At 50.1% G+C, this 202,869-nt stretch overlaps 2 protein-coding genes and 2 pseudogenes across 2 annotated transcripts; 2 read left to right on the top strand and 2 right to left on the bottom strand.

Annotated features, from left to right (window-relative positions):
- The first annotated feature begins 916 nt into the window (after nt 1-916).
- Nucleotides 917-116,642, top strand: RASA3 (RAS p21 protein activator 3). Its single transcript, XM_037125672.2, has 24 exons — nt 917-1,077; nt 37,031-37,148; nt 58,627-58,730; nt 71,823-71,917; nt 76,836-76,912; nt 89,408-89,488; nt 89,878-89,950; nt 92,576-92,652; nt 95,048-95,152; nt 96,747-96,903; nt 97,290-97,438; nt 98,372-98,486; nt 99,252-99,326; nt 100,156-100,279; nt 101,576-101,682; nt 102,568-102,645; nt 104,070-104,147; nt 105,238-105,311; nt 106,177-106,283; nt 106,902-106,984; nt 110,828-111,036; nt 112,260-112,363; nt 113,926-114,109; nt 114,907-116,642. Exons 1-24 carry the CDS (start codon nt 1,023-1,025, stop codon nt 114,980-114,982), a joined length of 2,505 nt encoding a protein of 834 aa, XP_036981567.1. The 5' UTR covers nt 917-1,022; the 3' UTR covers nt 114,983-116,642.
- Nucleotides 21,668-22,660, bottom strand: LOC119034599 (glyceraldehyde-3-phosphate dehydrogenase-like; annotated as a pseudogene).
- A 2,150-nt stretch (nt 116,643-118,792) lies between the features above and the next one.
- On the top strand, nt 118,793-129,230 carry CUNH13orf46 (chromosome unknown C13orf46 homolog). The gene is made up of 6 exons (XM_053660075.1): nt 118,793-118,982; nt 125,679-125,730; nt 126,303-126,516; nt 128,271-128,428; nt 129,078-129,105; nt 129,159-129,230. The coding sequence occupies exons 1-6, from the start codon at nt 118,793-118,795 to the stop codon at nt 129,228-129,230; spliced, it is 714 nt and encodes a 237-aa protein (XP_053516050.1).
- Nucleotides 129,231-154,787: 25,557 nt separating this feature from the next.
- Nucleotides 154,788-155,203, bottom strand: LOC119034615 (trafficking protein particle complex subunit 2-like protein; annotated as a pseudogene).
- Between the last annotated feature and the right edge of the window lie 47,666 nt (nt 155,204-202,869).

Here is a 202,869-nt window from a genome sequence, read left to right as displayed (position 1 = left end):
ACACACTACAGAAATTTCCCAAGGTCCCAGAGTTACAGGTAGCAACGCTGAGGTTTGAACCAAGAAGCTGGCTTTCCTAACCTCCGTTAAACCACCAGTAAACACCACAAAGAAGGCCTTGAGAGGCCGAACTCAAGGAGATGATTGAGGACCTGCAAAGAAGCTCAAGTAGGGTCAAGAATGGTTCTTCATTTTTCAACACATACTTAAGCATTTTGTTTTTATTTTTACAGGAAGTGAGAATATAGTAGAGAAAAAAAAAGACCCCTATCTTCATTATGCTTGTATTTTTGTGTATGCAGTGTGTGTGTGTGTGTGTGTGTGTGTGTGTGTGTGTGTGTGTGTGTGTGTAATGCAGGGCCCTATGACGATAATGGGGAGGAGGGAAGTGGAGAGAAAGTCAGGACGGGACCTTGAGACAGACCAGTAAAGGAAGTGAGGAAGGGACCCTGCAGACGCCTGGGGTGAGAGCTGACAGAGTGCACTTGGCCCAGTTCCTGCCCCACCCCAGCCCGGTCCTCCCAGCACAGCGCACCACCTCTCCCCATCCACCTGGAGGGCCCCCCTCTGGTTTCCCCCGACCCCTCCTCGTGAACCACCAAGTTCCCCCCTCACCCAGTCCCCTCTGTGTGCCTCACCACCCCCGACCCCTCTTGCCGCCCCGCCTCGCTGCCCCCATCCCCGTATACCCTTCAGGTCCCGCACTCCTAGCCGTGGTCGCCCCCTTCTCTGTCCTTTCCTACCCCACCTCTGAGACTGACCCTGCCCCTCTCCAGGACTCGGCCTATGGCCAATAGGCAGTTGGGGTCGCACTGTGGGCGAAACCGTCCTGCTCAGCCCCTCTGCTGGCCTTCCACCAATGGGAAGCTAAGCAGGACCAATGGGCGGCCACGAGGGTGGAGCCGAGGAGGCGGGGGCACCCCAGACCTGGCGGCCGCCGGGTAGGGCGCAGAGCGCCGGGACTGCACGGCCGCTCTGGCTCGGGCTACTCTGCTGGGCTCAGCGCGCGAATTCCGACCAGCATGGCGGTGGAGGAAGAGGGGCTCCGGGTCTTCCAGAGCGTGAAGATCAAGATCGGTGGGTGCCCAGGAGCCGGAGTGGGTAGCGGGGTCTTCGCGGGTCTAGCGGGGGGGCGCCTCCAGGTCCCGGATCAGCTCCTGGAGATGAGCACTCTCCAGTTGAGGTCCCTCCCTCACCTCCTGGGGACTGCTGGTCCGCTGGTTGCGCCCCCCCCCCCCCACCTTCTGGAGAATGCCGGTCAGTTGGCTGCGCCCCCTCCACCTCCTCAAGGACCGGCCGGTCCGCCAACCACGGCCCCTCCCCACCTCTCCCAGATCTCGGTGACTGGGCAGAGCCGGGCCCGGAGGTTTTGGGAGACTCAGCTCCCCGCAGCTCCTCTGGGCCGAAAGCGACCCCAAGTCCCTGGAGGTGCATTGTCGGAGGTGGGGTCTTCTTTACGGGGGGTGTGGTGCGTCGCAGGACCTGGGTCCTGTCCCCGCTGGGAGTGTGTGCATGAGTGTGCGCGTATGTGGGGACTCTGGATGCTTGTATTTCAGGTGCCAAACCCACCTATCTCAGGGTTTGACATCTCTCCTCAGCTGCTGCACCCAGAAACTTCTTTTTCTTCGAACGTGTAAGCTCTTCCACATGTTCCCCCAGGGGGATGGGGCTGGGTCCGGCTGTGGACTGGTTGCCTGTGTGTGCACACGGCGGTGTGGGTAGATGTGCATGTATGTGTTTGTGTGTGCATGTGTCTCTGTGTGCACAAATCTGTGTAGGCGAATGTTTTTGTGTGTAGGTATGAACGAGTGGAGCTCATTCTGGCCCAGCGCTCCCTCAGGGCAGGGCAACAGTGGAGCCACCCCTCCCCCACCTTCCATTGAGAACTGGCGAGGGAGGTTTTGGCCAGCAGGGCTCTCCATTCAGGCAGGCCCTGTCACCGGAGAGGATTCTGCCTTTCTCACCGGACTCAAGAGCTGGGGGAGGGAAATGAAATGCAGATTCTGGAGTGGGCTGGAGGGCTATATCTGGACTTCCTGGGTTTATCTGGAGAGATTTGCTTTTTGCCAGTTGTGTTTTATCTTGGGAGGGTGATGTGCAAGTTTTTTCCCCCTCAAAACAAGATCGGTGCCCGGAATTATCGATCCCTTAATGCCATAAATGTGCCGGGCGAGAGGACAGTTCATGTTGGAGAGGGCTTCTGAGGCCCCAGAGTGCCTTCCTCCTCAGGGTCCTTCTTGCCTGCTGAAACCCCTGTCCCTGGTAGTACTCCATATTCCCATGTATTCCCTTGTGAAAAGGCGCCACGGGGAACAGAGCCAGGCACCCAGTGACTGCTGAAGTGTCAGTTGTTGGTGACATTTGATGCTGCCGGAGGAATTCCAGCTACCCTAAATCAGCATGTTGTTTCCTGTCTGCTTTATTTTGGTTTATGGATCATTGCTGAGACGCTGTTGATACTTGGCTCAGAAGCACTGCAGATAGGATGTGGCAGCACTTCGGCCTCGAGGAGTCAGCCCGGAGAGGGCTTCTTGTGTTTACTTGGGTGATGTCTGCTGCAATCTCACACCGAGAGAGTCAGTGTTGAACTCCACCTGAAGTGGGGGCAGGGGAAGTGCCTCTTTTAGGGTTCCCTCAGGCAAGAGCCCTCACTCAATGCCTGGCTCCAGTGAGTTGGGTCTGGGCCCCCCCAGGAAGATTTGAGGTTCTTCCTTAACCAAGAGGAGATGGTGGGGGCATTGGAGTGGGGGCGTGGGGGAATGTGCCAGGGTTCTGGGTGCAGCAGACAGGGATGGGTCTGGGGACAGCACAGCCAGCCAGACTCCGACTCTGAGCAGCAGGTTTCCAGAGTGTTGGTTTGTTGAGCAGAGAGCATTGATTTATTTCCAGGGTGGCACAGTGCGTGAAGCAGGAGGGCCAGGAGGCACCCAAAGGTCCTGGGGAAGCAGCCCTACTGGGCATTGTGTGCACGCTTCTGTGAGGGTCCTGGACCCCAACACAGAGGGGCCTGGTGTGGAAGAAGGGGGTCAGAAGACACTGCTTGGTTAGGCGGTCTCTTGTGTGCTGCACTTTAAACAGGCGATAGAAGCACCCGGCTCAGCTGAGGATTAGTGCAGTGACGGGAACATCTGCCGTCTCTAACCCCATGTGGGGACTGGGTATTGTTAGAGCCCTCGGGGCCTCCCCCACTCCCCGCCCCCTGTGTCTGGGAGCGGTAGCAGGGAGGCAGAAATGCCCGCGCACCAGCTCTCCAACTCCGTGAACGCAGTTCCAGCTCTGAGAAGCCCATTGTCTCTCTCTTCCGAGGAGGGACTTTGCCTACAATGCTGGGCTACAGGGGTGCGACCTCCGTGTCTTGCCTTTGTGGCTATGGGCATGCAGGGAGCCACGGCCCCCTGCATGGAACAGGCAGGGCCTCCTCCTGCTTCTGAGCACAGAAGTGGACAAGGCTGTGCTGCTGAGTTAGAGCCTGGGCTGGGCCGGAGACCCTGAAGGTGACCTGTGAGTGGGCCGCTTTGGGTGTAGTGTTGTTTCACCTGGGGGAAAGCCTGTTAGTAGAACAGGCTGATGATGACCCGGCGGGAGGTGGTGTGCTCATTTCTTATCCTAGTCCTCTGTGTGTGGCGGGTCTTGGCTCTGACTTGCCTGAATGCCCTGATCTTGAAGGCGTGATGATGAGGGGCACTGTAGTGGGTTTGGAGGAGGAGCAGATGTGCATGAGGCACTGCATGCGAGGTCACATGCATGCTTGCCTCTCCTTTGGGGAGACACTGGCTGAGCGGTCCATTCATCTCTGAGCCTTGTCTCCAGGCTAGCTGGCCACATGCCCCGTGTCTGCTGTTGGCCTGCTAGATGACCCAGGGCGAGTATCCTCCCCTTTCAGAGCCTCATTTTTCCATCTGCAAATTGCAGGCTCTTATTGTTTCCTGCATCTGGTGGGAGCTTATAAGACACTGTTGTTGGGGGTTACGTTAACGCCCACCTCCCTCACTCCCAGAAAAAGACAAAAAGAAAGATTCTCCCTGAAGTTATGCCACTACGAAATATTACTGCTGTTGCTAAGAAAAAGGGCAAAACACTTTGGAGGAGATGAAGTTTTTTAGGTATAGGAGCCTTGGCTTCTAGAGCTTAAATGTTTTGGTAAGTTTTGAAAAGTTTCATGGTACTTGGTTTCATTGAGAGGCTAAACTTGGGGGAAAATCTCTTTTTTAACTCTTCCCCTTTCTTTTTCATTCCATCTTTTACAAATGAGATAATATATAAGAAGGTACCAAATAGAAGTGAGGTATTTTTTATTGTAATTTTTGAATCCTGCTCTTGAAGAACATGTTTTTCTTCCCCACTTAAGTCTTGCAGTGTTTTTTAAAAAAATATTTTGCTTATTTATCTTTAGAGAGCAGGGAGGGGAGAGAGAAAGAGAGGGAGAAAAACAAAAATGTGTGGTTGCTTCCCGCACGCCCCCAACTGGGCACCCAGCCTGCAACCCAGGCATGTGCCCTGACTGGGAATCGAACCACCAACCCTTTGGTTCACAGGCTGGCACTCAATCCACTGCGCCAGACCAGCCAGGACTGCAGTGTCATTTCTAATAGCTCTTCAGGATACTTAACCATCTCAAACATTGTCTGTCTTTGGTAGCAGTTACTACCTGTTTTTACGCCAGTGTCTCATGTAGTGTAAACTGAATGTGCTGCCTACGAGACGGCAGTTTGAGGAAGTGTGTTCTTCTGACTTTCAATGAGTCAGGACTTCAGCCCTGGGAGGCAAGCTGCTTGGAGATTTGTGGGTGCTGACGGGGAGGAACCCACCATGGCAGCACTTCTGCTGGGCGGTGCTGTTTGGGACCCAGCACTCCTTTGGGCATTGCGAGATAGCTTCGCTTCCCGGTGATGTTTTCTTTTGCCATGGTATTTGCTATTCACTTTTCAGTGTCATCTTATCTTGATGAATGCGTTCAATTAAGAGCAACATACAAAGGTGTTCTCTCAAGCCAAAAAAAAAAAAAAAAAAGCCTAGCCTTGCAGTTCAGAGTGCAAGGAAATCAGGTTAAATATCAGAGCACCCTTGCTCTCCATCTGAGGGTACAGTTTGGGTCTGTTATGTGTGTCCTCTGTGAGGCCAAGCTCCGCCTGGTTCCTTGAGCTTCAGGTCTTCCCCTGACTCTGTCTCTCCCTTCCTGCAACCGCTTCTCTTGTGTGCAGTGGGCCCCATGCAAGCTTTCCCGTCCCTTCTGTGAAAGACTAGAGCTTGTCCACCAAGAAGGGCGATGGCAGTCCGGGGCCAGCATAAGCACATTGGACCTGACAGTCCCTCCCATTCAGCAAAACGCGGCTCTGTGTGTGGGCCCGCCCTAGCCTCGGCCCTCCCTCTACCTGGTCACAGGCACAACCCCACCGGGGTAGGAAGTCCCTCGGGCAGGGCGTGGAGTGAGAGGAAAACAGGGAACCCTGGCCAGGGTCCCTAGTCTGCACCTCCCTTGGCCATTCAGCCAGCGAGGAGGGGGCATGGTGAACAGATTGGACCTCAGGAGTCTAAGTCCGCTCTGCTAAAAGTGTGGCATTTAACCTGATGTCCTTCATGGGGAGCAGTATTATGACCATCACCGTGTCCTGTAAGGATCAGATGAGGTGGGGGTACTGCTCAATAAGTTAAAATAGTTATTGGCAGTATTAGTGCCTTCACGGGGTTAAGAAGGAATTGTTTTCTCGGCTAGAGAAAACATTTTGTGAATTCAGGACAGTGAGAGCAGGGATGTTAGTGTGTGTGCGCGCCCTGGATGGTGGAAGAAGCGGCCATACTGGCCACATGTGGTTCTTGGCATCAGGGCTTTTATATTCTCTTGAGCTTTTTGATGCTAAAATTAACCTGGATATTCTATTAACCGAGCTCAGCTAGCTGCCTGTGCTATTTTTAACCCCTAAAGACGAATGTGCAGAACCTGGGCTGAGCCTGGGGAGCAGCCGGGCGCAGGGCCAAGGGTGATTTCAGCCTGTGGCTCCAGGTCCTGCCTGGGCAGGAGGGTGTGCTTGCTGTGCATGTGTGCGGGGGTGGCAAGGGATGCAGACTGAGTCTAGTTCGTGTGCGTTATCTCACTGTGACTTAAATTCTCACAACTTCGTGACTTTGACTGTGAGGCAGGGGGACTTAGAGAATTTAAATAATCTACCCTAAGTCACCGAGACTGTAAGAGCGGAACTGAGATTTGAACCTACTCTTGTGCTCTGCCAACATTATTGTTCTCTTCATCACTTAGTACTATATGTTTTTGTTGCCCATGATCTTGGATTTGAGCAGTGGTGGTGGTGGTGGTTGGGGTGGAGATAGTGAGGGGCTGGGAAGGAGAGGAGGGCTGACTTTGCGGAGAATGCTGGCCTGGTTGCTCTGGGGCACTGGTCACGGGGTGCTGGGGTCGGGGTTAGAGAGGAGGAAAATTGCGAAGATGGGATCTTGATCAGAATACAGAAATCCAAAGGTGGTTCTCTGAGCAGTGCCACCGGCAGCCCAGGTACAGTAGGAAAAGGCATTGGGCAGGTGAGCCCTACCTGGGCTCCTGAGGAAGCCCTGTAGATGGAATCAGTTGGCTGGGATGTAGCATTTGGTAGAAACATTTAGGTTTGCTTCTCTGAAGCTAATGAGGCATTTGAGTGCATAGAAACTCACACCTTCCTGAAGGTGCTTGGGGAATGAGAGCACTGGCACATCCTGTCTTAGTTGCAAGATGTGCATGGGTGTAAATTTTTTTAAAAATTGATTTTAGAGAGAGGGGAAGGGAGGGAGAGAAGCATCGATTGATTGCCTCTTATAGGCACCCTGACCAGGAACCCGGGCATGTGCCCTGTGCAGGAATCGGAACCCGTGACCTTTCAGTTTATGGTGTGATGCTCCAACCACCTGAGCCACGCCAGTCACGGCTCTACCTCAGTCTCTTTGTCAAAGTGGAGAGTAAAACCGTTTGGGGGGAGCCTAATGACCTTGTGTGAACAAAGGCACTCCCACTGCTCTGATCTTTATTGATAGGTGTTACTAGTAAAATTTGAGGCACCAGTTTGAAGCTATTTGTTAATGTTCCTCTCGTAACAAATTAGAGTTTCTCACTACAAAAATATAGACGGCTGCACTTTGTGCAAGTGCAGGTGGGTCAGACAAGGCATCAGGGGAAAGGCAGCCTGGAGCTCGCAGTGCAGAGTTTGAAGGAGGGAGTCGCTGTGTGATGTAATGTGCAGTGCATGCAGCTTTGGGGGGCAGCGCTGTTGGCTGGAGGGTCTGTCAGGTGCGTGGATAGGTCTCCAGCTCTGAGTGGGTAGAGTGGGGCATGTGGGTGGCCTTGTAGAGACTTGGATGTCGAGTCCTGCAGGTGCTGGTCACCCCTGGAGAGTCCAGGGTGAGAGAGCAGGTGTAAGATCATGGCACTTGGTGGGAAGGGGGCATCCTCACTGGTTGTCTAGTTGTGCATCCCCATGTCAGGGTCGGGGGGGTCTCTACTTGGCACAGGAAAGGAGGAGCTCACAGTGTGCCCGAACATTCTGACTTTGACCAATAGGTAGGGAAGCATAGGAATTTCATGGCACTACGACAGTCAGGGTTAAATGAACAAATAGCAGAAATGAAAACAAAATATATGTAATTGGAAGGGTGATTATGTTATGGTGCTTCCACAGCGTGGAATATTATGCAGCTTTCCGAGGAATGAGTTAGAGCCAGGCCAGGCCGCAGGATGTGTGGGAAGTTCCATAGGGTACGGCTAGCAACAAAAGCAAAATACAGAAAGTCTGATCTCAGATTGGCTCCTTAAAGAGCAGTTAAAGCCAGCCAAGCACGTGCAGATGTGGAGGTAAAAACCCACCCAAGCCCACCAGTCAGACTCCCTGTGGTAGGAAGAGGGAAACAAGTAAATACGAGGTTTGTTTCAAAAAAGCAAAGGCATGAGTGCATGGATGTGAAATTTTGAATATAGGTAAGTAAAGGGAGACTTTAAAAACACAACAGCTTGGAAAATGGGAAGAACAATGTTCTGCAGAGGAACCATGGCCCAGAAGGTAAAGTCATTTGCCTGGATTGTAGAAGGCTTGCTTCACGCAGGAAGAGTGCGGGACAAATGGGAGCGTGGCTGCCGCGGAGCCCGGAAATGAGGGAGTAACCAGGCCGGAGCACAGCGGCTGCCGGCTGCCGGCTGCCGGAGTGGAGGGCGTCGGGCTGGACCCGAGAGGGGCTTCTCACTGGCTCCAACGGGCTGAGTGGGTTTGGTGCTCCAGCTGCTGTTTTTAGGAAACTCTGACACAGTGACAGGGAGCTTCAGGTCGTGGCATCCACAGCAGAGGATCTGGTGCCTTTCTTTAAGTGTGAGGCAGCTTCCAAAATTAACAGTTAACACAGTCAGACTCCTTAGAAATAGGAGATGAGTGCCTCCCGATTCCACGGGCTGGAACCCAGGAAGCGGTTTGCACCGGAGGGTTGTTAGGTCTCACTAAGCCTGTGCAGGGATCAGAGTGTCCGGGGAGCTTTTGGTTCGACTCTTTTTCATCCTTGCTGGAAATGATGGATCATCGAGATGACTGTGCGCTCAAAGATAGTGATTCCTTGTTCTCTGAGTGTCTGAACATAATACTAGGTGTGTTTCTGCACGCAGAGTTGGATTCCCAGGACCGCAGTTCTGTCTGTCCTGAAATGTGACATTAGCTTCAGTTTTCAAGGAAGTCTGAGCCCCACACTGGGGGCAGTCAGCCTGCTGGTGTGAGAGCACAGCTGGTGAGTGCTGTGTCTCAACATGTGAAGTGTGTTGTTATGGTCCGTGTGCTCCCTGGAGGATGGCGGGGCGCTGGAAGCCCCACACAGGGCCACACAGCAAATCAGAACCTTTTCCAGAGACAGCAATGTGCCCTTCCCTCAGGGTCAGTTGAGGAATGACCTGTGTTTTCCTCTTCACATCATTTCTGTTCCTGTTACGGAATACTTTCCCAAGTGTAAAGAGCTGTTCTATGTTGGCTCCCAATTGCCAGTTGGGTAAAATATACCCACCAGGGGACGGTGCTTTCCTAACCAGGTGACTGCACCCCGAGTGCTCTCGGCTCAGCAGCCGCCAGCGGGCCAGGACCAGGACCAGGACCGAGTCACCAGGCCTTTCCTGAGAACCATCTTCCCTCCAGTTGTCCTCGGGGACTGATAGGATTCTGGGAGTGGGGTCAGGCTTCTGGACTCTTCCGGACATTTATCACAGCTGAGGATGCTAATTGTTAGTGTATCTCTTTCTGGAACGTTGTTTTTGGACTCATAGTTTTTGTAAGTTGCCACATGGGTCCAATTAGGTGTGATCTGTGTGCCGGCCGTATGAGTCAGGGCCAATTTCTCCTTCCTTGTCATTAGAAAAGCGGTGGGGAATGACCTTCAGTGATCGCCACACAGCCAAGCCCATCAAACAGTTGAGGATGCTACACGTTTCCCCCAGATCTTCTCTTCAGCTTAGTTTTGTGGTTTTCTTTTCTTCTGAGGTAAAATATTTCATTTTTTCTTTTTAGCTCTTGTGGTTTCTCCTTTCGGTTCAAAATCTGTTGTGCTGGGAGGCACCAGAACAGCCCATTTGTCTGATTCTGTGTACGCTGTGCATTTTACTCCGCCAGCTCAGGCACTGGGTGGGGAGCCGTGGACGCACTGAGTGACAGAGACGGCTTCTGTTGTTGTGTCCATATCTTGTGCCGGGGCCTCTCAGGGTCACACAGCAAGAGGGTTTGTGACTGCTGGAGTTGTCCCGTGATGAACTTATAATCACCCAGGTTCAGGCGCTTCTGCGGTTAGTAAGGAACGGCCTTCCTGGGTGTGTAGCGAATCACTTCCTCAAACAGGAGATAGCTGACTTCCCGCCCGAGGCCTTCTCCTTCTCAGTGTCTTTAAAGGAGCATTTATGGGCCTTACTCAGCAGAGCAACACTTTCTCATGAACCTGTGGCCCTCAAAAGGCCAGGACAGCGGGGGGCTTACAGCCTGCCAACCCACTTCCCAGCCCAGTGTCTCGAGCTGCCTGAAACGGCCGAGCAGCTTCCAAGACCGAGCTTCCAGTGAGGGTTCTGTGCAGGGCAGGGCAGGGCAGGGCAGGGCGGGAGGGACTCGGGTGGAGTGGGGCAGTTAAAACTGGGCATGCAGGAGGGTGGTTCGGCCCAGGCCCCCAAGTCTCGGGGCATCTGTTTATGTTGGCCCAGCTGAATGGGGGCTTTCCAAGGCTCGGGTCAGACTGTGGTGCAGAGCTGTTAACAGAGATCCAGGAATAAGAGCTGGTTCCAGAAACACCATCAGTATGTAAGACCCCAGGGACCTGGCCAAGCTGGCTTCTTGTTAGAGGCTTGTGGAGGATGCTGTGATGGGCCGGTTTTCCCATGGCCTCCGGGATGGGGGCTGGGCGGGGAATTCCAGATTGCCGGGGACTGGGTAGGCAGACGCGGCATTCTCAGGGGGCCCTGCTGACCTGCCCTGGGGCGAGCCGCCATAAATGGTTTTTAACTTAGGATCAAACAATTGGGTATTTTATCTACTTTATAGGGGCGAGTTTCAAAGGCAGTCAGTTCTGTTTATAGGACGTTCACATGGAAAACACATACCACAGTCCATGAGCCCTGACCAGCTTCTGGACAACGTGCATCCTGAGGAGCAAAGTGTTCAGAGTCTTTCCTCAGGGCCGCTCACTGTGAAGCAAGGGTTTAGCTGATGGGGGGAGGGAGGCTTTATTTCCCTTACAGGGTCTGCTCTTGTGTGTGCACACACATAGGCACACATGCGTACACCACACAAATAAGCACACAGAGGCACACATGCATCCTGTGTACATGTTACACATGCGTGGCACTCATGCAAGACATGTGCCACTACCATGCAACACACATGCACACACGGGGCCTGTTTCAGGGGTAGAGGCGCACAGTGCTCTGTGCACAAGTGCGGATGGAGGTGTAAGGGAGACTCTGCAGCTTCTGCGGACCCCTTTTCAGTAGCCCCAGGGAGCAGGCCTTGTGTGCCGGAGGAAGATGTGTGGCGTTTAGAAACGGTTCCTCTTTCACAGGCAAGCCCTGGTCTCACTTTGTCTCCCTGACATGGTGGAGGCTGCAGAGACACTGTGGACAGTCACACGGCTCATTCGGTGCTGACCCCCGGGGGCCCCAGAGTGTGCGTGTGGGGACACCTGAGTCTGAGAGCCCTGTGGGCGGCTTGGTGAGGCCCCCACTGCTTGCCCTGGGGCCCCATGGCTGGGGCATTGGCCTTTCCACTTTCTATGACTTGAGAGCTTTTCTGCAATTGTTTTTGATTTTTAAATATTTTGCATTTGAATCAGAAACCATTCTCTTTTTAGGCCCAAATGTCTGGCTTGTTCTCTCAGTTGACTGTAGTCAGGTGGGAGTTCCCAGTCTTTAACCAGCTCTGAGGACCCTGGGCTGGGCTGTGCCAGGGGCAGAATATACTGGAATTCAGGTGAGAGGGTGTTATTCTAGGGAAAATGTGAAAAGGAAACCACGGCAAATGCTGGCGCTGGAGCGTCAGTTAGAAGGGCCCAGTGGTGGCCTACCTTGCCTCCTGCAACTCTGCTCCCTGCCGGAGAACATGGTCTGGTGTCAGTAAAGGGGAGGCAACCCTTGGATGATTCTGTAGGTTTTGATGAGAATTTCCTTCCACTTGTTAACTTGGGGCCGAGTCAGAGGGCGTTTGTACTCGGGCTCTTGCTTCACACCAGACTTCATGGTGCAAGCCCCAGGAACTAGCCAGCTTACTTCTGTGAGAGCCCCCAGCCTGGCAGCCTAGCCAGTGCCTCCCTGTAAGGGGGGGGCTTGCCTTGGGTATATTCCCTCTGAGCTGGGTGGACCACAGATGGCTCCTCTGATGGCTCCGCTTGCAGTTGTAGTTACACGGTGATGACTTTGTAAGAAACCGTGGGAGGCAATGGTCGGAAGACCTCAGCAGCTTCCTGAGCCCCCCCCAGCTGGCTCCATCCATCTGGAATCCGCGGCATTCCTTTCCCTGCTCATCATTTCCTGCTCCGCTCAGCTCTGCGTCAAGTATTTGGAGAAAGAGTTTCAGCATTTGGACCCGAGAATGTGTTTATGCATGTCCTGACTGGAAATGAAGGGTCGTGTGGGAAGAGAAAAAACACTTGTCATTATGTTTTTGCTCAGTCTCTTGCTTTTCTGTTTATTTTGTTTCTTGAAGCATATTCTGGTGTTCTCTTCAGGAAGCTTCTCTGTCTTCCTTGGGGCCTTCCTGAGCAAGCAGACGTTCAGGCCAGAGCTGAGGAGGGCAGTCGGGAAGGAAGACCAGGGAGCCTGCTGGGTGTCTGGTCCCTTGCATTAGACTGGGCTTTTATTTCCTTTTCATCTGATCATTATTCACTGTAATCAGTAATAATTTAGTGTTCTGTGTTTCTCCTGTTTTCCTTTTATTTCTTGGGACGCTGGCGCAGTCGCACCCCACCCCGCCCTCTCCCCTGCCCTGTCGGGCTTGCTCATCTAACTGCACTAGAATCTGCTGGTTTTGTGAGCCTAAGAATGTTGTTGTTTTTGAAGTAGGCCGTATCTGGTGATTTTCAGTAAAGGGGGCCGGGTAGCAGGGAGCTGGGGCACCGCTTCCTCGTGGACTGCGGACGGTCACCTGAGCCCATGGGTGTCTCTCTGAAGCTCTGTCTCTTGCTTTAGAACCTAGTCCAGGACTCGAGTGTCAGCATGGCCTAAACATGGCGATGGCTCTGTTGATGAGCTCGAGTATTTCAGGACTGTTTGGGAAATTTCCGTGTGCACCTAACCTGGTAAGTGTTGTGGGGCGTGTAAGTACGTGTTAATTTTGTGTGTTAGGTGTGGGGTGGGCCAGGATGGGACAGCGTTCAGAAGTTAGTGTAAGACAGATCAATTTTTAGGGTCACTACTTGGCAATGACAAGAACTTTTAGTTTGAGTGTAGGCATCAATCACAAGTACTAGTTGGAAAAAAGTTAGTTTTCGAAAGTTCTCCTCCTGTTCAAAAGTACCCAGGGGTTGCCTGGGTGGCACTTCCGAATGACACAGGCTGTCAGCCGAAGTCAGCAGGGGTCTGCTGTTTGCCGCCCTGAGGGTTTCACGGAGCCGGATGCCCCCTTAAATGCTTCACGTGGGCCTGTGGAGACATACGCTGGGGATTTCACGGAAGGCAAAGAAGACAGAGGCCTTGCCTTCCAGGTGTTAGAGGCAAACTTGCCGCCCCAGTCACGTGCGCATGGGAACAGTAATAGCTGGGGACTCCTCAGGTCTTGGGGAGGTGAGCGCTCTTTTGTCCTAAGGTAGACTGAGGAGGGTCTAAGCTTCTCCCGGGAACATACACCTGGGTGTGCACACACATGTGTGCACACCTGTGCACACACACATGCATGCACACTGCAGACAGTGCATTTTCCAAACCACAACATTCTCAGAAACTACATGCAGAATTCATTTTTAATCATACGTAGTGGCTCCCACTGAATAAGAGCAGAACTGTCATCATTAGAAAGAAATCAAACATTGGGCCAGTGTTTGGCCTGTTCCGAAGTCTCATCTGTTCTTGAGTGCCGTTTCCCCACACTGTGACAGATCTGAAGGGAGGGTGCTCTGACGAGCAGCTGTCTGACTGTTAGTGCCTCCCCCCCGTTTCCTTGGTGGGAGACCACGCCGGTCCATCTGAGGCTTCTCAGGTTCCGTGCGACATTCTCCTTGGAAAGCAGTAGGAGGGAAGGCTGTGGATGGGTCTGTGGACGGACAGGAGGGCAGAGCGGGGCGCAATTTTGTGTGTTTATGTTTACGTGTGTGTGTTTCAGAGTTGCCAGCCACCTTCAGGTAAAATAGGGCCTGTCGGACATGGGGTGGTGGGGGGCCTGGCTCAGAGGGACCGGCTGCACACTCATTCCATCAGCTTGTCCTCCAGCCACCCCCAGGATGCTGCCAGCGCCGCTGCAGGCTGCTCCTGAGCCCGTGTGTCCTCTTCACGGAGAGGGCCGTGCTCCGTCTGTGAGCTTGCTGCATGTGAGTTAGTGGAGTGCCGACTGGGAAGCGTGCTCACACATGTTAAGTGCAGCTTTGGGGAACAGATATGTCTATAGCAACATACGAGCTAGGAAGCTGTGTTCTCCCTCAGAATGTGACGGAAGGAAGGAATAGAAGGGGTTTCTGACTTCTGGGCTAGTAGCGAAGCATTTACTGTCATTAAAAACAATTCGCACAAGGCTGCATGTGTTATGGGATAAACTGGAAAAACGGTGGACCGTATCACTGCATTCGATGCTATGGACTTTAAGTGACAATTGAAGTTAGTTAGCGTGTTGTTTTGAATTCTGTAACTTTTTTTTCTGGATGATTCAATGGCTTTATCTCTGTGGCACAAAGGTCGTATGACAGGAAGTGGGTATTAATGAATCAATTAATTATTTTGGAAACTCTAGGAAGTTAGGATGAGACTGCACTTAGGGCAGGCAGGCGCCTCCCCCTCCTGCTTCCCCCAGACACAGGGACGAAGACACAAGCGTTGCTTCTGTGTGCTGGGTGGGGCTAGAACTGCTCTGGCCCCCCGCTGTCATTCTGGGGTCTTGGTCATCCAGGCACTGCACTCATGTGCTAACTACACCCAGGAGATGCTACCAAAAGCTACTACTTCTCTCACAGAGGGAGGAGGCTGTTAATACTGGGTCACTGGATGCAAGTTTGAGTTGCAGATTTCCCTTCAGCAAGGGAAGCCCTCAGTGGGCTAGAGGTTCTTTCTAAATGGCTAGGCCTTGCTGGTGTCCCCTGCAGCAGTGACCATGACCTCTCCGTGGGGCTGGGCTGTCTGCCTGGGGTGCTTTCTGCACAAGGGTGCCATTCAAGCAGTAGAATCACACTAGTCGAGCTCCCTTCTCTCCTCCGCGGGATTAATGGGCGGTTCTGGGTAGTTGTGTTGGTGAGTTAGCGGGTCTGGGTGTGGAAATGGGGCTGCTGAGGAGTCAACACCAAGCAAGTTCTGGAGGGAGTATGTTCGATCCACTCTCCAGTTTATACTAAAACTTTGCCTAAATGTTATTAATGGATAGGAGTAAACAAAGATTAATGAAGGATGAAGAAAACCAAGTTGCGCTTATAAATAAAGTTAAATGATGATAATGCCCTACCCATTTTTACCTGTGCATTTGAAAGGCTGGACAAGAATAGCTAGGAAGTGCCCACTTCTCTGGCCGCTTCTGGTCGGAGCGAGTGCCCATCACCTCTCCTCACTCCCACCCGCCCACCCGCACTGCTCCCCTTCCAAGTGGAAGGCTGAGATGACCCAGAGTCCTTTCCAAGATAGTTTTGGACTCAAGTCTAATAAAGGAAACCCCAGGAAATCCAGAATAGAAAGTTAGCACATGACGAGAGGAAATTCATTTTGAGCTCACAGATAAATTTGTGGTTTGGCTTTCTAACGTTGTAGTGAACGACATCCGAGAGGGCACTGATACCGTGGTGTGTTCAGGTGGCCCCGGCACCAGGCCCAGTGTCTGCCTCAGTTGTATGTGCTTGATAATGGTTTGTGGAGTAACATAGCGGATACTGTGCAGGCGAGCAAATAATAGAAACTGTTCCACAATCACGAAATTTGAGTTACAAAGATTATCAGTCTGGTTTTCTCATTAGCACGTTTCTCTTTTTTATTTTTTAAAATTCTTGTTGGTTCCATTACGGTTGTCCCAGTTTTTCCCGCTTTGCCCTCCTCCGCCCATCCCACCCCCAGTCCCACGGTCAGTTCCCACTCGCTCTTTTTTTAGAAGTTTGTCAAGAGCAACTTGGTTATTCCAGATGGGCTTAGCAGGGATCTGCATGACATTTCAAGTCTATTTCTTTGACATTTCTTTTGTTTCTTGTCACTATTCTGCAGTCACGGGTAGTGTGCTGTCAAAGTGTGACATGTCAGGTTGCTGTCACTGAATGCTTGGCGGATGCGCGGGGCTGTGCAGGGAAGACCCCAGGCCAGGATGGCTGGGTCAGGGTGTCTGCTGGGTTGGGTGTCTACTGGGTTAGGGTGCTGGGTGAGCTGGGGGTGAGTCCTGGGATTGGCGATGGTCTCTGAAGCCCCAGGGCCCATGCGTGGGCCTGTCCAGGAAGGAGCTGTACCAGTGCCTTTGGCTCCTGGTCTTGCGGTGGCTCGTGTCCCAGCACTGCTCTTGCGGCTGTCCCAGGACCACCCCCAGCCGCCTCCCCTAGTCGGGAAAGGCTTCCCTGCGCCTCCCTCTCTCAGCTCCAGGTCAGCTTCCTCCAGAAGAGCCTAGCTCTCCCCTCTGATCTTAGTGCCCCCCTTCCTGGTTCCCCTCAGCACCCCTTACTCTGTGCCCACAGGTCCCTGCCCTCGAATCACCCAGCCACCCCCTTCCCGTCCCTTTACGTGTCTCTCCTCCCCCCATTTCCCTTTGGAGGGGCAAGGTCTCCTTCCTTCTGAGGTTCCTCTTGGAAACCCTTTGCTCTGAGAGCTGAGCCTGAGGCTGGGCTGCCTTCACCTCTGCTGCCTCTGGGAGAGGAGGCTGCTGGGTCCACCTGCAGGTGGGCTCGGAGGGGACCTGCCTCGGTAGGAAGAGCTGGCACGCCCAGCCTGCCTTCCCAGAATTCTTCCTCTCAACCCCGGCTCTCAAGGGTGGTGCCCACGCCAGCAGCATTACCTGGGGACTCGTTTGTGGAGCAGGTGTTCAGGCCCCACCCCAGACCTACAGAAGCAGGGACTCGGGGTAAGGTCTGGCAGTCTGTGTTCCCAGGAGCTCTCGACGCAGTGGGAGTCTGAGGGCCCCTTGCCTGAAGCGCGCCATTCCCTCGTAGCTGAGGCTCCTGTATTGTCGCCAGTGGAGAGTGCCCCTCATCATGAGCTGTGTTCCGGCTCTGGGGACAGGGGTCCTGACTTTTCTGGGTGAAAATCCTCCATCTGCTGCCAGGTTCCGGCTCCCTTGGGAGATGCGAGGAGCTGGCCTAGTGCAACCGCAGCTCACGGAAGAAGCCCCTTACCGGGAACTCTCTCTGGGCGCTGTGCCAACACCCATTAGCAGTAGATGGAGAGTTTTGTTCCCTTATCTCTGTCTGGTGTCACCACATCCGTCTGTTTGCACACCAGCATTTCCCATGCAGACTGCCCAGCGGTCCCAGTCTTAGGTGCTGGGGGGCCCATGGGCCTGAGTCAACAGGACCATGCCCCATGCCTGACCACGCAAAGGGACTTCTCTGCTTTTTGCCTTTTCCACTAAAGCCTCCACTGCCTGCCTAGTCTTTGGAATCAGAGGGTAGGGCACACAGTGTGTACTGCAGCATACATGGAAGGCAGTTCAGTTGCTCATGCTCTGTCTGGGATTATCGCTGCCGTGCCATGTTACCCTGACCACAGATTTAGGGTTTGACGCGCCCCTGGAAGTACCTACCGGCATCGCTCAAATTGCAGTCAGGGAGAACTCTAATTACTGACCTGGGATGGAGGTTACACACGCTGTCATTGCACTTGAGGTTTTCTGAACAGTTGTGTGGTTAGAGGCTATTTTGGAAAGAAAGATTGTCGTACCTGTAATTGAAAATGCCAAGCTTTTTTCCATAGTCTGCATGGGGGGTGGGGGGTGGGTCGTGGGTAGTGACGCTTCTTTTCCAAAGACAGCAGCCCACTAGAATTTTGCCTGCAGCTTGTTTGTGGCATCAACAACTTGCTGTTCTGCAATGCAGTTTTCAGTGTTTCACCCTGAGCAGCTCTGAGTGTCGATGCAGGTCAGCTCTACTGCTTTTGCAGGATCTCATGGTGGAAGCATTGGCATAGCCCACCTTCAGGGTCTCGGCACCAGAATCTCTCCCACCAGTCTTTTAGGGTGGATTCAAGGTCACCCAATAAGCATCAACCAGGGATCAGCTGCTTGTGTGTCCTTGTGCAGTGAGGTCCTATGCAGGGGCATGTGGGGCTAAGTGACTGTGTGGATGTGCTTGGTACTGTGCTGGGCAAGGGCTAATGCTGCCCCCCCTGGACAGCCTGGCTGGCCTCTGTGCCTGAGAGTCACACTCAGACACACTGTGGGGTATTGGTGTGCAAAACATGTTGCAGTACCCCTGACCCAGCAGAGACCCCCAGGGTCCAGTGCCTACTTCTGTGTCCCCCTGACCCAGCAGAGGAGCCTCTGCGAGCCAGTCTGTCGGAGGTGCATGAGCTGGGTGCATGTCGCACTCCCCTGGAGAGCTTCAGAACAACACTAGTGCCCGGTCTACCCACTGAGGCCCTGGCTCCGTGGGTCTGGGCTGGGGTGCTTGCAAACTTCTAGTTTTGCCAGGGTGGAGAAGAAGAGGAAGAATGTCAGTGAGGAACGCAGTTGGGCTGAGGGTCCGTCACCTTCCTCTTCTCTCCTCTCACTTTTCTGCTAGAAGGGTCTTTGGCCCAAATGTTCTTCACTCTCGACCACTGACAATTGCCAGCAACTGTTGGCTTTGCATCTTTTGGATGCTGTGTGTGTGTGTGTGTGTGTGTGTAGAAGTAAACATTTTCACTGAAGAAGATATTTGGGGAGTACAGAAAAGCAAAGTTAGAATATGAAAAGTTACAATTCCACATCGGGTGCCTTTTGTCTGGGTAAACCCCAGACACTCCCTTTCAGCAGGTAAGACTGGGTTGTCACTATGTCCGGGTGGCTGAGACACAGGCCACACTGAGGAGGTACCTGCTGCAAGGGTGCTCCAAGCGTGAGCATCCCAAGTGGGCCCAAAGCTGTCAGTGCAATGCTTAAAGCTTAGGGACCCCCACCCCTTTTCAAAGAGCACCCTTCTCTCCCCGACGCATGGAGCCTGCTGCAGCCTCTGCTTGGAAGCCAGAGCCGGAAGGGACTGGCCTCAGCTTCATACGTGATTGCGCAAGGCCTTGGTGCAACGTTAAGAGGGCAAGTTTAAAGTCAGTTGGTCCCAGGCTCAGTTTTAGCTTTGTTGACCAGCTGTGTGCCTTGGGAAAACAGGAACTTAGCCTCTCGGCCTGGTTGCACAGCTGAGCCACCTGGAAGAAGATTGAACAGACTTGTAACCTGCCCATGGTACGTGCCACATAAATGTTGGTGGGTTTTACCCTTATGTTCTTGAGCTGTCATTGGTTTGGGGCTATCGAAACATGACCAGGGTGTACGCTGGAGGTGAGCTTTCGAACTGATGTTGGAGATGAGAGGAGGCCGAGAACAGGGCTCCGCTTGCTTGATGGGTCCTGGTGTTGATGGGGAAGAACCCAGAGCAAAGCTGTGACCGAGTTAGACACGTGAAGGGAGTGAAGAAAAAGATGCTCAGTGCTGTTGACGCTTTTCTCAAGACAAGACCACAGTGCCAGAGGTTTGGACCAAAATAGAGCCATCTGCATGTCCCATGACTGAGGTGACGTTCTGAGAACTCATTTGTCAAGCCTGGCTCAGCGCTGCCTCTTGTCTGACCTGCAGGATTGACAGTTCTCAGAAAAGTTTCCCTTAGAAAACTCTTGGGATTTTGATCCGGTTGCAGGTTGTAAGCAGAAGGAGGTGGGCACCACCCTGGACTCTGGCTTTGCCCTAACGCACCACAAAGCCCCTTGACGCCCAATGCAGTCCTGGGGGCCACCTCCCCCTCAGCTCTACATCTAATTAGGCGACCTCTACGTTATTCTGATATACCTCAGTGGTGAAGTGAATATTTACTATGATAATTTAGCAGAGCCATATTTTTATAGAAAGACTGTGATTTACTGCAGGGACATTTTAGGACACTTCAGAGTATCTCAGCTGAAGAGCTGTTACTGCGGTTCGGGGAAACCATTGACGGCCCTGTCTGGGACCCCAGCCCCCAGAGCAAGGCTGCAGCTTGGACAGACCAGCGCCTCTGTGGTCACTGTGACCACGTACGCACAGTAGCTGTCACTCCCTATTGTGTCCCATCCCCTGGAAAGCTGTACGGTGATGACAGTGACTGGTTCCTGATCCTACTGTCAGTGGTTCGGACTCTCCTGTGGGCTGGTGGGGGCCCAGAGGGGCAGAAAAGGCTCAGAATGGTCGTTGTGGAACGTTTACCCTGTGACGGTGCCAGGAGCCACGTGCAGCATTTCGTAGGCAGTGTGATCCGTTTCACTGACCGAGAAACGAAGGCTTACCAAGAGGCACGTACCGGATCTGAGATGACGGGAGGGGAGGGCAGTTTGGCTAGGTGCGGGGCCGTCAGCGTGCGCGGCTGGTTTGGAGAGAACCATGCTTGGCTGCATTCTAGAAAGCTCAGCAGTAATCTGAGACCCTCTCAGGTGGCCCTGTAGTTCGTTCTGCCTTTGCAGGGCCCTGCTCACCCTCTGATCCTGGGGGCTTTGAGCTTCTCGGGAGGACTGGGATGTGGGGGTGGTGGTGGGCCAGGACTCCCTTTCAGCTGGGAGTGGAGCTGCCACAAGAACCTCCTGGAGGAGCTCCAAGAGGCTTGGCTGCCCGCCCGGGTCATGGCGGATGTCCAGGCTGTGGGTGGTACAGCCCCAGCCCCACGGGGAGAAGGAGCCTGGAGGAGCACAAATGTGTGTGTGCAAAGGAGGAGAGTCGCACCCTTCGTCCGGACATGAGATGCTGACCTTGAAAGAGCAGGTTATGAGGGGGAAGGTTAAATCATGGAGTCATGGTATAAGAAGGCAGGATACCTAGTGTCACATCCACTGCTCACCCGGGTGTCAAAGGTGTCAGAGAACATTGTGGGCATGAGGGGCTGCGTGCAGGCCGCAGGCTTCTGTGTGATCTTTGCTCCTTTCATCGTAGCTCAGATGTTCTAGTCAGTCATTTTAACACACACACACACACACACACACACACACACACACACACACACACACCAGTGGTTAGCTGTTTCCTGTGTTTCTAATTCAGGCCACTGTACAAACCATCTGGAATGTTTCCTTTGCCCTTGGGCCTCCAACTTCCCTGACCCCGTGCCCTTTGCCCTCTGACCTCACAGGCTCTATATCCCATCTCCCTGTGTGGCTTGACCTCCATTTCTCTGCCTCCTGATCCCCTATCTTGGCCGACCAGGGCCTGCCACTTTATCAGGACTCTGGCAGGGAGGGCTGACGAACGGTCTTGGTGACACGGGGGAATTTGTCGTTCTTAGACATAACGGTAGGAACTAGGATTGGGCATTTCCTGTGAATTCAGTTTATTTTAATTCGTGAAAAATGGTGAATTAGCCCTTGATTGAATAACAAGCAGTCTAGACCAGCCAGCGGCTCAGATTCTGGGAGGCTAAAAATAGAAGTGGTTGGGGAAGGGAACGACTGCATGGTGGGCAGAAACCCAGATGACGCTGAGGTGAGCGAGTTTCACAGGTAGACGCTGGCTCCTGTGCTGCAGTGGCTGATGGGACAGCAGGGCGGGCCCGGGCTTGGCTGGGGGCTCTCTTCAGCTGTGTGTTTTAATCAGATGGCAGTGGGGGGCAGTTCAACTTTAAATGACAATAAGTGAATAAATGTGGACTTTTCAATGTTGGTTTATTAGCTGTAGCTAGGCTTTTTGTTTGTCCGGATGCAGTGAACTTTATTGATGGTGCATGACAAGGGAGGGCTCCCTACGCCCCTCTCCTCTTTGGGGGGGTCTAGGATGGAAACAGGAGGTCAGGATATTCTCAGTGCGTTAGGGGATCAATTTGGGGCAAGGACTCTTCCCCAGCTGAGGGTCTCTTCCTGTCACTGGGGCTGGTGGTTCGGGGGCTCTTACTCCTTGGGGGCCATGTGGACCGCAAGGTCCACCACTCTATTGCTGTAGCCAAGTTCATTGTCATACCAAGAAATGAGCTTGACAAAGTGGTCATTGAGGGCAGTGCCAGCCCCGGCATTGAAGGTGGAGGAGTGGGTATCACTGTTAAAGTTGCAGGGGACAATCTGGTCCTCAGTATAGCCCAGGATGCCCTCTGATGCTTGCTTCACTACCTTCTTGATGTCATCATATTTGGCAGCTTTTTCCAGGTGGCAGGTCAGATCCACAACCTACACATTGGGGGTGGGGACATGGAAGACCATACCAGTGAGCTTCCCACTCAGCTCAGGGATGACCTTGCCCACGGCCTTGGCAGCACCAGTGGAAGCAGGGATAATGTTCTGGGTAGTCCCTCAGCCATCATGCCACAGCTTGCCAGAGGGCCCGTCCACGGTCTTCTTGGTGGCGGTGATGGCATAGACTGTGGTCATGAGTCCCTCCATGATGCCAAAGTTGTCATGGATGACCTTGGCTAGGGGGGCCAAGCAGTTGGTGGTGCAGGAGGCATTGCTGACAGTCTTCATGGAGTTGTCACACTTGTTCTGGTTCACACCCATCATAAACATGGGGACATCCACAGAAGGGGCAGAGATGGGGAGCCTCTTGGCTCCCCCTTTCAAGTGAGCCCCACCTTTCTTCATGGTGGTGAAGACACCAGTGGACTCCACAGCATATTCAGCCCCAGCATCACATTTGATGTTGGCGGAATCTCACTCCTGGAAGATGGAGATGGATTTTCCATTGATGACAAGCTTCCCGTTCTCAGCCTTGACTGTGCCTTTGAACTTGCCACGAGTAGAATCATACTGGAACATGTAGACCATGTAGTCATGGTCAATAAAAGGGTCATTATGGCGACAGCGTCTGCTTTGCCAGAGTAAAAGGCAGCCCTGGTGACCAGGTGCCCAATACGGCCAAATCCGTTCACTCCGATCTTCACCATCATGTCTCAGGGTGGAGGCCAGCCCTGCGCAGGAAGACATGGCTGTCTGTGGAACAGGAGGGGCAGAGAGCTGTAGCTAGACTTCGAACCTGAGAAAATTATTCCGAAGGTGAAAGGGCTCGGGGCCCGCTTTGTACATGTGTTAGTGTGCAGAAGTATGCTCACAACTTGGAGAGTAAGAAAAGTGAGGGAATTTTAAATAAGTGTTTGCTACGTGTATGTCACCTTTACATATGTGTATATTTGTGTGTGTACATATATATATTTTTAACTTTTGTAAATGTTAATCAGGATATTTTCAGATTCTAATAGATAAACAATATAATAGAGAATACAGAAGCAAATTGAAATATATCCAGGAACCTAATTTATTATAAAGATGGCATTTTAGGTCACTGGGGAAAGGGTGGTGTAGTCAATAAATGGGGTTGGCTTGACTGACTATCTTGAAAAAATGACATCCTAACTCACACCATATAAACAAATTCATACAGAGTAAAGCTTGCAGCGTGAAAAGATAAAACAAATACCAGTGACATTTTGGAGAATATTGTGAATAACCCTGGAGCATGGGAGAACTTTCTAAGTAGTAAACTAAAATGCTGAAGAGGAAAACACAACAGTGGATTATGTAAGAATTTAACATTTCTGGAGGTGGGCAAAGGGGGAAAAGTGGGGACAACTGTTAACAGCATAAACAATACAATAGAATTTAAATAGAATTTAAAATTTTTGCATGAAGAAGACACTGAATGACAAGTGGCCCCCCTGAAGGGTGGCTGTGACACACGTTCCTGACCAGCCTGCTCACAGCAGACCCTGGGCTCTCACACGCTGGACAGACCGGCCATCCAGGGGCACGCAGGCTGTGGATGACAGAAGAGAAGAGGCAGGTTGTGTCCCCAGATGGGGCACCCAGAACCGGGCGGGGAAGTGCAGTGCACAGCAGCGATGTCTTTCTGTGGCTGGCGTGCGCCCTCCCTGCTGCGCGCATCACTGTGCTGGTCCCCCCAGAGAGGCAGCAGCCGAGATGTGGGGAGTCCGAGTGCCCTGGGCTGCCGGGTGGCAGGGGCGACTTGAACTCGGTGCCTGCAGGTTGAGTGCTTAGACAGCAGTTGGGGGAGTACATCTGCCGCCGTCCCACGGACCACTGTAGTTCCTGAAAAGGACTGAGACAACCCATAGGTAGTAACACATTTATCATATGGTGAAGAGAAAAAAGCTGGCTCAAGAGCCATGTACACTATCACCCTAGTTTAGTGAACAAGTCCAGAACGTCCGCCTCCCGTATATCAGTGCATTTATTCCTTGCATGGCTGTGAGGTCATGGAAGGGTCTGCAAGTACCCGCAGCCAGCAGTCAGTGTGGGTTACGGCTCACAGGTGTGGCGCTAGGCTAGGGGAGAGAGAGATGGTTATCTTTTCCTGTATACAACACTATGGAGTGTTGCTGGTTGCAATGGGTAGGTATTTCTTTTGTAATTAAAAACATTTAAAAATGCCTCAAGGAAAAAATAGTTTCTTTAGAAAACTTTTAATTTTAAACATAGAGGTTGCTAAAAGGGACTGTGCATATTATCCAGTCACCGCGGATTATGTCCCTACTGTGTGCTCAGAAATGGGATAAATGACATGTGCAGTGTGTCCAAATTTGGACCCCACGTCCTGGCCCACTGTTGCCGAAGGCGCTCTCCCTGTTAGAATCTCCCAATGCCGAACACTTGTTTCCTCTTTTCTTGGTCAACGTACATTTTGTTGTAATAAACATTGATCATTCCTAAATCTTTGTTTTATGGATTGTTTTCCTAGAAGACATAGATACTGATCTATTCATGGTTTTAAAAAACTATTTAAAGAGATTGAGAAATGGCCACTTGGGATTCATCGCCAGGCATAAGGGGGGGTGGGGTGGGAAAGTGGCCTGGAGGGTGGTGGCTGCTGCTTTCATTTTTCCTGCACATGTGTGACTCTGGCAACAAAACGCAGGTGCCACCCTGTCAGGTCGAGGGTCACTGAAAACGTGGAAGGTGAATGAGTTTCTGTTTTGTCAGTCTGTACTTCTTGATGTGTTGGTGTCTTTTCAGGGAGGTGGGAGGCAGATGGGGAGGGGTCTTTGTCCCCATGGGGCTGGGGACGGCTGGGGGCAGCTCCACTCTTGTCTGAGGGGCTTCAGAGCCTCTTTCCCCAACAGCCCCTTGCGCTGGGCACTTCTCCCCAAGGTCGGAGGCGCTACCTCACCAGCACCTGTTCTCTGTGCTCTGAGAGCCACAGCTGATGTTATAAATAACCTGCCATTTGCTAAGTATACAGCCTAAAAAGGTGAGGTGGCTTGGGGTGGCGGGACAAGTGCGTATGCACAGGTGAGGTCCACTGGGGATGTAGCTGGGAGCCCATGGGAGCAGAGGCTTAGGACTCTAGTGGGGGCCATCCTCCCACCCCCTCAACCCAGGAGAAGGAGTCTTCCTTCATCTTTGGGTTTGGAGAGCCCCTTTTATAAGGCCCATGGAGCAGGAACTGCTGGCCCTGGGTGGGGGTGGAAAGCGATCTCTATGGGCTCCTGGGGTTTGGGTGGTGGAGACAGGGAAGGGCTTATCAGTGCCGTGGGCACTGAGTTGGAGAGGGTGCTGGTGACGTGTATGCATTTTTGTGTTTGTCGGTGTTTGTGACGTCAGGACTGTGGAGGAAGGTGTGTTGCACATGACGGTCTCTTTGCACTTAGAACCTGATCCTTCTCTCAGGCCATCTTCTACAGTAATAAACGAGGAAGGAAAAACGAACGTTTTAATTTTACAGTTTCCTCCTATTCTAAAATTGCCATTAAGACTCAAAGCCAGTGGCCTGAGCAGCCTTTGGTTTGTGGTTCTTTGTAGGGAAGAGCAGATTAGAGACTGTCTTTGTGGCTGGCTCACTGAAGTTGGGCCAGAGGATCGGGCGGGGGCGGGTGCCCTTGGCTGTCAGCCCTGAGCACCAGGGTCAGGCCGAGAGGCCTGTTTCTGCTGAAGGTTCACATGCAAACAGCCTGGAGGCTCAGGCTGTCCCGTGGGGTTTTGTGGCCTGTGCTGGGCTTGTCGATTCCAGCAGCGCCTTGTGGGAGGGGTGCACTGTGTGTGTGTGTGTGTGTGTGTGTGTGTGCGTGTGTGTGTATGTTGGGTGCTCTGGGGCAACACCGGCCCACCCTAAGGTTTGTCCGCATTGAGCAGTTAGCCCAGGTTGTGGACCCTGCCTCGGTGGCAGGAGCTCTCTCTGGGGCTTGGTCCCGTGGGCCCTGTGCCAGCCTGCAGATTCCTTTGGAGAACGGAGTTCTCTGGGACAGACAAACATGCTTCTTGGACCCTTGCACTTTGGTAGGACTAGGACTACATCAAAGGAGGATGATGGGTTCTTTTGGGATGTACCCCCCCAGCACCACCCAAGGCCACTCCAAGAATGTCCACTTGGACCCAAAGTCCAGTAGGTACCAGGCAAATAGGCACATACCCCTCAAAGCATCTTGTGGGACCCTTACATATTGTCACGTCAGAGAGTTGATAAACCCACTTCTTGCCAAATACCACCAAAACAATGACAGCAGGTGGATTTGCCGTCTGCTTTCTGGGCAGGTGTGGTGGTCTCAGAATAACTTGGCACTGCTCTTGCTCCAATGGCGAGGACACTGCAAGAGGGCCCTGACGACGCTGGTCCCTGCCCTGGGTGGTGCTGTTTACCCCTTGAGAACCCAGAGCTGCGCACACCTGCTGGTGTGAGTCTGGTCTGTGGTCTGGCCTTTTGCTGTTTGCTTGTTTTGCCTGATCTCAGCACGGTCACTCAAAGGGATTCCGCACTTCCCAGACACTGACAGATGACACGTGACAAGGAGAGGTGTCGGCACACTGCTTGGTGCTCAGAGGGCAGCGGGTGTGAGTGCCAAGAGGGCCAGCATCACTCAGGTTGCCGTGACCCACGGCGCAGGATGCTGCACAGGGGCGTGGCCCCCTCGGGCCCTCAGCCCAGAGTCTGTGCAGGGGGATGATTTGCATCAGGAGCCCCACATCCAGGGGTGAAGGTCCACCCTGCCAGGCCAGCCTGTGTTACCTTGCCCTGAACTACCGTCAGGATTCAGAACTACCACTCGATTCCATTTTTGGCAGTGGGCACCTCCTGGCACCCTGTGTCTGGGTCCCCACAGCTCTACCTCTAGGAACCTCCGCCTCCCAGAGACCAGACCTTTTTCAGAGGAAGTAGACACTGTGTCAGGAAGCCTCGTCCACTTCCATCAGGAAGGAGGTGCCTTTGTGCATGAAGGAGCCTCGGAGGCTCAGGTTCATCTCAAAAGGGCGCTCGAAGCAGGAAGGACAGAACAGTCCTGTATCTCAGAATCACACGTAGCTTCTGACCAAGACGCCAGCCTGCAGTGTGGCGAGGAGCCCAGAAGACCCGCTGGGTTCAAATTCCACTTCTGCTTCTACCGCCCGGTGACTCGGGGCCAGCTGTACAACGGCCCTGGGCCTCAGTTCTCCATCTGTGAAGTGGGTGGTGTGGGAGGGCCTAAAGCAGTGCCTTTGCCTGGTGAAGTCTGCGAAGCCAGCAGCGTTGTGGTCGGTGATTTGGTGCATTTGATCAGTGAGTGAAGGGACCCCTCACTCCTTTTACAGACGCTGGAAGCAGCCGTTCTCCACAGCTCTTTGTTTTTAGAGATAAGGTGGCTGGACACATCTCAGAAAGGGATGAGAAGGAAGAGGGGAAGCAGGGAGGATAAGGAGAGGAGGGTGGAGCCAGGGGGAGGGGAGAGAAAAAAGGGAAGAGTTCTTTGATTTACTTTTTAGTTTCTTCCTTATTTCAGCAAAGTTTACAAACTACCCTGTGCTTAGGTCTCGTCTGTAATTGTCCACAGTTCTTCACATGCAGTGGATTTGTAAACTTGGCAGTGTTTCTTGCTAATTAGACCAATAGTGAAGTTAAAAATAATTTCAGAGTTTCAGATAGCAAAGAGAACTCTGACTTCTTGTGGGAGGTGCTAGAGTGCCAAGGGTCTGCTGGGGTGTGTGTGTGTGTGTGTACGTGTGTGACAGCAGTTGGTGCCAGATTTGAAGCAGCCTCATTGAGGCCACAAGGGGAAGGGAGGGGTCGCTCAGCATGGGAAGCTGGTCTGAGGGATGAGTCCTGCCCCGTGCACTTCATCCGAACGTGCCGGTGGGTCTGGCATCCAGGTGCTGTTTCCGCCCTGGGGCTGGGACACTGTGCCAAGCTTTTCTCCCCTTGTGCATGAGAAACACAGCTAAGAGAACAGCCAGTATCCCATTAGAAGTAATTTTAAAGCTTTTATTATCTCACTCTCAAATGTTCTGCCTCTGTCTGCCCCCATGCCTTTCCCTTCCAGCTGCCTGTCTCTCCTTGCTGGACTGTGTTTTGACGAAGCCCGAATTCTGGAGCATTTCACGAGGTCTTGTCTCCTCTGGATCTATGTCAGCTTCCACCTCCCCTGCCCTTCCCTGAAGTGTGGTCACATTTTCTGGGAAGTTTGCCTCCCCGGCCAGAACTCACTCTTGATGCACCTTTCTGTGCCCAGGCTGCAATCTCTGAGGAAGGCTTTCATCCAGACTGTGCACAATTAATCTGGGTATCGCTAGGGTTGCGGTGAATGCTGGCCTTCCTTACAGAGGAGCAATGACAGGCGTGTTACACACATGCATCTTCCTCATAGATGTCACACCTGCCCACGTGTGAACAGTGACAGGCATCTGTGACACACACACATCTTAATAGACGCCCAGCATGCACGGCAAATAATAGGCTTATTGCACACGAGCATCTTCACAGATGTTAAACTTACTTAAGTGTGAAACCATATGAGCAAATAGCCTTGCGTTCAGCTGCAGTGTTGTTGCTGTTTACACTCTTGGGAAACCCCCAGGAAGAGTCGGAGGCAGCCCTGACTGCACAGTGGGACCTGCTGGGGAAACGGAACCTGATGCGTTTGGAACGGGTGGCAAATAAATTATATGGAAATGTCAAGCTCTGGTCATGTCCGTGTCCCCTTTAGCCTCAGAAGAGTATAGGAAAGACATCTAATTCCATGTGAGGCCCTGTTTGAGACACGGGCCCAGAGTCGTCCACGGTGTGTCTGAAAGAGTTAGGTAGTTTCCCTGTCAGGCTGGAGGCAAATGAACAAAGGGGAGCCATCCACTCAAAACTCTTTTGAGGACCCTGTGTTTTGCCCTAGATGTACTAATGGCAGACTCTGATTTTGTAAGGAAGAAAATGTTTTTTCTATTCTTTTGTTAATATCTAAGAAATTCTCTTTCTCAAATTCAAGCCAGGACTCTTTTAGAGAATGGTGTGGGAAAAAGAAAGAAAAGCAGAAGTAGTCAAAATATACGGAGTGGGAAGAGCAGGTTGAAATCGTATGCTGATTGTCTCTAAAAAATAAACTTGGGTCTTGAAAGAGAAGCTTCTCTTTCCAACCACAAACTGGGAACAGTTGTCTTTGGCTAAGTCAGGCGTCATATTTTATGTATCCAAGACCAGTCAGGGGGCTTACAGCTGCAGTACTCGTGACTTTCCACAAATTTGCTATTTTTCAGATTGTCTTTCTTCCTTGACTTCAAAAAAAAGCACTTAATGCAAACTATGGAGAACTTTTTGCTGCTGGAATCCAGGAACCTGCACCGCAGTGGTGACAGCCAGTTGTTAAACTGGTCGTGATGAGGTCCTTGGACTTCACCTTCACCCAGGACAACTCTGGTTGGAGGGTGGGGAGAACTCCGCAGCGTCTGGGCTGCCTGGGGTCCTGAGGTGTCTGGCCAACCCGAGTTCTGAGCCCCTCAAGTCTGTGTACCACTGGGTATGTTAGAGTTAGAAGTAGTGGGTCCAGTGCAGTTGCATAAATCAGGCTTTGACAGCAAAGATGATTTTCATTTCCCTAAACTTTGTTTTCATGGTTCCATCGGAATGGCGTGTGCCCGGCCTCTGTCAGGGCTGGGTTGGGGGACCTTGTCTCAGGGAGCACAGAGGAGGGAGAAGGTGCAGGTGCCTTGGGCGTGGCTTTAACTCCCAAATAAATGGGATAAAGTTAGATCCTTCAAAAAGAATCCTTTGTAATAAATGAAGTGCAAAATAGACACATCCACATACCATTTTTCACCTATCGGATTAGCAAAGATCCACAATTTTGATAGCTTAGTACTGGCACGGGTATAGGAAAATGGCATTTGCAAACACGGTGGTGGGAATGTAAGTTGCTACGACGGAGAGCTCTTTGGCAACACAATAAATTTGTATGGAAATTACAAATTCTTTGTGCCTGGAATTCTGATACTAGGAGTTTATCGTTTCTCATGCATAAATGGCATCTCTGCAAGGTTATTTGTTTCTGCATTCCTGGTACCAGCTAAAGACTGAAGATAATCATTAAAGGGACATATCTAAGGCAAAGAAGATGATCAAAACTGTGAACAGTAAAATGACAGAAACTCACAACTATCAACAACTGAACCTGAAAAGCAAAAACCAAAACGAACTAAGCAGACAATAGAACAGGAACAGAATTACAGAAATGGAGATCACATGGAGGGAGGGCGGGAAGGGGGAGAGGGGAGAACGAGAGAAAAGGTACAGGAATGAGAAGCATAAGTAGTAGGTACAAAATAGATGGGAAGGTTAAGAATAGTATAGGAAATGGAGAAGCCGAGGAACTTATATGTAGGACCCATGGACATGAGCTAAGGAGTTAGGGAATGTGGGTGGGAGCGGAGTGTAGGGCAGAGGGGGGACAAAGGGGAAAAAAAACTGGGACAACTGTAATAGCATAATCAATAGTATATATATATTAGCTTGTATTTGCTTCCAAAACCTCCAGGAGGAACAAGAAACCTGTGGCATTGTTGCCTGCAAAGGAAGCTGCAGGGCGGAACTTAGTTTGGACCACTTAGTGTTTTAAAGAGTTCCAACAAATGGAACACTGCCTTAAAGTGAACTTGAATCCTGAATATGTACTGTGTCAAACGATAAGAACGTGGGCTGCCAAAGATACACCCTCTGTGCACTGCAGAACACAGTGACTGGAGGAGGTGCTCGGGCCACATGAAAAACGAATGAAACAAAGGGTGACAGGGTGTGGGAAGCAGTAGTGTGTCTGGGCATGACATCGAAGAGGCCAGAATGCTTTATTTAGCTGGGCGCAGTGACCACACCGAACCTCCGTGCTCCGAGGGCCTGCTGATAGGGATGCAGTCACAGCGACTAGCTGCATGATCGCGGTGTTGTACATGACATCTTGTGGGGTGAAAAGATTTAGAATCAACTTGTAAAGAAAATAGGTAAGATGGTGTAAAAATAGTCTAACAGCAGAACTTGGGAGGCAGAGGTAGGAGATGTATGTAGCTTTCAGTTCTTTGTCTTTCACAGCAGGGAGTCCACACTTCAGTTTAAATTGATAAATCCAGAACTGTCAGTGAGGCTGTTGTTTAAATTTATCATGCTTGCTCAAAGAACTAAGAAACAAATTAGTAAACAAGGCTATTTCTAGAGACTGGGTCTGTGGCTGGGCATGGGGCTATAGAGACACTTTTAAGGTTTTATCTTGGACTCCTGGAAATTTCCTACCATGAATTACTCGTACTACTGAATAATAAGAACAATAAACAAAGCATGTATATAATAATAGTTTTAGACCCTGAGACAAAGTTATAGGTTAGGTCTCTGAAACCTCTGCAGTTTTCTCTAGAAAAGGGAACTGGCCTTCTCTTCTCTCCCCATGACTCACGGCCAGCCCTGGTGAGCGGAGAGGAAGCAGATGGATTTCGTTTTTGTGTGGTTAGTGCCCGAGCTTCCAGCAGCGATGCCCTCGCAGTCATGCTTGCCTGCTTGTCAAGTCTGGCTCTCAAAGGCATGTGCCTTTCTCTTTGTGTTTTCAAAGCCGGTGCTCAAATGTGGGCGACATAAACCCAGAATCCCGCGATTGGGGACTGGGAGGTCACTCCTCTGGTCAGAAATGGGGCATGAAACTCAAAGCAGTGCATCCTTGACCTGCTGCTGCTACAGGAGGAACTTCACCTGTGCTCTTCAGGGACAGTTTCATGTAGAAATGGAATGTGCGGGTTTCCCAGGTCCATGTGCCTGACCATGTGCCAGAAATACTTACTGTCTTAATAACACTGTTGCTACCATCCTCCCCTCTTTTTGCCATCTTAAAAAAAAAAAGAAAGAAAGAAAACCGGCGTTTCTCTGATTCAAAGTAAAGGTGTAGTTGAAATGCTGGACAATCGTGTCAGGGAAGGTATGAAGAAATTGGAACTTCCATGCGCTCAATACCAGTGGGAATATAAATGGTGCAGCTGCTGTGGAAAACATTTTGGAAGTTCTTCAAACAGTCACACACAGCGTTACCCTGTGGCTCAGCAATTCTACTCTCATACATAAAACCAAGAGAATTCAAAACATACATTCACACAAACGCTTATACCTCAATACCATGGCAGCATTTTCCACAATAGCTGAAATTTGGAAACAGCCCAAATGCCCATCAGCTGAAGGGTAGATGAACACATCATGCTACATTCATTCAACATATTACTCAGCTGGGAAAGGTTAGCACCCACCTCTGCTGCTGAGAACTCTTCACAGGGTTTGTAATTTGTACCGTGCATGCACCCACTTCTCCCGATTGACAGAACAGGAAGCAGCCGCATGGAGCATGTTTCTGCATCTTACATGCCCAGTCCGTCAGAATGTCTCCTGTGTGAGGCTTCCAGCCCTGGAGCTGCTGGGGAAATGTTTCCTCCTGGAGAGCTGGTGTGTTCCACCGTATTTCCACTGGTACCTCAGCTGCTAGGAAGTTCAGCGCTCAACTGACCACTAAGTTGCGCAGGGTGGGATTGGATAGATGTAATTTTTCTCCCCTCCTTTCACCATACCTCAAACTTTTAATTTCCAGTTTAACAACCTTATTATATACTTGTCTTTTACACTGTGACATGTTACCTATCCTTTTTGGAAACGAGAGGAAATCTAGCACGGATGCAAGTCACTATTCCTGTACCGTTCTCCCACCAGAGCAGACGTCTGCTGTGTTTGTGACGGTGGTCGGGCTGTGCGCTGCAGGCGTCCGGGCAGCTTCGAGTGGGGTTCCAGACGTCTGCATCAGTTTGCAGTGGAGGAGGCTGTTTATAACTTGATTTAGAGATCCAATCTCAGCTGGCTTGATAGAGTTTTGTTCTATTTAATATCAAGTGCTAAAATAGCAAGCAGCCAAAAATGTATTCAAGGAAATAGAATTTTAGTCATGAAATTGATCTCTTTGGGAAATAGACTTTTATTTTGTTATAATAAGCACCATTGGCTATCAGAATGTATAGACCCATTTGCGTGTCTAAGTCGGAATTGCCCAAGGCCTGCAATACAGATGGGGAGCATCAGAGCCAGCGTTGCTCCCCGCGTCGGCTTCCCCACACGGAGGCCTCTGGGCTGGGAGGGGACTGCTCTTACGGGACTGCTGCAGGGGCTCCTGGCCAATGTATGTATTACTTAGTGAGGCTGGCCTGTGGTTGAGTTGGAAAACCATACTTACGTAGGAAAGAACAAAGTGCCATAGCTGCGCCGATGTCTGGTGGGTTCAAGCACATCTGGGAAGTGCACTCCCAGGGAGTCCTGTTGGTGCTGGCTCCAGGCTCACAGCTGGACTATTGGTGCTTTGTGACCCCTCAGCCTTCCCTCCCAGTGCCTCCCCCATTCCTTCCTCCATCCTCTCTTCTGTGGATTTGGTGAGAGCGCACTGGCCCCCGTGCTAGGTGCTGGAGGTGACCCAGGTTTCAGCTGCCACTCTTTAGTTCTGGGGTGCCTTGTGTCTGACACGCCCCCCAGGCACAAAGGGCATTGTTCCTGAGTGCGCTCCAGCCTTCAAGACAAGGAGGGTGCCTCTCTGTCAGGGTTGAACCTGGCCGTGGCACTGAGACCTCCTTGGACCCCTCCAGTGAGGCAAGGTGTTCACACATGGCTCTTCCCTCTCCCTGGGTGCAGCTGGAGACCCAGCTGCCCGGGGCTTTGGGTTTGGGGTTTGGGTTTGGGTTTTTCTGGCTGCGTTCACTGAGAGCACACACAGGAGTTATTACCAGTCAGGGATGATGACCACTTCCAGATCCTGCCTTTGTTTTCTTTACCCAGTGCCTGATTCCTGTATTCGAAAGCAGGGTTTGCGGTTTTAGTGCTGTTTATATTACTGTTATTGCTGTTAGCAGATTAAGTGTTCAGAGATGATATCACATACCAAATTTGCTGTCTTTTTAAAAGCTGATGGACGGTTCTGGTTGGTGAACAGTAAATTTAGAGATGTGGTTAATAGGAGGAGTCATGTGAAAATGATTACTCATTTGCTTTTTAGAATGAAAACAAGAGTTGACTTTTCATTTACCTTGTAATCATTTGTTCACCTATGCATTAAAATAAATAATTCAATGCTGACTTTATACCAGGGCCAGCTTTACATTCTTATGTAAATATCTCTATTTACTGGTGGGGGCGGGGGAAGGGTTTTCTCTGAGCGAGACAAAAAGGCACTATAACATGAAGTTAGAAAGGGAAGCAGCCTCTGGCCTTTGGCATAAGTAATCAACGTGGAAGAAACAAATCTGTTCTGAGCCAAAACACAACCACCCTCGCTCTGCCGTGGGGCTGCAAGCAGAGACTTGGGAGTAACTCATCATTCTCAGCGTTTTTTGATGGGGTCCCCAACTGTAAGGACTCTGGGTAGATTACAGGGTGCTGGCCTCTGCTCCCAGCCCTCCTGATCTGAGTGGTTTATTAATGTTGGCACAGGTCGACCAGCTGGCTCTCTGGTGTTGCCATTGTCATAGCAACCAGGATGTTTCTGTAACAGTCCAGATTGGGGGCCTGTAGAGTGGGAGAAATGTGGGTCGGACTGCGTTCGTACCAGAAAGAGACAATGCGGCATCTTCCCATTTGCGAGCATCTGCTGTTTAGGGCAAGCTCTTTCTTCTTTTTCATCCTGACAGTCCCCACCTGGAAGAGAAGTGTCTGCTCCCTTTGCTGGTGTTCCGAGGTTCTTTGGAGAATAAACAGGAGCAAAATCCGGATTCTGCATTGTCTGCAATGACCACCTCTCTTAGACTTTTAATAAAGTATTTTTTCTCTTTGTAAGAAACACAGGAACTTGCAGCTAAATCTCTCACTTGTGACAAAAAACACTTTTCAAAGGAAAATACAATAAGCCCTAATTTACATCATAAAGATTACAGCTGAAAAGTCAATAAAGACAGGCTGGTTTTGAGGTTAAAGATTTGTGAACACTGCAGAAATGATTGGTTCCAGACCCAGAACTAGGAGGCCAAGAGGGCCCATGTTGAGCTTGGTGTGTGTGCTGCGGCTGCCCGTTCAGGTGAGCTCAGTGGAAGGAGCGTCACCAGGGAGCCTGTGTCCCTTCTCTGTGTTCCTATCACCTCTCCTCCCTGTCTGGAGAAGCCCATGGAGCCACACCCCACCCTTTCCTGTCTGTGGGTTCATCACTTACTCTGCATGCATATGAATGTGCACACATGACCTTTCACATCTGCCAGAAGCCTTCAGAAAATCTGACTTTTGACATTTAACAACTGATGTGAAGCTTGGCTTGGATTCAAATCCCTCTTACCAGATTGGCCATGTTTTTATTTGCTCAACTTACTGTAAAAATGACACGTTCTGGAAGGAAGTGTTGTAATAAGGTGGTTTAAGGATAATAGTGGCTAAAAGAAGACATTTATTTTTCTTTTCCTTTACTAACTGATAGCCATCGATGATGGCTATCGCTTCCCGCATGAGCTGCAGTGTGTGTTTTGGTCAGGGTCGCGCAAAAGGCGTGGCTGCACTGTGTGGATTGATGCTGAGTGCTCAGCACTGAGCTGGGAGGATGGAGTGTGGAGGACCTCCTTCTCTAGTTTTGTTTGATTCCTTCCTCCCTCCCTCCCCCTCTTCTTTTCTTTTCAGTTTTAACAAGAGTGAGGTGGGTTGGCCCTCAGCGGTATTAACAGGTATTATCAGCAAATGCCTGGGCTATTACCGGCATGGTGTGAGGGGCTCAGACCTGTTCTTTCTTTCTAGCTCTGAGTCTGGTGTCTGTGGACGCCCAGGCCTAGACATCTTTAGAAGCGCAATGATTTGGTGACAGGGAATACTCTTGGAGGAGATAGCGTGTCTGAGGCTTTTCTTCCATGTGTAGTGGACTTCACCTGGGTATCAGCTGTCCCAATTGAAAGTCACCTCTCCTTCATTCCTGCTCACTCTCAGTTCACAAGTAAACAGGGATGTTTAGACAAGCCTTCATGCTTGCTCCGAGCTTCTAGCAGAGGGTGCCAGCCATTGTGGTATTGATAACGATCTCCGGACAGACCCAGGGTCAAATAGGGAGCTGTGACATCCAGGGCATTTTCTGCAGGGCTAGGCAGGTAAGGTGGCTTTCTTGAAAGTTCCTCCCTTTTCTCCAAATGTGCTTCTGTGCTCCTAGGGCTCCTGCATTGTGGAAGGGGCTTGTGGGAGTGAGACACTCAACCTAGAACAGCTCTTTCTTGACTTTTTCCTTACTGGCTAATCATTCTGCATTAAACAGCTGTAGTTCATAGTTTACTGTCATCAGTAAAAAAGAGTTCTCCTTAGTTACTGCCCCAACTTTGACCTCATATTGTCAAGTTAATCTTAGGATACAAAAGGGACCTGGGGGCTGAATCCTTGATGCGGTGTACACGCAGTGGAGCATCATTTAGCCCTGGGAAGGAAAGAGCTTCTGACGGATGCTGTGTAGCATGGATGAACCTTAAGGACATTTCTGTAAGTCAGAGACAGCAGGACACAAACTGTGTGAAGGTTGTAGAGCAGCTAAAGGCAGAGAAACAGAAAATGGGTGGGTGGTGGCCTGGGCGGGGAGAGGAGGAAATGGGGAGCTGTTGTTTAGCAGGTGTAGAGTTTTGTTTTGCAAGATGAAAAAGTTCTAGAGACTGGTTGCCTAACTGTGAATATACTTAACATTCTGTACACTCAATATACTGTATGTACAGTTAAAGATGATTAATTTTAATTTATATATTTCTTGCCATAATTTAAACATTAAATTAAAGGGCCTAATGTGAGTAAAAACAAATAATTCCTAATTCCTAGACTGATGGAGTCCTACATCTGTCCATTTGTTTTAGAGTTTAATGTGTGTTACTCTGCATTTTTAACAGTACAAAGGGTATTTTCATCAGTATTTTGACTTGTAGCAAGAAAACAGTGACCTTACAAAGACCCAGTGAACATACAAAGGTGAAGGCGCATTGCTGTGAAACAAATCCATTGTTTGGAAATGTGTCTGTGCTTAGCAAGGGGATGAAGGAATTCTATGCTGTGTCGGTGATGTATTTACACTTGCTTTTTAGGTGAAGCCAAAAATCTTCCCACCTACCCGGGGCCAAACAAGATGCGAGATTGCTACTGCACCGTGAACCTGGACCAAGAGGAGGTTTTCAGGACCAAAATTGTGGAGAAATCACTCTGGTAGAGTCTGCTCTTGCTTTCTTTGACGCTGATAAGTTTTCTTCTGTATGGAAAAATATCCTGAGCACATATGCCATCTTGCCATCTCCTGTGTTGTTTCATTTGCATGAAGATTACCAGACATCCACATGGGCTCTGGGGTACAGGGCAGAGTTAGCCTGAGTGTCCATCTTGGGTAGAGATACTCTCCGAATGCTCGTGATGCCTGGGACCGAACATCATAAAGGAGCAAAGAGCACATATGTAACTGTGTATTTGTCTCTGAGATAATTTCTTCTTTTTTCTTTAAAAAAATTTTATTTATTTATTTATTTATTTATTTATTTTTGGAGAGGGGGAAGGGAAGGAGAAGAAAAGGAAGAGAAGCATCGGGTGGTTGTCTCTGGTGCACGCTCAACTGGGAGCCAACCCAGGCCACAAACCAGGCACGTGCCGTGTCTGGAAATTGAACTGGTAGCCCTTTGGTTCGCAGGCCAGTGCTCAATCCACTGAACCACCCCAGCCAGGGTGAGATAATTTCTTATTGGAGATGAACTGGAAATTTATGGCGACAAAAAAGTACAAATCAAGGATTTTGAGGCCCTTGGCTGGCTAGCTCAGTTGGTTAGAGCATCATCACCATATATCAAGGTTGCAGGTTTGATTCCTGGTCAGGGCACATGTAAGAATCAGCCAGTGAATGCATAAATAAATTAAACAACAAATTGATGTTTCTTCCTCTCCCCCTTCCTCTCTCTCTTAAATCAATAAATAATAAAATTAGGGAAAAACCACAGGTTTTCAGTGGATAAATATTTGTAAAGCTTTTTTACCCCTCTTTTCTTGAAATTTGTCTAGATAGGCATGCCTAAGATGACCATGGATGTAATTATCCACTGAGGTAGGAGACCTAGAAAACATTTACTGATACAATTTGGGGAAGGCAGGGGTCAGGTAAGAAAGAGCAGCACTTAACAGGTCTTAAGATTGAGATGTTTGCTGTACAGTAAACACACCCTGGTGCTTCTCAACTTTAGCTTGCCTGAGAATCACTTGGAGGGCTGGTTAAAACAGATGTCTGCCCCAGGATGTTTGGGGCGGGGCTGTAATTTGCATATCTAACAAGTTTCAGAGAGATACTGCTACTGTTGGCCCTGGACCACACCCCAGGGCATAGGAAGTGGTGGCATCCGGAGAAAAGTCACAGGAGATGGAAAAAGAGAAACCAGAAATGTGAACAGTGAGGCTGCAGAACCTCTCTTTGCATACGTGGCAGCAGGTGGGGTGGGGGTTAGTGCTTTGCAGTCTGGGGAACTGCACACCAAAGCCGGTAACAGGCCCTGAGCCTGCTGTTTATATGAAGTGGTTAATGGAGTGAAGAATTCCTGTGCAGCCAGGGACTCCACCTTTGGGTTTAGAATTATGGGTTGTGTGGGTCCATCCAAACAGCTATTTTGAGTTTGAGAACATTTTTGGCAGATGAATTATATATATCCTTGCATGTTGCTGCTTCTAAGTGGGAACAAACAGCACGTTCCAATGACTTAATGAATTTAATTTTTAGAAAACTGCTAAGGATCTCCTGCCCCTGAGACGTAGACACGTTGCACTCTCCGTCTGCACCGCTGCCGCCGGTCCTGGCGAGGCTCCTCCGCAGGCCGAGTTCCCACAGCCGCTGTGGCACTTTAATGCACACTCCAGATTCTCTGAGATAATAACTTCTGAAGGAAAATGAAAAGTCTGAGGAGTGTGTCAGGAGTCAAGTCTGGCTTTGCATTGATGATGAGATGGTATTGAGGGGGGGGATGACGTTACTGTAACCTTCAAGGCTTGTTTCTGTTAGCCAAATGTGAGAAAAATCCTTTTTGTGTTTAGTCGATGTTGGAGGCCCATGGTTCATAACCCCGGAGGACTGGAGGATTACTGTCAGTTTCTATGAAGTGGGGCTGTCCCCAGACCCGCTGAGTGAGGATCTCTGGGGAGGGAGGCTGTTTGGGAACTCCTGTTTATTTGTTTCTGGTATTTATTCTTATCTGTATGTTGATTGATTGATTGATTGATTGTTGTTCCCAACCTCTGTTTAGGTGAGGTTGAAAAAATGGGGACCACAGTCTTCAAACTATTTCAGACAAATTTAGAAGTACAAAGCATGGTTTCTGATTCTTGTGGTACTAGAAGATGCATTTGTGAGGCAGGAAAGGGAGGGTAAGAGCTAAATAAAAACAACGATGTGGTAATACTGTCCTTTCTGGGAAACCAGCTGTGTTATAGCCAGAATCAGGTGGTAGCCCCTAACATGCTATGGTAAGTAGCCAGTTAGCTCCAGCGGATGTGCTGAGGTAATGCTCCCAGCCCGTCAGAGCTGCTAACCCCTTCACAGACTATCCACACTTTCCTTACAGAGAGTTTTAATAAACTTAACTATTTTGTGTATTAATTATTCATTAACTTACTGAATATTTATCACATGCTTATCTAATATGCCAAGTAAGGAGAGGGGTGCTGTAAGCAGAAAGTTGATAACAAAAAAAGAGACAAACCTACACAAAATAATTCCATTATTTAAAATATGTGGGTCTCTGTGGCCCTTTAGTATTGAGGCAAAAACTCTATTCCCGCTGCTGGGCTTTGCAAGCTAGTAACCCCAAAGCTCTACTATACAGTGTAAGGGAAAAGGCAAAACCATTTTATAAAAGAATCGAGTAAGGAAAATTGCTGGCACCACTTGGTGCTGAATGTTTGAAACCAAAAACTGTCTTTCTTATGAGTTTATAACTTGAATCCACAAAACATCTGTCTATTCATACACATTAATGTAGTCCTGGATCAGTAGTTTGTAATATCCACCATGCCAATCAAAAGCAAATCCAATCATCTTTTTTAATACCAGGCCCCAAAGAATTCTCCTACATAAAGTTCCTTCTGAGTTCCGGCCAAGATGGAGGCTTAGGTAGAAACCCTTTGCTTCCTCGCACAACCAAAGGAGGATAACAACCAATCTAAAATCAATAAACAACCAAAATCGCCAGAAAATCAAGCAGCATGGAACTCTGACAACCAAGGAATTAAAGAAAAATCAACCAGAACAACCAGACTGGTAAGGCGATGGACCCTGCAGGCGGACTCAGAAAAACCTTGTGAGGTGGCCAAGGGGCGGGGCTGACTGCTGAGCTGGGCAGAGCTGCATGGGAGGGACTGATTTAAGGGGAAAACTGAGACTTGGAGCTGACTTTGGCTAAGGCTGGGGCTGCTGCAGTGGGAGAAAACTTCCAGTCTGACTCAAGAGTCTGCTGGAAAGTGCGCTAGAGACGAGCAGGTGAGCTGCATTGCTCCCTCTCTGGCCCCTCCACCACAGGCAGCTCAGGAAGGAGGGTTGCCCTGCCCGGGTGAATACCTAAGGCCCTGCCCCTTTACAACCTATTAGCTGTGCCAAAACAAAGAAATATGAACCAGGACTTCTGGCCAAGATGGAGGCATAGGTGGAAACACTATGCCTCTTTGCACAACCAAAATTAAGGATAACAAAGATTTAGAAACAAAAACACCACCAGAACAGACAGAAAATTGAACTGTACGAAGTCGGACATCCATTCATCCAGTCCTGTAAGAGGGGCACAGTCGGCGGCTGTCAGAGAGGGGTTGCAGCAGGAAAAAGCAGTGGCTGGCAGACCTGGGTGCGGGGAGGAAACAAGCAGACCCAGTGAGGTGCGCAAGGCCGCTGGCTGACCAGGGTCACACATTTGCATGCGCACACTGATAAACAAGGCACAAATCGGCAGTGAGACAGACTGGGCAACCCAGGGCCCCAGCGTTGGGAAAAATGAAGCCTAAAAGCAGTGATCAACAACACTTGTGGGAGCGGAGATGCCGGGAGAGACTCCCAGACTCACAGGAGAGACCCACAAAGTCCTAGAATGTGTATACAAGTCCACCTACCCAGGAACCAGCACCAGAAGGGCACAATTTGCTTGTGGAAAGTGGTGGATTTGCTTGAAATCTGAGTGGAGCAAGCACCATTGTTTCCTCTCTGACCCCGCCCCCACATATAGCATCACAACCCAGCCACTGTGTGGCCCCGCCCTGGTGCTCACCTAAGGCTCCACCACTCATATGTAACAGGCGTGACCAGACCAACAATTTATGGCTCAAACTGAAAAACAAATCAAAGCCCCAGAGCCAATACATCTAAGTGACCAAGAGATAGCTAACCTATCACATGCACAGTTCAAAACACTGGTGATTGGAATGCTCACAGAACTGGTTGATTTTGGTCACAAATTAGATGAAAAAATGAAGGCTACACTAAGTGAAATGAAGGAAAATGCACAGGGAACCATAGTGATGGAAAGAAAACTGGGACTCAAACCAATGGAGTGGACTAGAAGGAAGAAAGAAACAACCAAACAGAAAAGAATGAAGAAACAAGAATTCAAAAAAATAAGGAGAGGCTTAGGAACCTCCAGAACATCTTTAAACGTTCTAATATCTGAATTATAGGGGTACCAGAAGGGGAAGAGGAAGAGCAATAAGTGGAAAACTTATTTGAACAAATAATAAAGGAGAACTTCCCCAATCTGGCAAAGGAAATAGACTTCCAGGAAGTAATGGCATAATTAATAAAAAATACTTAAAAAGAAAACAGTTCCTAGGAACATGAGCTTGGATGAGCTCAGAGGAGGAAATATACAAAGAACCCAGAAAATAAAGGCATCAGAGGCCTCTGCAAGAGAAACAACAGACAATAGAATCAGACATGTAGAATTTGTAGAACGTCAAGAAAGTTTAATGAATATAGAGTAATAGATAAAATTAAAAACATGAACAGGAAAAGAAACAATGAAGAATTATTGAACCAATTTGAAAAAGAACAAAATAGAATTTCCAGAAGTGAAGAAAAGAATTTCAACGGAAAGCTCAATGGACAAATTAAAATAGCTGATTAGACTTAGCTGAAGGGAATATTGGTAAATTAGAAGGTAAGTTTGAAATATACCCCAGAGACACAAAGAAATGGAGAGTATGAGAGGTTTAGAGGAAACATAGAGATAGAATGGTGTCCAAATATGTCTCAGGAACTCCAGAAGTGAGAGTAGAGAGAATGGCGGAGAGGCCATATGTGAAGATTGCAGAAAGATTCAGCTTACATTCCTGAGTGGCCTTGATTAGAGGGGCAGCGTCCAGAGGCAGACCACTCTGGGGGTCTCTATAAGTTCGGAAGGACAAAGGCCCAGACTCAGATGGCAGCTCTGAGTGTGGGAGGAAGTAGACAAACCTGAGGGACCAGGTGGGGCTCTGCTGTGTGGACCAGGCCAGCAGTGCGGGCAGTTGTGAGCGTGTCCCACCCTGAGTTTGGTCGTTGCCTTCTAGGAAGTGACTGTGCTCTCGTCTTGCATCTCCCCAGCATGCCTCCTCCAGGCTCAGCATCACCTTTGGGATTTGGTCATGTACTTGGCAAAGCCACTGTAGAAAACCAAAAATGTGCACGTGATTTCTGGACTCAAACAGCTTGGCTTCCTGGCAGGCAGCTGGTCAGAGCCAGCAGGGTCTTGTGTGGTGTCTGTGCAAGGGATGTAGTGGTCCCATGTAGTGGAGCCCTCCCGGGGCCTCTGGGGGCAGGGGTCAGCCTTGAGCTCAGCTGCTGCAGCCCAGTGTTGCCTGCTTTCTGACTCTGCACTGAGTGCAGACGGAATGTGTGGGAAGAGGGAATACATGTTTCTTCCTCTCCTTTTCTCCGGCAGAAGGTTGCCCCCCGGGTTCGGACCAGGCCCTGACCGCACTGCATGTCCACCAGCAGTAACTGACCGGTGTCTAAGCATCACTCCTGATTACTGAACAGACATCTCAGTGAAAGTGCCTGCATTTGTTTTATCTTTCTCTTTATTTTTGACGTGGAAGAGTGGACATCGAGAGACAGCGTCTGTTGCAGATTTATTGGTCAGAACTCACAGGCTCTGACACATTTGAGAGAACAAGCCCTTTCTTTCTCCCTGGCCTTGCCCTTTCTCCAGGGAAGTGACGTGGGGCAACCAATGTTTCTGTCCTGCTAGGAGAAATAGCTTCCTGATGTTGGGCACGAGCTGGTTTTTTTTTTTTAGATTTTATTTATTTATCTCTAGAGGGGAAGGGAAGGAGAGAGGGAGACAAACATCAATGTGTGGTTGCCTCCCGTGCGTCCCCTGCTGGGAACCGGCCTGCAGGGAACCGGCCTGCAACCCAGGCACGTGCCGCGACCAGGAACCGAACCGCGATTGTCTGGTTCGCAGGCCCGCCCGCGCTCAATCCACTGAGCTACACCAGCGAGGGCATGAGCTGTTTTTAAATCAGTTAAATGGCAACTCACTATTTGTTAACTGTTTATTTAAACTAAAAGGTTCTGTGGAATTGGGTGGGCAGGGTCGGGGCAGGGGCCAGCCGCCCGCTCTGACTGCGCAGTGCGTCTGTCACAGGACTCCCCCTGAGAGGGGCCGCCTGCTGCTTCAGAAACGGGCAAGGGGAGGTCATATGGTGGCAAATCACTTCTTTATATAGTAGAAGGAGCATGTTGATGTTATGTGGACAAGATAGTTAAAAGTAAGAGCTCTTAAGTGCTGGGTTAGTGTAGTCATTTGCAAGAATATTCCAGAAAGTATCAGCATTTTCGTTTCCTTTTACCTAAGTAAGTGATTCCTGTGAGGATGATACTGCCCACCTTGCCCCAGAAAATCCCCATAAAATATTTTTAAAAAACCCAACCCAGCTCCTGGTGCTCAGTGACGTGCCGTCCCAAGACTCCTGATCTGACCCTCACCTTCCCCACTGGCAGCTCTGCTTGCAACTCTGGTTGCGACTCTGCTGAACCTCCACCCGGCAGCTCACCCTGGGCCCCAGCCCCACGTCTGGCCCAGAAGCCCCTTCCCTCCTGCTTCCGCTCACCTGTTCGTATGTGTGTTGCCATCTGGAGGAGAAGGGGCCTACCGCGCTGTCCTGGCCCAGTCCACCCAGTCATGGACGGGACGGCACTGTCCGCCCCTTCTTGTCTTTCCCCAGAGGCAGAGCCCTGTCAGTCCTCAGGTTCTGGTTGGAAAGGGGCTTCCCTTTCTCGGAGTTTGGCTGTGTTCATTGTAAGAGTCCTTTTTGTTCTGGAATATATAAACACACTTGTCCATGTGGTTATTTTCTCAGTGTATTGGGATTATGGGGGGTATTTCTTTTCTTTTGTTTGTATGTTTTTTTTACATAAATTAGAAATTAGACAGTAAAATGACTGTTATCTGTGGCAAACTGAGGAGGATCTAACTCATTGCCTCATTTATTGACATGGGTGTAACTGCAGACTCTCAAATCCTGTCATTCTTGCTCACCCGAGAGAAAGACTGTTCACAAGCGGATGGGTGTGCACCTCTAGTTGAGAAGGACCGTGTGGGTCAAAGCCATGTGAGTGTCTGCTTCTATTGAAAGATGCAAATTTCTCAGAAGCCAGGACTTTGTGTGTTAGATATGACTAAACCGAGAAAGGCTTCAGCAGCTCCACACTTTTTAGGAGGGGAAGAGCTATTTGGGGTTAGAATTTGAAAGGCCAGGAGGAAGTCTGTGGTTTGGGAGACAGACTTCATTTTCTGAGACATTTTAAATAACGATGTTGTTCATTGGAAAATACTGACTTTGAAATCAGGAGATTATACAGGTGACATTTTCTCTTTAACATTTACTTTCTATTTTGTCAAATTAAAGCTTAAAAAAAAGTCTGTTTGACACAAATGCTGGCCTGCAGCCTGGATGTTGCAGGCTGGCATGGATGGGCCCATCCCCGCAGTCCTGGGGTGCTCCACGTGGAGAAACCTGTCCCCCACAGTGGGGGTACTCCAGGTTGCGAGATCCATCCCTCTGGTTCTGGGGTGCTCCAGGTGTGGGGACAGGTCCTTTCAAGTGTCTTTATGTGACTAAGAGAATGAGGACTCCAGTCCACTAATAATGGAGCAGGTCCTCCATGAGTCACAGTCTTACTTGCGACGTTGTTTTTATGGGTGAGTCTTGTGAGGAGAATTTTTCTGGGTAGCTTTATGTAAATCAGATTTTCTGAAGACCCTGTGTGCTCTCTGCCACACCGTTTATTTTCATCCTCCGTGTTTCTGACAGAGGGACAGTTGGCCTCGCTCTCACACAGAGTTGCAGCGTTCTCCCTGGACAGCGAGCATCCATGCAGTAGTGTGGGAGCGAGGGGCAGAGCCAGGTGAGGCGGGTAAGAACGTCTCAACCACCTGTCGTCTTCTCCCTCCTGTTTCTTTACTCTCAGGGTTTGGAGGAGGGGTATTTGTATCTGGGGTGATTCCGTGTTGAAGAAGCCATCTGTGTTATTGTCACTTCTAGGAATGGGTTAGATTTGCAGTATTTATTCTAAATGAGGACTTTCTCCCCAACTTGAGAGGTGGGTGACACCCACCAACATCAAGGTCCTGGCCATGGCCTTGAGGACTCCTCACATTGACACTCGGTGGAGTTGGCCCTGGGAGTTCCAGGACCACCGTGGGGTGGGTGGTGAGTCCCTTAGGTTTATGACAGCCTGAGGGACTCGCTGGGTCCATGTCCAGCCGGCCTTGTTCCAAGCACCCTCTTCCTGACGTGCACCTTCAGTCTCCCCCGAGACGCAGGAGCCTGTCTCGTGTCCGAATGTGAGGATCCCCTCAGAACGTCACAGGAAAGCTTAGCAGATAGCAGGTGCTGGTTTCCTTTTCTTGTACAAGCACTGAGCGCCTACTGCACACCGAGGCCCCGGCCTGGGCCAGTCGGGGCTTAGTAGCTGTGTGGTGCAGGTGTGGGCCGCATCTGTGGGGAGAGACTGTGGGTCTGCGCACAGCTGGAGGCGCTTGCGGTGGGGAAGGAGCCATGTCTGCCCTCATACCCTCCGGTCCTGTTTGCCCTCTGAGGGGAGGGTTAGGGTAGCTCCCTTCCTTTCTCCTTTTGGGAGCTGTGAGCTAGGCGGATGTTGGGCTGGCAGAATGCTGCAGTTAATTGGCTTCCTCTGGCAAGTGAGAACCTTTTGCAGGAGACCCTAACAACTTCCCCCACAGGCTGCCCTCCCCTCTCATCCCCTGGCTTCTCCCTGACACTGTCCTCGCTCAGGGCCTTTCTGTGGGAATTTGAAATGTTTCTACCATCACAACTGGCCAGTGTGTGATTCAGACTTCTCAAAGAATCATCGTTTCAGTCTCTTTAAAAAGCATGACCAGGCCTTGATAAGGATGGGTCTGACTGTAATTTATTGATAAGAACATGTGATTTCTGTTAGGGAGACCTGGAGATCGAGGGGAAAGAAGCTGGTGTGGACAGATTTTGGCATTTGGGAGCCTTGTGCGGTGGTGGGAGCGGTGCATTGTGTCCTGTGGGCCCCACCTTATCCCTGTGAGTAGGAGTTTTGTAGACGGGCAAACTGAGTCTTGGAGAGGTGAGGTAACTTGCTCTGGCCACGTGGCTACACCTCGGAGCTGGGTCAGGCCAGGAAACATAGGCTGCAGGTTGCCCACTGAGGGGGTGGCCGTCGGGCTCTGGTTCCGACGCACAGATGTCCAGTTAGGTCCTGGTTCACCAGGAAGAGTGTAAGCGGCCTCCTGAGTGAGTTTCACAGCCTCATTCTGGTGCCTGCCAATGTTGACTTCCCGCTCCTCTGGCCCTGCCTGCAAGGGCGGGGCCCCCAGTGCACCTCGGTATCCCTGTTACCTGGCGGCAGCCACCATGGACCCTTCAGTACTTGACTGTAAGCGTGCTGAGTCCCTGAAGTGCATGCTATGATTGGTCCAGGTGACAAAAAATGCGCAGGCTGGTCGGCCAGGACACTTCTGTTTCAGCATTTCGACAAAAGCTGGGTTCTGATTTTAAATTCTCTCCTTTCTCGGGAGGGTTAACTACATCCCCCCAGTCCCCACATCAGATCTGTGAGATACTGGGCAATAGGTCATGCGTTTCTGCATCCTGTCCTTTGCAGTGACTGAGTGGCTGTCTCTCCCTGGAGTTGCCCCTCTCCGTGGAGGCTGCTGTGACCTTGCACTGAGGGTTAGCGTTCCCTACGAGTGACCGAGCGAGCATCTCGCCTCTCAGTAAGATGCAATGTCTTATTGGAAATCTCGAGGGGGGAAAAGCCTTTCATAATGAAAGGTCACAGCTACCAAGGGCTATGCTGCACAGCGGTTTGAAAGGAGTCTGAAAATCACTATTTAAAGGAAGTGAGAGGTGGACTTAGCAGAAAGCAAAAAGGTTCTCATCCTGCCCCTGAGGGCCTGTAGGGCAGCTGTGGCAGCTGGAGGCACCTTCCCGGAGCAGTCGATCGGCAGGCCTACCCATGTCGGGCGCAGTGCTGCCGGCTGCAGATGTGGGGAACGCGGACCCTTCAAGCACCGGCAGTCCACGTAGGGTGCAGGTGACTTCCTTTCTATGCCCAGTTCTTCTGCTGTGGACCTTTGAATACAGCATTTGGGTTAATGACATTTTAATCCAGCTGTTAGTTAATGATTTAACCACATGCCCATTTTATTAGCTGAGCACAGAACTATTCAGAGATAGGCTGGTGCCCTTTTTGGAAAATTGTCTCTGCTTGTTTGGCTTCCAGTTCATGCTGGGCCGGGAAATGAGCCCTGGCTCTCCGCTGGGAGCCACGATCCAGTGCTTCCGGACATTCGGCCCTCGACAGTGGCCTTCTCTGTGGTGTATCCATAGTTCAGACTTGGAGGCACAAAGACCGTCTTAGGAATAGGCCCCTCACAAAGGAACTCAGTGTGGGGTCCCTATTCTTCAGCATGCAGCCTTTCCATCAACCCCCAATGTGGAGCAGTTCAGCAGCTCCCTCACCCCTCCTGCCTGACCCCAGATGTTGGGAAATGGATGCAGGCATTTGCGAAATAGCATGAAACGGGGGAAAACCAGGCTCATGGCTGTTTTCTCATGAGCAAACACTGTTGTTGCAGCGGCAGCGGCCTTGGTGTGGGATGGGGCGTGCCAGCCTTGCAGATGCTGGGAAATGACTCATGGAGAAGTCGGAGTGTTCTCTGTGGGTCCCAAATGGGGCCTTGTCTCAGCCTCTCTCGGCTGCACATCTGGGCTGTGGGAGGAGGGGGAGGGATGCCAATGGTTTTCCCTTGTTAGAACGCTCCTTAACAGTCAACTTGGTTTTCTGGGGGAGGTTTTTTCTTTCTTTCCTTAGGAGAGTTTTCTTGATTCTGTGAAGCTCCATTTGAACTTCTCTCTGTAATTACCGGAGGAAAGATCTGTCACTCTGGCCAGCCTCGGAGGCAGATGCCGCTGTATGCATTAATTTCCTTCTGTCAAATAGCGTATTTAAGGCAAGCCAAGCCCTTTGGGCGGCATTTTTTCTTTATTTGGAAAGAGGGTTCTGGAGCTCTAAGACTGTCAGTGGGAGCCCACTGTGCAGGGACATTAATCATGAATCTGACTATGCTGACCTTGGGCTGGTGACAAAGCCAGGCCTCTGGGGAGAGATACCCCAGGGTAAAGCCTCTGATGGTAAGGGGAAGCTCAAGGCTGTGTGGCCCCTTTGACTCCTCGGAAAGGAATGTGTTGCCTTGCCAGGCACATGGAGAAGGCAGGGGTGGGAGAACTCACTCTGCTCCCAATCACCTAATGGTTGGTTTCCTTTTTTTTTGGGGAATAAACTTCCAATGCTGCTGCCCATGAACAGACAATAGCAACCTTTCTTGTTCACCAAGAAGGAGGGGTGGGCCATCCAGACAACCATGTTGGTTGTCACTTGTGGCTGGGGGGCCTCCGTCGCACCTCTGCCCTCTGTAGGGCTAGAAGGAGGGGAGATGGGCTGTGTGGCTCGCCTCACTTACGGCCCCTTGAGGGTCCTACTTAAAGCTGGGAGGGCTAAGATGTCCTGAGAGATGCCACGATTGGGGCTGAAGTGGCCTTCCTGCTGTGGGCAACGTCAGCTCCCGAGTGCAGGGACCTCCTTGTTTTTCTGGGGGAACGCACATCAGGAATGGCTGGCTCACATGCCCATCCTTAGACACTGATGACAGATTTCGATAAAAAGTTTGTGGTGTGTCTAGTTTAAAAATATACTCCTTATATGTTGTGCTTTAGTTATTTGTCTTTTAATTTGCAAGTCTTTAGATTTATAAGTTCTCAGTGGATTGATATCCTTAGCATGGAAATAGTATGAAAAGATGGGTATTAAATAGAAAATGGGAGCAGCCAAGGCTCAACTACATCAGGAGGGTGTACTCAGCCCACATGAAGGGCGCACCTCGAGTACCAAGTTTGGGCGATAGGAGAGGTCATGCCACTGAACCCTACAGGACACCTACAACGTTAGGCCACACCACCAGGACAGGGAGTCAAAGCAGCTCTACCTTAATATATAGAAACAAATACAGGGAAGCAGCCAAAATGAGGAGACAAAGAAACATGTCCCAAATTAAAGAACAGATCATAATTCCAGAAAATGAACTAAACAAAATGGAGATACGCAAAATATCAGATGCAGATTTCAAAACACTGCTTATAAGGATGCTCAAGGAACTTAGTGAGGACCTCAACAGCCTAAAAATGATCTAGTCAGAAACAAAGGATACACTAATTAAAATATAGAACAATGTACAGGGAAACAATAGTAGAGTGGATGAAGCTGAGAATCAAATCAATGACTTGGAGCATAAGGAAGCAAAAACCAAAAACAACCAATCAGAACAAGAAGAAAAAGGAATCCAAAAAAATGAGAATAGTATAAGCAGCCTCTGGGACAACTTCAAGCATTCCACCCCTCATAGGGCTTCCAGAGGGAGAAGAGAAAGAGCAAGAAAATGGAAATCTATTTGAAAAAATAATGAAACAAAATTACCCTCATTTGATGAAGGAAATAGACTTGCGAGTCCAGGAAGTACAAAGAGTCTCAAACACAATGGATGCAAAGAGGCCCACCACACTAAGACACATCATAATTAAAATGCCAAAGGGCAAACATAAAGAGAAAATCTTCAAAGCAAAAAGCAAAAAGAAATTAGTTGTCTAGAGGGGATTACCCATAAGACTGTCAGCTGATTTCTTAAAAGAAACTTTGCAAACTAGAAGGGATTGGCAAGAAATATTCAAAGTCATGAAAATCAAGGACCCACAGCCAAGATTGCTCTACCTGGCAAAGCTATCATTTAGAATGGAAGGGCAGAGAAAGAGTTTCCCAGGCACGCAAAAACTAAAGGAGTTCATGTCATCAAACTAATACTATAGGGAATGTTAAAGGGATTTATTTAAGAAAAAGGTCAAAACTATGAACAATAAAATGGCAAAAATACATATCTATCTAAAAAAATACATACCTATCTAAAAAAGCCAGCTAAGCAAACAAGAAGAACAGAGACAGAATCATGTTTACAGAGAATATTTTGATGGTTGCCAGATGGGAGGGGTCTTGGGGAATTGGTGAAGAGGTGAGGGGATTAAGAAGTACAAATAGGTAGTTACAGAACAGCCAGGGGATGTAAGGTACAGTGTAGGAAATGGATTAGCCAAAGAACTTATACGCATGACCCATGGACATGAACGAGGAAGGGGGAGTACTGCCTGAGGGACTAGGAGGTGCTGGGTGGAGGAGGGCTAAGGGGAGAAAATCAGGACAACTTTAATAGTATAATAAGATATAATAAAAAGACAACAAAAAAAGAAAGTGGGCTAAAGGCATTTTAACAGAAAATGAGAAAGAAAGTGCTCATACACACGTGGTAGATATTTTTGCCGTCAGTTTAGCAGAGTTTGGAAATATTGGTAAGGCTCTATGTCGGTAGGTATATTAGTTCTCCCTTTCAGGGGTGTCCTATGACATTCTGCACCAAAGCCTTAGGACAGTGAAGGCCCTTCCACTGAGCAGAATTCACCCTAAGAGAGCAGTCGGCCAGCTGTGCAGAGACCCCCTACCCTAGAGACTCATCCTGTGCTGCTCCTAATCCTAAAGAGTTGGCGAGGACCTGGTTGTCCGTTGGTGTCTGAGTCGGTGAATCGAGCAGTGATGGTCATTTAGACCTGAGGTGCTGTTTGGCCACTAACCTTTTATATTCCTATTTGACAGGCTGTCCATGGCAGGATGTGAAAGGAAAAAGCTGACTACACATCAGGATGTATAATGTAGCCCCACTTTTATTTTAAAAATATGCGCCTCTGTCTCTTTCTATTCTATGTAGCCATAGACCTTTAGAGAGAAAACAACTGGAGGAGGATAGGCCAGAGAATGGTGCTTCTGTTTTTCGCTTTCTGACATCTTTATGTATTTTTTTAAATTTTGGGTTTTTTAAAGATAGCTTTATTGAGATACAGTTCACATACCATATAATTTACCCATTTAAAATAGACAATTCTATGGTTTTCAGTATATTTAGAGTTGTGCAGCCATCACCACCATCAATTTTAGAACATTTTCATCTCCCTAAAAAGAAATTCTTCCCTTTAACTGTCCCCATTTCCCGCCAACACCCTGTCACCCAGCCCCTGGCAACCACCAGTCTACTTTCTGTCTCTACAGATTTGCCTGTTCCGGGCACATTTTATGTAAAAGGAATCACACACTATGTGGCCCTTTGGATCGGATGTTTTTCACTTAACACAATGTATTCCAGCGTGTGTCCATCCACATTGCAGCGTGTGTCAGTGGTTCATTCTGTGGCTGATATTTCACTGTGCGGCTGGACCACACTTTGTTTATCCATTCATATGTTGATGGACACTTGGGTTGCTTCCACTCTTGGCTACTGTGAATTATGCTGTTAACTTGCATATATGAGTTTTGTGTACATCTGTGTTTTCATTTCTGGGGCATATACCCAGGGGCGGGGTTGTTAGGCCATGTGGTTCCTCCACGTTTACCATTTTGAAGAACTGCCACACAATTTTATGTTCCTCCAGGCCGTACATGAGGGTTCAGATTTCCCCACACCCTCTTCCAACACTCGTTATTATGTGTTTTTGATCGTAGCCATCCTGGTGGGCCCAATTGATTTCACAATGTAATATCCTCAATAGACTCTCATTCCTTTTAAAAAAAGATTTTGTTTATTTATCTTTAGAGAGAGGGCCAGGGAGGGAGAAAGAGAGGGAGAGAGACATGGATGTGCGAGAGAAGCGTCCATCTGGCAACTTGCCCCTTGCCGGGTGTCACCCATCCAGCTGAGCCACACTGGTCAGGGCTAGATTGTCATTCTTAAAAAGAAAAAAACGCAATTTCTTGTTTTGAGTTAGAATGAAAGGAAGTATTCTTTTCCGTGAGTGTGTGTTTTCTTTTAATTTTTTAAAATTGATTTTAGAGAGAAGGGGAGAGAGAGATGGATTGGTTCCACTCACACGTGTGTTCATGGGTCGCCTCTTGTATGTGCCCTGACTGTGGACCAGACCCACAGCAGTGGCGTGTCCGAGTGATGTTCTGACCAGTGGATCCACCTGGCCAGGGCAAGTGTGTCCTTTTAAAAAGCAAACAATATTCAGATCGTACGAAGTAAAAGAACAGAAATTCTAAAAATTTACACATAAGCCTAATGAGCAACGTACTGTGAAAAACAGCATCTTCCTGGGATTGTATGCCAAATTTGGGGGAGGATTAGGTGTAGTCGATAAGGAGAGGGTGCCTGCAGGTGGAGCCTCCACAATAAACCCCCCAAGACCTTCGATGTCGGCGGCCATCTCCCGTCTGGGCCGCTGCCACGGCTTTCATGTGTGAGCTCACATCTTCCTGAACCTGGATGATTTGTTGTCTTTTGGATCTAAGAGTGAAAGTTCCACGTGGACATAAAACAACCAGAGTCCCACATAAAGAGACGGGGGCGGGGGTGAGGGAAGAGTGGAGAGAGGACTCGTATGCAGCTGCCCAATTCTGTGGCGTCCTGTAGACATATTTGCCACTGGAAAAACAGAAAAGTGTGCGTGAGTCACACTTCTCTGTAAGGCTTTGGGAAGCAGTTCTGATTTCTCTGTGTTAGTGGGTGCAAGAGTTCTGTCCCTCCTAGGTTTTTAAAAAAGATTTTATTTATTTATTTTTAGAGAGAAGGGAAGGGAGGGAGAAAGAGAGGGAGAGAAACATTAATGTGTGGTTGCCTCCTGTGAGATCCCAACTGGGGACTTGGCCTGCAACCCAGGCGTATGCCCTGACTGGGAATCGAACCTGTAACCTTTTGGTTTGCAGACTGAGCCACACCAGCCGGGGCCTCTTAGGTAATTTTCATAGTAACTCTAATGGTGAAAGTCATCCTTATGCTCCCACACTGAGGCCACTCTGCTTTGCTAGAATGACTTTTCTACTCTTTGATTGATGCTTTCCTGGCTGTTAACCTCATCTCTCTCTGTGCTAGTCCTTCTGTATCAGTCACCTGCCCACCTCTCGTCCACCTGGATTAGTCTCTCTGGGTCCTTTATTGTCTCAGCTCTCACGGGACCACCAGCTTCTGTCTTGGGTCTCCAAGGAGACACTGTTGATTTGCCTCTCTGTTCCAGTTGGAAAGCTACCTGCCCCTTATTCTCAGACCTACAGGTGAATATTTTTTTCCCCTGCGGAAAAGGAAATGATGCCATAGAGCATCTAACCATCTCCAGAGTGATGTGCCTGGAAGGGTTTATGGGCCTGAATAAGGGAGAAGGTATATTCTGAAGCTCTGTGCTATTTTAAAATTTAATGCATCTCCCAGCACATTGTGATTTTAGACTTGGGGACAGGCAGGGTTGTATACCAATGAGGGTTGTAAAGTCACTAGGTGTTGCTCTGAGCAAGAAGAGGTGGGTGTTGCCCGGTCTCCCCACCTTGGCCCCATAGGGCCTGGCTCGGGGCGGCTGTCTTCTTCCTCCCTCTCTCCCTCCCAGTGTCCCTGGTGCAACAGTGGTCAGCCCGAGATGGCAGCCCAGGTCTGGAGGTCCGCTCTGAGCGTTCCCCATGCTCTGCTTTTTGTCGGGAGGGCATCTGTCCCCCTGCCGTGCCTGATCCTCTTTCCCGGAGAGCTGCCATGTGATGTCCCAGGAAAATAAAATACCTTCACGTGTACAATTTCTTTGGTGCATTATTTCATTTCACTCATGTTCTACTTCCTCCTGTGTTTTGTTTTTTTCATGTATTCCATCAACTCCATCAGAAGAAGCTCACCAGTTAGCATGAGAAGCTGGTTCCGTATGGATTGGGCCTGATGTGTGAGGGTCCCATCACTTTGTGACATTTGTGACAACAAAGTGTTGTCACAAACTTAGTGGCTAAAACAACACAAACTTACTATCTCACAGTTCTGGAAGTAAGAAGTCCAAAGTCACCACAGTCAGTGTCAGCAGCACTGGTTCCATCTGGCGGCCCCAGGGCAGAATACTGTCCTGACCTTGTCCGGCCTTGTCTTGAGGGCCTGCATCACTGCAGCCTCGTTTCTGTCACCAGCTGTCCTTCTCTGGCTCTGACCCCTCCGCTGCCTCTTATGAAGACCTGGATAGCCCAGAATAACTTTTGAACTCTGGATCCTTAACTTAATGCCATTTGCAAAGTCCCTTTTGCCATGTAAGGTAACATATTCACAGGCCCTGGAGATTAGGACCTGGACATCTTTGGGGGGACATTATTTTTCTGACTACAGCGGGATTCAAAGCCCACTCTTTCCTTGCTTGAGAGGAGAGACCCCAAAACACTGGAATTGTCTTCTGAAGGGAGGGCCCTTGTAGTACGGACTTCCCTCACTAAGGGAACGTTCTAGGCACCCATTGTATCAGTGCACCAGCTGGTGTTGTGAGAGGCTGCGTTCAGATTTAGTGAATTTTCTTTGGAGACTCTTTCAGTGTGTTTGCCTGTTTCATGATGGGTGACTTATGAGTGCCCCTGCCCACACTGTGCTGAGTGTTCAGCAGTCCCTCCAAAACTGGCAGGACCCCCGTGCCCCACCCTTCTTATTCACCTGACTTCGCCCCCAGCAACTTTTTCCATTTCCCTGGATGAAAAAAAGTCCTCAAAAGGAAACATTTCGCTGATGTGGAAGAGGTAAAACCAAAAATGGAGGAAACACTAAAAGGCATCAAAATTGATGAGTTTAAAAACTGTTTTAAGCAGTAGAAAAATCATCTCCATAGGTTTATTGCATCAAATGGAGAGTACTTTGAAGGTGACTGGAGTTCGAATGTGTAAGAATAAATGCACAATTTCTTACAAATAAATTCCGATTTTGGGGGGCTCTGCCCGGTTTCCCCACCCTGTGAGGGTATTGTGAGGGCTGAAGGCAGCTGACCCTGCAACAGAGTGGGTTTGAACCGTGCGGCTGCACTTGCACGTGAATTGTAAAACCTGCGTTGTTCAAGAGCCAACTGTATCTGCTACCTGTTGGGGCTCAGAACGGGGCCTGGGACGTCAGGGTGCCCGGGTGAAGCTGGCCACCCCCGGAGCACCGGCTCCCTGAAGGCTGCGTCCAGTGCCCAGAACAGAATGCAGGGCACATTTTGCCTCCCTTTCTGAGGCTGAGCTGTCGGGAGGGGAGAAGCTGGGGAAAGGGCTGTGAAGAGCCCTCTTCAGGCTGCAGGGGTTTTCAAAAAGTGTGACATTGAGTGATTTTTGTAAATTTGCAGAGCTGTGTCATTGTCAGCATAATCCACCCCAGGACACTCACGAAGGGCCCTTCCCAGTTCCCTCCCACCCCCGGCCTCTTGCGTTCACTGACCTACTTTGTACACGTATCTGCTTTTTCTGGACATTTCATGTACGTGTGGTGTCAAAAAGTGTTGGGCTTTTTTCTTTTTTGCATCTGGATTCTCACACTTAGCATGCTTCTGAGATTCACTGCTGCAGCATTATCAGTACTTTGTTCTTTTGTGTCACCAAGTGGGAATTCTCTGTATGAGTTTACCAGATTTTGTTTTTTCACGTGTCACTTGATGGCCATCTTGGTCATCTCCCCCGTTTGGCTATCGTGAATAATGCTGCTGTGAACGTTCGTAGATAAGTTCTCACGTGGACACATTTTCATTTCTCTTGGGTATGCACCTAGGAGGGGGAGGGGGATGGCTGTGTCCTGCGTCTCTCTATGTTTAACTTTTCAAGACCCTGCCAAACTGTTTCCTTCTTTGCATCTGGATCCTAAAGTGACTACATGATTTGCATTTCCACCCCCCATGTGCGAGGGTTCCACTTTCTCCACACTCTACTCCACACTTGTTATTTGTCATCTTCTTTTGTTACCGTCATCCCAGTGCATGTGAAGTGGTTTGTTGTCAGTTATTTTGCATTTCCCTGATGGCTAACGACGTTCAACATTTTTTTATGTGCTTGTGGGTCATTCGTCTTTGGTGATATATCTGTTCAAACCTTTTGCTCATTTTTCAAAAGAATTACTTGTCTTATTGTGCTGTAAAAGTTTTTAAATGTACTCTGGGCACAAAGTTTTTGTATCAGGTAGATGATTTGCAAAGATTAATTTCTGTATAGTTGTAATTTTAGGTGTTGTAGTTGTAGCTCTTACATCTAGGTATGCGATCACTTTGAGTAAACTTTTGTGTATGGTGTGAGGTAGGGGTTTCTCTGTCTGTCGCTGGGATAGGACCATGCTGTTTTGATTACTATTACATTGCAGTAGAGTTTGAAACCTGGAACTCGGAGTCCTCCACCTTTGCTCTTTTTCCTCAAACATGTGCTGGCCACTGCGGGCCCTTTACCTTTCCTTCTGGCAGGATCAGCACGTAGTTTGGTTTCTGGGTGTCAGACCTGTTGGCTTCCTGCCTCTCCCAGCCCTTTCCTCCTCTCCGACCCGCTCTCCCTGGCTCAGCTCTCTTTGGGTCCAGGCGTGCACAGTGCCTGCTGTGGGCCCATGCTGGACCCCGGACTTGTTCCATTCCCTCCTTGCCTGCTGCTGTCCTCTCCTCCACACCGCTCCCCTTCCCTACTGAATGGCTTTCACGTTCCGGTCATGCCTATATCCTGTGATGGCTTCTTTACCTCACCCCCTTGTCCCCGCAATGACCCTGTAGCTTGCAAAGTTCCAGTTCTTTGTGCTAGTGACCTTCAAGTGACAGCCAGCCATTCCATCAGAAATACTGTGTTTTATGGAGTCTGTGACATTGGTCAGTTGGTGATGCACCATGGCTTTACGTGCACTGAGAAAAAGCAGTACTGACTGATCTCTGAAACATCCCTTTCTGATGGTGACTGCAGGGTACTTTCTGACGTCAGAGATCCTCCAGTTGGGAGGGGGCGCATCTCAGAGCTGGTAGAATATGGCTCTGGAGCTCTCTTAGTTGGGAGCTGATCCCTTCCTTTCTTTCCTAGTGTCGTGACTGTGTCACTCACAATAAACTCACTAGGAGGTACTCAGAGTATAATTCTTTTTTCTACCTGTTTTCATACTTGGTCAGGAACCTGTACCCTTCTTTCTCCTAACAAAGTGTAACAGACTGTCTTAGTTTTTACTTGGCCTCTTATGTTTCTCCGTTGGACCTCAGCTGTGCATGTGCATGGCAATGGGATCATGCCAGATCCCCAGCCTGTAAGTGTGCATGCTGAAGGGACTGCTCCATTTTCCACTGGTGGGTGCAGGTCTGGGGGTGCTGTGTTTGGGTACAGAACCTGCTGTCTGCTAACCTTAGCCTGTGCCTGGCCGGGATGGTCCAAGGCTCCTGGTCCCTCGATTAGAGTTTGCAGTTTATTCCGAGTCTCCATCTGTGGGCGAAGGAGCCTCAGGGTCTGTGCGGAGGGTCGGCTGTGGTGGGTGAAGCTCCCCTCCTGGGGAGAGATGCAGACTGGTCGCCCAGTTGGAGTTTCACCCTGACTTCTGGACAAAGGGGGATGCTCTGCACTCTCTGAAACTGAAATGCTGAGTGAGGCCTGCTCCTCCACCCAGACCCTCAAAATGGGGCAGTGCTGGGACATTTGTGTTAAACCCAGACACACACCAGACATAGTTGTGTACAGAGCACCACCTCTGTCGAGCCCGCTGGCTGCTCTGACCTGACATGAAACTGGCACGGCCGCTCACTCGTTCAGCGCAGCGATCCCACTCACGTGCCACGAGAACTTTGAAAACACTCAGCACCTGACTCTGTAGTCGGGGCACCGACCTCTTTTCCCTTAGCTTGTCAAACAAAAAAATGACAACCGCCCCCACAACAGTGGCTGTCTGGCGTGAATGAATCAAAATTACACCTATTTTTTGGTCAGATCAGCAAAAATATAATACATTCTTCAGTGTACCACAGAATTTTGGTAACTGTTTCCATGTGCCGTGAGATGAGAAAGGTTGAAAATCGCTGATGTAACGTGACGTGCCTTTGGCGCCCGGGCCACATCCGGGAAGATTTTTACAGCCTGCTTACTCTTGAGTTCATTTCTATCCCAATTAAGGAAGCGTGATTTCATGTCTTACAAGCAGAAAGCAGAAAGGTGTGTTCGTGGTGTGTTTAAAAGTGAGGTTGCAGCGTGGGCCTGAGGCCGGCCCTCATTCGCAGGCCCCAACCGCGCGAACCCTTGTGACGCCCCACGGTGAGGCCACGCATCACAGACTCTAACATGCTCTTCTCTTTGTTTGTCCAGCCCCTTCTATGGAGAGGACTTCTACTGTGAAATTCCTCGGAGCTTTCGTCACCTGTCATTTTACATTTTCGATAGAGACGTTTTCCGGAGGGATTCCATCATAGGTAGGTACCAAAATGGACGTTTCCTTTTTTATCTCCGCCTCCTCAGCATGGGGTGTCATTCTGCCACGAGGGGAGCATCTCTTCCAGGCATCCTGTTCTGAGACAACAGAGCCGGTTGGCATTTTTAGCCTGGCCCTTCTGGCTGTGCTGGGGGATGCCCACCTGGCGCAGACCACCTGAGTCCTGCCCTGGCAGCGGGTGGAGGGGCTTCACTGCATAAGTTTATGTAGGAGAGACCAGGACACACCAGCAAAGGCTTTGGAGCTCTCTGTGAAGGCACCAGTACAGCAACCATCAAACCTGTCTTCAAAAGACCCCCGAGGACTCCGCCAAGGGGCCACTGTGCAGAGGAAAACCTTCCCATCATCCCTAGGCTGCTCCTGTTCCTGACTCCCAGCACCCCTCCGTAGGGAATGGGACAGTATTGGGGCTCTCTCAGAGGTACTTAGTGCTCTCAGAGGTATTGGGTGCTCTCAGAGGTACTGGGTGCTCTCAGAGGTATTGGGTGCTCTCAGAGGTACTGAGTGCTCTCAGAGGTACTGGAGTGTTTTCACAGGCATTGGGGTTGCTCTCAGAGACACTAGCATTTCAGCGCGGGACTCTTGGAGATCAGGAGGCCCAGCCTGAATGAGGAGGACAGGTGTGAAATAGCAAAGAAGCTTCCCGAGTTCAGGAGTGCACCTGTGTCCCTATTCATGTTTACTGTGGCCCCAAAAATAGAATTGAGAAGCTAAATATGGGCACAGTTGTAGTTGCTGGAATCCAAGCACCATGTAGTGTCCGTGCTGTGGCCTTGGCCTTTCCTGCAGGGGGCTCTGGGGTAAAGCACTTTGAATTTGAAGTGCACTTGAGGCACGCAGGCCTTTACTCTTGATCATAGTTAAGGCATTCCGACCAGCTTCTACTCTGCCCAGACCACAGGGGCAGGTCACCCACAGAGCCAGTAGGGATATTTTCATCCAGGCCACAGCGGACTCCCAGCAGCGCTGGGGACACCTCCCTTGCAGCTCCTTCCCAGCCTCCTGGCCTCACCCAGACTCTTACTCCTGGGCCTCTGGCGGTTTCTCTGCTTCCTCCTTAGCTGTCAGCCTGTAGGTCCAGCTACCCTGCAGGATCCCCACTGTTGTCTCGAGGCATCTCAGATGCATCGTGCTGAACTCATGGTGGCCACCAAAGGTTCCCCATTGCTGGATAAACCCCCTGTCTGCTGCTTCCTCACTTTCCTAGCTGACCTGCCAAGACTTGGAGGTCAGTTCCTGCACGGTGCAGCCACGTCAGGCCACACCGAGCCTTCCCTTGATTGGACTGTAGCCTGCACAGTCTCAGCTCCTGGCCCTCATACCCTTCCCTTCACTCCACAGCTACCAGAGCTGCCTTTTCTCTGTGTGTGCTGTAAGCATCGTCTCCCTGTGTGAACCTGACCACTGGCTCCCCACCGCACTTACAAAAAGCTCAAAATATGGTTAGGGCCCAGAACTGACTCACAGCATCTGTCCCCAACATCTGGCTTTGGCATAGTAGGCAGTCACTAAATGTTTGTTGAAAGAATGGACAGTTTGGGCTTTTTTGAGTTTTAAAAGAAATATTTTATTTATGTATTTTTAGAGAGAGGGGAAGGGAGAGAGAAAGGGAGGGAGAAAACACTAGTGTGAGGGAGAAACATTGGCTTCTTGTACGTACTTCATTCGGGGAACCGAACCCACAACCCAGGCATGTGCCCTGACCGGGAATCCAACCTGTGACCTTCCGCTTTGCAGGACGACACTCAATGAACTGAGCCCCATCAATCAGAGCAGAATGGAAGGTTTTTGAAAATACTTCCATGCACTGTATTTATTCCATTTCAGAAATTCAATGTGTTTTATAGATAGGTTCCCATCTAAAGAAACTACTTCCTGGAGTTACATGCTTCCATTGTACAGCCTGATGTATTTTCAAAAATATTTCCAAGTTTGAGTCCACACTGCCTGGTTTGGTGTGGAAAAGGAAGTCCATACTTCCTGGGATGAAGACCTTTCATTATGTGGCCAGATTATTCTTTGGGCTGAACTTCTCAGTGTCCACAATGGACCCCCCCATGCTGGTGGATCCAGATTTTCTGGGGGCTGACCCCGGAGTTCCATGGTTTTATTAAGCTTCTCAGGGTGGCATTTACAGTTAGAAGAAAATGAACATGTACTGAATGTTTACGTGTGCCGAGCTCTGTGCTCAGTGTTTTAATGAGCACAAAATCATGCCGTTTATCTTTTGCATTAACCCTGGGAAGTAGATGTCGCCTCCCTTGCTGTATCAAGAAGGAACTGAGGCTCAGAGAGAATAAGACACTGACCCGAAGACGCACAGCTGGTGAGCCAGCAAGTCAAAAAATTCCTATCATGTTTGTAGAGAAGTGAGTACCAGTGTTAGAAGAGACATGGGAGGAGAAAGGTGTGTCTGCACCTGCGTTAGTCATCCCCTGAAAGTCACCTCCCTCCCTAAAGGCTCTTCAGCGGGTCCTGCCCATCATCCCCAGAACTCGCTCTCACTCCGAATCTCATTTCCATCCTGCCCAGTGTGTGATAGGTGCCCTCAGAGAATTCCACTCTGAACCTTTCCTATCTGAATCAAGCATTTAGATTTATGCTTTCTCTGGGACATTGGGCCCAACCACGTGACATGTGAGTGTGAACGCGTCCCTAAACCAAGTGATTCAGCCTGACTGGAGGCCGGGAGGGCAGTAGTCACCTTTTCTACCAAAATCCCTGTATGCACTCCGTCTCCAGCAGGAATGGGGGACTAGAGAAAGTGACAAGCGCATCTTGCTGCTCTGCTCTCTACTTGTTCCGCGGTGGGCGGAGAGGGGAGGTGCCCCCTTCTCTCCCCTACCCTCCCTGTCCTCACACCTTCCCTGTCTCCACTCCCCTTCCTCCCTTTCTGATCTCATGCTCCATCATTTCCTTTACCATGTTTCCTTTTTAGGATCTTGGTCCACATGCGAATTTCTCCTTCAGTCCACGTGTGTGGCTTATTTCCTACCCCTGAGTCATCTCCATGAGCCATCGCGATGCCTCTTATCGAAGTTGGATGAATAATGCTTCCAAGGCAGTACAAGCCTAGGTTTTATGAAAACAAAACGCAAAACCGGCGCCTTTGTACAGGGGGAGGACGTGTTGATTCTTGTTTTATTGTGGCTAGGGTGGCTTAGCTGGAAAATGATGAAACTTAATGAAAGATTTGTTAAGCATTCGTGTGTGGAGACTCCAGTCTTACACTGAAAACATTTTGTATGGGTGCAGCTTAGCATCCGATCCTAGGAAGTTAAACCCGCCCCCCAGCTTCCATGAGCCATCTGGTGTGCCAGGGGCGGTGCTTCTGCTCTGTCATTTCTCCCAGCTTCCGTGCTCTCACTCTGGAAGGGCGCAGAGTGCTGCCTGTTGGTTCTGGGGCTATGTAGCAGGAATTCATGTTGTAGGAAAGGAGCAGAGGTGGAAATCGAAGTGTCGGGTGCATATATGTTGTATTTCTCTATATACCAAATACTTATATAGCATTTGCTATGTGCAGGTATTGTGCTAGGTGTTTTACAAATATTGACTCATTTGCTCTTCATGACTTTGTGAAGTATGTGCATTTTTCAGATGAGAAAAGTGGTGCAGACAAGTCACGCGGCTTTTAGGTGGCAGAGCTAGTGTTCAGACCTCAGCAGCTGGGTTCTCCAGTCTGTGCTGCCGCACTTCAGACCCGATTTTAGGTTCTGCCTTGTTGCCTGTATTTAGAGGCAGTAGTTGCTTGCATGTGGAGCCTGATGGGGGTGGGGTGGGGGAGTCCAGGATGACTCCCGGTTATGGGTTTACACCACCAGGTGGGTGGGGGATGGCGGATGGTGGAGGGTGGGTGGGAGATGGTGGTGGCAGCAGAATGAGTTACTCACATCAGAACAAGATACCATCCTCCATGACCCACCACTGCCATCCCCTCCCACAAGCTGCAGTTTACCATCGCCACCTACCACCCACCATCCATCATTCGTTGTCTGTCGTCTCCCACCCTCCACCCCTCACCTACCTACCATTTACTATTTACCACCTTCCCCTCATCCTCGGCCGTTCCCTGTGCTCCACTCATGAACATCTACCGCCCTCCGCTCATCACCTGCCACCCACTGCTACCCATCCACCACCCTTTACCCATCGTGTAATATCCATCTGTCACTCAGCTTCTACCACCCTCTGTCCGTCACCTACCGGCTGCCACCCACCGCCATCCATCGTTTACCATTCGTCGTCACCACTACTGCTACCCACCATCACCATCCACTATCCACCCTCCTCCACCGCCCTCCATCACCACCCACCACCTTCAACCCACCACGTACCACCCCCTAGTCATCATCTGTCCTCCACCTCCTCTGCCCATTGTGTGCCACCCTCCATCCTCAAGTCCCTGTCCTGTCCCTTGACCCCACTGTTTCTCTTCCATCACCCACCGTCATCCGCCACCACTTCTACCACCACTGTCTACCATTTCTCAGCTACATCTGTGTCTCGCCCCCAAAAATTCACTTGGTGCAAACCATAACCCAGGAGTCACCCAGGATTCCCCGTCCCCATTTACACCCATCCTAGCCCCTGACATGCCTCTCCCCTCTATTGGAATGCAGCGTGTACGTGTGGAACACTTCCTCACTGGGTGTCTACATCTCCACATTGGAGCCTCACTTCCCCCTGGAATCGGTAGTTCTGTGCAGGCGCAGGACAGCAGGTGGCAGGGGCGGACTGAAGGCCCGGGGGCCTACCCTGCAGAGCCTGTCGATGGAAAAGAAGTGCTCGCCCTCTTCCTCCAAAAGCTCCTTTCAGCCGCTGCCTGCTCTGGTGGGAGCCACCCCAAGTGCACCAGGTCTACTGCCTTCCCAGGCCAGTGAAGATGCCAGGGTGGCCGGCTTCCGCTTGACGGAGGACAAGAAAGTTCAAAATCAAGTTCAAAAAGTCCAAAGGCAGCTTTGGTGCTGAGGGAGCACCAAGTGGCGCTTCTGCAGGAATGGCCCATGCCTGCCCCTGGTGGTGGCGTTTCTGGCGGTATGGCTCAGAGCTTCACATGGGTGTTAAAATGCTGGTGCTGATTCCTGAGTTTGGGGCCGGGCTTTCCAACTGGTAACATTCTTGGAAACTGCTGTGATTGAAGTTCGGGATACACATATCATGGACCACGCAGGCACTGAGATAATTCACACTGGACTCCTTTTTAATATGCAGTTGTATAGGAACTTCCCGATGGAATCCCTAACTCTGAAGGAACCCACTAAGAAGGGTTTGCAGGTTAACAACACGCACCATGGCAGCCACACCCATGTGTCTCTGTTGGCGTTGGTCTAAAATTTAGATCTGACCCTGGAACTCCATTGCTCTGGTCCTTCTGGGCTCCCTTTGCCCTCAGGGTGACTCCCAAATCCTGAGCTTGACACTCAAGCCTTTCATGATTGTTCTGCCGAGGGACCCCTCCTTCCTGCCCCCTTCGACACCAGACGTGGGCTCAGCCCTGCCCGACCCCTTCTAGTCCCTCTCCTGATGCCCCTGCCTCCTGGCCTTGGCTCACACTGCTTCCTCTGCCTGGCATCTGCCTCTGGCCCTTGTCCCCGTACCCACGCCCACCTGGCTACTGCTGTCCACCTGAGCCCCTGGTTAGCCAGAGGCGGCACTGGAGCGAGCTGCCCCCTTGCTGTGTGTGTTCCCCCGTGGCTTCACCTGCTGGAGCGTTTCTTTTGCTTCTTGTCGTGTGTTCATCAGACTGTACTTCCTATGGTCTGGAGCTCTTTGAGGGACAGCCCAGGTTTTCCTCTGTCCATCACCTACTGGGTGTGTGGGGGTTTGTTCAAGAAGGGAAGGAAGGAAGGAAGCAGGAGGGGGAAGAGCGAATGGGTAGACTCTTAAGCTGGTTAGAAGTTGACATTTTACCCAGTGACATTGTGACTGCATTGGCCGCACCAGCGTCACGGGTGAAAGTGAACATGGGAAGACAGAGTATCGGTCTGAGTAACTGGCTCAGATCATGCTTGAATGGGGAGGAGCTTGACTAATGCTTGTGAGCAGGACAGTCAGAAGATAGACAAAGTCCCGGACAAGTGGAATGGGGAAACTGAGACAAAAGAATAAGACAAGGCCAAACAGTTTGAGTGACTTAAAACCAGCTAGTGAATTGCAACAAATGATCTCCTCTAACCAAGGCCACTTGAGGCCACCAGTGAATGGTTTATACCTCTCCTCCCTGACCAGAGAATGCACGGCTTAAATCTCCCTGGTTTGGGAGGTGGAGGACAGAGACCCAATTAAGTCATTTGTGCCCGCTGAACCCAAGGACAGATGAAGTCAGGGGAACAAATGACGAAAACCCCATCAAAAGCCAGATAGATTGAAAATGAAAGCAAGACAGTGTAAGGGGCCAGAGAATATGCCCGGCCCCCTCTGTGTGCTCATTTGGACACATCACATTAAAAAGTACACCTAGAAAGCTAATGAACATTCTGCTAAAACCTTCCCCTAAGAGTCTCGCCCATAGAAGGAAAGATAAAAAGCCCTCAGGACAAACACGCGGTGCAGGCTCACTCAGGGGAGGGTTCCTCCCCCTCGAGTGGCAGACCCACACCGCTGGAACCTGGCCTGCTGGAACAGGACTTGCCCAGGAAGCTCAGCTGAGCTCCGCCACCTGTCCCTGCCCCTCAGGAGGGGAGCTGTGGGTGAGAGACCCCGGTTCCCACCTGCATCCCCACACTGCCTGCCCCCCAGCCCATCCGTGGAGAAATTGGCTTCCATGGAACAGGTGCCCAAAAGGTTGGGGACTGCTGCTGTAGAGCATGTCCATGCCCCTTCCCAGGCGTGAACCTTTTATTTTCTCCTAAACCATAATGGTCCCATGGGGACTTGTGGCCAGGGGAGCAGTGGGCAGCGGCAGCTCAACTGGGCTGACCCCCCATCCTTTCTCCAGGGCCCCCTTTTTCTCTGACTTCAGTGAACTAATGGCAGCCTCACCTTGGCTCACTCCTTTCCTATGACGTTTCTAGGGAGCCAAAGCAGAGCACTGCCTAGGCTCTCTCCTGTTACTTCTTGCATTCTAAGTCCTTCCTTTGTCTCACTGTCCCTGGCGCTAATAAATGTATTCTCAAAATCACCTGGACTTGTGCTGTGAAGTCTTTCCTGCACGAAGTCCAGAACCCCCACGCGATAGGCGGGCCTGAGGCAGAGCAGCTCAGGGCTTGGTGCCTGTCCGGTAGCGGAGGCGCAGGAGAACTTTTCTGAGTGGTAATCCTAAGGAAAAAGAAGTTTTAAAAATATTTTGTACAGTTGAATCGAAGAAACTGATCAGTTGGTTCTGGAGTTATTTCTCCTCAAAATAATCAAATACGTTGTTTATTAATCATTCTGTTGAAGGCACCTTCTATTTTTGAAGATAACCAGCAAAATCATGGCTTAGGCATTCTTGGTGGCTTCAAAATTATGGTGTGTCAGTGTGCAATTGGACTAAGATGTCTTCACCATCGTTTTTACAGCTGTAAAAATAAGTGGCTGTCTGAATCTCCAGGAATAATTTAAAGTTATGACTAGTAATTATGTTGTTGCCAGAATGAGAAGCCAAGTTCTAGGGTATAAATTTGTGTCACGGAAACGAGCGCGGTGTCCCCGGCCTCTCGCGGTCTCCTGAGTCTGCTGCTGGCCCAGCACCAGGAGGAACCCACGCTCACCAGCAGGCTGTCCCGGCACAGCCGCGCGGGCACCCCTCTGTGGGTTCCGGTCTGGGCGGGAGGGCTGCATCCAGTGAGGGTTTTGCCAGCCTCGTTCTATTCCAGACTCACTTTACTCTTCTAGGGCCTTTGCGCTGTCATTTACATTTTTAATCGGCTTATTTTAATTTTTCAACCATAGTTCATGCTCGGTACCATTCTGTACCAGTTTGAGATGTAGAGCAAAGTGGCAGAAAAGCCATGCACTCTACAGAGTGGTCCCCACCCCCTGCACCACCACTACCTCAAGCACTCACCTGGCCCATCTCCCTTATCTCAACATTACCGACTGCATTCCCCAGGGCACAGTCCCCATCTCTGTCTACAACCAATTGGTGCTGCTTAATCCCTTCGCCCTTTCTGCCCTGCCCCCCGCTGTCAGCCTCTCCCCTCTGATGGCAGTCTGTCTGTCCTCCCTGAGTCTGTTTCTGTTTTGTTTCTTTAATTTGTTCATTAGATCCCACATATAAGTGAAGTCATACGGTACTTGTTTTCCTCTGACTAGCTTATTTCACTTAGCATAATACCCTGTAGGTCCACTGATGCTGTAACCAAAGTAAAATTTCCTTCATTTTTACAGCTTAGTATCCCATTGTGTAAATGTAGCACAGGATACTCCTTTTTTATCCACTCATCTGCTGATGGACACGTGGGCTGCTTCCAGATCTTGGCTGTTGTAAATAATGTTGCAATGGACATAGGGGTGCAGGTATTCTTTTAAATTAGTGTTTCAGATTTCTTTTTTAAAATTAAAGTGCATGTGATTATCTTTGGAAGGAGAGGGGAGAGAATCAGTGTACGGTTGCCTCTTGCGCGCTCCCCAGCTGGGAACCTGGCACGGTTGCAACCCAGGAATATGCCCTGACTGGGAATCGAACCGTGATCCTCTGGTTTACAGGCCTGTGCTCAACCCATTGAGCCATACCAGCCAGGGCATTGTTTCAGATTTCTTCATCTATATTCCCAGAAGTGGAATTGCTGGGTCATAAGGCAGATCCATTTTTAATTTTTTTAGGAACCGCCACACTGCTTTCCACAGTGGCTGCACCAGTCTGCATTCCCACCAACAGTGCACAAGGGTTCTCTTTTCCTCACATCCTTACTGACACTCGTTTGTTGATTCATCAATGATGGCTGTTCTGACAGGTGTGAGGTGTATCTCTTTGTGGTTTTGATTTGCATTTCTCTGATGTTTAATCAGCTTCTTAATTTCCAAGATGACTCTGATTACTTTGATCTGTAGGTTAATTTGGGAAGAATTAACATCTGAACAAAATTTTGGTCTTCAGATCCTTTGGCACAGCATATCTTCCATGTACCTGGGCCTTTAATTTCTTTCATCAGTGCTTGCGATGTATGTTCAGCATACACATCTTGCACACACACATTTATAGATTTGTCCTTATATATTTTCTTTTTGATGGAGTAGGCAAAAATTTTTTTTAGATAGTACACCAAAATTACAATGCATAACAGCATCATTTTGTGAAAGATACTGTTGGGTTTTTGAATTTTAGTTCTCATCGTCATTGCCTGTGTGTGCAAACACAATTGGTTTTTATGCATTAACTCTGTCTTCCGTGGTCTTGCTAACATACCTGTTCCCCTAGCTTGTCTTGTAGATTTTCCTATTGATTCTGTGAACAAAGACTTTTCTTTCCTTCTTTTCGGTCTGTGTGCACTTGTTTCTTTCTCTTGCCTTCATGGGCTGGTAGGACACCGGTGGACCAGAAGTGAGAGCAAACTTGCCTTCCGCGGGTCTCGGGCACTCTCCCTCACCAAGTCTGATCCTAGCCACCCTCCCCACAGGCTTCGCTCTGACCCTTCACCTTCCCCACGTCCTCTGATGCCTCTGCACTTGTTGCCCACATCACTTGCCTTCTGTTGAACCACTTGGTGTACTCTGTCTCCTGAACAGTCCGTGACAGGTACAGCACCCACCACAGGAAATGCTCCGTGGGGTTTTTAGTTGGTGCAAAGGCAGGCAGCGCCGCTCTGTCCAGGTGAGAAGGCGAGGCCCACAGGGCCCGGCAACCTTCTGACGTTGGTCAGTGATAGATCAGGCGGATTAAGACGTTTGAGCAGACGCCCTGGTTGTGGAACAGGAGTTCTCTCAGAACAGCATTTAAAAACACTAATACAGCTGCTTCAGAAAGTTCGTGCTTGTATATTCTTCAGTGGGATAGATCTCTAGAAGGACAGCTAGGGAAGCTGGAGCAGAGGTGACCCTCGAGTCAAGAACTGTGTAGCAGGGGAAAGAGAAACTTATTCTTGGCTGTATTTTATTTCCTTTGAATGTTTCACATTTTGTACTATGTTTCTGTGTTGCCTACTTAATATTACATTAAGTACTTCCCAAAACAAAGGAATGATGTGTGTGCCGTAGGGTTCATGTGAGCACTAAGTACACGACTCCTCCCTGTTACAGTGAAAGCTCATAAAACATGGCCATTACTTAACATTTCTAACTTCAAATGTAATCCTCTTATCCAGCGAACTAATCACAGAGTCTGAAGACTGAAAATTTTTTTTTCAGTGAAATATGTTGCCCAAGAAATTTCGATTCCAAGAAATTTTTTGTTTCATGTGGCATTGTTCTTGAGAGACTCAAAATCATTCTCCCACTGGGGCAAGAAGGATGGAGCCAAGCAGGGAGGAAGGAGTCTTCTCTTGGGGGCCTTCTTTCTGGTGATCCGGTTGCTGAGGTGGCAGGATGCCCACCCAGGCAATTTGGGGGGAGCCTGTGATGAACCCCGAGGGAGCCCTTCTGCCCTTGTAGCTTGATGCGTGTTGGAGAAAGTTCCGTGCGGCCTGCGATTCGGGTCTCCGAATTTCTGTGGAGTGTACTTTCTCTGCAGCCCGTGTCCGTCGCGTGTTTCCTGTATCTTTCTTGCTCTCCCACCTGCTGACTTTGTCCGTGTGCACTGACTTAATCCATTATGTACTGTGTGGCTGGGCAGGATTTGGCCCCAGATGGCTCTGCCCCGTGAGAACGGAGCCATTGAGGTTGACATAGGCAGTGGCATTGACCCTTGAAGTGCTTGTGCGCTATGTCCCCCTCACAGGTGGACAAAAGTACTGGCTGTGTGAACTTAACTGACCTCGAACTGAGGAGCTCTGGGAGGATGACTGCAGGGTGTCTCCCAAGTCTCCTTCTCAGTGTGGGGAGTGGGAGGCACAGTTACCTTCCCTCCGGGACTACGAGACAATGTTAATGTGCTGGAGGAACGAGGGGCATCGTGACGGACAGAGGGAGACTAAAGGCAGGTGTCAGTGGGAGCGGTTGTCCTGATTCTCCGGACACCTTCACCCTCTCGCACGTGGATCAGCTTTTTCACGTTCGTCTTGTTTTTCAAACGTCCCATCTGTGCTGACGGGTGAGTCTCTCGGGGGCTGGCATCTGGAGCAGGCCTCGGTTGATCAAGTCCTCAGAACAAGGTGTGAAGACCATCAGAGAGGAAATCTTGTTCTCTGCTCACAGGAGGTCCCCGGCTGGGGCCCTGTGAAGTCAGACTGACGAGTACAGATTAACGAGAGAGAAACAGGCAGTGCACTGATGCCCGCAGTGCACAGCGTGCGGGAGAAATGCCCACAGTGAGTAACTCGGGGTTGGCTAGACTCGCACTGGTTCCGCATCTCGGCAGGGGAATAGTGCACTTCAGAGACGGCACAAGATGAGGGGAAAGGTTTCGGGCCCCCAAGGGTGGCAGGCAGTGGGACGGCACATATATGGGGAAACGAATGGAATAGGTTTTTTGTGCGGGGCCACGTTGGTGCCGACTGTCCATCTCCTTCGTGGCCACTGACACTCTGGTCAGTTTTTCCTTGTAGCCATATACGGGTAGTTCGGGTGGCCACCTTCTTCCTGAATCTGCTGGTTCTCGTTTGCTTCTGCTCAAGTAATCCTGATGCCAAAGTGGCGTTTTGGGGTGGCACATTCTGGACTCCCACCACACCGAACAGCAGGGTGTCCTCCTCCTTACTGAAATCTGTCATTGAGGAGCGGAGTGGGAGGGGGCCCTAGCAGGGTTTTGTGCGGGCCTTTGGGACCTCATTGCAGAGGGACCCCTGGGTTGAGGACATTTGGGGAAGAAGAAATGATGGAGGAAAGGCAGGGAAACAACCATGCACAGAGAATACGTAATGCATATATCAACACATGTACTTACTACATGTGCTTTTTGATTGAAATCCCAGCTCCTAGCACCAAGCCCGTGTGAAGAACGTAAAACTATGTAGAGCGTGCAGCCTCACACTTTGGGGCCCGCAGAAGTTCCCTGGGCCTGTTTCGAAAACGAAGGTGCCAGGACCCCACTCCAGAGATTGGTTTCCGCATCTGGGCAGGGCCCAGGGACGTCATTTGAGGACACTCTCCAGGTGTTTCTGTGTAGGTGGTCTGCGATCGCACTTTGAGAGACATTGACACATAGACCCAGGTGGGCAAAAGGAGGTTGGTGATTCATTGCAACTGCATCCTCAGTTTTTGTTCTTGCTGTGAACTAACCTGAGTACAGGTGTGCCACTGTTGACTGTGGGCCCGGTGTGCACATGTATGCACACAAGCTGTGTAAGCTAATATGCACATGTGTGTTATATAAGCTGACTGTGCACACACACACACAGCGTGCACATACTATTCCTATGTACATATGCGCACGCACTATGTACGCTAAGTATGCACACACGTGTATTCTGAGCTATAGCTCATACAAGTACACACACACACACATTTCTGGGAAGTCCTCCTTGAGCCGTACCGAGCATGCACTGCCCTGTCCCCACTTTGCAGCGTGGATGGCGATGGTGATGGGCGTGGCGTCTCTCACTGCCCGAGTGGCCCCGTGACTGCCCTCAGTGCTCCTCTCACATCCCCACCCCTCGCTCCTCCAGGTCCCGGGCAGTTCGCTGTGCAGATGCCGGGCAAAGCGGTTTTCTCATCTGGAGGAAATAACCCCCACCTGGTGCCCCCACCCTGCTAAAACCACCTTGGGTGACATGTAGGTGGTAAAAATGCTCGTACGAGGTGGGCCCTGTGCCTACTGGGCTGTGCTCCGGTGTGAGACCTGGAAGACCTGCGGCCACCATGGGCGTGGCAGGCGGTGTGTGTTCTGCCATCGGGGTAGGACGTGGGCACCTCAGGATGACATGCGGCACACAGAGGTCAGAGAGGAAGGAAGACAGTGTGGCATTATTGATTGATCTGATCATCTTTTTTGGATTATACCATTCGAAATGGCAGAAAAAATGGGGTGAACTTATGCTCATGAACCTCGGTGAGCCTCATTGTGCCTGGAGGGCCTGTTGCCCCTCCTGACTGCTTTTCCTCTTGCTGTTGGTTTCAGGGAAGGTGGCCATCCAGAAGGAAGACCTGCAGAAGTACCACAACAGGGACACCTGGTTCCAGCTGCAGCACGTTGACGCTGACTCAGAAGTTCAGGTGAGACCCCAGCACAACCTGTGGGTCACAGGGGGTCTTTGGGGTGGAATACACTCAGATTGTGGTTAAAGAAATAGGTATAGAGTTTTGGTTTTAACAGAATAATGGTTAGCAAGTTGTGTCCTTTTATGTACAGTAAGGATAGGCTTGTTAATTTTGTTTGTTCAGTTGGTTATTGTCATACTTTGCCATGCATGATTGAAGCAGCTTTAAAAATACAAAATATGGAAGAACAATAACATAACTGAGGGTGAAGAGACAATCTGGATAAGAAAACATGAAGCTGCGGAGTGAGAACAGCGCATGGAACCTCACCAGTGTCTGCGGGAGGTCACCAAATGTGTTTTCAAGCTCCCCGCACTCAGCAAAGAAGTGTTTAGAGCTTGAAGAAGTGACCTCTCCGAAGAGGTTCCAATCGTCTGAAGGGTCCTGGGCTCACCCCGGCTTGCCTGGGCAGCATGTCAACTGGGACTGAGCCCCTGTCCAGTGGTGAGAGCTACCCCCCAGCACTGAGGGTTTCTCTCCCGAGCAGGGGAGACTGCAGGGACCCAGGACCCTAACCCTTCCCCATAAGGCTGCCCTAGAACCTTCCCATAGCTCAGGGTCGCTCCCCGTGCTGAGTGTCCAGGAGCACACCTGAACACCAGTCAGGACAGTGGCCACATCTCCTCTCTTGTGACCCTGGTTGGTGTGATTTCCAGTTAAATCTGCTCCAAGGCAGGGGCTAGAACTCTAAGCCTGGGAGCACGGCCGGACAGCACAGCAGCCGCAGTGCTGAGACACTCGAGTGCTCTCCTCAGTGGTTGCTGTGAGACGCCAAGGCCTGGCAGGGGTGTGCGATGGCGCAGGGCCTCCGGCACAGGCAGGCCCAGCTCAGAGCTCAGTGCCCCCACTCGCTGGTGAAATAGGCCAGGGTGGGGCCTCTCCACGCCTCTGTCTCCTCATCCACGAAGCAGGGTTTTGTGAACAGCTGGGTGGTGTCTGATGCGTTGCCCTGGCCCTGCCTGGCATGTACCACTCCTGGGCCCCTCGCCCAGCATTAGAGGCCTGGCTGGCCCTCAGTTCTCATGCTTCTTCCTGGAATCTTGGCTTTGGCTGAGCTTTGAGAGTGCAGGCAGGGGGTTCAGGGTTTCTGCCTGCTGAGGCTGCGGGATGCACAGGCCCTGGAGGCCGCTGGGTTGGATCCACAACTTGAACAAAGAGGCAGCCAGAGGGAGGGGTTGAGGAGCCGAGCCAAAGGGAGGCGTTGTGACGGTGTTGCACACTTAATTAGTTCTGACCCAGGGGCCCAAGTGTGCTGTAAATTAGAAGACACTGTAATTACTGCAGAACCAATGACTCTGCCATTGAAAAGCAGAGTTCTGACAGTGAGATGAACACTAACACCTGGAATACAATGGGCGACCTCACCTGCTCCGGTGACTTGGAAGGCTCATCTCTAGACAGAAGGTTCCCGAAGTGATGGGCTGTGAAATGGTGCTCTGTGGCTGGAGCCACTCCTGTTTTTTCTTCTGACTCTTTCCCCCGTCACTTTTTTTAAGTGACACATCCTGTGGCACCGTCAGCGGTGGCCCCTGCAAGCAGCCGCGGCAGTCTCTGGCTGTGTCTCCCCCAGAGTTAAACTGGATTTTATTATTGGCAAGTGTAACTTTTCTTTTTCTTTCTTGCCTTTTTTTTTAACTTTTAATTTTGAAAGGGTGACAGATTCACAGGAAGTCACAGAAGGTACACAGCGGAATAATGATTAGCAAATGGTGTGCTCTCCTATTTATACTCCAAGACTAACAATAGTGAAGAAGGGTCCATGCTCCTTCACCCTGGTGCCCCATGGTAGCATTCTCTGTGCCTGGTATGAGGTCACAACCAGGACGTTGACGGTCCTGCGATACACAGAGCCCATTAAGATCTCACCCATGTTACATGCATGCACGTGTACCAGTGCGCACACACATGTGTATGCACACAAATCCTGTGCAAATTATCATGTGTGCATATGTGCATCCTGTGCAGATCATCACGTGTATACATTTGTGTAACTACCACCACAATCAATATCCAAAACTGCTCCCTCAGCACAAATCTCAGAAACACGGATGCATGTGTTCACTGTAATGCCGTGTGGAGTGTTTGCACTGTTCCATAACTAATGCCTTTGCACGGCCATGGACAAGTCCCTGTCCTTCTGAGCCCAGTCCTTATCTGCGTGACACTATACTGACTTCGTGAATTATGGATGGAAACACATGATCATTATTACTATGAGGAGAAGAAGGAAGAATGGCGTGTGTCGGCTGCTCATGAAGTCCCGGGCGCTGAGCGGCGTGCTTTGCCTCATCAGTTCTCTGGGTGCCCACCCATGAAATGGCCCTGCCACCGAAGGAGCAGCGCTGCCCCGATTCCAGCTGGCCTTTAAAAGTCCAATGACAATCTTTTCCCTACAGCGAGTTTCATTTTAAAATGTCACATTTATGGTTTTTAGAAGGGTAGAGGATGCTATCTATTTTCTTGAATCCATCTTCTCTATAATTCATAGTAAAAGGCATGTGTCTGAAAGAGTCACAAAACTCGGGTCAGCAAGAGACCAGTGAGTCACAGAAGGAGGGGAGAGGACAATTTTAAAAAACGGCTTGCTTCCTCCTGGAACTGATGTTTTTAAAGGTCTCTGGTAAATCACTTTATTAAAAAGAAGTAGTCACTCCTGTTCCTTCCCTGACCCTATGCAAGGAACAGAACTAGGCGATTGGCAGGAACAGACCTGAGCTGTGGGCTGTCCGCACAGCCAGTCGCGGCTGCCAACATGTACACTGGAATCTGGGAGCATTCCCTCCCTCCCATGGCTTGTGTCCTCCTTGGTGTCGGGTGGGCAGGGAGGCAGTCTCTTACTCAGCCACCAGCGAGTCCTCCCTCGGCTCCTCCAAGGATGCCCAGCAGCCACTGAGCTCTGCTGAGTGCTCCCGTTTGTTTTAGTGACCTTGGTCTGAAAGTACATATTCAGAAAAGAGCACTGACGGGCCATCACGGCAGCCCCCAGCAGCGGCCTCCAGATCATGTCTGAGAACCTGACTCATGTGGCAGACCTTCCTATGGGAAGGGTTTTCCAGACAGTCGGTGTCAGCAGTTGTCCAGGTACCAGGACCCAGCTTGAATCTTTCTAAGGGCTTAAGGAATTCCAGGAAGGAAAGGGCAAGGTCAGGCCTCCTTCCTGACCCTGCACTTGGCCTTGACGTATGTGGCTGAGCAGGTTGATGCTCAGACCAGGACGTCTGTGTCCAGTGCTCTGTGAGCTCAGACGCCAGCTGTGCAGAGGCTGAGCCCAGAAAACCCAAACTTCCTGCCCGTGCTGAGGTGTGAGGCGTGGCCCCCAGTCCCTCTGGGCGTCGGCATTTGTGGGCTGGGTTGTTTGTGCTGGAGGTGCTGGGATGCCCAGACCACGTGGTGGCCCCAACCGTCAGCGATGCTGAGTGACAACAGATGTGAACTTCTGAACCGCAGGTCTGTGAGTTAGTCTCTGAGGGAAAGTCCTTGTAGTTATGTATAGCGTTTGTATTGTTTTGTTCTACCCGCACCCTCCTCTCCCAAATCCCCAGAAAATAATAACAAAACAACTTGGCCGACAGTATCTGCCACCTTGGTACGGAAGTGTCTGCCCTCAGAGAGGAAACGTGAGCAGTCACAGGGTCTGCTGGTGCGGACGCGTTGTCCTCCGCTGGGAAAAACAGGAAACAGGACGGCCAGCCTGGGCGTCGGCCGCGGGGGCGCCATCTCACTCCAGACACATTCGTTCACTTCTTAGAAGCCCATTTAGAATGAATCAGTGGAATATCAGTCTGAATGGTCGCGGCCAAATTAAACCAAGAAAGCGCCCAGTACCTTTGAGAAGGCAGATGAGGAACCAGACTTCACAGGAGACAGTTTTGTGAGGTGTTCTTACCCTGTTTTTTAATTTTTTAGAAAGATTTTATTTATTTATTTTTAGAGAAGTCAAGGGAGGGAGAAAGAGGAGAGAAACATCTATGTGTGGTTCCCTCTCATGCACCCCCTACGGGGGACCTGGCCTGCAACCCAGGCATGTGCCCTGACTGGGAATCGAACCGGCGACCCTTTGCTTCAAAGTCCTGTGCTCAGGCCATTGAGCCACACCAGCCAGGGCCTTACTCTGTTTTATCACGAGCAGTTGTCCTGGGTTTGGTTTTAGAAGGCAGGTTGCCGATTGCTGTCAGCCTCAGTGTTCTCCTCTTAGCAGAGGATGACTGTGCCCACTCCATGGGACGTGCTGAGAATTATGGGACAGTGCGGGAAGTTCTAAACCCTGGCCGGTGCTCAGTGAAAAAGCCACAGGAAATCAGCTTTGTCAGTGTCATTGCTGTCACTTGGGGCATTGGCCTGGCCCCTTCAGAGCTTGCATGGTACTGAGGCCCCTCCCTCAGTTATTAGCCCTGAGGGTTTGCTCATGTCAGGGTGAGGTCAGCCAGAAGCTGGGCCCAGACCCATGGTCACCAGGATGCAATGCTGGTAGTCTGGTCCTATGTCCAGGACTTATTGCTGGGCATCCTGCCTGACCATCGCTCTTGTCCTCCCTGAGGCCACTCTGTCGTACAGGTGAGAAAAAGGCCCGAAAGGATAGTGTCCAGCCCTTCCCACAGCTGGGCAGTGGTTGGGCGCATTTGCCGCCATGTGTGCCCAGGCCCAGGCCGAGGCTTCTCGGTGCCCATCTCCCTGCCACCAGTGGAGCTGGGAGCCCAGTGTGCCTGATGGATTGGAACCTTTAACCTCTGGAAGTCACGCCATCCTCGTCACTGGGATCTGGGTGGGGGCCGGAGGGAGTACAGTGGATGCCACGTGGGGGCAGAGGTAGCCACCATTTGTGAACATTTTGTGTGATTGTTCCCCTGTGACCCTCTATCCTTGTGCCTTTCAGGGCAAGGTCCACTTGGAACTGAGGCTGAGTGAAGTCATCACCGACACGGGTGTTGTCTGCCACAAGCTGGCCGCGCGGTAAGACACGAGTTTGCCCCAGAATAGTAACTCTGACCCCTGGGAGTGGGGCAGCTGGTTGTTTTTCACACAAATGAATCAGATTCACCGACTCAATGGTTCCCCCAGATGACATCATTTTTAGAGGTTCTGGCATGCTCTTGATGCACTCAGTAACGCAGTGACCAGCCAAAGTTATTGTTTAGGCAAAGAGGTTGGTGTTTCACGCTGTTACAAATGAGGAACCAGGATTCTACTCTCACTTGCCCACGAGCAGGGTCTGGACAAAGGCAGTGAGGAGAGTCCCCCATTGTTTACTCTCCAAGGGACCTGTCTTGGCTGTCCAGTGCACATTCATCATCTGACGGTCAGTGTGGGCTGCAGGGCCGTCACTGTAGACCACACAGGAGGACACGGTGCAGTGACACAGCGCAGCATGTGCTAAAGGACATGGTGTAGGGCTCGATAAAAGACGGGGTATAAAAGACTTGAACATAAGCAGTGACACCATTAAAGTCTTAGAGGAGAACATTGGCAGGAAAATCTCAGATATTTCACACAGCAACATTCTTATGGATATGTCCCCTAGGGCAAAGGACATAAAGCAAAGAATAAACAAATAGGATCTCGTCAAAATAAAAAGCTTCTGCATGGCTAAAGAAAACAGTATTAAAATAAAAAGAGAACCAACTGTATGGGAAAACATATTTGCCAATGATACCTCAGACAAGGGTTTAATCTCCAAAATATACAAAGAACTCACACCACTCCACTCTAAGAAGACAAGCAACCCAATTAAAAAGTGGGCAAAGGACTTGAACAGGTACTTTTCCAAGGAGGACATACAGAGGATCCAGAGACACATGAAAAGATGCTCAATATCGCTAGCTATCAGAGAGATGCAAATTAAACCCACAATGAGATACCACTTTGCACTGGTCAGAATGGCCATCATAAACAAAGCAACAAACAACAAATGTTGGAGAGGTTGTGGGGAGAAGGGGACCCTAGTTCACTGTTGATGGGATTGCAGACTGGTACAACCATTATGGAAAACAGTATGGAATTTTCTCAGAAAACTAAAAATGGATCTTCCTTTTGACCCAGCAATTCTACTGCTAGGATTATAACCTAAGAACCCTGAAACACCAATCCAAAAGAACCTATACACCCCAATGTTCACAGCAGCACAATTTACAATAGCCAAGTGGTGGAAGCAACCTAGGTGCCCATCAGGAAATGAATGGATCAAAAAACTATGGTACATATACACAATGGAATTCTATGCAGCAGAGAGAAAGAAGGAGCTCCTACCCTTTGTATCAACATGGATGGAACTGGAAAGCATCATGCTGAGTGAAATAAGCCAGGCGGTGAAAGCCAAATATCATATAATCTCACCTTTAACAGGAACCTAAACAACGAAACTAACAAGCAAGCAAAATATAACCAAAAACACTGAAATAGAGAACAGGCTGATAGGGACCAGAGGGGAGAAGGGAGGGAATTTCAGGGGAAAAGGGGAAGGGTTCACAGGAACTAGTATAAAGGACATGTGGACAACAACTAAGGGGGGTTGAAATGGGAGGGAGGTGGGGAACACTGGGGCGTTGGGCTGGGATGGGAGTAAAATACAGAAAACTGTACTTGAACAATAATTAATTAAATGGGGAAGAAAAAGATGGGGTATAGAACATGTGTAGCAGGTGCAGAAGGTGAGAATTCCAGGCTCCCCGGGGACTGGGGAGTATGTGGGAGATGAGTTCAGCGAGGTTCATCCTCACTCCTTCATGATTTCTATTCCTCTTAAAGTAGTTGCAGGGCTCTCAGATTTTGTAGCCCTGAGGAGAGAGTTGCCCATTTTCTTATTTGTTTACTGGTTTATTCCTTGCTCTAAAAGGACTTAAGGCTGCTTAACACAAGCCTCACATAGAACAAGAAATTGTGTTAGTGGCGGGGAGAGAGGAAGGCCCGGGCTGAGTGGGACCTGGAGGGCGAACAGAGGTGGGCTGGGAGCCCTGGCCCCAGAGTGGCCCCGTCTAGCCCCACGGTGCCAGGTGGAGGGTGGAAGGGTCTGCTCCGTGTGTGATGCACCAGAACGCTGCAGCCGTTGCAGCTCTGTGTCTTACTAGGCTGTACGTTGTTAGGCTGTGGTTTCCAGGAACACAATCGTCTGAAGTCAGGACTGACTGTCAGCAGCAGCCGCCTGAAATGTGGGCGTGCAGCTATTTCCACATCCACGCCCACTGCTGGCACAGAAAATCCCAGAGGCGGGTGACTTGGAACTCGGGCCATGGGCTTGGGGTTCTGTTATGAAACACAGGAGTGTGCTGTGCACGTGGCCTCTTTTTTTGTTTTTTTTTAAGGAGCTTTGGTTTAGAGAAGATGTAAGAGTGGGAATCAGGAAGAATCCATGCGTCCCAGTGTTTCCTGGGAGGCAGTGCCTCTGGCCGCTGGAACAGACTGGAACCATGACGGCCTCAGGCTGCCTGGTGTGTTTTGGATCCTTGCAGACAACTGCTGTGTGGAGCGCATCTTGTTAGGACTGGGCCCCAGCAACCCTGCTTTTCCAACTGGGTTCAAATTCATGCAAAGGGATGAACTGTGCCTGTTCCAAAGTGCTTTCTTGAAGCTGTGTGCCAATGTGACTCTGTCGACAGTTTTCCTGCTCAAATACCCGTTTGAATGTCAGGATGTTAACCACCTACCTCACCGAGTTCTAGGTTCTGTCCCCCAGCGGTCAGCTGCACAACTGTTTTCATCAGCACTGCAGGTCAGCTTTCAGTCCCTCCCCCACGTGCACAGGAGGCGCTGGTACTGACGTTGTCGGGCCAGGGCCTCTGTCCCCACGCCGCCCAGACATGGCTTCCCTGTAGATTCTCACTCAAGCCCACCCTGCTTCAGCCTTTGCCCCTATCACCCTCTGCCTGGAATGCCCTTTCTCCAGATGCCCCTTAATTCAGGTCTTGACTCAGCTGTCCCCAAGGAGTCATCCCCTTCTGGAGCAGGCGTAGCCAGCCCTCTGGGCCCCTGCCCCATGCCCCTCCACACTGCAGTGGTTGATGATTGCTCTGTTCCGTGCATTTCCCCTGCTGTCTTCTGGACACTTGGAGCAGGGCCTGACGCCCTGCAGGTGCTCAGCGACGCCTGTGTGCTGGGCATGTTCCAGCGCATGTTCCAGGGCCCGTTCTGTCCAGCACAGCAGGAAGGGATCTCTGGAGAGGGGACAGGATGAGGCTCCCTTTCCCTGCAACCATTCTGTGACTGCCAAGCAGGGTTTGGGCCTGTCACACCCTTTAGTATGTGCACTGAAGCATACCCACTAGTATACACTAATACATACACTAACACACACACTAATACACCTAGTACACAAGAACTCACATGCTAATACACACACTAGTATGCACTATTATACACACGAGCACAGCAGTCCCCAACCTTTTTTGGTACCAGGGACCGATTTCATGGAAGACAGTTTTTCCAGGGACTGGGGTAGGTTGGGGATGGTTTCGGGGTGATTCACGTGTATTGCATTCCAGCTCCCCTCCTGCTGTGCGGCCCGGTTCCCAACAGGCCACAGATCCATACCCGTCCACGGCCCGGAGGTTGGGGGCCCGACACTCTCACATAGTAATACACATGCTGATACACAACTCTAGTACACACTAGCACATATGCTAGTGCACATGCCATTACACCGGTGTGCACACGTACACATGTTTATACACACTACATGTGTACATGTGTACTCACACCAGCACATTTTGCTCAGAGTCCTGGGGCACAGGGTCCACCCCAGGGGTGTACTGAGGGGGGAGGAGTGGGATTCCCACAGGGGCCTGTATTTTCTGGTGGAGGAACTCAGAAGTTTCTGAGGGGCCAGTGACTTTCCTTTCCTCACCTCACCTCCTCCTGTAGGTTGTTTTCCCTAAAGAACATTCTTTGCATACATAAAACTCAACCTTTTAAAGTGCATAATCGCAGTGTATTCACCAGGTGACATAGCTATCGCCACTGGCTGTGGTCTCATCCCGATGAGCAGGCACACCCGGCCCTCCCTGGGCCCCACTGATGTGCTCTCTGTCTGTGGATTTGCCTGGTCTGCACATTTTGCAGAAATGGAGCCCCACAGCACGTGGTACTTTGTGCCCAGCAGCCTTCACCCAGCGTGATGTCCTCCAGGGTTTCCGAGTTGAAGCGTGTGTCAGCACTTGGTTCCTTCCAAGGATGGATGCTGTCCCGTTCTATGGGGCACCACACTTTGTTAATCTGGCATCCATGGGTGCACGTTTGGTTTGTCGACACTTTGTGGTTATTGTGAATAATGCTGCTAAGGACATTCTTGTGCAAGATTTTTGTACAAACATATCGTTTTCACTTCTTTTGGGTATATACCTAGGGATAGAATGCCAGATCATATGGTACCTCTGTGTTTCACTTTTTGAGAAACTGCCAGCCTCTCCGCCGTGGTGGCTGCCCCACGTTACACCCACCCGCTGCATGGAGGCCTCTTGTTTCCCCACATCCTGCTAACACTTGTTGTTGGCCGCTGACTTTTTTATTGTAGCTGGGCTCGTGGGGGTGAAGTGGTTTTGATTTACATTTTCTTACTCATAATGACTGAAGATGTTGACCGTCCTCCCTTGTCTTTGTTGACCATTTCTCTATTTCCTCTGAAGAAATGTCTATTTAAGTCTTTTACTAATTTTAAAAAGATCTTATTTACTTATTTTTAGAGAGAGGAAGGGAGGGAGAAAGAGAGGGAGAAAAACATTGATGTTTGCAAGAGATACATCCATCAGTTGTCTCTTGCACACCGCCTACTGGGGACCTGGCGCGCAACCCAGGCATGTGCCCTCACTGGGAATTGAACTGGCGATCTTTTGGTTCATAGGCCAGCACTCAATCCACTGAGCCACACCAGCCAGGGCTAAGCCCTTTACTGATTTTTAATTGGGTTATTAGTATTTTTATTATTAAGTTGTAACAGTTTTTCATATATTCTAGATACTAGACTTGTCAAATATATAATTTGCAAATATGTTATGCTATTTTGTTGGTTATCTTTACTTTCTTGATAGTTTCCTTTGTAATACAAAAGTTTTAAATTTTGACGAAATCCAATTTACCCACTTTTTCTTTGGTTGCTTGTCTTATCTTAAGAAAGCATTTCCTAATCTGACATGATAGAGATTTACACTTATGTTTTCCTTCTAAGGTTTTTATGTTTTTAGCTCTGAACTTTAGGTATTTGATACATTTGGAGTTAATTTTTAGGTATGGAATGAGGTAGGGGCTAGCATTATTATTATTATTATTATTATTATTATTATTATTATTTTGCATTTGAATATCCAGTTGTCCCAGCATCATTTGCTTTAGGGCATTCTTTGCCATCACATTGTCCTGGCGTTTTGCTGGGAACCACTGGCTGTCACCGTGTGAGCTCACGTGTGGAGTCTGTTCTGATCTGTTGCCTTGTGTCCGTGTGCCCGTGCCGCACGGCCCCCGTCACTAAGGATTAGCAGTCACTTTTGAAATCAGAAAATGTGAGTCTTCCAACTTGGTCCTTCTCTTCCTGGTTGTTTGGCTCTTCTGAGCGTCTTTGATTTTCACGCGGATTTTAGGGTCAGCACTCTGATTTCTGCAGATGTGGCACCTGGCCTTTGACAGCGGTTGTGCTGACTCTGCACGTCAGTTTGGGGAATGGACAGTGTTAAGTCTTCCAACCCTTGACCGCTGTTTCTTTCCATTTAGTTAGGTCTTCGGTAATTTCTTTTAAAACCTCTGCTTTTGTAAGGTCATTACTAATGTCCCCTCCATTATTACTGATTTTAATGATTTGACTCTTCTGTTCTTGGTCAGTGTAGCTCAGTGATTATCCACCTGTGTGTCATGGCACACCAGGTATGCCACGAGACTATAAAACATGCTGTACCTGACTGTTCATTCGGGGCACAGACCTCTTTCTCTTTAGACTGTCAAATAAAAAAATGACAGCAGCCAACACAACAATAGCCATTTGGTCTGAATGAATCAAAATTATACCTAGTTTTTTTTAGAGAGATTGGCAAAAAATGTATTTTTTTGGTATGTTGCAGAATTTTAGTAATTTGTTTATGTGTGCCATGAGAATAGCAAGGTTGCAAATCACTGATCTCACTAAAGACTTGTCAGGTTTGTTGATTTTTTCCAAGACCCCATTTTGGTGTCACTGGTTTTTCTCCATCGCCTTTCTGCTCTCTGTTTCACTGCCTCTGCTCTAATCTTGATTATTTCGTCTTTCTGCCTGCATCGGGTTTAGTTTTTTTCTTTGTCTGGTTTATTAAGGTAAAAGGTTTTGTTATCAATATGAGGTCTTTTTTTCTTTTTTAATGTGGTTGTTTATAGCTACAAATTTCTCAGTAACATCACTGTAGTTTTTATATATAGTTTTATTTCTTCGCACTCTTGAAGTCTGTTTCACATGCCCGAGACTTCCCATGAACAACTCTGAGTCAGGATGGGACGGGGAACAGTGCGCGCCCACGGCGGTCAGGTGCAAAGGCTCCGGACCCAGCCTCCTGGTGACCGAGGTCAGCAAGATCCTCCCTAACTGTGACACTGGGCGAATTGCTCATGCTCCCTGTGTGTCATCTTCCTTCTGTAGGACAGTAATAGCATCTGCGCTGGCATTTTCCCAGGATGTAGAAAGGAACCCAAGCAGTTATGTATGTGGGTCCTCCCCCTGTGGCCTGGTGTCCCAAAGGTTACCAGGGTCTTGGGCCGACCCCATGGTAGGTGATGGGCTCAGGAGAAATTAAGAGCTGGGGTGATGGACCACTGAAGAGAAGCCAGTCTGGCAAAGGCGAGCTCATTCCAATAAATAACCTTCCTGCCTAGTGTGAGAATCACCGCGCACCTCCCTTCTGCCCAGCAGCACTGCGACTCGTTCCCGCTTTGCTCACTAGAAAGTGATGGAGACGTCGCAGGGCCTGTGCTCAGAGCCCAGGGAGTGTGCTTTGCCTCCGAGTCGTCATTCCCTCCTCACAGGTGTGCTAGTTTCCCGAGGCTGCCTTAGCAAAGTACCACAATCTCAGTGGCTTAAAGCAGCAGAAGTCGATTCTCTCCTGGTGCTGGAGCCCAGAAGTCTGCAATCCAGCTGGGCCATAGTCCCTCTGCAGGCTCCATGAGAGGGTCTCTCTCTTCCTCTCCCAGCGTCTGGGTCTGCGCATGTCCCTGGGCTGCTGGGACATCACGCCAGTCTCTGCTCCATCTTCATCTGGCCCTGCGTCTGTCAACCTCCCTCATATAATGTCACTTGTCGTTGGGTTTAAGACCCACCCAAAGTCCCGGATGATCTCATGTCAAGATCCTTAACTTGAATGTCTACAAAGATGCTTCTCCAAGTAAGGTCCCTTTCACTGATTCCAGACTGACGTGGACACATCTTTTTTGGGAATACCACCCCACAGGTCCTCCCTGGGCTCCCCTCTCCTCTCCCCTGACCCGCACAGCCTCTGCTGGGGTCCCTGGGGGCCTTCTGGCTGGGCCAAGGTCTCTTTCTAGGCCTTCCCTCTCCCCACTTCCAGCGCACCCCTCTCTGCTGCCGGGTCCACCCTTCCCCGCTGGCCTGAAGAGCAAACTGCTGGTTGCCCCGTGAGTCCTTGAAATTTCTTTTCTGAGGTTGTCCATTTCCTACAAAAGCCCCTAATTTGGGAGGCTGGAGGCTCCTGCCCTTACTCCTTCCTGCTCCTGAGAATGGATATTATCTGCAGGCTGTGCAGCTGCAGGGCAGGAAGCCCATCACCGGTTCCTTCCCTCCCTGGATTAGCCAGTGAAAGCCTTAAGAAATGGGATATGTGTACAAAATAAGTAGCAACAGAGGGTTTTCCACCTGGGCTGGGCCCACCGGTGCAAAGCCTCCTGTGGTTCTGTGGCGGGAGAACCTTCTGGACGTGCCTGTAGAAATACCTTTTTTGCCCCCGCATCACAGCTTTTCCTGGTCACAGCTCACCTTTTTGTCTTGTTTCCCTCTCTGTGTCCAAGTCTGTGGACCTACCTGGTGCCTGATTAAGGCCCAGGCTGTTTGGTGACCCACCTTTCTGAGTGTTCTCAGGAAGGACTTGGACATGTCCTTCCATGGACTAGGACATGGACTTGGCACCTACAGACCCCTGCCTTGGACAGTTGCCTGTTCCTGCCTGTCCACACGAGAGTGGCTTCTCTTTCCAACTAGATTTCAAGCTGTGAGTCAGGTCCTATCTCATGATTCTTTTTTTACTTCCAACAAAGATAAACACAACTTTTAATCATTCATTCAGAAATACTCGCCGACTCCCTACTAAGTGCCGTTGCCACTGTGCTAGGCCTTCCACAGCTTACGATCTAGAGGGGGAGGCACGTTACCACATCACGTTCATAACACGCAACGTTCGTTTCTCTGGGAAAGCCCGGAGAACGTGAGCCTGGCGGCCAGGCTGCTACGCGCAGTGCGGAGGCCCGGCAGCCGTTTGTGGAGCGGCCAGGTTTGACCCGTGTGACCCGGCAGTGTGCCGGGCCGTGGGGTCTGCACCAGGTGAACAGAAATCCTGTTGTGGGTCAAAGACGAATTGTCTGTTCGTGGGCATTTCTTCGGACCCTGATTCTGTGCCTTTAGAGCACCGTGTGCACAGGAAGAACACAGCAGCCGTCGGTGTGGGAAGACCGAGGTGGGAGGAAGACACGTGCATGTGCCCCTTCCACAGCCCTTCTTTTCTTGTCACCGTTCCTTTCTTTCTCTTGGACATCTGTGCCTGCCTGCTTGGTCTGACAGTGAGGTTTCTTACGTTTTCCCGCTTGCAAACTCTGTCACTTTGCAAGCAGACAAGAGTCCTGTTGCCTTGCAAATGCCCCCTGAGCTGGCCCTCCTGACTGGAGCAGTGGGCCCTGCAGGGCTACCGGGCTGAGATATTGATCGTCAGAGGCGATGGCAGTGTGCCGGTGAGAAGCACCCAACTGAGAGGTTGCCTGTTTGCAGGCTTCTAACAGTAGATCTTATTTTCTATTACCAAGGAATTACAGGAAGAAAAACCAGCAATGGGCTCTTTCCAGAGTCAGAAAGCCTTTCAAAGCAACAGGCAGGGGTGGAGGACTGGACAGGCAGAAGGTGGGCCCCCTGCTGGTGACCAGCGGTGGTACCAGGGCGTCTCTGCAGGCCCCTCGTACCTGCCCACCTGCCAGGGCAGGAGGCCGTGGTGTTTCCTCTCGGGGAGGCGGGAGGTGGAGGTGGAGCACGTGCCCCCCTAGATGGAAGGAAGAAAATGGAAACAAGTTCACAGCTGCAAGCTCTTCCTCTAGTGAGGCATAACTATTTTAAGGGTCAAGTTGAATATAGAAACCTATAAATGTTAAAATAGACACAAAATATTGTACTTCTGGTACTTCAGAGTCCAGATTAGTCAACTGTTTCAAAGTGTCCTTGCCAGGACATAAGAATGCCCGGTGCAGTAAATATTGTATTTTTCTCTCTTTATTTACCTGTAACATCCTAAGTGTTTGTGAAATTTGTTTTGAATGGAATAGGCCTAGACAGAGGCACCAGGTGGGTATAGGCTTTTGAAGTAAAATGAACCTTGGCTTCAGGAGCCCCAAGCAGCCCAGGAGAGCACCTCGCCCGAGCCCCAGGCTGCGCAGCTGAGCTGCGATCCAGCTAAAGCTGTGAGGGCGCTAATGAAGTGAGCCCGCTGCCGCCGCCTCCAGGAGGAGGGTGTGAGGGAGGCTAGCACCGTGTTTATTCCGGGTTGTGCATTTTGCATGCCAGATGGCAGGGTATTGGTTTTCCTTTTTCTCCAAGATGCCTTCCTCCATCAGGAGCCGCACTTTGCTCTGAGATGGAAATGAAGCGTCTCTCAAATGGGCCTTCGGAAGGAGTGCAAACATCTCCATGGTGGCTGAACGCACGCTAGGTGGCTGCTGCCCTATGTTTGCCCACGAGTCTCTAAGACACGAGACAGGAGAAGAGTTACCTCCCATTGCCTGCTTTGCTGGCCGGGAAAAACCTGTTATTTCTGAGGATCCACAGTGGGGATGTACCTGCCGTCTGAAACTTCTTCTTGATCAACAACTGAATGTAATAAAAAGATGCATTTGTGTTAAATGTGTACCATTTGCACAGAGGGGGCGTGGGCCTCCCCTTATTCCTCCTGAACAGGCTGTCGTTCCTGCCCCCAGCTTCTTGTCTCAGAGCTGTTTCTCTTTGGGGACCCTCTCGCCCCAATTTATGGTAGCCAAGCCCTTGTCTGTAACACCTCAGTCCAAGGGCCACTTTCTCCCAGAGGCTCCCAGCCACCTGAGGGCCGACAACTGCCCTGCATCTCTCCATGTCACGTGTAGTTGTCTCCTCACTTGTACGACCACACACCGTAATTCCATGTCACCTACTGACCAACGTGTGGTTGGCTGCTGTGCCGGCCGAGCAAGCCCGAGCTTCATGGGGCATGAGCTTCACAGGTGAGCTTTTGTCCTGCTCGGCTCGTCTCCTTCCTGGAAAGGTGCCTGGAAAGCGAGAGCTCAACCAATTGTTGTTTAATGATGAGCTAATGGAGGAATAAGCCTTTGTGTAGTGATGGATGAAGGGATGAGTGAATATATTTCTGATGATGAATTAGTGAACAGAGGAAGAAAACTGAAGACCAAGTCGGTAATCTGGGAGAGAAACACAGACCTATTCCAGAAAGTAGAGAAAAAGAGAAAGAGTTGACAACTGTTAGATAAAGCTAATTGAAACAATGGCCAAGCCATGAGGCCCAACCTCATCTGGCAGGAGTTCTGGAAGAAGTGGTACAGAAACGAAAAGAGAAGAAATTTACAGAAAACTCCTTGGCCCAGAATGGGGATGGTACCAGGTCAAAGGGCCAAAAGTGCCTTGAAGGAGGAATAAAGGAAGCAAACTCCTTGCCCAGGAAGAAAGATTCTGATGAAACGTTAGAACCTAAAGCTTTCCCCAGGGGGACAAAGCGGCTGGGTCACTTGACTTCCGAAGGCATGAGAGAGCGTGGTCGCCTTCCAGTTTCCCGCCTGCACGGAGAAGTGTGGCACTCAGATATTCGAGGGGAAATGACTGCGTGTCTCTGTAGCCAGACTCACGTTCAAACGTGGGAATTAGTACTTTGCTTCTGGCCACGCTGGAATCATGGGAACTGGGTCCCTGCTCCCACCCTAACAAAGAGCTGGATGCTGGAGGACTGAACCATTTCAGAACTTGGGCAACTGGCAGCTTAGCTTAATGCCCCCCAAATAAGGGAAGAGTACGAGGTGAGCCGTAACGGCCAGCTTTCCTCCTGGGGGTATGCTTGTGACATGGGGCAGGAAGGCGGGTGAGGAGACTTGTCGTTAGGGGTCTGAGCCCACCAAGCACACATGCTGGAGAGGAGGGGACCTCACAGAGCACTAGGGGCCAGTGTGAGTGTGAGTGTGCAAGGGGAAGGGCCGCAGGGTCAGGCAGGCAGGGGGCTGTGGGACGAGGGGGCCCTTCGTGGGGCTGGGAGACATTAGAATCCCCTGCAGCCCAGCGGAGAGCCCTGTCTTCATGCGGGACACTCAGCACGAGCTCCAGGAGGGCTGCCCATGTAGTGGGGCTGACCTCGCCTTAGACAAGAGCTGCTGGCCCCTCCCTGCATGAAACTTCAGACCAAAATCGCCACAATCAGCCCAAACAGACTGAGAGACTCTTAATGGCCGACCAGCACAAGGCCCAGCAGCTCCGTTCTGTACAGATGGCAACAGAATTGGGGTACCAGCAGCATCCAGCGTCTGCTTGACACTGACGTGGCAGCAGCAGGAGCAGGCGACCTGCAGCTTGGAGAAGGAGCCGTCAACAGAACCAGACCTCGGCAGGACAGACGAAACGGAAACATTAACCAGGATGCTCAGGGAGGTGGTGAAACTAACTATGGTCCAGAGTTTAAACACAACCGTGAGCTGGGACAGGTGGCCCCGGGCCTCACCCTGCCAGACTCGCCACCGCTAGCAAGTTGGATCAGACGTGACGTGGAGACTGGGGAGGCTGCTGCCACCAAGAGTTGCGTGTGACATGGAGGTTAGGCACAGGCTGCCACTGGAAACCCCTTCACGTTGCCAGAGCCTCAAATAACACATTTAACAATAGCACAACTTCGTAAGGTGATCAGAGAGGTCAGTGTGTGAGTTGCATAAAGCTCCAGAAAAGCACCCGGCTCCTAGGAAGTGAGGCAGTGACGTTGCTCAGGGAAATTCACCAGAAACGTTTCCTCCGCGGCCAAGGCTGCTTTACCCTGCATGCAGCACACACTGCGCCCCCCTTCAGTGTTTTTGGGTTGGTAATCAGTGTGTCCATTACCATTTATGGGACGGGAGTTTCTGGGCAGTTGGCGACCAGCACTAAGCCAGAACTCAGGACTCTTGGCCTTGAGCTACTGAGACAGCTGCTCTCTTGGACCCCAGAGGGGCCTCATGAGGCAGCCCGTGGACCCTTCATCTCCTGCTCCTGACCGCCCCTCCCACTTCTCTCCTCAGCATCCTGGAATGCCAGGGCCTCCCCATCGTGAACGGGCAGTGTGACCCTTACGCCACTGTGACACTAGCAGGACCATACAGGCAAGTATCCGTCCCCAGCACCTGCTACAGCCTCTGGGCCTGACGGGCGGGGGGCAGTCACCTGGAATGGTGGCGAGGAATCCTCAGGCAGAGGAAGGCAGGGTACGCCGTGAGGGAGAATGGATAATTCTGACTTTCTTTTGTTTCCTTTATTTCCTTAAAATTGTCTGGTGCAAGAGAAATGCCTTTATGTTCTTCCTGAGGAGTATTTTTGGCTCAGTAAAGGTTCCTGATTTGCATGCCATCTGGGGTTGGAGACACACAGAAATATTTATAAGATAAATAAAGGCAGCAAATTACTTGTGCATTTGATAGCTCAGTCTTCAGGCTGAGAGATTTGGCATCAAAAGTGTTATTTTTAATCCTGGTCCTTCCTCCCTGGATTCCAGATCGGAAGCAAAGAAGACAAAAGTGAAAAAGAAGACCAACAACCCTCAGTTTGACGAAGTGTTTTATTTCGAGGTTGGTATTGGAGTGGCTTGAATGTGAAGTTGAAACCTTACACCCGAGATTCTTTGGCAAAATGTCCAGGTCTGAAGGGTCTCAGTCCCTCACTTCCCCTGAAAGGTCTGGGTGACTGCCCACACACAAAACAGTTCCCCTCCTGCCCTGCGGCTTCAGGGGGCATTTGCCTCTCCTCCCTCGAAAGAAAGGCCGTCTGTTGCTTCCAGAATGACTCAGTTTTGAGCTGAATACTGATTTGTACTTTACCAATTCGTACTTTCCAAATTATCAGGACTTTGTTTTTTTTTCACATTGTTTGTTTGGTTTGGGGTTTTTGTTCTTTGGCCTGTTTCACCCAGTCTTCCCTGAGCAGTAAAGGGAGGCTTGTTTTACCGGAAATAGTGAGGGTTTTGAAGCAAAGAGGAAGTACATTTGGACACAGATGCCCTGGCTGCCTCTCAGAGTGTGACCCACCAAAATTAGTGTGATGGAGAGTGTTGAGGGCTGAAGACCAGAATAGAACCACAGGTCAGCGCAGCTGGTTTAGTGATGGGACAGCCCACGTGGAATATATTTAGGTGTGTGTTCTGTCCGTCTGCAAAGGTTTCTTGAATGGTTAATATGCACCAGGTCATGAGTAGGTAAGGATGACTGAGGCTGTCGCTCCCGTCTGCTGGAGCCTGATGCCAGCAGAAGAGAACTTAGGTGAGTGGGTTGTGCCACTTGGGCTAGTGAGTGTTAAGTCAGTGGCTTTGGGGAACAGAAAGTGAATGCATCCAGCGGTTCTGCTTGTGAAGCGGGGCGAGGCTTCCTAGAGCTGTCACCTCTGAGCAGTCTGGGAAGGGGCGTGTGGGTTTGTGGAGCATTGGGAGGGTTCGGGAGACTGTCTAGAATGTGGAGTGAGGTTGGCGTGATAAACGAGAAATTTTGGAAAATGAACTTGGACAGAGCAGTTAGAACCAGGGGGGCTCATGGGCAGAGAACCTTGACCTTTTCCAGCTGGTATCTAGAAATTCATGTTTCTGAACCGGAGAAGGCCAGTAGCTGGCCTTGTTGGGGTGGCTGCGAGGAGGGGTGTGGAGATGGGACCCTGAGGATGTGGATGAAGAGCCCGTCTGTGTCCTGGATGCAAGCTCTGGCTTTATAGTCGGGTGAAGAAAATGGTTTTTAAGAGACTCAGGATAAGTCAAGAAGCCAATGCGGTTGCTCTGACTTCCAGCGGGACTCCTGTTGCACCTCCCCAGGCAGGATGAAGTCTGCAGCCAGCAGTGCGCAGTTTGTAATGTGAACAAACGCGCGTTAAAGGTGGCAGTGGCCTCCCCGTCTAGGCTGCCTAGAATGGCTCAGACCAGCGCCTCCCAGACTTTCGGTTTTGACACAACACACAGGCAGGCAGAGACTTCACGTGGTGACACGCTTCACTCTAACAGCGGCATCCACTTTTGCATGATTCCACTCCCATGAGGAGTGGTATAATGCTGCATCGTGTACTCTAAAGCTGTGGGTCTCGGTTCGCTACATTAACGTTAACGACCCCAAGATATGATTGAACGTAGTCAAGAGGACCAAAGCCTGCAGGCCCCAGGGAAGGTGGAGACCTGGGCCCTCAACGCAGCTGGTGAGGGCTGCTTGGATGTCAGTCTCGCTCGTAGCCTCGGGGTCTTTGGAATATGCTTTTGCTTGGAGCTTATGTCCCCTGAGTGAAAGGCCTCGCCCTGCTTAGCAGCACCCTCCCACTCATCGGATTCCTCCTCTCCTTTTAGCCTCACTGGCAAACAACATGAGGCTGGGCCCCTGGCAGGAGGACCCTGGGCCCTGGTGGCTGGCAGTGGGCTTGGGGCTGTCAGGCAGCCTCCTGCAGGAGTTTCAACAGGAGGTAGCCTCCAGGCCATTTTCTTCCAGAATAACAACCAGACTTACCCTAAAAACCCTTAAATACCTAAATGAAATTATTTAAAATTCTTAAGAGCCACCTTCATTCACTTAATAGATATGTTAGGTGATAGGTGGGAATAAGACAGAGGAGAATATAGACCAGCCTCTGCAGCCATCCCACTGGAAGCCAGACACCTTATCTTAGTACTGTGAGCCATGCCGGGGGGGGCTTCCTGGAGGAGGTACATTTCAGAGATACCTGTGGGCTTCCTAGCATGGGCCGCAATGAGGAATGGACTCAGTTGTGAGATGCACAGGGGTACAGGTTGTAGAAAGATCCTCATGTTTTGGGAGAGGAAGACGAGTGGGGGCCCCTGGTGGCCTTTAGAAGTTTTAACCAGAGGCAGATGAGGCAAGGCCAACTTGGCTGTGGCTGGTGGGAGCCCTGCTCGGGCAGTGCAAGGACAGGTTGCCAGCAATCCGGAGGCACAGGGAGTGGAGGTGGCCATCAGAGGAGGATGTTGGGGGGAGGGAGGAACTGGCCGGGTGCTTCTGGGTGCTGCGAGGATTATGAGGAAGTTAGTGGAAAGTGCCCTGGACAGCCCCACAGCACAGCTCCCAGGAAACTGGGCACCAGTGCAGCCTCTGCTCTGTCACGGTGAGTGGAGCAGTGTCCATGGTGAGGGGGTGCACAGCCTCCTCCCCTGAGCTGGTCAGCCCAGGGCAGGCACTGTGTCTAACTTGCTCTCCCCGCCTCTGCACCACCAGGTGACCAGACCCTGCAGCTACAGCCGCAAGTCCCACTTCGACTTTGAGGAGGAGGACGTGGACAAACTTGAAATCCGGTGAGCGAGAATCGGGGTTTCGGGATTCCTGCTTGGCAGCTGCAGTCTGAACGCCCCCCTCTGTTCATTTTCTTGTTTTGTTTCTAAAAACGGGAATGGATAGAAAGGAATTTTAATGCTTTTGGTGATTTTAACACGAGGATGTTGGAAGCTGAAGTCAGTCATAATCATCACAGATGTTCAGGCAGCTGTGGCTGAAAACCCAGTTTTCTAGTTCACTTTGCGATGTCTTCTCAGAGTCGAAGGTCAAAGGCTTTGTGCTGCCAGCATGTGCGAGCCTCTGTCTGCCAAGTGGCATTGCCCAGCCTAGCACACCGGTCCTCGCTGCTTAGGGATCCTTGTGACACAGGCTTTAGTGTGCAGCGTCTGAGCGTGTTGTCCTGGGAGACTGCAGCGTGAGTTCACCAGCATCACTTTTAGATCCACTCAGGGGCCTTCTTCCCATCTCCCCTGGCTGCAGGAAGCCCCGCCCCCTGTAGCACCTCCCGCAGGTATAAGGTGCTCTGGGAGAGACAAACCGTAGACCAGGTGCACCTTCCCGTAGTCCTGGGTCCGGGTGACCACACTGAGGTCTGATGAGCCCTGTTCAGGAGAAGTGTAGGAATGCTCCTGATTTGACATGGTCTAAATCTACTTTCTTTCAGGGCCAGGGTTTTCTGAGGCCTGTGAGGCTCGAAATACCACAGGTGTTCATTTAGGGGGTGCTCTGGTTTGTGCCCCTTCAAACCTGCAGTGGCTTTCCAGGCCTCTGAGCAATAACCAAGCCGTGGAGGGCCCCTAGGCCGGATAGGGGCTGACCTTTGAGGTACAGGGTACAAAGGCCAGGGCCCTTCTGTCTCCCAAGTGTGGGATCCTGGGGCTCTTTCCTTGTCCGTCTCCTGGGCTCAGGTCCAGAGGGATCGTGGCCTCCACCCACAGGTCTTGGTTTCAGCCCAGTTTTAAGCGTTTCCCAGTAGCTTAAATCTTCCCTTTCCAAACACTGAAGCTGAGGCGAAGTGACTCTGAGTTGAGAAGGTGCCCACGGGAGGTCCGGGGCCCTTGTTTGAGGCTTGGCTGCAACCACCTGCCGTCAGGCCTGCAGCTCCCCTTTTTTTGTTCAGGGAAAAGGTGTTTATGGAAGACTGGGCTTTGAATTTGAGCTAAGTCCTAGTTTTTCTTCTAAGCCTATAAACCAACGATGTTTTTAAATGCGTCTCTTATTAAAAGAAAAGACTGTCTGGTGATTCGTTTGTGTATAGCCAGGGTGTTGCTTGGCAGATTAGAGATCCTTCTGCTTGTCATTCTGGAGGAATCACGGCATGGACACTGTTCATCTTCATGTCGCGACGTGTGTGTGCTTCTGTGGAACAGCCTTCCCCTTCCGTGACGTCCCTTGTCCTGCTCGGACTTGCAGGGGTAACAGACGGACTAGTACAGTCCTAGAATTTTCCCCTGGTCTTAGATTTTCAGCTCATGGAATGACTGCTGCTTGAACTGTTCGCTGTGGGTGTAGGCAGTGTTTGCTGCTTAGTACCTGGGAACATCGTCCACCTTCGTCTGTCGCATAGGACAGTCGATATGTCCCCAAATCAGAGGAAACAGTAAGAATTCCACCCAAGGAAAAAGGATGAGTGACCAGACCCTCTAGCAAGGTGAGCGCAGGCTTTGCACGAAGGTGGTGGTCAGTTGTGCTGTGGCTGTGGCGGCCAGCTAGCCACCGTCTCCCTTTCTCCGTTGGGAGTGTCGGGCCTTAGGTCATGAGCCGCACTGATAGGGTCGTAGGGATGTTGGGTGTAGGGTTCTGAGTGCAGGTAGGGAAGGAAGGCTCAGAGGCAGTTTTTCTCCCCAGGTGCACTTTCATGGGGCAGAAGGTAGGGGGCGTCCTGGCTGTTAAATTGGGCAGCCCTGTCATTCCCCTGTGGGCACCATTCTGGGCAACAGCCTGAGCAGAAGTAGACTTCATTTATTCAGTCCACTGTGTTGAGCCTGCAGACTGCGGCACTCCTGCTGTGTCTGAGGCGTTGCCCAGCCCTGAGTGGACAGTAGGCCCTGCTACCCTGGGCCCTCTGCCAGGTAAAGGCAATGGACGCTGCTGGCTTTGGTGCACAGCACTTTGCTCTCGTTACAAAGACAGGAGGCCCCTCACCCGACACCAGGCCAAGGGCTCTGCCTCTACCTCCCCGCCTCCCCCACAGCCCGAGGAAGTGCACATCTCCATTCCAGAGTCAGTCCAGCTCTGACCTCAGGTTTGAAATGCCCCCGTCGGTGTAGATCTCTGTGGAGACTGACTTGTTGGAGCTGAAGGCTCCATCTTGCTCCACACCCTCTTGGGGAGAAAGAAAGAACAGCGGTGGCTGCTCTGTACCTCCCTAGGTCGTTCTGCAAGAAGACCCATGTACTGACTCTTGTTTTTCAGAGTTGATCTCTGGAATGCCAGCAACTTGAAGTTTGGAGATGAGTTTCTGGGAGAACTCAGGATTCCGCTGAAAGTGCTGCGGCAGTCCAGCTCCTATGAAGCCTGGTGAGCTGACCGCGTGCCTGGCCTGGCGTCGGTGAGCTGGTGGGTGGAGGGACAGAGGTAAAAGGACGAGTCAAAATGACACAAAGCTGCCTCTTTACAGCCCAAATGCAAGGGCACAGGTCAGCTTCCTACCTAGCCTCCCACCCTTGTTTTGCTATGGTCCTTACTGGCTCTGGTGTGGTGACGGATTCAGGTGAGAAAGGGTGGGTGGGAGAGCACCAGTGCAGGTGATCGCGCTGATGTCATAAGCAGTGGCTGGGAGCCTAAGACAGAGAAGGGCAGCGGCACGGAAGCCGGACAACCTGGGCCCACTTACTGAGGGCAGGTGGCTGGCACACCTTGGAGCGTCGCTGTCCCAGGCCCTGCCCTGCGGCAGGCAGGCAGGAAGGACCCTTGCCTGCCCTCAGAAGTGTCCCTGATGAGGAAGGTGTGCAAGGTGCTGCGAGCTCTGGGCAAATCTCCACTTTAATCTGCATGTCTAAAGTGAGGGGCCACAGCTATGCCTCACCCCTCACTCACGTGTCCCAGAAGACTAAGCTTTCACTTCCAGTGTCTATTTTCTCATTTTCTTGAGGCTATTTTGTATTTAGACCTAAGGAATGGCCCTTGTTTTATTTCATGTTCGGTTCATAAATCACATTGGTTCACGGTGCATGTCAGCACAGGGAAGCTGCAGACACTGGCCACCGGTGTTCTATTTCATGCATCTCCCTTAGCAGATGCACAAGATGGGGGCCAGGTGTGGGTCACACCACGCGGCATGCTGTATGCCACACATCTCCCACCACGTGCCTCACGTCACACCACATGCCACACACCACACCCCGTGGCCTTGCATGTCTACAGGCTCACCAGGGGGGTGGGTGCTTGTGTTGTGCCCAGTGGTGGCTTCTTATCACCAGGAGACAGTGAAATTCACGTCTTTAATTCCATGAGCACAGCGTAGCCCCCAGCTGGGTTCTGCTTCCTGCCGGGAGGCATTGCTTAGCTGGGCAGCCCTTGGCCTTGTAACTGAGGAGGAGGCATTCTCCCAGCAGCCCCGTGGCAGCTCTCCTCACATCGCATCTCTAAGTGCCTGGCCAGGAAACTCAGAGCAGGCAGGGTCTGCTGCTCTGAGGGCAGCACGGGGCAGGACCGGAGAGCGACCTGTCGGAAGACACCACTGCAGTGACTGCCTGTGTGCACAGTGGTCTGCCTTGCCCCGCAGCACGAGCTCCCATCCCCTCTAATTTTGACAGTTCAATTACATGTTTCTTAGAATACTTTCAGTTTGCTCTGCTGATTGGTAGCCGTTGTCGTGTTAACCTCCACGGGTAATATGTTACTGCAGAATTTCCCTTAACTGCTGCACTCATTTTCCCACCTTCTCATCCTCTCCTTTTCTTCCACCCTTCCCACTTTCCCGTCATCAGTTCTGTCCGAGGCTCTGTGGAATCAGCCCCGACAGTAAACATCGCCTGGGGAGCATCTGGGTACATGGGCCCTGCGGGGGTGTGTCCTGCAGAATCTCCCCAGAGTTCCTTCCTCTCTCAGACCCTGACACAGAGCCCTGGATGGGAGGATCATGCCCCCTTGTCCTGTGTCCTGCGCCCAGGTACTTTCTACAGCCCCGAGACAATGGCAGTAAGAGTCTGAAGCCAGGGGACCTGGGATCCCTGCGGTTGAATGTAGTTTACACAGAAGACCACGTCTTCTCCTCCGACTACTACAGCCCGCTTCGGGACCTTCTGCTGAAGTCTGCTGATGTTGAGGTACTCTTGTCCCGAGCACACCTGTGAACCAACACCTACCCCTGTCTCCTGTCACCTACTGGGTCCCTGCCTGGCCCTCCTTTACCCAGATCCACTCCCTCTCTGGACCCTCACCCTGCTCCCTGCCCACGACACCTGCCCAGATCAGCACCCAAATCACCTTGTACCCCCGAGACCCCCTGGCCGTCCCTTAACCCCTGTCCAAGCCCCAACCACCTGGGGCCCAGCACCTGGGCTCCCTCTCCCTGTTGGTGACTTCCCCTGCAGCCTGGCCCCCCTAGGCCTCTGTTGGGCCCAGGAACATCTGCATCTCCCTTTGCTGGGTGAGGAGGGGTCATGGGGTGGCTCTGGATGTGGCCCTCGGGTCATGCTGTGTCTCTGTGCAGCCTGTCTCAGCGTCCGCGGCCCACATCCTGGGTGAAGTGTGCAGAGAAAAGCAGGAGGCAGCCATCCCGCTGGTGCGACTCTTCCTGCACTGCGGCCGGGTGGTGCCCTTCATCAGTGCCATCGCCAATGCCGAGGTCTGCAGGACACAGTGAGTGCCACTGCCACCTCCGCCCAGGGCCCCCCACGTTGCCCCAAAGGGTGCGGCCTGGGGCACCCAGACAGCGGAGGTCTCCCTCGGAACAGGCCAGAGCACACAGGTGGGGCAGCTGAGGGGAACCACGTAGGCTCAGGCTTTCTTTCAGGGAGACACTATTTTTAAGTTGCACCTTTTCTCCTGGAAACCCCAAGGCCTAGCACGCTGGTCCTTGCCACTGAGGGATCCTTGTAGCTCAGGCTTTAGTGTTCAGAGTTAGAGCTTGTCACTCTAGAAGCTCGAAGCGTGAGTTCACCAGCATCAGTTTTAGATCGACTCAGGGGCCGCCTTCCCATCTCCTGTGGGAGAAAGGGGGTGAATGAGGCACCAGTTGCCTTAGTGTTAAACCCACAGAAGGGGACTGGGTTGCTTTGTCCCCCCAGTCCCCAGGGCCAGCCAGGAGTTACTCCCTGGGTTCCTTAGTTCAGAAGTATCCAGACACACCCTTACTGAGAGAGGTTATAAGCAGCATAACCTGTTATAAGAAGTTCACTTCCCTGCCAGATCTCCCGTGCTGACCCCAGGTTGGGTCCTTAGGAGTGTTTGTTTGTAAAAACCAAGCCTCGAGAAGAGGAGGCATTGTGAGCTCCTGCTCCTTTGGATGGGTTAACGGCAGGGGGCGTGCCTCTGGGTTGCCAAGTTGTGCTGGCCGCTCTTTGTGAGCTGGGCTCGGGGCACAGGCAGGGCTGCAGCTCAGGAGCCCCTGCCGTGAGGCCTTTGGTCGGTCTCGGTCTCGGTCTCCTGCTCCTCCTCAAACAGCTGACGGCACTCGGCACTCGGGGCGAGCGTGCTTCTGCACCCACTGGGCTGCCCTCAAGCGTAGGTTCTGCTGCTGTCTGCACCTGGCTGTGCCGAGGAGACAAAGGGCACCCCAATGCTGTTTTCCAGGGACCCCAACACCATTTTCCGAGGAAACTCGTTGACATCCAAGTGCATTGACGAGACGATGAAGCTGGCCGGGATGCACTATCTGCACGTCACCCTGAAGCCCACCATAGAGGAGGTGGGTCGGGTCCCCACGGGCCCAGGGTCCCCGGGCTGTGTGTGGAAGGTTCCCCCAGGAGCCCACTTCTCCACGGGAGAGTCAGGCAGGCACACAGGGAATGCGGGGCATTGGGGTTCTCTGGAGCGAGGGGCCTTCCAGGTGCAGTTCAGAATCTCCTTCCTTCCCTCAAGTTAAACAAACACTCAAGGAAATCTGTTACTGTAAAGACAAGGCCATACATGACACTGCTTCCCCACAGGCGTTGGCTGTCCCCAAACTCGTGAAGCCGCTGCAGCTGTGGGGCCCTCCCCTTCTCACTGCGGTCAGACACGGTCCAAGGAGCCGCACGCTTCCTTTCCAAATGACTCAGCTTTTCTTACCTGGCCCCTGCATGGGGCACCTGGGCAGGCGTTGCCCCCAGAACAGTTTCATTAAAAACAGGCCCTTTGCCATGCGAGAGAATCTAAATTAGCATTCTGGTTTGGCTGTGCACGATCCTGGCTGCACTTTGAAGTAAAATCATTGTTAGCCTTCATGATACCTGATCCCATGTGAGGTAATGGTCTTCAAGAAAGTCCTGTGCCTCCCAAGACTGTGACCTCGAGTGCTGCCTGGTGTCTTCAGCCCCTGTTCCCCTCCACGTGGCCAAGCAGGGAGCTAGCTGTGGGCAGCTATGTTTTGAGCAAGGCTGACAGTGTCTGTCCCCGAGCCTGCCACCACTGACCACCACCCCACTTGTGGTCCTGCAGTCTGCCTCACTCCTCCTCGTAATGCTCTTTCCAGATATGCCAGAGCCACAAACCCTGTGAAATCGACCCCGTGAAGTTAAAAGATGGAGAAAACCTTGAAAACAACATGGTAAGGGGTTCGGGTTTAATTGCCGGCACTTCCCAGAGCAGTCACCTGTCTTGAGGATCTTTGGCACGTGGCCACTGTGTCAGGGTGGTGTGGGCAGGCGGTGCGAGGGCACCAGCAGGAACCTGAGGTGCAGGAGGTGACTTTAACCTGGTGTCAAGTGACCGGTCCCGGTCAACGATTGGCGGTCATCTCCCATGCCCTGCCCCAAGCCTGCCCCGCACATCGAGACAGCCTCACCAGCTTCCAGGGTCTTCCCAGCCCATCTTTTCCCTTCTCTCAATAAACAGGGCCCACACCTGGCAACCCCAGGCTATTCCCAGAGCTGTTTCTTGGAACAGAAAAAAACCCTAATTTTGACACTTTACCCAAATGTTGTCTTTTTTATGATTTTTCCATCCAGATCATGCTATGTCTTTGTCATGCCTTAAAACATGCGCGCGCGCGCGCGCACACACACACACACACACACACACACACACACACACACAGAGGCGGGGTTCCAGCCTTCGGGAACTTCCATTTCAGTGAGTTTGTCCTCTGTCTAGCTAATGAAGTTGGGCACAGAGGAGGGGAACATGATGTGGCTTTTCCCCACACCCCAGAACTCCAATTATTGGCACCACACAAATTGCTGTAACCACTCAGTGTGTGTTTTAGAGGGGTGGTTTTTTAATTGTGATGGGAAGTACCGGTTTTGCTGCCACGGCTCCCCTTGGCTGCCCCGAGCTGGTCCCTGGTCTTGGACGAGCTTCCTCCCTGGTGTGGTCTTGGGGAGGGAGTCGGGCCCAGACAAGCACTGTTGGGGTGCCCCGCCCACACCTCGTTGCAGGAGAACCTGCGGCAGTACGTCGACCGCATCTTCAACGTCATCACTAAGTCGGGGGTCAGCTGCCCGACTGTCATGTGCGACATTTTCTTTTCCCTTCGAGAGGCAGCTGCCAAGCGCTTCCAGGGTGAGTCCTCTGTGGACAGGCTTGTGCCAGCAGAAAGCACCGACAGGCCCTGGCCGGGGCTCCCTCCCTCTGTGCTGCACACTTCCCAGCCCCGGAAAGTAGGTTCTGGTGGCGCTGTCCAGCCAGGGCTCGATGTCAGCACGGTGCCTGGGCAGCAGCCCCCCAACCTGTGCCCTGCTGGGCTGTACTCTTAGTCCCTGCCCGCACTTGTCCCGGGCTGAGCCGGTCCGGGCCAGACAGAAAGCGACTGGCCGGGTTTTGTCGAAGCAGATTATTTGGGACAGAGTGTTAACCCATCTGCAGTTAGAGAAGCCACCCTTGCAGGTGGTCTGGGCAGTTTCTCACCGTGCCCGCCACGGCCCGCTGGGTGCGCTGTGTGCTCCGACTCTGCCCAGCTGCATTTAAAGAAAGATAGGATGAGCCCTTTGGGGAATTTGCACTGCAAGGGTCCCGGCCATGAGCACCCTCTTTTTAGTTATGCGGATTCCTTGGGCTGCACCTGGAGCTACCATGACAAAACAAAGGCATCCAGCCCCCGCGGGTGGCGTCAGGTTAACTGAGGCCCTGGAAGCCCAGGACTCGCCAGCTCAGACCAGGTCCTAGGAGGCTAAGAAAGGGGCCACTTGGTCCCTGGCCCCTGCCCCGTCCAGCAGGCACTGTCCCTACCCCACTTTGTCCATCCCTGGGAGCTCATGAGTCAGCCCACGTGTGACCTGCTGCCTTGGAGAACCGCTGAAACTTCAGCCTGGGAGCCCCCAGGGCGGTCCCTGTCCCCGAGGGGGGCCCAGCCCCTTCCTTCACCTGCCGAGCAGCTCAGCCTCCTCCGGCAGCGGAGCTGGGCCAGGACCTCTGGCTTTCAGGGAGCTGGGGTTCCTTCTAGGACCGAAAAGCATCTGTAGAGTTTGGGGTGGGCAGTACTAAGCACACTAAGCCTCGGAGCCCTTTTAGAATAAGACAGAAGTAAATAAATAATAAACGATCCATATCCTCCCATCTCAGGTGTGAGTAAGCCACCCAGCAGTGAGCCTTATCCCTCCGTGCAAGGCCACTAGGGCCTGGTGAGCAGGTCGTGCCTGTTAGAGCCCAGCTGGCGGACAGTGTTGAGCTTTTAGTAACAGTGAGCAGGGGACAGAGAGGGAGAGAGGCAGTGGGGTCACGGAGAGAACTGCGGGCCAGCCCCATGCCCCCAGGAGACCCTCGGGAGCGGCAGAGGCTTTGGGTCGCAGCCCCTTGCTCGGTCCTCTGCCGTCTGCAGAGAGTCCTGCTGAGTTGGCTCTCCCTGTGTCCTGGCTACAGATGACCTGGATGTGAGGTACACGGCTGTGAGCAGCTTCATTTTCCTGAGGTTCTTCGCTCCTGCCATCCTGTCCCCCAACCTCTTCCAGCTCACACCCCACCACACAGTAAGTGAGCGTTAGCCCTTGCAAACTGGGAAACCGGTCTTCCTGCTCTGGCAGGTGATGCTGGGCTCGGGCCATGCTCTCCTCTCCGGGTGCGTGGAGTGGCAGAGACAGCCATGCCTGGTAACCGGGTTGTGAGCAGGTCGTGCTCCTGAGTTGTGTCTGTTAAAACATGGATGGTGGGACCAGGTCTTAACTGCTGGCTACTCTTATGTTCTCCTTCCCGCCATGGGAAGAACTAAGTATCTATAACCTTGTGTGTATTCAGTCATTTATTCAGCCAGTCAACAAATGTTTGTGGAACACTCACCGTGGGCCAGGCTCTGAACGTTCACTGAGCTGGCATTAGTGACACAGGAGGAAGGAGAGGGCCAGGCAGGGACAGTACAGGGCGGAGACCCTGAGCAAGGGGGTTTGAGGGTGACGGGCCCATTCCTGGTTTCGTTGGTTTAAAATTAAACTCCCAAACCAGGTGATGGGAAGACAGGTGACCTGGGAGAGGCAGAACTGGGGACGGCAACGGGACAGGGATGCTCCTTGTTTAAGACGCTCCTTTTGCACATTGGGTCCCGAGTGCTGGTTTCTAGCAGCTCTTTCCCACGTTGCCATTTGGGGAGCCATCCAGCACTTCGTGGAAATACTGGGCTCTGGGGTGGCTGGAGATCCTGCATTTTTAGCAGCTCTCAGGCTGCACAGAGTAGAAGGGTCTACGTGAACTCTTCCGAACCCAGTATTGTTTGCGTGTTTGTGATTCGCTGACAGACAACACGTGTGTGCAATGCAGCTTTCAGGTGGTGTCATTCATTTTGTTGGCGGTTGTAGTTCTGGGCTCGATCACAACATTTCGTGAAAATGAGATGAAACTTGCACTTCTTTCCTGTCTGACAGGACCCGCAGACTTCTAGGACGCTGACACTCATCTCGAAGACTATTCAAACTCTGGGCAGCTTGTCCAAGTCCAAGTCCGTAAGTCACTTACCTTAACCCTCTTGTTTGTAACAGGAGAGAAAGAGTGTGTGGTCGGTGTGATTGCAAAGATAAAGAAAGTAGAACCAGCCTGGCTCCCCCACCAACCAGCTTAGAAGGTAGAACATTCCAGCACTGGCCAAGGACCTCTTTACACTGCAGAGCCGTTAAACTTAGGTTTTTGAGGAGAAATTAGGATGGTGTGCGTACGTTGTTGTCACCGTAGGACAGATAGCATGTCCACTCCTGCGTCTGGATTCAGAGACCGAGTCCCCACAGCACAGCCGCTGCAGCCCCACCTCAGTAAGCTGGCCATGGCCTTGGCCTTGAGGATCTGAGGACATTTTTGTCTTGGGAAGGTCCAGGCGTTGCCTGGTGCCCAGATGGCCCATCCACACGCAGCAAGTGTGAGCCAGCAGCACGCCCCTTTCCATCCCTGGGCTTCATGCTCATTTTACCCCTTTTGGTGACAAATCTGTGTCTCCCTTCATTGTTGCTCACTTCAGACTGGATTTGGGTGCTGAGGGCATCCCAAGGGTCAACCCCAGGCTCCATGGCCCCTGTGAGCCTGTGAGAAGCAGTTTTGAGGCTGCTGGAGCTCCCTAGGGATGGGATCGAAGGCTGGTCCCAACCTCGGCCCAGCTGGCCCAGCTGCAGGGCAGCCTGCCCTTCTGTCTGGAAAGGCTTGAGCCGCGACCCACAGCAGCCACACCAGCCCACCTCGCTGTGTTCTTTGGGGCCATGAGTGAACCAGGGCCCCATCACTACAGGCAAGCAGCTGCCCTGTGGAGCCAGTGCTTGGCTTTCTGAGTCAGAGTAAAGTAAAAAGTGTGTGGTGGCTCACGGGCAGCCTAACATGCACTGAGTGCTTCCTTCTGTCAATTGACCCCAGTTTTTGTTGGACAGAAATTCACATAAATAGGCACCTGCTGGGTCAGGGGTCTGCACAGAACCTGCCTCATTTTCACATCCAGAAATAGCAAAGTGACCTAAATATGGAAACAGGGCACAGTGGGGTGGGGCCTCTGGAGTGGTCGTTGGAAGGCCCCTCTGCATTCCTGCACTTTGCCCCAATCCTCGTCCATACTCCTCAGCTCATAGATGAGGCTCCACCAGAGTGACCATGTCCGGGTGCAGTGTAAACTGTGTACCTAGAACCCAGATGTTAGACACCCCCCCAAAACAGTTCGCTTTCGCAAGCACCACGTCAGTGGAGTGGCCTCCTGTGCACATTTCAGCCTGACGCTGTCTGCTGTACCGGCTGAACTTCCGGGGCAGCCTGTGTCCCCGGTGATTCCCAGCACCTTCCCTGGCTTAGCCACGGTAACTGAGGCTTGTCACAGCCTGTGCCTGTGGAGTTTTCAGGTTTGGGACACGAGCCAAGAGGCCTGTGGGCCTTTGTTAAGAGAGCTGTTTCATTTTAGGCCAGCTTTAAGGAATCCTACATGGCTGCATTTTATGAGTTCTTCAATGAGCAGAAATATGCAGACGCAGTAAAAAACGTGAGTACCGACATCAGACATGGACTTAGTGCCCTCTCCCAGTGTATGTTGTTTTTGAGAAACAGAGTTGCTTTTTTTTAAAACGTTGAGTTTAAATTTGAATCACATAAAATTGACCATTCGCCATTTGACATAGTTGAGACTGTTCAGTTCCGAGTGCAGTCGGGCTACGGCCCCGCCCCTCCAGGCGCCAGGACGCCCCGCCCCCTCCAGGCGCCAGGACGCCCCGCCCCCTCAGGCTGCTGCGGCCTCCTCCTACACTGCTCTTCTTTGGAATCTGACTGGGGGATCCTCACCATTTTCATGTCTGCGTTTTCTCTGAGTGACTGAGCATCACAGCTTCATGAACTGTCTCCTCCTTTTCTTCCACAAACTCCCCTGTCCTGCCAGTCCCAGCCGCCTGTTCCTGGTGCCTCAGTCACGGAGCCCTAGGACCCCAGACCCAGACTTACGGGAGTGTGCTCGGGGAGGAACTGTTCTGATACTAATGCTTTTTTTCTTCTACTTAGAAGCCATCATGCTTATTGCTCAGAAATCATAAAAACCATGACCTAGAGGGGAAGGACGGGAGAGGAGCTGGGGGCAGCCACCCGTTGGTGGGAGGAATCCAGACAGGCCATGGGACAGTTGAATTGAGTGGGGAGCCCCCCTGCTGCCCCCCCACAGCAAAACCACAGGGAGGGCTCTTGGGAGATGAGGGGGCCCAGGGAGGGGAGCCTGCACTGCTTCACATTCCATGGGAGATGCAGTCTCGGTCCACCTGTTAGACTGCGGGACCGCCAGGTGTTACCTGAAGCCTGGCAGCTTTTCGGGCCAAGTAACAGCTGGGGGTGCAGTGGGGCTTTCCCTGGAGGAACCAGCGGATGTCGGGGTTGGGGCCAGAGGCTTCTTGGCCACAGTGGAGACAAGCACACAGTCCCCTTGATTCTCAGAGAGGAGCCCACTGCCCTGGAGCTTGCGTCCTAGATTCTTCTCTTTCTTCTGGTGTCGGACAGGGACGCGAAGCATCCTGTAGCTCTTACAAGTGAGAGCGAGGGTATTCAAGGCTGCCATGTCCCCTTTTAATAATCCGGTTTCTTTCCCACTTCAGTTCTTAGATTTGATCTCGTCCTCTGGGAGAAGAGACCCTAAGAGTGTGGAGCAGCCCATCCTGCTTAAGGAGGGGTAAGGCTCGCTAGCGCTGCTGGGCAGGCTGGAGGAAGTGCAGGTGGCGGGGCGCTCCCAGGTTGTCTCGGCCGTGAACTGGGGCGCCTGTGCCCTCGGGGCTGGCGGTCTCCCAGGTCACAGGCAGCCCAGACCCTTTCGGGCCGTTGAGGCCCAGGAGAAGCATGGCCTTCGTCCACCATTCTTCAACTCCCCAAGACTGCACCCAGGGGATGTCGAAATGGGGCGTTTAGGTTCATTTCTCTGTGCGTATTCTCTGCTGAATTTGTGGTGTCACTGGGAGAAAAGGGGGGTGAGAGACCAAATGACCCTGAAGAGTCACGTGTTCACGCACAGTTGGCTCAGTCACGCCTGAGTTCAAGGCCCTGCCTTCCCCCCCATCAGCCCATCCCTCCTGAAGTGTCTGTCGGGGGACCCTAAAGCACAGCACCTGCCAGAGGGCCGGTGCTCCACGTCGATGGCCTTGGCGTTGCAGGACACGCCTGCGTGGCTCTGAGCCCGCTGCCAGCGCCTTCTCTTTACGAGCATCTCGTCAGCATTTTCAGTGAGAAGGGGCGTGAGAAGAGGGCGGCTGCTGCTTGGAGGTCTAATAAGCCCTCCACCTTCACCACTTTGTTATTTAAAGTTAACACCAGTGTGGGGGCTAAACTTCCCTAAAGCAGAGACAGAGGCCTTTGAATCGTCCCATCCTGTCACTCGGAAATAAAAGTAGAAGGTGCAGAAAACCCACGGTCTGAATTGTGTACCGTAGACACGAAAGTGGCGAGTTGCTTGACTTTGGGTGCAGGACGATGGGGGGGGGCGGCTGGCGGAGCCCGCCCGAACCGTGGGATGTTCACCCCCCAACGTGTGCTGCTCGCCACAGGTTCATGATTAAGAGGGCCCAGGGCCGAAAACGCTTCGGGATGAAGAATTTTAAGAAAAGGTGGTTTCGCCTGACAAATCATGAATTTACCTACCAGAAAAGCAAAGGTAACAAGAAAAATGGGCTTTTCTCCTTCTTTTCACTTAACTTGACTCCGAGGGACCCGAGTCTTGTTGAAGCCCCAGGTGTGGTTACCGTCCGTTCCTCTGGGATGAAATGAAGAGCAGAGGAGGCGTGTTCCTCGGACTGCGCAGTTTCTTTAAACAGGAGAGCGGGAGACAGACGCCCCCAGGTGGCCCAGAGGGGAGTGAGGCGGGTGCAGGCAGGTCCCACACCTCCAGGTGGGGGAAGCAGGGTCTCAGAGGGCCGTGAGGGTCTCATCCTCCTTTGGTTGTGCTCTCCTGGGTCAGAGGTGGCTCAGGTTTAGATCATGGAATGGTGAGAAAGTAGTTTCTCCCCACGAAAATGTGGGGCCATGGTCCCTGTGTGACAAGAGGCTTTGGTGTCATGATGGTACAGGTGTTGGGTGTTGGGAGCAAGTGCAGGGGGCTCAGTCGTTCTGTGGATCCAGCCCTTCCTGGACCGCGGCCCCTCGGCCCCCCGGCCCCCCGGCCCCCTTAAGCCCATGGTCTGTCAGTTTCTCACGGAAGAAGGGAGACTAATGCTGCCTCTTAACCCCGCACGGACCTCTGGGCCCGCTCACTCATTAGCCCCTGTCGCCACAGGAGACCAGCCTCTCTACAGCATTCCCATTGAGAACATTCTGGCCGTGGAGAGACTGGAGGAGGAGTCCTTCAAGATGAAGAATGTGAGTGTACCCTCTCAGCCTCTTCCGGGGCTGGCTCTCTCTTCTCCTTCCACCTTCTCTCTGCCCCCTGTTTCTTCTTTCGGGGGCCCCACCTTGCCTGGTCTTCACGAGACTGCTGCTGAGCCTTGGAGCAAAGCAGCCTGGCTCCCCTGCCCGGGCGGCCAGGGCAGGCAAAACCTGCAGGAAGATGGCTTCCCTGGTGGCTTCGTGACCGAACGCAGGTCCTGCTGCCTGCTGCTACAAAAGCCAATACTCGAGGCGGGAGCTGATGGAAGGGAAAGTGATTTATTTGCAGATGCTGGCCACCTGGAAGATGGGGGACTCACGTCACAAAGCCCATCGCCCCCTCTCAGTGAGGCAGATGTGTTTATGGGGAGGGAGAGGGGAACGGAACAAAGAGACCGAGGGAGGGGGGGTGCAAAGTTCTCTACGTGCAGACGAGCACGGTCCATGCTGATAAGGCAGGTGATGGTCCGTGTACATCATCCTGGTTAGTCATCCTCACTTCATGTCGTCATCCTGGTTTTACATCACCCTGGCTCCAAGGTTGAAGGTCGGCAAATCTCCCAGAGCTGGGATGCCTGAAGGTCGGGTTCTGTATCTTCTGACTTAGTTCCTGGGATTCTTATACAAACATGCTGCTCATCTACATGCTAAGAATGGTGGGCGTGGGAGTGGGGTTAAAACGCCCCACTGTTACAGCCCCAGGGGTCCAGAGACGCTCTGTTAAAGGACACAGGGACAGTCTCTGGGGCCATGTAGGGTTTTTTTGAAATTTCTATTTCGATTTGGTTTTGAACTTACAGAAAAATGATAAGACTAGAACGAGGACCTGCTGTGTCCCCTAACCCAGTGCCCTGTTTGCTGAGCACATTCCTTCATTCTCCCCCCTTATTGCTCTCCGTGTGTGATGCACACATGTCTTTCCTGGACCATAGAAATACTTCAGTGTTTCCTCAAAACAAGGGTGTTTATAGAATCTTTCAGTGTCACTACGGTCGGGAGGCCCAGCACCGACGCAGCGGCACCGCTAATCCGCAGTCCATGGTCGTTTTGCCAGTTATTCCAGTGACACTCTTCACACTGTCGGCTTTTTCCCTGCTGGCGTGCAGTCTCGGGCCACGTGGTCTGTTACTGTGCAGTCATCTGCTTATTCCGGAACATTCCTCAGTCTTTACCCCCGTTTTGTGGCGGTGGCATTTTTGAGGCACACAGGCCATTTCTGTGGAAGTCCCTCAGTTTGGGTGTGTCAGGCAGTCTGCTGGGTGTGTTCGGGTCACGCGTCCCTTCGGGAGTCGCAGAGGCACTCTGGGCGGCCTGGCGTGCCCCATCAGGGGGCCTTGTCGCATAGTTGGTCGGTGGCTCCTGGGGGCTGCACTGAGCTGCGTCCTGTCCTGGTCCCAGATTCTTCCCCATCTGCGATGGCTTTCAGGCTCGGTCATCCCCTCGCTGTCCTTTGTTGGCTTTCTCCAGTGCACAGCTCTTCCTTCTCCCTCTGGGGAAGGCGGGTTCGTTTATTTGTTAGCACTGTAAGGACTCCCACGGCCCCACTTTATCCAGGGCTGGAGTCTCGTTGCTCTGGGAGGGCGGCCCGTCTCCTCCCGGCAGCCCGGCCCGTCTCCTCCCGGCAGCCCGGCCCGTCACACGCTGCTCTGTGGCCACAGCGGCGTTTCCTCCCCCAACAGGCTCCGCCGCAGATGCCAGGTTCTGGGTTTACAGAACAGGACCTCAGGGCAGGCTCTGCTCCTCGGAAGGGGACGGGGATCCGTCCCATTCTCTTCCCTTTCCTCTCGTGTCCATCTGCCTCTCACGTGTTGGTGCAACTCAGTGGTCCAGTGTTCAGTGGGTACCCGAGGCCACAGTGGGTCTCTGGGGGACGCAGTGAATCTGTTTTGGCTGGGCCAGGGCTGAAGGGTCACAAGGTGCTTACATCTCTGTGTGGGTCTGAGATCAGCTCCCCGGCCTGCTGGACAGGGGGAGGAGGCGGCTGCACCCTGGGCGTTCAGCCAATGGAAGCAGCTCCTGCTTGCCCTGCCCTGTTTTCTCAGCTTGATTCCTTGTCCTTTCCCAGGACTATTTGAGGCCCTTTCTTAGGTGAGCAGGTGTGGGCTGTTTTTCAGACCTGAGAGATGTTCACACCATCATACCTGCTCCAGGAGCTGGAAGGCCTGCCTTGTTTGCAAGCGGCTTCCTATAGCATGTCTGTGCCCCACCCTCTGCAGGATGGGGGTGGGGGTGGGGTCTGGGAACGCTGAGCCCTCAGCTGGCCGCATTCTCAGACGTCCACGGAAGGGTGCAAGTGTGGAAACTGTCCTGGCAGCATCTGTGAGCTGTTTCGGTCCGGCAGGCCCTGAATTTAGGTTTAGAATAATTCCCTAATTTTAGCCTTGTTTGTTCATCAGCCTGTTTTCTCCTGTTGCCTTCCTCAGACCCAGCTTCCCTGTGGTGCTAACCACCAGGTTAATGCCCTTTCCATTTGAGAGGCATTTTTGAAGTTTCACTGTATTCCGAGCCCTGTTGCAGGGCCCAGACTGCCTGAACAATCAGGGCAAAATACCTCCTGCTCCCAGCTCTGCTCCCCAGGGCCCCGGAGCCCCACACCGGTCCGTGCAGTGTGAGGCCTGTGCGGTGGTGCGTGTGTGACTCACAGCTGCTCTCCCCCGAGCCCGTCACTCCCATGTCTTCCTCCTCTCGGTGCACACCCCAACTCCTTGGGAAAGGCCACTGTCATCTTTGTTTGCCCTCTTGACTCCTGGCTTCCCTCATGCCTCTGACAAGCCTTTTGAGAGTCTCCCAGCTCTGCCTGTCTACCTTTCCTGTTTACCCCCCCACCCCACTTCTGTGTGCAGCTGGCCTGCCCCTGCTGGGAGCACCCGGCCCTGCCAGACGCTCTAGGACCTTGGCACCTACTGTCCCTGCTGCCCAGGGCATGTTCTATCCCTGCTTTTCCCGCTCAGCTTGATTAACTGCACCGTCCTCCAATCTCAGCTGCAGGACTGTCTGTTCAGAGCTTCTGCACCGACCTGCCCGCCCCAGATCAGGCCTCACCCTTACTCAGCCCCTGCACTCCGTGTGTGCTTTGTCTTGCTGGCTGGAAGCTCACGAGGGGCAGAAACTGCCCAGAGTGTGTCCCCAGGACCTAGGACAGTATCTGGTGCTCAGGAATGTTTGTTGAATGGACAATAAATAGGAAAGACAGAGGCAGCTCTGAGAAGCCTGGTGGAGGACGTGACACCTTCCTGGAAGGAGGAAGAGTCCCCAGGTGGTCAGTGGGGGAGAGAGAGGCCTCTCGGATGGAGGCGCCGTGTGCCAGGGCCTCGAGACAGATCTGGGGATGAGGACAGGAAGTCAGGCAAGATGAGCTCTGACGTACTTTCCACAGAAGCCCACCCAGCTTAAAAATACAGGCACCCAAAGGAACCAGCCCTTTTGCATAATAGCCACAGTCAGCTTCAGGAGGTCCCACGGGCGAGACAGGCAATGCTGCTCTTTTGCTTTTCGAACAAAGACCCCTGATGCCCCGGAAGGGAAGACCTCGGCCATGCTGGCCGTGGGTGACCAGCTGAGTCACACTGGCCTTCTTAGTTCCCCATGGCTCCGGTTGCTCCTGTGTGTTGCAGAGGGAGGCTTTGGCTTCTGTTTTCAAGTTCAGGGGCAGCAGGAAGCCCTTTGCACTCCCTGCAGCCACGGGTCGTCTGGGCTTCAGGGTCAGTTTCAGACCCTTTGCTGTAGTCTTTGGGCTGGTAGGCGTTGAAAATAACAACCCCTGTGGTTCGGGCAGAAGACAATGACACCTGTGGCTCTTGCTGAGCGGTCCCCTGAGCCCATGCTCTGTGTCCTCAGATGTTCCAGGTCATCCAGCCTGAGCGAGCGCTGTATATCCAGGCCAACAACTGCGTGGAGGCCAAGGCCTGGATCGACATCCTCACCAAAGTGAGCCAGTGCAACAAGAAGCGCCTCACGGTCTACCACCCCTCCGCCTACCTCAACGGCCACTGGCTGTGCTGCAGGGCCTCCTCGGACACGGCCCCCGGCTGCTCCCCCTGCACCGGGTAGGTCTGCGCCTTTCCAGACTCCTGGACCCTCCCAGCTGCCCAGTGCAGTTATCCGGCTTGTGCACCCTTTTGGTCAAGGGGTCAAACTGGGACTAAAATACAGTCCCCACCCACTCAGCAAACTGCACGTGTGCAGGCTGAGTCTCCAAGGCTGTTCTCTGAATGGTCCAGGAGCCTCCACCCGAGGGAGCCCCTGGACTCATCCTCATGTAGACTCTGTGCAGACTGGCAGGGGCTTTGAGCCTTTGTGGGTCCTCCTGTCCTTTCCGGGGGTCAGAGCCATCCTTGGGGAGTGGGTGGGCAATGAAGGAGGGGTGCCCAAGGAGAGAGAAGACCCCAGGGGCAGGTTTTACTGTCTTGTTTCTTCTAAGAAGAGACTGGTAGTATCCCATCCTCCTGATTATACCCCCTTGGGTTTCTCCAACTGTCACCCCTCCTTTTTGGGGGGTCCATTCCCTCGAACTCCTCCTGCAAACCGAGCAGCGCCTCTTGCCCAGCCCCACCGTTAGCTGGGCCTCCTGAAGGTCATTAGAGGCTCATCTCCACCATCCTGGAGGGAGGCCTAGTGGCTCAGGCTTGGCCAGTCCCTGTGTCCCATGTGACCTGTGCAAACGGCAGCATCTGCTGTGTGTCGTGGTTGTGGAGGTGACAGAACACCCGAAGCTCTCGGGAGGTGGGCATAGGAAACTCGGCTCCACAGACAGAGAAGCTGAGACTCGGGATAAGTCCCTGCCGGGTCCCACCCAGGAGCCTGTGATGGAGCCCCCGCCCCATCTCCGCAGAGAGGCTGGGTGCTGTGTCTGGGGGAAGGGCCGTGCTGTCCCCTCAGGAGAAGCAGGAGCCCACCACAGCCTCCGGAGAGAGAGGGGCCCGCTGGTCCTTCCTGAGGCAGCCAACTGACCCTTCCGGGCACAGGGCCCAGGTGCACCTGTCAGGGTTATTTTTATTCCCAGTCATTCCTTTTCACAGCAGAGTAAAAGTCTGCCTCGTTTGCTTGCTGCCCCGGCAGGTCTGTGGGTACTGAGAGGCCACCAGTCCTCCCAGACTTGACGGTCACTTCTCAGTACTTGTCATTATTTCACAAACCACACACAAGGGCCCCAGCCCATTCAGGGATATGCTCAGTGTTGAAGCACTGCACCTTCTCTAGTGATCTTTAAAAAATCAGTGTCAGGACTAACAGCATGTGCTTTTCCATTGTTCTCGCTGTGTCCGGGCAGCGGCCTCCCGGCGAACATCCAGCTGGACATCGACGGGGACCGAGAGACGGAGCGCATCTACTCCCTGTTCTGCCTGCACATGAGCAAACTGGAGAAGATGCAAGGTGAGGACAGGGTGCGGCCCGGCCTGTCACGCAGGTCGCAGGCGGCCTGGGGACACCCGGAAAGGGTCCCCGGGACACGGGGCTTTCTGCAGGGATGACTTGGGCAAGTGTAGGCACACCTCACCGCTCTGCGGTGAGTCCCGGAGACCGTGTTTCCACCAACACCCAGGGGACGCCCCACCAGCAACCCATCACCTGTCTCTGAGGGTGCTGGGATGGATAGCATTTTTTAATTAAAGTATGTACGTTGGGTTTCCCAGACACAGTGTTATTGCACAGTTGATAGACTACGTACCGAGTAAGGGTAACTTACATGCACTGGAAAACCGAAGGATGAGCGTGACTCGTTTCACTGCAATATTTGCTTTATTGGGGTGTTCCGGAACCAAACCCACATCGTCTTGGAGACGTGCCCGTGAACCCCTCTGAGCCTCCTGGTTCTACGTGCGGTGTCGTGTGTAGCCGTCTGAAGGCATCTGTTTGGGAGGCAGTGGCACTTGGGATGGTGGGTGGTCCGCACGAATCACCCGATGAATGGTTCCATCTCTAGTGCTGCGTCTTGTTCCTGGGCTGCTCTGTGAAAGTGTATTAGTCGCCTCGCTGAAATCGACATGCACGCGCTTTAGGCATTTCCCTCAGTCTTGGTTTCACAGACCTTATTAAAGAGGATGTGCGGTGAGCATGTGCTTACTGTGATCCATTCCAGTTGGTGCTGTTTTAGTTTCTCCTCCCTGAGCTTAGCTTATAATGTATTTATTATTATCAGTACTACTCCATTCACGGATTTCACATCTGATGTGTGTGTGGCTTAGGGGCGCCTCTTTCTTCATGGTCTGGGCAGTTAACACCGCTCACCCCCTCCTCAGTCCCCAGATGTCCTCCAGGGTCAGGGCCCCTCCCAGGTCACCCCCAGCACTCCCCCACGCCTAGCATGCTCTTTGGTGCCCTGGGACAGGATTCTTCCAGGGTAGAGTGGCCTTGGTTCAAAGCCAGCTTTGGCACCTGCTGTGAGACGGGGGGCTGCTCCAGTTCAGGTATTGATTGGATTCTTTTTGTGGATGACTAAAGGCCACAGCGAGGTCTTTAAGCAGGAGCCAGGTGCCTGGTGAGAAAGTTCACTGCGGAGCAGTGTGGGTGCTGGGGTCTTAGGAAACTGCTAGCACAGACTGGCCGAGAGGGGATGTGCCTGAGCTCATCTGCCCAGACCAGCCTGGCCCAGTGCCCAGGAGCCACAGACATCCACAGCTTGGTGAGCCAGTGGGACGCGGACAGGCTCAGGTCACCCAGGAGGAGGGCTGGTCAGAGAGGGGGCTGGGGCCCTGGTGTTTGGGGCATTGGATCCTCAGAAGCCTCAGTTCCTGGGCCCTAGCTTTCTAGCTCTGCAGGCTTTTCTAGCGCTCAGTCTGGGCGGGACCCCTCGGTGTTGGCTGGACAGGTGGGAATGGTCCTGTGTCTGGGTGCACTTGCGTATGAACGATCAGGCTTTTCCTGCGAACTCTGGGAACAGCTTGTCTGGGTGCTTCCATTCCCACTGACCTCCCACCCTGCCCCCCATGATGCAGAGGCCTGTGGGAGCAGATCTGTGTACGATGGCCCAGAGCAGGAGGAGTACTCGACCTTCATCATCGACGACCCCCAGGAGACCTACAAGACACTGAAGCAGGTCATTGCCCGGGTCGGGGCCTTGGAGCAGGAGCACGCCCAGTACAAAAGGGACAAGTTCAAGAAGACCAAATACGGGAGCCAGTGAGTATGGCACGCCCTTGCACGGGAAGTCTCAGCAGGGTGCATGGAGAACCAGAGAAGAGGAGGGCGTCGGGCCTGCCCTGGAGCCACTGTGCGCAGCGCGGGCGACTGCGCAGGCTCCTTGGCTCCTTCCGAGCAGGGCCACTCTTCCCTCCAGCACCCTCTGGGCAGTGTCCCGGGGGCAGCACCTCCTCCTCTCCCGCCCCCTGCCTCTTCTGTCCCTCCCGCCTCCCGCCTCCCTAGCTCATTTCCTTCCAAAATTAGGCTTTCCTGGGCCAGCAGCCCTACCTGCAGCACGTCCTGCACCTTTTCCCTGTCTCTGGAGGCCAGCTCTGGCCTGGGCCCTGTTGACGTCTTCTGAGGAGGGTTGGGGGTACAGCAACCCCATGCTCAGCCTGGCTGCCCATGTCCCCTCTGCCTACCATCCGCCTTGCACCTGCAGACAGTCTAGCCACACTGCGTGCCTCCTGCCACCCCAAGAAAGGAGGCCAGGGAGAGCCTCGCCGACTCTGGGAGCATTGGGTTAAATCGCTTAAAGGGCTCACTGCACACACAAGGTGCGCACGATCATGTGTGCACACGTGACCTACACACTGTGACCAGGGTCTCAGTGGTGCTTCCACCGGGGGCTTTGGGCTGATTCTTTTTTCCTTTGCTTATCTATGTTTCTCATATTTATGACAAAGGATACACATTACACATATAGATAGAAAGGAAGACTCTTAAGTGAAAGTGCATGTGAGTTCTGGTGGTGGAGGGGGCTGTACCTCATTTTCTCCTCTCCCATCCCTTTGCAGGGAGCACCCCATTGGAGACAAGAGTTTCCAGAGCTACATCAGGCAGCAGTCAGAGGTCTCCACCCATTCCATTTAAGCCTGGAGGCGCCCTGTCCCAGGACGGTGTCGTGGGCTGCACCAGAGAAGTCTCGGTCTCTGCAAAGCGGGGAGACAAAGACAAGAAGGCTGAGCAAGGAAGCGGAGGGACCCACACTTCCTCCACTGGCGCAGATGACAAGCATCAAGCTCATTGATCTTCTGAGACTCCAGGGCTGTTTCTATGGTTGCGATGCACTTTATTCACACTGGTGGGCGGGCGCCCCGACCTGGCCTTTCTGGACCGACCGACCGAGGTGCCATCTCGCCCTCTGCAGAGCGAGTGCTTCTGTCCCTCTCGTGCCCCACTGCCTCTGCTGGTCCCCGTGGCACCTGCCCCAGGGAGCCTGCTGCTCAGCACAGCTGGGGCCTTGAGAGCATTACTCTTTTCTACGAGCCTGCTGTCCCAGCACCCACGGGCAGGAGGCCTCCTGGTTTCAGCTTTTGATGTTGGTGTTGTTCCTGGCTGGAGGGTCAGTTTTTTGGCCGGGATGTGCAGAAGTGCACGGAGATCCCAATTTGAGGATGCTCTTGATGTTTCAGGGGTACAGGGTTCTTCTGTTGAGGTCCTGGTGGGGGCAGTTCCAGGCGTCTGTCCCGCAGGTTAGAATCCCGCTGCTGCTGGCTGCCCCCCGAGCCGCTGACCACTACGCTGGGAGCTGCTCTGTGCCCAGTTCAAGCACCGGTGGTGTTGGCTGTCAGCGGGGCCGAAAAGTAGGATCCACACTCGGGGAAGATTTTAAAAATAGAAAAAATAGAAATGTGCATTATTTTCAAGCCGTTTTTCCTAATGTTTTTTACTTAGCTCTTTGATACAAAATAACTCAGAATCTCCAAACCTGGACTTTTTAAAGGGAGGGTGCCACCGCAGGGCACAGAAGGGAATGGGGTACACCTCATGGAAACTAATTACAGGTCCTCCAAAGAAAGCGAGGAAAGGTCCTGGCCAGGGGGCTCAGTTATTAGTTGAAAGTCGTCTTATACACCGAAAGGTTGCAGGTTCGATCCCTGGTCAGGGCACATACCGAGGTTGCGGGTTCAGTCCCGTCGGAATGCATAAAAGAGACAACCAATCAGTGTTCTCTCCCCCACCCTCTCCCTCTCTTTCTGTCTCTCTCTCTGCCTCCTTCTCTCTCTAAAATCAGTACACATAGGATTAAAAGGAAACAGAGGAAGGGAAGGAATGCTGACCTTGAAGTGGGAGGCACTGAGCTGTGCAGACGCCCCCTGGGCCCCAGAAGCAGTACTGCACTGTGTTTCTTTGAAGCCCTTAGGAGCAGCGATGGGGGCTGCTTTCTCTGGGGGTGAGGGCGTCCTATAACGCAAGGGGAGCTGTTTGCTGACTTTTCCCAGGCAGCCCTCGTAGCTGCAGGCGCCGGCTTTGGAAAGCACCGTTCAGACACGCAGGACCATGTGCTTTTGTGTCCATCTTTGTTCTTGTTCGCAGGGACTGTCCTTCAGACTCAATCTAGATGGCAGATAGTAATGTTACTTGCTGCAAAAAAAAAGATGGTGGAGAAATATGTTGCAAAAAATAAACTTTGGGATGCTCACCGAATGGCAGTTTTTAACATGGATTTGTAACTTGATGTTTCTGTTTATAAGATACTAATGATTTGTGATGTATTTTACCGGCCAATTAAAACGGACATTTTATTCTTTGTGAGGACTGGCGTGGTTTCCCAGGAGTGACCACCGATAACTGCGCGAGTGGGAGATGGGGGTGTGCCGTGGAGCCGGGCCGGTGGGGAGCCGGGTGGCACGCCTGTGAGGACGGGTGAGGTTCGCCCCTGAGGACAGGGGAGGCACCTCTGATGGGCGAGGGCCAGCTTGGAGCTGCAGGCCGAGCTGGAAACCGTGGTGCTCTCGGGCAGCAAGGTGCAGGGCTGGGCACCGTAAGGGCTACCGGGGGCCTTCTGCTGGGAACCTCCGGTGTGGATGGAGACGGGTCCAGCTCGAGGAGGAGGCCGGGAAAGACAGGCTCTCTCCTGCATTACTGTCTGAGGACCCAGCTTGAGGACCAGGCGGGCCAGGCGACCGAGACAGGAGGAGCAGGAGGGGGACAGGTCTTCAGTGCCATTGAGCAGAGGTGGTTGTCCCCCCACCCCAGGGGTGCAGAGGGAGGAGCTGGGTGCACAACAGGGTCTCTAAGGGGGAGACCCCGCCTCTGCGGAGAAGAATGCATCTTCTCATTTTCTTATTTCTTTTCTCCATTTGTTTTTCGTTCAGTAGGTTTTTAAGTTCCCACCTGGGTCAGCTGCTCTGAAAAGAATCAGACATTCCTGGGGGTGCTGCAGCCACCTTCCCTGGGGCATGGACTGGGGGAGGGCACTGCTGTCACTTCTGCTCTGGGCAGGGGCAGCTGAGGGCAGGGTGGGGCCGAAGGGGGAGCGCCTGCCTGTGAGGTGAGAGACTGTGGGCACCAACAGTGCAGAAGAAGCACCCAGAGCAGGACCACAGGGCGGCTGCAGGGGCCACGGCGACTCGTGTTCACACCAGGACCAGGCCTGGCCAAGGGAATCAGGAAGGCTGAAAGGAGAAAACGCAGGGGAACACGGTGACCAGAAGCCCCTCTCCCAGGACCTCAGTGAGAGGTCACAGTTGGTTGCTGCCAATTCCTCTTTCTCCAGAAAACCTGTTACCAGAAGAAAAGTGCTGCCCCTAAGCGTCCCGCTGCTATGACTTTCCTCGGTTGCACTCTCCAAGGTTAACGCCTTTGGGGTTGGAGCAGGTGCCTCTGAGGAATGTCTCAGGTATGAGGGCACCACATCTGTGCCTGCATCGGCCACTCGGGGACCTGAGGCCCCATGAGCTAAGATGCTGTAAGCTTGTTGGATAGGATGGAAGTGCAGGTGGAATTAGGGAGTCATTTTGGCTTCATCCTAAATATTTACGACACCCCAAGAACAATCAGCTGGTGGCTTAGGAAAAGCACCTACTGTGGTTTGTCCCTCCTGGTCTCAGGTGACTGAGGGAAAACAATTGTGTGCTCAAACAGGACATCAGAAGTTTTCTGTTAGGCTGTGTCAAGGGCTGACGAAGCTCTGACCCGCAGTACCTCAGACCGGATTGTGTGTGATCAGTCCAAGAGGACTATTTCAAGAGGCAGTGAAGGTCACGTGAAGTCATTAGTGTGACCCCTAATCCTCTGTGGCTGCTGTCCTTATAAGAAGATTAGGACAGAGACACGCAGCGAGGGACGACCATGCGAGGGCACTGGGAGAAGGCAGCCATGAACACGCCAAGGGGAGAGGCCTCTCTCAATCTAGAAAGATGATGTTTAAGCCACCCAGGCTGCGCTTCTTTGTTATGACAGTGCCAGAAAACTCGTACTGACTGCAAATGCCAATTTAAGTGGATGTTTTCGTTAGTGCAGTTCAAACCGCCTGCCCCCAGACAAAGGGTACGGAGAAAGAACACCTTCCCACCATTGATGAGGTGACCACGGTCACCACCACTGCTGCAGAGTCCTGCGTCCACTTGCCCAATTGGGTCTGTGACAACTTTGTCCCCTCAGCCTGCCTGGCCCCCCCTTCCTCTCTTTTCTGGTGGATAGGCCAGTCATGGCCAGGAAGGAGGGCGGTGCAGCAAAGCCTGCTCCTCAAACCCACAGCCTAAGTGAAGGGCTGCTCTGGATGACCTCTGACCTCTGACCTTGCAGTGATGTCACAGGGGACACTTAGCAACGGAGGCCTCCTGGGCACACTCTTGGACTGCTCCCCTCGGGAGAGGTTGGAAGCCATGTTCTCTGTCTAAGGCCGTGTTGAGAGCCGGTCCCTCTTCTTTCCCGACACCTGACGGGAGCAGAAGGATGGAGAAGGATGCCAGCAGCGTGCACAGGAGGCACCGGCCGGGTGCCGGGGCCCCTCCTTTGGGGGCGGCCACTGGACACCTCAAGGGGACCAGCGAGGCGGCTGAGCTGCAGAGGAGCAGGAGCATGGGCGGCTTGCACCAGAAGGGGGACCCTCCGAGCAGCATCCAGAAGCTGGGCAAGGAGCTAGGTAGGGCCTGCAGCCTCCCTCCCCGTGGCCCGCTCTGCCAAGGCCAAGCGGCAGGCACTGAACACGGGCTCTCAGGCGACAACCAGACTGGGGCTCTGGTGAGGCCAGATTGAGGGCCGGGCACCCACTGTGGGTGGCCGACTGGAAGTTCCTCTGGGGGCGGGGTGAAGGGAGTGAGGACCGACCGGGACCTTGGGGAGCCCTGTGGGCCTGCAAAGCCATCAGACTCACGGAGAACACCACTGCCTCGGGTGAGCTAGCACGGGAAGTGTCTCAGGTTTATAGTGAGACCCTGGGTGACACAGTTTCTTTGAGTCCAGCCTCCATCTGATTCAAGGAACCATGGCACCTCCCAGGGCCCGGGGTCAGCTTTGAACCTGTGAGGCATAGTATTGCCTGTCACACTTGGCATAATGTGGCTTTTAAATTGTAAAGTGAGTAGGCTTGTCCCTTACGTTAGGCCATGTTTGCCACTCTAGGATATTTCTAGGATATTTCTAAACATGCCAATTGAGGCCGTGGTATGGTCACAGAGGGGATGGGCCCCCAAACGCCCTAGTCCTTAGGTGGACCTGCACCTTGAATATTAGCTAACACGGGCCCCCCACCTGTAGGCATCTTGTGGCACTTCCCCCAGAGCAGCAGGACCCTGCGTTGGCTGCAGGACAGTGGTGACCAGTACAGTCACTTGCTGGGGCACTTCGCAGTCTGGTTCTCCTGGGAATTCATGCCAGGAAGTGGCCTTTTACGAGGGTGTCAGAAGGCCACGGAAATGAAACAGTAAACGGGAACACGGCTCGTTCAAGCCCTAGGGGTGCAGCTCCGGCCCGTGTGGCTCAGCTGGTTGGAACGTCGCCCCGTAACTGAAGGGTGTAGGTTTGATTCCTGGTTGGGGCACTTACCCAGGTTGTGGGTTTGATTCCTGGTCCAGGCAGGTATGAGAGGCAACCAATCAATCTTTTTCTCTCTCTCTCTTCCTCTTTCCTCTCTAAAAGCATTGAAAAAAAATCCAAAAAGATGTCTTTGGGTGAGGATCAAAAAAGTAAAAGGGGTAGGGGCGTGAAAATATTTGTTCTTCTGTAGTGTAATAATCCAAAGATGTGTCATTTGAGAAGGATGAGGACATCCTGGCCCAGCGCCAATGCCGGCGAAGTTGGTGTGGCTCCTCCGTCCCCTCCCGGTCAAGCTCTGCGCAGGGCCACGATCCTCCAGGCTCACTCGAGGAGCAAAGTTCCCCAAAGAAGAAATCAGCCTAAGTTTGCCCAGGAAATATTGCAAGTAGACACAGAGGGCACGTCTCCAGTAATGATGGCCCTGGGACGGGCAGCAGGAAGGCCTCTGTGTGGCCCACTGTCTGCCACCAGGGCTCTTAGACTGTGTCGCTTAATCAAGAGCCTGAGGACACAGAGCAGGAGTCCTCGCCAGCTGCATGCTGGGGAAGGCTGCCCCTGGCCTTGCTGCCCACACTGTGAGGGTGGGGGTCGGGGGAAAAATGGTCTTTCTTTCCTGATGCTTCAGATGTATAATAGGAAGAAACCAGATTTGAAGACCTGCCTAGGACAGCCCTCTGTCTTCAAAAACAGGCACATACAGGCCAAGAGGCCAGCAGAGGTAAATGCAGCTCACCTCCTCACACCGCCACATCAAAATTACAACTAAATCATAGAACAGCCATCACTCAGAACCATCAGAAACTGAGTTGAATGGAAGTCTGACAACTACAGAATTAAAGAAACCATATCCATCCAGACTGGAGGAGGGGTGGAGATGTGGAATGGGCTAGTCCCACACGCATGTGTGGTGGATAAAAATTTGGAAGGGATGTCTCTGGTCCCATGTGAGAAGTCCCAGCCCCACACCAGACCCCCCCAACCCAGGGTTCCCATGACAGGAAGATAGGACCCTATCACTTCTAGCTCCAAAAACCAGCAGAGACTCACTAGGAGAAACTTCTGGGGTCCCAAGCAGTTCCTCTTAAAGAACCCACACACAGGGACTTCCAGCACCAGGGTAGCAGCTTGAAGGCACCAGCGGTACATAGGGAGGAACTGAAGTGTCTGGCATCAAGGGGCGAGCTGGGGGACAGTTTCTCCCAGACAGAAAGGTCATTGTCACTTTTCTGAACCCTCCCTCCATAGAGCAACAGAGCCAGCAGGCAGGTGTCATATACGAAGCTCCATCAACCTGTCTAACACTGTTTGCCTTGCCCTGGTGATCCCACGGGACTCTGTCCTATCCAACTTATGGAACCAGCCAAGCTGTTAACAGAGGCTTTTCCATATGAATGGCTGGTCCTGCCTCATGCTTCACAACTTACTAAAGCCTATCAAACAAACAACAGCCAAACTCAGTGAACCCCTAGCCCCTGTACCTTTTGCTAAGTGGTCCCAGGCCCAGCACTAGCAGCAGCCAGTCTAGATTCACAGTTTAACTTTGCCTGGAAATTTCCAAGTCCAGCACAAGTAGCAGCCATCTCAGATTGCTTTATAGCCCAGTCAGGATAGCCCCAAGCAAAACACATGTGGGGGCTGAACTTGGCCTGTACCACCTGGGAAACCACAGAATGCAGAGCACCACCACCCTGCCCCTGCACTGCTGGCCCTCCATGGAAGACAGAGATGGGTGGTCAGTGGTCACAGGCAATCCTTGAAGCTGACAGGTGTGGGTACATCCCTCCCATAGACCCTTCAACAGCGATCAAGGAGCAACTACGAGAGGAGGGTGTACTCAGCCCACATGAAGGATGCACCTCAAGTATTCAGCTTGGGTAATAGGGGAGGCTGTGCCAGTGGACACTACAGGACACCTACTGCATTAGGCCACACTACCAAGACAGAGTCAAAGCAGCTCTACCTAATACATATAAGCAAACACAGGGAGGCAGCCAAAACAAGGAGACAAAGAAACATGGCCCACATGAAAAAAACAGATCAAAACTCCAGAAAAAGAGCTAAGCAAAATGGAGATAAACAGTCTAACAGATGCAGAGTTCAAAACACTGTTTATAAGGAATGCTAAAGGAATTTATTGAGGACCTTAACAGCATACAAAGGAATGAGCCAGAAACAAAGGACTCACTAATTGAAATAAGGAACAATTTACTGGGAAACAACAGTAGAGTTAATTAAGCCAAGAATCAAATCAATGACTTGGAACACAAGGAAGCAAAAAACAACCAATCAGAACAACAAGAAGAAAGAATTTAAAAAATGAGGATTGTGTAAGCAGCCTCTGGGACAACTTCAAGTATTGCAACATTTGCCTCATGGGGTGCCGGAGGAAAAGAGAAAAAGCAAGAAAAATGGAAACCTATTTGAAAAAATAATGAAAGAAAACTTCCTTAATTTGGTGACTGAAATAGACATGCAAGTCCAGGAAGCAGAGTCCCAGACAAGATGGATGCAAAAGGTCCACTGCAAGACACATCATAATTGAAATGCCAAAGGTTAAAGATAAAGAGAGAATCTTAAAATCAGCAGGAGAAAAGAAGTTAGTTACCTATAGGGGAGTTCCCATGAGACTGTCAGTTGATTTCCCAAAAGAAACTTTTCAGGCTAGAAGGGCCTGGCAAGAAATCGTCAAAGTCATGAAAAGCAGGTACCTTCAGCCAAGATTGTTCTACCAGCAAAGACATTTAGAATCAGAGGGCTGATAAAGAGCTTTTCCCAGACAAGAAAAAATAAAGAAGTTCATCTTCACCAAACCATTATTATAGGAAACATTAAAGGGACTTATTTAAGAGAAAAAAAGGTCGAAACTATGAACAATAAAATGGCAAAAAAAAAAATACGAATCTATCAACAATTGAATCTAAAAAACTAAGCAAACATGAGGAACGGAGACAGAATCATGGATACGGAGAGGGTTTTGATGATTGGTAGATGGGAGGAGGTTTGGGGAATGGGTGGAGAGGTCAGGGGACTAAGAAGTACAAAGAGGTAATCATAGAGTAGCCATGGGGATGTAAAGTACAGTGTAGGAAATGGAGTAGCCAGAGAACCTAGACATGACCCATGAATGTGACCAGTGGTAGGGGGGCTGCCTGAGGGAGTGGGGAGTGTTGGGTGAAAGGGAGCAAAGGGGGAAGATTGGGACAACTGTTAGAGCGTAATCAATAAGATGGAATTAGAAATAAAACAGGCACAGACAAGCATACGCACATGCGCGCATGTACACAAGCTAGTAGGCTCCTGAGGGTCTCCCAGAAACAGTCGTTTTTTAAATCCCTGCTTGGAAAGTATTGATCCTGGATCGTTTTGGTCCTCTTAGCTGAGGCTGAGGCTGGAGTGCTCCTTTCCTCCCTGAGGGGTGCCTTCAGAGCTGCAGTCGCCACCCCCCCTCCTCGGAGGACACGGTCCAAGACCCCCAGGGATGCCTGGAACTCAGCCCTGTATATACTGTGCTTTTCCTACGTGTGCACACATTTTCCCTTAAAGGAAACCCTTCACGGCTTCTTTCTGCACGCTTGTGCTTTGGGGCTGTTATTAAGGTAAATGTCCCTTGAACTGCACAAGCAGTGTGGTGCCATGACAGTGGAACTGGTAACCAGGACGGCTACCAAGTGACTGGCAGGCAGGTAGCCTGCACAGTGTGGGTACGCTGGACAGAAGGTTTTTCACGTCCCAGGCAGGATGGAGCAGGACAGCTAGAGATTTCAGCAAGCTGCTCAGAATGGCACCAAGTTAAAAATGTATTGTTTGTTTCTGGCATTTTCCATTTAATACTTTCAGACCGAACGTAAGTGGGGACAACTGTACCAAGTTTTAAAATTCTCTGAGGACAGATGTCCTACCCCCTCCCTCGCACCACCACCCTTTGCTCTCAGGGCTTTTTGTCCCTGGTGTGGCCAGTGTCTGCCTAGGACGGCACAGCCACGGATCGAAAATGTCCCCTGAGCCTGTGTGGGCACCGTGGAAGGCGAACATGAAGGATACCTCGTTCCCATCCACAGGGAACTCGGGCCAGTCGGAGACAAAGAAAATGCCCAACAACACAGCCCAAGGCCCCAGGCGCTGAGCATCAAGAAGGCCTGGCCAGGATGTGAAGCTCCCTCCAAGGCGGGTTGCTGTACACCAGGCAGGGCTGCCCAGGTCCCCAGGAGGGACAGCACTGGAAGATGGCAGGGATCGGAGGACGTGTTCCAGGAGCAGAACAGCGTGAGAGTCTGTGAGGACTGTCTAGGTCGGACTCCCCAGAGAGAGAAGCAAGAGCAGGGCGCCGGGCGCCTTCCGGAACCAGGCCGTCACCTCCTCTGTCGGGCAGGCGCCCCAGTGTGTGGCCTGTGAGCCGAATTCACATCGAATGGAAGGCCTGGAGTAGCTGATCCGACAACCAAATTCTGGGAGGCAGTTCTCGAAGACAGGGCCTGCTCAGAGGTGCCCTGGCCAGGCCTCCCATCAAAAGTATTACTTGAGCCCTGACTGGCATCACTCAGTGGGTTGTGTGTCCTCCCAGGAACTGAAACTTTGCCGGTTCAATTCCAGGTCAGGGCACATGCCTGGGTTGTGGGCCAGGTCTCCAGGTGGGGGGGTGAGAGATGCAACCAATCAATGTTTTTCTCTCACATTGATGTTTCCCTTCCTTCCCCTCCATTCCCTTCTCTCTAAAAATAAATAAATAAAATCATTTTTAAAAGTTTTACTTAAGCTTCGGCATTTTTCCCAGGCTGTGCTGGCATTTGGGGCCCTCGGATGGTGTGTTGGGGGTGGTGGGTGGGCCAAGCTGCTCGTGGGGAGGGGCAGCTACTACAGGGAACCGCTCGTCCCAGCCATTCCAGGCTCAGATGTGACTGTGCAGAAACAGAACCGTCGGCGTTGGTGACCTTGGGTCCCCTCAGGGGCTGCCTCTTAGATACTCCTGAGGGCTCTCCTGGTTGACAAGCTCCTAGAAGTGGCAGTCTCTGTGCTCACTGAAAATCGGTATGAGGCCCATGCTCTGATCCTGCCGGTGTCACCAAATGCACTTTTACCTCAATTGTTTAATGACGGCCACTACTTATGGGAGGCTGAACAGCTGGAAGGACAGCCCGCTGGCTGCCAGGCAGGTTTCTGAGCCACCAAGTGCACTGGTCTCTCACGCCTGGACGAAGATCCTTACCACCTAGACTTCAGTCAGCAATTTGCTTGGGAAAATGGTTACACTGAACCCCAGGCAATGCCCTTCAGAGGAGGAACTGTGAGGAGGGGAGTTTGCTGGACGAACTGCGTGTGGCTCAAGTCCCACCTCCTGGGGCTGCGTCACCCGCCCCTGGGGTCAGGGCTGCCCAGTGGGCTCCCGCCCCCACCCTTTATTTCTGCTGCATCTAGTCTAGGGTGCTGGGGCCGGGGGGACTTCGAGAGGCCCCCCTGGGTCTCGCACATTTATTGTAAGGGCAATGCCTCATGCTTTACCCCGAGTTCTGCCTAGAGAGGTCCTGGAGTGGCCATGTCCGGGATGGGGCCCTGTAGGGCGTGGGCAACATCCTGGGCCAGGGAATCGGGAGACAACCTGTCAGGATGAAAACTGAGATCGCTTCAGTCGTAAGCATCAGTCGTCAGGCCGCACCGCAGTGCGGCTGGAGCTGCAGGGCGCCCAGCACCCAGCGCCTGTGGGGTGGTCCCATCCATCCCAGTGGGGCTGGGCTGTGGGGCCCCGGGCCAGCAGCGCTCCCAGACCACGTGATGGGAGTGTTATGACAAACTGCTCCTTCCTCCTCAGAGCCCGAAGATCAGGAAAAGGACCTAAAAAGTGACGCTGAAGACACCGTCTGGTAGGTGGGCTTTGTCCGGCAGGGGTGACTTTCTAGGGCCTCGTGAAGGACACAGGAGCCAGTGGGGGCAGGAAGTGGGGCCAGCACCAAGGTCAAGACCTGGAGGCCCTGAGGATTCCCGAGGAGTCCTGAGAGAACCCCAGGCACTCAGATGGGAGGGCTCGAGGCAGGAGGAGCTAAGGTAGCTCTCAGGGCTGCAAGCCCCCTCCCTTCCCCCATGCCCACTTCTTCAGGCAGCCCCTCCAGCTGCAGCCCAGAGTCAGGGAGGTGTCCCGGTCCCAAACCACCCAGCCTGCTGGAGGCCTCGTGCTGGGAAGGGTCTGGATGTGCAGTGGTGTGGACAGAACCAGCCTGAGTAGCACGGCCTTGGCCTCGGCACCTCTGCAGGCCGCCTGCCTTGTCTACGCACCCACCCCCTGCCCTCAGGGAGGGGCGGCCCTGCACCTTCAGGTGCCTCTCCACCTACACATACAGTTCAGACCTGCTCCCAGAGCTGCCTGTGTCCCAGAGGGAGAAAGTTGTCATCCTGAAGCTGTGACACTTACTTCAAACCCTTGTTTCCACTTCTACAGTCAGGCAAGCCTAGAGGAAGACAAGCAGGGAAAGAACCAGGATGCCCTTGGGAAGTCGGACCACGAGAGTGAACAGTCAGATCATGAGAGTGAACAGTCAGACCAGGAGGGTGGGAAGTTGGAACCAGAAGTCGAGAAGAGTGACTCCGAGGCCAGTGACCAGGAGCGGCAAGAAGAAGACGAAAGCATAGACATACGCACCCAGGAGGCCAAGGTCAGACTGTGGTCCTTCAATGTCCACAGACTGCCGTGCCCCAGGGGTGGGGTCTTACCTTTAGTGACCTGTTTGGTGTCTTCTTACAGGAACAGGAGTCAGGGTCCATAAAGCTGGAAGTCCCTCTGGAAAAAAAGGCAAGAGCTTTTTAACGTGGTGACAGAAGTCGGATGGGGAGGCCTATCAGGCATCGTCCTGCTGGACCCTGAGCGCATGGTGGGCATGTGGTCCCGAGTCATCTTGGCAGGACCGTGGTACATAGTCTGGACTAAGTCCTAGCCTGACCCCCAGAGAGCCTTCCAGGTCAAACTCTGCTCTTGGCCTTATGCTGAGGCGTGCTAACTCCAAACAGTGCGGCAGCTAAAGGCATGTGGGTCCCTGACAAGGACCCAACACCCCAACACTCAGCTTGACCTTGGCCCAAGGAAACATCCCCAGTCCCAGTCCCAGAGCCTGAAGCATTGGCCAGAGACATGTCAGCACTATCGTAGGAATCAGCACAGGGCACTTTCTGAGGAAGGTGGCTGTCATTCTCCATTTTAATTCATATGGTGGGGAACGGCAAGGTAGCTGGATATGTTTTACCAGGATTTACAACAGATGGTCCTTGGTGTGATTCCAGGGGGTTTGGGGAGTCTTTCACCCATGCCAGATCCTTGTCTTGGTGTTGATTAAAGTGCTGCCATTGGAAAGACATTGTAGATGGAGCCCAGGTGCCCAATGAGAGATCTTAGGGCAGCAACACCTGAACTGTGGGGCTTTTCACATCTCAGAGACAGTCTTTACAATTTGGCAAAGTGGGAGGCGAAGTGAAAGATGCTTCCCAACTGAGCAGTTCTGGGGTGGGCTTGGAGGGGCTGCCCCAGATCTGGACATGGCCTGCCCCCACAAGCCCTGGTTCTCAGAGGGAAGAGGAGGGAGAGAGTCTCTGGGGTGCCAGGGACCTGTTGGGAGGCGAGCAGGGAGAGGTAGGAAGGCCACGCTCCTCCCTGCCCTCGTCTGCCAGAGCTGGCCCACAGATGCCTTGCCATCCACACGGCCAGCAGCTCTCTGCCTAGCTTGGCAGGGTCCCCGACTGAGCATTGCCAGTGTCTGGTGGTCCCAGCGGTAACTGCTCTGACCGACTGCCCAGGGTCAGGAGCACACGCTACCTCCCAGGAAGTCTGCTCACCTCCCTAGCTTACCCAAGCTTGTCATCCATGTCTCTTTGGTTTCCATTCACAGAAACCATCTATGTTTGTGGAGATTGATCTGGGAGACCATGCCGAGGAGGTAAAAAACCTTCACACAACAAAGCCAAACCACCTGCCGGGAAATGCTTGTACTCGGGGCCCACAAGGCTTTCCTGGGGAGCCAGCCTTGTGCACGTGTTTGTTGGGTGCAGAGGCAAAGACAGGCTCGGTGCATAGAGAAAGCTTCCGGGTGGCGAGGATTGCCCTGAGGGGCCGGAGGGCACCCTCTTCTCCTTTTCATTCTCTCTCACTCTAACCTGCACACATTCCAACAGCATCAGAGGCTCCTGGGCTGAGTCAACTCTTGGGGTGCCCTGGGCCCTAAGAACTCCTTTGTGGGACTATGCTGAGGTGGTAGAAGGGGCACAGGCTTGGGAATTTGGAGACTTGGCCTCCACATCCAGCTCTGCCAGTAAATGCTCCAATGCACCTTACCTCTCCAAGCCTCAGTTGTCTCATGTGTAAAATGGGAATCTTAGTAGGACCCGCACCCAAGGGTTGTCTTGTAAAGCTCTCAAAGAGTGTCTGATTACCATCATCATTACCATCATCCTCATCATCACCACCATCACTGCCATCACCATCAACACCTACACCATCACCACCTGTACCATCACCATCATCACCATCATCATGATTGTCTTCATCACCATCATCACCACCTACACTATTACCATCCTGCTACCACCATTTTCATCATCACCACAATCACCATCATTATCACCACCATCCCCTTCATCACCACTATCATCACCTATACCATTACCATCGGCACCACCTTCATCATCATCACCACCACCATCACATCATCCTTATCATTACCATCAGCAGCAGCGTCATCACTTTTGTCACTATTGTCATCACTGTCACATCCTCATCCTCATCATTTTCTGTAAAGAGAAGTGGTTGACCCCAGGGCCTCTCTGGGATGTGTCTCTCCACTTTTCTGCTGCAGCAAGCCGTCATCTTTTAGAAGTTTTTTGTCTCGATAAGTTTAATCTCCTGCTGGGAGTTATTTTTTCCAGATTGCCCCTTTTATGTCTGCCCTCAGAACATGCAGCACAGCGAAGACAGATGGTTACTAACTCCTGATGAGGCGACCATGGGGCACCACAGGTTCTAAGGACTCAGGGAGGCTCGGCCTGTGGCAGATCTGAGGCTAAGGGCTCCCTTCTCTGATCTGTAATCCAGGGGTCACGGTGGCCATATCCAGGGCACAGTCCTTGGTCAGGGTCCCTTAATTAGAAATTTCCCCTTGATGGCGCCCCCTGTTGTGAGCTGATGCTCAGGGCCAGTGCAGTCTTCATGACTCTGTTTGACCCTTGCCAGGTCCAGCATGTTCGTCCTGGTGCCTGTGGTAAGGTCTTTCCCCCACTCCATCCCCTAAAGGACTTCTGCTGCTTCCCGCAGGTGGTCACATGTGTCAGGAGAGAGGAGAAGCAGCCCCAGATGGACATGGGAGATTTGTCAGAAGACGAGTGAGTGATGAGTTCGCACCTGGGGAGGTGGGGAGGCTTTTCCTCCACCACAGCTTCTGGTGGGCCCACCGTGCCCCATGCAGAGTGGGCAGAACCAAGCCTGCCTGCCTCCCCTCTTCCTCTGGGGGCGCAAAGGGACCTGAGCACCTACCGAGTCTGGAGGGGCTGAGAGGCCGGCAACAGGGCCTCTAGCCACCTACGGGATCTGGCTCAACCTTCAATTTGAGTCCCCCCTCACTCGAAGGCCAGGCTCTCTCTTCCCATTTCTTCAACTGACAAAATGGCCAGAACGTGGGGGATGGAAAGAAGGGAAGAAGAGGTGAGAGCAGGGTGTTGCCTTGTGGATGTGCCAGCTTCTTAGTTTGGGGGTTTGGCTGCGAGGGTCACACAACTTGGTTCTACAGGCAGCGGGAGGACCCCTCGCAGGTGTCCTGACTACCTACGCCCTATTGGGGTGCAGACTGTAGGGCCGTCAAAGCCCCATCGCTTACTTCCTGAGGCCATAAAAGGTGCTGGGAGAGGGTAAGGTGCTGGGAGAGGGTGAGGTGCTCACTTCTGTGCCAACCAAGGGCCCAAGGGTCTGTTTTGCTTTAAACAATACAGAGAAACACGAGGAAGGAAATAGCAATTCATTCAATTTCTCTCCACTAAAAATTAATAACTACATTAATATCTTGGTTTAGTTGTTTGCACATTTTAATCAGAAAAATCTCTCTCTTTGCTTGTAAAACGAACACCCAGTCATTTTAAATAAATGAGGTGGAACAGCACACCAACCAGGAGCGTTCGGAATCCCCCCACCCCCACTCAGAAACTGAGCACCGCACAGGAGCTCGTCCTGTGGAAGCACAGATGTGGAATAGAGGCGGCCCTGGGGCCCCCAGACAGGCGCTCCAGTGAAAATGGGTCTCCGTGGGCACCATTTTTCTGGGTCGCCAGCTCCGCTGAATGCTCGTGGCATTATAGCCCTTCGCTTATTTGCTCCCTGCTGTTACTACCATTTAGTCCCCAGATCTGTGTGCATCAGAGGAGAGAGGTCCTGTGAGGAAGCTTTATTCCCTCTTCACTCAGAAGATCCTCCTCTTTTCTGACCTCAGCTTCTACAGCCGCTCACGTCAGCTTTGGCGACGTGAAAGACAGCGGTGGCCTCCTTGCACTCTCAGACCTAGGCTTAAAACAAGTCCTTTTGTTTCTTAATGGACGTGGTGATGGATTCAGCCACACAGGATGCAGCTCAGTGGCTTTACTTCCTGTCCCAAAGGCCAGACAGTCTGGTCCCTTGGTCTCAGCTCATCACCCCTGGGATTCAGCTGCCCCAGAAAACCTGTGAGATGGGCCAGCACTCCGAAACCAAGCCTGGACCACTGGAGGCCTCCAGGCCAGTGGGAAGGGGGTCTGCAGTGGGCCCGCCTGGAGGGCCAGGCCTGGTCATTTGTTGGGCAAGGCCACCAGCTTGCTCTGCTGCCTTTGCTCACCTGCGGTCTCAGTTTTCCTCACAGCTAAGGCTTCTCTGTCCAGGCCTCTCCCTCGGGCCCATTCAGATGGTGGGACCAGGTGCGCATGTGCCGGCGGCCCATTAGCAGCCCCGTAGGATGGATTGGCACCGAGCTGTGGGGGTCCTCGCCACATGAGGGGGCCGCTGCCTCCGCCCCGAGTCAGCCTAGGTCAGAAGGGGAAGCCCCAGAGACCACCCCACAAGGAGAGAAGCCCAGGCTGAGACTCTCTGGGAATGTACAGGGCCGGATGTGGGGACCCATCGCCTAGGACACCTGGCTCAGCTAGGCTTTAAGGCCTCTCATGTCCAGGGGTCCTTTCTGACTCAGGCCTTCCAGGAAAGAAAACAAAGGCCATGGTAGTGGGCTGGGAAAACCCGGGCATCTGGAAGGAAGGCAAGCCTGGCTCTGCCCTGGGATCCGATTTTGTGCACAGGGCCCGGCAGCTGCAGAGGCAAGCCCTTGGCTCCCCGGGACTGGAGCAGTGGGATGCAGCACAGGCTGGAGTGGAGACCCTGTGGCGTGCATGCACTTGGGGTGAAGGGGCGCTGCGTGGGGCCTGGGCTCCGCACTCCGGGCACCTGTGGCCCCACGGGCTGCCTGTCTCTCCACCCCCCTCTCCGCCTCCAGGACCAGTACCAGCTGGGTGTGCTGCATTCCATACTCCACCAGAAAGAAAGTGAAGGGGAGCGTGTAGCAGCCCTGGAGAAGGTGCTCTGCACACGGCGACCGGCCGGGGTGAGCAGGGGGGTCGTGGGGGACAGGAGGTAGCATAGAGTGGGGCTAGGTTGCCTATCTGACCTCCCCTCAGCTTCCTTGGTCCCCCTGAAGGCCCGCCCTTTATGACCAGTAACCGAGGATCTCCACTTCTGTCTCCTGGGGTCGGCCAGAAGGCACAGAGGGACACAGACCAGCAGCAGGCCACGCACACCTGTTTCAGGGGCGCCGGCGACTGCATGGGAATCGCCGACCCGCTGGGCGAACCATGCTGCCCTCCTTCAGAAAGACACAGTAAAGAGTGCACAGAGATGCTCTCCTTCTTTGGCCGCTCTCGTCAGATCCCGGCTCCTTCCTTTTGTGCATCTCATTCTGTGAAACGGAAGCTGGGGATGGGAGGTGAGCCCAGGGACACACTGCAAGGTGGCTGAGCTTCCCAGGTTATGGGTATGTGACCCTTCAGGTCCCAGGAAATTCCATAAGCAAAGCCAGACCCCCACAGGCCTGGAGTGGCCCACAGAGTCGGTCCCAGATCACGTGGGGGTCCTGCCCTAAGGAGAGATGACTCCAGGAGCCCTGGGGCAGGTCGGGCATCCTTCCCTGTGGTCCCAGGAGGCTGAGCTTTGTGGGTGAAGCACCCTTGCAGGTGGGTGCGAGAGGTGCGGTGCCGCATTTCACACAGACCCTTACTGGGAGCCCCGGGGGCCACGCAGAGCAAATCAAGGGGCAGGGAGAGGCCGCCTGCAGGGACGGGACAGATGCGGGCACAGGGTCGCACAAAGGAAGACTTGACAGGGGCTGTGGAGCCCTTTGTTCGGCTGGCTGGGTCTTGGCAGACTCATGCCAAGTGGGTGAATATGTGACTGCCCTGTGGTTCGGCTGCAGACTGAGAACCACAGGCCCAGCCTCATCCTGTGAGTGGCGTCCCACCAGGCTGCACCCAGCATGCACACTCTCACACGCAAACGTGTGTACCCACACACACACTCACGCAGGCAACTCACAAACACATGCATGTTTGTGTGTACCACATACATGGCACACGTGCACACCACACATGTGGCACACATGTGCGCGTACCACATGCATACACACAGGCACACCTCACACATGGCACACCCACACACACAGTACACAGGAGTGGGGGGGCATGGGCAGGTGGCGAGCAGCATCTCTGAGGACCATCTGGGCCCAGAGGTCAGAGGACATAGGTGAAAACCTCAAACGCCCGTCATGGAGGTGAGACGTGTCCGCCTTCTCAGTTCTCCCCTGGACCCCGTGACCACTGTCTGGATGAGACTAGGGAGGCACAGAGACAGCTGGAAACCAGGACCTGTGACCCTGCCCCCAAAACAAGCTTTCTTGCTGGGGGCGCGGGGGCTGCAGCTGGGACTGACAAATGAGCGGATCACAGAAAGGGCCGCGGCACTGGGTGCTCACTGCGCCTTAGAGGCTGGGTGTGGCGGCTCATTGCCCTGGACAAGGAGACATCAAGCAAGTACCCTGTGTCACAGCCCTCAAACAGAAAGGCACCCAGGAAGCTCCGGAGAAACAGCTGCATTGTCCCTCGGCGGGTGCAGGAGGAGGAGACCTCTGACCCCCAGCCCCCTGGGCTCTTGCTGCAGAGCAGAGCAACATCGCTGGGCTGTTCCCCTGGTTCCTCTGCACCTGGCACTGTGCCACAGGCCAGGCCACCCTTTTCCCTGTCTCCATCATCCATCCCTTGCTGCTGTGAGTGGCTGGCCCCATTCTGAGCCTTATGCTGCATGTACTGCCCACAGCAGAGCCTTAGGGGCCCAGAGGACCTACCCGTTTGCATAGTATGGCTAGTTTGGGAGTTATCTTTCACTAATTTAGCAAATAAGCCCTCCAAAATCATTTTACTGTTCGTTGGGCCTCTGAACCTCAAGCCTCGAGGTAGTTCTGTTTGCCCTGTCGTCTGGGGGCATCTGTAGAGAGAGCTAGTCCACGGTGACCCTGGGTGGGAGGGACAGCCCAGAGGAACCCTGGTTTGCAGGTAAGGTGGTTGTGGCTTCTGCCAGCATGCCGAGCTCTGGAGGGGTGGGCAGGGAAGCCAGGTCTCCCTGGAAGCCAGAAACCCTTGAGCGACGAGTGTGGAACAAGTTCTGAGCCTCCATTCCGGGTCCTCCTGGGCCAGCAGAGGCCCCTTCTGTCCTCCCAGAGGCTCCCGCAGAGCAGGCATAGCTACTTGTGGGGTGTGTCCCCAGCCCTGCGCAGCCCGCCTCTCTCCCTACTGCCGGAGAAAGGCACCAGCCCCAGGGGTGATGAGGAGTGAGGTGAGCCCTGGAGTCAGAGAAAGAGCAGGTGACCTTGAGGAGTCTGTAACCCCCAGAGTGAGGATTTTCCTGACTGTTGCTGCCACAATTCCGTGTTTGCTTCAGCACAGCAGGGAAAGCAGAGCCTCCAGCCTGCGAGCCCCTGGAGGCTGTTGGAGCTGCTTCCACCGGGTCTCGCTGGGCGGGCTCGGCCAGTGCAGGGCAGACCACTCAGGGGCAAGGGCGGAATGGGCGCCAGCACTGGTCAGGCTGGCCCACATATAGACGGCCATTTCGGTTTAGGAAGGGGTGGAGCCAAATGCTCCAGGCTACCTGTATAGCTTCCCCTAGACTTCCCCTTCTTTGGAGGGCCCCCACCGACTCAGCTTACGGGGGCCACAGCTACAGGCCGAGTCGGTGGCATTTTCTGTCTCAGACAGGCTTTGCCCAGTGATCCCTGGTGGTGGCTCCCTGGAGACCTAGGCCTGATCCAGGTCCCTCCTCGGCCCCTGCTGGCCCCCCACTTGCTCCCACGCCAGTTGACGAGGGAGGAGGACAGGGTCCTCCTAGGGCAGGAAGGGCAGGCCTCAGGTAGCTCCCAGCCACTTCCAGCCCAGACACCACTGACGGAGCCAGCACCTGGGTGTGTGTCCCTTCCTTGGGGCCCAAACACCCTGTGGCAATGGCTCCATCTTATTCCCAATATTCTCCTTGTGCCCCAAATCTGCAATTTCATTGTAGATTGTATGGGAAATAAAAAGTATTTAATCTGCCATTTCATTACCTTCAGTTTATCAGAATTTTTGTATATTTCTCCGAAATTCTTTCTCTCTACATACCTATGGAGAGGGCTATATATGAGATAGATAAATACATATTTAAAAAAATAGTATCATGGTACCATGTATTAAAATTTTTTTTGTACCATGTATTTTTAAAATACGTTTTTGTTATGCCACATGCACATTCCCCAGTGTCATCCATGAATGTCTATTAAACTCCTCCCTGTGACAGGCACTGCTCTAGAAGTTGGGGACCCAGTGGTGATTGAAACAAATGTCTCTTGGAGCCTGCGTGCCAGTGGGGGAGAGGATGATGGACACCCAGTGCATCTTTGTTTATCTACTGGTAGTTCTCTACAAAGAACCAACGTCACTTTGAAAAGGGGCCTCCAGCTGCCCCCAGGGCACCGAGCGCTGCACCCCCTGAGTAGCGCACAGATCAGATCAGTGGTGTGGAGTGTTGATGGTGGGCCCAGGTCCTGATGGAGGGCCTCGCAGGAAGAATGAGGTACAACCGCCAACAATGTCAAACACTGAGAGCGGCAGTTCGTGTGTGTTTAAGTCATGAATTCTACAACAACCTACTAAGATGAGTTCTATTATCATACCTACTTTGTACGTATGATAAAGTGCCGGGTGCCTGGCAGGTGGGCAGGTTTCAGAGCTTTGAGGGAGAGGCAGCAGGGGCTCTAGCAGATGGTGATCACTAGCAGGGCAACCCCGCCGACAGTTGCCTTCAGAGGTCGCTGTACCCAAGCGCCAGCCTAAACATGCCGTGGTTGCTATTGCTGCTTTTGTCTGTTTGCCCACGGAAAGCGATAAAAAAGGGATGCGTGTCTCCTGCAGCAAACCCGCCGCCCCTTCTTAGAAACCTCTCAGGGCCGGGCCGGCAGCAGCGCTTGCCCAGCTGCGCCCCCTAGTGGTAGGTTGAGCTCAGCACACTCACAACTTCAGTCTGGAAGTTCCCACCGTCTCAAATCTTTAACCAAGAGGAGGCAGCAGGGTGATGCTTCATCATTCTTAGAGAATTTTAACTCTCATCTAGTCATTCACTAGAGGAGAGGCTAGAATGTAAATTCGTTGTTGGCCATCAATCTGTGGGCAGGACTGGGGGACCTGACCCAGGTCCCATGTGCACCAGGCACCTCAGCTGCCCCAGTTCAAGGTTCAGAACTTACACTTGCAGCCCAGAGGTCAAGTACCCAAGAAACTGGCTCTCCCTGCACCATGATCTTGTGACCTGTGACCCCATGAACTCTGTGGAACAGATGGTTCTCCCTGGCGTCTCTATCTAGAGAGTCCTGGGTGCCTTCCCAGGCTGAATGAAGCTTAGCTTGTGTGGGAACTCACCTTCCAAATAGATCTTCTCCAGTGACCTGAGAAATTTCACTGCACAAGATAAAAAGCAAAACTTCCTCAAAGTGCTGCCATCCCAAGGCCTCTGTGTGCCCTGGCGTCACTGATGGTCTCAGCCCCCAGTGATGCTGGGGCATGGACGGCCTGTCTTGGAGGAGGACAGGAGCTGAGCAAGGATGGCCTGGCCAGTGCCTGAAAAGGGATTTTATTCTGGGAATGCTGGGGCTGATGTGCCTCCAACAGCAGCTCCGAGTTCGGGTGCCTGGGACGAGCCCAGGCCTGGTGGTAGGGAGGGCGCTCCTGTGTCTCACCTTCACTGCTCCTGCCCTAGGATCCTGCCCTTCCCAGATGCAGCCTGCTTGAGGACCTACCCATGTACCCCGGGAGAGGGGACAGGGGAGGAAGGGCAACCTGGGGGCAAGATCAGAGGGAGATCTGTGTGCTAGATTGGGGCGGCCTTCCAGGTGCTGACTTCTGCAGTACGTAAAAGTCAACAGGACAGGGAGTGTGGGCTGGGTTACAGGAACCCTAGTTAGGACTGGCAGGACTCAGCCAGCACCTCCCCTCTAAATGACTTGCAACAGGTTTTTTAGCGAAGTGTGATGTACACAAAGCAGGACGTTTGCTGCCTGTCGACTCCTTCTGGGTCCCACAGAACAGAGCCGGGTGCCGGACCCGGCCAGGGCGTGCTGCTGAAAGGGCAAGGTTCTCTCCGTCCTGACAAACGAGGCTGTGCAGATCAAGGCCCTCCTCCGGGAGCAGGGGCGAGGCACCCTGCGGAGGGGCAGCAGGCAGGTGGGTTCCACTCAGACAAAGCCTTGAGGCTTAGGCAGGAGTGGACCATCCAATCCTACTGATGAGAAGACTCAGGTGCGCAGAGGCAGAGAACACAGGTACTGAGGGAACCTGGTCCCAGTGTTCGTTCTGCCCCCCGCGGGCTGGGAGCACTGGCCCCTGTCATAGGAACTCCCACGTAGCTGGTCCAGACCTTCCCACTGGTCTCCAGTCCCTCACCTTTGTCAGTGGGGACCGGATCTGGTCTGGTCCTTGTGACTCTGTCCCCGTGCGCAGTCCATCGGAAACACCCTGTACCCCCTTCTGCATCTTCACTGCTCCCTCTGCTCGAAGTCACCCACAACACAAGGGCCTCTGGGAAATGAGCTGTCATTCTGCAGGCTGAGTGCACCGAGTAAAACCTAGGAGCCTGAGGGCTGAAGGCCATGCCTGCCTTCCTGCTTCATCTGGGCACGTGCAAGGTTCACCTCTGCCCCCCTCACAGGAGCCGTTCTGTCCTACGGGATGCTAGCTGGCCCTGTCCCTCACACTGCATCTGCAGGAAACCCCCATGTAAGGCAGGTCACCATCTTATTTACCTTCCGGAGGAGAAGGTGTACGTGACTTTCAGAATGTACAATGACTCGTGACATAGCCAGGGGAGGTGGCCCATTCTGGATGTCTGTGTGTCTGTGTGTCATGAAGTACTCTTGCCCTGACCGTCGATGGCAGCTGAAAAAAGGTAGAAGATCTGGGGAAACTGGCAAAAGTAGCACATTTTAGGAGGGGCCAGATATGAGGTCGTGTAGGAAGTTCCGGGTCAGCATTGAAAATAAGGGCGAGCAACCATGACAGAGGAGCCATGTGGTTTGAGAGGGTGTAGAAGGGCCACTCCACTGGCCTTGCGGTCAGAAGGAAGTGGCAGCCATGAGGAAGGGGCCATGAGGAAGGAGGACAGCCATGAGGAGAGGGTGTGAGGAGAGAGCTGTGCGGGGACCTGTGGAACCAAGCACAGAGTAGTGTGGGGCGCCAGGGATGCAGGACTGGCTGGGGATGCTGTAGACTTTCGCTTCTCTGAAGGACGTATAGAGAAGCCACTTCCTCTTAAGGGAAGCCACTTTCTTGGGACATGTGCTTTTCTGGACTTCACCAGGATCCAGTGCAAGGTGGCACGCGTTTTCCTGGACTCGTACGCGGAAGCTGAGGACGAGGTACCCCAGCTCCTGAAGGAGAGAGCTGCCGCAAGAGGATGGTGACTCCAAAACGCAAGAGTGTGCATTCCAGAGGGGACGAATCCTCGTCTGTTCTTCAGCACAGCTGGATATAGAAATGGGGAACTACTGGGCATGCTTTTGGCTTATAGCCTGGTGGGGAGCAGGGAAGTGCTGGGTCTTGTGGGAGAACTGGACTCCGAGCAGGCGTGCTCCCAGCCCCCCAGAGGTTGGAATCCTGTAATTAAAAACCTATTTCCCTCAATAAGAATTGCTGGGTTGTGCATCAAGGTGACATCTGGGCTGGCCCTGGTTTGCTCGGTTACATTCTTGTCCCCGAACACCAAACCAGTGCAGTTGTGTGTTAACTTGGCCTGTGCAACCTTGTGAAAGGGATTCCTCAGTTCACACCCCAAGAGTCTGGGGAGGCTGAGAGCAGGATTCTTGCTGAGAAGACCCCCCACCCTGCAAATATCTGTCCTGGGGAACTGCCCAGGAAGAAACAGGCCCGCTCAGGCCAACCGCACACAATGCCCAGGGGAGGAGCCATTTGGAACGTCCCCAGGCCAGGCCGCAAACCCCAGTGGCAAGTCAGAACACACCACGTGTGCCCGTCCCCCCGCCAAGAATGCCTGGCTCCTCTGCTCGATCTGGAGCTGCCTCCCCTGTCTGGGCCCCCGAGGCCCGACCCGGGGAAATCGGCACAATGTCCTGGTGCTGTTTACTTTCCAAGGCAGTGCTGGGATTGCTAATCCCTGAAGTCCCAGGGAAGCAGGGGAGGGAGGCTGAGGGTGCATGGAGACCTCTCTGCCCACACACAGGATCGTGACATTTCACAATATTCTGTTTTCCTCACCCTGTGATCCAATTCTGGGCCACGGGACACGGCCCTGCAGCAGCAAGACCTGCCCCTTGGCGCCCAGATTATTCTGTTACAATTCGGTTCCAGCCTCTGTTTGGCATGGGTTTTCTAAATAAATAATTGGGAAATAAATGTGATTTCCCTGGTTTCTTAGATGCCCACATGTCTGTTTCAGCAGCTGGTTTTGTTTGTAAAATGCAAACTGACATTCAGCTCAGGGACATGTGATCGTATTGGGACCACTTAAGCTTTCTGCTGCCAAATACCCCTCTTGACCCCCTGTAAATGCCCCAGTCAGAGGTGCCTCAGCCCCACTCCCACCCCAAGCAAGGGCTGGTTAGTGAGCAATTCGGGATGGGTATGGGGGACCTGTGGAAGTGAAGCCCCAGACATGGTGGCCATCACTTGTGTGGGATGGTGGGGGTGGGGGGAACAGATTGGGGTGGGGATGCAGGGGGAGCAGGGCCAGCATGTGACTTGGGGATTTGGATGGATGATAGCCTTACCAGGCCCAAAACGTGCAGGCACCAGTCACTTTACTTCCAGGGAAGGAGGTGTCCTGGGAGAGAAGGCCGGGGCTTGACCCAGAGCTTCACTCCGATCTGTCCTGTCTGTGACAGTCCGGGCTCTAGGGTCTGCAGAGGTCAGAGAGGAACATCTGTTTCCTTTGCCAAGGCCTCCTTTTCCCACGCAGCCCCTGTCATTCATGTGGGAACCAAGTGAAGGCAGTTCTGACACCGCTTCTCAATGCTTCCAGCCAATCCTTGTTGCCTTAAAATTGCTGTATGGTATTTAAGCTGCAACTGTGCATTTGGGCAGGTCTTTGCGAGCCTCATACCGGCCCTTGGGAATGATCAGAGAGGCCCCAGCTGGATGTCGGGAGGATGGCCTGAGCCCCGTCCCAGGGCCGCTTTGGCCCTCGGGGGCATCCAGCCTCCCAGGCGAGGCTGGGTTCTTGGAAAGGGCGGGATGAGTGGTCTGTGCTCACAGTCCAGAATTATGGAGAAGGGAGGGAGCTGGGAAAGCAAAAATGGTCCCGCAGCCCCTGGGCACCCCAGTGTGTCTTCCCCAGCAGGTGGCACGGTGTAGGGCTGATGCCTGAGAGATGGTCTGCGGGGAAGGTAAGGGACCTGGGACTCTCCCAAGGTGGCTGAAGTGGCCACGCCTCTGGGTTTCTCATACTCCCATTGCCTGCTCAGCTGCTTGACTATGTCCAAGGACCAGCTCCTGTCAGCCGCAACTGTCCTCTACGGTCTCATGCAGGTGGAAGCTTGAGACTCAGACCGGGACCTCAGGGCCGCACCTGGTGGTGGAGCGTGGGACGTCCTCTGGCCCATCGTGTGTGTGGGTGCATGGGCCAGGATTCTCAGCAAGTCCTTCTGGACTTCTCGTCCCTGGCTCCTGTACGGTGCCCTTCCCTCCCCCTCTAAGCCAGCTACTAAGCCCGTACTCGTCTGGGACTCCGTCCTATTAGATGCATATATAAGCCCATCACATGAGTTCCTTGTTCCCTGAGGAGCCGTCTGCTGGACACTTGCTGACTACAGGAAGCAGCAATAAAATTGCCGCCACCAATCCTCCGTCACCAGATGACAGACGATGGCCGCTTCCTAGGACAGCTGCAGCCCCTGTCTTATCTGGCTGTTTCTGGGACTCTCAGGGCCCCATGGGGCTGCACCACCAACTAGCCCAGGAAGGAGCCCACATTTAAGCCCTGGTGGGAGGTGGGTGCTCCAGGCTCACCGACCCCAGCCCTGCCAGCAACCCTGCCTATGCTAGTCCAGAGCTGTGGCATGAAAATGTCCCTAATATTAGGTGACAAGGCTGACCCTCTTTCCAGTGGCCAATGCAGTCGGTTGTTTACATGGGCACGAAATGACACACACGTGTTTATTCTCGGGACAGAATCTGGAGCCCCCACCATGGATTTTGCTGACCACAAGGTCTGGTCTGAGGCCTCTGGCAGTGCCATGTGCCCTTCAACAAGCTCTTAATGTTTCTAATTCACTAAATCTGAAAGTATGTCCTGCCTTCTGGCCCCACAGGCTGTTCCAGGCTCCTGTTGTATTTTCCCTGCCCAGCGCAGTGCTGAATCCACTGCTTCTCCAAGGACTTGGGCCCCATTCAAAAGTGAAAGCTCAAAGAGGAGATCGAAATCTGAAGAGAAAATGCTGAAATAACACTTTAAGTGGACATTGATAAGGTGGTTAAGGCCAAGGGCAAACCCTGGGGAGCTGCTGGGAGTCCACCAGGCCAGGGGGCCCCATGCAGCTGTTCACCCACCTCGGGGAGACCTTGAGTGGGCCCAGATGCCTGGGGCAGGGCCTGGGCCGAGGCTTGCAGGGAGGTGTTAGGCACTGCAGCTGGAAGGTGGGAGGACGGAGGAGGGAGACAAACTTCTTCATTGCAGACACCCGTGAGCCCAACGTGGGGACGGTTCTCAAGGCCGCTTTGTGAGGCGCAAGTTGGAGGGGATGGGAAGGACCCTGGCTGCTGGCTCGGCGTTTTGTCTCCTTGGTAACAGCTCTGTTGGTCCGGGACTGGCTAGAGCTTCCCTCCCTTTTCTTCCCCTCCCCGCACTTGCTTCTTCAGTGCCTCTGTGGGTTAACACTGCCCCCACCCCATCTCGCAAACTTCATGACCTTTTATAGTCACAACTGGAACCAGGAGGTGCTGTTTTGTGACAAGTCACTTTGCCTCTAAGGCTGTGGCTCCTGCTCACTCCCAGGACGGTTTGGGGAGGTGTGGGCAAGACCAGCCATAGCAGGTGCATCCTGGCGGGTCTGAGCCTGCTTGACCTCCCTTGCTGTCCCCCCATCATCACTGTGTGCTTCAGATCCACGACCAGAAGGCACTGACTGACTGGTGATTGCTCACAGCAGCATCTGCATTTCCTTCCTGTTCTTTCCTGCTTGACGCCTGGCTTCTTTATGACTGGGATTAATTCCTTTCACAGTAAATCACATCTAACACTCTCAAGCTCTTCAGACTATGATTCATTTGGTCCTTGTGTAAAAAACTTCTGGAATAAGCATTGTCATTAGGTCTGTTTTGCAGAGGACAGTCTGGACCACAGAAAGGTCGCTACAGTGGCCCAGGACACACAGGTACAGACATAAAATGTAACCTAGGACTCCAGGCCATGGAGTCAGTGAGAGCCTGACCCGTCTCCCTCTTGAGGATGGGACTTATGTTTGTGCCTGTTTCACAGTAAGGACACGGAGGCAGCCTCAAGGCTTCACATCCTGGGCCTATGAAGGCATTAGCCCAGCATCCTTCAGGCATGGCCTCTGAACCCTGTTCTGAAAGGTCACCCCATCACCCCTGTTCTGAAAGGTCACCCTCATGGGCATTGCAGGGCTGGGACTCAGCCCTTCTGGGTTCAGGAAAGCTTCTCAGCTCTAACAGGAGCTGAATTTCCCAAGGGAATAGGGATGAGCCTGGTGAAAGGTATTTGGAAGGGTGCTGGGCAGTGTGAATTTTTAAGCTAAGGCAGGAGAGGACTTTGTGCCTCCTCAGATATCAAGTTCAAGGTGGGAAGTTCGGAAGACCGACTCATAGTGGTGGCCAGTACAATGACGACAGTCCTCATCCTAAGACATGCACGTCTGAGTCCCCAGGACCTGTGGCTATGTCACTTCACTGGAAAAAGGACTTTGCAGATGGGATTAAGGCAGGGCTGCCAAGATGGGAGGTTGTCCTGGATGACCCACCATAAACCCAGGGCTCTGTGAAGTGGAGGCAAGAGGGGGAGTTGCAGAGAGACTGGAAGCTGCTGCACTACTGGATTTGAAGATGGGGCCACAAGCCAAGGGATGTGGGTGCCTCTCCACGCTGGGAAAGGTGAGATACATGCTCTCCCCGGGGCCTCCAGAAGGACCCAGCCCTGCAGCGCCCTGACTGGAAGGAACCCAGTGAGCCCCATGCCTGACCTCTGATGTCCAGAACTCTAAGATGATGAAGCAGTGATGCCTTAAGCTGCCGAGTCTGCGGTCATTTGTTACAGCGACCATGGGGCACTCACACTCTCGCTGTTGGAGAGAGGTCATCTCAGTCACCCCAGCGGTTAACGAGCAGAGGTCGGGCCAGTGTAGGATTCGGAGCAGAGGACCCCAGCACTGACTCTGTCGTGCAGACTAGGAAACTGCACCTTGTGCCGTGGGGCTGCCCTGTCAATGTGTCTGAGACTGCGCGCTGGCAGGCATTGTGGCCATGGCGTGGACAGGGCTCCAGCTGCGGCCTTGAGATGTACACGTGCACTCCCAGGGCTCACCGGGCAGTTAGCAGGGGGTTCTGGCTCCCAGGCCCAGTGACCCCACGCACCCTGGGTGGCTCTTTCTGCTTAGAACACAGGCATCTATACCCGCACTGGTCCCTGACTGACTTGTATTTATTTATGTGGTCCTTAAATTGTGTGTGTGTTTCTTTTTTAATCCTCAGTTGAGAACACGCTTACTGATTTTAGAGAGGGGGGAATGGTGGGAGAGAGAGGGAGATAAACATCAACTGGTTGCCTTATATGAACCCTGACTGGGGACTGAACCCTTGACCCAGGCATGGACTAAACCTAGTTGTTTGGTCCATGGCCCTCAACCTAGCTGTGTGTCCTGACTGGTAATAGAACCTGTGAACTTTTGGTTCACAGGATGACACGCCATTTAACTGAGCCGCACTGGCCAGAGCGTGTCTGTCTCTTCCAATTCTGAGCTTTTGAAAAGACCATTGAACTTGATTGAGAACCTAATGTATGTGACGGTTTTTCTGCCCAGGGCTTGGGAACTCCACGCCTGCTGGACTTCTGCATTATTCCGTCAGCTCAGCACTACACGACTCTTCTGCACGTTAAGACAATAGGCAATTTGTGTTCATTTCAAAAGGCACAAGGCTTTCTGACTGATCACGATTTACAACGGTATTTGTTACTAACCGACCTTGGCACAGAGCTTGGCAAGGGGGAGGCACTGAGGGCATTTACTATCTTCTGAAGCCCTGGGAGGCAGCCCTTATCTGTGCCAGGCGCTTTGCCAGGGGCCGGTGAGCGCAGCGGAGAGAAGGGAGGAGACATAAAAACGAACACCCGTTCTCAGACTCCAGCTGCTCGCAGGCAGCTCACCAGAAACTCTGGAGGGCATGGATATGGTTTACCCCAAAACAGTGGTTGCCACGGGAACGAGAATGCTGGAGGCTGGACTGCCAGCAGCCACCAGTTTGGCCGTTGAGAGATGGGTGTCAGGCGATCTAGCCTATGGATTCTTTTCCTCATTGAAGAAGAGGAAGCTTGATTTTCTGAGGGAATTTAAGAGGACAATTTGAAATCCAACAAAAGCAAGGGCTGGTGGAACCAGGAAGGCCGTTCTGTCCCAAAGGCCAGCCACCCCGAGGCGCTGTTTGTCCTGGCCTCGGCAGGGCCCATTTCACAGCAGGGGGGACGGCAGCCAAACTTTTATTGGTTAAATAGCACATGGGGGCCAAGTTCGCTAGGAGAAAAAACAATGGCCCGGGGCCGAAGACAGAGTTATTTTCCCCTTTTTGTCCAAGCAGCTGAAGGTCCGCAGGGCTGAGGCACCGCGGGAAGACTGACGCCCTGCCTGTCCAGGCCGACCCAGGAGGCCAGACCCTAGGGAGGCAGGAGAACCGGCCCCCTCTCAGTGGCCAGGATCTTCCTGGCGTGGCTGAGAATGAGGCATTTTAGAATCGCTTGTGCCATCAGCATCATCAGCATCAAAGGAGTCAGCTCGACTGCAACAGGGAAAAATGCCAGGCTCTGCTGAGTTGGTGGGAAGGAAGAGCTGAAAGCCAGCCTTGCTTCAAAGATGAGTCCCTGTGGCCCAGCCAGGCTCCCAAAGGGACATACTGTGACCTCACTTGTGGCAGGAATAGCCCTGCCCAGGGTCGCGGTAGTCTGGGTCCCATTTTTGGATGTGGGTTTTCTTCCTGTTACATTTCCTTCTAGCTGGTTTCTGGAGACCTTCAAGGAAGACACCAAGCAAGTGGCCCCACATCATCAATTACTCAGTTTGGAGTTGGTTCGGTATGAATCAGTTAGGACCCATGAGCCTGACCCGACATCCAAGGCTGGGGGCCTGTGTGGAACAGGAGAGACCCGTGGCTGGGGTCTCACGGAACGCCGGGCCCAGGTGATGTGGAGGAAGGTAGGAAGCAGAGACAGGCCCTGCAGCCAGAGGCCGGAAGGAAGGACATGCGAGCTGTTCAGGGACCCCGGGGGGGGGGCAGACGGAGAGATTAGATAGAAATGTCTTGGGTAGTGACACGCTACTGAGGGCACTGAATGACAGATAAGAAGGAGTAACTCCGCCCAAGCGGAGCCTGGAAGAATTTTGGAGGGGGGCAATGCTGTGGGGAAATCTGAGGGCAGAGCCTGCTGGGCTCCAAGGACACTGCACTGGACAGCTCCAGGAGGGACGCTGGCCTTCCTGGACTGACCACAGAGAACCGGGAAAGGCTGGGAGGGTCCCACCCTGGGCCATGTAGTCACTGTGGCGTCATGAGATAAACATGACAGATCAATGATGGGACAGAAGAGAGATCCCAGAAGCAGACCTACTAAGGTACGGCCAGTTGATTTTGGACAAGGGCGCCAAGACCGTTCAATGAGAAAGAATACTCTTTCAACAAGGACCATTTGGATATTCAAGTGCAGCAAAACACAACAAAGAAAAATCCTCAAAACCCTTACTTCACACCACATACAAAAATTAACTTGAAACAAACCATAAATCTCAGTTAAGTCCAGCCCTGACTGGAGTGGCTCAGAGTATTGGGTGCTGCCCTGCACACTGAAAGGTGACTGGTTCTATTTCCAGGCAGGGCACATGCCTTGCAGGCCAGGCCTCCGGCTGGGGGCGTGCGAGAGGCAGTGGATTGGTGTTTCTCTTGCACGTATGTGTTTCTCTCTCCCTCTTTCTCCCTCCCTTGCCCTCTCTCTAAAAATAAATAAATAAATAAAATCTTTAAAAAAATAAATTATTGAAACTTCTAGAAGAAATATAAGATAAAACCCTAGTAACCTTTAGTTTGGGAAAGATTCCTTAAATAAGACACAAAAATTTAAACTATGTAAAAAAAGATCAATAAATGAAATTCCATCCATTTTAAACTTTAGCCCTTCAAAAAAGACAAAAAGAAAGTGAAAAGGCAAGCAACAGAATGGGAGAAAATATTTGCAAAATGTGTATCCAACAAAAGGTTTTTATCTAGAATATATTTAAAAAGTCTTACAACTCAATAATAAGAAGATTGCCAATTCAGTTTAGAAACAGGCAAAAGATTTGAAAAGACATGTCACCAGAGAAGATTCATGGATGGCAAATAAGCACACAAAAAGAAGCTGAACATCGCTAGTCATCAGGGAAATACAAATTAAAACCGTAAGGAGATACTACGACAAACCCACTAGAATGGCCAAAATTAAAAAGGCCAGCCAGTGTGGTGTTGGCAAGGACGTGGAACAAATGGAACTCTTGTAGACGGCTGGCGGGATTGTAAAATAATAAAGCCACCTTGGAAAAGAGTTTGGCAGTTTCTTCAAATATTAAACATATGAACATATGACCCAGACATTCCATTTCTAGGTATGTCCACCGAAGACTGATATGTGAATGTTCATAACAGCTTTACTGTTTTCTTCTTTAATTGAATTTATTGGAGTGACATTAGTTAATAAATTATACAGGTTTCAGGTGTACCATTCTATCTCTGTATTGTGTTGTATGTTCACTGACCCAAGTCAAATCTCCTTCCATCACCACTTCCCTCTGGTGGTGACCATACTGTTGTCTGTGCCTGTGAGTTTTTTTCTTAATCCCTTCACCTTTTTCACCAAGCCCCACAAGCCCCTCCCTTCTGACAGCTGTCAGTCTGCTTTGTATCTATGAGTCTGTTTCTAATTTCCTAGTTTATTTTGCTCATTAGATTCCATGTATAAGTGAAATCACATGATAGTTGTTTTCTCTGACTTATGTCACTTCGCATAATACCCTCCAGGTCCATCCACAATGTCATAAAAAGTAAGATTTCATTCTTTTTAATGGCCATGTAGTATTCCATTGTGTACATGTATCACAACTTTTTTATCCACTCATCTACTGACGAGCTCTTGGGCTGCTTCTAAATCTCAACTATTGTAAATAATGCTGCAATGAACATAGGGGTGCATATATTATTTAGAATTAGTTTTTTGAGTTTCTTCAAATATATTCCCAGAAGTGGAATTGCTGGGTTATAAAGCAATCAGCTCCATTTTTAATTTTCTGAGGTGTCTCCATACTGCTGTCCGCAGTGGCTGCGCCAGTCTGCGTTCCACCTAGTGCATGAGAGTCCCCTTTTCTCCACATCCTCGCCAACACTGGCTGTTTGTTGGTGTAATGATGACAGCCATTCTGACAGGGAGGAGGTGATGTCTTGCTGTGGTTTTAATTTGCATTTCTTCGATGGTTAGTGATGTTGAGTATCTTTTTGAATGACTATTGCCCATCTGTATGTCCTCTTTGGAGAAATGTCTACTCAGGTCTTTTGCCCATTTTTTAATAAAATTGTTTGTTTGTTTTTTGGTGCTGAGTTGTATAAGGTCTTTATAAATTTTGGATATTAACCCCGTTTCAGATGTAGCATTGGTGAATATGTTCTCCCATTCAGTGGGTTGTCCTTTCATTTTGTTGATGTTTTCCTTTGCTGTGCAAAAACTTTTTAGTTTCATGTAGTCTTATTTATTTTTTCTTTTGTTTCTTTTGTCTGAGGCTATATATCTGGAGAAATATTGCTATAAGCAATGTTTGAGATTTTGCTGTGTTTTCTTCTATGATTTTTATGGTTTGGGGTCTACCATTTAAGATCTTAATCCATTTTGAATGTATTCTTGTGTGTGGTGTAAGAAGATGATCTAGGTCCATTTTTCTGCACATATCTGTCCAATTTTCCCAATGCCATTTATTGAATAAACTATTGTTAGCCCACTTTATGTGCTTGCTTCCTCTGTCAAATATTAATTGACTATAAAGGCGTGGGTTTATTTCTGGGCTCTCTATTCTGTTCCATTGACCTACTGTTTTTACAGCAGTACCATGCTTTTTTGATTACTATGGCCTTATAATATAGTTTGATATCAGGTAGCATAACTCTTCCAACTTTGTTCTGCTTAACAGCTTTACTTTTAACAGCCAAAATCTGGAAGCAACCCAAATGTCCACCAGCAGGTGAATGGGTAAACCAGTGATGATATATCCACACAATGAAATACTACTTAGCATTTAAAAAATGGATTATTAAATAAATCTGAAAATAATTACACAGTGTGAACAAGATCAGGCAATAAGAGCATATATACTGTACTATTCCATTTAAAAAGAATTCCAGAACTACAAATAAATCTATAGTCACAGGTTATTGTTGCCTGGGCAAGAACAGCAGGGAGGGGAGAGGTCAAAGCTTTGGGGATGATGGACCTGTTTGTAGTCATCTCAATTATGATGATGACTTAAGCATGAATCTGTCAAAACTTACCAAACTGTACTTCTTAAATATATGCATTTTACTATATGTCAAATACATCTCAGTAAAGCTGAAAAATGGACAGAAAGCCCACAACAAATGATGCCCCATTGTAATGAGAAGAACTTTTGTCAGTAGGATTATTTAACAGAGGACATGGGTCTCGAAGGGAAAATCTCACAGGTTTAGCACAGCACTGGTTAACTGATTAAATTTAAGGACAAGGGGTGGACAGTAATTATTATACTAGTGACCCATAGTCATTTCAATGTTGCTTTGGGATGTGACGTAGAAATAGTAACAGAACAGTCACAACGCCCAACTTTGGAGTGCCCTGCAGTTTAAAGGCATGTCTACCTCCACCAGCGGGGGGACCCCCAACGGCAGATAGGGCTCCCCCTCCCAGGTGGGGTTTCTCTTCATCCCAGTTGCGCCTCTCTTAATTAATCCTCATCCTCTCTCACCTGGACCATTCCAGAGTCTACAAACTGGAGGACAGAGGGCCACACTGTGTCCCACCTGCACAGGGGAATCCTACCCAGCAAGGACAGTAACTTCGAAGTGAGCCTCACAGATGTAATGTTAAAGGCAAGCAGCCCAACTCCAAAAAATGCACACTTTGACTTCATCCATATGAAGGCTCAGGACAGGTGAAAGGAGCCTTGCCTGCTAAAGTTGGTATTTTGGCCTCCCCTGGGTGGGGCAAGAGGGGGTCCTGGAGGTGCTGGAATGTCCTGAATCTTTATCAGCCCTACAGGTGGGCATGCAGTACATCCTAACAGACAGGTTTGCTCAACAAACACGCAACAACCACACAAGCTGCCTCACTGGCCTCCCTTTCTAATCTGTCCCCATTCCCTCAGATGACTTCTCAGCCTCCCCACCAGCTCTGAATCATCCTTCCCTGTCTTTCAGTGGTGGCTACAGTCCCCAGTCTGGCCATGGAGGCTGGCTGTGACCACCCTACTCACCTCCCTCCAGGCCTGGTCAGCCTATCTGGGCATCAGCTCCTCCAGGCCACGGGCCAGTCCTCTGGGCCCATCCCGAGCATCCCCTCCCTGGGATCATCCCAGGTGGCCAGGCTGCCATGTTCATCACCTTGGCCTTGGGGCATCTCAGGAGTGCACACCCCAGTCTGCGGCAGTTTTCAGGCCCCCCTGGTGACAAGGAGCAGAGGAGAATTTATTGTGGATAGAGGCACACCATCACGGTGCAGGGCTCTGTAGATGCCAAGAATGCTGACGGAGGAGTGGGTGGGGTCAGTGGCCCTGGATCCCAGCCCCCTGAGAACCCAGAGTCCCCAGGTCCTCTGGGACCAAAGGGGCGCATCACAGAAAAGACCATGAAAAGAGGTGTGGCTGGCCTGGTGGCCACACCCAACAGGTCCATCATGGATATCAGAGAGTGATCGACTTCAGGAAAGAGGTCATGCCGCCTCCATTGTATGTATCATCTGCAGCGAATGAAAGAAAACACTATTTGTCAGTGAGTATTAATCAAACAGGAGCTGCCGTTTCTTTCACGTGATGGGGAAAAGCTAGGACAGGTGCCCAGGATCACTAGGAGATAAGCAAGCCAGTGCTTTCTGTGGCCCACTCTCAGCTCCAAAGTGCAGAACTCTTCGGGGGAAGATCAGAAATCGCCTCCCCTTGACAGCCCCACACTGCCTGCTGGACACAGTCCCTCAAAGAATTTCCCTGCCAGCAGGGGAGGCGGTGGAGGGGAAGGGGGGCTGTGCTCAGTGGACCGAGGTGACAGTATGAAGGGTGGCAGGCAGGTGGAGCAGGAGCAGAGGCTGGACTTGCTGGAGTAGAAATGACAGGCCCTCCATTAAAGGACAGGGTTGCCTGTGTTTAATCTCCCAGGTTGCTTTGATTCGGGTGCTATTACTCCCACTTGACAGATGAGGAAACTGAGGTTTCAGAGAAGGTAAGTAAGTAGCCGAGGTTAAGGTCCTAGTAGATAAACGGAGTGGCATCTGCATTTGTGCTTCTCAGAGTGGGGTTCTGAGCCAGCAGTGTCACCTCCACCCCCCGTGTTGGGGATGCGAGTTCCCGGGCCCTCTGTGGACCTGCTGAATGGGTCCCTCCAGGGATTTCAGTGCCCTACAAAGTGTGGGAGCCCTGACTTAAAGGAGGGGGTCCCAACTGGCGCAGCACACCTGAGGCCCAGCTGGCTCTGAGTCTCCTTGCTGAGCTCTGGGTCTCAGTTTATTCCTCCACTTAATTGATGGACTGTGCGTTTATGAGCCTGTGATTTTGTTCCTTGTATTAAGGATCCGTTAAGCCTGGTGGGCGAACTGACCGATGATGGATCCATAGAGGAGAAGTGTTGCTGGCTCCAGGCCCTGTGGAGTGAGGTTCTCTCCAGGTCACTCCAGCTTTCCCAGGGAGCTTTCCTGGGAAAGCGGAGGCAGCCCCGTGGCACAGCGGCGCAGGAGGCACACAGCCCAACACGGGCTGCTGGATGGGAAAGCCGCATAAACGAATGTGGCTGACCTTCTGTCATGTACATCCAGCAGGAAGAGCCCACCTCCACTGTCCCTGAGGTGGGAAAGTCAGGCAGAACCGAACCTGGCTTTCCACCGGCGGGGCACAAACTGCTTGCAGACAGCGGAGCAGTAGGTGGATGCTATTAGCTAATGACCTGCCCACTGTTGGAGCTGTGCCAGCCTTGGGGGCCTGGCAGGAAGCTGAAAGGAAGGGCAGGCACAACAGCTTCTCCTGAACTGGCTGCAGACTGAGGACACACATGCTCCTGGAACATCGCCTTCTGCCCTTTGTCTCCTTAACTCGGTGCTGGAATCTTTGGGCCTGCGTGGGTGGAAGGGACCAAGGGCAGAGAGTGGGCAGCGGAGAGCCAGTGGTAGGGAGGGAGGAGAGGCCGCCTCTCTGAGCCTCTTTCCTGGGTCTGTGGTGTGACTTTATCCTGCATCAGGCTGTTGAGCCCATCAGTTCTGGCTGGGATGGCCAGTGTTCTGTTCCTCTGACCTTGGCCTAAACCCCAGCCTCCTTACCCAACCACATGGACTTCTCTTGGGTGCCCCACCCTTTCCCAACCTGGACTGAAGAATGGGGAGCGTGGTGACCCAGGGAACATGATGGTCAATGTCAGCATTAGAGGTTACTGAGGGAAATGCACCAAGATCAAGGTGAGAAACAGACCTTCATAGGAAGCTGGGGTCATTAGGGCCCCTGTAGGGTGCCACCTTCTCATTTCATGCAAGATAACACAGATAATGAGATGTATGGACACTTACTGTGTGCCAGGAACGTGCTAAACACATGTGCTGGTGGCCATTAGTGAAGCAGGTAGGCTTCTTGTTTCCACTTCATTGGTGAGACCCTGAGGCCGAGGGAGGCTAAGTAGCCTGCTCTGGCCTTGCTGCTGCTGCCGCCGCTGCTGCTGGGGGCTCAGGAATCACCCAGTGAGCGCGGCCTCCTTGGCGCTAGCCAGGCGTAGGCTCCCGCCACCCCGCGTCTCTGTTTCCTTCTTCGCCTCTCAGGACTCTGCTCCCGGCCGACACTTCCTCACCTCCACCCCTCAGGCCCCAGGGTGTCGATTCCCGATTCCCGGGAGGGGAAGAGTGTGTGGAGAGGAGCGTGCAGACCCGGAGCCCCTCCGCCACGCAGGCTCCACATCCCACATTCAGGCCTGTTCACCCCGACCCGCCTCTGCAGATGGATAAACTTCCCCAACAGTTCGCTCTCTCTGCACAAACTTTCTCCTCTGCTTCAGCGCCTTTAACGAGCTCCTAAAAACGAAAACCTTCAGCCTCACATGTCAGGAATGCGATCACCTTCTCCGATGGTACATTCTCGGTCTCAGCTGTGGTCTCGGCCAGGCCCCCCCCCCCACTTCACGTGTCCTGGAATAGTGCTGACTGTGCTTCTGGCTGGGGAGACATGATAAATAGTCACAGCTCACAAGGATAAACAAAAATTCCATTTCCCTTTTAACTGCTCTGGGCCACGCTTAGAATTATTGTTTCAAAACATCTGGAGGAACACGGAGGTTTTTATTCCAAGAACCTCCGCAGAGTTTTTGTGGGTTACCGCACAGTGTCGGGGCACATACTTGTATCAGGAAAGTGCGCCTGACACTAACATGATTCTTGTGGACCATTCTTCCCGAGGAGTCGGGGGTCGTGTGTGCACATTGTAGGGAGTCTTGCAGGAGAATTGTCCTGGGATGTTGACAGAGGTGGAGGTGGGAGGGGGTTTGACCATCCAAGGCCATCGAGCCACTGTCTGCCGAGCAATAACCACCTAGAACCAGGGCGCCCACGGGGGCCGTTTGGCTGGTGTCAGTGCGTGTGAGCTGCACTTGGCCTCAGGAACTGGAAACTCTGGCAAATACAGACATGACCAAATCTCCTGACTTAGTCATCACTGCTTATTACTTTTGTTTGGTCTTACTGCAGGGCATGCATGCCCAGCCCTGGAGCTCTGCTCCCCACCACAGGGTGGAGGACCATCCACAGCAGGGTTGTCTGTGGGAGGCGGGGAATGGGGTGAAGGTCCTTCTCATGAACAAGCATCTTTAGGCCCTCAAGGGGCAGGAGGAGGACGGGAAGGAAAAGGGAGAGAAGGCCCAGTCCTTGCCCTTCAAAGTTCAAGTCCTGAATTAAGAAATTCAGACCTGGGAAAGGGAAGGGTGGTAGAGATGGTGGGGGGGGGGGGCGGAGGGTCTGGAAATGGCACACACTGGAGCAAGCCTAACTTTAGAGGCTGCCCATAGAGGCCTCGTGGGTCTGCTCCAGGCACTGGAGCTGGGCAAGAGCAGCACCAGCAGCAGCATACGCCACACATAATGGTGCCCATTCCATGAGCCCTTGCCTAAGGGGTTCTGTTGGCCAGAGTCCCGCCACAGCTCCAGCCTCCGCAGCAGACAGCCTGAGGCTGCATCCATGGTCTCCAGCCAAGGAATCGATGCTCTCACTGAATAAGAACCACAGGGGCAATGCTTTCCTACATAAGTAAATGGGATGGTATTTTGTCAGGACTGTGCAAGCCTCAGAAAGCCGGTGGCGACTGCAGCCACAGGATCCAAGCTCTGACCTCACCCCGGAGGTTGGAGATACAGAAAAGACATGGTAGGAAGGGTCACGTGCACTTCAGATTTCCTGTGACAGATCAGAAGTTCGTGTCTTCCACACCTCTTGGCCTCTAGGGCTGATCTGGTCCCTCAGGGCCCTGATGTGGAAGCTAAACAAGAACCAGGATGAGTATAAAATGATTTGCACTGTAAACAGAAATGATCTCAATAACTCACCATTGTGAATGTAAAGGTTCATTCATAAATATAACTTTTCTTTTTTCATATATTTTATTCACGTAAAATTCGCGTAGTAACAATTTTTAAGTGTACAACTTAGTGGTGTTTAGTGCACTCACAGAGCTGTGCAACCAACACTTCTCCCTGGTTTTAAAAAAACATTTCCAAAACATTCATCCAAAAAAACACCCAATAACCATTCCTTACTCCCCTCCCGCAGCCCCTGGCAACCACCAGTTTGTAGTCCGTCTCTACAGATTTGCGTATTCTGGCTATTTCATAAAGAAGGAAGCATACAGTATGTGAACTTCTGTATCTAACTTCTTCCACTAAGCAGAACGGTTCTGAAGTTCATGCAAGCTGCACCATGTATCCATACTTCATTCCTTTTAACAGATAAATAATATTCCATTGTATGGTTATAGCACAGTTGGTAGATCCATTCACCTGTTGATGGACATTTGGCTTGTTTCCACCTTTTAGCCACTATGCATAATGTTGCTATGAACATTCATGTACAAATTTCTGTGTGGACGTATGTCTGTTTCTCTTGGATGTATACCAAGGAGTTGCATTGCTGGCTCATATGTTAATGCTATGTATAATTTTTTTGAGGCACCACCAACTGTTTTCCACAGGAGCTGAACCATTTTATACTCTTACCAGCAATGTATGACTACTCTTATTTCTCCACATTTCTACCTTTCTCAAAAAAAATTGCAGCCATTCTCATGAGTGGGAAGTGGTATGTCACTGAAGGTTCAGTTTACATTTCCTTAATGACTAATGATATTGAATGTCTTTTCACGTACTTGTTGGCCATTTACATATTGCAATTTTCATTTTTGCTTTGGAGATATGTCTATTTAAGTCACTTGTCCATTTAAAAAATTGAATTGTTTGTCTTTATGTTGTTGAGTTATGAGTTCTTCATTCATTTAAAACAAAAATTTCAAATATTTATAAAGTCCAGGATATCTATTTTTCTTTGTTGCCTGTGCTTTTGTTGTCAAATCTAAGAATCCATTGACATCTGGGGTCATGAAAATTTATTCTTGTTTCCTTCTAATGGTTTTATAAGTTTTAGCTCTTATATTTCAGTCACTGATCCACCCCACCCATTTTGAGTTAATTTTTGTATATGGAGTGAGGTAGCAATGCAAATTCACTCCTTAACCCGTGATTATCCAGTTTTTCTGGCACCATTTGTTGAAGAGAAGAAAACTTTCTTCTGAGTATGAATTTGGTTGTGGGTTTTTTTTTTAATGTACAAAACACTTCAACCAATAGGCAGCAATGTTCTTGCTCAGCAGACCTGTATCATCACAGATGTCACCAGGCTGTCAGGCCCTGGACTGAATGCATTCCCCCTGGTTATAGAAAGGGTTATACATCACATCTGTGTAGGAGTTGTGCAGCTTCCAGAACACACTGCAAATCTCGTTGTCTTGAAGCGTCGTGTTGGAGGAACCCACCACCATGACAAACTTCACCTTGGTTGGTCATGTAACCACACACCTTGTAGTCCTCTGTGGGGTACAGCGGGCCCAGGCAGAGCTTCCTCTGGTCCACCAGGGCCTTCCCCATTGCAGAAATCTTCTCATCCACCACATCCAGGGACGTGTGCACCATGTAGTGGAACTTCAGCTTGTTCTCTGTGGGGACACTGCGGATGTAAAGAGGGTAATTCTCGGTGATCACCACCATGCACGCCACCATCTTGAGAGGCTGGGCTGGCCACCTGGTGGTGGGTTTCTTGTAAATACCCTTTATTTTTGTAAATATGCCTTCAGTTCTTAACTTGAGCACTTTTATCATGGAAGTTCACCAGATGCCTTTTCTATGTTGAGATGACTGTGTTTTTTTCCCCTTCAGTCTACTAATACTGTGTGTGACATTGATTGGTTTTCTTACGTTGAAACGCTCTAGTGTTCCTGGAATGAGTTCCACCTGGTCATGAAGTATAAAACTTTTTATGTACTGTTGGACCTGGTTTGCTAGTATTTTGTTGAGGATTTTTGTCTCTGTATTCATCAGGGATATTGGTCTGTAGTTTCCTTGAGGTATCTTTGTCTTTGCTGGCCTCATAGAATGTGTTAGAAAGTGTTCCTTCTTCTATTTTTTTTGGAAGAGTTTAAAAGAGTTGGTATTAATTCTTTTTAAAAAAATGTTTAGTAGAATTTGTCATGGAGCCACCTGGTTCTAGACTTTTCTTTGTTGGGAGGTTTTGATTGCTGATCAGTCTCTTTACTTCATATAGGTCTGCTGAGGTTCTCTATTTCTTTTGGAGTCAATTTTGGTAATTCATGTGTTTCTAGGACTTTATCCATTTCATCTAGATTATCAAATTTGTTGGGATACTGTTGTTAATAGTATTATCTTTTAATTATTTTACTTCCTGTAAGGCTGGTAGTAATGTCTTCATTTTCATTTATGTTTTTAGTTATTTATACCTTCTCTATATTTTCTTAGTATAATTAATTTCTGATCTCTTTTTAAGGGCTTATTAATTTTGTTGATCTTTACAAAGAACCAACTTTTAGTTTTGTTGATCCTCCTTATCATTTTGTATTCTCTATTTCATTTATCTCTGCTCTAATCTTTATTGTTTTCTTTCTGGTGCTTTGGATTTAGCTTGTTGTCCTTTTTCTAGTTCCTTAAAGTGTATGATTATGTTGTTAATTTGAGATATTCAATTTTTTTAATGTAGGTGTTTATAACTATAAATTTCCCTCTGAACACTGATTTTGCTGCATCCTAAAATTTTTCTACCTTGTGTTTCCATTTAAGTTTCTTCTAAGTATTTTCTAACTTCTATAGTGATTCCTTTCTTGTTCCACTTGTTGTTTAAAAGCATTATTACTGGTATTTAACTTCTGCATATTTGCAAATAGTCCTGTTTTCCTTCTGGTATTGATTTTTAGTTTCATTCTATTGTGATCAGAGAAAATAGTGTGCATGATATCAGTTTTAAAAATTTTACTGAAAGTTATTTTGGCCTAATGTGTGGAAAATATTTTATGTGCACTTGAGAAGAATGTATATTCTGCCGTTGTTGGTTAGAGTATTCTTTCTATGTCTGATCTAATTGGTTTACAGTGTTATTCAAGTTTTCTATTCTTCTTCTTGATCTCTTTTGGATGTTCTGCCTATTAGTGAAAGTGAGGGAATAATACTCTTTTTCATCTATCAAATATTGCTCATCAACCCAATTAGTTAATTCACAAGTTACATGTATGGTCAATGCAAAACATTCAGAGACCAATTATTGATTCATTTATGTAACAACATCCCCTGCTGCCTACACTATATTATACATAAATAGGTCATACAAATGAATGACCCATTGCACAGGCTAGTAGGGTAGAGAAGACCTGCCCACCAGTATCCATACAACAGAAATAGGATCTTAACAGGTATAAGAGAGGTATAGATAACTGGTGTTGCAAATTTAAAGAAAGTTTCTGGGCTTCATAGAAAAGTGGACATTAAACTCCAAGCAGAAGGACCAGACAGCAAGGCCAGAAGCCCAATAAATGACACTTGACTGGAGCTCACTACATGTTGTCCAGTGTTGTACCAATAGCATGGAAAGGCCGGAGTGGGAATCCTGATGTCAAGCTTGTGGGAGGCAGAGAATGGGGAGCTTTAAGGGCTGGAATATGTCATTCATTCTGAGAGTGGAGGCCCTGGGATGTGTTTTACAGAGAAGGGCTATGGTGAGAATATGACTTACTGAGAGAACATTTGCTTATTTGTAATCACTCAAGAAAGCAGGGAGGAATGAAGCCAGTGATAAAGCAGTTGCCATTTTCCAAGTCGTATGAATTTGTCAAAGTAGATGGGACCGTCATGGGGGCTCTCTTCACTGGGGTGCAGGAAGAAGAAGAATGAGAGTGAGGAGACCTCAGGATGGCAGGAGGGAGGCAGGGCAGAGCAGGTGAATGAGGGGGCAACACGTTTCAAATGGAACAGGGGATCATTTCTTCAGGACAGAGCAGTATCAGGCTGAGAAATGCCCCAACGTGGGGGATGAAAAGTCCTGTACTCACTTCTGAGGACAGTTTGTACACTGGTGTTGAGGAGACCAGTGTGTGAGAGGTGAAGTGGAAACATTTCTGGTTAGCTGCATAGTAAAAGGAATGTAGGTATGAGGACAGAAAACTCGGCCAAAGCCCTTCACCACTCCCCTTTGCCCTTGGCTAATTAGTCAATACACAATGCATTAGATCATTTTCCTGGAGCAAGAGAAAAAGAAAACCTCACAAGCATTTTAAGATGACAATGCTGCCGGCTTCCTGGTGACAGCAGCTTCTCCTGTGGCAGAGCCATCTGCTACAGACTCAGGGCAACAAGGGGAACACTAACAGAAGGTAGGACTGCCACACTCAGGCAGTGTCCTCTATGTGCACAAGTAAAACTGGCAACTGTCTTACCCAATAAATGCTCAGCTAGTTCTTCGTCCATTTCTGCCATCCCCTGGATATACTACCTACTCTCTTCTTCCTTTGCTCCCCAGGTATCCCTGTTTCAGAACTGGGTCAACGTGTTGGCACCAACAGCCTTGGTAAGCTCTTTAATGGCCCCCCAGGTGTGGAAAGGGCAGCAAGTCACATGTTCCCGGGTCCTGACCCAGGGATGTCTCACAATTAGAGAGTACCTATGTAGTATGAATGGCAATGTGCTCTTTGACAAATGGAAGGTTCTAATCCCAGAGGTACTTAGAAGCAGGAGGGGTGAATCAATGCGAGCAGGATAGAATCCCCTCAACAAAATTCTTTTGTGAAAGAATTAGGTGAGTTAATCCTGCCAGCATCCACTTAGAAAAGCAGCCCTTTTCACTGCTGATGGAGTGTATACCATGAAAGAATTCATTTGTTTTCAAAAGATTAATAATTTGCCTTTGGAGAGCCCAGTTACTGATCATCAGAGCAAGTTCGATAACATGTTCTGAACTTAACTGGAGAATGTAGGCTGAAATCGTGTACTTACTTTGTAAAGAGCCTTCAGAAAAATCTCTAAGCCCATTTGAAGGTTTTGGCTGCTAAGAGGAAATATACTGGACCTAAAGTCTATATGCGAAGGCCAGACAAGCATGGGCTGCTTCCACGCAGGACCTGGGGGCTACAGAGCTTGGGTACAAACTTCATGAGTGCAGGGATTTGTCTGTTCTTCTCATTGATTTGTGCCCAGGCCCAGGACTGTGCTGGCCCACAGTATGTGGGCAATGAATGCTTGTATGAATGGAAGACAGTGGTTTTGGGATGAAACCCCCACTCAGATCAGCTGTGAGTTAAGGTCCTAGTATCATAACGAGGAATGAATAAAACACATCAACCGTTTTGAAAAGCTTGCGACTGTGGACTGAACAGTGCCGCTCTCCCCAATTTATGCATTGAAGTCCTAACACATGATATGATGGTATTAGAATGTGGGGCCTTTGGGACATAATTAGGTGAGGTCATGAGGGTGAAGCCCACATGATGGGATTCGTGTCCTTATAAGAAAGACACCTGAGCTCGCTCTCTCTTTACCATGTGAGGCCACAGGAAGAACGTGGCCACTTGTAAGCCAGCAAGAAGGCCCTGACCAGGGAACTAAATATGCCAGCACATTTAGCTGGGACTTCCCAGACTCCATAACTGTGAGAAATAAATTCCTGTTGCCTAAGCTGCCCAGTTCACAGTATTGTGTTAAGACATCCAGAGACCAGCTGAGACCTTGGATGACCCGAGAGGCAATATCTGTGGTGTCACTGCTCTGAGAGGATTGTGGTAATTTCCTTTTGCAGCACAAATGGAATCAGATGAAGCCAAATACACCGAGAGAACCCAGGTTAAGACCAGCGCTTCAGGAACTCTGGATGAAGGGTGCTTGGTAAAACAGTCCATCGCACCCTTTTTGCAGCAGAAATTCACTTGTAGCCTTCCGAAAATGCCAAAGAACAAGCAAACAATTGAGAGAGGACCTCCATTTCACGAATTTGCAGCATCATAAGAGTAAGCAATTTGTTAAGAAGGAGGAGAAGAAAACTATTCTTTTTTTAAAATTTTTATTTAATTATTTTTCAAGTACATTTTTTGTCTATTTCTCCCATCCCAGCCCCCCCCCCCGCTCCGTCTCCCCACCTCCCTCCCATCCCCCCCCAGTCCTCATCCCTGTGTCTTTCATACTTGTTCCTCAAAATCCCTCCCCTTTTTCCCCTTAAATTCCCTTCCCTCTCCCCTCTGGTCACTGCCCACTTGTTCTCTATTTCAGTGTCTTTGTTTTTATTCTGTTTGCTTGTTTGTTTTATTGAGAAAACTATTCTTGTTGTGACTCTAAGACTACTTCTCACAGAATTTCCTAGAAGATACTTGCTGATGACAATAATAACAGTGGAACTGCTTCCTCAGCCAGAAAGTACATCAAATAAAAAAGGACCTTGGGTTTCTTTTTAAATTGTATCTTTCCATTATCATTTAGTCCCCTTATCCTCCCTGTCCCCCTCACATTTTTTCCTGTTGTCCCTGTCCATGAGTCCTTTTTCCTCAGCCCCCCTACCCTCTAACCCTGCTTCCCTCAGCTGTCATCCTGCTCTCCATCTCTGAGTCTGTCCCTCATTGGCTTGTTAGTTCAGTTTGTTCATTAGATTCCACATGTGAGTGGAATTATGTGGTACTTGTCTTTCTCTGACTGGCTTATTTCACTTAGCATAATGTTCTACAGGTCCATCCATGTGGTTATAAAGAGTAAAATTTTCTTTTTTACCTCTGAGGAATATTCCATTGTATAAATGTCCCATAGTTGTTTCATCCACTCATCTGACGGACACTTGGACTGCTTCCAAATCGTAGCGATTGTAAATAATGCTGCAATGAACATAGGGGCGCTGATGTTCTTTTGAATTAGTGTTTTGGGTGCCTTCGGATATATTCTCAGAAGTAGGAGCACTGGGTCAAAGGCAGATCCATTTGTAATATTTTGAGGTATCTCCATATTGCGTTCCACAATGGCTGCACCAATCTGCATTTCCACTAATGTGCAAAAGGGTTCCTCTTTCTCCACATCCTCACCAGCACTTGTTTGTTGATTTATTGATGACAGCCATTCTGACAGGTGTGAGATAATATTTCATTGTGGTTTTAATTTGCATTTCTCTGGTGATTAGTGATGTTGAGCATCTTTTCAAATGTCTATTGGCCATCTGTATGTCCTCTTTGGAGAAGTGTCTATTTAGGTCCTCTGTCCATTTTTTAATCAGGTTGGTGTTTGGGGTTTGGTTTTTTTTGTTGTTGTTAAGTTTTGTAAGTTCTTTGTAAATTTTTAATATTAACCCCTTATCAAATGTATCAGCAAATATGTTCTCCCACTCTGTGGGTTGTTTTTTTATGTTGTCTGTGTTTTCCTTTGCTGTGTAAAAATGTTTTAGTTTGATTTAGTCCTATTTGTTTTTCATTTATTTGTTTATTTGTCTTGCCTGGGGAGCTATATCTGAAACAATACTGCTACAAGCAATGTCTGAGATTTTGCTGCCTGTGTTCTCTTCCATGATTTTTACAGTTTCAGGACTAGCATGTAAGTCTTTAAGCCATTTTGAATTTATTCTTGTGTGTGGTGTAAGAAGGTGGTCTAGTTTCATTTTTCTGTATGTATCTGTCCAATTTTCCCAGCACCATTTATTGAATAAACTGTCTTTAGCTCATTGTATGTGCTTGCTTCCTCTGTCAAATATTAATTGATTATAAAAGTGTGGGTTTATTTCTGGGCTCTCTCTTCTGTTCCATTGGCCCATGTGTTATTTTTATGCCATATGGTGTTGTTTTGATTAGTATGTCCTGACTGTATAATTTCATATTCGGTATCATGATTCCTCCAACTTCGTTCTTCTTTCTCAGGATCAGTGTTGCTATGCAGGGTATTCTGTGGTTCCATATAAATTTTTGAAATATATGTTCCAGTTCTGTGAAATACATCATTGGAAACTTGATAGCCATTGTGTTCAATCTGTAGATTGTTTTGAGTAGTATGGACATTTTAATGATGTTAATTCTTTCTATCTATGAACACAGTATATGCTTCCACTTATTCGTATCTTCCTTCAGTGTCTTATAATTTCCTGAATACAGATCTTTTATGTCCTTGGTTAGATTTATTCCTAGGTATTTTATTCCTTATGAAACAATTGTGAATGGGATTGTTTTCTTAATTTCCCTTTATGTTAGTTCATTATTAGCATATAAAATATGTGATTTCTGGATATTGATTTTCTATCCTGCTATTTTGCTGAATTCACTTATCAGTTCTAGTAGTTTCTTGCTGGAATCTTTGGGGTTCTCTATATACAGTATCATGTCATCTGCAAACGAAGACAGTTTTACTTTTTCCTTTCTAATTTAGATGCCTTTTATTTCTTCTTCTGGTCTGATTGCTGTGGCTAGGATTTCCAGTACTGTGTTGAGTAAGAGAGGTGACAGTGGATATCTCCATGTTATTCCCAGTCTTAAGGGGAATGCTTGTAGTTTTTGCCCACTTAGTATGATGCTGGCAGCGGGTTTGTCATATGTGGCCTTTATTATGTTTAGGTATGTTCCCTTTATTCCCACTTTGCTGAGGGGTTTTATCATAAATGGAAGCTGGATTTTATCAAATGTTTTTCTTGCATCTAAGATATGACCATGTGGTTTTTACCCTTCATTTTTTTTATATGTTGAATCTCATTTATTGATTTGTGAATGTTGTGCCAACCTTGCTTTCCTGGAATAAATCCCACTTGTTCATGGCGTATGATCTTTTTGACATATTTCTATACTCAGCTTGCTAATATTTTGTTGAAGATTTTAGCGTCTATGTTAATCAGGGATATTGGCCTGTGATTTTCTTTCTTTGTAGTGTCTTTACCTGATTTCAGAATTATAATAATGCTGGCCTTGTAAAGTGAGCTTGGGAGTTTTCCCTACTCTTGAATTTTTTTAAATACTTTGAGAAGGAGAGGTGTTAGTTTGTCTTAGAATGTTTGGTAAACTTCACCCGTGAAGCCATCCAGCCCAGAGCTCCTGTTTGTGGGGAGTTTTTGATTAATGCTTCAATTTCACTAATGTAATCTGACTATTCAGATTCTCTGATTCTTCCTGATATAGTTTTGGTATAATATGTATTTCTGGGAATTTATTCATTTCGTCCAGGTTGTCCTATTTTTTGGCACATAGTTGTTCATAATATTTTCTTACAATCTTTTGTATTTCTTTGGTTTCAGTTTTTATTTCTCCTCTTTCATTTCTGATTTCATTTATTTGGGCCCTCTCTCTTTTTTTTCTTGATGAGGCTCATTAAAGGTTTGTCAATCTTTGGGGGAAAGGGCAGAAAACTGTACTTGAACAACAATTAAAATAAAAAATGAAACAAAACAAAATAATCTCTTTAAAGAACAAGCTCTTGAATTCATTGATCTTTTCTACCATTTTTTTTGGCAGGGGAGACTCTGTTTAGTTTATGTCTGCTGTGATCTCTATCATTTCCCTCATTGTACTCACTTTGGGCTTGGTTTGTTGTTCTTTTTCAAGTTCATTTAACTGTAAAGTTAGATTGTTTATTTGAACTTTTTTTTTTGAGATAGGCCTATAATGCTATAAATTTCCCTCTTTCCCTTTATCCTACAAATTTTGGATTGTTGTGTTCTCATCTTCATTTGTTTCAAACACCTCTTGATTTCTTCATTGACCTCATTGTGGACCCATTCATTGTGTAATAACATATGATTTAATTCCATGTCTTTGTGTGTTTTTTCAGTGATTATCTTGTGAGGATTTCCAGTTCCATATCATTGTGGTCACAGAAGATGTTTGATGTGATTTTAATGTTCTTAAATTTACTGAGACTTGTTTTGTGTCCTAACACAAAACATGTGGTCTATCTTAGAAAACATTCCATGTGCACATGAAAAGTATGTACATTTTGCTGTGTTGGGGTGAAATTCTCTGAAGATCTCAAGTAAACCCATTTGACCTAGTGGGCTGTATAATGCTGCTGTCTCCTGGTTGATTTTCTTTCTGGAAGATCTACCCATTGAAGTCAAAAAGGTGTTAAAATCATTGACTATTACTGTAATTTTCTCAATCTCCCCCTTTATGTCCATCAAGATTTGCTTCACATATTTAGGTGCTCCTATGTTGGGTGCATCAACATTTACTAGGGTTATATCCTCTTGTTGGATTGTTCCTTTTATCATTATGTAGTGTCTTTTTTGTCCCTTACAATAGCCTTGGTTTTAAAGTCCATTTTGTCAAATACAAGTATTGCTACCCCAGAGTTTTTTTCTTTCTGTTTCCATCCCTTTGCTTTTAGTCTGTGGGTATCTTCTGATCTGAGGTAGGTCTCTTGGCATATATATATAATCTTGTTTTCTTATCCATTGAGTTATCCTATGTCTTTTGGTTGGAGCATTTAAGCCATTTACATTTATGGTGGTTATTGATAGATATGTATGTAGTGCCATTTTATTGTAGACTACTTTCCTCTGTTTTTTTTTTTTTTTCCTTGTCTCTTTCTTCTTCCTTTTCTTAAAGCAAGGCCTTTAACATTTGTTGCAGGGCTGGATTGGTGTTCACAAATTCCTTTAGTTTTTTTTCTTGTCTGGGAAGCTCCTTATTTCTCCTTCAATTTTAAATGCTAGCCTTGCTGGGTAAACTAGTTCTGGTTGTAGGTCCTTGCTTTTTGTTACTTTGACTATTTCACAGCATTCCCTTCTAGCCTGAAATGTTTCTGTTGAGAAATCAGATGACAGCCTAATTGGTATTCCCTTGCTTCTAGGGAGTACCTTGAAGCAAGTAGGTAACTACTTGCTTTTCTCTTATAGTTTTTAGGATTTTATCTTTGTCTATAATCCTTGCCATTTTAATTATGCGTTACTGTAGGCATCTTTGGGTCCAACTTGTTTGGAACTCTCTGAGCTTCCTGGAAATGTGTATCTTTTTACTTCACTAGGTAAGGCAAGTTTTTGGTCATTATTTCTTAAAATAGGTTCTAGATCCCTTGCACACTCTCTTCTCCTTCTGATATTCCCATGATACAGATGTTGTTACACTTCATGTTGTCCCAAAGTTTCTTAAGTTCTCCTCATTTTTTAAAATTTTCTTTTCTTTTTCCTGCTCTGCTTGGGTGGTTTTTTTTTTTACCTTGTCCTCCAAATCACTGTTCTGATCCTCTACTTCATCTAACCTCCTGTGTTACTCCTTCCAGTGTATTATTTATTTCAGATATTACATTCTTTATTTCTGACTGATTCTTTTTATGGTTTCTATGTCTTTTTTCATGCTGTTGAGTATCCTTATGACCATTAGTGTAAATTCTCTATCTGATAAATTGCTTACCTCCATTACATTTAATTCTACTGTAGAATTCTCTTGTTCTTTCCTTTGGGGTGGTTTTTTGTTTTTGTTTTTGTTTTTTTTTTTGCCTTCCCACTTTGGTGGCTTCTTTCTATTTGTTTCTATGTATTAGTTAGATCTCCAAAGACTCTGGTGCAGACCTATGTCAAACCTTGCCTATGACTGGCCCTGGGTAACCTCTTTGGAGCTATCAGTGATCCACAGCTTTTGCCTCCCTCTGCTGGGCCTGGGTATGTGCAGAAAGAACTAGGTTGTGCACCAAGGCCAGCTTTTACCACCACCAGGCCCATAGAAGGGAGGGTCAGTTATAGTCTCAGAGCTCCTATATATCTGCCTTAGTTGTTAAACTTAATCACTGATATAACCTCAAGCTATCCTCCTCAGCAGCAGGGCTTAAGCACCACAGGGTGGGACAAGAGTGATTACCGTGGGTGGGGCTATTATTTCCCCTGAGGCTGATACCATTTGAAGAGGAGTGCCCCACTTGAGAAAGATGGCTTCTGAAGAGTGGGGAATGACTGAGCACAGGGATCCTGGTGGCTATTTCTTCTGTTGTCTCCCCAGAGCCACCAGCCCCAGACTCTCATACATCTTTAGTCCACTCTGCCCTCCCTCTGCTGGATCCCAGGATAAGTGGCTGCAAGTGGAATTTTGTACGTTGGCCCTTTAAAGGCTCTCTGCATCTCCAGCTGTCTCTCCCTGGTGGACAGAAACCCCACTGCCTTTCACAGCCATATGTTATTTGGGTTCCTTTCCCCATTCTGGTGCTGTAGGCTGGTGAGCCACACTTGGGGTTTAGACCCCACACTTCTCTGGGGGAGCCCCACCCCCAGCTGCTGAAATATTCATATAGAATGTCAGCTGCCACCCATGAGAGCCCAGCCAACCCTCTTGTGCCTCCCCCCCACTCCCTACCAGTCTCGTTGTGGTCATGTGGCTTCTTCCATCTGTACGTGGTTATAAGGCTTCTCTCTGGCTAGTGTTCAGTTAGTTATTCAGAATGATTTTTTCTGTAATTTGTTTGTAATTCCAGTTTGGTCCTGGGAAAAGGTTAATATAGCTTTCACCTACTCCTACACCATGTTGGGTCTCTTGGAATCTTGCTTTTTGAATCAGTGAAATTGGATTTAATTTCTAGTTTCTGAGAAACTATTTTCAACTTTGAAATTGGTTCCAGAAAAATTATGAAGATAGATTAAAGACATTTTCTGATGTTCAATTAATCAAAATATTTACCTCCCCCACATTTTTTTTAGAAAGTTACTCGAGTATATTGTTTAGCCAAATGAAGGAGAAAATTAAAAAAGAGGAATATCTGGGATCCATAAAATAGTATAGATTCCCTTACCTCTTCCAGGAAGCCCAGCCCACCCTTCTTGGAGCCAACTCAGAAAAACTGTGATGACACATTCTAAAATTGTGCATCAGGTCTAAAAAGCAAATAGTGGACTGGAGCAGAATGATAGTTGGCTCCAAGAGGGGCTTGTCCTGCAGCAGAGGGGGCAGGGCTGGAAAGAATTAGTGGACTACCTGACCTAATGGTAAAAGAGAGTAAAAACTATATCAAGGGAATATAAACAAATAGGAAAGTATTTTAAAATGTTAAAACTACCAGAGTGGATAAATCAGGGGAACAGTGTTTATAGAAGGAAAAATAATCATAGTGTTTTTTTTGGCTCAGCAGTAAATAATATTTACATAGTCGTGAAATGTAAATATTATTTATAGACTTAACTAAAAACAGTGATATCATTATAGTTGGAATATGGAAATGAGGGAGATGGAGCTCAAATACCTGTCACAGCAGAAAATAAGTAGATGATGTCTAAAACTGATCAATCAAGCAACAAAAGTAGAAGCACGTGATTTAGTGATATAAAAGTAAGGACCAGAAGAAATAGCTATAAGTTAAAAGTATTTGGTGTTGCAGAAAGGGAATTAAGACAGGAGGGAGATATGTAATAATTTTCAATTCCTGGTAAGCTCTTTGGTCCTGTTTTATTTTATAGTGTGATTGTGTTACACTGATACAATTATTTTATTTAAGATGTGCTAAGATAAAATAAGTTCTAAAAAATAAAAACCTTCTGGTTCTACCACCAGGAGTTTAGCTCCTTTGGGCACTAGAGTCCTCAACTATACAGGTAAATCCCATTCTCACCTGGCAAGAAGAGCTCCTTGAAGATGAGGGAGATGCTGAAGCCAGTGGTGAGCACCAGCAATGGAGACTCTTGATTAAGGCAGTCCTTGTGCCAAAAGGCAAGCATGACTATGTTCTTGTGCCAGGAAAATTCATTTTAAATACAATATGTTGTAATATGACTTACTCATCCCCTTTCTGCCCCTTTTAGCTTCAAGCAGGTAGTAATATGCTCCAGGCTATAGCCTTGCATCTTTGCTAACTGTGAAACTCAACCCTCCTGGCAGGGCTCTAGCACTGTATTTGTTCTGCTTCATCAGAATTTCTAATTTTCCAGGGAATTCCTTGCATCACTGCCTTCCCCTGAGTTCCAAAATGGCAAAGTTACCCAGCAAGGCAGCTTAGGAAAAGGCCATGTCCCCCTAAACTTTAAAATAAGGACACGGGAGATTTCCTCTTGTAGTTTTTCTTCTTTTTAAAAAACATGCATCATTTTCCAAAGGGAATGTGTGCCCCTCTCCTCTCACCTCCTCCAGGAAGCCAGCCAGCAACTTTCAAGGCCAACTTATAGGAAACCTGAACACACTGAGTCATCTAAAAATGACAAAGCAAAAATAAAAAACCCAGCAGAACAGGGAAACTATTTGCAATAGATATAACACAAAAGATTGACACTTATATTACAGATTTTGCATCTACTGACATACTTGTGTGCAAAATCGCTCTGTAAGGAGTTTGGAACACAAAGAAATACCCAAACTGGGGTTAACTGAGTGGGGAAGGATGAGATCCTACAAATGCATTTGTGGAACAAATAAAGACAAACAGAAGATTTTCACTAATAACCGAGGAAGTGCAAATGAAAACAATTACTGCTCAATTTCTATTCAATGTCTTAAAATGTGAACTTGGGGCCAAGAAGCTGAGGCAAATGTATAAGCAGGAGATGACAGAAAAGAGTGAAACCTCTGGGGAAGCAGTTGACAAAATGTATAGAAGAATATGAAAAAGTCATGCCTTTTGACCCACTAAACCCATAGGGAACTAATTCAATGGGTGAATGATAAAGTTATCTATATGCAGGCAAATGTAAAATAGGAATAAGGGAGACTTCTTGTCAAGATGGTGGCGCAAGTAAACATAGCTTGTCTCTTGGCACAACTACATCAAAATTACAACTAAAATATAGAAAAAACCATCACTTAGAACCATCAGAAATTGAGCTGAATGGAAGTCTGACTACTGTGGAATTAAAGAAACCACATTCATCCAGACTGGTAGGAGGGGTGCAAATGTAGAATGGAGCTGGTCCCTCACCCATGTCTGGTGGATGAAAATTTAGGAGGGATATCTCAGGAGTGAGGAGTCCCAGCCCAACAACAGGACCCCCAGTCCAGTGTTCCAGTGCCAGAAAGAGAAGCCCTCACAATTTCTAGCTGCAAATCCCAGCAGGGGATGAGTTGCTGGAAGACACTGCTGAAGCCCCAAGCAATTCCTCTTAAAAAACCCACATACTGACTCACCTACACAGACTCACTGCCTCCTGGCTTCTGCTGCAGGATGGTGACTTGAGGGGCACTGATGGCATAAAGAGAGGAACTGAAGTGTCTTGTACCAAGGCGAGCAGAGACCATTGTCCCTTTTCTAAACCCTCCCCCACAGAGCCAGCAAGCTGGTGCCATTCTGAGATTCCATTAAACTGCTGGCACTGTTTGACCTGCCTTGGAGATCCCCAGAGCCTCCATCCCACCCAACTTATGGGCCCACCCAAGCTGTTTTTCTATATGAATGGCTGGTCTTGACTCCTAAATCCTATCAAACAAGCAACAGCTGGCTTCAGTGAGCCCTCAGACTGTGTACCTCTTGCTTAGTGATTCAGGCCTAGCATTAGCAGCAGGCAGCCTAGATTCACAGCGTGGCTTCACCTGGGAATCTCCAAATGCAGCACAAGGAGCAGCCATCTCAGACTGCTTTATAGCTCAGGCAGGTGGCCCTGGGCAAAACACAGGTGGGATTGACTTTGGCCTGCACCACCCAGGAAACTGCAGAGTGGTGGGGGGATTGCCCGAGGAAGTGCGGGCTTCGTGGTGGAGGGGGTTAAAGGGAGGAAAATCAGGACAACTGTAATAGCATTATCAATAAAATATAATTAAAAAAGAAATAATAACCTAAAAAAATAAAAATAAAGGAATTCAGTAAATCAAAATTTTTTGTTTGGCTATTACCATTGACAAATGGAATATGTAAATGTGTAAATAAGATGATATCTGAAAAAAATCAGGGCACTAAATAATGTATGGCCAATATTGAAATTGCATTAATTGTCTATGTCTATGTCTATGTCTATGTCTATGTATGGTTAAACATAAAAGGGAAAAGGAGGACTCCAATTATGTAAGGCAGGTAAAAAAGGAAACAACATTTGTGTCTTCAGTATTTTAATAATAAATGAAATGATGCTGTTTATTGAATTATACGATGTGGCAGCTGACATATGAGCTAGTCAATAGCCCCATTTTTAGAAGAGGAAACTCGCGGCTCAGACCACAAGGGAATAAGCCAGAGGAAAGATTCAAAGTAGTAGCTTGGCGCCTGTCCAACTCACCAAGCGCAGAACCACACAGACGTCTTCAGACTTCTCAGATGAGACTGGTGTCTGCCTCTGGGGCTGTATGTCTCTGTTCATTAAAGCCTCACCCACCTCCAATGAGTGTCATGAATTGTCCCCTCTGCAGCAAAGACTGACTTTCTAACTGTACCATCCTCCGGGGGAGAGAGGAGGAAAGAACAAGAAACAGAGCAGTGTCGGGGGGGGGGGGGCTTTGCCTGTTCTGCACCTGGAGGCTCTTGTTTAACCCTTGGTGCTTGCTCCCCAGCCCTCTCTCTGCAGTGGGGTCACACTCTGAGAACAGGGAGGTGGACAGGAGATGGACAGGGTGTGGATGGGGAAGCCACCTCCGGCATCTCTCCCTGCTCCTCCCTATGTCACCAGGCCCCGCCACCTGCATTGCCCATGTCTCCCTTGCAGGAGGAATAAACCCGGACCCTTCCTACAATCTAGTAGTCAGTTAGTAAATATCTGTTGTGTTAAATCCCACACCCACCCAAGAATAAAGACAACAAACTTTCAGGTAGATTTTCAACCCAAACAGGTCTTCTTTTGGTAAGCTTCATTGGCAGACCAAGCAACCACTGGCCTGAGCAGTGACTGTCACACAGAGTTGGCCAAATAGGGACCTTAACACTGGTCCCTAAGTGGCAGGCTGTCCAGAGTGGGGCTGCAGAGGATACAGGCTGATGATGCTGCAGGAGGGGCTGGCTGGCTTCCTGGAGGAGGTGAGAGGAGAGGAGCTCACATTCCATTTGGGAAACTGATGTGTGTGTATTTTAAAAAGAAGAAAAACTATAGGAAGAAACTTCCTGTGTCCTCATTTTAAAGTTTAGGCAGACATGGCCTTTTCCTAAGCCACCTTGCTGGATAACTTTGCCCTTTTGGAGCTCAGGAGCTTAGGGGCAGGCAGCAATCCAGGGAATTCCCTGGAGAATTGAGAATTCTGATGAAGCAGAGGGAGTACAGGGGTTAGGGGCCTGCCAGAAGCATCGACTTTCACAATGAACAAGAATGCAAACCTCCAACCAACCTCCACCCCAGAGCCATAACTATCCACTTGAAGCTAATGGTGGGGGGCAGGGGGGCAGAAAAGAAGTAAGGCATATTGCAACATACTGTATTTAAAGTGAATTTTCCTGGCGTGAGAACATAGTCATGCTTGTTTTCTGGCGCAAGGATTGCCTTAATCAAAACTCTTGGATGCCGGTGCTCACTAGCAGCCTCAGTCTAGAATGTAACCCACCAACCTCCGGCCTCTGGGGCCCTCTGAGTTAACCCTGCGGCTGGTGGGGGCTCCTGGCCAGGCCCTAGTAGCTCTTGCCAGAAGATCCTGAGGCCTCCACCTATTACTGGATGGAGAATCAATTCACACTTTGTCCTGCAGGGAAACCCTCTGTGGGTCAGCTCCTAGGACTGAGTTTAAAACCAAGGGGGATTTGTTGGAGACTCTCTAAGATGAACCAGATGCATTTTTAAATGCTGAGTCTCAACAGGGACAGAAATATTTGGGATGAGCTTAGAAATTTATTGAGCACTTGCTATATGCCAGGAACGAATTATGCACTTTCCACGTGTTCACTGCATTAGGCCCCCCAGTTACCCTGCTGAACTGCTATTGCAATGTCCTGGAAGTCAGTTGACATCCGCAGCCCACCCAGATAGCGAGAAGATGAGCTAAGAGCCTACCAGCCTCTCCCCGGGGCCCAGCCCCTAAACCACTGCTGAGCTGCCGTGTGGCAGGGCGGGAGCGGAGAACAGTGTTGGTCACATGGGCCACAACAGCTGGGCAAAATGAGGGTGCTGACCAAGGTGGCCTTCCGGCCATCATCTCTTAACATTCTTAGGTTACCCAGCAGGGGAAAAGAAGGAGATCAGCCCAGACACAGGAAAGGACACGGGGATACTCAGGTACTTGTTCCTTCCAGGAGCTCTCAAGGTTCAAGTGAGGACACTGCACTGTATAAAACCAGCGACCATCAACAGGAGCCTTGGGCACCTGGTGCCCAGGAACACACTTTGGAGAAAGTGCCTGTGCAGTTGACTGATGGCGAGGCCCAGTGTCACACCCGGGGCCTACCCCAGGTTGAGGTCCCAGGGGGCAACTGCCAGTTAGAACTCACACTTGTTCCGCCCCTCTGCCAAGAACCAGGCGTCTGTGCATTTTTGCCAGGGTGGATTTCCACAGAGCTCCTATCAAGCAGGACGGTTCTGTTAATCCCTGTTCTCATGAACTAGTTTTAATACCACTGGTTCTTATTACTGTAGCTACTGAACCCTCTTGCCCTCCCTGAAGCCGGGCCTTAAGAGTGGATCAGTTTCTCTCCACAGAGAGGCTTGGGTTGAAATAGCTGCAGCTAGAAGCCACTGTTGGGGTGCTCTGTGACCATTCCCAGGACACTGTCCCCTCTGCCTCCTGCTATACCATAGCTTCATCACGCAGTGGTGTGCGTGTGCGTGTGCGTGTCTGTGGGCACAGGCATGAAATGTGCTGCAGTATCTTTACCATGCAGGCCATGCTCAATGCCCGTAAACAGATTCTACCTTCAAAGTCTTCTTGGAAATGCTGATTCACAACTGTTTCCCAGTATTGTAGTAAGACGGAGCCTAGCGTGTTGCCTGGTTAGGTTCTATATGTAACAGAAATGAATGGATGGTGCAAGGTATGCATTATGCCTACAAGCACATTAAGTGTTTCAGCAGTGCTATTTCACATGGTGTTAGTCAGGGCTGTGTTGGTAGAAGTGATGGAGATCTAGCCCAAGAAGCCTTGAACGACAACCAGAAAAGGAATGTATTTGTGGTGTAGCGTGTAGATCATATTCTCTTCAGGAATGACTGCATCAAAGATGTCATTTTGACTATCTCTTATTCTCGCTGCTTATCTCTGGTCTCTGCCCTGTTCCGTATTGGTTTCATCCTCAGGAAAACTTCTCATGTGGTGGGAACAAGGCTTAGATGACCCTTAAACCAAGCAATGCTGATGGAAGCAGAGAGCTTCTTGCTCAGCACTCCAGCACAAGTCCCAGAGTAGGCACTGTAGGCCCAGCTCACTCACAAGCACACTCCTCAACCAATCACTGGGGGCAGATGAGAGGGGCTCTCTGATTGGTCAGCTCTGGGTCATGTGTCCACTTCTATGGCAAAAGAGAAAAGGGGGGGATGAATTTCACTTGAACCATAAACAAGGGCTTCACCTGAAAAGGGTCTTCTGAAACCAGAAAAAAGAGAGAAATAAAAGTAGAATGGCTGACAAAAATGCCCCAAACACGAAGTCTTCCAAAGAGCGTGTCTCCAGAGGCGGGGGGCCCTCTGCAACTGCAGAAGGATGGTATCTTGGCGGTTGTTCAGCACAGCACCCCTGGGGTCTCTCCAAGGTATAGTCATGGCGCTTGGAATCAGAGAACAGGTGTGCGTCCCATCTGTTACTGAGAACTTTGCAGCCCAGTCTCCGAGGCACACCTTCCTTTCTGTCATATTTCCTGCCACACAGAGGGGAGCTCTGGAGCTGGGCACACCCGGACTCGAACCCTGGCTTCAGAATCATTCAGTTGAAGGTACATTATGCTCCATACCCAACAATCCCAATGCCCTGTGGGCCTCCAACACCAAACAAGTGTTTCTCGCTCATGCTCCATGCACGTGGAAGGGCAGCTAGGCTCTGCTCCATGTCTGCTCCGTTCTGGGACCCGGGAGAAACAAGACCTCTGGGAAATGGAGATCCCCTGGCTGAGAAGAAGGGGATGTGATGGGGCCACGCCGTGATCCGCAAAGCGTCAGCTCAGACATATCTCACATTTCATTGACTACAGCGAGTCAGGTAGCCGAACCTGACACCAGTGGGGCCGAGAAGAGGCAGCGAGTCCTTTGAACAATCAACCACTGACCTGTTGTTTAGTGTGACCTGGTTCAAGAACACTCCCAAGCTGGTCCCTCAGCTGAAATGGGCTCACCTCATGGAGCTGTCGAGGCGTCCATGAGACGGCGTTTGCTGAAGGGCCCTCCTGGACGTGGCCGCCGCTGCAGGGTGTCCCACAGAGTTTCCTCTCAGTCGGATGGCAGGTCGCTGGTGGCGCTCTCTACAGGCATAAGGTCTGTTATCACTGACCTGGGGACCCTTCTGCTTTCACAGAGCCCACTTTGTGCTTGGGCCCCACACACTACGCTCTGTCAAAAGGGCCTTCACTCCAACCCCCATCCTAACCTCAGGATGTTAAATTCTGAGTGCTTTTAAGGTGGGTTCTGCAGAGAACACTGGCAGCTGCGGCTGTGGGTCAAGCTGTTTCCTCCACGACAGTTTCTCTCCCTGACACACCCTACTTTGGATAGTGCCCACCCTCTGTCCAGGTGGCAGGGTGACCCCCAACCAGGCCAGGCACCCTGGCTCCAGATTGGGTCCCTTTTGTTGGTAGTCTCTATGGTGCCTGCTTTTCTTTCCTTTCTTTTTTCATTCACACACTTCTGATGGACTTCACTGGCAGGAAAGTAAGGCTTTTTTTCCTCCCTTTCCCTAAAGTTGGAGGAGAGTAGCCTTTTTTGGTACTCCCTGTCAGAACTGACAGGTTCCTTGGGCCATTATGTAAATATGAAGTGCTAGTCGAGAGGGTTTTCGACTACTGGATCCAGAAAGAAGAGGAAAATGAAGACGAAACATGGAAACTCCTTCCTCTAATTCACCAGGCTCCCCTGACCCCAGCCGGTGTAACTGTCCTTAAGTCCTCTGTTGGGTAATTGAATCCTGCTGTAAGCCTGGCCTTTGCTCACTAGAAATTTTCTGAGTATAACCAAGACTTTTGTAAGCTCTACTGTGAAGTTTCCAGATTTTACAAGACTCTCTCCGCACGGTAAATAAGATGTTGAAAGAATTGGCATTCTCTGAAGCCTTGTTGTTATTGTAGCGGCTCCAGTGAGTGCGTATCAGCGAGTTTGGCTTCACGACACTGGCGCAGACGTGGAAATGGATGGCGCACCTCCTGGGCGGTGGCTGTCCACCTCACATCGGCCCACTGACGGCCATCCTGTTCTCCCACCTCCCCAGTATTTATTTCCTAGGAAACCGCTCTCCACTGTTTGGAACCGCAGTGGCAAAGAGCAAAGTCACAGAAATACAGGAGGATTATCGAACCGGCTTGCCAAGGACATGCTGCTCTCTTCAAATCCTCTGGTAGTTTTCTACTACCAAAGCACGAGCCAAAAAATTTCCCCCATCCACACAGTCTGGGAAGGGCAAAAGTGGCAAGGCCTTCACTGACTGCCACTTTGAGCTTAGAAACTGTCACTCGGGATGCTCAGAAGAGGCGCCTCAACTGGAAGTGTGACTAGGCCCTGTGTGACTGCGAGCTGGAGACAGTCTGCGCTGCGCTTTCAAGGGGGGCGGGGACCCTGACCAAGGAGAAAAACTGCGGCAGCTCTTTAAATGCAACCGCAATAAGAGGCTGATTTATAGTCAGCCAAGAAGTAAATGCCCTCGATGCTTCTGTGTAACACAGACCAGATGCTGCTGGCACTGCGGAGTGCCAGAACCACGGGTCTGTCCTCGGTCTCCGCTGGTGGTGCCGTTCCGGTCCGCTCCCTCCGCCCGACCCTCCGAGCGCTCGCTCGGCGTTCTTATGCCGCCACAAGAGAGAACATTCTTTCCAACTTAAGGACTTGTTTGAACCAAGCATGAGTTCTTCTTCCATTAAACACAATTAGCACTTAAAACCCGTGTATAGACATGGTAGAGAGATTAAGAAAATATGCTGTGTTTACTCTGCGGATACAAAAGCAGACACCATTAACTCTTTGATTTGCCAAGAGTCCGAATAGTTGGCAGGAAAAAAAGGAAAGGCCAGCCGCATTGCTCGCCAGCGGCAGGGAGAAACTGCCCACGGAGGCCTTCCTCACAGATTGGCTTAGCCACCCCACTGAGGCGGGTGTCCTGTGCGGTTCCTGCACCCGGAGAGTCCTCCAAGCATTTGCTGACTGGTCAGTGCAGAGCAGGGGGCCGCAAATCTGAGCCTGGATCCTGCACCAGCCTCTTGCCAGGACGTCACCTCAGGTGAAGCACCCAGCTTCAAGGAGGAGCCCAAGGATCAGTCTCCTTATCCACACAGAGGGTGCCACTGTATGTGTTATGACCGTTGCAGGAAGATCCTTGTCCAAAAAATGGCGGAAGGTACAGAGAAACGGTTACTGCAACCCTATGAAATATTTATTACCAGTCAGAGAGCTTAACAGCAACATGCAATGCTGGGCGGGGTGACCTGTACACATTTTGGGAGGTGGCCCAGATGGAGGAGGTGGTGAGGAACTGGGGGACTCCTAGGACATGTCTGAAGTCTGTGTGGAAAGCCACAGCCACTATTGTTAACCAAGGGCCAGACAAAGAAGGGGCATCCAGAATCTTCCTCGAGTTCAAATTACTCTGGTTCTATCTGAATGTGTACTTGGTTCTGGTGGTGAAGGTGGTCTGACCAGACTTCGGCCTGCAGTGAGCTGGGCTGCTGTCCAGTCCTGCCCTTCTGAGGTCTGACTGTGCTCCCCAGTTCCTGTGACCTGTTCTGGCTGTACAGGTCAATCTGGCTGTGCAGGGGTTCCGGGTTGTGTCCAAACAGGTGACACCCAGCAGGCCATGCAAACCAGCCAGGCAGGTAGCCCTCCTCGTAAGAATGACTCAGGAGAAAGGTGGAGAGCATGGAGCAAAGGATCAGTAAATGAAAAGCTAAAACAATAAAAATCACCCCAATATGAATAACAAAGAGAAAATTACAAACTGTGATTAAGTGGGGTTTATTCCAGGAATACAGGGCTGGTTTAATATTTGAATATCATTCACTGTAATTCACCATATTAATACATACACCAACGAGGGGGGAAAAACACAATCATATCAATGAAGCAGGAAAAAAGACAAAAATCAGCCTATTATGCATAAGATAACTATCAGAAATAATACATGAATTTGATAGTGTTGCAAGATTTAAGAGTAATGTACAAAAACCAGTTCTATCTTTGCATGTCAATAAAAATATACCTAATGTAGCCCTGGCTGGCGTAGCTCAGTGGACTGAGCGCAGGCCTGTGAACCAAAGGATCATGGTTGGAATTCCTGGTCAGGGCACATGCCTGGGTTGCAGGCCAGTTCCCAGCAGGGGACGCACGAGAGGCTACCATACGTTGATACTTCTCTCCCTCTCTCCTTCCCTTCCCCTCTAAAGATAAATAAATAAATAAAAAGTTTAAAAAAATGAAACATTTAAAAAATATATATATATATACCTAATATATATATACAGGGGTAGGCAAAAAATATATATATATACCTAATATATATACAGGGGTAGGTTTACGGTTCTGAGTATGGAAAACACAGGGTTTATTTTTGTATTACTATTTATTAAGTATTGTATTATTTTCCATACAAACAATTATAAACCTGCTTTTGCTCATCCCTGTATATGGTCATTTCCAACAAAGATGCAAATAACTCAATGAAGAAAAAAATGTCTACTCCACAAATAGAGCTAATCGACTTTGACCCTTAACTCACACTACACACACACACACACACACACACACACTAATTTCAAAATGGACCAGAGCCCTAAATGTAAAATAAAAAATTGTGGAACTTCTAGGAGGAATATTTTTGCAGTTTTGGGATAGGCAAAGATTTTTTAGATGGAACACACAAGGCACGAACCATAAAAGAAAAATTTGATAAAGTAGGCTTGATGAAAATTCAAATCTTTGCTTTGGGAAAGATGCCATTAAGAAAACAAGAAATGGATCAAAGAAGAAAATTTTATTCTTTTTTCCCGCCTATGCTAACAAGACATTGACATAATTTTGCAGCCTTACCTGATAAAGAATGTTGACAACCAAAAATAAAAGGAAACACCCTGGACGTGCTTTTGCCTTTTAACTTGAGGGAAATGCTTTTGAGCCTGTCCCACATGCTGGCTTTTGTTCTCCTCTCCTGGCTGTACGTCTGAAGTCAAATCCTCTCCCTGAAGACAAGCCTGCCTCTACCTGGAAGCTACCCAGATGTTTTGGTCCAACACATGTCAACATCTCTTCAGATTTAGAGATAAGCAAAAAAAAAAAAAGGAGGAGGGGGAAGAGGAGGTAACTCCTACTGCATTATTGGGCCAATTGCCCACATCTAATCCTCCTGCCGGAAAATCCACCCTCAGACACAGAGCACCAGCAGGGGCCACTTGTAGCCACAGAAACCCACGGGGTTCTGGGCCCTGAGCCCAGCTGGTCCTAGAGACCACCTTGGACTCCTGCCAAGCACGATTACTGGGAGGCGTCTAACACTGAGACACGAGACGGGGAAAGGCTCCCTGACTTTCTCCCACTAGTGTTCCTGGGCTGTGTCATTCGTGGAAGCAGCTCAGGGTCTCCAAACCTGGGACAGGGGCAGCTGTGAGCTTTCTACTTAGAGGAACTCTAACAAGGAGCATGAGCCGGAGGCAGGGAAAGGCACCCTTGCTGGGCAGGTAGCTTTCCTGGTGTCACGTGGGCCGCAGCACGAAAACCCTGTGTCTCCACTGTTACTCAACATTCCAGTTGCAGTAAAATCCAAAGAAGAAAGGAAGAGGAGATACAACATCGAGAAGAGAAAAGGAACTATTGTTATTTGCATGTGACATGTCTAAGAATATCTGCGACTAAAAATACCTGTAACGTATTTTTAACACTTTATCTCACTTCTCTGTCACACCAGCCAATGAGATAGGTTCTTTCCAAGCACAGTTTATAGAAGAGGAGCCTGAGGCCTTCAGAAGGCAGTGGCTGATGTTGAGAAAACTGAACATGTACGTGCTAAAGAATGAAATTGAACCCTCCCCTCTTACACCACTCACAAAAATTAACTCGAGATAAATGAAAGACTTAAATGTAAAACTGGAAACCATAAAACTCCTAGAGGAAAACATAGGGAAAAATGTTTCTGACATTGGTCTTGACAATGATTCTTTGGAGATAATACCAGATGGGTAAGTAACAAGAAGGAAATAAACAACTGTGACCACATCAACCTAAAAAGCTCCTGCTCGGCAAAGAAAACCATCAACAAAATGAAAAGGCAGAAAGTGGAACAGAATGGGAGAAAATATTTGCAAACCATTTATTTGACAAGGGATTACTATGCAAAATATATAAGGAATTCATGCAACTTAATAGCAAAACAGGTAATCCAATTAAAAACAGAGGCAAGAGACCTAAAAAGACGTTTTTCCAAGGAAGACATATAAATGGACAACGGGAACATGAAGAGGTGCTCAACATCACTAATCATTGGGGAAATACAAATCAAAACCACGAGGGATGTCACTTCACACTGTTAGAAGAGCTGTCATCAAAGGACAAGAGATGAGTGTTAGGGTGTGGAGAAGAGGGAGTCTAGGGCACTGTCGGTAGAATGTAAATTAGTACAACCACCATGGAAAACAGTATTGCAAGTCCTCAAAGAATCTAAAACTAGAACCCCCACCTAATCTAGCAACCCCACTGCTGAGTATTTAGCTGAAGGAACCAAAATTAGGATCTTAAAGAGACATCTGTGCTCTGACGTTCATTGCAGCATCATTCACAATCATCAAGACATGGAAGTAATGAAGTGTCCATCAGTGAGCGATTGTCACATTTATGCACATATGTCACATTGTGTCTCTTTATTTCTTCATAATTGTATATACACGTATAGTTGTTCAGCTATAAAAAAGGAAACCCTTCTATTTGCAACAACATGGATGAAGCTGAAAGACATTATGTTAAGTGAAATAAGTCAGACAGAGAAAGATAAATATTGTACAACCTCACTTACACATGGAATCTTAAAAAGTCCAACTCATAGAAACAGAGAGTAGATTGGTGTAAACTTCCAAATATAAGATGAATTAATTCTGAGGATCAAATGTAGAGCATGGTGACTTTGGCTAATTGTACTGCACAGTTGAAATTTGCTAAGAAAGAAGATATTAAACGTTCTTAACACACACACACACACACACACAGTAACTATGCACGGTAATGGATGTGTTTACTAATCTTGATATGGTCATCATTTCACAAAATATACTTGAATCAAATCATAAAGTTGTTCACCTTAAACTTACACAATGTCACTTGTCAATTATGTCTCAATAACGCTAGGGGAAAAGAGTATAATGACTTACCTAAGACCTGGAAATGGTATAGCAAACGGTATACCTAGAATGCAGATACAGGTATGGTTGATCCCAGAATCAGAGCTTTGAGCCACAAAACTTCCTCGAACACTTAAAAGAATGTACTTAAAGTAAGTTAGTCAAACTAAGAGAGGAAAAGACAATGATGGATCATAAAATTAATACACAAATCCAATAGCATTTCCAGATGCTAGCAATAACCAATGGACAAACAATGGTAAGGATAGAGGACCCATTGAAAATAGTAACCCAATCTGTTAAAGATGTAGGATTGGCTAGATCAAGTAATGGGTGGAGATTACATAAGGGACTACAAGAAAAACTTGATTAAGTTGAGAGATGTGAGTATAAAATCAAGAGTAGAAACCAAGGACGGGAGGACTGGTAAGTCTGAGTGCATAAAAAATGTATGACGTATGAAAACATGAAAGCCCACCACGCACACCTTTGTAAAGCAGATGAGAACATACACCTGCAGGGAAGGGCATAGAAAAGGTGTGACTAAATGGACAGACACACTGTACTCTTAGGAGTTCTTGTATTTGTTGAAATATTTGGTCAGATAAGTGAAAAAAGTGGGGAATGGTAAAATGCTAATATATCACAAACATTTTTTTTTTAGAGAGAGACAGGGGCAGGGAGGGAGACAAAATGAGAGGACAACTCTGATGTGGGAGAGAAACATTAATGGGTGCCTCTAGCTTTTTGCCTCTTGTACACACCCCAACTGCGGACTGAACCTGCAACTTAGGCATATGCCCTGACCGGGAGTCCACCTGCAATCTTTCACTTTCTGGGATGACTGAGCCAGCTGAGCCACACTGGTCAGGGCTCAGATGTTTCCTTTGAACTGAATGTTCACTAGAGCTTCTATGTAAGGGTGTCTGTGCTTTGTTGTTCTGGAAAAGCATGGGCAGGTCCAAAAGCCCCATAATACCCTACTCACCCGGTAAATTATGATAATTTCCAAGTCTGGGATACCGTGGGGATTTTACAATGCTACTTCAGAAGACTTTTTAGTAAACTTGAAAAATGTTAGTAATATCGCTAAGAAGAAAAAGAATGTTACAGAACCATATACGCAGCAGGAACAAGTTTTTGTGAAAATATCATGTATCTATATTGACATATTTACACATTTATCTATAAATATATCAAGAAAATGTGCGAAAACCTTAACAATGCTTATCTCTGGGTAAATTTTACTTCCTTATTTGTGTTTTCTTGTATTTTTCAAATGGTCTGAAATATACATGGTTTCTTTTTATAACTAGGAAAAATTAATTGTAAAAAATATTATTTGAATTTTGGAGAGCCATCTTAGTAACTCTTCAAATATTTATACTAGTCTGACATTTTTCAATCTTAATACAAACTGTGGTGCCACCTTTCTTTAAGATAAATTAGGCCTGTTCTGTAAGGGGAAGTCTTACTGTAATAAGGGTTCACTTGGGATAGGAATTTACCCTAGACTTTAAGTGGGATATATATATATATATATTTTAGGGTTTCCCTAATAAAATGAGTAGTACAACATGACAGACAACTTGAGGATGTTTCAGAATGATTTTTGAACATACATCAAGTGCCTTTTTGGTGGTGGAAGAGAGGAGAAAGCTGTGCTGTGTTCTCTATTCGGACCGCCCTTACCCACCTCTTTATGATTTATTGATTGCACTGTGTTTTCAGGGGGAAAGATGGCAGTAGCTATCCATTTCCTTAAGTCCCCACATGTGGAGGGGTTATATATGAAAGGTTTCAGGTGGCACCTGGATGGATACTTTTTTATTTTAAAAGTTGATCACTTATGTCAGTGTGTTGTAGAAAAAGGCACAGCCATACAACAAATCTTTGATTTTACAGATATTGTTTCAGGTGGCCCTAAATCCATTTGAATTTTAGGAAGGAGTTTATTACAGATGCTTAAGTAAATAGTAATAGTTCAGGTTATACAGATATGGTGCACCTTTAAAATTGGTGTGCAGAGGGCTGAAATTTGGGAAATATCACCACATGAAATGATGCTGGAGCTTCGTGTTATACATGTAGTACGTCATACTTGTGGTCACAGTGCTTTCTGTGGATGTGCTATTTGTGTTCTATCTAAAAAGCTAGTCTTAAGTTCCCTCTGCTTAGGTATCTTTTTATCTTTCCTTTTTTAGTTGATTTCGATGTTATTGCAATATGATCTACGGAAGTCTTGTAAAATTTATTAAATTCATCTTTACTTCCTAGATTCCGTTATAATCACTTTCTTCTGATTATTACAATTTTGAAATAAAATGAAATCCAACCTCAACAATTTGAGAGGGGCCCAAAAACATCCAGATGGGTAGATTGTGGGGTTACAGGACCACCTGGTCCCGAGACCAGGGCAAGTTTGGATAATCCTCAGGCCACACCTGACCAGACCCTCCCGAGATCTGGTGCCACCTGCTGGAGATGGCTTCATATCAATGGGGATGACCCTTGTGGTTGACTTGGACTTCCAGGATATCAGTGACAATTCCAGAAATTCCTGATGAGTTGGTACACATTTCATTACCTGATTCAGAGAGACTGGACAAGAGAAGACTGGGCAACTGTGTGCCCTCCCTTATAGAAGGATTGGAGAAGGTGAGGTAGAAACCTGGGCACTGGAGTTCTGTCAAGCAGAAATAAGGGGTGGGGCGGCGAATCGAGGTAATGTCTTAGATATGCTACTTCGAAGCACCTGTTGGGGATGTGTAACAGAAAGTGATACACTGAAACTCCACGTTATCTCCGAAGTATTCTCATTTCAAAAGTCTAAGGAATATATTCCAAAATATTCAACTAGTACCTCTCATTTCTTCAGAGCTGTTTACACGATCCTTTCTCCCTTTTCTTAATCTCAAAACTTGACCAGTAGTGCCTGGGGTTGGAGATGGGTGGACCTTTCCTTTTAAAATTGTTTTTGGGCAAGTTTTGCTGCCTGTGATATCAATGCCAAGACCTACTTTTAGTCAGAAGAAGTTCCTGGGATTAATTTTTGAATTATTCATTTCCAAACTGTGGGTAAAAACGTGAAAGTTATATCTGGGCTGCAACGTGGCCCTGCCTGATGATTGATTATGTGACCCCCAGCTTCTTCATTTGTGCACTTCACACGGGAATGCCTGCCCTGCAACCGCTGCGAGTTCAGACGAGACAAGGCGTGCACCGCAAGCTCGACAGATAAGCGGGCCTATTGCTCTCGAGGCCTTTTCATTGTTACTGCAGCCACTTCCACAACTGTCCCTAGTGTTTGCCAGCGAAACTTTGCCATTTTTTTCATCATTCTACCAGTTCCTTTATATTATCATCTTTATGGACTTGGGCAGCACTTTTGGAGTATTATCAACATTGCAACTGGGCTTGATCTTTTAAAACATCCATTAGGATTGCAAGTTTAGCGTTTGAATACCACTACCCTGTATACAGATATGTACAGTTTTCACTCTCTTTTTAAAATAGTGTGCATTCATGTATGCTTGGGTAACAGCTTTTAAAGGGAGCTCCCACCTCAGCAGGGTGGGTCTACCCCTTCTGTTTTTTCTCACCTCCTTCCCCCTCACCCCATGGAGAAGTTATTTGTAACTTCTCCAGGGATGGCTTTTTTCTCTAAATTTCCTCATTATTTTTGGAAAGTTCCTTGCTGAGCTTCTGTTAGTTGTCTTTTATTTTGGGTATTACTCTCACTTTGTTGGAGTATTTAGCCCAAAGAAAGCTACCCTTCTGACCATCTTCATGGAAGTCTATTTCCTTCATAACTGCGACAGCAGTGGCAGGCTCCAGTGACACCCTGGTCATTGAAGCCACCGGCAGGCCCTCTGTCTCTGGCAGTGTGCATGTTTGGGAGAAAGTGAGTCCAAAGCTGCAGTGTCTGTCCTCCTGCCAGAGACACAGACAACTGAAGACTATTGTTTGGAAATTTATGAGGACTTTGCTATAGCATGCAAATTCCTTGGCCCCCAAGGCAACCTCATAAGAAAAGTATGCACTGAAACAATGGAGGTGTTTGGAAATGACTCACATTGTTTCCCGGAATGACATTAATAGACCAAAACATTTACTTCTCCCAGCGCAGGGATGGTGTGTAGTGATGATCCTGCTCCCACAGTGCTCTGTGCTTTGGCGGGTTGAGATCATTCTCTGTCTCTCATCTGCACAATGGGGAGAATACGCAGGTAAGTCACTCACCCTGCTCTGAAGACGTGGGACAGATGCCATTGCTTGCAAGGCCCTGCCCAGCACAGTGGACTCCCGATCTCCAGGTGTCTTCCGTCTGCCCAGCGAGTTTAGGGTGCAGGGGAGAAGGTGGTGCACGTAGGGAGTGGCTCCCCAGCAGTGGAGATCAGCTTCTGCTCAAGTGGAAAAGCACACAAACTGAGGCCCGTGTCTTATTGGGAGTTTTCCATTATAAAATACTCATTAAAGGATATTTGAAAAATAAAAGAAGAAGAAATCACCTAACGTTTCTTTTTTTTTATTAAATTTTATTTAGTTACTTTTCAAGTATATATATTTTTTTAATCTATTTCTCCCATCCCCCCCCCGCTTTCCCCCCCCGATACCCGGAGAAAAACATGGTGAACATTTTTGCCATACTTTCTTTGAGAAATTTTATATTGTAGTTCAATAAAAGAAAAGCTGTTCTCATATAGCATATGTATAATCTTATTTCTTTTGGAACAGAATTATTACACAGAACATTTTACCATTATTCATGGATGCATGAATAAATGTTATTAACTTTCGATAAGTGTTAATTTTTGTTGCTTTATTATTTTTCATTAAGAAAAATTACCACAGTTCACTTAATAATCTCCCCATTGGACATTTGGGTTGTTACAAATAATGCTATCCTATAATGAATGTTTTTGGCTGTAAAGATTTTTTTCCCATATTTTTGAGCTCTTTTCTTTGGATAAATTCCCAGAAGTAGAATATTGGAACATGGGATATGTTTTTTAAGACTCTATACATATTACTTGGCTGACCTTACACTAAGCCAGTGCTGTTAAATAAAATATATTCAAAATGCAGAAACATTTGTATTTTGTTGGAGAGCTCTGGGAAGGAGCTGGTTCTTCTATTTTGAAGAGCTGTGTAAAAAATAAAAAATAAAAAGGCTACATAGTGCATAGCTAGGTGTTTAAGAGGAGTCTACTATAAGATTAACATTTTTTCTTGTATTTATAGAGCACCTACTATTTGCACCCAAAGTTCTGGGTGCTGGAAAAGATGTAAAGAGGGGGGCTGAATCCTCAGTGAGCGAAGAGTCCCCTCTTGGAAGTTCTGGTGCTGCGAGAAAAGGTGAGGCAGGCATTGCATTCTGGAAGAGCCCCTTGGAGTTACTCAGGCACCTGGCTGGTCAGACAGAACTCAGTGTGGTGAGGAGGAGGGAGGGACATGCAGACAGGAAGTCCCACGCAGAAACAGCTCGAAGCAAGTTTACACCTGGTGCAAAAGGACAGCAGAGAAAACTCTAAATACCTTCTGGAGTTCACACTCCACCCCAGAAAACAAAGGACCTGCGGGAGGCAGGACAGTATTCTGCATCTCTTTGCTGGAAGCTTGACTCTGAATTTTGGTTATTCATTGCTTCCAGGTTGAACAGATTAACACATATCATTTTCTGTAACAACCCCTGTTTCCATGGAGCAGGAGAAAGGGGAGGGGCGTTGGTGAAGTAGCAGATGACAGTAGGAGGGGGTGACGCGGTGAAGGTGACCTTGCACACAGAGCCGAGGAGAGGACAGGCTGCTCCCATCAAATCTGCGATCCTGTGATCTTTGGGGTGGGCCTCCAGCTGGCGGGAACTTCTGGTCTGGGAGCACGGTGCGGCTCTGCCTGTGGTCCCCAAAGTTAGAGGCGCGGCTTTCATCTTCTTCCAGCCTGTGGGTGGTTGTGATAAAGCTTATTTTTGCCTTGTTGGAGCCCAAGGTCTAATTAGTGATGATGTATCCTTATTCCATGTCCTTTCAAGTTTGAAATAAGAACCCCAGGCCCCCCATGAGCCTATAACCTTTGGTTTGTTGACATTTCAGAGCATCTAAATTCCTGCTTTGTTGTAAGGAAAAAATAAAACCTCAGGCAGAAGAATCGAGTTCTAGACTGTGCACGGGAACTCAGAACAGTCTGCTGCCTGATTTCGGAGCTTCCCCACGTGGTTTCCACCATCAGCCTTCCGTCGGAGGGGTCAGCCTTCCTGTTAAAATGAATCTCACAGAATCTGACCACTTTATTGCCACCAGCTGCTGGCAGACCTTGTGAACACTGATGTCCCCAAGAAGCTTCAAATGTCAGGTTCCTATATCTCATCCATTCTTCACTTATCATTTATTCTAAACCAACCGGGGGGAGGTGTTTGTGCAGGCACCGCAAGGGTTGAGTTACTGGCGGTCTAAAAAGTGGTCACGAAATTGGGGCCCCTCACCCCCAGCGTGAGCCTCCCCATCCCCGGTGTCAGAGACTCACCTACACGTGGCCAAACAGCCACAGTGCAGCACCCCTTCCCAGATGCTCTGTAATGGGAGGAAATGACACGGGATCCTGATGACGCCACACTTCCTCCTGAGAACCAAAACAACTGGCAGAACAACATGGTTAAATCTCACAGATGTTACACTGAGGGAAAGCAGGCTGGAGGAATGCAAGCTGCGTGCGGCCATCTCTAAGAAGTTCAAAACCAAACCAAACTTACCTGTGATGGAGCCATCAGGACACTGGGGGCCTCCGGTGGGTGGTGGAGAGAAGGGAAGTGGGGGTACATTCTATATCTCTTCAGGGTTGAGGGTTATGGAGGACTATCAATTTATCAAATTGTATAATTTGTATGTGTAACTTTTTTCTCCAAAATTCCCCACGTTGGTCAGGACAGACAGTCCAGGAGGGGGGACCATGACTGGGCTTGCCCAGACCGCCCAGGTCTAGCCCTCGCTATGAATTCTAGAAGATTCCTTTCTCTTAGTTGGCTTTTCTTATCCTACATTAAATTCTGCTAAAAGCTCTAAATTGTCAGCATTATTCTTTGGAAACAATTTCCCTCCACACAGCTTTCTTCCTTACCTCCTTCACTTTACTTGGGCCCCAGCTTTTAACAACTGAAATAAATGTATAACTGCCCAAATAAATCTGTGAATAAATCTATAAATCTTCAATTATTCTTTTTTCGATTGTTTGAAGCAAACAACCTCTCAGTGGCAAAGCCTCAGCAGTGGTGAGCCGGAGGGAAGCGTTTGTGTCCTGTTGTGACTCGTGTTGTCATGGAGCCGTGGCTGCTGCTGTCCTCACAGTCGGTCCCGGGGGCTGAGGCTGCAGCTGCAGACCCCTCCATCCTCAACTCAGCCCCCCTGAGCCAGAGTCTCGCCTTCCAAAACAGGGCAAAGCCCTCCTCTTATCTTTGTTGGTTCTTACTAATTGAACGTTGATTCGGTTTGCATAAAAAGATCTTCTGTTCCCGAATTTACCATGTTTGGGGTGCTCTTCAAAACACCGCTCCTCTGTGCTGGCCGGCAGCCGGGGAGACAGGAGTGTGTGACACTCCAAGTTTGTCCGCCTCCACCTACGCTCCTCCTTCCTGGGACAAAGTTTTTTTGGGGAAGCCCACCTGGTCCGACAGGTCTGAACGGGGGTCCAGAGGTCTCCAGGCGTCCGGGAGCCTCTGAGACTGAGGCTGCCCTCCCCGTGTCTTGGCGCTCCTGTCTGGCGGCCCAGTAGGGCCCGTCTGAGAGTGGAGCTGACCCTGAGTATCCACAGAAAGACGAAGGGGCTGGGGCCAGACGTCAGACCACTCTGCCCCTGGGCTTTGAGCTACACAAGCCAACGACGCATGAACTCACTTTTCGTTTAAGCCACCTCAGCTTAGGTTTTCTATACCTCCCACCTGATGAAGTCATAAAAAATTAACTGCCGCCCCTGAGTGGTCACCACCTAACTGCTGGCCACTACTGACATTTTTCCATCTGTACAATTTTGTTTCTTTAAGAATGTTAGGCGGTTGGAATCTTGGGTATGTGTGTCTTGAGACCAGCTTTCTCCCTCAGCCCAGTGTTCCTGAGATACATCCAAGGCTGGGGGGCGGGGCTTGCGCAGGGTTGCATGTTGATGGCTCCTCCCCCTCCATTGCTGCAAATGTCCGTGGCTTGCTTGTCCGTTTCAATTGCACCTGAGTTATTTCTAATCTTCGGCTATTATAAGTAAAGCTACTACAAACTTTTGTGTGAACATAAGTCTTCGATTTTCTGGAGTGAATCCCAAGAAGTGTGATTGCTGAGTGACATGGTAAGTGTATGTTCAAGTTCAACTTTATAAGAAACTGCTCGAATATCCTCAAGGTGGCTGAGAGTCAGTGAGAGGTTGTTTCTCAGCATCCACACCGGCATTTGGTGTTGTCGCGGTTTTTATTTTAGTCATTCTGATGGGCACGGAGTGACATCTCATTGTGATTCTAGTAGGCATTCCCTCACGGGCAATGATATGGTGAACTGTCTGTTCAATCTCTTGCTTATTTTCTAACTGGATTGTTTTCCTGCAGCTGAATTTAGAGCATTTGTATATGTTTGGGATGCAAGTCTTTTACTAGGCATGTGATTTGCAGAGATCTTCTCTCTGCTTGTAGCATGTTCTTTCATTCTCATAATGGGGGTCCCTGCGAAGGAGAACTTTGAATACTTACTATTTTGATGACTTCTCTCAGTCACCCATGCCTAAACCTTGGTCCGTATTGACTCCCCGCTCTCCATTTTTCACGTTCATTCCATCCTTCCAAACACTCAGGTTCCCTTGCTGAACACCCACAATGCCAGGGATATGCCTGCAGAAGTGTAGCCTGAGGAAGTCTACACGCAAAATGTAGTCACAACCCAAGGACGAGGCGCACAGAAGGAAACCATGAACCAGTGGTGGGTGCAAGTTCAGGAGAGGGTCCCAGTGAGTGAGTCCTGTGCTGAGTGAGGTCAGCATGGTGGAACCAAGTGGGGACAGTCAGGGCTGAGGGGGAGCAACCAGGCCAAGGCAAGCATATGCCTGAAGAACCTGCACCCTGAGTGTGAGGCACATTGGTCAATGGTGAGTCGTCCAGCTGCTCGGGAATGAGGCCCGCAGGGGAAGAGGTGGAGAGAGGTGAGACTGGAGGGAAGGTCAGGGAACTCGCCGATAAGCCACACAGAGACGCTGGGCCTTATCATTCTGTGTCGGCCTCATTCATCTTCTCCCCCTTCTCTCAATTCTCCTTACATTTCTCAGGTCACCATCACAAGTTGGATGATTGTTAGTTTTGGGTTAGCCTCTTTCAACGACCTCTCAGATGCCCCCCAACTCCTGCCTGTCCTAACCCATCCTGCCCGGGGGTGCGTAGCTTTATCCTTCACTCCCCAGCTCAGGGACCTCCCATGGCTCCCTCTGCTCCTGGAAATTAGGCTGGGCCAGATGCTGACTCTAAGGCCCTTAAAAGGCCCATAGATTCCAGTGACTGCTTTGCTGCATCCTCATCATTTTCGGTCTCCATCATTGATCCCACACTGTGTTCTAATTAACCCGCATGTGCTCCTACCATTAATCCTACTAAGTGTAGACTCCTGAGTTCAAGGGCCCATCACAGCCTCTGGCACTCAGTAGGTATTCACATGTGTGGACTGCTGTAAGGAGCAGTGTGGAGGGGAGCCTCGGTGCCCAGGATCCTGCATGGTAATGGCTGCACTTTCCCATGTAGCTACATGCGCTCTTTGCATGGGTCAGGAACCACAGACTTGTTCGTCTACTCAGAGAAATGGACATGATGTCATGTCTTCCTGCTGATTTACCTCTGTGGAATGTGATGGGTAATGAGCGGAGCGGCCCTTCCCCAGTGGGCCTCAGTGGGGAAGACTCACTCCTTTTGCTCCTTCTCACCTCTTAGCAAAGCACAATTTTTCCCACCGCAGAAGTGTGGAGTAAGGGGAAAAATGTACCAGCCATCAACCAACTCCATCTCTCCTTTCTCTGAAGCAGAAATCTTCCTACTTCTTCCAACTTTTCCCATGAGAATCTAATTGCTGCGCCCTAAATAGCAATAACTGATGCTGAAATTAACAACAGAACCTTGTTAATGCCATGTGAAGCTAACTTTGGTGTGGGTGGAGATGTCTTGGATTATCTAGGGAGTTTAGCTGCCTTAGTGCCCTGCATTCCTATAAAAACAATGTCTCCTACCAGGCAGCTCTCCACCCAGATCCCAGAGGGGTCTGATGAGCTGTCATCCGCAGACAAGGGCTGGTGGCTGTCCACATCACCGACAGCGCCAGTTTTCTGGCAACTGTGCCCAGAGTGAGGTGGTGGCAGCCTTAGTGGTGATCCTGAGCCCCCAAATCCTCCCTCTCACCCCACTTTGGACGCATGGGGAGATTCTCAGACTCATAACTCTGGGACTAGAGCAGACAGCTGCCTCTGGCTGGTGCAGCCCTGAGCAGACACACACCACAGGCAGCAGAGCAACCCCCAGCACCCAATGTTTGTGTTTCAAAAAGCCGCTTCCTACCTAAACAAGTGGGTGTTATGATGTCACACCTTTTATAATCGATGACATGTAATGGCTTATCTGAACTTTATTTTGAAATGTATATTACAACACTAGAACAGAATTCCAATAAACTGAAGAAATAAGGTGGCTGGACGTACCCAAACCTGCATCCACCTTGGGACTGTGTCTCTGATTCGCATCACACAAACTTTTGTGTGCTTGGTGTGGCCACAGTGTGATGCCTCCCTAAGACACCCACACCCAAATTTCCAGAACTGGTGAATATGTTACCCTGCACACAAAAGGGACTTCTCGGGTGAGAGTAAGCCGAGGATTTTGAGATGGAAGATGATTCTCATTATCGCGATGAGCCACTGCAGTCTCAAGGGTCCTCGTTAGAGAAGGAGGGAGGCAGGAGGGCCGGAGTCAGAGAGGGCTGGGAAACGCTGTGCTGCCGGTGTGCAGAAGGCGAAGGGGCCACAGCCATAGGGACACAGGTGCCTCTAGAAGCCAGAAAAGGTGGAAGGTGGATTCTCCCTGGAGGCCTCAGAAGGATGCCGCCCTGTGACACCTTTATTTCAGATTTCTGATCTCCAGAATGGTAAGGCAATAAATTTGTGTTGCTTTAAGCCCCCACTCCGAAGTTATTTCATTCAGTACATACTGGATGTCAGCGACGTTCCAGGCTGGGAACCAAGGAGGTGAGGTCCCTGCATGCCAGAATGTAGATCACAGTCATGCGTAGACAGAACTTCCCATGTGTTTCCTGTCTGTCCAAACAAGACATTCCATCATGGGATTCAGTTCCTGGGCTAACCCGAGGTCACACAGAGGGCAAGTTCAGTCCTGGGGGCAGGGTGGGTGGAGTCAGAAGACTGGGCAGTGGTACCACACTGATGGGTGGGGGGTGTTGGGGTTCACACAAACAGGAACGTGCAGACGCTGGGGAAGACATGTTTCCGGGTTGCAAGTTTCCTGTCAAGAACGCCTCCCCACCCCTGTGTCTCCAATAAAGTCCAAATTCTATTAGGGCATTCAAGACCCCAGTGAGAGGTCCCAGCCACCCTTTGGCCTCCACATGCTCCGCTCTACCCGATGGGCCCTTTTAGATTCGGGCACATGCTGCTGTCTCCACTTTTCCATGCCCAGATCCCTCCAGGTGGGATGCGTTTTCTTTCTCAGATGCCACCTCACTTGGAGGGTGACCACGTGCCCTAACGGTCTCTGCGTGCAGCACACCCCTGTTCACAGACGTGCCTCCCACAGCAGGACCAGCCCCCGGGCAGCAGCCGGTCCCTCTTCCCCAAGGCTCCCGAGCCGTGTCCCACCCCACACCCGATCCCGGGATGAACAGGTTAAAAAAGACAAGATCCTAATGGGAAAGAAACTCCAGCCACTTAAAAATATTGGGAAACCACCCAGGAAACCTGAACATTGATATCTGATGATTTTAAGGAATTGTTGCCAATTCTTTTTAGTTGTAAATATGGAATTATGGCTGTGTGGGATTTTTCAAGCCCTTATCTGTTAGAAGTACTTTCTGATATGTTTATAGATAAAATAATAAGGCGTCTGGGACTAGTTTAAAATAACCCAGGGAGGAAGCGGGTGCGGTGCAGACTAAACAGGGCGGCACTGGGCCGGCCTCACTGCCACCGGGCCAGGTCCTGGCTCACAGGGCCCCAAACGCCGGTCTCCCTGCTTCATGGGTGCTTGATGGTTTGAATAACAAATGCCATGAACATGTGAACTCCAAATTGCTCTGTGAACTCATTTTCCCTGTGCTTTTACCAGCTAACTGCCTGAGCCAAGAGGTGGGACAACTCTGCCCCAGCTCCTGTGGAGGTGACTTTGAACCAGTGTATTTGGTACACATTCTTCATGGTAGGGAGGGAAGAGGGGATCACAGAGGGGAGGTAACTTTCAGAGTTGCTGTCTAAACCTTAAGCCTTAGCAGGACGTGTATTTTTTAAGGATCTCCTCCATTTCCAACTGTGTGTTTGCTTTCATTTTCCTCTTCCATAAAATAAAAGCCATGAACGCCCTTCAGGCACACCTTCTGTGTTTTAGAAGCGTTTAGGAGCAAACAAACGAAGCGCACACTGCTTCAAAAGACCTCGAGCCCACAATGCAATGGGCTGTCAGAACGGAAGTCCCCGTAATCTGGCCACCTGCGTCACCTTCATCTTCACAGTCCAAACCCTGAACGCTGCATGCCAGCCCTCCCCTCACCAAGGACAGAGAGGGTCAACTGGCACCTACGACCTGCCAAAGGCAAGGGAAAGTGACACCGTGTGTTTTGCTAAACCTGGCACCCACCACGTTTAGCAACACTCCTGCCTCATTCGACAGAGGAAACGACTTGTTTTGATAAGACAGAGCTACATGCTGGTAACATCAGATAAATGGGGTTGGACTAAAACATTTCCTTGGCCAGCATTCCATGGTTTTTGCTTGGCCCGAGAGTCTGGTCTCATTTTGGGGAAGGCTAAGAGAGCCCAGGGCAACCTTCTCGGTGTTGTCAGGGTGTCTGTGAGTGGACGACATTCTTTGTGATCACCATCAGAGCAAACACAGCTGTGGCTGGAGGCCGGCCCCTCTCTGGCTGTAAAGGCCAAGCCCACCAGGTCAAACAAGCTGTAAAATCTTTACAGCCCTTGTTCTCACTTTACACACCATTGCAGCGCTTCCTCTCCCTCCTCCAGGGTGTTGGCAAAGGTCAAGTGTCCCTTTATTTACTCTCACTCAGTTGCCATTTTATCCATCTCTCAGAAACAGAAAACAGAAGCGAGACTTGGTTCTTGATGTGACCCTGATTTCTGCAGCCCCAGGGGACAGGCATGACCTGAAATAAACTCTCCCGCAGCAACTTCCCAGATAGGGCCCCTGGACTGTGATGTCAGCACAGGGCCCAGGCTGGCAGGAAGCCCAAGCCCCAGGGGAGCGGAGGGCCCCAGGGGCTGAAGGAGGGGCCCAGGAAGGAGCCATGGTTACTGAGACCTGGCAGAAAGGCACTGGGACCCTGGGCATGGACAGAGGCCACATGAGATGCCTGGGTACGGTTTGGTGGTGCCTACAGCCCAGAGCATGTGATGGGGAAGTCCCTGAATCTTGAAAGCAATTGTCACGTCAAAGATTCGTGAACTCACACACCACCTCCGCCACTGTGCAGGCTGAGGTCAGGGCTAAGCTGCTCCGGCAAAGAGGCCCAAATTCACAGTGACGGTCAAGGAACTAGGAAGTCTGTTTCTTGCCCACACAGTAGACCAAAGTTGTGGGGTAACAGCCTGATGAAGCAGCTCATGGCCCAGGCTCCTCCACTCCTGCTGCTCTGTAATTTCCTGGCCACATGACTGTGTTCTCAGAGCCGCTGAGGTTGGGGGGCACCCTCTGCATACCCTTGGCCTGGGTCTGGTTCTGCTGCACAGTAGATGCAGAGCCCTCTGAAGATGAACCAAGGGTGTGCGGGGGGCACACCCCAGCCTCAGATGCTCCGAGAACACAGTCACATGGCCAGAAAGAGCATTGCAGGCTGAGCATCTCTAACTGAGGAGGGAGGGGTGAAGGCATCGAAAACCAGCCATCACCACTGCACCCACATCTTGTATGATCAGCTTGAAGCTATATGGGACCAGAGAGCACTGTGCTTATTTTGATTTTGCTACAGATAAATGAGCAGCAAAGTTTTCTAAAGACTTTCTTACTGATTTTTTACATAGGATTGAGAAAATATCCCTTGTCCTTGGACATTATTATTATTATTATTATTATTACTCCTACTTTCTACTGCATAGGGTTGCGAGAATGGTCTAAGCTTCCTCCAGCCCACCCTGGAACGAGTCAGTGACCAGGGCTGGGTGAGCCATCTGTGGACCTGAGACAGAAGCAAAAACATGCACCCTTATATACACACATTTATATGTGTTTCTCTGAGACATTACTTTAAAAGATATTGAAAAATTGAAAAGCAGGCCTATTAGAATAATGTTTTAAGTTTAAATATTTTATTTATACTAAAACATTATTTGTTATCATTTAATTTTATTAGACATAATGGAATAGACATAAAGGCATTAATAATGTCTTCAGAGTGTACTTATGGAAAACAAGTAACTTCAGACTGGAAAAAGACATAAGCACATGTATAAGGGAACACACAGAAATACAAGAAAATAAAAACACACACATCAGGGCGCAAAGTAGCATTATTTACAATAGCCAAAGAACAGTGACAATTTGAATGTCTGTCAGTTGATGATGAATAGACAAAATGTGTCCATCCACGCAATGCAGTACCATTCGGCCACGGAGCGATGGAGGTCTGATGCGTGCTGTGATGTGGGGGGCCTTGGAACACCGTGCTGAGCGTAAGGACACAAGACGCACAAGGTACGATCCTGTTATAAGGAATGTCCAGAAGAGGCAAATCTATAGAGACAGAACACAGTTGGACAGTTGCCAGGAGCTGGGGGGAGGAGGAATGGGTACAGGGTTTTACTATAGTGATGGAATGTTCTGGAATTAGATAGAGTTGGTAATGGTCACAGTACAACATTATGAATTCACTCACTTGTTCACACTGAAATAGTTTACTGTCTGTGATTGTCATCTCAATGAGTTATTTTTAAAGATGTCACACACATAGAAAGAAGGAATCAACTTAGTATTGATGGAATGGCAGGCACCGATAATGACATGGACCAGTCAGCAGTAGGACGTTTCCTAGCAGTGACATGGATATTTCTCCATGTAAAAGATGACAGTACCTCGCAGCCACCCAGTGGGTCTCAGGAAGGACTGAGGTTACTGTAAGAGGACTGTAGAGACACTAGATCTCGTGAAAATGGCCAAACTGAGTTCAACCACTTCTGCCTCAGACATTAGGCAAGATACTTACCAGTTCTGAGCCTCACACTCCTCATCTGTATACTGTTAACAAAGCAAAATAATTTAATTAAAGTGTTCAACAATGTAGTAGACCCTGAAGAGGTAGCCACGCACCAGCACCTCCCCCAGCCAACACCTCGTGATGCCCGGGCCCCCACAGGTCCTGTCCCCAGCGTCCAGCTTGATGCTTGGTGCTTGGTAAGCCTTCAAAGACTTCCCTCTGTAGAATAACATTTTTTTCCCCTGAACCTACACACAGCAACGCATCGAGACTGGAATCATATATGTCAATGACAATGACTGCAACATACACTACACAATGTCTTCAACATGAGTTTCATAAAAATTAAAGCCATTGACCCAGGTGTTCTTCTTGACAAAGACATGCAAGGACACATTAGAGAGACACCTTAGAGGCGCTCTTCTGCACTTCAAACACAATTCGATTCCCATGCAGAGTTTAGAAGCCTGTCTGTGCATGAAGTCAAGTTGACTTATAAAAATCCCTTTGCAACTCTGGTCCTCAACAAACATGCAGTAAACAGGGGTGTCATCCCCTGGAAGTGAAGCCTTTCAGGCTGTGGGAGGGGAGTCTGGACTCCGCCGCAGCCCAGAGCGGGGAGAGCAGCCATTCCTGTCTCTTTGGCTCTAGCCTCAGCATCCTCCCACCAAAATGTAGCAGTTTCCAGGGCTGCCTGCATCACACTTGGCAAATCATGACTATAGTGGGTATAACTTCAACAAGTCGTTTATTTTGTTAAATCCCTGGACATCATTAGGTCATTCTCGGCACCAGAATATACTGCTCTCCTTTGCCTTTGGGGCCAGTGAAATGTGCTCTCCTAAGCCCTGTTCTGTGATCATATAGGATTTGGCAACTCTGACCAACCATAATTAATTGGTTGTGTTCCTTTTGCTTCTTGCAATAAAAAGCCAGTAAAAGAAAATCCACTTTAGTGTGATGTGTAAATCATGCCTGCTGCAAACCCTAAAAACCTGGAGTGGGAGGAAAGCCCCAGCATTCTGGAGCAGGCCTCCTCATGTGTACTTCCTCAGGATGAGAGCACCATTTCAGCACTGTGCACGCACAGACCATCGCAAAGTTCTGCTCGCCCTGGGCAGGTGAACTGGGTGCTGGTTGTTTAAAGCCTGGTAACTCAACACTGCCTGCAGCAAATTCAATGTACTGGCCAGGTCTGCTCTCTGTGCAGTTACTGGGGAATCTCCTATGTCATGCAAACGGGCGATTATAACCTTGGATTTTGTAAGTTACAGGGGACTCAGTGGTGACTAAATATGGGAGCATCTCTGACAAGGAAAGTGCCAGGGATGAGAGGATGGACATTCTTTCTCAGAAGAACACACGCTAGTATGCGCTATGAAGCTGGTTCCACTTTTAAGCCCCAAGACTCTAGCAGGGAAATAGATCCTGAGGGAGCACGTGCTTTACTTTCTGCCTTTTGACAGGTCACATAGTGTGACAGCCAGACTCGAGGGGTTTGCCCCGCCATGGGAACCAGGGTGAAGAGGACCTGCGTTCACACTCTGCCTCTGCTTACCTGACTCAGGGACGGCCTCATCGCACTGCGGGGTGTCCTGTGTCTGGCATAGAAGCAGGTCCCATCAGCATATCATAACCGACAGTGTAACAGAGGTGGGTTGATTTGCACTGTAAATTCTAAGAACTTGGCCAAATATATTGGTCGTATCTGGAATTTGTTTTATAGATGCCATAGTGCCTATTCTGGGCTCCCAAAAAGAAATTTCAAGAATTCCCTTCTCCGTTAAGCACCAAATAAGAATTGCCCAGCAAACCAACCTTTTGCAAAAATGGATGGTCCTGAGGGAGGCATCTCCGGGCTTCTACTGCCTGAATCCAGGGAGTGGTCTAGCAGCTAAGTGCTGACCTTTGTAAAGCTGGAATTTCTTTGTGAAGGAATTTGGTCTGCGTACAGCCTTTCTTGAACCCTACATCTTTGATTCAGCCACTAGTGAAGATTAGATTAAGGGCTAATGGATAACGCCCTACAAGGAAAAAGGATTTCTCCCAAATACTTTCTGATGCACACAGTGACCTCGCCACAGATTCAGGCACACCATTCTCTCTGTTGAGGACCATCTCCCCCCTGTCATTCTGGACATCCTGGCCCAAGCCCCTCCAGGCCATCTCAGCATCCCAGCAAGCGCCTGGTCTCGTGTAGCTGTTTACTATGAATTACAGATTTAGACTCTGTAGTTAAAATGTTAACTCCTAGACCTTTTCTGGTAAAGGGGCAAATAATTTCTGCCCACCATAAAATCTGAAAGACATATATTTATAGACTTTATGTAAATATAATTTATACGGACCGGTTTGGTGTCTGACCTTGCCTGCTTGCTCTCACAACCCCCCTTTAATGCCTGTGAGCACCCTGTTCTTACAATGCTCTTCAAACAAGCTTGATCAGCTTCCCGGCTCCCTCACTAATGAGTCAATAAATCTGTTACTTGTTCATTCTGTATCTGGGTGAGAGTCAAGTTTTGAAACACATGCCATATCCGTAAGGCAGGAGAACAAACCATCACCCGAGAGAAGCCCTGGCGGGTGCATCCAGAGGATAGACCCACTTGGCTCTGCAGTCCGGGGCAAACAGGCAGCCACGGGTCTCACCTTGAAGCACGGAGCGGGTGGACAAGTCCCAGCGAGTTCTCTCCTGGCATTCCGTCCTATCACCCGATGTTTGGGGTTGAGAGTATCACCCCCAAGTCATGTGTTAAAGTCCTGACCCCATGGTATTTCAGAATGTGACTTGGAAATAGGGTCATTGCAGATGTAACTAGTTAAGATGAGGTCCTAATCCAACATGACTGCTGTCTTTATAAGAAGAGAAGAGACACAAAGAAAACCTTGTGCAGAGACAGAGAGATTGAGGATACCTGTCTACAAGCCAAGGTCTTCTGGCAAATTCCAGGAGCTGGAAGAGGAAGGAGAGTGGGGTCTGGCCGGCCGCTCTGAGAAGGGTGAGTCAGATCTGCTGCACAGCCTCGCACATCAGCCCTGCACCGGCCTGTCCTTGAAGCTTAAAACTGACTCTTCGTTGGTTAAAACAGCTGAGTCAGTTCCAAGGGCTTGGGAGGCTGCTACAAATATTCTGGATACTCTCCAAACGAACATTTCTAGACCTCTTCAAGCTCTGTGTCAAACCGGTTCTACTTTTTTCATTAATGAAAGCAGAGCTCTTCAGTTTGTTTGCAACTTGGAGGGCTCGGCAAACTTCAGCACTTACGAGATGTGCGCCACAGTTTACTCAATTTCCTTTTAATAATTTTGTTTACGTGTCCCCGGCATTCGGGATCCAGGACTCAATTCCTGTCGGCACTGGTGGGTGTTTCCCACTGAGCTCACGGCATGACTCCACTCGTCCCCGTCCTCCTTCCACCACGGCTTCCTCCGTTTTAAGCCAGTCCGAAGGAAATACTCACTGCTGTCCATCCCAAGCTGCACTTCAACCCTTCCCCGCAGAAGGACCCGTCTGGAACACCTACGACAGGAAAAGGTGCAGAAGTGAGGTGCACGAGGAGGGCCCAGGCCTGGTTTTATCAGATCCGACAACTATACTTCCGTCGCAGACTTAAAGGGTAGAGACGGGTTCTAATCCCTTTCTACCCATTTGCTCCATTTTCCTAAAACCTTTTCCCCATCCCTCATCCAGGAGGTGAGGCTTTTGAAACTATTAGGGACTTTCTAAGTCTCTTGTTTGTCCGGCTACCCCTGACTTCCTTTAGGTAGATGTTAAGTGACGAAGCAGACCTCCCAGGCCGGTCTGTGTGCTAACTCTTCCACGGTGCCCCCCAGTTTCAACCCATCAAGCACTCTGTCTCTGGCCTCACAAAACGTGAGCCACACTCTCCCTGGGAGACCCGCAAAGGTGACAACACCCGCTCGCCACGATCTGCTCCCTTATGCTGCTGGGTTTGGGCTGAGAAGTGCCATTCAGTGCTTTCTCTAGAAAAATCGGTGTCACCTCCTACTTTCTTTTGTGAGAACTAAGTGAGCCAACTCAGTCTTCAGAGACAGTTTGTCAGGGGAGATGGTTATCAGCATAATTTTCTAAATAAACAAACTAAGTTAAATGCCTTTTCAAAAATCCTGATGACTGTTACAGATAAGAGAAGCTAACGGTCAGACGAATGATTAGATACTTTCCCCCAACAAACAAAGCAACCCTAATGACCTTGTAATTGGGTCTTTTTAGTCTCAGCTGCCCGAGCGTGCTACATGCTGGCAGGTGCGTGCTCACAGCTGACCTTGGGACGTCAGAGAGAAAGCCGGGGAAGACGTTGTCATCTGAGTGTGTGTGACGCTTCTCTGGGTGGAGTGTCCCTGGTCACACTTGCTGTTGTGTCTTCTGCCATTTACTTAAATCCTCCAAGTTTCTATGTAAGTTCCTCTTCATGCAACAGAGAATGCTCACCCTCAGAGGGGTCGGTTGATATCTGTATATTATTCTTGTTTTAGTAATACATGCTCATTGTAAAAAAATCAATAGGTGCAGAAACATTGTATGAGAATAAAGTAAAAGGGGAACTTCCCATCCTCTTCCCCAAGCAGTTGCTGTCAGCAGCATGTCCCCAGGCTGTCTATGGCCACTAACGGTCACGGAGATGGTGTTTCCAACCACAGCATCCCTGGGACATTCTGGGTCCTCCCTCCTTCTGACAGCTTTGACCCAGGACATTCTGAGGCCATGATTAAGCTCCTCTTAGAAACATGTGCTCACAGCTTTGCATCAGAAGGGCCCTTCCCTAGAATACAGCGTCCCTTACATTCTGTGAAAGCTGATTATCCTAGAAACCAGGGTTCTTAGGCAGTTCCCTTAAGAGTCTAAGCATCTCCCTGTTCTGGGTTGGCATCTAGGTGAAACTTCACATCATCCATTGCCCTGCACAAGCCTTTATTTCCAGAATTTCCCAGAGGCTGGACCTCCCAGCAGATGGTCAGCCTCCTTACTTCAGGTACTTCAAAGAAACCTGACTCACAATTTTCTTCTGGTGGGACCTGAGTGATGTAGGGGGCCCATCACCCAACCATTGTCTTTCACATGCAAGCAGTGAGAAAAAGCCCAAAGGCCCCTGTTGGGCTTGGGGCCCTTGGCTCTGGTCAAACTTGGGGCTGAAAGGATGATGCCATCCAGACGGAGACAGTCCACATGGCACTGTAGTTCCCCCAAACTCTCAATGGCTCCCATGTACCATTCAAAGGCCCAATGCCTTAGCAGGGAACACAAACCCTTATACTCTCCTCTGCTTTCTTCCCTGTTGGAGAATGTATCAACAGAGGCACATGTGCCGCTTCTTGTGGAGCAATTTGTGTGTGACATTGTCTGAACAAGGCCGGGTGCTCAGCACTCTTGACTCTGTCCGTCTTCTAATTGCCAGTGATGCTCTCCAATCGCTGTGATGATGAAAATGACTTCCACACAGTCCCCAACTGCCAAGGGTCACCCTGGTCCGTGAGCAACTCTGTGCATGAATGTGAGTGAGGACAGTCAGAGTGGACAACGCAGGACCTTCCACACGCCCATTTCTTCAGCTCTTCTCCCCCACTGCCCTTTCCAACCCCTGGAGCACCAGGAGGAAACCATCAATGAAATGCTAAAGGGCTTCCAAAGAGGGAGAGGCAGATCCAGACTGAGGGCCGGGAGTCAGAAAAGCAGGGAAGGAGGAGGCATCACAGGTTGTGAGCAGAGGGGCCAGCAAAACCCTGGCTCAGAGCAAACCCAGGTCTCTGTGCTGAATGCACGCACTTCACAGTGTGTGTGTGTGTGGTTTTCCCTGCCTCAGCCCAGTCTGGAAGGATCTGGGTCAGAGGCCATGAGTCACTGCTTTGACAGTTGAGCTGCCTTAATGGGAGGATGTGAATTCAGACTTCGAGGGCATGTGCCGCACCCCTTGGGGAGCAGGGACGCCGGCTGAGCACTGCATGCCAATACAGAGTGATTCGATTTTCTTCTGGGAGACCCTGAAGGCTCCTTTCCCGGAGGCAGGCGTGTGTGGTCCTCAGAACAAGAAGCTCTCAGTGTTTTCCTCCATCTAGAATGCCTAGTTTTGTGTCTCATGAGGACCTGTTCGGTCCTCTTCCCTCACATCTCAAGTGAGAAGGATCGCAGCAAAGATGTCCCATGGGTGGAGGCGGAGTGGCTCTGAGGTTCCTTGTGTGTTGTCCTGCTGCCCATCTGCGAACATGCGAACACAAGCTCAGAGTCTTAATAAAAGGAAGTGACAGTGGCACTGAGCGTGGTGGGGGCAGTCTGGGGCTTCCTGTCCTGGACAGCAGCACCTGCTTTCCTGAGGTCACAGACCCACGTGTCAGGGTGCTGTGGGCCAGCCTGCAGAGTATCCAGGCCCAGCCTCTGGAATATACCTGCTCTCAGTGAGGATCTGGCTGATTTCTCTCCCAGAAGAGGGAGTGCAGAGGCAGCTCAACTCCAGTCTGCAGCCCTGGGCATCCTGCTCTTGGCTGAAGGGCCTTTGCTGAGATCTCCCCTTCCTCTAATTAAGCCTTGACCTGGCTACACTGGCTTTGTCCCACCTCTGGGGTGGGACAGAGGCCTCATTTGGCCACTGAGTTTTTCTGGCATCAAAGACCCTCCAGCTGCCTTAACCAACCAGCAAACCCACAAGCTCCATGTTCATCCCTCCTGGGCCTTTTCAGAGCCATACAGATAAGGAGTCTGTTGTAAAGGGGACACTTGCAGCAGTTAGTTCATGGTTACTTCACTTCAGTTTAAAATCCACGTGAAGTGTGTTCAGAGGTGCTTAGCTAACCAAATTTATTTGGGATGCTAATTGGATACAAAAATAACATTTTTTAGTTGGCATTGCAAAATCCATACTTTTGTCAAAATAATAAAATTAAGTCCATCTGTAGTTATACGGTGCCATGAATGAAGGAAATCTAACATCACCCCCTCCAGGGGGACATTAGCCGGTGGCAGATGCCACAGTCCAGCACCCAACAGAGAAGTTTCCTGGGAACTGGGATTCCATTAGATGCTGTGGCCAGAGAGAGTAGATCAAACCCTGCAAAATAATGTCAGCGTTTCAGATCTTTAAGTATATTTCTAAGCTGAATCATAAGCTTTCCTAACAAATATTTTTATCATCCAGAAGGCAAAAATATTCTGAAAAAAGTTATTGTCTTGGAAGCTCTACAAATGTAAACTTTTATATCACAGCACATTTATCTACACCCCCAATGCAAAAAGTTATTCTTCTAGATAAGGGGCATCTGTTGTATTTTGTTGGCCTGGCAACTTCTGTTTGGAGCTCTGCCCTGCCACAAGGGGGCTGCTGATGCCGTGGCCTATTTTCAGTTAGAGCCACGTATGCACGTCCCACAGATCATGAGCGGGAGGCAGCCCGTGCAAGGCCAACCAACTCATCCCTGGAATTCTAGTGGGAGCTCTGTGAGACCATGGGGGTTTCCTCACGATGTGAGGATATTGCAAGTGAGAGCAGCTGTGCCAACCCTGCCACTCCCAAAGGAAGCCTAACTCCTGGAGCAATCCCAGGGTGTAAAAAGCAGAGCCCTGGCACTGCCGGATCCCTGAGGTCAGCGCAGGCCTGGACTTCTTAGTCGCCCAAACCAATGCATTCCCATTTGCAGTGTAAGCACTTTCACATTAGATTTCTGCACATGCAGCCAAACTGGCCCTAAATAACACAT

The sequence above is a fragment of the Artibeus jamaicensis genome, unplaced genomic scaffold (assembly GCF_021234435.1).
Source record: "Artibeus jamaicensis isolate MK-2021 breed Jamaican fruit bat unplaced genomic scaffold, CSHL_Jam_final scaffold_833, whole genome shotgun sequence".
Taxonomy (NCBI): Eukaryota; Metazoa; Chordata; class Mammalia; order Chiroptera; family Phyllostomidae; genus Artibeus; species Artibeus jamaicensis.
Note: the sequence above shows the minus strand (reverse complement) of the source record. Positions and strands in the feature narration are given on the sequence as shown.

Bases quoted from the DNA above. Each gene is read 5' to 3' on its own strand.
- CUNH13orf46 (XM_053660075.1), top strand. From the start codon at position 118,793: ATGGAGAAGGATGCCAGCAGCGTGCACAGGAGGCACCGGCCGGGTGCC. The intron at 125,731-126,302 runs GTAGGTGGGCTT...CCACTTCTACAG, and splicing joins GACGCTGAAGACACCGTCTG to TCAGGCAAGCCTAGAGGAAG. The intron at 126,517-128,270 runs GTCAGACTGTGG...GCTCTCAAAGAG, and splicing joins TACGCACCCAGGAGGCCAAG to TGTCTGATTACCATCATCAT.
- RASA3 (XM_037125672.2), top strand. From the start codon at position 1,023: ATGGCGGTGGAGGAAGAGGGGCTCCGGGTCTTCCAGAGCGTGAAGATC. The intron at 106,985-110,827 runs GTGAGTGTACCC...CTGTGTCCTCAG, and splicing joins AGTCCTTCAAGATGAAGAAT to ATGTTCCAGGTCATCCAGCC. The intron at 114,110-114,906 runs GTGAGTATGGCA...ATCCCTTTGCAG, and splicing joins AAGACCAAATACGGGAGCCA to GGAGCACCCCATTGGAGACA.